Source organism: Pseudopipra pipra, chromosome 24, assembly GCF_036250125.1.
Source record: "Pseudopipra pipra isolate bDixPip1 chromosome 24, bDixPip1.hap1, whole genome shotgun sequence".
NCBI lineage: Eukaryota > Metazoa > Chordata > Aves > Passeriformes > Pipridae > Pseudopipra > Pseudopipra pipra.
Genome location: NC_087572.1, coordinates 3,916,403 through 4,141,070, shown reverse-complemented (window position 1 = coordinate 4,141,070; position 224,668 = coordinate 3,916,403). Strand labels below are relative to the sequence as shown.

The window sequence follows — 224,668 nt, the reverse complement described above, 5'->3', positions numbered from 1 at the left end:
AGGCACCAGGGAGACCTTGGGGCCCCTTCCAGTGCCTAAAGGGACTCCAGGAGAGCTGGAGAGGGACTTAGGAGAAGGGATGGAGGGACAGGACAAGGGGGAACGGCTTCCCACTGCCAGAGGGCAGGGTTAGATGGGATATTGGGAAGGAATTGTTTCCTATGAGGGTGGGGAGGCCCTGGCACAGGTTGCCCAGAGAAGCTGTGGCTGCCCCTGGATCCCTGGAAGTGTCCAAGGCCAGGTTGGATGGGGCTTGGAGCAACCTGGGATGGTGGAAGGTGTCCCTGCCCATGGCAAGGGGTAGAACGAGATGGGCTTTAAGGTCCCTTCCAATCCCAACCCTCCTGTGATTCCATGGTTTTAGATCAAGGATCCACTTCCTTCCACATCCAGCCACCTTCCCTTCCCTCCCCTCTGGCTCGCTTCATGCGAGCCTTGACCTGAGAGGGACGGGGATCTTTTGAGGACCCCATTCCGCGATCCAGGCTCACAGCACGAGCCGTGCCCGTCCTTTCCCGGGAAAGGGGCAGGACCGGGGTGGGAGACGGGAGAGGCGACAGACCAACACCCAGCGAGCCCCTTGACCCGGCTGGGGGTCCCGGACAGCTGCGTCCTCCACGTCTTGTAGAGCTGGGGACAGCGGGGAGCTAAAATCAGGTTGTGCTGAATCCGCCGCCGTGCCCCGAATTCGCCGCGTTTCGCCCCAAAGCCGGCGCGGGGCCGCCTGGCCCTTTAAGAGCAGTTCCCGCTCCCGCCCGAGCGGGGGCGCTGTCGCTCCCCCCTCCCCGCGGTCCTCCTCCGTCCCGGCATGCCCCGCGCCCGCCCCCCCCCTCATTTCCCGCCATTGTGCCTGGGCGCGCGCGGCGCCGCGTGACCGGGCGGGGGGAGCGCGAGGCGGCGGGGCCCGGGGGCCATAGAGACTGGGGGTGGGGGGGCGGGGGATAGAGCGTCCCCCCCTCGCCCCGCTCCGCTCCGCCCCGCCGGCCGCCGCCGAGTCCGCCAAAGGGCCGCCCCGCAGCCCCCGCCGGGCCCGGACAAAGCGCCGCCGCCGCCGCCTCCTCCTCCTCCTCCTCTCCCGCCCCGCCCCGCCCCGCCCGCAGCCCCCGCCGCGGAGCCATGTCGGCCAGCAGCCTCCTGGAGCAGGTACGAGCCTCCCCCTCCCGCCCGCGCCGCCGGGCCGAGCTCCGCCGCGCCGGGCCCAGCGCAGGGGGAGCGCCCCGGGGCGGCGACGGCCTCGCCGCGCTCCATTGTGCTGCGCCGGGGCCGGGCCGCGCCTGGGCCGGGCCTGGGGCTGTTGTTTGAGCCGGGCCTGTCCCGGACCGGGCCTGTTTCCCCTCCAGGACCGGGTCCGTCCCCGCCGGGCCTGAGCGTCCCTCGCTGGGCCAGGCGTGTTTCCTCCCCCCGGGCTGGCTCCGTTTTTCGGCCCCCGGGTGTGTTTTCCCCCCTTCCCACTGGCCGAGTCTGTTTTCCCCACCCCCGGGTCTTTTTTCCACGCTTCCAGAGCCGGGTCTGACCCTCCCCTTCCCCCAGGCCGGGTCTATTTCCCCCCCCCGGGCTCGTCCTTGCCCCTCCCGGAGCCGCTTCTCCCCCTGACTCACCGCTCTCCTTCTCTCCCTCCCTCTTTCTCTCCCCCCACGCCGCCGCTGCTCCAGAGACCCAAGGGCCAAGGCAACAAAGGTGAGAGCCCTGGGCAGGGCTGGGAACGCGGGGGAGGGAGGGAAGGAAGGAGGGTCTCCCCAAAATCTATCGGGAGCCAGGAGGGGAACAAGCCCCGCGTGGCTGCAGGAAGTTTGCGGGTGTTGTTTGTGCCGTGCGCGGTGTGTTAGAACCGGCAGGAGTTCGTTGTATTCCAGGATTTGTGTTTAAATACTTTAAGTCGGTAAATGTTGGGAGTTTGTTGCATGTTGTTTTCTGAAGTTTCACGTCTCTCCTCAGTGCAAAACGGCTCTGTGCACCAGAAGGATGGGCTGAATGATGATGACTTTGAGCCCTACCTGAGCCCCCAGGCCCGCCCGGTGAGTACCAGGAGCCTGCTGGTTTCCTGCTGCTCCAGCAGAGGGGAATTTGGCCTCCTTGTGTGTGTTCCCCATCTCCACTGGCTGCATTTTGATCTTTGCCAGCACCTTATATCCCATCCTACACCTGCATTTCCCACCCTACACCTGCATTTCCTGCAGGCAGGAAGCACTGACTCTGCCTTTAGGTTGTGGTGGTGGGTGAGGTAGGAAGGGGTTTAGCAACTTTTTGAGGCTGTGAGAACTTCCTCCACGTGGTGTTCAGCTCCTTTTTTTCAATCTCCAAGTCACCATTTCTGCTCTTTCAGTTTTACTGTTGTGCCTGTGTTGGTTTTTGGCTCTTTGCACCACACAGATGTGCCGAGCTGGGTTGGGAAGTCACCTCACACGAGGCTGCTGTGCTCAGCAGGGCTTTTGGAGGATCAGATCAACCTTCTTATCTCTGCACCGAGTCAACTGACAGTGCCTGTCATGGGAATTTCTGTTTTTCACCAAAAACAAAACCCAGAGCCCACGTGTGATAAGAGCGTTGAGACTTTCTGAGAACCCTGATTACAAGTCGAGCTGGAGGGTCTGTGACCAGCCCCTGGAATTCAGGCTCCCACTTACTTTTCCTCCTCACTTTCCCTTAGACTGGCTCCCCTGCTAACTGGTTTTTGTTTGTTTTCCTTAATGAGCTGCAGGGGAGTGACACAGAACAGATGGACTTCAGCTGATTAGATGTACAAAGTGAGCACCATAGATAAACATCTGTAATAGCACCAGAGCTCTCAGTTCATTCTCTTGGCTTCTCTTTCCAGTTGTGATCAGTAAAAATAAGCTCTTCTGGTTTCCCCTTTCTGTATTTTTGCTCATTTCTACCAGTCAGTGCATCATTTTTTTTCATGTAAAAGTGATGCCTGTTTATTAGGACACAGGTTTCTTCTGTCTCAGTGAAATTTTCAACAAGTATTTTCATTTTTTGTGCTAAAAGTCTGAGGGTAAATGTTCTTTATGTCCTGTCAGCTGTTCATAATCTTCAGAGTTCACCTGTCCATCAAGATAACTCACTGCATTCTACTCCCTAAAAAGTTAACAAGCCTAAATTCAGCCTTCATAGAGTGAGAGAGTGTGATTGCTTTCTCAAATCTTGAATAAAACCAGCTACCTTTCCAGTAGCTGTCATTTAATGGTGGGTTTTTTTCTATCCCAGTTATCAACATCCCTAATTTCCAGCTTCCTTCTGAATGTGGATGGTATTTTCTGTGTTTAAGTGTCCTAAAGGGAATGAGGGTTACTACAAGCAACACGATATTTTACCCTATTTTTCATGTTTGATGAAGAACTTCTGGATCTTGAATTTCTTTTGGTGTGTCTCACACTGGGAAAAACACATTTTAAAAATCAGGAAGTGATTGGAGGTGCCCCAGGAGGCAGAAATTGAGCAGGAAGGAGGTGAAACCACGGAGTTATCTTGGAGTGGGATCTTTGGGTGACTCTGTCTCAGTTCCTCACTGTGCTGTGGTGCTTCTCAGCTCCATAAAATAGAATCCAAACCCTGAGAGCTGAGTCTGGAGGGAGGCACAATTCTGCTCAAAAATACAAAGGTATACAGAGATATGGCTCTGGATAAGGAGTTAAGGGAATTCTGGGGTTGCTTCCCAAGCTCTCCACACTCACAGGAGGTGACCAAGTTGTGCAGTTTCACTGTTCCTCATTCCCCAGCTGCTCTTGGAGGTGTGACTGTTACTGTCAGCTCCTCGAGGAGGTTACTGTGTATTTTAAAAGATATGCAGTAAATGATTCTTCAGCCCTTTAAAAACCAGAAACTCACATAAACACTAGGTCAGGTTCATTTAGTTCTGGTCTTAGGTGAAGGGGAACAGCAAGTTTGAGGAAATAACTGTGTGAAAAGTCTTAGTCATGGAGAGAATGAGAAGCTGGTGGAGTTTTATTGGTATGGTTGAGGTGACAGGGGGACAGGTTTTAATGTGACAGTGATGTGCTTCCTGTGCTCTTGTGGAGAGGAAACAGCTCTGCCTTGGGTTTAGGGGTGGCCCAGCATGTTCCTGTTCCATTAAAGGAAGTTTTAGGAGGGCAAATGTTACTCTTATAATTGAGGGGATTAACTTGGGAAGAGACTTTGCTGGTTCAAAATAATAATGTGGGGGTTTCAGTTCTTTCATTTGCCTCACAAATTATTGTCAGTGTTGGTGCTTTTGGGCAGGTTAGGCCTTGGGTTTAGCAGGACTCAGTTCCTCAATTAGTAAAACCCAGGGTGGGCGTGAGTTTTGTTATTAATTTGGAGGTTTTTGAGGGAAAACAAAGGCTGGAGGGAGCATCTCTGTGAGTTTTCATGCCTTCACACCGTGAAGTGCCACAGAAATCTTGTCTCTGAGCACGTTAACATTAAATAATTCCTGTTAATGTTTGTGAACTTGGGGCTGGGTTGGCCCCAAACCTGTTGCTTTCCTGCAACCCTGTGGATGGTAGAGTGGCAAACCAGCTGTTTCTGGAGGGTGCCAGAGCCATCTTGAGAGGCTCCCTGGATTTCAGCACGGCATGAAGTCCTCCGGGAGCCGCGCTTGGCACGTGAGAACATGATTCAACCAGAAATGGAGCAGGGCCCTGCTGCAAAAGCCAGGCTTTTAACTGGGAGCTGAACCTGCCTTTGATCTGCCTTGCACTGGGCTGGCTTGTCAGGGGCTGGGGCAGCACGAGGCTGCTGCTCACAGGTTCAAATTACTGAGGATAATGTCCATTAGCGCGGCTGGAACCACTCCCCGGAGGGGACCTGGCTTGGAATGGGAAATGACAGATGGTTTTTCATGTAAGCAAATCTTGGGGATGTCTGAGACTTCCCTAATTGTCAAATTAGGCGTTTGTTTTTGTAACCTAAAGGCTACTTGGATGTTAAAAGGGAGACCAAGGCACAGAGCAGGGATTTTTTTTTTTTTCCTCTCTGGGTTTGAAACCTGCTCGTGCTGCTGCCTGTAAAAGGCTCCTCTTGAGACCCTGTGGATTACTCCTCATTTTCAGGTGTTTTTTAGTATGGGCCCACGGCACTGGAGCAGTTGGTGTTCTGAGGAATAGGCTTTAAATCCCTGTTTGTTTGCAAGTTCTTGGAATACTGTGAGCTCTGCAACTTTAAATTGTGGGAATAAAGCTGTTTTCGTGGGTAGTGAGTTTAAGGAAGGCAATTAAGGACACATAATTTTGGCAGTGTGCTTCCACTGGATCTTTTTCCTCCTTATTCCACTTCTGCCTGCATTCTTCCCACAAGTTTTCCCTCTAACACTAGAATAAGGTCTAAATATGTTACACAGGCAAGAAAAGCCCTCATTGAGAGTAGCTACAAACAGAAGATATTTGGATGCAAGGTAAGACAGTGGTTTTAAAGCCTGAGCAGGAGCTCTGGGGCAGCTCGGTGTCCAGGCCCACTCCATGCATCAGGAACTCCACGTGGGAAGCTGTCTGAGCCTTTGTCTTTAACCTTTCTGGCAGTAAAACAGATTTTCGAGCCCTTGTAACAAAGGAGGTGTTCAAGGCTGGGCCTGTTTATCTGCCCAGCCCTAAGGTAGGGAGGGGTGGGGCACGGGAAGCCTTAAGCTGGCTTTATTCCTGGTCCCTTGAAATGGGTTCAGCTCCTCCTGGCTCCCCAGCACTCATGTTTTTGTGGTTTCCTTTCAGAACAATGCATACACTGCAATGTCTGATTCCTACTTACCGAGCTACTTCAGCCCCTCCATCGGATTCTCCTACTCCCTAGGGGAGGCTGCCTGGTCCACGGGGGGAGACCCCCCCATGCCCTACCTGACCTCGTACGGACAGCTGAGCAACGGGGAGCCCCACTTCCTCCCCGACGCCATGTTCGGGCAGCCAGGGGCCCTGGGCAGCACCCCCTTCCTCGGGCAGCACGGCTTTAACTTCTTCCCCAGCGGGATCGACTTCTCAGCCTGGGGCAACAACAGTTCTCAGGGACAGTCCACTCAGAGCTCGGGCTACAGCAGCAACTACGCCTACGCCCCCAGCTCGCTGGGGGGGGCCATGATCGACGGGCAGTCGGCCTTCGCCAGCGAGACCCTGAACAAGGCCCCCGGCATGAACACCCTGGACCAGGGCATGGCGGCCCTCAAGCTGGGCAGCACAGACGTGGCCAGCAGCGTCCCCAAAGTGGTGGGCTCGGCCGTGGGCAGCGGCTCCATCACCAGTAACATCGTGGCCTCCAGCAGCCTCCCCCCGGCCACCATCGCGCCGCCCAAGCCGGCCTCGTGGGCCGACATCGCCAGCAAACCCGCCAAGCAGCAGCCCAAGCTCAAGGCCAAGAACGGCATCGCCGGGTCGAGTCTTCCGCCGCCCCCCATAAAACACAACATGGATATCGGCACCTGGGACAACAAAGGCCCCGTGGCCAAAGCCCCGGCGCAGGCCCTGGTGCAGAACCTCGCCCAGCAGCCGGCGCAGGCGGCCCCGCAGCCCGTGGGCCAGCAGATGGCCGGCAGCCCGCCGGTGGCCCAGGCTGCGGGCGGGCAGCAGCCGCCGGCCCCGCTGCCCGTGCCCCCGGCGCAGCCGGCCCCGCTGCCCGTGCCGCCGGCACAGCCCACCCGCTGGGTCGCCCCCCGCAACCGCGGCGGCGGCTTCGGCCAGAACGGCGTGGACGGTAACGGGGTGGGGACGGCCCAGGCCAGCTCCGGCTCCCCTTCGGAGCCGCACCCGGTCCTGGAGAAGCTGAGGTCCATCAACAACTACAACCCCAAGGATTTTGACTGGAACCCGAAGCACGGGCGGGTGTTCATCATTAAGAGCTACTCCGAGGACGATATCCACCGCTCCATCAAGTACAACATCTGGTGCAGCACGGAGCACGGCAACAAGAGACTGGACGCGGCCTATCGCTCCATGAACGGCAAGGGCCCCGTGTACTTACTGTTCAGTGTCAACGGTAGCGGCCACTTCTGCGGCGTGGCAGAGATGAAATCTGCTGTGGACTATAACACCTGTGCAGGGGTGTGGTCCCAGGACAAGTGGAAGGGACGCTTTGATGTCAGGTGGATTTTTGTGAAGGACGTTCCCAACAGCCAGCTGAGGCACATCCGCCTAGAGAACAACGAGAATAAACCAGTGACCAACTCCAGGGACACTCAGGAGGTGCCTCTGGAAAAGGCTAAGCAGGTGTTGAAAATCATTGCCACCTACAAGCACACCACCTCCATCTTTGATGACTTCTCACACTACGAGAAACGCCAAGAGGAGGAGGAAAATGTTAAAAAGGTAATGTGTTTGTGGGGCTTGGATGAGTCCTGAGGGGCAGGAGGGGCTGCCATGGGCTGGACTGAATCCAGGGTGTGAACCAGGCTTGTGAACAGGCTTGGTGGGCATCAGCTGCCTTTTGGCTACCTGCCTGCCCACACTTGGAGCCCACACCCACATGGCAGTCCCTGTTTGGGGGGGAAATGTCCGGAGGAGGCCATCAAGTTGGTTAGAGGGATGGAGCCTCTCCTGTGGGGAAAGGCTGAGAGAGCTGGGATTGTTCAGCCTGGAGAAGAGAAGCTTTGGAGTGACCTAAATGCAGCCTTCCAGTGCCTGAAGGGAGCCCACAAGAAAGATGGTGAGGGACTATTTATAAGTGACAGGACAAGAGAGAATGGCTTCAAACTGAAAGAGTAGGTTTAGATTGGATATTAGGGATACATTCTTCCCTGTGAGGGTGGGGAGGCCCTGGCACAGGTTGCCCAGAGAAGCTGTGGCTGTCTCTGGGTCCCTGGAAGTGTCCAAGGCCAGATTGGACGGGGCTTGGAGCAACCTGGGCTAGTGGAAGGTGTCCCTGCCCATGGCAGGGAGTTGGAACTGGATGTTCTTTAACATCCCTTCCAGCCCAAACCAGTCTGTGAATCAGGTGCCAGCTCCTGGCAGAGCAGGATGAGGAGCCTTGCCCAGGCCCTGCCTGGGCTGCCCTGAGCCTCAGCCTCCCCTGAGTGCTGTGCTTTAACCAAAATGTATTTCTGTGCCATTGTCAGCTCCTGGGCCAGAGCAGTTTGTACTTGGAGATCAGTGGGAGGTTTGGGGAGTTGTAGCAATCAGAGATGGCTCTAATCCACCCCGTGCCCACAGTGGGGTCAGTGTGACAGATGTTTCCCACCACTTGTAGAACCTCCAGGAACAGCAGTTCCTGTCCCTCCCCAGGCAGTCTATTCCTATGCTTAATTATCCTTCCTGTAAGGAGGCTTTGTCTAATGCCCAGCCTAAATCTCCTTCACTGTAACTGAAATCTGTGACTGCTTGTCCTGTCTCCAGTGGACATGGATCGGGTTGTTCTGTTCCATGTGGCTGTGTTTGGGGCCAGGGTGGGCTGTCACCTGCTGTCACCATCAGTGTGGCACCTGTGCTGAGCTCACCACCTGCCTGCAGCTCCTCTGGGTGCTGCTGGGGTTGGCTCAAAGCCTCCTCTCATCATGTACTCCTTAACAACTTGTTAATTGGAAATCCTGCCCCAAATTCGGTGGCCAGTGGGCTTTGAATTGTGCTTGGGTTCAGCTGTGATAAAGTCACCTGGGGCTGTCCCTCCCCACAATGCAGATCTGGCTCCTGTTTGATCAAAATGATAATTACAAATTAGCATTAGCACAGCTGGCTGGGAGTTTGCCAAGTTTCCTGATGATCTCTTTAGTTTCAGCAACAGGGAATTTTTCATCCAACAGTTGAAGAGCAGAGTCAGGAGCTGCAGCTGCTCACAGTGACAGTTGATGCAGTTTTGGATTTTTGATGTATATTTTACATGGAGCATTTTATAAATAATATCACTTAAGCACAAAGGTGATTTGCTTCCTGCTGCTGGAGGGCAGGGTTAGGTGGGAAGTTGGGAAGGAATTCTTCCCTGTGAGGGTGGGGAGGCCCTGGCACAGGTTACCCAGAGAAGCTGTGGCTGTCCCTGGAAGTGTCCAAGGCCAGGTTGGACAGGGCTTGGAGCAGCCTGGGCTGGTGGAAGGTGTCCCTGCCCGTGGCAGGGGATGGAATGAGATGGACTTTAGAGTCCCTTCCAACCCCAGCCATTCCATGGTTCTGTGACATCCTCCAGATCTGACTTTAGGGAGCAACAGTTTGCAGTGTGAGAGTCAGACCTTGGTACTGTAAGAGAATGCAGGGGAGAGGGAAAATGCTGCTGCAGGACAGGTGAGAGGCAGATGTATGAGTTAATACTGAGTACCTGTAAGCTGAAGAAAGAAGGAAAGAGTGGGAAAGGCTGTGGGAAAAGCAGACGGACCGATGGTTTCTTCCTGGGGAAAGCTGCCGTGTTTGCTGCCTAAAGCCTGAAAATCAGGAAGACGCTAGAAACGAGGCTTGGCAATTTTCTTAAAGCTTGTAAACCATCTTCCCAGTTGCATTTTGAAGTCTCCTCCCCTGCTTGCTTCACTCCAGGCTGTGCTGTGGAGGGTCGGAAGCAGCGGCGATAGCCGGAGCGCCAGCGCCGCCTTCCCCAACCACATCCGAGTGGATGCAGCAGCAGTTGATTAGGAAAGCGCTTACTCTTTGAAAAGGAACTTAGTCATAGGTCTCTGGAATTCACAGATGAGGAGGGAGCTGTGTAAAAAACAGGGTTAGTGTTTGCTTTTTGCCATTTACTCCCTGGCTGTGTCACGCTCCGGGCCCCTGGGACATCCGGCACGGAGGAAGTGACTCGGTTGTTCTTGCAGGGCAGTTTGACCTCCTCCATCGCTCTCTGACGCAGCCTGGAAAGTGGTTGAGGTTTCTGTGACTGCTCTTTTCGTGGTTTCGTTGAGAACCAGTTATTTTTGCTCAAGCAGGGTTTTGGTTTTGCCTGGGGTGATGCTCACCCCGGGATTGTAGGTGCCAAAGAAGCCCAAGCTGTGCTCTGTCTGCCTTGAAGCGTCTCAGGTAATCACCTGAATTAAAAAAAATCCACGAGGAACCAGAGTTGAAGCACTGAAAAGTTCAAATGCTGCTCTGGCAGCAGCTCCCTGCCTGCTTTTTGTGCTGGGGAAATCCCATTGCTCCCAGCTCTTTGTCTCTGCCACAGTGTGAGATGTTAATGCTCTGCAGTCGTGTTCCTTGAAGCTTAAATGTCTCAAGGTTTGGCTTGTTTTGAACTTCTCCCAGGCTGAAATTGTCTCATTTAGCTTTAACTTGCCCAAACCTTTGGCTGATTTGCAGTTTGATTCCTGATTGCTGCCCAAGATGAATGAGCTCTTGTGAAAGTCTGGGAGTTCTTGAGTATTTTTTTATACTCCTCATTTCTTCAGAATTCCCTAAAGCAGGTCCAAGAAATTATATGAAAAATGCTCTACTTAGTATTTGTGTTACTCCCATTGTCCAGTGAAGGGGGGTAGGTAGTTCAGTGTTGAAAACACTGGAATAATCCTCTTGCTTGTCCTTTCCTGTTGCCTGTGCCCATACTGTCCTTGGAGGTTCGTGTCCATTCCTTTTCAGTGTCTTGCTTTGCTCTACTGATCCAGTTTTTTAAAAGGGTTGGATGGTCTCCTGACCCAAAATGATGAAGCCAACTCCCAGTGCAATCCTACCCGGAGCAGTTTAGGACTTCTTGAAACCCAGAACAGCTGCTTTTATGGCAGAGCATGTCACTGATGTCTTCCCTGTAAGAACTATTTTATCTTCTTTTTAAACAGCCACAAAAATCCCTGGCCTTTAGTCATGCACTTGGATTTCTAGGAATGCTGCCCTAACCTGGGTCTAAAGATCTCCAATAGTGATCTGCCTGGTGTTTTGTGGAAAAACAATCAATGGAAACTCTAAGGGAAGTTTGGTTTGGTTCTTTCTCCGTGCCCAGGCCTGGGATACTTGGCTCCTTGCAGGTTCCAGGGATTTTTAGGAAGGATATCCCATGAAAAGCAGTTGGAGGGTCAGGTTTGCAGCTGAGAAGGGACTCTTTGCGTTGGGACTTGGGGTGTTGAGTCAGGCTGAGCTGGGCAGGATGGGGTGGGCTTTTGGTGAGGTTTTCCATGCTGAGGTTCACCAGCCTGAAGCAGAAAGGTGGGATTGGCCAGATTGGAGCCGTTGTTTCTGGAATTGTGCTGTTTTGTGGCTCAGCTGACACTGCTGGTTAAGGGAGTATTAATAGTGTCAAGTGTCACTGCCCCCTTGGAACATGTGATTTAAGGCATAACTGAGGGGTGTTGTATGAGCCCGTGGAACAGCCTGTTTCACAGTCCCTGGAATACAGGAATGCTTTCTGATGGATTTTACAAAGCCCTTTTCTTCTTCCTAATCTATAACCTCAGAGGGGAGGAGAGAGAATATTCCCTATAGGGTGGACCAGCACTTTCTCCTGCTCTCAGTCATCCTGGGAATGCTGCATTGCCTTGGCTTTCCCATATCCTACAGGGCAGCATTTCTGACCACAGGGTTCCATTCCTGGATATTCCATATCCAGGCAAAGCCAACTGTTTCCCGTGGCAGCGAGGGAACGCTGCTTACACTCCCACAGTTCCTTTCATCCCGTGATCCCAAGGCTGTTTGCTCTTTTCTGCTCCAAATCCTGGCCATAGTGAAGTTAATTGATTGATGCACCAGGACAGGATTCCCTCGCTGTGCTGCTCAGCAATGCACATGGTTCCTCTCAGTTTATTTCCAGGCTGTTTAAATCCTGTAGGTCTGTGTCCATGCTGGTATATTTGCTCAAGAATAGAGGAAACAAACCATCTTATGGTTTCCTAGAGGAAACAAACCTTCCTATGTTGGACATAAGGAATGCTTTGTGCTTATGATATTTTTAAGCCAGCACTCCAAAGCCCCTGACAACACTCGTGGGTTTTTAGTGGTTGTAGCTTTGTCTAAAGGCAGGATGGAACTGGAGGGGAAGGCTTAGATCTGGCTGGTGCTCTAATCCATGTTTTCTGCTGTCAGACAGGGAACTGTGTTTCCTCATCCCTAAAACCAAGAGCAGCTGGGAGCCATTTCACTGCAACTGAAGTGGAAGCTGAGTAGTGGAAGAGCAAACCTGTTGCACTTGCCTCATGGCCCTGTCTCTCTCTGTTAGTATCTTGTTAGAAATCTTTAACGTAACATTTATCAATATTATGAAATAATATAATGTTTAAAGTCTTCTTGGTGAAGTTGGTTTAAGGGGCTGTCGAGATGGACTATTTAAAGTTGTTTTTCCCTTTTTTTACCCCTGTCCATGGGGTATAAGGTCCCTTCCAACCCAAGCTGTTCTAGGATTCAAGGACTGGGGTTGGGATTGGGCCAGGCAGAGTGCAGGCCACATGCAGTGAGGAGGTTTTGCAGCTCTCACAGGCATGGCTTTGAGCAGGGCGAGTTTATTCCACACCCTGTTCTTGTGAATGTTCCCAAACCGCTTTTTGCCCACTTGGTGTGGTTAAAGCTTCGTGGCCCCTCCCCTCCAGGTTACCTTGGCTGGGTGATTTCAGCTCCCAGGGGAGATTTAGATTAGATATCCAGAAGAAATTCCTCCCTGTGAGGGAGGTGAGGCCCTGGAATGGATTTTCCAGAGAAGCTGTGGCTGCCCCATCCCTGGAAGTGTCCAAGGCCAGGCTGGATGGGGCTTGGAACAACCTGGGCTAGTGGAAGGTGTCCCTACCCATGGCAGAGGGTGGAATGAGATGAGCTCTAAGGTCCCTTCCATCCCAAAACATTCTGTGATTCTATTGCACATGTGTGGCTGGCAAATTCCCTAGAAATACCATGGAGGGCTTGGACTGCAGAAGGGAGTGTGTGAGGTGTCAGTAGCTCTGGCTGCTTTTACCCCCCAATTTCTGGGTAACTTGCTGACATTGAAGTTAAGAGCTACTGACACAGGTATTGTGTTTCAGGTTATTTTATTAACAGCTCCTTGTCCAGAAAAAGTACTTATCTTCCAAGGAAACCTCTTAGGCAGCTGTTGTGTTCAGTGAAAGCCCCAGGGCACGGCCTGGTTCAGTTCCCTGGATTTTCTCCCTGGTGCAGGAGTGCAGTGGGTCACAAGATGTGGCTGAAAGCTGATTAGGATCCCAAGGTGGGCAGTCCATCAAGAGCAGCTCCATGCACAATATTCCTCCCTTGTTCTTACTGAAAATGTAGTTCTGCAGCAGCTTTTTTGCCTGAAAGAAGCTGCTTTTTTTTTTCTTTCCCGTCTCAAGTTCACGAAGCTTTTTGTGCTGTGCTGTGTGAGAGCTCTCACCACGATTAGTCCTCTCATTTTCCTGCTTGCTCTTGTTTGTACCTGGTAGTAATTGTCCTATTTTATGGCTTTGTTGAGTTAATAACTAATTCCTCGGTGGTGCAAACCGCTGGAGGTTTGGCAGCAGGAGCAGTGCCACCCTTATTTACCACAGCAGTTACCCGGGGAAGTCCCTGTTAACAAGGGCTGTCATTATCCACACTCATGGCTGGGATAGAGACTTGTTTGTAGCTCCTGCCAGTGACTGGTGCCCAGTGTGAGGCTTTTTAATTGACATATAAGTCATGTAACAGTGCATTTGAACAGTTAATAATGAACCATTTGGGTTTTGTGAGCGAGGACTTGGAAATTTCTGGTTCTGTATCATTAGAACTCTTGTTTCCTTAAAAGCACAGTGCTTGAGCTGCTTTTGTGTGTGGTTAACTGCAGAGCTATTGTAATGTAATCCCAGTTTAGAAGACTTAGATAAAATCTACCTAAAACTGATGTCTTTTGTTTCTAATCTTTGGGGGGGGAAGGGAAAACCCAGCTCTGAGTTTCCTTCCCCGTGTGTATCTGTGCACAGGGGGAAGGCTCTGCTCTCTCAGCTTTTTTTTTTTTGTGGTGGCACCTCCTTGTGAAATGACTTCAGAGAATTTCCCATCGTCATCTTCGCAAGATTTAAGAAAGTCCTGAAGTCCTGGTTTGGGGGTTCAGCCCAATTCCACTGCTGTGTTCTTGATGGATTTAAAGGAGAGGAGGAAAAGAAGTTGAAATACAAAACCATGTTCCAGTGAATGTGGCTTTGTGCTCCCTTTGGAGTAGCTGTAAAATGAGGGGACACACTATAGGGAGCGTTGGCTCTTTTGCTTGGGCTCGTGAATTCAGCTCTTCATGGTTGACAGAAGCAGGCAAATAGATCTCCTCTTGTCCTCTCATAATGCAGAATATTGTGGTGTGTTTTTCTTGTGACATGAAGTACTTCTTCTGCTTTATTTGGGGTGGAGGTGGTGTTTTAGCCTCAGTGGGTCAGACTGTGCAGTCTGATGTTGCATCTCACGTGGCTGCAAACACCTGTAAGGACAGTACAGGGACATATTTATCCATCTCTGAAGATTTCCTTGCCTTTAACTACTTGTGGCTCAGGAATTTCTGTGGCCCAGAGGTTATATCTTTATTAGTTCATGATTTCTTGTCCAGTATGCTCTTTGAGCATCCTCAGGATCTCGAGTTCTTTGGCTTGATTATGTGTTGTGTGAGGAAATGTGTCCTTTTATTTTATTTTGAGTCTGCCTCCTGTGATTCCCCCTGGTTCTTGTGCTGGTAGAGGTGATGAGCAGTTATTTCAGTGTCCTCCCTGTCTGCTCTGCTTTTGCAGTCATCTCTTCCAGGCTGGAGAACACAGTGGCTCTGCAGATGGAAACCCTTCTGTCCCTCGCTTTTCTTGAGGGTTTCCATTTTCCTGGAGTTACAGGTCATGTTTCCAATGGTTAATGGCCAGTTTGGAGCCTGCCACCCTGGAGTTAGGACAGGGATTTTCCCACATGCACCTTTAAATTTATCTCAACCATGTAGACCAAATTCACTGGAAGGCTCAAGTGCTTTTTCTCACAAAGTCCTCCACAGTTGGTTGCTATTTTTATTACCCTGAATAGCTCAATATCATCAGTAAACTTGGTCACTTTATTATTCACTCCTCCTTCTAGATATTTTATGAATATATGGAGCCACAAATTCCACTGAAGCTCCATGGGTTTTCAGTCCTTGGCATTACATGTACATGGTGTGACAGGGGACACTGCCAAGGCTTTATTAACTCTACAGCAGTGAGGATTTTGGAACATTAAAGTGAAGTTCCTTCCTTTTCTAAAGAGTCTCATGGCACCAGTGCTAATACTTATTGCCTGGGTGATGATTTAAGGCAACCAAAGTAATGAAACACATTTCACTTGGAGTGATGGGGAAGAATAAAGACTCCCTGGTTGAAGACCAGGAGAATTTTCTTCCTTCCCAATGACTTGAAAGGACTTGTGTTGTGTTATTTTGCTTGTGCTCCAAAGCCAGCAAGTCCAGATCCAGTCCCTGGTGTGATCCCAGTTGTCCTTACATGGAATACCACTGGGAATCCTCCCAGCCTCCCTCTTTGCTCTAAATATTCATGGATGTTCTCAGCTTTTCACCATCCTGCACAAGTTTTGCCCTGTGGGGCGAGGCTCCCTATGGGAGAGTCATTATAAATGTTTATGGGAATTGGGCTGCTTTATTCAGGCAATTAAATGTGGTGTTTAAGCAAGAAGAGGTTTGTTCTTTGCAATTGATTGCATCAGGTTTAAAAAGGTGCCTGGAAAGATGCTGGGAAGCAGCAGCATGCCTGTGGATATCCGACTGGAAAACCCACTGGAGAGGAAAGCCCTGGCTCTCTTCGTGCCCTTCTTGCCCCAAGCTGGTTGCTCTGACATGGAAATAAGTGTCCAAGACCACATGTCTCCTGCTTTTTCAGTGATGTGAGTCTGCCCAGCTTGGGGTTCTGTGGATATTTTGGGTTTGATTTTGATCTGTAGAACAAAAGGCCTTTCCTGCTCTGACACAGAACCACTTTTATTCTGTCTTCCTTGGTGCTGAGCTCCATGAGGTGAACAGCAGGTAGGATGAAGTTGTCAGGCCATAACCAGATCCCTGCCTGATTTTTATCCCCTTTCCTGGGGGAGGCAGGCTGGGATGCAGCTTTTCTCTGTAACCCTGATGGCTTTCTGATGCTGACAGGAGGAGAACGTCATGTTTGGTTTGTAAATGTTGGGGCTCGAGGCTGCTTGAGGAGCTTAATAAGCAAAGTGATGCATCATCCATCACTTGTGCTGTGTCCATGCCTTGAGCAGATCCTGCTGGGGAGGCAATGGGCTGCTGTAACTCCTGACATGTGTGATCAGGGAGAATTGTGTGTGTGTGTGTGTCTTAAGGCCAGGATTTGGTTACAGGGCAGTGGGCACAGCCCCAAGGCTGCCAGAGCTCCAGGAGGGTTTGGACAACGCTCTTGGGGACAGGGTGGGATTGTTGGGGTGTCTGTGCAGGGCCAGGAGTTGGATGGATGATCCTTGTGGGTCCAACTCAGGATATTCTGTGATTGGAAGTCTCAGCCCTTTGTGGAATGACACTGGTAGCACAGACCATGCTCTGCTGTGGGATCTCCTGCTGGGGGTGAGCCAAGCTTTGCAGGACCTTCTGGGGTTGAACTGGCACTGCTGCCTGGCCTTCCCTGCCCCAGGGCTGCGGGCTGTGCTCCAGCTCAGGCAGGTCCCAGCCAACCAGGGTTTGTGGGAGCCCTGCCCTGGCTGCTTCTCCAGGCCCTCCTTGGGATTCCACTCTGCTATTTCCCCACCTGTGGTGTGGCAATAAAATCCTTACCTTTGCCGGGAGCCCTGAGGCTCAGTGTTGGTTGTTAATCAAGGGAAGAGGCTCTCAACAAGTGGGCAGTGTTGTCACCCGTTGTCACTGTGGTTTGGTACAAACTCTTGAGCCTTTTGTTGTTGCTTCCCCCAGTGTGAACAGATCAGGTGATAACAGATAAGGTGATCTCTTATCGGCTGGTTCAGGACCTGATTTGTGACATTGCTGCACCCCTGGGGGCAGCAGTGACAGGACAAGTTGCCATTCCCCGAGCTGCTCCTGCCCCTCCTGTTCCTGAGGGAATCAGTCTGAGCCGGTGTCTTTTCCTTGCTCCTCCCCTGGGGATCAATAAGACGCAGCCCAGGTCTAATGGAAGTGCAGGCAAAGAGAATAAAAGACTTCCCGATGGAATCTCTTTGCTCTCCAGGGATTGTATCCCAGAGTAATGCCCAGTGTGTGTATGTAGATGCTGCTCTGCCTTCTCTGGGCTGTCTCATAGCTGGGTGGGCTGTGGGTTACAGCATCCCACAGCCTGTGGATTTGGAAGAGGATGGGCCAGGAAGGATGAAGGGCTGCTGGAGTTGTTCAGCCTGGAGAAAAAAAAGCTCCAGGGAGACTTTAGGGCCCCTTCCAGTGCCTAAAGGGGCTCCAAAAGAGCTGGAGAGGGACTTTGGACAAGGGCCTGGAGTGACTTCCCACTGCCAGAGGGCAGGATTAGGTGGGATATTAGGGAAAAATCCTTCCCTGTGAGGGTGGGGAGGCCCTGGCACAGGTTGCCCATAGAACCTGTGGCTCCCCCATCCCTGCAAGTGTCCAAGGCTGAGCTGGACAGGGCTTGGAGCAACCTGGGCTAGTGGAAGGTGTCCCTGCCCCTGGAGGGGGTGGAAAAAGATGTCAGGCTGCATTTTCCATGTCAGGCTCCTCAGGACACTTTGCAGCACTGGTGGAGTGGAGCAGGAGTTCTGTGCTGGCATTTCAGGGCTGAGTAGGAGGAGGTTTGAAACAACACTGGGTTGAGGAAAATTGGGCTGAAGTGAAGATGTTCACTTTGGTCCCCTCTCTAGGTTGGGCACATGAGGACATCTGCTCTAGACCCTTTGGAAGGTGGTGCCTTCTGTTCTGGCACACTGGGATTTTGAGAGGGGGGTCACTTTTTCCCTGGGACTGTCTCCTTGTTATCCCCACACTGACTTCGGGGTTGCTTCACCTTCCCAGCAGGGAGAGGCAACTATTCGAGGTCCAGCTGCTCAGGTAACAGGGTGACATGTGCAGCAGGACCCTGGGCTGCTGTCCCAGCCCAGGACACTGTCCCTGGAGGTGGGAGGGGGGTGATTGAGCCTGGCAGCCGGCTCATCCCGTGTCCGCGTTCGGGAAGCGGCGGCATTAGCCGGGGCAGTTGCTTCCCGAAGGAATGAGTCACGTTGCCATCTGTCCATGTGTAACATAACGTGCTGGCTGCCGAGCCAGGAACAGGGCTTGGCACTTTCCTTTGGATCTGGGGCTCTCCCTGCAGCGCTCCGTGTTGGGGCCTGGCTTTGCTCCCCGCCCTGGCGGTTGGGATTTGGCAGTTTTGGCCTCTGCAACAGCCTTGGGCAGAGTTACAGGAGAAGGGGGGAATTAAATCCACTTATGTGGGGTAGCTGCTCTTGAGCAGAACACGTGCCTTGGTCTGATCCCTGTCCCCAGAAGACAGTCTGAGCACGGGATCACACCGGGCTCCATTTGTATCCAACTCGTGCAGAGGAGTTGGAGGTGAAGCCTCCTTGGGTGTGTGGCTGAGGGGCTGCCAAAGCCTGGGGTATTGTTCTGAGCTGGAGTCCAGTTTTCCCTTTTTTGGGAAGGTTTCTGAGGATAGATGGCTACATATGCTGTTATCCCAGGATTGAAGCTGGCTGGGGATGGGCTCGCCCTGGGTTTAGCAGTGGACGTGGTTTCCTTGAGCAGCCCCTGTGTTTGTGGCAGGGGTGGTGTGAGCTGCCAAGGGGAGTGGGAAGCTGCCTCCCATCACCAGGTTAGTGTGGGACAGGGGGAAGCAGGCAGGGAGCTCTGCTGCTGCCCTGATTTCATGGACAGAACAGCCAACACACAGGGAAACGTTCTGGGCTGAACCATCCCACCAGTTTTGGAGCCCTGACAGCGTCTCCTCTCTGAGTGGGGAGGGAGAACCTGCTGTACCTGTGGGCACCTGCTGCAGGTGTTGCTTTGCTGTGGAGCTGGGATGGACTTGGCACCTCTGGGAGCAGCTGGGGTGGGGATGGATTTGCTCCATGGGAGCCAGAGCCAAAGCACCACAGTGCCCGTTGTGCCCAGACTGCAGGGACCTGCCTGTGCTCAGGGAAGGAGGCAGAGCCAGGGAGGAGCATCAGCCCAGAGCCCTCTGGCTGTTGACAGGTTTTGGTTTTGTCTTATGATCTGGAAATGACAGTGAGTGTGGGCTGGGCAGCACCTTGTAACCCTTTGGGACAGCCTGGGCTGTGAGAGCTTCTCTGTTAGACCCAAACAGAACCCAGCAGGGCTGGCACAGGGGGCTTGGGCAGCCAGCCCTTGGTGCCTGGCTGTGTTTGGTACTGTCCTGCCCCTTTGGCCTGGTGCAGATGTTTGGACAGAACATTCCTGCAGTGCTGGAGGACAGACATGGCTGGATACCAGTGGGGTGGGAGCAGCAGTTGGTGGGAGATCCCTGTGAACTTTAGTTTACAGGTGAGATGCCATCAGGAGGTTGTTTCAGTCCCTGCAGACCAAGGCAGGTGTCTGTGCCCCCTGGGTTTGAGCTCCACTCTGCCTTCCTGCCCACATGGGAGTTCAGCTGGGATTTTTTTTTTTTTAAATAGAATCATGGAATGGTTTGGGTTGGAAGGAACCTTAAAGCCTGTCTTGTTCCAATGGAGGGACAATTTCCAAGGCTAGGTTGCTCCAAGCCCTGTCCAACCTGGCCTTGGACACTTCCAAGGGATCCAGGGGCAGCCACAGCTCCTCTGGGCAACCTGTGCCAGGGCCTCCCCACCCTCACAGGGAACAATTTCTCCTCAGTATCCCATCTCACCCTGCCCTCTGGCAGTGGGAAGCCATTCCCTGTGTCCTGTCCCTCCATCCCTTGTCCCCAGTCCCTCTCCAGCTCTCCTGGAGCCCCTTTAGGCCCTGCAAGGGGCTCTCAGGTCTCTTTGGAGCCTTCTCTTCTCCAGGTGAACCCCCCCAGCTCTCCCAGCCTGGCTCCAGAGCAGAGGGGCTCCAGCCCTGGAGCATCTCCATGGCCTCCTCTGGATACATTCCAGCAGCTCCACATCCTTTTGCTGGGACCCCAGAGCTGGAGGCAGCTCTGCAGGTGGGAAATCACCCGAGCTGAGGGGGAAGAGGGGGAACCTGCCAAGAAAAATGCTCTTTCCCTGACTTTGCTGCCATGGGACAGGCTCCATCTCGGAGCCACATGTTGGGACACTGGGGTGTGACAGTGAGGAACAAAACTGCCCTGAGCTGACATGATCTTTGTTATTTCTTCTGCAGGAACGCCAAGGTCGTGTCAAGTAAAAGGCCATTCCTCCCCAGAGACTGCAGCAGAGATTGCATCCCAGTGATCCTTCAGAGAGGCAAAGAGAAGGAGCAAGAGCATCCCAGAGAGAATTAGGACTTTTTTTTTTTTTTCTTAATTTCATTGACTTCAAAAAAAGACTTTTACAAACTTGCAGTTTAAAAAAAAAAAAAAGCATTGGAGTATCACAAGACATAGGACCTAAAAAAAAACAAAAACAACAACAAAAAAAAAATCCCTTCTAGGTAGAGTAGAGGTAAAACCTGTCCCCCTTTCTTTTGGCTTTGGTTGTGATTTCAGAGCATACGCTTTGTTTTTTGTCTTTTTACTATGTTTTTTTTTTGGGGGGGGGGGATTTTCAAGTCCATAAGTGGCATATGCCTTTTTTTTTTTGTTTTTTCCTCTCTAATTTTTAAACCCTGCAACCTCCCTCCCTTCCACCCCCTCACGCCTCCTTCCCCCTGGTTCTGACATTTGCACTTGGAACACCAAGAGTTGTAACATCCACCCGTGGAGAGTGGAGTAATTTTTATTTTATATTTTTCTTTCTCCCTTCTCCCCAGCCTGGAAAAGGAGGAATTCTCCAAGGAAGTTGGGAGTTTTTTGGCCTAAGAAGAATTAAACAGAAATTATCCACGAAGTTGTGTCTTAAAGGTGGTTCATTTTTTCTCCAACCCTTTGTTACTCAAAAGTCAAGTACTAGGAGTCCTAAGAAATGTTCTGTTCTTGTGCATTATACAGATTAAGTCTGGATGAATTTGATTTTTTTTTTTTTTTTTGAAAGCTGAGAACAGTGGTTAAAAAAACTCGTTTTGTTTACAGGAAAAATTAATAATTTTGGACAAGGAAAAAAAAAAAGAAAAAAAAAGCACCAAAAAAAAAAAACAAACCAAGGAAGAAATAATTGTAAAAAAAAATGTGTAGTGACTTTGTTTCAGTTTCTTGTTAAGCCAACGAGGAATGGGCGTTGCCTTTCTTTTCACCATTAATCACTTCTCAGTAATAAACGTGAAATCCTGTTGAGCATCACTGGTGTCTCCTGGTGTGTGTGGTCAGTGGGTGTCCTTGAGGGTATTGAAAATATCCCAGTTATTAAATCACAGCTGGCAAACATCTGGATCCAGGCACCTGCTCGGGCAGAAAATGATCCTGGTGCTCCTGGCATTCCCATTTCCCTGCTCCCATCCCCAGGATGGGGATGCTCCTGCACCCTGTGTTGCTGCACTCACTGAAAAATCAGCTCAGTTGTTATTTTTTTTATTGTTAATTGTTCCTTTTGAACAGCAAAGAAAGAAAACCCAGTTCCAAAATATTCCAGTGGGTGTCAGGCAAAGACCTGGGCTGGTGTTTTCTGCAGGTGTCAAAGCAGCTCTGTGGCCATTTGCATTTTCCTGGGATATTTTATATTAAATTAAAGGCCAGGTTGGACAGGGCTTGGAGCAACCTGGGCTAGTGGAAGGTGTCCCTGCATGTTGGATTAGGTGGTCTTTAAGGTTCCTTGCAACCCAAACCAGTCTGTAATTCTATGATGTCACTTGCTTTCTCCAAAAGAACTTTTCTCTTCTTAATTCTTCAATACTTTCAGTCTCTCTTTGAGGTGGCCAAACCCCCAAATTCCTCCCTGGTGTCCTCGTGTGCTTTCAGAGGGAGGTAAAACCCACGTTGTTGCAAAGCTGGAGGAGGGAAGGACAGAAACTCAACTTGATTAAAAGCCCCCATTTTTTAACAATTTGTCTTTTGAGAGAATTTTAGTTGTAAGTAAAAAAATAAAGCTGGAGAAAGGGGGTTTGGGCTGTGCCTGCAGGTGTTTGTGTGCTGGTTTCACTGTTGGTCAGGCAGTTTCTTCCCCTTTTTGGTCTTTAAGTGACAACCCAAGAGACGTGAGAGGAAGAGGAAGATGGGATTTGAAAACCACGATACTTCAGCTGCAGGTGTGGTGCCTGCAATTATTTTTATTTAAGGAAAAAACAGCTTTATCCACTGGTCATATCCTTGTCCTCCAAGCTGGGACAAGCTGCTGCTTGAATTTCCCCTGCTTCAGTCTGGACCTGGTCCTGTTTTGGTCTAAACTGGGACAAAACCTGGGAATTTTCTAGGTTTGCTTTCAGCAGGGCTGTGTGTGGAAAACTGCAGGATAAGGGGGGAAAAATCCACCTGTAATTGTGACTGAAGACCCCAAAAGCACAGAATGTCATCTCACTGTGAAGGAGGCACAGGTAAGAGCAAAAAGGTGTTTATTACTGTGATTTCCTTGGAAAAGAAAAACAGGTAAAAATATTTGGGGGAGGGGGGGGTTCATGGGGAAAGGGAAAGGAAAAGCTGCTTTGCTGCTGTGCTTCCCAAAATTGCATAAATCCCTGGAGTTATGTAAACCCAGGCTGGGCCTTTGCAGGGGCTCATGCAGGGGCTGATTTGGGGTTTTCCAAACTTTGCAAACACCCCAAATCCCTGAAAGGGAACAGCTCAGCTGAGCCTTGGAGGCAAGAAACTCCAGGCAGGGGCTGGGGGGGCAGGTTTGCTGCTGTGGCTCAGCTTGGGAAAAGGAAATTGCCAGATCTCCTGACAGAATCATGGAATCCTTTGGATTAGGAAAGCCCTCTGAGGTCATGAAGTCCAGCCATTAAACCAGCACAGTTGTGTTCACCATTCCTGAGGGATGCAGGATGGTTGGGGGGCACAGGACCCGTGGGAGGATGAGGATGAGGATGCAGCAAATGGGAACAGGGCTCATCCAGCCCGGATGGAGGGATTCTGGCAGCCTTGGGGGACAGAGGGACACTGAGAGCAGCAAACCCTCAGCGGTGACAGTGTTATCCAGGAGGAATTGCTCTGCAGGATAGAGCTGGATGTGGCTCCGTGCAGGGAAAGCAGCAAAAAGCACCCTCGGAAGGACCAAACAGTTGGGAAAAGGATGTTAATGTGGCCAAGCTGATCCTTGTTCTCCTCTTCCCCCACAAACGAAGGTGATGAGATTTCGCCCCCTCCCTCCATCCAAGACGTCCCGTCTGTGTTCCCCGATCCCACTCCAGCGCCTCCAAAGGCAGCAGCACCCTCTCCTGGAGAGGGATGACCCGGGATGGGGCTCTGTGGGCTGGGGAGGGGGATTTAGGGGCGCCCCGGGCTTGCATCCCTTCAGCCGAGTGCTGCCCTGGGGTCCAGGACGGCCGGGGGGGCCCAGACCCCAATCCTGGTTTGGGGAGGCTTTGCTGGGACTCAGCCACGGGGATCTGGAGCCTCACTCCTGGTTTTTGGGAGGCTTTTGGCAGGGCCTGCATCCCCCCTCCTGTTTTTGGGGAGACGCTGGTGGGGCCCGGCCGGGGGGGCTGGAGCCGTCCCGGGGTGACCCTCGGGCTGCGTTAACGATTGACGGGCTGTCGGGACACTCCGGGACTCTGCCCGTGTCACCCCCCGGGCGGGGTCCACTGTCGTGTCCCCGGACACGCTCTGACACCCGCGGGGGTCCCACTGGGGGGTTCCCTGGGGCTGTCCACCCTGTCCCTGTGTCCCTGTGTCCCTGTGACGGCCCCTCCTGTGCCCCCCGCGGTGACTCCGGGCTCTGCCTCCCGCACCCTCCTCCCTCCCAGTGCTCCCAGTGCTCCCAGTGCCTCTCCCAGCACCTGCAGCGTCCAGCTCCCAGTCTGGAGGGTGGGACAGCCCCTCTCTGGAGGGCCATGCGGGGTGCGGGGGTGCTCCCCAGCCCCGCCGAGGCTCTGCCAGGCAGAGCACAGAGGATGACAGTGACAGGTACTGGCGGCAGGGAGGGGGTGGTACCTTGATTCCCCCCCACCCCGAGGTTTTTGGGGGGCTGCTCTGAGGGCATCAGTGCTGGGGGGACACTGAGACACCCTCACGGGACACGGAGACCCCCCTGGGGACACTGGGATCCCCTGGTGACACCCGAATCACCCCGGGGACACAGGGACCCTTCTTGATGACACTGGGATCCCTGAAGGGTCACCAGGACCCCCTCTAGAGACATTGTGGCCCACCCTGGGGACAGCAGACCCCCCAGTGATGCTGGGATCCCCCTGGGAACACCAGGACCACCCCTGGGGATAGTGGGACCCACCCTGGGGACAGGAAGACTCTCCCTGGGGATACTGGGACCCTCTTGGGGACACCAGGACCCACCCATGGGACACCCTTGTGGTTTTGAGGGGCTGCTCTGGGGTGTTGGTGTTGGAGGATGGCAGTGACAGCCTCGAGATGCCCACAGGGACCCGTTTGAGGTCAGGGTGGCCATGAGAGGACACAGGCCAGTGGCCAGATGGACCAGAAGGGGTCCTGGTGTCCCCAGAGGGTGATAATGTCTCATGGGGAGGGTCCCAGTGTCCCCAGGAGCTGGAGGGGACAGGGGCAGTGCCTGCTTTTAGGGAGACACACAGGGTGGAACTGGCTTCAATTTGGGGTGGGCTGGGGGTCCTGACCCCGTGTCCCCCCCCAGCCACCCACGCTGTCACCGGGAATGCCACGGTCCCGCCGTTCCCGGCGGAGATGGAGACGGCGATTTTCGGTGAGTGGCTCCCGCCGTGCCGGGGGAGGGGGGTCCCAGCAGCCCCGAGCCCCCCCAGCCCCGCTCACCCTCCCTGCCTGTCTCCCCACAGGCATGGGCTGCTTCTGGGGGGCCGAGCAGCTCTTCTGGAACACGCCAGGGGTCTTCTCCACCCAGGTGGGGTTCGCAGGAGGCTTCACCCCCAACCCCACCTACGAAGAGGTTCGCACAGGTAACCGGGGGCTCCCCCTCCCCTGCTGCCATGGGGACCCCCAGTGTCCCCCACAAGGGGTGACATCCCCATCCAGCACCTCAGGGTGTCTGTCCCACAGCCCCTTGCCCTGGCCTGGATCCCATGGGATGCTCTCGGGTGTCTGTTGGACAATGACCCCCCTGTCCCCCACCCCAGCTCCTCAAACCCCCCCAGCCTGGACAGACAGCCCTGGCTTAGCTGGACAGACGTTCTGCAGAGGATTAACTGTCTGCAGGGAATATTATCTCAGCTGCCATGTCCAGCTGGGGATTTATCCCAGTGTGGGATAGCCTTGGGGATCCCACCTCCACCAGGCACCTGGGGAAGGGGGTCCCGGGGCGTGAGAGGATGCTGGTGCCCCTCCCTATCCCAATCCCTGCCTCCATCCCGGGGCAGGGGGGGCTTGGGGGGCAGGAGGCCACGCCGAGGGGCTGCAGCAGGGCTGGCTCTGCTCGCAGGGCTGACGGGGCACGCCGAGGTGGTGAGGGTGGTCTTTGACCCCCAGAAAATCAGCTACGAGGAGCTCCTCAAAATGTTCTGGGAGAACCACGACCCCACTCAAGGTAGGGATGAGCCCCTGGCCTGGGCACGGGGGAGTCTGGGGGGGCTTAACCCCAAATGGGCTCCAACAGGAGAGTCTTGGCATTTGCACCCCTTGGTGCTGACTGCGGGGGGGCAGCACCTGGGGCAGCCCCAGTTTTGGAGGGTTTAACCCCAAACAGGCTCCAGCAGAAGGTCCTTGGCATCTCCCCAGTTTGGTGCTGGGGGGTCTTGTGGTGAATTCCCTCACCGACCCCTTTAGCAGGATCCCCCTGCCTTGCCCCCCATGCCTCAGTTTCCCCACCAGGGGGGAAGGCAGTGCCTGGTGGGGTCTGGGGGTGCCCCATAACCCCCCCGTGGGGGCTGCCCCCCAGGCATGAGGCAGCAGGAGGACGTGGGCACCCAGTACCGCTCCGTCATCTACACCCTGGGCCCCCGGCAGCAGGAAACTGCCCTCCAGAGCAGGGACCTGTACCAGCAGGTACTGGGGACACTGGGACGCCCTGGGGACACAGAGATCCCCCCAGGGCCACTGGGAACCACCTTGGGGACACTGGGACCCCTCCAGGACACTGGGACACCTCTGGTGACAGTGGGAACGCCCCCAGGGACACTGGGACCCCTCTTGGGAACACTGAGATCCCCCCTCTGGATACCAGGACACCCATGGGGGCACTGGGACCCACCCTGGGAACACTGGGAGCCCCCTGGGAACACTGGGACCCTCCCTGGGGACACCAGGAGCCCCCATAAGGACGCCAAGGCCCTCCCTGAGGGCACCACGACCCTCCTGGGGACACCAAGACACACCCATGGGACACAGAGACACTCCCCCCCCGGGACACTGGGATCCCTCCTGGTCACACTAGGAGGACTCTGGGGAATCTGGGACCCCCCTGTGGACATCAGGACTCCCCTGGGGATACCAAGAGCACCCCTGGGGACACTGGGACACACCCTGGGATCACTGTGGCCCCCCCTGGGAACACCTGGCCCCACCCTGGGGGCACTGTGACACCCCTGGGGACACCAGCCATCCCCCCCAGCCCCGGGACATGGGACAAGCCCCTGCCCTGGCTGTGCCACGTGTGGGGCACTGGGATGGGGGGTCCCTCCAGGCTCCCCCCACAATGGGACTGTCCCAGGAGCTGGGGACACAGCAGCATGGGGACATCACCACCACCATCGAGCCGGCCCGTGACTTCTACTACGCCGAGGACCGTCACCAGCAGTACCTGCACAAGGTGCCCGGGGCCTCCTGTGGCATGAAGGGCACCGGGGTCACCTGCCCCATCACACGCTGAGGGGCCACCCCGTGTCCCCTGGGCTGTCCCCGTGTCCCCTGGGCTGTCCCCACGTCCCTGGCATTGCTGGCCCCACGTGTCACTGCCACCCCATAGCACCCCACTGTCCCCCAGTTAAAGCCCTGTGACCCCCACCCTGTCCTGGCTTTTCCTGGGGGGCTCTGGGGGGTCACTGGGTGCTGGTTGGGGGGGGAGCTGTACCTGTGTCCGTGTGTCCGTGTGTCCATGTCTGTGTATAGGCGGGTCTGTGTCCGTAAGTCTGTGTCCATGTGTCCATGGTCCATGTGTCCCTGTGTCCGTGTGTCCGTGCGTCTGTGTGCCCATGTCCCTCTGTCCATGTCTGCATCCCTGTGTCCATGTCCATGTGTCCCTGTGTCCTGTCCACATGTCCCTGTGTCCATGGATGCTGTGTCCAAGTGCCCACAGTCCATGTGTCCATGTGCCTGTGTGTCTGTGTCCCTGTATCCCTGCATCCCTGTATCCCTGTGTCCTTGTGTCCTGTCTGTGTCCGTGTGTCCCTGTATCCCTGTGTCCCTGTGTCCGTGTGTCCTGTTCCTGTACCCCTGTATCCTTGTATCCGTGTCCCTGTGTCCATCTGTCCTGTCCATGTGCCCCCGTGTCCGTGTGTCCTATCCATGTGTCTGTGTGTCCCTGTATGCCTGTGTCCCCGTGTCCGTCTGTCCTGTCCGTGTGTCCCTGTATCCCTGTGTCCCCGTGTCCCCGTGTCCGTGTGTCCTGTCCCTGTATCCCTGTATCCTCGTTATCCGTGTCCCCGTGTCCGTCTGTCCTGTCCGTGTGTCCCCGTGTCCGTCTGTCCCGTCTGTCCCGTCCGTGTGTCCGGGCTGCAGTTCCCCGCTCTCCCGCCAGGTGGCGCTGCGGGGCCGCGCTTCCTCCCGCCCGCCAGGGGGCAGCAGCGGCGCAGCGAGTGCGCGCCTATACGGTACTTACGGTACGAGCCGTACATACGGTAGCGCGCAACCCAAACACGGCCCCCGGGGCCCGCACGGGTGTCGGTGGCACACGGGGACAGAGGGGACGAGTGGGTGCGCTCAGGGACATACAGGCCACCTACACACACCTACATACGTGCGCGGGGCCATACAACTCACATACAACTCACATATGTGCATGCACAGGTGCCACGTGCCGTGACCTCCCGCCCCTGTGTCCCCCACAGCTCCAGGGATGGGGGTACACAAGGTGCCATCACGTCCCCATGGGGCTGAGCTCGGTATGGGGAATGGGGCTTGTCCCCAACTCCACAAGAGATGACACACAGAGGGACATTTTTGCAGAAAGTGAAGTTCCCCGGGGTCACCAGAGAGTGAAAAACTAAAAGCAGAGAGAAAGCGAGTGCAGGTCGGCTTCCTGCACCTGGCCCCGCAGCTGCCACGGCACCCGGCCCTGCAGAGGGAGTTGGGCACAGGGACAGGGGACAAGGCACTCTGGCCTTCAGCCTCACGCCCCAGCATCCTCCTCATCCCATGGAATGGTCCTGGAGAGGCCGTGGGCACACGTGGTGGGGTTTCATGACAGGGGATGGCTGGGATGGGGGGTGCCCAAATGTCAGGATTTGTGGGTTGTTCCCCTGGGACCCCCTGGACTCCCCTCCCCAGCCGCTGATGGGACAAGGAGAGGGGTCAAAGGATGGAGAAGCTGGTGGAGGTTTGGGCTGGACCACATCATTCCAGCCCTGGATTGTGGTTTTCATCCCCAGCAAGTGCAAGAGAAGCTGCTTTTCAGACTCTGAGTGGGAAAATTGAGGCAGGGACAGTCACAGTGCTGGGCTTTGGGAATGGGAACCCCCAGCTTGGCGGGTCCTTGGATTGTGCAGCCACAGCTCCCGGGGGTTTGGAGGAGCACTGGGATGTACCGGGGGGAAAACCCAAATGTCCCCCCTTTCCTGCAGAGCCCTGCAGGGATGTGGCTTGAGGAGAGGAGATGAGGGGGCCCTCCCTGACCCCCCCCGCTGCCCCTCACCTGGCACCTGCTCCGGGCGGATGGAAACTGTGTGTCAGAGGAAGTGGGGGGACACCCAGCTGTCCCCCCCCGACCCACCCCGTCCCCCAGCACAGCTGGATGAGTCGGGCCGGGCTCAGCCCATCCCCATGTACTGGGTTCCCAGCAGAGGGAGGGCACAACCCTTTTGTTCCCCACTTTTCTGCCTGACACATCTCCAGCTTAACCCCAGCGTGGCCACACAACCCTGGGGGTGGCCAAGTTGGGGGTCCCCAGCACTGACACCCATCCCTGCCTCAGTTTCCCCACTCAGGGTCTGCAAAATGGCTTCTCATCCCACGCTGGGGCTGGAAAGGCACGATCCAGGGCTGGAAAGACACAAATCCAGGAATGACGTGGTCCAGCCTGAACCTCCACCAGCATCCCAATGCCGGGGGGGTGCTCGGATCCCATTCCAAGAAATCGGGGTGGCAGGGGCTGGATGAGCAGGGAGTCGCGGAGGGGATGTCAGTGGGATATTTATACCAGGGGAGGGAAGGATCTGTGGGGCTTCTTCACCGGAGTGAAGAAAATAACAATTCGGGCAGGTTTGAAAAGCGCCGAAACCACGACAGGAAACCCAAATTGTACAAATGCAGATGTGAGTGGAAAAAGCTCTTGAGCTGGTGGCTCCGGCTTTCACCTCCACTAAAAATAAACCTGCCTTATTAGGGGCCGATGGGGGCTGAGATAAAACATCTCTACTCCCCCCCCCTCCATGTTTTTCCATGGGGGGGTTTGTTCCGTGCGACGCCGAGGGATGTGGGTTTCCGAGGCTAGTGGGGATGAATGGCTGGGCCAGAGGCTGGTGTTCTGGGTTTTGGGGAGGATCTGGGGGGTTTAGGGTGTTGGAGGGGCGTGTCGGGTTTTCTGGGGTGAGGGGTTGCTGGGGCTGGTGTGATTTGGGGCTGGGCAGCGCAGGGTGGGGGGTGTGATGAGTTGTAACGGTCTCTGGGTGTAACGAGGCAGCCTGGCAAAGCCACATCCTGCAGCGTGGCAGGACCTGGGGGGAGGAATTTGGGGGGGGGCTGAGAAAGGGAGGGATTTCGGGGGGAACAGCAGGGAACAGCAAAACCCCCTCCAGGGACCTGCAGACCCCCCACAAAACCCAGCTGGGCTCCTCTTCCCCCCGTGCCTCAGTTTCCCCTCTCCAGGCGGGAGCTCCCCACGTGTGGGGGGGGCTGTGGCGAGGGCGGTGCCAGGTCTGGGTGCCCGCTGCCCCCCCCCGCCGCCGCACCCCGGCCCCGGGAGGATATCGTGGGAGGCAGGAGGTGCCTCACTCATCACCCCGGCGGTGACAGCGGGGCCCGGGCTCCTCTGAGTCACCCCAGTGTCCCCACACCTGCAGCGACCGGGGGGGTGGGGATGCTCACACCTGCAGCCTTCACACCCTCCAGCGCCATCCTCCTCCTCCTCCTTTTGTAGGGGAAATGAGGGATGCAATCTGGGGAGGGAGGAATCAAAGGGGTGGAGAGAGAAGAAGGAGGGGGGGGGTTGAGCGCCAAACTGGAGGTGCATCCCCACACCACCTCAGCACCCACCCTGCCAGGGGCACCCACATGTGCCCATGGACCCCCATAGGGCCTGGGGGGCGGGGGGGGGTCACATGGCATGAGCTGGTCACCCTGTTGGGGTGACATGGAGGTGTGATGCTCCACTGCCCCCACAACACTGGGGATGCCCCAAAGGGTCAAGGGAGGGGGGGTAAGACCCCCCAGGGGTGCAGATGGGACACGGGGGGGGCTGCTGTGGTGTCAGGCGTGGGGAGGGGAAGTGGGGGGCTCCGGCTGGCCCTGGGGGGAGGCCGTGAGAACGGCGGCCGGGGCCGGGGGGGCAGCGCAGGAAGCGCCGGCGGGGCGGCCGCTCCCGGCTCCCCCAGATGTGCCCGTGAGATAGGACGGCAGGAAGCAGCTGCGGGGAATCCCGCGCTGGGAACAGCGGCTGCTGCCCGCCCAACGCCCCCCGGGCCCGTGGGACCCCCCCGGCCCCCCTCCGGGTACCACCCGGGGATGCTCCGAGTGTCCTGGCCTCTCCCCCGCGGGGAGATGGAGGTGCGCAGGGTTCGCCCTGGAGAAGCAGCTCTGATTCCCCACGGGAATACGTGGTTCCCTCTGGCTCTTGTCAGTGCTGAGGGATTCATGGCTCTGCTCCTGGCTGGGCTTGGGATGGGAGGAGATGTGGGGAAACGAGGCACAGGCGGTAGCTGAGAAGCCTGGCCACGGTTCCTGTCACGGATCAGAGGGATGGGAGTGCTCCCCTCCCTCCCCTGGGTGCTCTGGAACACGGGAATACCCCTCTGTGTTCACTCTGGTCCCCGATGACAACCAGCAGTGCCGGGCGCTGCCTCCAGGCTCGTTGGGATGGGACACACTGTCCCTGCCTCGAGCACGGGGCCGAGGGGGGTCCCTGGGACTAATCCTCTGCACAAACAGCCACACATTCCCCAGGGCAGGATCCGGTCTCCTGGTGACAGGGCTCGAGGGAGGGGGGGCTCGCTGCCCTGTTTTGGGTGCCCATTCCCAGCAGTGTCCCCTAATTTCCCCCCATTTCCCTGCATATACAGCCCCGTTCGTGGCCCATCCCGCAGCCCCCAGCACTGTCTGGCTCCGTGGCAGGTCCCTGTGGTGAGTGAGGGGGTAAACTGAGGCACAGAGTAGGGGGGGGTGGCTGGGCCAGGCTCCTTCCATCAGCTGCAGACCCTGATGTCCCCCCAAATCTGCCAGCTCCAATTTAGAACACTCGTTTATCTCAAAAACCCCCAAATCTGGGACATCACAGCTCAGGATGGGGTGTCACTGCGGCCATGGGGACTCCAGGGAGAGGGTTTTGGCACCTTCTTCATGTGACCAATGGCCAGAGCAGGACCACAGTGCCCATCCCTGCCTGTCCGTGCCCATCCCGGACCCTCTGCCCATCCGGGAGCACGAACTGGGGTGTCAGGAGAGTTGGCACCTGGGTAAGAGTAGAATCACTAAATGTCACTGGGCTGCCTCCCCGTTCCGGGCACGGCCCTGGGGACGAGGTGGGAAGTGGATCCCAGAGCCCGTTTGAGAAGCCAGAATCCCTTCTTCCTCTTAAGCATCCATCTGGATTTCCTCTCCAGCACCAGAGCTCCCTGAGATCGCTGCCATGCCACGCTGTGCCATGTGGGTGCCCGGGCTGGGGGCTTGGCTTGAAGCATCTCCAAAAACCAGTGAATTAAAGTCATCCCTGAGCTCCTGCTCCCACACTGCGCCGAGCCTGAGCACAGCCAGCCAGGTCCCCCAGCCTCCCTCGCTCCTGAAGGATCCCGAGGGTCTCTGAAGATCCCAGGGAGCCGGGATTTATACCCCAGCCCCGTCTGAAAGCGAATCCAGATGACCCCTGGGGAAGAGCCCTTCCCTTTGTAGCTGCCTTGGGCGCTCTGCCACGTCTCCGTTCCTTCCCTCTCCCGTCCAAATCCCTTCCCTGCAGCCAGCGCTTCCAGGCAGCCTCCAGCTTCCAAAACACAAGAAATTCCTCCCAAAAGGCCGGTGTTGTCCCCCCTGGGACACCGGGACCCCCACGCTCGCCCTCCCTGCCCCGCGGCAGCCGGGCTGAATCCGGCCCTTTCCACTCCATCCCTCACATCCTGCCACCTGTACCGACTTATTTCAGGAAAAAAAATAAATATATCAAACCAAACCCGAGCCCAAGGGGGAGGGGGATTTTTATTTTTGGGGTGGGGGTACAGCTGCTTTTGAACACACACACACACACACACCCCGAGCCGCGGGGACCTCCACAGGTATTTGCAGCATGGGCAAATCCCGTGGGATTAACGATCCGTTCCAGGGAAAGGGGGAAAGGTTGCGGGGAGCAATGGCTGAGCTGTAAGGGGAGGGGGGGGAGGACACGGCCACCTCTTCCCGGGGGACTTGGGAAGGCTTTGTATCATTTCGGGGGGCTCGCCGAGGTGGGATAATCCCAGCTCCCGCTTCTCCTCCTGCTCCTTTTAGCTTTTCTTTTAATAAAGCACCCGGTGTGGGCCCTTTTCACCATGAAATCATCGCGCTCCGGAGCATTCCCGCTCCCTTCCTCCCCCCCTTTTCCCTCCTCCACGCCAAGAAATGCGCTCCCCCCGCCCCCCGCGAGGACACCCCAAACCCGGCGCTGACGGGGCGACAGCACCCTAAAAATTACACACACCCACCCCCCCAAAGCGACGCACCCGGGGAGGGGGAAGGGGGGCAACACAAAATAGGGGGGATCCCGTGGAGACATCCCGGCGCTCCCAGCCTTCTGCGCACTTGGGGTACGCCAGGATCGGAATGAATCCCCCCGGAATTTGGCCGTGGCGGTGGTTTGGGGGGGGGGGGGGGGGGAAGGTTGTGCGGGGCGGGGAGGGGGTGGGGGGGGGAGGTTGCCTTGGCCACGCATCCCTGTGTGAATGCATGACGTGCGCAGGGCTGGCGCCAGGCTGTCTGGGGCCGGGAGTTAGATCAACACAGCTGGAGGGCCCGGGCCACAGCTGGGCAAAGGCAGCGGGTCCCGCCGCCCAGGCAGGGCCTGTGGGAACCGCCGCCAACAAAACCCCCCTGCAAACAAAAGCTCAACTCCCCCCCCCCCCCACAACCCCTCTGCAGCTTTTCAGCCCCCCCCATCCCTTGGGAAATAAGGGGGGGGGTGTCTATGGGAATAAGCGGGGGTTGTACAGTGGGGGGGGGATTGTCGTTTAACTCGTTAAAAAGCGTTTATGTGGTTTGAAAAGAGTTTTGAAATGTTTTGTAAACATTTTTTAAATTTTTGGGAATTTCGTTGACTTTTACGTTTCTTTTTTTTTTTGTTTAATTTTTTAAAAAATTTTTTTAACTTAATTTTGGTTTGTTCTTATTTTTAGGGGGGGGCTCTGGGCTGCTGGCTCTTGCTCCCAAGCAGGTTAATGAGGGTAATTATGTCTATTCCCAAGCTGCCACCCTTCGCACGGAGGCGATTTCCCAGGAAATTCATAACGAGGTGGGGCGGGAGGGGCGGGGGGGGGCAGGAAGAAATAAAAAATAATCCAACCCCAAAAAGAGCTGGAGGCTGCTTTGAAGGTCTTTTGGGGGGGCTGTTGAAAGACTCATGGCTTGGGGGAGACTCGGGGAGGGTGGGTGCCCCCCCCAGCCTGCAGCCTCCAGACCCCTTTTGGGGGGGGTGGAAAGGAGGGAAATAAACCCCAGCGCCACCGAACTGGGATTTGGGCAGATCTGGAATAAATTGCTGCTGTGGGCAGGAGTAATTTGGTCCAGGTGCCTCTGCCCCCCACCCCCCTGCACCCCTCATTAGCTGGGACCCCCGGGCCGAGCAGGGTCCCAGGGTGCCCCCCCACCCTCTCAGTAACATCCCCTTCCTGCACTTCCAGAAGCAAATCCTCAGAACATCCCCCATAACTACAGCCTGTAGAAATCAGTATTTAGGAAGGGGGGGATTGCCCCTTGGGCTCGCAAGGATTCACAATCTGGGGGTTGGGGGCTGTCACCCCCCTCCCCGGGACCCCTCCATGTGCCACCCGCTGCGCTGACACCCGTGGGGACCCCACATCGCTCCAGCTTTGGGCTTTTTCCACGGATATTCTCGGATTCTGTAAGTTTTGAGGCAGCGATGGTTCGGGAGGGGGGTTTCCTTCATCCCCCCCTCATCGCTTCTACTGGAATAACCCCCTTGCCTATAAATCTCCTCTTTCCCCCCTCCAAAATAAAAGAACCCTCCAGGCCTCTCGCAGGCGCTGACCTAAATCTGGTTTCTCCATCGTAACCTCAGTTTTACCGCAATTAATTTTTTTCTGCTGGTCACAAGATAATTCCTGACGCCAGAAAGTCTGGAGGTCAGATGAGAAGTGGATTGAGGAACAGGGCGGCACTAATTTCCTTAAAACTGGGAGGTTGGAGGGGGGGGAACCCCCATCGTCCTGCCTAAAAATAGGGGGGATTCACTGGCATGCAGAGGGGGGCAGTCGGGGGGGCTGGGGTTGGGGTGTCCGAGGGGTTTAGGGGGAATCCCCCCGCGAAGGGGGTGGGTTTGGGGGTCTGGAAATGGAGTGGGGGACCTGCGTGGTCGTGTCACCCCCCGTGGGGCCACTCCGGCCACCAAGGGTCAATTTTGGGGGGCGGTGGGGGGGGGAGGCAGAGGGGGTTTAAGGCTTCATTGAGATACAGGGGCGGGGGTTGAGACTTCATTAACATGCAGGGGTGGGGTTTAGGGCTTAGTTTACATTAAAAGGGGTGGTTTAATTGTTATTTTACATAGAAAAGGGTGGGGCTTGATTCAATTTGAATGCAGGGGGTGTGACCGAGCCTCGCTGTCTATATAAAGGGCGGCGCGGGGCTCTTCCCCCCCCAGTCCGCCAGCGAGGTCTGAAAGTTGTAGGGTGAAGGGGGTACAATCCGGCGCTCAAAGGTCTAGGCTTTGGTGGTCCCGGTGCTCGAGGTCCCAGCAGAGCCACAGCCGCCGCGACAACCCCCAGGCACCCCCCGTCCTGCGCCCCAGCCCAGCTCCGAGCCCACCATGAAAGCCATCAGCCCGGGTGCGCTCCGTGCGGAGGTGCTACGAGGCCGTTTGCTGCCTCTCGGAGCAGAGTTTTGCCATCGCCCGGGCAGCCACAACAAGAGCCCGGCCTTGGAAGAGCCTATGAACTTGCTGTACGATATGAACGACTGCTATTCCAAGCTGCGGAGCTGGTGCCGGGCATCCCGCAAGGCACCAAGGTGAGCCAGGTGGAGATCCTGCAGCACGTCATCGACTACATCTTCGACCTCCAGATCGTGCTGGAGGAGGGGGCCAAGGGCCGCGACCCCTCCTCTGAGGCCACGCTGTTCTCCCTTAAGGTAAGGGCTGGTCTGGGCTGGGGGAGTGGATATTTTGGGGAGGGGGGGATATGTTGAGTTGGGCGGGCATACATGTTGGGAGAGGGGGGATGCAGGTCCTGGGTGTGTTGGGGGGGTCCCGGCGCGCTGGGGAAGGGGGAGGAATGGGGATCACTCGCCGCCGGGGTGACCCTAAGCCGTGTCCCGACTCTCCGCAGGCGGCCGAACTCGCTTCTGAACTCTGCTCCAAAGACGAGAGAAGTTTGTGTCACTAACGGCTCCTCCATCAGGTGAGTGTCCCCACCGACCCCCCGCCGCCATCTGCACCCCAGTCCTTCCCATACACCCCATTGCAGTCCCGTCCGGCCCCCCAGCACCAACATCACCAGGACACCGATAGCAGCCCCACCGAAGCGATCCCATCTCCCCCCCTCCACAATGCCCCCCCGCACCCCAGTCCACTCCCCCAACCCACCCCCAGCATCCCCAGGGGACTGATACCGACCCCAACAATCCAGCCCCCCCAAATCCCCTCCCAACCTGCACCCCCGTCCCCCACCATCACCCACCCACCCCAGCATCCCGGGGGACTGATACCGACCCCAACAATCCTGCACCCCCGTCCCCCACCATCACCCACCCACCCCCGGCATCCCAGGGGACCCCTATGCGCCCTGAGCAACGCCGGTCCCCCGGCTCCCACCCCCCTCTTCCCAAATCCCCAACCCCGCTTATCACCACACTAATTATCTCTATTATTTTTCTCCTCCCTCCCCCTCTTCTCTCTCCCCTCCCGGTGCCAATTAGCAAACAGGCAGCGAGTGTCGGTTCCTGGTTCGTTATCAGCCGGAGGTAAATAGCAGCTTCCTCCGTGGCGCCGGGCTGTCTGCGACCTACCGGCCCCGGCATCGCCTCCCCCGGGCCCGGGCACCGCGGGCGGGGAGCGGCTGGTCCCGACCCCCCCAGCCCTCCACCGCCAGCATCCCACCCCCCCGGAGCTCAGCGTCCCGTCCCGGCTTCGGACCCGAACTTTTAATCAAAGATATTTTTTAATCATAAGACTGGTGATGAAGAGAGGAGGTTGTCTGTATATTTTTGGATTATAGCAGCGAGTCCTTTTTTTGTAAAGGTGTTTAATGGGATGGGGAGGGCGGGATTTTTAGGGGGGTTTTGGGGAGGGGGACACACACACATCCTCGAGTATGAACCAAACTCTCTGGGGCCGTGGCCTCGTGTATTGTGGAGCTCTATACTAGAGTATAACTTTTTGTACCTTTTGTGCAGGAAGGTGAATTTCTGCGAACATGCCTTGTACTCGCTTTATAAACTTTTTATAAAAGTTACCATTTTTACATAATAAAAAAAAATCGTTTTGACTGTTTTTTTGGGTTTTTTTCTCCTATCATTGGGGCTGGAGGGAGCCGGGGGGGGCACCCTCGGGTGGGAAAACAGCCCCCTGTGGGTGGGAGCCCCCCGAACTCTGATGGGAACTTCTAGGGTTACGGTAGGAATCTCCGTAATTGTGTAACAGCTTTGAAATGTCAGCTCAGGTATGGGAGGAATTAACCCTGGGCTGCCGGCTCCGGGCCGAGGTGGCTGCCAGCTATTTTGGGTGCTGCGCCGCTTATCTGATATGGAAGGAGTGAAGACGCTGCTGAGCCCCGGGGACCATCTGGAGGTGTAGCTGGAGCCCTGGGAGGGGAGGAAAAGATGCCTTTTTTTTTTTTTTTTCTCCACTTTCTGCCCTGTGAAAAAGGGCTGCTTGGTACCCCAGGGCTGGATTTGAGCTGCTCTGGGGCTGGAAGGGGTGATGCTGTTCCCCCAGGATACACCCCCAGGGGCAGGGGGGTTTCTGGGCTGCCTGTGCTTCCCCAGGTGGTATCCAGAGCACACCCTCTGCCTGGCCTGATCCCCCCTCCGGGGTCAGCACCCCAGGGAAGGGGTGTTGGGAGCAGAAATGCCTTTCCCTCCCCTTGGGTAATGCTGCGGTTTCCCTTTGGCCCGGGAGCAGATGTGACCCCCGGCCGGCTCAGCTGCGGAGCCGGATCCTGCTCCCTGGGGAAGGTGCTGGCCTGCCTGGGATGGAGTTAAATTAACTTCCCCCCCACCTGTAGCACCATCATCTTCACCCATCCCCTGTCCTGGGCTCTGGCTTTGCGTGGTGTGGGTGCTGCCCCTTGCCATCGGGGTGTCCCTGGGGTGCTGCAGCATCATGGGGAGCTGGGAAGACGGGAAGAGGTGGAGGAAGGCATGAGGGTCTTGGGATTCAGGGTGATGCAAAGCTTCCCCCACAGACACCAGCTTCAGCCTCCATCCCCACAACAGCCAACATGAGCTCAGGGTGCAGCTGGCACCCCCCAACCCCCCCCCCTCGTCCATGGGCATTTCCACAGGGAAAAGCAGCACGTGGAGCTTCCAAAAAGCACCAGCTGGTCCAACGGGATCACCAACCCCTGGGAACATTCCTCCCTCCTCCCAGCTTGATGTCCCCAGGCTCCCTGAGGGCAGCACCCTCAGGCGCCCACGGGTGGGGTGGGATGGGATGGGGTGGCAAGGGGGTGTCTGGGTGCGGTGGGAGGCAGGTGAGGGTGTCCATGTGGAAACCTCCGTGTCTGGGAACGGAGCTGCTGCTGTGCTGAGGCTAAAAATAGGCTTTTGCCATCTTCACTGGCTCTTGGCTCCGGAGGAAAAGCCGAGGGGTGGGTTAGGGGTGAGTGTCCCCGTGCTCACCCCGGTGTCGTGGTCCTCCAGCTGCGCCAGCGCTGTTGTGCCAAAGGGATTCGAGTGGGAAGGGTGGGAAAAGCGCCCTGGGAATGAGCCAGGGGACAGGGATGGGCCTCGGTGGCTGCAAAGTGGGGCTTCCTGCAGTGTGAGCACTCCAGGTCCCAGTGGGTCCCCCAGTGGAGATCCTGGACCCGTGGGAGCATTAATGAGCCCAGTTTGGGGCTGGGGTTACTGGGAGAAGTGGGGCCAGGCACTGGCAGGGTGGGAGAAACAAGTTCTGCTGGGACTTTCTGGCTGGAAACTGCACTGGGGAGGTGGAGGGGACTCCTGCCCCCGGGGAGTGGAGGTGGCCCCTGTCTCTGTCCCCTCCCGGGGGTCAGGGCAGGGGATTCCCTCGGCCGGGGCCGGGGGCTGTGGGGTTTGGCAGGGTGAGGGTTTGGCGCTGCTTCCTGGGAAGCCTCCCAGGGCTGTCACCTCCTCCCCCATCGTGGATGGATCCCGGCGCCTTGCCCGGAACAGCCACCCTGACATTCCCAGGCCCTGGGGATGGCCTGGGGGGGGGTGAACGAGCCTTATCCGGACCCTCACTGGCTCCCTGGACTGGGCTGTGGCGCGATGCCAGCGCTTTCCTTGAAAAACCTGATTTAAAAAAAAAATAAAAAATAAAAAATAAAGAAAAAGGGAAAAAACAGAACTAAAAATAGCTGCCAGGGCTGGGATTTACCCCAGGGGGCAGATGGGATTTACCCTGCGGGGCGGATGAGATTTTTCCTCGGGGGGGGGAGCAGATGGAAAATCACCTCGGGGGGAAGATGGAATCTACCCCCTGGGGCAGATGGAATTTACCCCCTGGGGCAGATTTATCTAGACTGTGGTGGGATGCCAATGCTTTCCTGGAAAACCCTGATTTTAAAAAAATTAAAAGTAAAGAAAAAGGGAAAAAAAACACAACTAAAAATAACTGCCAAGGCTGGGATTTGCCTCGGAGGCAGACAGGTTTTACCCCGTGGGGCAGATGGGATTTAACTCCACGGGGCAGATTTACCTAGGCCGCTGTGGAATGCTGATGCTTTCCTGGAAAACCCTGATTTAAAAAAAAAATAAATAAAAGAAATAAAAAGAAAAGAAAAAGGGAAAAAACCCCCACAACTAAAAATAACTGCCGGGGCTGGGATTTACCTCGGGGGGGGGGGCAGCTGGAACGGGAAAAACACCCCTGGATGAGCAAACCCGGCTTTGCTTTTATCCCCCCCCCCCCGCCTCCACTGCTGGGGTGCAGAAAAGAGGATGAGGAGGGCAAAAAAACTAACCCCGGGGGTGGGGGGTGAAGGTCGAGCGGTGCCGGTGGCCCCTGGGCCGGCTCGCTCGCCTCTTGGCAAGCGCCGCAGTCTGATGCAATCGCCGCGCTGACGGAGGCGGCGGTTCCCACCTGTATTTGCCATTGTGTGCCCGGAGCTGTTTGCAGGTGTTTGCTGGCGCCGCGCTGTCTGAGCCGCACTTCCCTCCTCCTCCTCCTCCTCCTCCTCCTCCTCCTCCTCCCGCGGCTGCCCCGGCCAAGGCCTGCCCCCCCCCCCGGCCCCCCCGGCCGGCTCCCCGCCAGCCGCGCTCACACGGATGCGGCACACGCGTGACCTTGGCCGGGCGGGGGGCGCGGGGGCTGAGCACGGGTGTGCACATGTGCTCACACGCGTGTGCGCTTCTGACACGCGTGTCTGGGCGCGCTCACACGCGTGTGCGGGTCTGCACCGGTGCCTGTGTGTGTTTACACACACGTATGTGTGCTGACACACGTGGATACAGACGCTGACACGCGTGTCTGGGCACGCTCACACGTGTGTGCATATGCACACACACCTGAGTGCACTTACACATGAGCCTACTGACACATCATGCACACTCATGCATGCACGTTTACACACATGTGTATGTGCATGTACACACATATGTGCATTTACACACATGCCTACAGACACTGACACACGTCTGTGCACACTCACACGTGTATATGTGTGCACTGACACACGTCTGTGCACACTTACACGTGTATATGTGTGCACTGACAGTTATGTGCACTTACAGCCACGTCTACAGACAGGGACACACATGTCTGTGCACACACCCCTGAGTGCTCTTATGTGCCTCCTGACACTCTCACACGTTGTGCACACTCCCACATGCATGCACATTTACACACGTGTCTATGTGCATTTACACAGCTGTGTATGTATGCACACGTGTACTTATACACACCCATGTGCATTTACACACATGCCTACACACACTGACACACATGTCTGTACACACACACGTCTGCATGTATGCACACATGACCGTATTTACACACACCTACACACGTGTCTACAGACAGTTATACATGGATGCACATTTGCACGCACACTGTGCACACACACACATATCTATATATCTATATATCTATATATCTATATATCTATATATCTATATATCTATATATCTATATATCTATATATCTGTATGCCTATATATCTATATATCTATATGTCTATATGTCTATATCTGTCTCTCATGGGCTGTGACACACACGTGCACCCCCTCAGCAGGGGCACACACGTGCACACACGTGTGCACACAGGCACACCCTAATCCAGCCAACATGGACACACATCCACACGCACAGTATCCCAAATCCAACCATGAACCCCCCCAGTGCCTCAGCCCCCACGCCGGGCCTCAGGGGCTGCTCCTAGCCCGTCCTTTTTTTGGGGGAATCCCACAGCCCCTCCAGCTCCTCTGGCCTCAGTGACAGTGTCAGGGGCTGGATCCCAGCCTGTCCCCGTGGGTGAGGGTGAGTGGGTGACCCCATCCTGCCTGGCACAGGGTGTTCCCAACACCCTGGACACTGCCCACACCCCACCCTGCTCCAGTTCCCACGCTAGGGCTGAGTGGGGAAACTGAGGCACGGGGTTTCCAGTGTGGGAAAGGTGTTCCCACCTCCTCCCCCCCCCCCCACCACCCTTCCGGATCCCTAAATTTCCTCTGGCACTCTCCACCCCGGTGGCTCCAAACTGCCAGGCCAGGAGGGCTCATCCTGCAAACCAAGCTGAAGGGGGGGCTCAGCACCCCTTTGGCAGGAGCTCCCGAGAGTGCCGTGGAATTCCGGGGGGGAGGCTATTCCTGCCCTCTCCCCACCCCCTCTGGAGACCATCCGCTGTCCCGGCAGCCACGCTGCGTGTTCCTGCCAGCCCTTGCCCTCCCTTTCCCACGGGTGACATCGGGGCTCCGTCCCGGGGGGATCGGGGGCTTCACACACGCCCTAAAATCCACCGAGGACGAGGCTCCACTCCTCTCTCTTTGTGCTCCAGTGTCCCTCCATCCCGTGTCCATCCATCCCTGCATCTCCTCACGGGCCCCGCGATGCCGGTACCGGGGCCGGGGCGATGCGGGCCCCGCAGCCGCGGCTCGCTGCTGCCGTCTCCAGGGCAGAGGGGGAAGAGCCCGGCACCTCCTCTGGTGTTCCCTTCGGGAAGAACTGGGATCTCCTCTGCTTAGGGTCCCTGATCCCTAAGCTGAATATCCAGAAGATTTTCCAGATCCTGAGGGGAGCGAGAGTGAGGAGGTGGCACCCCAAAGCCTCTGGCGACCCCGTCTTGGTCTGGGCAGAGATTCAGTGGCCCAGATGTGGTGCCCCCATTCCACGTGCTGCATCTGCACTGGGAAAGGCTCTTCACCATCACCTCTTCTCACCTTGGTTTTGGGGGAGCAGTGCAGACCCTCCCCAGACCCTCAGGGGAGGGAACACAGATCTCCTGGCTCCTTCCCCTGCCATGGCCAGTGCAATGATGGATCTCTCACCTTGCCCCAGGGTGAGGAGCTGGTCAAGGGGCTGGTCAGGATGCTTCAGGCCATCCTCAGGGTCACCCCGGACTTCTGGAACATCATGGAATGGAATGCTCTCTAGGGTCCCTTCCAACCCAAACCCCTCTGGGTTGGAGGGTGGAAGCTGGTGGCTGTCACCCTTCTGGACGCCCTGGTGTCACAGGGAGATACAGGTCTGTGGCTTCTGGCTTGGGAGAGGACTTTGGTGGTGGAAAGCCATGGCTGGAAGGCCCAGAGGAGGTTTATTAGGTACTGTGAGGGAAGGATGCTTGTGGCTCCTCCTCCCTCAGCACAGTCGAGGGGGTGAGGGCCATCCTACCCTCTGGGACAGCCCTTACCCCAGAGAGGCCACACTGATGATGTGTGAGGGAACACCACCTCTGCTTTTGGAGGACTTGGGGGCACAACCTGCCAGCCTGAGCCCCCTGAACCCAGGCCCTCCCTGTACCCCAGTGTCCCTGTTCAAGGGTCACCCACTGGAGCCAGCCCAAGGCAGCCAAACCCATGGATTTATCCACCCTGCTGGGCATGGCCTTGTCTTTGTGCACTGAGATGGAGATGGCAGTTGCCTCCTTCCTGCAGGGGGGAAAATGAAGGTCTGGGTGGGTTGAGCTGCCAAGCTCAGCCGTGCTCCTGGCAGAGGGACACGGTGCCCAGCCGAGGTGGCATCACTGCTGCCAGGCCTTTTGTTGTGCCTCAAAGCCCCTGCACGGTGGGAGGCAAATGCCTGTCCCGGATTGGATGTTCCTGGCACGTTTTTGGGTGTCCCTTCCAGCTGAGTTGGAGTCTGGAGGTCTGGTGTCCGTCCTCATCCACAGCAGAGGCCGTGCACGGAGTATGTGTCCGTCTGTTTGTCTTCCAGGAGGCTTCTTGGCAAGAAAGTCCATCTCTGCACGTGGTCATCCCCATCCCAGACCTGGACATGGGATTGGCTCATGCTGGAGAGGAGAATGAGGGAGAGGAATGAATGGAGGCAACCAGGTGATGGAAAGAGGTGATGGAGAGGAACCAGAGGATGGAGAGGAACCAACTGCTGTGGCTCAGTGACCTCAGCAGGATTAAACTGTGGGGTGTCTCAGTGGCCTTTTACTGGTCCCAGTAAGTCTCAGAGTTGCCCTCACTCAGGGGTTTGCCACTGTCCCAGTGACTTCTGTCACTGCTGCACTCTGAAATACCCCATAGGCCAAAGTGAGGGCCCTTCACCCCGTCTTTGTCCCTCCTCTTTTCCAGAAAGGCCTGGTGCACCCCAAGGAAATACTGGGTGGGACACGCAGGTGACACTGAGTGAGTGGTGGGTTGGGTGAACTTCTGAGAGTGAACCAGGGGCCAAATGTGCTCGTGCTGAGCCCCTCTGAGGTCCCTGCCCCCCCCAACAGCACCGACCACTGCCTGTGGGGTGGGGGGTCCAAGGCAGCCTCTAGCTGGAGGACCCCAACATTTTTAGCCTCCCAAACAGATGCAGCCCCCTCTGCCCCACCCCGGGGTGCTGCAGCTGGGGGTGTGGGTGGGTGGGGGTGATGGGAAATGGGGGGAGCAGGGTGGAGAGATGTGGAGGGGGTGCTGAGGATGGGGGGGGTGATGGGAAATAGAGGGGATGACAGGAATGGTGGGACAATGGGGACATGGGGGATGATTGGGATGGGGGAAGACGGGAATGAGGGGATGGGGATGATGGGAAATGGGGGGAATGAGGATGGGGGAGTGATGGGGATGCGGAGACAATGGGGAAGGGGGGGTGATGAGGGCTGGGGGGGTCGCGGCGCCCAGATTAGAACCCACCAGATTGAGGGGGGGTCTCCTCTAATAAATAAATAAATAAATAAATAAATAAATAAATAAATAATTGACAAAAAATGAATCCTAGCTGTGATCCCCAATACCAATGACCCCCCACTCCCATCCCAGGCGCCCCGCCTCATCCTCGGAGGTGATCTCAATGAGGCCCCACCCCTTGATTTGCATACGGGGACCACGCCCCGTCCCCTCCCTCCCGCGGCCGCGCGGCTCCTTTAAGGCCCCTCCCGCCAGCGGCGGGGAAGGGGCGGGGCCTGGGAGGCGGCAGCCAATCAGCGCTCGGCGTTTTCCGCGGGAAATCCGAATTTCGCGGGACGGGTTTTGGCGCTTAAAAAAAACCGGAAAAAAAAAAAAAAAAAGAAAAGAAAAGAAAAGGAGCGATCGGGCCCCGGCGCGATCGGGCGGCAGCGGAGCCGGGCGCGGGGGGTCCCGGCACAAGGCGGGGCCGCGCCCCGGCCCCATCCGACCCCCAACGCGGCCGATTTTTGGGGCCAAAAGCGCTTTTTTTCCGCCCGTTTTGGCGGCATCCCCGCCGCGTTGCTTCTCTGCAGGTTTTTCGGGGGGTTTTGGGGGACTGGCCGATGGCATCGCCCGCCGGGCCCCCTCCCCGCTCCCCCAAAATGCCACGGCTGAGACTGTGACCCCTCTCCCCGGTGCGGAACCGCGGGGTGCTCCTGCCCCCTCCCCCGGGCCGGGCTTCTCGGAAAGGACTTTGCAATGCTGCGGTCCCCAGGGGAGTGTCCCCCGCCCCGGGGAGGGGGGGCACCGCCCTCCCGGCCCCCGCTCCCCACCACCACCCGAAGAAGGTCATGTCGGTGATGGGCTCCTGCGAGCGGGGGGCTTCCAGCATGGGCAGCCCCCCGTTATCCAGCGGCTGCTTCACCCAGGTCTACACGCCGGCGGCTGTCAGCGGCCCCGCTGCCCGCAGGGGGTGTTTCTATGACACCCCCCAGGGCCCCGAGCTCAGGACCCTCGGCTCAGCCTCGGCGGGACGGCTGCCGGTAAGGTGTCTGCACCCCCTCCCCTCCCCGGGCATCGCCGCGGGGGCACGGGGGGCTGGGGGGTCGAGCAGGGTGGGGAGCGAGGGGTGGGTGACCCCAGCACCCTCCCTTCCAAATTTTGCCGCTGATATTGGGGGTCCGCGCTCCCCAGGGTGTCTTTCTGGAGTGGGGGAGGGTGAGGTCTGAAATCAGGAGTCGCAGTGAAATGGCTCAGATGTTTCCCAACTTCCCCTCGCCCCTGCGTGTCCGCGGCTCCGGCTTCCGCTTTTCGGCCTTTTTCGGCCCTTTTTCCTTTTCTCCAGCTTGCGAAAAGTCCGGGTTGTGCCTCGAAACCCACCCAGGATTCCCAGCCCCTCCGCGAACCCCTTCCCGCCGTGGGGAAGCGAGCGATGGGTGCCGGCAGAGCCCCTGCCCGCTGTGGGTGGGGGGCACCGGCCCTGCCCTCTGGCTCTCCCCCCTTCGGGGCTGTCACCCCCGGGGCGGGGGACACGGGGCAGGGCTGGTTCAGCGTCGCTGCCCATCCTTGGTTCCTGCCCGTGCCTACAGCAGGGCTTGCAATGATTGCTTTTTTGGGGGGGGTCCCATCCTCCGTGGGTCGCCCCAAGGCTTTCACAGGGACCCCATTGCTGGGAGCCGTGTAGGGGGGTCGCTGTCCCGTGTCCCTGTCACCAAGTCCCCAAGGGGGTCACGGTTGTTGGCTTGCAAGCCCAACACCCCTAAAACAGGGAAACTGAGGCACGGGTCGGGCACTGGCCCCATGCCCGGTTTTTGGGTGCACGGGTGGCTCTGCCCAGCCTGTCCCTCCTCCCGGAGGGCCCCCACAGAGCCCCCCGGCCCCGTCGGCCCCGCTGGCAGCTGGCATTTAATTCCTGCCCGCCCCAGCCCGGGCGCAGGTCCAGCCCTCACTGTGAGCCTCTGTTCTCCCCGGGCCCTGGGAGGGATCCCAGACCCTGCTAACACCCATTTAGTTTTTTCAAGGCTTGATTTATTTATTTATTCCCCCCCCCCCTTTTCCCCAATCCCTGATGCTCGGTGCCAGCTGGGGACATGGCCACAGCGGGGGGAGAGGGGGTGTCTTTGCTCCCCCCTTTGTGCCATGGCTGTGGGGCTGGATGGGGCCGTTTGGAGCCCCATCCAGGGGGGCTTTAGGACCACCTGTCTCCTCTCTGGCCTCTTTGTCTCCAAACTGTGTGAGATGCCACATCCTGCACTGCCAGGGGCTGTTGTTTAAGGAGACACCATCGGTGCTGACCCCTCCCCTAAAATCACCCCACAAACTCCCAGTCCTGTCGCTGTGGAGCTGGTTTTGGGCAAACGTCCCCTTTGTCATGATGATGATGATCATCATCACCCAGGAGATGCTCAGGGTCCTCCTGTCTGGGGCTGTCCCCTTAATGGGGTCTAGGGGGCTTGTGTGATAATCAGGGACATGAAATGCTTGTCCTCAAGTGACAGTTGGCATCAAGAGGTTTTGGGCTAGTGGCCTCTTTGTCATCACCATCATCATCACCACCCACACCAGGAGATGCTCAGGGTGTTCCTGCCCACAGCTGTTCCCTGAACAGGGTCTGAGGGAGCTTATTTGACCCTTGGGGACACGACCCTACACCCCCCTTGGTGTCTTGCAAGTGGGGTTCCCCTCTGTCCCCATCCCGTTCCCTTCTGCCATTATCCCATTCTCGGCACTGGAGATCCCATTTTCAGTGCCGGGGCGGCACTTGCAGCCCTGACAGCTGGGGCTCCTGCCCCACACACCCTGTTTATGGCACAACCTTTGTGTGCAGAGCCGAGGCAATCAGATAATGAGCGTTTCCTCCCAATTCCTGAGCAGGGCAATCGCGGCCGCTCCCACCCGGCACCGGCTTTGTGCCGCAGGAATGATCTGGGGTCACCTGGAGGAGCCCATCACCCAGGGAAAGCAGGATGGGTTGTCTCTCGTGGTCCAAAAAAAGTCCTAAATTTCATATACTCTCTGATTTGAGGGTTCTGGAGTAGGTAAATGCATTTCCCTCCATGGCAAATGGGTATTTTTGGAGCGTTTTTAGTCCGGGCCAATGCTATCCTGAGTGTTTGGGGTCTCTATAGGGGCTGTGGGACCTCTGTAGGGGCTCAGGGCTGTCCAGAAGTACCAGAGGGAGGGGTGTCTGTGCTGTGGTGTCCCAGCTCTCCCTGCCTGCTCTGTGCCAGGACAAGGGTGTCCAGAGTCCACCACGGTTTCGGTATGACCTGGCAGGGCTGAGCCACCCGTGCAAAGAGCAGCCGAGGGTGGCAGCCCCTGTGGGTGCTGGGTTGGCGGGAGAACCTGCTCAGCAGCACCCCTGGATTCCACAGGGGTGACACAGGGTGATCCTGCCTCACCTTGACCCCATCAAGGGGTTTTCCTGCATGGGCAGGAGGGGGGATTTTTTGGGGGTGGGGATGGGTGGGGAGGTGGTGACTGTGGCTGTTGCCTTCAGAGGACCTTTTGGGGAACTGTCTTTTACAGCCTCCAGCTGGGGAATGTCTCCTGGGAAGGGGTTGAGGGAGGGGATGGAGATGCTGGCTGCACCCTGGAGTGGGGAGCAGTACCTGGGGTGGGGGTTACTGCCTTCCCCCCCAGTGCAGGGTGGTCCCCATGTCTCCCAAGCCTGGGATCAACCTCCCACCCCTCCCTCCTCCAAATGGGGGGAGTTCCGCATCCCCCTGTGCCCCCCTCGTGCCCCACTAGCCCTGAGCCACCCCAAGGCAGTGGGAGCTGTGCCTGAGGGGGGGGGTTCTGATGCAGCAATCCCGTGCCATGAGCAGCATCCCGATCCCGGGGTGCCCCGTGGCCCCCCGGCAGCTCCAGGTGCCCATTCCCAGGTGCTGCGTTCCCACGCCCCCGTGGGGGCGGCGGGGCTGGAAAAGGGGAGGGGACAGGGAGGGGGGAGCCCCATAAAGGGCCGGGCAGGGCCCGGGCAAGCCTGAGGAAGGCAGTGGGTTCTGTTGAAAGGGAGGGTTGGCAGGAGGAGCCCCCGCGGCTCCCCCGGGGCTGAGGGATGCTCTGATGCTTGGGCTGGGTGCAGGGTGTAGCCCCTGGCGCCAGGGCTGGGCCGAGGGCTGCTTGGCAGGCAGAGCTGGCAGGGGGCCCAGCCTGCCCCCCCCCCCTGCTTCTTTACACCCCCCCCCAAATTTTGTGGTCGAGCATCATTTCCCACCCTACCATCCCATCAGGGTGTCCCCACATCCCGGGATGTCACACTGGGGGCTGGCAAATGGTGTAGTGGGGGCCCTTTCGTGCCCTGGGGGGGTCTTTGGGTTTGGTCCCTGCCCCCCCCCACCTGCTCTGGTTCATCCCACCCCCCCCTGTGCTGGCAGGGTGCTGGGAGCCCCTCGCTGTGCCCCGCTCAGCTGTCGTGTGCCTAATCCTGCCTGGCTCGGGGGGTTGGCAGCTGGGGCACAGGAGGGACCCCCTTGTCCATTGTCCCTCGCTGGGACACTCAGGGTCCTGCCCCTGCCGCCCCCACCCCCTCAAACTGCACATGGGGGCGCAGGGGTCCCTCTTGCTCCCTTCCTGCACAAGGGGATGGGGAGGCTGGAGGTGTCTGGGAACCCCAGGACCTGCCATGGGGTGCTCCCTGCCTCGGTTTCCCCCCCGCCTGGGGCAGGTGGGGTGCAGCTGAGCCCCCCCCTACAGCGATGGGAGCACACGTTGGCCATGGGTGCTGGAGGAGCAAAGGGGGTGCCAGCAGAAGGGGGGGTCAGGGTGATGCCTCCCCCCGTGCTGGCAGATGGATGGGGTCTGATCCGGGGCAGGTGTTTCCCATGCACTCGGCATTAACCGTTGGGGTGCCGGAGGCTCCGGGGCAGATCCGGGGGCAGGGGATGGAGGCGTGTTGGCTGGGAAAAACCTGCTCGGGGAAGGGTGGGAGGGAACAGATTCCCACAGGAGCTCGGGACCTGCCTGGCTCCCTGGGGGGGGGGGGGCGGAAAACAGCCCCCGGGCGCCTCTCCCGCCGGCCCCCTCGGGTGGGAACACGCCGAGGTGCCCAACCCTTCCCCACAGAGTGGGGTGTGCTCCCCCGGGGAGCCGCCGTCGGAGCGGCACCGAGCCGGCACTGGGACCTGGGAGCCATGAGGGACGTGCTGGGGGGGACCCTGTGGGGCAGCCCGGCCTGGGAACAGGTACTGGGGGGGATGGGATGGGACTGGGGGGGACTCTGTGGGACAGCCCAGACTGGGAGCAGGTACCGGGGAGGGGGGGTGAGATGGGGCTGGGGGGCTGCTTTCAGCTGCTGAGCCAGTGTCCCCCAAAATCCCCCCTGTGCACATTTGGGAGTGGGGGGGTATCCTGGGGGATTTGTTTGCATTGGGAGTGGTTGAGTGACACCACCCCCAGCTCCCCTCTGTGTCTGCTCTGCTGCACTCCCCCTTTTTCCCTTCTCCCCAAGTGCTGCTGGGGGGCCCCTCGGGGGCGATTTCAAGGAGCTGTTTGCCCTGGCAAGAGGACACGTGGGTGGGGGATGTGTGCCCCCCCCCTCCCAGGACCCAGTGCCCCCCCCCCCAGTTTGCCCCAGTTTCCCTCCAGCTGGGTGCACGTGCCCGGGGCACCCGCAGGTCCCGGGGGGGCTGAGCTTGGCTGGTCCCGGGTGTGCTGGTGGCAGCTGGGTGTCCTCCGGGGGGGGGGGAGGGGGGGGTGAAACCCAGCTGGCAGGGTGGGAGGGGGAGGATCGGGGCTCCAGAGCCTCTGCACTCCCAGGGCTCAGCCCCGTGGAGCCCTGCCAGGAGCTGGGGGTGAGGGGAAATCCCAGTGGGTTCCTGTGGAGCTCTGGGGTGGGCAAGAAGCCATGGAGGGTGAATGGGACCCCCCCCCCATCTCCTCCCAGCCCAGTTCTCCCTGTGGCCCATTGTGCTGCTGGGTGCTGCTGTGCCCCTTCCCAAAAGGGATTTGGAACGGGAGGAGCCTCTTGAAGACAACTCCCACCACAGGATGTGGCACCCGGGGCTCTGTTGATGACCCCGGGGGGGGGCTCTGGGGGGCTCACAGGGGTGTCTGGCTCAGCCCCAATGCTGAGTTTTCTCTCCTGCTCCAGGCCAAGAGGAAGCTGGACCTGGAGGGCCCCGAATTTCGCACGCCCAAGGGGAAGGGCCGGACGCTGGCACAGGTCCCCAGCCCCAGGAGTAAGTGGTGAGGGTGAGGCAGGACGGGGGTGAGCTGGGAGAGCAACACACCCCACTTCTCTCCCCTCTTCAACCATGTCCCCTCTAGCACCACCCAATGTCACCTCCCTCCCACACTGAGGAGAGGACAGGGGTCTTTTGTCCAGTGCTGTGTCACCTCTATCCCACACTGAGGCAAGGACAAGGGAGAGGGTCTTGTGTCCAGCCCCATGTCACCTGCATCCCATATTCCACACTAAGGAGAGGATGGGAAGGAAGAGGATGGGTCTCTCACATCCGGCCTTGTGTCACCTCCATCCCACGTCCCAAACTAAGGAGAGGACCGGGGGGGGGGGGTGTCTCCTGTTTCCCCCACAGCCCCCAAGTCTCCTGGGGAGAAGACCCCGCTACGACACCTCCCTGGGGCTGCTCACCAAAAAATTCATCCGCCTGCTGAACGAGTCCCCCGACGGCGTCGTGGACCTGAACCGGGCGGCCGAGGTGCTGGAGGTCCAGAAGCGCCGCATCTACGACATCACCAACGTGCTGGAGGGCATCCAGCTCATCCGCAAGAAGTCCAAGAACCACATCCAGTGGATGTAGGTGATGCCGGGATGTAGGGAGGAGAGTGGGGCTGGAAACAGCCCACGGGGATGGGGCAGGGCGGGTGGCTCGGGGGACGTGCAGGGTGTGCTGTGGGGTCACTGAGGTGCAGGGTGTGCTGTGGTGTCACTGAGGTGCCATCCCCGCTGGCAGGGGGACGGGGATCTTCGAGGACGCGGCGGTGACGGCGAGGCAGCAGGTGCTGCGGGGGGAGCTGGCTGAGCTGGCCAGGACGGGGAGAGGACGCTGGAGCAGCTCGTGCAGGACTGTGCCCTGCAGCTCCGGCAGCTGGTGGAAGATGAGGCCAACCAGAGATATCCTTGCTGGGGGAGACGGGAGGGAGGGAGGGCAGGGTCTTGGGGAACCTTCTGAGCCTCTTCTCCAGTTGGATTCCCCTGGGATTGGCGGGAATGTTTGGAGGGATGGGGGGGGGGTCGATGTCCTGCTTGCAGCCCCTCTTTTTCCTATACCTCGTGCCTGTCCACGCTGGCATATGTCACCTACCAGGACCTCCGTGCCATCAGCAGCTTCCAGGAGCAGACAGTGATCGCTGTGAAGGCTCCCCCAGAGACGCAGCTGGAGGTGCCAGACTTCAGCGAGGTGTGTGTGCGTGGGGCTGGGGTGTGGGTGCTGCTGGATCCGCGCCATCCTCGGTGGGTTCCTCTGGGGAACCAGCCCAGCCTGAGCCTGGGTGGTTTTGCGGTGTCTCCGTGGGGCTGTTTGACCCTGAGCTGGTCCTTTAGGGGTTGCAATGCCCTGTGAGGACTCCTCGTGGGTTGGGGGCTGTGGGGTGGGATATGGGAGACCTTCTGGCTGCCCCCCCTGAGCCTTGCTCTGCCCCTCCAGGACAACTTCCAGCTCCACCTGAAGAGCACCAACGGCCCCATTGAGGTGTACCTCTGCCCGGAGGAGATCATGGAGGAGAGCCCCACCAAGGACCACCCCGGCCCCTACGCTGCCACCTCCCCACGGGACCACGCCATCCCCCCTTTCCCCGCCAAACAGCTCCAGACCAGCCCCACAGCTGCCCCACGCCACCCCCCAGGGCTGGGGGGGCACAGGAACCCCCTCCTCACCCTCATCTCTGCCTCTCACCATCCCGGGGGGGCCCAGCTCGCTGCTGGAGGTGGAGCCCGGGCTCCTGGGCTCTCCTGCCCACCTCCTGCAGCAGACAGAGGACCAACTGCCCTGCACCCCCTCCCAGCTGGACTTTGGACCCTTCATTGCCTTCTCGCCCCCCCTGGAACAGGACGATTATCTCTGGGGGCTCGAGGGCGAGGGTGTCACTGACCTCTTTGAGGCCTATGACCTGGGGGACCTGCTGAAGCCCTGAGTGTCCCCCCCGGGCTCCACTGCCTTTGTCCCCACTGGTCACTTGTGTCCTGAGCACGTGGGGTCTCTGTGGGGTGGCTGGGGAGAGTGGGGGGTGTTGGGGAGCACTGGGTTTTCTGAGGGTGCTGGTGGGGGGCTTGTGTTGCCCACCCTGTGTGGACTCTCCTCACTCTCCTGGGCTGGTTATCACCTGGGGCTGTGTTTGTCCCAGAGATCCATCCAGGTCCCATCCCAGCGTCCTCCCAAAAAACTGTGGGGTGCCAGTGCTGATGCTCCCCACCATAACCCCCCCACTACCCTGGAGGTGCTGGTGGACTGGGGGTGCTTCTGGGTGCCCCAGGTGGTTTTGGGGCACCCCTGGGGGGGGTAGAGAAATCCCTGCCCAGAGTGGGCTGTGTCATGTTTTCCAGTTGCTCCCCAGTTAAACTGGTTCTTCAGGGTCATGGCAGGTCGTGTCCAGCAGCGTTTCCCCCACCATGGCTGGAATATCCTTAAAAAAACCATCCAGGCAGCAAAGCTGAAGTGACCTTTGGGTGATGAGAGAATGAAGCTTACAAGGCTCCAGCAAATCTCTGGCCAGGACAAGGAGCCATATTCCCTGGGGGGGCTGCAGCCCCTCTCCCCCAGTCCTTACAAGCTCCCTCCAGCCTCTTGGAGCTACTGGTGCTGGGAGTATTGAAACTGGAGTGTACTGGGAGGAGGTGATGGCCTGCAGAGGGGCTTGGGAAGCAGCATAGGACGAGCCCTTGGACACAGGGCTTTTAATTGCAAAATATCCATAATTATTGCACTGTATTTATCTGGGCCCTCCCTTTGGTGTGGGGCTGGTGGGGGTCGGGGGGGATTTGGGATTGTCAGTGGGTGTATTTAAGTTGTCCTTCCTTGGGTTGTTGGTGCTCCTGCAGTTTGGCTTGGAGGTGCTGTGGGTGAGAGTGTGTTTTGGCTTGGAAAAACTCGTGGCACTTGATGTTTTCTGCCCGGGAGGGGTTGAAATAAAATGAAATTTTGGTGTTTAGAAGGGGCTGTTTTCCTCTAAGCAGCAAAATGCTGGAGTCATTTGGGAGGAGGGAGGTGTTGGGCTGTTTTTGTTCCTGTTTTCAAGCACAAAAAAGCCTGTTTGGGGGCTTTTTAACTGGCCAGCCTGCTCTGAAGGCACTGGTAGAGAAGGGGGTTGAGATGAAGCCATGAAAACAAGTCTGACCTGCTCCAATCGGTGATTTCCAGCCCAAATCCACCTGGGATGAGCTTTCGCCTGAGCTTTCACCCCTTAAATCAGGAGCATGGGATGGGGGTCAGGTCCCTATGGATACTGGGGCTGGATGGGCTCATGCACCCTGATTTCAGGGCAGGTTTGGGGGCTGCAGAGCAAAATCCTGGGGGAGCTGTGCCCGTGGAGGATCCTTCCCCTGCCTGCTGTCTGTCCTGGGGATGCCAGCAGTGCTGGTGTCACAGTGATCAGTGGTACCAGGGCATGGTGGTACCTGATGTCTGGTGGTCCCCAGTGATGCCAGTGGTACCTGGTGATGATCAGTGGTCCCCAGTGATGCCCAGTAGTGACTGGTGACTGTTGCTGGTACTTGATCTCCAGTGGTACCTGGTGATGTCAGTGGTACCTGAGCTTGTGGCACATAGGTCACCTGGTGAGGTGGAGGAAGAGGAGGAGGAAGAAAGAGGAGGAGGAAGAAAGAGGAGGAGGAGAGCCCCGGGCCAGGTAAGCCAGGCGAGGGGCACAGAGTGCTGTAGGCACTACCCTGTCCCCATGTCCCCATCCCCGTGGGGCTGCGTGTCCCGCAGGAGCTCGGGGGATGTCCCCGGGTCGTGTGGCCCCCCCGCAGTCCCCGGGCCGGCCAGGAGGTGGCAGGGCCACCCCAGCCAAGGGACCGCCCCGGCCCCGCGCCCGGAGGGACCCCGCGGCGCACCGGGGGAAAGAGAAGGTTGAGGGAGGCTCTTACCCATGGGAACCCCCAAATCCCTCCTGCTCCCGTCCTGCCTGGGCTGCAGCCTCTTAACCTTGTGTCTGCCAGAGCCCTGCTCTGCTCAGGGATGTCCCGGGAGCTCGGCAGATGCCCGATCCCCTCCAAATTAGGGCGGGCACCCCCAAACCGTGGCTTGCCGGTGCCTGAGGGATGGAATCTTCACAACCATTCATCCGAGGCCTGTGATGGTATCTATTCTCTACACCCTGGTCCCTCACAGCACCCCAATTACGCCGAGATAGAACAGGGCTTAGGCTGGACCTGATTAGACACAGACCTGAGCTTTACTGAGCCCCACCCCTGGCTCAGTAAAGGGGTCGAGGGTTTGTCACCCTCTGACAAGGGGTGAGGGGTGCTTGGCGCGAGGGGCGTGGAGGGGTCTGCAAAGCACACTCACCCCTATATTGGCCTCTCCCATGGCAAACCAGCCCCACTGAGGCTTTTTGTCCCCTTCTGTTCCAGTTTGTCACCAGCCCCGTGGTGAGATGTGCTCGGTGTCTGTTCAGCCTCAGCGCCTCTCCCGGCGAGTCCTGCGTGTTCCTCCGGAAGAGCAAATAACCAGGAATGGGACATCAAAATCCAGCTCCTTGGGCCTGTGAGGGGTGGGATAAGTGAGAGGACAGTGGGCTCAGAGGTCCCCTCCAGCGAGACAAAGGACCGAGGGCTTTGGGAATTGTCCCCTGCTCAAGGATTGTCCCCTCAGGGTCTCAGGAAGGGCAGGATGGGGGCAGCCTCCAGTTAAACCAGTGCCCTGGGGGACTGGGTTTAATCCCAAGCCATCCTTTACTGCGTCTCCATCTCCTGCCGAGCCGGGGTGAGGTGGCTGAGGGTGCCTGGGAAAGGTGAGTGTTGGGGTGAGCGGGTCCTGGGTGCCTGGGAAAGGTGGATGTCGGGGTGATGTGAGTGCTGCCTGCCTGGGGAAAGCACCCAGCCGTGCCGTGGCGAGACTGGAGGGACTGTAGTGCAAATCCAGCCAGACCCCGGGGTTTTCCGTTCCTCCCCACACCGCACCGGGAGACCCCGCATCCTCCATCCCCCGGTGCGGGGGTCGCCTGGGGGGGTTATTTGGGATCCCGGGGGCTCTTCGCCTTTAACGGGCGGGCGGGCGGGGCCGCCTCGTGACGGCGGCGGGGCGGGAGCGGGCGGAGGGGACGGAGGTAGGGAGGGAAGGAGCAGCTCCCGGTGCGGCGCGCGGGGCTCCCGGTGCGGGGCGCGGGGCGCTGAGCCGGGCTGAGCCCGCACCCCCGGGGCGCTCCGCAGGGGGAGCCCCCCGCGCGCTCCCCGTGCCCCCCCCCAAGCCCCGGTGCCCCCTCCCCGGTGTCCCCCCCGCCCGGTATCCCCCCGCACCATGCCCGAGCAGCTCAGCGTGGCCGAGTTCTTGGCCGTGACACGGCGAGGATCTGAGCTCCCCGGCCGCCGCCTTCGCCTCCAAGATGCAGAAGTGCCGGGGGGCGGTGGGGGCTCTGGAGGAGGTGAGCGGGGCCAAAGGGGCTCGAGGGGGTGGTCGGGCTGCGCACCCCACCTGGGAACACCCCCCCGCACCCGTAGGTCCTGATCCCTTGATGCTTGCGTCTCCCTCGGGTTTCTGTTTTTTTGGGGTTCCTCCCCTTCACCCCGACACCCTAAGGCAGGTGCTTTGGGACCCTCGGGTAGGGAAGTTGTTTGCATTAGCCAGCTGCCCCAGCGTGCGTTTTTTTTTGGGGGGGCAAAGCCTGTAGAAATGGGCAACAGGCTTTTTTTAAAGCCTCCTTTAAAGCTCCACGTGCCTCCCGGCGCTGGGATATCCCCCCATCTCCCCGGGCCCGGGCATCCCCCTGCATCCCTGGGGCCAGAGCATCCCCCAGTCCGATGATCTGGGCATTCCCCTCTGCCCCTCCTGGGACCAGGGCATCCTTCTTTTTCCCCTGGATCCAGGGTAGACACTCCCTTCCCAGGGGCCAGGGCATCCCCCCAGAGCATCAGCTCCACATCTTCATCCCCTGTCGAGTTCCTGTGCTGCAGCTGGCTCCGATGGGACTCGGGGAGGTTCCCCGAGATTAAAGCCAGGGGAGTATTTTTAGGCTCCCCCCAATATTCCTGGCAGCGTTTGTGGGAAGGGCGGAGGTGGCAGGGGGTGCCTTCGTCCCCCTTCTCCCGCCTGGAATAAAGGCAGTTTCCAGCTGGTCCTGTGGCTTTTGCCAACTCCTCTTAGCGAAGGAATGGCTTTGAAGGAGAGCCAGGGCTGGCGGCGAGCGGGGGGCCCCAGGTGCCGGGGCTTTGGGATCCCTGGAGGCAGTGGGAGGGGTGTCCTGGGGCTGGAAATCTGAGGACACACCACGGGGCATCCTGGTCTCCACCAGTACGTGCTGGTCACTGCCGTGGATCTCCTACCATGGATCTGCCTCCCAGCTGGGAAGGGGGAGGCAGCTCCAGCCAGGAGGGAGCAGCAGGAATTTTGTTTGGCTGCTCGGAGAGGCTGTGGGTAAAGGGGACTGGGATGGGGGGAGAGGCGTCCCCCAGGAATGGCAGGGGGTCTCTGTGGGCTTGGCTTAGTAAAGCTCCAGTGAGCGCGAGAGAGCTGGGAATCGTGACTGGTGTCATGTGCCACGGGGGCCACGGGGCTGAGCCCCCGTCCCACTGGAGGCTGCAGGGAGGGGACCAAACCACTGCCAGGCCTTTGGCATCCCCTGTCCCAGCACGAGAGGAAGAGGGAAATCCAACTAAACCAGCTCCACACCGCCCTCAGAACCCTGATGGGGAGATAGCATCAGCCAAGGGGGATAATCAGCCCTGGGTTTGGGTGTGTGTGTTAGAGGGGACCGGGCACCTCCAGGCCAGGACAGGGTGACATGGCAGAGGCTGCTGGTGCACCCAGTGGCAGAGCTGGCAGATGAGCTCCCAGCTCCCCCTGTCCCCCAGGGCAGCACCACATCCTGCTCCCAGCCTGGCAGTTTGTCACCCCGGCCCTGGCACCCGCGGCGGCTCCTTCGCCGGGCGGCACGAGCCAGTGCCGGGGGGGGATGCAGAAGAATGGCCCCCATTGAGAATCCTGCCTGGAGTCCCCAGGCTGGAGCCCGGGGATTCATCCCTTCCTCCATCCCACAGGGAATCCCTCCTGCTCCTGGCCCCACTGTCCTCAGCTGCCCCATGAGCTGGAGCCCAGGGGTGATGGGTGTTATGGGGGGCTCCAGAGGGCTGTCCCTGTGCAGCCAAGGCCTGTGTTCCCAGCAGCCAGCCTGGTGCATGGGGGATGCCAGTGTTGCTGCTGGGGCAGCAACATGAAGGGATTTCCTCTGCATTTACCACCCCAGTGCCAGGCTCTTCTGCCCTGTCCCCGCTGGTAAACTCATGGACCCAATCCCAAAAGCCTTATGTCCGTCCCTGCTCCATACCAGCCCCATAATTCAGCCTCCTGCAGCGTGAGGTGGCACCAGGATGAGCTGCCCCATCCTGGACACTCAGAGCAGTTTCTTCCCTCATTTTCCCAGTGATGCATCCAGAGCATCTTGTGCTGCCTCAGTTTCCCCTTCTTGTGACTATGCCAAGTTTGCAACCCTGGAGCATCCAGGCATCCAGCCCCAGCTTCCCCCCCGAGGCAGGGAATCCCTCTGCTCTGGAGGGCTTGGTGTGCCTGGATTTGGTGCAGAGAGGGGCCATGGGGGGCTTTGGTGCTCCCCAACATCCTCCCCATTGTAGATGCATTGCAGGACCCCTCTGGGCGGGGGGTTTGGCTCCCACCTCAGCCCCAGTTCCCTCCCAGCCAGCTCATCCTGGCCAAAGCTCATCCACAGCATCCCATCCAACGAGGAGGGCCTGGGAGAGCGGCGCTGGAGCCAGGCTGACCCTGCTGTCAGGAAATCAGGCCTTGACATCAGCCCCAAAACCTTCGGCAGAGCTCAGAGCAGAGAGAGAGCCTCTTTATTGTAATTCCTCCGCGGTTTCATCCCTCGCCCTTCTTGCTGTTCACACCCTCTAAATATTTCCAGCCTGTTATCATGGCTCTGGTACCTGCAGCCAAGCCACCCTTAACCCTTTCCTGTTGCTGTGTTCGGCTGCGATGCTGCGGCCCCTTGGCCTGGGGTGGGGCTGGGGCAGAGTTTGCTGTGGTGCTCAGGGTGCAAACGGGGGCTGTGCAGGTAGGGAAGGATGGAGGGACTAGGCTGGGGATGGGGAGGGCTCCAAACCAGTGCAGGATGTGGCTGGTGGGGCTGCAGGGAAGCTCACGGTGCTGGGAGCCACAGGCAAGACCCTACCTGAGCTCGGGGCAGGGGGGATTGTGGAAGGGCACATCCCTGGTTGTGGGGTTGTTGTGGTTTAGCACACAACTGGCACAGGGGTTTATGGGATTTAGGTCGCCATCAGCAGGAGGTGAATCCTGGTTTTGGCTCTGTGGGAAGCTGGGCTTGTGCTGTGCCTAGTCCTGAGCTGTGGGGATGGGCTGATGTGATGCCTCCTTGTTAGTTGAAACAGCCCCTGCAAGAGCCAGGGAGGCATTTTCTGTGGTTGCTGGAAGCTGCTGGGATCCGAGGAGCCTCTCACCCCCTGCTACCGTCTTGCTCAAACCCTCCTCTCCAGGGGCAGCCAAAGCCCTGCCTGGCAGCAAAGCTACAGGGACCGGCTGGACGCCGTGGCTCCAGCACCCCCAGGATGCCTCCAGCTCCTTTCCCAGCCCTGGGAGCTTGGATCCTGCCCCACACATCTGCATGGCAGAGCTGCAGCCTTTCCAAGGGCCAGCTGGGCTGGGGGAGCTCGGTAACGAGCTCCGTTTGTTTTCTCTCTTTGCTTTCGCAGAGCCTGGATGGGGACCAAGCTGTGCTCCAGAGGATCAGGAAATATGTGAAAGCCATTCACATCTCCGGGCTCAGTGAGTTGGGCTTCAGGAGGGCATCCCTGGACCATGGGGCTGGGGGTTGCTGGGACAGTCCTGTTCTCCACCAACACTGATCACACCGGACAGTGGGGTGGCCATGGGTGCTGGCCAGTGAAAGGTGACGTAGCTGCATGCTAAGGTGCCAAAACTTGCCTTAAGACAATATAAAAAGGGAAACTGAGAACCTTGGGAAGGTTGTTTTGGACATTCCAGTGCTGTCCTGCAGCAGGATCAGCCCAGCTTTGCTACGGAGGGATGGGGAGATGAGTGCTGGGTGCTGGTGGGACTTCACGATGTGACCCAGCAACATGCTAAGGTGCCAGAAAACGTCTGAAATATACGTAAAAAAGGGAAACTGAGAACCTTAGGAAGGTTGTTTGGGGCACACCACTGCTGTCCTGCAGCAGGACCAGCCCAACTCTGCTGTGGAGTGAGGGGGAGGTGGGTGCTGGGTGCTGGTGGGACCTCACGGTGTGACCACGACGTGTCGGGGTGCTGCAGGGCCACCCCATGTCCCTCTCTGGTGTCTCCCCCTGCAGCCCACGTGGAGAATGAGGAGCAGTACAGCGAGGCCCTGGAGAACTTTGGCAACAACCACCTCTCCCAGAACAACCACGAGCTCTCCACTGGTTTCCTCAACCTGGCCGTCTTCACCCGCGAGGTCACCGCGCTCTTCAAGAACCTGGTGAGCTGTCCCAGACCTGTCTGGGTTTGGACACACCCCCCCCCCCAGTGCAGCCCCCTTCCTCCCAGCTGCATGCAGCAATCCCCACCTCCCATCCTGGGGCTTGGGGGCACATTCCCAGTGCTCCCAGACCATCTGATACCCTCATTACTGGATTTACAGCTCATTCCCAGCTCCCCGGGGCCGCCGACCCTGGGATCCCATGGGCAGCTGGGGCTGCTATTTTCAATTTTTTTCCCTTTTTTCTTTCTTTCTGTTTCGTTTTTTTTTGCCTCACGTCAATTGCATCTCTGATCTCGCTTGCCAAGAGTAAATCAAAGCCACGCTGGGCCGTGCAGTGGGGCCGTGGGGAGCAGGCAGAGACGGACGCGAGCGGAGCCGCCGGCGCCTTCCCCACCTCGGGAATGGCTCCGCTGGAAAACTCAGTTCCTGAACGGAGCCGGGTCCGTGCACACCCAGCAGCAAAGCCCCACGTGGCTCCCTCTTCATTCCCTTTCAAATCCCCCTCTCCGAGGGGTGTTTTTGGTCCCTGGCTCTGCTCAAGGAGGAGATTGATTTCTGCTGCCCTTCCCCCAGCAAGAATCTCAGATTTTTGGCGTCTTCTCTCCCAGTTACCCCAATCTGGGCCTCCCTGCTCCTCCCCTTCCCCATCCCGCCTGTCCCAGCCCACCCAGACCCCCGTGCTCCAGTGGGGCTCTGCAGAACTGTCCTGGTGGAGGAGTCAGATCAGTTTTGGGGGCCCCCACCTCCTGCCCTGCATGCTGCCGAGCTCAGTTCTGTGCCAGGACCCTCACCCAGATCCCAAAAGCTGTGTTTCCCCTCCTGGAGTCTCCCTGGAGCTGTCAGGAGCAGGGTGCCCCATTCCCACTCGTCTGGGGCCGGTCCTGTGCTCCAGGGCTGGGTTTCTCCTCAGGTGCTGCAGGGGACCAAAACCCTTTAAAAAAAGATCTGGGTGCAGTGGGGAGGTCTGGTGGGTGCTGGAACTGCTCTCACAGCTTTAAAATGGGATGCACAGAGGGATTCCAGGACTCTGGAATGTCTGGAGTAGGCTCCTGTGTCCCCACCATGGACCCCTGCACGGCACTGCTGGGGATGGTGGTGGCTGCTCTGCTGTCCCCAAACCCCAGGAAAGAGGGACATTTTGGGAAGCCCCTTTGACATTGGGGGTGCTCTGTGCATCATGGGGCTGTGGAGGGGCTGGTGGCATTACTGGGTGTGGGGACAGGGACGAGGTGTCGATGGAGGGGGAGCAGTTTTGGTTTTGGCAGCCGCGGTGCTGATGTGGTTTGTGGGAAGGGCCCTGCGTCAGACATCTTGCAGCCAGCTCCAACAAGCCCCAGCCTGCCTCGTGCCTGGATCCTGGATCCAGCCCTGCTTCCAGCCTCTTTAACCCTTCCCAGGGCAGCGATGGAGCTGGAGGGAGGTCCCTGGCACCGGAAAGGACCTGGGGCTCCAGGTCCCCCACTCCCCCCACTGTGGGGTAACCCCATCTCTGCCTTTTGCAGGTGCAGAACCTGAACAACATCGTGTCCTTCCCCCTGGACAGCCTGCTGAAGGGGCAGCTGAGGGATGGCCGCCTGGTGAGTCCCCCCCAGCCCTGTCCCCATCCCCAGGGTCACCCATGTGGGGACATGCTGCAGTGAGACCCCGGTATGGGCTCAGCTCATGCCTGTGGGCAGAAGGAAGGAGCAAGTACCAGGGGCTAGAAGGGAGCAGTGAGGGGTGATGGGAGCAAGGGGTGAAGACCCACTGGGGACATCCCCTGTCCCCACAGGGTGCAGTGATGCAGAGCAAAGCCTTTGGCCACTTCAGTGCCACCAGCTCTGTCACCTTCCCTGACCTTCCCCCCCCCCTCTCCTTTGCCACAGGACTCCAAGAAGCAGATTGAAAAGGCCTGGAAGGATTATGAGACCAAAGTGTAAGGAACACGCTGCCTCCAGCAAAACTTACCTAAACCCTGCTCTGCACAAAGGTGTTTTGTCCCTGGAATGGAGTCGGGCACTGATGGTGCCAGTTTGCCACTGGGAAGGCTCCGATCCAGCCTTTTCCAAAGGGGAAAGGGACAGGGAGAGGGGCTGGAGATGTTTCTCCTGATGCCATTCCCACCGTAGCCTCCAGCATGGGGCACCCCTCAGAGCAGGGATGTCTCCAGCCCACTGCCATCCCATTCCACAGGGGGAAGATGGAGAAGGAGAAGGAGCGGTCCCGCCTGGCCGGGGTCATCCAGGCCGAGCCGGCGGCCGCCGAGGTGGCCGAGGACATGCAGAGGGAGCGGCGGCTCTTCCAGCTCCACATGTGCGAGGTAGGGACTCTCCTGGGGGGATACAGGGATTGTTCATCTCCAGGGGGATCGTTCTACTTAACCTCTGTGGGGACACCGGAGCCTGTCCCTGTCCCTGCCACCAAAACAGCCCCATGTGGGTGCTGTGTGGGACCCTCGGCTGTCCCCGTCCCATCCCTGCATGGGATCCTCGTCCCATCCCCGGACTGGGGTCCCTGTGGGATGCAGCTTCAAGAAGTACCCGTGGTGCCTCATGAAGTCCCCCATGACCCTTCTCTGCAGTGGCCCCACCCGTGTCCTCCCAGCCCTGCTCCTCCCCCTTCACTGGGTGGCACTTGAGGCAAAAAGTGAGTTTTTTGGTTTTGGTTAGGGGGGCTCACGAGTCACCCCGGATCCCTCTGGCAGTCCCAGTTGCTGGCAGTCCCTGCTCAGGAGGTGAGATGGGAATAAGTGAAGGATGGAGACAATTCTGGGCCCCCACAGCGAGGAGGAGCCCAGGTATCCTGGCTCCAGACACTCGGCAGCCCCACAAACCTCTTTAAGGTGACACACAGAGCAGGGAACAGCTCCCCAGTGGGTTGTTCCAGGGCTCTCCCACGTTCCCGAGGGCCAGAGCCCGGTGCTGCCTGTGCCCCTCCCAGCAAAGGGCAGGGGGTGAGGGGAGGAGGCTGCGCCCGCCGGGGAGCTGGGACAGGGCCAGATGAGTCACTCCCTTGAATAGCTCCACTGTGGGATAAATAACAGCACATGGAGAGGCGGGAGCTGGAGCCAGGCACGGCGGCTGCGTGCGAGTGGGGCACGTGCACGTGAGAGCTGCTGCTGGCCCTGCAAGTGGGGGGGGGCAGCTCTTCTTGGGGGGTTTGAGGGGCATGTGATGCACGTGGGTTTATAGGGAAGTGGGTTTTGCTGCTTCCTGGGGTGGGAACGTGGTCCTGTTCCACCCCGCGGGGTGGTTGTGTCTCCCCACCGTGGGCCATCTTGCACCCCCAGGGCTGTGGGTGCAGCTGGATCCGGATCCGGGGGTGCTGGGAGCATCCCTGTGCAGGGCAGGGACATTCCATGGGAGCTGGGCACGTGTGGCCTTTCCCAGGTGGGACTTGGTTCAGGGAGTGCAGTGCTGTGACAGTGACTCAGCATCTCCTGCTTGCACGGGGCAGTTTAACAACCCTCTGCAGCCCAGTGACCCCTCAGGGTGTTCAGAGCGCCCAGGGCACCGGGAGACTCCATTCCAGAGGCTCTATCCCTGCATGGAAAGCCCCTGGAGCTCAGGGCTACCTTCCCCTCCCCTCGCCTCCCGCTCAAAACCATTCCAGCAGCTGGAGAAGAGCTCGCAGGGGGAAAATCTCTCCCCCTCCTCATTTTGCTCAGGGTGAGCGAGACTCTGGGTCTTTCCTTCCCTGCCTGCAGCTGATGGATGGGTTTGATGCATGAAGCTGAAATTCCCCATCCCACGGGACACCTCGGCAGACCTCCAGGGCTGGTGTGCTGCAGGTGCTTGCTGCTTGGAATCTGATTTTTGGGAATAAAAGGGTCATATCTTAAAAAACTTTTGGGATTTTTTATTTTTTTCCTTTCCCCTTCACGAGCTGCCTTGAGTTTTGGTTATTTATTAACTCCAGAAGTAATGAGCAGCAGGAGAAGCGTGCTTGGCTGGAAACCCCGGAGGCCTCAGCCCTTGAACTTTCCAGCTCTTGGAGAACTTCCAGAGCCAGGTTTTTTGAGGGTGGTCCCCTGTGAGCTGCCTTCAAATCCAACATCGTGACTCGACTCCTTGAAGCCCAGCCAGTGTTTTAACCCTCCTCCCCGTGTCGGGAAGGGAAGCAAGGGCTGGGCAGGCTCTTGCTCTTTCCTCTGGGAATATTTTCAGCTGGTCCTTGTCTCCATCACCTAATGGGGTGTCTTCTCCTCCTCCAGTACCTGCTGAAAGCCAGCGAGTCTCAGATGAAACAGGGACCAGATTTCCTGCAGAGCCTCATCAAGTTTTTCCATGCTCAGCACAAGTAGGTGCCACCTGGATAAAAGTGGGATTGTTGTCACCTTTGGGAGGTCCCACGAGGGTCTGGGGGCTCCTTCTCCCATCCCAGCTCCATAAAGCTGTTGATGGAAGTGCTGGGCAGAGCCCAGGTTGCATCTGGGGAGTTGGAATGTGCTTTTTGTTGGCTTGAGCAGCTGTAAACGTGTCCATGGGGCTGGGGGAAGGGGGTTGGCTCGGGATATATCAGATGATTTGGTTTCTGGATTAGATTTCCAGGGATGAGTTCAGCTGAGAGGCTCCAGCATCAGCTGTGGGGCTCGTAACGAGGGTGTTTGGAGCAAGGATTAACATCCCCTTGCCTTTCCCATCGCTCCATGAGGCTGGAGTGGGTGCCATCATCTCCTGCAGCTCTCGAGTGGGCAAACTGAGGCAGGGGGGACAGTCCTGCTGGTTAAAGGCATATCCTTGGCTGGGGCTGTGACCCAGAGACCCCCAGATGTGGCCTCCAGCAGAGCTGCTCCCCAATGAGACGAACTGGGATTGACCAAGAGGCCAATCCTGCATCCCAGACAGCCCAAATATGTGGGGTATCCAGATCCCAAGGCCTTTGGTGGGCTCTGTCCAGAACCACAAAGCAAGGGCAGCTTCCCAGCGAGGGGTTTGCCATGATCTCCTGCCACGTTTCCTCTAAAAAAAAAAAAAAACAACCCTCTTTTTTTTCCTCCATCCTCCCTGTCTGCATCTTAATCACCCTCAACAAACACCCAGTTTCTTCCAAGATGGCTGGAAGGCTGCCCAGAACCTCTACCCCTTCATTGAGAAGCTGGCTGTGTCCCTCCACGCGGTGAGTCCCCCACGCTGCCATCCATCCATCCATCCAGACGTGTCCCATGGGATGCCACCCCCCCTGTGCCCATGCCAGTCCCTGAGAATGCCCCTGCTCAGCACAGCAGTGGTGGCAGCTCCTCCCTTTGCAGCTCCACCAAGCACAGGAGGAGGAGGTGAAGCAGCTCACACAGACCCGCGATTCCCTCCGCAGCATCCTGCAGCTGGAAAACAAGGAGGTGAGACCCCCCGGGATGGGCATGGGAATGCTGGGAAGGAGCATTGGGAGGGTGCTGGGATTAGGTTGGGGATGGGGAGAAGCTAAGGAGCAAAGGAGACATCCGTGGGAGCAGAGCAGGAGCCCCTGGGAGATGTTTGGATGCTGGAAGGGCACGGGGGTCTCTGGCATCCTGCTGGACACTGCACTCCACATAAGGATGAGGTCACTTGGAGCAGCCACTCCTGCACCTCTCACTTTGCTTTTTAACTGCCTTTTTTTTTTTTTTCAGGAAAACCTGAGCAGGAAGAACTCTGGCAGTGGCTACAGCATCCACCAGCACCAAGGGAACAAGCAGTACGGGACAGAGAAGTCGGGATTCCTGTACAAGAAGAGTGATGGGTAGGGATGAGTGTTATCCCAGAGAGCTCCCAGCTCCATCCCGGTGTTGGGATCCAGAGCTGGGATCCCCACAGCCCAGAGCTCAGCAGGACATTCTGTGCTCTGTGAGTTGCAGGAAGCACAGCCCCACAGGATCGTGCCAAGGGCTGCCGTGGGAGGTTTGGGATGCGGATGTGGGTGATCAGGGCTGTGAAACCCTCACTCTTCCTCTTCCTCCTCCTCAGGATCCGCAAAGTGTGGCAGAAGAGGAAGTGTGGTGTAAAATACGGCTGCCTGACCATTTCCCACAGCACGGTGAGGAGCGGGGCGGGGCTGCAGCCCTGACCCTTCTTTGTGCACCTCGGAGCCTTGGTGTCCGTCGTCCATTGGATTTCAGATCCCTTTCTTTCAGGTTTAGTTTTTCCCAGACTGGTCTCAAATCTGCCTGGCTTAGAATTTAGCACAAGATGGGACTGGAAAGCCTAAAGGGGACCCCCCTTGTCTGACAGGGGTGCGTGGGAGGGAAGGGGGGGTTGGTTGGGGCAGCGAGTTGGGCGATGAGGGTCCAGACAAGCCCAGAAGGGGCTGGGGTGGGTTGGGAGGGAGGTGCTTCCCCCTGGTGTTGGAGGCTGGAAACTGCGGCAGGGAGAGAGGACGTGGGCCAGGGACATCTGAGAGCCCTGTTCTCCTGCAGAGGGACCCTGTTCTCCTGCAGAGGGACCCTGTTCTCCTGCAGAAGGTCAGACAGGGTCCGACTCCCCTGGTTATCCCAAGAGGAACTGTCTGTGCTGGTGGTTGTCCCGCCCCACAGTTGCCGTCAGAGATGGTGATGCCCAATCCCTTGGTGATGCCCATCCCACCCCTCCCAGTCCTTTAACCCCTCTCCATCCTCTCACCCTGCAGATTAACCGTCCCCCTGTCAAGCTGAACCTCCTCACCTGCCAAGTGCGGCCCCACGCCGAGGAGAAGAAATGCTTTGACCTGGTGACACGTGAGTGCCCAGGGCAGGGTGCCATGGCTGGGGGGTGGTGTTTGACCCTGAGACAGAGGCTGTGGTGGGAGCTCTCCCTTTTTGGAGTGGGTTTTCCCTCTGAAACCCTTTTAACCTGGCTCTGGATGCCTCCCTGGCTGTCTTTACAGAGGAAGGACCAACCTCTCCAAGATCGAGAAAGCTCAGACAAAAAGAAGTTGTGACAGGGCTCAGGTGATAGGGGAGTGATGTGCAGTGATTTAATTTTTAGTTAAGCAGCTCCTTTGGAGAGATTTTAGAAGATTCTTGCTGTCCTGGGCATCCCTGAATCATAGAATAACAGAATCCCAGAATGGTTTGGGTTGGAAATGACCTTAAAGCCCATCTTGTTCCACCCTCTGCCATGGGCAGGGTCACCTTCCACTAGGCCAGGTTGCTCCAAGCCCAGTCCAACCTGGCCTTGAACACTTCCAGGGATGGGGCAGCCACAATTTCTCCCCTTTCCCTTCTCTCCCCATCCCTGCAGACAACAGGACATATCACTTCCAAGCGGAGGACGAGCAGGAGTGCGTCGTGTAAGTGCCACAGCCCATCCCCACTCCTTGAGGTGCCAGATCCTGCTCTGCCTTTCCCATCCTCCTCCTCCTTCTCCTCCTCCCTCCTGCCCAGGTGGGTCTCAGTGCTGCAGAACAGCAAGGACGAAGCCCTGAGCAATGCCTTCAAGGGGGATGTGGGCAGCGGGGCAGCGGCGGGCGCCGGGGTGGACGGCGGCGTCCAGGAGCTCACCAGGCTGGTCATCAGCGAGGTGAAGAACATGCCAGGGAACAAACAGTGCTGTGACTGCGGGGCCCCGGGTACGTCAGGGTGCCCCTACCCCCCCTGGGTGTGGGTCTGGTACCCACGGGGGTCACAGCATCCTGTGTGATGCTGAGCCCCCCGTGCTGCTCCCACCGCAGACCCCACGTGGCTCTCCACCAACCTGGGCATCCTGACGTGCATCGAGTGCTCCGGCATCCATCGGGAGCTGGGTGTGCATTATTCCCGCATCCAGTCCCTCACCCTGGATGTCCTCAGCACCTCTGAGCTGCTGGTAAGCTGCTCCCTGAGCCTGGAGGTCTCATGGCCGCTGGGAATCGCCCTCTGCGGCTCCCAAACCTTCTGGGATGCAGAGTTTATTCTTCCTCCTCTGTCCCCAGTTTGCTCCAGTGCTTGCTAACTTGCTCCAGCTTTCCCAGTGTGGTGGTTTGGGCAAGGGGGGGGCCTTTACAAACCTATTTCCTAAAGAGGGGGATGCCGGAACTGCTCCCTCCTAAACCAGACTTCCTCTGCCGTGAAAGATCACCCCTAGGGGAGGTGCTGCTCTAGAAAAGTCCTGGGTGGATCCAGTGGATTCCTTCCCTCCAGGATGTGATCTGGCTGGGGCAGGGGGAGTGTGGCCAGGAGGGCTTGTCTCCCCCCATCCCTCTCTCTCCATAGCTGGCTGTCAGCATTGGGAACACCCGTTTCAACGAGATCATGGAGGCCACGCTGCCCACGCAGGACTGTCCCAAGCCCTCAGCTGGCAGTGATATGTGAGTTGGGTGCAGGATGTGGGCTCAGCATGGGCTAGGAGGAGGAAGAGGAGGAGGAAAAGGAGTGCATGGTGTGTGGTCTGCCCTTGCTTCCATGCCCATCAACTCTGAGACAGTCCAGGGATGTGAGAATGGAGGATCCTGATGTCATCACCTGGATTTTGGTGGGGGATCTGCACCTCTCTGGAGGTTTCCCCTTGATCCCAGGGCTTCAGGAGAAGGGAGGAGCTCAGGGTGCCCCTGGCTGTGGTGGGAGCTGGAGGGTTCTGGTCTCCATGCCCACCCAAGCCCCCCTTCCCCCAGGGCTGCCCGCAAGGAGTACATCGTGGCCAAGTACATGGAGCGTCGCTACGTCCAGAAAAGCAGCCGGGACGATCCCCACCGCCTCTGGGAAGCCATTCGTGCCCGGGACCTCCTGGCCCTGCTCCAGGCCTTTGCTGAGGGGCACGACCTGGCCAAGCCCCTGGCCAGCCCCGAGGGCCAGGTGAGCCCCACACCTACCAGCGTGGATGGATTTGCCCCCTCTGGGGTGCCTGTGCTTGGAGTTTTCTTGGGCTCTGGGTGGAGAGGTGCCCCTGGGAAGATGAGCATCCCTCAGGTCCAGCTTTCCTCTCTCCTTCAAGTTGTGGGAGATGAGAGTATCCTTGAGTCCAGCTCTGCTTTTCCCTCCATGTCATGGGAGATGAGCATCCTTGGGTCCAGCTCTCCTCTCCCCTCTGTCCTGGGGGAGATGAGCACCCTGAGGCTCATCTCTCCTGTCCCCTCTCGTGGCAGGAGGCAGGTGAGCTGGCGCTGCACGTGGCCGTGCGCCACGCCGACAGATCCTCCCTGCCCTTGGTGGACTTCATCATCCAGAACGGGTGCGTCCCCAAGTGCTCCCGGTGTCCCCTGCCCTTTCCCACACGGGAGGGGTGTGCAGGAGGCCTGTGTGCTCTCAGGCCTTGACTCTCCTGCCGGTGGCCCTGCAGGGGGACGCTGGACCGGGTGACGCAGGACGGGAACACGGCCCTGCACTACAGCGCGCTCTACAACCAGCCCAACTGCCTCAAGCTGCTCCTGAAGGGCAAAGCCGCCTTCACCACGGGTACGGGGCTGGGACTGGGGGTTTTGGGGGTCTCTGGTGGGAGGGACAAGGCTGTAACCTGGATCTGTCCCCCTTTTGTCCCTCGGGCAGCGAATGCGGCGGGTGAGACGGCTCTGGACGTGGCGAGGAGGCTGAAGCACAGCGAGTGTGAGGAGCTGGTAGGTGTGATGGAGGGATTGGGGGAGATGGCTTGGGATGGGGAGAGGGGACCAAAGCACCTGGGGAGGGCTGGCATGGAGGTGGGGGGCTGCTGGGGCCTGTTCCCTCTCTGCCAGGACTCCTCTGACCTGTCCCATCCACCTGGCAGCTGGAGCAGGCACAGGCAGGGAAGCTCTCCCTGCAGATCCACGTGGACTATGACTGGGAGCCACCCTCAGAGTTCCCTTACGACAGTGAGGACGAGCTGGAGGAGAAGGTACCTCTGGGAGGGGACAGCACATCCTGTGACAGAGATCCCACATCCCCAGTGGGGGGGCTGGGGGAGTGCAGACCCTTTTTCGGGGCTGGTGGCAGTGGGGCATCCCTGGACCCACGTGCCTGCCCCCAGGTGAGCCCCCTCCAGCGCTCCTTCAAGGGCACGTCCCCGCTGGCTGCCAGCCCCCCGCCCGCCTGCCCCCAGACCCGCTGGAGCTGCGTGGGGGGGATGGACATCACCAACAAGACCTACGAGAGCATCCTGGTGCCCTCCCGCCCCGCGCCCCGCCGGGCCCACAGCGAGGAGATCCCCCCGCCGCTGCCCCTCAAAAACCCCACGCGGGGCGGCTCCCGCCCCAAACCCGGCCACAGCCCCACCGGTGAGTTGGGGTGGGGAGGGGTCACCCGTGGTGGGGTTCTCCCTTCAGCAGGACACCGATTTATTGTCCCCGTTGTGTGTGTGTGTCCCCCAGAGCGCCCCGAGCTGCCCCGGCAGGCGTCAGAGCCGCACTTCTCCGGGCCGGCGGAGGCTCCGGCACCGCGCAGCCTCCCCTCTGCCAGCAGCACGGGTGCCCTGGATGGCACCCCCGGCCCCCCGGCCCCCGGCACCCGCAGCCCCACCGAGAGCCGGCGGGCAGCCTACTGGGAGACCCGCTCCGAGAGCGACGCCAGCAGCACCCGGAGGGGGCCGGAGCTGAGCCCCCCGCCCGGGCAGCCCCCGCCGGGCAGCACAGCCCCCGACATCCCCCCCGTCAAGTTTGGGTAGGGACCCCCCCACCTCCAGGCTGGGGGTGCACTGGGTGTTGGGGGGGGTCATTGTGGTGGTTCGGTTTCAATTGCCCCTTGTGGAGCAAAGGGGTTCCCACCCCCTGGAGACCCCAGAGGAGTTGATGCTGCCACTGGGATGCAGGATGGGATAAGAGCAGCCATGGGGGTTGTCCCTGGAAAAGGTGATGCAGATTATTTGGGGGGTGACACCCAGACCCCCATGCAAATTATATTATTATATAAAAATTTACGTAATAGTATAGATGCATTTTTATATAATATATAATGATATTTATATGTTATATAAAATATTACATGTTTTTTCTCTCTTTTGGGAAAATGTGGTGGGATGGGCTGGTTTGAGGGAGTTACTGGGGTCCCTCCCTCTCCATCAGCATCCAGGGGGATGTGGGTCCCATGGGGGAGCCCTGACCCTACTGAGACCTCCCAGGGAGGAGGACAGGGAGGGGGAAGGCACCAGTAGGGAGGGGGTGACACTGTCCCCGCTGTCCCCCACAGCTCCGAGAGCACCCGCTCGTACCGGCGCATCGGCGGTGGGGTGGGCAAAGCAGGGCCGGCCGTGTCCCCCCCCAGCCCTGCTGGCCCCGAGGACCCTGCTCTCAGCAAGGTGCCCCCTGTGCCCATGCCCAGGAGATTTGCTCCGGTAGGTGCCACGACTCGGGGGGTGTCACCCTCTGCATCCCCGAGCATCCCTGCTCTCCTTATCCTGGGGCTGCAGAGAGGGAAGGATCAGGGGTGTCACATCCCTGCACCCCTCTTGGGAGTGACTTTGGGGGGTCTTTCACCCGTTTTCCACCCCGTTTTAGGCCAAGGGGAGGCAGAAGCGGGTGAAGGCGGTGGCTGACTGCAAGGGGGACAAGGCCCGGGAGCTGACCTTCTCCAAGGGGGAGGTGATCGTGGTGACACGGGAGGAAGATGAGCAGAGCTGGGTGAGTGTCACCGTGGCACAGGTGCTGGGATCCTGATCCTGGTCCTTTTTTCCCTCTGGAGGTGGCTGGGGCGTTCCTGGGGGGCATGGATGGGGGAATCCTTCGCCCATCTGTGCATGGAGTAGGGCTGGGAAGGCTTCAGCTGCTGTGTCACCCCGGCTTAGCCTCTCTAAATTCCCCTGGGAGTTGGGATATCAGCCCCAAAGCTTCTCCCATGCCTGAGATGGGACTCCCCACCCCTTTGACCCCCATCTCTGCACCCCCAGGTCGGCTTCATCGAGGGTGACGGCTCCCGCACCGGGGTCTTCCCCGCCAGCTTCGTCCACCTCTTGCAAGACTGACGGGGCAGTTTGTCACTGTCCCCTCGGCCAGGACCAGAGGCAGCTCCCTGCTGGGGGCTCAGCAGAGCCAGACCACAGGGGACACATGCCAGGACCCTGGCATGGGACCACTGCCCTCCAAGGGGGCTCAGAGACCACCCACTGGGAAACCCGTCCATGCAGGGCAGCGCTGGGGAGCTGAGGGGCAGAGAATGGACACGCTCGCTGCATTGGTGGGCTGAGGTTTCTGTGCCAGCCCCTGCTCCTGCTGCTCTCCTGTCCTTCCCAGGGGCTCTGCTCATCCCCAGGGATTTCTTCTCCCTTCCTCTGCAAGGACTTGGGGATGGGGGAGCTCCACCCTCTGCCAAGTAGTCATGGAGCCCCCTCCCCAGCCTGGGGGGAGCAGGGCTGGGGGGCAGCCGTTTCCCCCCAGCCTCCTTCTGTACCCCAACTGTGAAACCTTTGGGATGGGCAAGAAGTAGGAGAGGGCTCTTGCCCTCGCCTGGCTGGGCTGGAGGGTCTCCACCCCAGACTTGGAGCTGCCTGGGCTGGTGGGGCTTGGGGATGCTCCAAAGCTTCCCCAAAACTCTAGTGAAATGCCATTCCCTGATTTTGGGGGGGTAGGAGTTGAGGTGGCACCACAGAGCCCCTGCCCCATGTCCCTCACCTGGGGTGGGTGCTGGATCACCGCCCCAGTCTTGGGGGCCTCTCCAAGGGAGTTTTTGCATTATTTTTCTGGGACCAACATCCCCTTGTGCCAGTGTCCCTTGGGACCCACCTGCCTCTGTACCCCCCCAATTTACCCTCTCCCCCTTCTCATTCCTGTGTCAAATGTTTCATCTCAAAAAAGTCTTTTTTTTAAATGTTTTCTGTCTCTGATTTCTAATAAACCATCGTTTTTGTAAGGACCTGGTGCTTGGGGGGGGGAGGCAGGGCTCGGCAGGGCTGTGCTGGGCATCAAAACCTGCAGGAGGAGCTGGGATGTCATTTGTCATCACACAGTCATGGAATGCTTTGTTTTGGAGAGGACCTTAAGGATCATCTCGTTCCACCCGCTGCCACCGGCAGGGTCACCTTCCCCTGGACCAGGTTGCTCCAAGCTCTGTCCAACCTGACCTTGAACACTTCCAGGGCTGGGGTGTTCTCAGTATTGGAATATTCTAATACGTGGAATATTCCAACGTGTTGGGATATTCCAGTATAGAATAATTCCACATATATTGGGCTATTCCAACATATGGAGTATAAAGACAACCCCCCCCAGCCCCCCAAGCATCTTGCCGCCGCAGGACACCAACTTCGGGAAGAGCAGAGTTTGCCACGCAGCACATTCCCCCACCCGCCGTTCCCCCGTGGCCCTCGGGATTCCCTGGCTAAGCCATCCCGGTGCCAAAGCCCCAACCCTGTCCCCGGACCCCCCGTGCCCCCCAGGGCCGCCACAGCCGCGCGCCTCCCCCCGCTCCTGCAATCGTGGCTCCCGGCTATATTTAGCCCTCCCCCGTGCTATTTCGCCTTCCTGGCAGGAGTTTATAACTGGCCGGGACAGCCCCACCTCCTTTCTGCTTTCTCTCTCTTCCCTTCCCTTCCCTTTCCCCCTTTTCACCCCTCTTTGCTCCCTCCCACCCGCCTGCCCGGGACCCCCCCAATGCTGGCAGTGCCCGGCTGTGCCCGTGGCCACCGTCCTGCCCCGCGGGCCACCAGAGCCCGGCGAGCCACGAGCCCCCGGAATGGGGCCCGCTGAGGAGCTGGTCCGGATTGCCAAGAAACTGGATAAGATGGTGGCGAGGAAGAGCACGGTAAGGTGGCCGAGCTCCTCGGGGTGCGGGCGTGCACATTCACACACGTGTGCGTTTGCACACACGTGCACATTTACACACGCGCGTTATTTACGGGCGTGTTTGGACGTGGCAGCGCGGATTGGGAAAGGGGGGCGAGGTGTGCCCTTCACCCCCCTTCCCGTTCACCCTGGAGGGGCTGAGTGGGTGTAGGGGGTGCTGAACCCCCGCAGGTGCCTCCAGCACCCCCGGGGTGCTGCCTGTGCCACCCCGCCCGGCCTCGGGACGTTGGGGCCAGCACCCGGGGGGGGTTCATTTTGTCCCCAGTGTGAGGCTCTCCTGTGCCCCATTGCTCCCTGACAGTGGGATGTGGGGGTGAGGAGGAGGAGGTCTGTCCATGGGTGGCAGCTCCGGGTGCCCCTCAGCAGTGCCAGACTGTGGGTGACAGGTGTTTGGCCACCGGCCCGGCCACCAACACCCGATCGGTGCCGATGCCGCGGGCTCGGATCCCAGCGAGGGATCACTCCGGGCTGGGGGACACAGCCCCCCCGGCCCCCCCAGCCCTGCCTGTTGCAAAAGGAGGGGAGGGGGCTGAGCGCTGGCTCCCGGGTGGTTTTGGTGGTGCCAGGGGGAGCCGGGATCCAGCCCTGCCACCCTTGTGCCAGGTGAGGATCCATCCGGGGATCCTGGTGAGCCGGTTACGTGTGCTGAGCCCGGCCCTCAGGGTTAATATTTGACTGTTTCCAGCGGCCTTTGCCCCAACAAGGTGCAGGCTCCTGGGTGCAGGGGGGCAGCTCAGGATCTAGTGGCTTTTTGGGGTGCCAATGCTTGGTACCAAACCATATCCCGTGGGAGCCATGCGGGCTCTGTGTCCCGCTGGGAGTTACCCCTGGGGTAACTGGGGAGCTCCACACCCCTCCTGCTGCACTTTGGGAAGGGACAGAGCCAGGGTCTGACCACAGCATGGGGTCATTCCTGCACCCACCATACCGAGGGGGGCCTAATCCTGTCCCTGTGGTGGGGGTCCATGGAGCTGGATCCCTGGGGGGGGATACCTGGGAGCTGGGTCTGCTGCTGGGGCTCTAAAAATACTGAGGAGGAGTGGGAGGACTCCACACCCGACTACCTTTAGCCCAGGAGACACTGCGGGGGGTCAGGATGAAATCCCGGGGTGGGTGTGTCCCTCCTGCCCCTGGGTGGGGACACTGGGGGGTCCCCCAGCCATGGCCAGCTCCCAGCAGCTGGGGTTTCCTTAGAGAGGGGTTTTCTCAGGTTTTAAGCTCCTGCTCTGCAGCTGGAGACACGATTTGGTGCTGGGATGGCCCGGCAGGATTTGGGTGTGGGATTTTTCTGTGGTGTGTTGACACAAGGGGTCAGATGTTCCAAGGGAGCAGCCCAGCGCTGCTTTGGGTCCCCTTGGGGTGCCCTCCCTGGTGCTGCCTGGTGCTGGCGAGAAAAGGGGGGGACATGCAGGCCCCCTACTCCATTTATCTCCAGCTCCTCAAGGGCCCCCGTGGCTTCTCCCTGCTCTAGGAGGGGGCGCTGGATCTGCTCAAATCCCTCACCGGTTACACCATGACCATCCAGCTGCTCCAGGTGAGGGGCTGGGGGTGGGGGGACACCCCATGGGGCGGCTGGTCCTGGCCCTCCCGTGCCAGCTGGCACATCCTTAAGGATGTGTCCCTGCCGCGTGTCCCCAGACCACACGGATCGGGGTGGCCGTGAACTCGGTGAGGAAGCACTGCTCCGATGAAGAAGTGGTGGCCTCGGCCAAAATCCTCATCAAGAACTGGAAGCGGCTTCTGGGTGAGCAATGCCAGGGGAGGAAGGAACCCCCCAAAAGCCTCGACCTTCCCTGGGCCATCCCCAAACCCCAAACCTCAGGGAGGCTGCACTGGGATCAGTCCCAGCCCGTGCAGGCTCCCCTAACCTGTAACCCAGCCCTCCCAGGCGATGAATGGACTTGGACTTTCCAAGGGCTTGTTTTCGCTCCGGGATGGAGTGGTGTAAATCAGTGTGTGCCCCACGAGGGGTGAGCATCCCCCCAGTCATCCCCCAGCCCAGGATGCAGCTCCCCAGGTGCCCTGTGCTGGTTTGGGCTGTGGCTGTGACACCCAAATCCTTCCCCCAGAGTCCACCACCCCAAAGAAGGAGAAGGACACGGATGGGAAGAAGGAGAAGGACTCGGATGGGGACAGGGACAAGAAGAAGGGGCTGGATGTTTCCAGCTGCCCCAGTGAAGGGGTGAAGCACCCCAAGAACCCAGCTGAGAAGCACAAGGAGAAGCACAAGGAGAGGTGGGGGCTCCTGCCCCCAACTGGGGGGCACCAGGGGCTTATATAAGACCACCCTCTGTTTAGTCCTTAAGAGTTTATCCCTCTCTGCCTGCCCATGGATGCCCACACTTCTGGAGATGAAAGGGCAGCAGAAGCAGCACCAGGGTGGCTTTTGGAGGATGGATAATTGGGAATTTTTTATTTTCCTTTCTCTAGAGCTAATTATTCCTTGGATGAGGGCTGTTTGGATGGTGCTCATCTGACCCTGTCCCGCTCTCTCTCTCCCTAGGAAGCCCAGCAAATCCAGCTCTCATGCTGCCACCACCCAGGGCCACTCTGCCAACTCCAACCCAGAGAGGTACCTGCTGAAGGATGCCCTGAGCTCACACTGGGCTCTGCTGAGCACTGCCAGCCCAGGGGAGGCTTTCCTGGCAGCCTGGGGGTTGTGGGGCTCAGGGCTGACCCAGCTAGGGATGGGCTGTGCAGAGGGGCAGGATCTGGCTCACAGGACGCTGGGAGATGCTGGGGCTGGGCTTGCTGAGAGCATCTCTCCCTTCCTTTGGGCTTCCATGGTGAAGAGAGTCCAGTGACAGCCGGAGCCCCACTGCGTCCTCCAAGAAGCCACCTCTGGATGGCAAGAAAGAGAGGTGGGTGCTGGGCTGGGTGGGGATGGGGGAGGTTGGACCCCACCCCCTCACTGGGTTGTGATTGGGGATCTGGACCCACTGCCTAGTCCCTATCACTGTCCTCTGACCTGAGGCTCGTCCTGCCAGGAGGGACTCTGCTGACTCCAGGTCCTCCACCACCTCGGCCGCCTCCTCCTCTTCCTCCCCACAGAAGAGGCTCTCGGGGGAGAGGTAAAGAGGGGACGTCCAGGGCAGCCTGAGGATGCTTTGGGAGTCCCCTTTGGGGATGCCCTGACCGTGGGAGCCCCATCCTGGGTGGGCAGAGATGGCTGGGAGCCCTGATCCTGCCATGGGCCCTGGGACATTCCTTGGGAGGAGCAAATCCTCCCCTGGGGAGATTCTTGTTGGCTTCTGAGCGCTCACATGGACGTGCTGGTGCCCGAAGTCCTGCCACCATTCCCTCTCCCCTGTCCTGCCCGTCCCATGTCTGGTGTCATCCCACTGTCCCCTCTCCCCCAGGAGAGCCTCTGTGGGCTCCAGCCCCTCTCCAGCTCCCACAGGCTCACGGAGAAACTCCAGTGACAGCAAGGAGGAAAGGTAGGAGAGACCCATCCCGCTGCTGCAAGACCCTGGCAGGACCCTGGGGCTGTGCCAAGACCTCACCCCCTGCCTGTCCCCCTGGTGTGCCCCACAGAGCCAACAGCAGCAAGGGCAAACCAGAGACACCACGGACCCCCACCAGCCCCTCCTTCTCTCCCAGCCCCTGTTTCCTGGCCCCCTGTTACCTGACAGGGGATTCCGTGCGGGACAAGTGCATCGAGATGCTGACGGCCGCGCTCCGTATGGATGGTGAGCGGGGCTGGGGGGGCTGCACCCCAGCCTGGGCTGGTTCTCCTGTGGGACAGCCCTAAAGGGAGCCTTCAGCGCCAAAATGAAAGAAAAGGAGGTTGGTAGGGGTGATGGGGATGGGTCTTTGTAAAGTTCAAGGTGGGTAAAAATAGGTATTTTGGAGATGGGGTGTCTGGGATAAGTAGGGGGAAGACGTGAGGTGTTTTGGGGGGGCGCAGTGAGACTTGAATGGTTTCACACCTGAAAGTCACCCCTTGACCCCTCTGTCCTTTAGATGACTACAAGGAGTTCGGTGTCAACTGTGAGAAGATGGCATCGGAGATTGAAGACCATATCCTTTGGGGAGGGTGGGGGTCCCCGGGCACTGTCTGCTGGGGGGCACACGTGGGCTTGAGAGTGGTGATGGGGACAGGGCAGAGGGTGGCAGGGACAAGGACAGAGTGTGACAGGCTCTGCTGCGCTCGTTGCCTGCAGAGGGAGCCCAGACCACGGTTAGAGGATGCAGAGGCTGATGTTGATGCTGGTGTTGATGGTGAGCAGAGCACCTGCCTTAGTCCGGGGGGTCTGTATGTCCCCCCTCAAACCGCTCTGCTCAGGGATCTGCCTTCATCCCTGGGAAAAGAAACCCAAACCCAGCCAAGGCCTTTTCCTTGAGCCTGCTGTGGGTGCCTACATGCCCAGGCTGGCAGGGATGGAGCCACCTCCACCCACACCCAGTTCAAGACCTGGGGGTCTCTTGGCAGCCCCCCAAGACCGAAATCAGCCCCCAGGTGGGGCCGTACCCCTCCTGGGTACAGTTTGATTTTTGGTGCATCCCAGACTGTGCTGGAAGCTGTTGGCTCAGCCCACCTGCCCACACCTGTGCAGGCAGTGGGTGGCTTTTGGCCATCCAGGGAGGAGGGAACAGGCTGAGTCCTCTGCAGCACGAACTTGTCACAGCACAGGGCTTGCTGACAGTCCCTGAGCCCCACAGCCTCGCCTGGATGCCACAGGCATCCAAGGCAATGCAAAGGTGTTCTCTTCCCAAAGCTCTGCTTCACCCTCCTAAGCTCGAGGATGGGGACACTCAGGGAACAAATTCCCATTGAAATTGGCCATCTCCACATGGGCACCGACCCTGGTGACAGCCAGCAGCCCCCTTGATTCCTTGACAGGCCCCACATATCTTCCAGGAGCTGAAGAGCACGGACATGAAGTATCGCAACCGGGTGCGGAGCAGGATCAGCAACCTGAAGGACCCCAAGAACCCCGGGCTGAGGAGGAACGTGCTGTGTGGGGCCATCGAGCCCGCCCTCATCGCCCGCATGACCGCCGAGGTGGGCACGGGGCGGGGGGCATGGGGCTGATTCGTGGGTCACATCCATCCTTCCTCCACAGTGGATGGACTTGGCTTGGTGGTGCCCACACTGGGCTTGTCCCAACACCACCTCGTCCCATCCCGGTGTTCCCTGGGCCACAGGGAGCAACAGGCACGGGGAGAAAGTGGAGGCAGTGCCCCTCAGAGCCCTGCAGCCCCCCCAGCCCATCACAGAGCTGGCTGTGGGGTGTCACAAGGGCAGGAGTCACCCTGCAGGGTCCCCATTCCTCCTCCTCCTCAACTGGAGTCCACAAATCAGGCTCCTGGGAAGCCCAGTTTCCCCTGCAGGGAGCCAGATCCCTGCGGGCAGCAGTTTGAGGATGGGGTGATTTTTCCACCTGGGTGGGTCTGATCCCTCCCGCGAGCACAGAGAGCAGGATCAGTCCTGGTCCGGGAGAGGACGGGGAGGGTGCTGGACCACGGCAGGTGGCCGTGAGCAGAGCTGTGGCCACACTGACCACGGGGCCGACGCTGGTGGCAGGAGATGGCCAGCGATGAGCTGAAGCAGCTGCGGAATGCCATGACCCAGGAGGCCATCCGGGAGCACCAGATGGCCAAGACAGGCGGCACCGTCACCGACCTCTTCCAGTGCGGCAAGTGCAAGAAGAAGAACTGCACCTACAACCAGGTCAGCCCCGGCCCCTGGGGAACCCCAGGAGGTCTCTCCTGGCCCGATCCCCACCAGAGGGGTCTCTGCTGACCCGACCCCTGCCCCATCCCAGGTGCAGACACGCAGTGCTGATGAGCCCATGACGACATTCGTGCTGTGCAACGAGTGTGGGAACCGCTGGAAGGTCTGTGCCCATCTCGGGGGGGTGGCTCACTAGCCCTTTCCTAGTCCCCCCAAAATGTTGCCAGGGGGCTGGGTGAGGGCTCACCACCTGCCCTGTGCTCTGCCTCTCCTGCAGTTCTGCTGACGGTGCCGCTGATGGGGCTGGAGGGAACGTGGTGCGAGATGAGATGCTGTGGTGGCCATCACATGTGGGGAGAAGGGTGACAGGGTGGCACCAGTCCCTACACCCTGGCTCCCTGATTCCTTGCACTGGGCTCCCTCAAACATCCCAGGCAACCAGGCTCCAGCAAAGTCTGTTTTGCTCGAGAAGGTCCCAGTGAATTCAATGGTTCCTCCCTGTAAATCCCTGCCCTTTGCTCGGGTTGAGCTGGGATCCCACTGGGAACAGGCTCATCCCTGGATAGAGTGACTGGTATGACCTGGGCAGCGTGCCCTTCCCTGTGGGAAACCTGGACTTGGATGATTTGGGGGCAGGAGGAATGTCATCCCATGGATGTGGGGCTGTGCCCGGGGTTGGGAGTGGGTCAGGTTTTAACCCAAACACCTTCTTCCTCACCTGAACACTTGGAGGGAGGGCATGGAGGGGACGGGGTGGTTGCAGGGTGTCTGGATGCTCTCGGGATGCCACCGTGTCCCTCTATACTGAAACACAAGGACAATCCATCCTGGCTTGAGGGCACTGTGTCCCAGGGAAGAAGGAGGGATGGCGGGGAGAGGAGTGATGAAAAACCCTCCAGCCAAAACAATAAAGGTGTATCTGTCTCTGAGGCACAGACTGCTTTGTGAGGGGGTCCAGCACCTCTGCCTCAGTTTGTACCCCCCCAGCTCGAGCCTTGTGGTCCTCTGAGAGCTCCCACCCAGCTCCAACACACACCCTGCATCCACCAGCCCCCAGCTTGGGACGTAACTCTGGCTTGATGCTCATCCATCACCTGCCTGGTGATTAAAAACCTTTAATTATGGCTGGAGCAGCTCCCTGGCTGGGTCTGGATGCTGTGGGCAGGGCAGAACCTCCACTGACAGCCAGGAGGGTTTTCCAGGGAAAGGGCATCAGAGACCAGCTGGGACATGTCCCTCTGGCTATGGGAAGTTTGGGACAGAGCCTCATGGCACCGAGCCCGTCCCTTGTCACCACCAGCCTCTTCCAGTGGCAGTGAGATGTGACAGGGACACAGGAAGGTCACAGTGACCACAGGTGGCCACGGGTGAGGAGGAGGAGGGTGCTGCTCCCACGCCTGTGTGAGCTCACATGCAGGAGTGCAGGAGGACGGTGGAGCTGCTAATTAACCCGTCATTAATGTTCTAATCTTGGGTTGAGGTGTGAATTTTTCCCCAGGCAGAGCCCAAGGCTGTTTGCACCCAGAACTGGGTGCTAAACCCTCTGTGTTTGGGGGTCCAGGCCACCCCTGAGCCCCCCCAGAGAGCTCTCTGGGCTGCAGTGCTCGTTAGCACGCCGAAGTCATTAATAAGCCTCCAAGGCAATTATTTACGCTTGCAGAGTGCGTGTGGCTGCAATTAAGGAGTATAGTGGGTCGTGGGGGATGAATAAAACATCAGTGTGACCTTGAGCTGGGGAGGGGGAGCTCAGGAGGGGCAGTTCCAGGGCTCCTGGCTGTCCCCAGGGTGTCACAGGGCGTGTTTGGGTGGGACAAGGCTGAAACAGGGGGATTTGGACCTGGATTTTTTGGAGTCCAGTCCAGTAAAGGCATTTGAGCAATACCAGAGGGACCCTGGCCCCAAACACGTTATTGTGGAGCTCTTGGCACCCCTCTGTGTCCTTCTGTCCCTAGGGAAATGTCACCCTGTGGCCCCTCCCCAGGTCCCCTGGGAAATCCCAGAGGAGGAAAGGGAGCAGGGAAGGCAAACTGGAGATTAGGGCACTGCCACCCAGGCAAGGATGTCCCAGCTCCCAGGGAGGGCTTTCCCACCTGCCTGAAGCTGGAGGAACTCTTGGTCCTGAGGGATTCTCCGGCCTCGAGGGGGGGGGATGCAGGATGTGTCCCCCTGTGGCACAGCAGGGGGGGTGGCACTGGAACAAGGGGCAGTGAGGGGCTCTCTGGCATCCTCCTGTTTCCAGGGGTTGAAACAGGCTCTGGGTGGCTCTTGGGGACAGTTCCCAGCACTGAACCTCTGACCCACTCCTTGAGGAGGCCACAAACGTGTGTGTGTGTGTGTGTGTGTGTGTGTGTGTGTGTGTGTGTTACAAAACCCCAATTCCCAAATTTCCAGCCCCCAAACTGGGATGACTGAGCCCCCCCAGGAGATCCTGCCGTCCCTCCCCAACCCTCAGCCCCGTAGGTGCTTTGTCTCGGGGGTTTCCCCTCTCTCCACGCCGGTGACTGTCCCCTCCTCCCCTCCACACCCCCCAGCCTGGCAGGGAAGACGAGGAGGGAGGATCCCTGGCAGCGCTCAGCTGGGAGCTCTCTTGAACTTTGGGGAATTGGGCACTTCAGTTCTCCTTTCTCATCAGCGCTGGAGAGGTGTAGCCACGGCTGCAGCAGCTAATGCTGGTCCCCCCCTCCTCCTGCCCAGCCCTGCAGGCAGGAGGCTCAGACAAGAGCCCTCAGGAGCTCGGGGGCTCTGTCACAGCCCCGGCCCCACCCGGGGCTGGTCGTGACTGTGCAATGATGGAGAGGCTCCTGCAGTCCCTGCCAGGGGTTGATTTGCCCCTCTGGAGCCTCCAGGTTTGGATGCTCCAAAGCTTCAGCAGAAGCTGGTGCCTCTCCCTGCCTGTCCCTGCATGAATCATAGCATCAGTTTGGTTGGAAAAGACGTCCAAGACCATCGAGTCCAGCTGTTCCCCCACTTGGCACTGCCAAGCCCACCACTAACCATGTCCTCAAGTGTCACATCCACAGGCCTTTTAAATCCCTCTAGGAATGATGACTCAAATGAGGCTCTCAATCCTCCGTCTGATGGAGGTTTTGTATTCGACCTGCAGCCTGCAGCACTTCAAACAACCCCACGGTGTGTCCCCCATGAGGGGACAGCCACCACCGGTGCCACCAGACCACATCCCTTCCCCGGGGACTGCCCCGAGCCACCCCAGGGACACTCTATCCCACAGAGTCCAGCACATGGTCACCTCAGTGGCCACGTTTTGCTTTGCAATCCCAGCTTGCCCAGGGGTCAACCCCCTGTGCTCCAGCCCCCCGGCTCGCCCGCAGCGCGGGGGCTTCGCCGCTGCCCTTCTCCCCCGCATTTTTCCAGCCTTGACAAAAAAATCAGCACTTCGCTGCTCAGTGGTTTCCTTGGCAACCCCATTTCCCCATCCTCTCGCTTTGTGCGTCTGTAACCCCCCCTGGCCCCGGTCACTGGCCCCCAAAGCACAGTGACAGGCCCCTGTCCACAGGGATGGAGCAGGAGGTGGTGGGTCCCGATCCTGCGGGGACCCTCAGCCAGGGCTTCCCGAGAACCTGGGCTTCTTGGAAAGGGAATGGAGTGGCTGGTGGTGGTTTGTGTCTGAACTGGACTGAATTAAAGCTGGTTTGGAGCCGGCCTTTATGCCTCTGTGTGGGGTAAAAACTAAAAACCCTGTGCACGGGCTGCCCAGGGTGGGAATGGCTTCCCACTGACAAAGAGTGAGCTTGGATTAAATGGGGATAAATTCCTCCCTGTGAGAGTGAGGAGGCCCTGGCACAGGTTGCCCAGAGAAGCTGTGGCTGCCCCATCCCTGGAAGTGTCCAAGGCCAGGTTGGACAGGGCTTGGAGCAACCTGGGCTAGTAGAAGGTGTCCCTGCCCATGGCAGGGTGGGGGTGGAATGACACGATCAAGGTCCCTTCCCAACCCAAACCATCCCTTGATTCCACAACTGGCAGCCTCTGCCACACACGGAGCGGATTCCCGCGCCCATTCCCATGTTTGCTCCCAATCAATAGGTAATGATCCCTCAGGCACAGGCTCTCGCCGCCTCCCCAGCCCTCGAGCCCACATGCAATATTTACGTGCTGACAGCCGCGGGCTCCCGGCACGACTCGCCCTGCTGTTGGCAGCAGCCAGGATCCTGATCCCCTGGGAAAACCTCCGGCGCGGATCCCATCGCTCCCGCCCCCGCGCCGGGGCTGCTCCCGCGGGTCGCGTCCCTGCAGCCACGCTTGGCGTGGTGGGCGCAGGGGAAGGGGCCAGCCCTGCTCAGGAATCGGGCTGATTTTCCTTGAAAAAGCGGGAAAACGCAGCACCGGGGTGGTTTAGGGAGGGCAGGACTGATGCTGAGGGTGCTGAGTGGGGTTGGGGGAGCCCAGAAAACTCCCTGTGCCTTGGTGAGCTGGGAAAAGCTCCTGCTCTACCCCCAAAGCAGGGACTCCAACAGCTATTCCCAAATCCCAAAGGGGTGGTCAGTGCCCCCAAAGGGGTGGTCAGTGCCCCCAAAGGGGTGGTCAGTGCCCCCAAAGCCGAGCAGACCCCGTGCCAGCCTGGGACTTGATGCTGAGTGAAAACAGGAGCTATGGAGACCCTAAATATTTTAGGGAGACCACAGCTGGTGCATCCACTTTGAGCCGTGGCTCAGCCAGAGCTTTCCAAGCTCTGGGCTTTTTATTCAGCTTTTTGTTTTAATTAAACCCTTAAAATCTGGTTTTCCTGAGTTGCCTCCAGGGGAGGGGCAGGGGAGGATGGGGTGTGCAGGGATTTGGGGGTGGATTCCATGGGGATGGATCCCACGTCTGTCAAAGGATGTGGAGGTGTGTGATGGTCCCTAAACACCTGGAGGAGCCAGGCAGGACACGCCAGGCACTGAATGTCACCCAAACAGCACTAAAATAGGGGGGAAAAAATTGCTGAGCCTCTCAGTGCTGGCTCCAGCTCCAGGCTGGGATACAAACAGAATAATTTCCTTTCTCCTCCATTGTTCTGCCTTGATGTGAGTGAATCAGCTGCTTTGGAGCTGCTCTGAAAAAATTAATGATTGCCCAAGCCAGCCCCACCATCCAGCCTGGATCTCCCAGGCGAGCCAAAATACTCGGAGCAAAGCCATGGATTTGAGCTGACTGGGTATTTGGTTTGGGGTGTTTTTCATGGAAAAAAAAAAAAGGGGGGGGGGGAGAAATCAGTTTTCACCTGCAGTGTTTGCAATTCATTGGGGGGAAATGATTCATGGAGGTGTAGGGCTGTGATTCTGCAGCCCAGGCTTTGTGATGATTGAAAGCATCAAAAGACCCCAAACAGGACCCACATTTTCGCTTCTGAAGTGGAATGTGTTTCATGGAAAATTACAGAATACACTTTTCCTAAAGAAAAACCCTGTGCCCTTTTGTTTCCTGGCTAGAAAGGTTTGCTGAGTCTGCAGAGCACTTTGATCTCAGCCTTCCTAAAATCACTGTGCTTGGCACAGACCTTTTTTTTCCCCCCTCCTTTAGCTGGAGAGGCAGATAACTGAGCGAAGATCCCCCACTGAAAGCAAAAAATAAAATTTCCCCCCGCTTTCAGCTGGAATCCTGCACGCTCTTCCCTCTCACAGCCAGGATGGAGGAGATGCACGGGGAAAACCCTCCCCAAAATGCCATAAAACTCCCCCCAAGTCCCCCAAACCCACACCAATTCCTACCCCTGCGCTTCCCACGTCAGTAAGTCGACCTAAATATTACAGAGGGAAAAAAAAAACCACGTTGGCTTTTTCGCCTGACACTTATTTTTCTCCCTGCCAGGAGCTCTCGGGCACTCGGCAATTAGGAGCTGCAGATTAATCTTGAGTGATATAATGAAGTGCTGGGCGGCTGGAGGACAGGGCTGCTGAGCAGGGGGGGGTGTTTGCTCTCCAGATTAACATGGTTTAGGCCAGGTTTAGTGCAGACAGAGCACTCAGGGTGGTGGGGGGCTGTGGGGCTCAGTGGGATATTCGGGCTCGTCCCCATCCCCGGCTGCTCTGCACCCAAACACGTGGAGCGGGCGGGGTTCGTGCTGCAGGATGAAAACGATCTTTGCACATTTTCTAACCCCGAGCCGCTTGTAACGTCTCCAAAGTGTCTTTCCACCTGCTTTGCACCCTCCCAGCATCTCCCAGCCCCCGGTCAATTATTTTCTTGAGGAAAAATGGCCCAGGAGGGCAGGTCGGAGCTGTCCCGAGATCTGCCTCCCCCCAGCCACGTCTGTGCCTCCTTTCATAGAATCATGGAATGGTTTGGGCTGGAAGGGACCTTAAAGCCCATCCCATTCCAGCTCCTGACATGGGCAGGGACACCTCCCACTAGCCCAGGTTGCTCCAAGCCCTGTCCAACCTGGCCTTGGATACTTCCAGGGATCCAGGAGCAGCCACAGCTTCTCTGGGCAACCTGTGCCAGGGCCTCCCCACCCTCACAGGGAAGAATTTCTTCCGAATATCCCACCTAACCCTGCCCTCTGTCAGTGTGAAGCCATTCCCTGTGTCTTGTCACTCCAGTCCCTTGTAATTAGTCTCTCTCCATCTTTCTTGTCAGCTCCCTTCAGGTACTGGAAGGCCACAATTAGGTCACCCCGAAGCCTCTTTTCCAGGCTGAACAATCCCAATTCTCTCAGCTCTTCTTCTTTTCTCTGAGTTCCCCACAAGCCCGAGAGCCGAGAGCAGCTGGCACAGGGGGCCACATTCTTCCTTGTCTTTCCAAAATGAGAATATAAATAGCCTTGTCCTGTAAGGAAGCCATTACCCAGGAGCTGTGCCACCAGCGCCGGCCGCTCGCAGCAAACTCATTTCCCCACAGCAGCCAATTTATTCCCGACTCTGACAGGGTCAGACACCGTCAGGGAAGCAAATGCTAATTAATAGCACTGTGCAAAGCAGCCTGTCCGGGCACGGCGTGTAATTAGTGAGCAAACTGCTCCCACCACAGCGCCGGGGACGTGGGGAAAGGGGTGAGGGAGCAGCTCCTGGGAGGGACCCGCTGCAGCTCCCAGTTATAACTCAGGGTGAGGGCACTAATTGTGCTGGGGAGGTGTGTGTCACGCTGCTGTCAGCGAGACTGTGACACTCCAAATGTCTCCCTGCATCCCTTCGATCCCTGCACCGCCCTCCCTGTCCCGGTAGCCGACCCTGTCCCTGCTGTCCCCTCCGCCGAGGGTTCGTGCTCCCTCCTTGCCCGGTCGTTTTGCAGGTGAACGTGACATTTCCTCGGGCCAGGAGAGCTGCTCAGGAATACAAAAACTCCTGGTGATGGGGGATGCAGAGCCCAGGGAGGAATCATGTGCTAATGCCCTTACACTGCTGCCGTGGTGAGTCATCCAGGCCCTCCGAGGATCCCGGCTGCGCTTGGATACCGAGAAGGTGGAAGCGCAAGGCGGGAGGAAAAATTGCTTTGCTTGGAAGATATCTTGGTTACAGCAAGGAATAAAAATTGTCCCCCTGGCACCCACCCCCGTCCCACAGCTGTGGGGAGGAGGGTGGGCAAGGAGGGGCTCATTTAGTGGAGAAATGGGAACACTCAGCCTGGGAACATTCAAGTCAATAACAGAGCACAGCTATTAGTGGTTTTCTTCCTCCTGCCTGGAGGAGGATGGGCCTTTCCATCAGGCTGGTGGGGAAAATCCATCCTGGGGTTGGGAATCGGGTTGGAGCATCACCTTGAAGGTGGTTATGGGCAGGCACTGCTTCCCTTCATCCACAGCAGCATCTCTGCTCTGGTGCTCCTGGTCACTCAGCCACATCCACATGGATATGTGTGTGTTGCTACTTCCATAGGGACAGGAGGGTCTCCAGTTCCCAGGGACCACGGCCACCCCTGACCAAACTGTGCCATGGGATGCATCTTCCCAGCCAAGAAGAATGAGTTAAACCCCCAAAAAAATAGAAAACATCCTCTAAATCAACAGCATTTAAGCCAACACCTCCCTGTGCCAGGGCTGCTCCTGGCATGGCTCTGCCTCCACCAAACCGGGCAGCAGGAAGGGATTTACACATCAAACATCCTCTTCCCCAAACTGCTGCAGCCAAAGCCTTGGGAGAGGGGGAAAAAACCCCTCTCTTTTCCAGCTGTTTTCCTGTCCCTGTAAATAAACATCTCTGGGCAGAGCGTTTCCCTCAGCCTCAGGCTTTGGTTGGACATCAGTCATTTCATATTGCTCTTTTAAACCCTTGTGTTTGGCTCTCAGCCGTTTCGCCCGGCTCGAAGCAGGATGTTGGCACTTTGTGTTTAGAAAATATTTATCTGTATTTAGATAGGGAGACAGATAGCTGTGGAAGAAGAGCTGTTCCAGTCATTAAACCACCGCTTTCAATTTTTCCTTATTACTATTCTTCGTTTAAGCACAGGCCGGGCTGGCCAAGTGCTCCCCAGGGACAGACCAGCTGAGCCCGGCAGGTTTGCAGCTCTGAAAGGGGGGGTCTCCAGAAAAAAAGAAGTTAAAATTATAATCAGAGAGGAAATCTTCCCTGAAAATGTCTTCCCAAGGCGGAGGCACTCAGGAAGAGGACGGGGATGTGGCTGGAGTCTGTCCCTGGCTTCGTGCTGGGCTGGGAAGGCTTCAGGGAGGAAGAGTGGGAGCGGGTGGGAGGAAGATCCAGCATGTTTGTGAGATGCAGGGGGGTGAAGGGAGGGGGGGTTTCTTTCAGGAGAAGAAAGAAAAGAGGGAGAGAAATCACCTTCTCTGATCAGCTGTCTGAGGTTCTGCAGGATGGAGAGGCTGGAGGAGGGGGAGCTGCCTTTGAAGCTGGGAGAGGCACAAACAGGCGATGGCTGAGTGCAGCAGCCTTCACTGGCACTGCTCCTCTTCCTCCAGCTCCTTCCTGCTCCCTGCCCTCTGCCCAGACTGGCAGCCCACCCTTGGGATGGCCAAAACACCCTTTTAGGGGTGCCCAGCATCCTGCTGGGCTCTCACCGTTGCTCACGTACCGGGCTCTCCCAGAGCCAGGGATTTTCTCCAAGACTCAGCACTGATGGGGTTCAGCTCCTTTCCCTCCCTTTTCCCTGGACATCCCTCTGCTCTCCCAGTGCTGATTGATGGGCAGGGAACACCAGCAGCAGCTCTGCCCCTCAGCTCGGTGTCGCTCCCGGCAGCGGCGAGGGAAGCAGGTGGCAGTCTTGGAAAAACCCGGCATTGGGCAGCCACCATCTGTGTCCCTGTGGGTGGAGGAGGTGCTGCCCTCCCAGGGTGCTCTCCTGAGGCCACCAGGGCCAGCCAAGACAGATGGGAGCAGGCACCTGATGGTATCAGGCTGGGAACTGAAGCAAAGCAAAATCCCCAGCGCTGGCAAAGGGGTGGGGGAGGAACCCACAGAGACAGCTGTGGCAGGGATGGCATCACCAGGAATGTTCATCCCCCATCAGCAAGGGATGCTGTTGGCTCTTCTGCTGGAGATCCAGCTTGGACAAGCCAGGGATGAGCTGGAAGGCGGGTGGCTGGTGACCAGAGATCTTTGTTTGGGCTCTGGCCAAGCCTGTGTCCAGTCTGGCTCTGGCTGATTCCAGCTCCTGAGCCCTTCAGAGCTCGGTCGAAGCAGCAAGGAAAAATCCTGAGCTTTGCTGAGCTTTTTGGGGTGAGTCCTGCCCCAGCACTGAGCCATCCCTCACCCCTGTGGCATCCAGGGGCAAAGCCATGCAGGTGAGGGACACTGTGGATGGACTCCCTGCACAAGTCCAGCCCTCAGGATCCACTGAGCATCCTCAAAACTTCCCAGGATTCTGCCACAAACCCGAGCATCTCTTCAGGACCTGCTCCTGAGAGCCCACACTGTGATGGGGACACTCTGCCCCATGGCCAGGCAGTCACCCTGCCCAGCCCTGGCACTGGCTCTGAGATAACTGGGAAAAGATCCTTAATCACACCCTGTAACCCCCCCTGCTCAATCCCTTGCCATTGCCTCCCTGACCTGCACATCTTTGCTCCTGGCAGGGACTGACTGGCACGAAAACAAAGAGCTGGTGGGAGCTGATGCTCTTTCTGCATCTCCAAACCACCCAGCTCTTCATCCTTCAGCCCCAAACCAAACCTTAGCCAACCCCTCCTGCCCTTTTCCACCAGGTTTCCACTGAAAAGAGGTTTCCTGTCTGCTCCCAACCCCAAACCAACTCACCCCACAGACTTTTGCAGGAGCATGAAAACAGGTGGAGGGAAGAGCTGGGCTCTGTGTCCAGAGCAAGAGGCACCAAAGCTGCGCTCTGGGATTTGGCACAGTTAAGAGAGCAGCAGGATTGCAGCTGGGATAGCGCTGACCTGGATTCCCAACATCAAAGACAACACCAGCTTCCTCCTCAGCATCCCTGGAGCCCTCAGAGGAGGTGAATCAACGGGCTGAACGCCCACGTGTCCGTCCCATCCCTGGCACTGGCACCCAGGATGGCGAGTGCTGGCAGGGGCGTCCCCCCTGTGCTGCAGCACAGAGCTAAAAATCTGCAGAAAATCTAAATACTGAGAAAGAAAACTGCCTCCTCCATGATCAGGGTGGTCAAAGGTGGCCCAGGGGGTCTAAGCCACATCTGGCCTGGGTCTAACCCCCATCCTGCTGGTACAGCAACAGGCACTGGCAAATCTCCAGTCAGATTTGTGGAGGTGGACAAATGGATCTTATCCCTTAGGAAACCTGGCCCTAACAGTCCTCCTTGTCCCTTGCTAGTGCTGCATGTGTGTCCTTGTCCCTCCAGCATGTCATGACCAGCCCCGGGCGCCAGGACACACAGTCCCCATGTCACCACAGGCCACGAGCACCAGGGCACAGAGTCTCCCTGTCGTGACCAGCCCCGGGCACCAGGACACACATTCCTCATGTCACCACAGGCCACGGGCACCACGACACACAGTCCCCATGCCCCAATCTCAAGGGACCTCCTCCCTGCCCGGGAAAGCCCAGCCCCAGCCCCTTGGGCAGCCCAGGGGTCACACTGACACCAGTTCTCTCCACCAGCAGCAAAAAAGCTTAATTTTTCCTGCCGGGCTCTGTCTGGGAGCAGCATCCCAGCCTGGATTCCCCCTCCCCACGCTGGTTCGTTTATGAGATGACTCACAAGTTGTTGATGCTCCCGACGCGCATCGGGTGGAAGCAGCGCTGCCACCTCCGAGCGCCAGCCGGGGAGGAGGGGGGGGCACAGCCCGGGCTCCCGGCGCCCCGAAATCCAGGGAGACGCTGCCAGTTCCCAATCACTGCTCCATTGTCAGCCAACGGCAGCACAGAGGGGGGCGGTGGGGTGGTGAAAATACCTAAATAAGCAACAATCAGGGAAAACAAAGGCCCTCCTGCGGGGATTGAGTCCCGCGGGGATGGGGTGTGATGCACGTCCTTCCTTCGGTACCGGAGCGGCTCGGTGCCCACGGGGCATTTACTGTCCCCATCCCTGCCGCTTTTATGGGGCCGGGCACGAGCCTGGGTGAAGGAAAAGGATTCGGTAGCCCCCTCCAATAAAATAATGACTTTGGAGGCATTTTTCAAGGAAAAAGGATGAACCAGCTGATGCACCCACCCTGTGTTTGGAAGGACCCTGCGTGGGAGCAGAAGGCTCAGGGGAGGCTGGCACTGTCACCAGCCCGAGCCTAGCAAGGGGACAGTCGCCCTCATGTCCCAGGAACATCTCAGGAACACTGGTGGCATCACCCTCGGGACACCACCGACCTCCAGGAGAGGGATTGTTGACTGTAAGGTGCTGAGCAGTTTTCCCGTCCAACCTCCAGACCCGGCTCCGACTCCGGGCAGCCCGGTGTGCAAACCTTGGCCTCGGACACAGCCCCTCCACACCAAATGCCGAGGAAACAATGCTGCAAACCCCTCTGCCCCCCTCCCCCCTCCCATGCAGCCACGCAGAACGGGGAGGCAGAGAAGAATCTCATCTAATTTTAACTCCCCTGACGGACGGGCTTTGTTCTTTCCAGCAGCTGCCCCGCAAGGTATGAAAACATTCAGATATGTTGACGTGGGAAAACAAAACACACAAATCAGCCCATTTTCCTCTTCAAGGCCGATTTATCTGGAGCTGTCAGTGGCGGGAGGGGAAGTGATGAGCCCTGGGGAGATGGGGGAGCAGCCTGGACTTGCAGCTCGGTGGGTACCGGTGCGGTTGGGATGCTCGTGGAGCATCTGGTCCGTTCTCTCCAAAGCCCCAAAACACCTCAGATCTACAGAAAACAGAACGACATTTTCTGCTGCAATTCCCCAAGGTGTGGTTCCTCACATGCCCCAGCTCATCCTCCAAAATGAGAGGAGCTGGATGCCGAGGGAGCCCCCCCAGAAACGTGGTTCACCACAAGATGGGCTCCATCCTGGTGCCTCCACCGTGCTGACAGCTTGGGTTTCTGAGTTGGGATGGGGGGGATCAGGCCCTGGAGAAGGGTTTCTGAGTTGGGATGGGGGGATCAGACCCTGGAGAAGGGTTTCTGAGTTGGGATGGGGGGATCAGACCCTGGAGAAGGGTAACAGCAGCTCAGAGAGAGGGGGAGAGGGAGGGGCTGGCAAATCCCTCTGCAAGGGCTGGTGCATCACTTCTACAAGGGGATGGATGGATGGATGGATGGGTGGATGGATGGGTGGATGGACAGACTGATGGATGGGTGGATGGATGGTGCAAACACAATCCTGCTCCTTTTGCATGTGGTTTTCACTACCAAGAGCAAAACCAGGCAAATAATTCCTTCTCTTGGCAGGGTGCAGGTGAAACATTCCAGAGACTTTCCAAGCAGCATCTGATTTTGACTTCTAGGGCAGTGGATTTGTTGAGGGGTTTGTCCATTTGCTGCCCCAACAGGGTTATTTTGGGATGTGGTGCATTTCAGCCACCCTGTCTGCGTCCCCACAGGATCGATCATGGACGCAGAGCTCCAGGTCGGGGTGGGAGTTGCTCTAAAGGCAAAACCCTGCACAAATGAAAATTCTGCTTTTGTAGCACTGGGAGGTGAGAGAGAGAGACACAGGGACTGTGAGGGAAGCAGGAGAGCCCAGGGGGAGGCACTGGGGGCTGCTCCTCTTGCCGAAAACAACCCTCACCCCAGCTGAAAGCCAGTGCACTCAGCTGTCCCAGCACTGCTTCTTCAGGTTTGGGGCTAAAAAGAAACAGTAAAAAGGGAGCACTTCTATCCCTGGAAGTGTCCAAGGCCAGGTTGGACAGGGCTTGGAGCAGCCTGGGCTAGTGGAAGGTGTCCCTGCCCATGGCAGGGGGGTGGAACTGGATGAGCTTTAAGGTCCCTTCCAACCCAAACCATTCCATGACTCCAGGATTCTGGAAGATGGGCACTATGCAGGAGGAATAAAAACTGGAGCTTCCCATCTCTGCACCACAGCCCTGAAATGTCACAGGCAGGACTCCAGCTGGCTGCCAATCTGGAAATTATATGAAAACGTCTAAATATTTTTATATATTTGTATTTTAGACATGGACATGTTTCTATCACAGTTCTACACCTGGCAGAGCTGCCCTGGCTCCCACCTGGGCACAGGATGCAGCTGTGGTGTCATCAGAGCTCTGTCCAAGGCTCTCTCTAACAGGGCCATGGCAAGACAAGGTGAGAAGCACCTACAGAGGCTTAGTGCCCTTCTGAATTCCTAAAAATCATTGGGGAGAAATCTTTGCCCGCTGCCCCATTTCCTTCTCCATTGAATTAACCTCCAGAGATTCCCATGGATTTTGACTGGAGTCCTGCCAGAGCAAATTCAAGGCTCTTGCCTGTTATTTTTATGGCCATTTTAATTAAAACCAATAAATTCCGGGGGGAAAGTGGGTCTTTCCAGTGTGAAATACACTTTGTCAAGTTTGCAGCCTCTGAGTAAATCAAAACGCTGCCGTCAGGGGCTCCAGCTGTAAATCCCCCTGGATGGATCCCAGCTCACCAGGCAGGTGAGTAATGTGAATTTTCCTCCTTGACAGCCTCAGTATCTCTCTCACTTCCTCCATTTGATTTATTATTTATCCATTTTTCAGGGCGAGGAGGGGAAAATAAGAAAATAAGAGCTAAGGCATTGCCATGGAGAACTTCCCAAGAGGAGCAATCCCATGGGAGAGCAGGACTCGATCCAAGATCACAGAATCACAGAATGGGTTTGGACCTTAAAGATAATCCAGTCCCACCTTCCAGGTTGCTCCAACCTGGCCTTGGACACTTCCAGGGATCCAGGGGCAGCCACAGCTTCTCTGGGCAACCTGTGCCAGGCCCTCCCCACCCTCCCAGGGGAGATAAATTCATTTCACTGGGGAAACTCAGGGTGCAGAGAGAACTCCCAGCACCAGCAGTGGGGTTCAGGATTCTCTGTGCACCTCCAAGGGGTGATGCTCTCCTGTCCAACATGCCCCCCCTGCCTCAGTTTCCCCAATTTTGGAACCCCTGTCCACGGCAGTGGCCGGGCTGGGCAGGCGGAGCAGCAACAGCTGAGTGCAGGCAGATGAACACCAAAGCCCTTTTAAAGATTTTTCCATTTGTTTTATGTGTCCTCTGGGTTTATTTTTAACATTCCAGCCGGAAAAAAAAAAAAAGGAATAAAATTAAAGCCACGCCGGAGCTGAGCCGAGAGGACGTGTTTGCTGAGACCTGCCAGGATGATTAGTCCTTTGCGGATAACCCCTTGGAAAAGGGTCAGGCTGGGGGCTCCGGCCGTGCCGGGGGCCAAGGAAAGGGATGAGTCCTCTTCCGAAGAGCTCCTCAGCCGCGCTAAAAGCTGGTTTACACTCCTTGACCTGACGTTTTCCTCCCTCTGGGAGTGATCAGGAGCCCTCCTGCGTCAGAGCCGGGCAGGGCAGGGACTCAACACCTCGCTCTGGGTCTGGGAGGGGGTTTTCACCCCGGGAAGGTCCTTAAACCCCGTGTCCTGGACCGCGTGCAGCGTGTACCCCTCTGTGCTGCCTCGTCACAGGAATGGGAACACCCTCCAGGTAAAGAGGGTGGTGCATCCCAAGTGCAGCACCCAAGATATGCACATTAAATTTATCCCTGTGCTCCCAATTCCTGACCAGACCCATCCCACCATCCCTCTGGGACAGAGCCAGGGCCACCAAACCCCTCGCTGTGCTGACAGAAACCCACGGCACGTTGTTCCTGCCTCCCCACTCAGCGGCCCTGGAGCTGGATACCATCTGAGCCATGGGATGAATGAAAAGCCATTAATTCCCTCCTGGGCGTTTTTATGAGGCTCTTGATGAAATGTCTGGATGCTTCAGCACTGCAGGAGTTTGATGCTGGCAGAGCTCTGTGCAGACTGAAAACCCCGTCTCCAGGGTTGAACCAGCTGCTGGTCTCTTGTCCTGTGTCCCCTGATCCACCCCTCCTGAGCCAAAAGCACCTAAATTGCACCAAATCATCCTCTGGCAGACCCAGCGCTGCCCCAGGGCAGTGAATTAATCCATCCCCAAAGCAAATAGAGGGGGACACCCCAAATGTGGGTACCCCCTCATCCACTGGGGCTCTGGGAGAAATGAGGCTCCTTCTTCTCGGCTTTGCAGACCCTGAAAGGGGGGAGCCCTGCCAGAGGAGGGGGGTGCTGCCCCACGGCTGGTAAGCATCCTTGGAAAGGGTAGGGTGACCCTCAGCACCCCACAAAGCCCAGCTCTGCTGAGCAGGTGGTGCTGATGGGTCTGTGCCTGCCCCCCCACCCTGCAGCTTCCCCCCAAACCCCTCAGCCTGCAGCAGCATCTCTCCTAAGACCCCCAGCATCCCCCCCATCCCTCCCAAGCTTCCCTCCTAAGTCCCCGCAGCACTGCTCCCCAAATCCCTCTTCAGCACCCCCCGAACCCTTCACCCAGAGCACCCTCCCATCTTCCCCCCGCCCAGCATCCTTACAAAGCCCCCCACTGCTAGTATCCCTCCAATTCCCTCCTGAATCCCCCGTAACCTCCTCCCAAACCTCCTCAGCACCTCACACCCACCCAAACCCACCCAGCACCCCCCAACACAACAACATATGTGGGGGGGTGGGAGAAGAGAGAGGGGGGAAAAGGCACAGAGTGGAGGGGACTGGAGAGACCCCAGCTTTGCTTTGGGGACAAGGGGGCTGGTTGTCCCCCCCCCTTTCTTCCACTTCCAGACAAAGAAAACCCGAAACAGCCATAACGTCGGGATCCATCTCAGCCCCCCCTCAGCCCGGGGACCCCCGGGACGTTCGGGGCCGCCCCCGCAGCCCTCGCCGGCTCCGGGGGTGGGCGACAGGCAGGGATAGGGGAAGGCAGGGACCGGGAGGGATGTGGGGACAGACAGGGATTGGGGTGGGGAAGGCAGGGATGGAGGGGAGAGGCAGGGATGGGGAGGAGGGAGTGCAGGTCCAGGGACCTGGGTGGTGGGAAGGGAAGCAGGAATTGCGGGGGGGCGGGGGTAAGGCAGAGGCTGGGAAGGCAGGGACCGGGAGAGGAGGTTGGAGGAGATTGGGGGAGAGAGAGACAAGCGGGGCGGGGGCGGGGGGTGCAGGTAGGGATCCGGGGGGAGAAAGGCAGGGAGGAACGGAGGGATGGGGGGAGGCAGGGAGGGAATGGGGGGGGAAGGCAGGGATAGGGGGGACAGGCAGGGATGGGGCGGGAGGGGAAGGGATGCGGGGAGCAGGTAGGGATGAGGGGATCGGGTAGAGAGAGGGGGAGCAGGTAGGCATGAGGGGACGCAAACAGGGATGAAGGAAAAAGAGACCGGGGAGGGAAGATAAGGATCTGCCGCGGGGAGGAAGGCAGGGACGGAGAGGGAGGGGGGGACAGGTAGGGAGCAGGGGGAGAGGATAGCAGGGAGGGAGCGGGGGGAGCAGGCGGGGAGCGGGGGGCTGCAGGCGGGCGGGCGGGCGGGGGGGGCGGGCAGGCGAACAGGGCCGCCCCCGGCCCCACGTGGCTCGGGGGACACGCGGGTTTATAAAGCGTCCCCGGCCCCGCGCGGGTGCGGGAGCGGCATCGTCACCGGGCGGGAGCGGGGCTCGAACCCTCGGCACTCGGGTGCGCCCCGGGAGCCCCGGCGGGGCCACGGCAGCCCGCGGGCCATGGAGCTGCCCATGGATGCGCCCGTGGAGCTGAGCACGGTGCTGCCCTCGGTGCTGCCCTCCGTGCTGCCCTCGGCCGCAGCCACCCCCTGGGGCAACGGCACCGCCTGGGCCCCCCTGCCCGGGCACGGGGGCAACGAGACGGGCCCGCAGAGGGCCAAGAACGCCACGTCCATCCTGATCGCCATCGTCATCACCGCGCTCTACTCCGTGGTGTGCGTGGTGGGGCTGCTGGGCAACGTCCTGGTCATGTACGGCATCGTCAGGTGAGAGCGGGGCACGGCGAGGGTGGGCACGGCGAGGGTGGGCACCGGGAGCCGGGGCGGGCCGGGGGTGGGTGTGCAGCACGTGCGAGGTGTGAGAGGGCAAGGGGAGAGGGTGTGCACCGAGTGTGAGACAGCGGCAGGGCTGAGCGTGCAGAGGGGTGAGTGTGCACACCGGGATCGTGTGTGTGCGTCAGGAGTGAGGGTGAGTGAGGGTGAGTGTGCACCGGGGGTGAGACAGCACCGGGACCGAGTGTGTGCCACGTGTGAACCAGCAGCAAAGTGAGGGTGCACGAGGGATGAGTGTGGGTGTGCCCGGGGTGTGGATCTGAGCGTGCCCGGGGTGTGAATCTGACTGTGCCCGGGGTGTGAGCCAGCGGCTCAGGGAGGGGAGGAGGAGGAGGAGGAGGAGGAGGGAGGGTGGGCGCGCACCGGGTGCTTGTGAGCGGGCGGCACCGAGATGGGTGTGACAGGTGTGTGACACGTGTGTGACACGCGTGTGTGTGTGAGGAGGGGTCCAGGGGCTGTGCGAGGGGTAAAAGCAGAGGCTGTGTGTGCCCGGAGCAGCTCGGGGGGTGCAGGGGAGCCGTGTTTGGGGGGACGGCCCGACCCCAGCAGTGCTGAGTGTCCCCTCGCCCCCTGTGAGGGAGAGGAGCCGCAGGGCTGGTCGCGCCGGGGGCTGGGAGCTGCTCTGCCCCCCGCAGCCGGGGATAGAGGGGCTGGTGGGCTCCCACCGGCACCACCCCACTCCGTGAGTGGGAATTCCCCATCCAGCCCATTCCCAGCTCCCGCTCGTGCCGGCAGCTCCCGCAGCCGCCTGACTCCTGCTTTGCTCTAACAAAGAGCAGGAGCCGCGTGGCCCGGCCCCGCTCCCACCACGGCCGAGCTGTCCCTGAGCCCCTCGGGGGGGGGGTACCAGCTCCAGCGGCACAGAGACCCCCCCCTCCTGTCCCGGGGGACCCCAAAGCCTCCTTTGGATCCATCCAGGACCTTGGCACCTTTGTTGAGGCTGTCCCTGGGCAGGGAGGGGGGCTGAGGGGTCTCTGCACCCCAGGACAAGCAACAGGACCCCAACACCCCCCATGTTAAAGACAGGGCACTGCTGTATCCAGCCTGGCACTCGTGCTGAGGTACAAAATCTCCTGCCAGACCCTTTGTCCGAGACACTGGTTGGTCCTGCCTGAACAAGAGGGAATATGGGACAATAAAGCCGAGTCTTGCAGAGCACAGGACCAGCACCAGCAGTGGGGTTGGCAGAGCCCACTCCATGGCCCCCAGACCCCGCTGGCAGTGGAGGACTGGGCTGTGCTCACTGACACACTGCTGTCACACTCTGCACTGGCACAGACTCCAGCACCTCCAGCCTGGCAGGAGGGAGCACGAGGGTCTCACTGGGTGCTGGGCTTTGCAGCTCCCCCTCCCACACTGGAGGGGTCTTTTCCTGGTCGTCCAGGATTTGTGGGATTAATCCCAATCACCTCAGGGGTTGTTGTAACCCCAGCCTGGCCAAAACCCCGGGGCCAAACCAGAGCTGGTGGCTTGATCTAAGCAACCCTGCCAAATCCCCACTTTTTAACCATTTCCACGTCCCTTTTCCCATCCCTTTCAGTCCACGGGGATGGTCACAGGAGGTCAGCACAGCCCGGCACTGCCTGTGCACGGGGATAAATGTGGTGACTCACCGGAGGGGAGGAAATGAGCCTGAAACGTGTCCGTGAGCCACTCTGGGCTGACCATCACCCTCGTGAGATCACCCTCACCACCCCAGCTCCCCACTCTGCTTTCAACCATCCTGCGGGGTGGGTGAGGGGGACAGGGGTTGGGGTGTCACTCCCTGACCTGACCTGACACCCGACAGGATTTTTCACCCGCTCGAAGCGGAGTTAAAAATGAGCCCTGGTCTGAAAAAGCAAACTGAGGTAATTGCAGCAGAGCCAGAGCCACGAGCGGTGTCAGGGTGAGGGATGGGTGTTATTAGACCCCCTCCAGCTGGTTCTGCTCGGCAGGGAGAGGGGAGGGCGTTTTAAAGAGAACAATGTCATGTGCAAACAACATCCTCCCTGTTTTACTCACCGAGTAACCTGATTCTACTGATCCACAGATCCCATCACCGTGGCTTCTAGCCCCCCCTTTTCCACCTGATTCTGGAATTAAACACAGAATCATAGAATTATGGAATGGTTTGGGTTGGAAGGGACTTTAAGACCATTCATTCCACCCCCTGCCACTGGCAGGGACACCTTCCACTATCCCAGGTTGCTCCAGGCCCTGTCCAGCTTGGCTTTGAAGACTTCCAGGGATAGGGAATATCTCCCAAGGAATGAATAAACACTGTCCTCCGAGCTCCTGGGTCAGGATTGGCTGTGGTGACGTGCCCTCGCCCTTTCCATGGCCAAACCTGCCAGGAGTCTCCCAGGGTTCCTTGGCAGAGTTGTTCCACACCAGCAGGGTTTAGGCCAGGACTGGGGAGGACCCGTGTTCGTGCAGGACGGGGCTGTGAGTTGGGATCAGCTCGGGTTCAGACCTCACTGCCAGGGAGATGTTGGTGTTTGCCTTGTGCCATCCTCCTGGTGCCACCTCCCACTGTCTGGGCAGGGTACCTGGGCAGTCTGGAAGCACGGCTGGAGCACATCCTGCTGACTCAGGGACCCCTGAGGACCACACTGAGTGCCAGGAGCAGGCGGACACAGGACCTGCTCCACAGATCCCAGCTGAGCTCCATGAACGGACACCCAGCGAGCCAAGCTCAACCAGACCCCAAATAAACCCCTGTCTGGAGCAGCCAAACCCATCTGTGCACTGTGAGGGAGCCCAGCACACCCAGCACCCTCCCCACCACAGCTCTGGCCAGCACTGCCATTCCCACTGCTTTTAAAAACACCCTTGGAAGCAATTTGCAGCTGCAAGCTCAGGCCTGTGAGTGCCCCCCATCCCTCTGGAGCCCATCAGCCCCCTGCCAGCTCCCACACAGGCTGCAGGGACAGCCAGGCACAGGCTTTGTTAAGCCAGGCTCTGCCAGGCGATGGCTTTTTAGCAGCTCCAGGAGTTTTTTCTTTCGCTTGTTATTCACTTTTTCTTTCGCTTATTTATTTTCCGAGAGGTTTGGAGAGGGGGGTCCCTGCTTGGGAGTCCAGCCTGGAAAGCAGAGCTGCCCTGTGCTTGTTCCATCCCCTCCCTCCCCTCCTCTCCATCAACACCTCCCAGATTGTTCCGTTCAAGTACGTGGTAACTTCCCAATCAAGGCACTCGCTTAATTACGAAGGGTTTGGCAGCCTGGGGAGCTCCATCAGCAGCAGAGGATGGTTCTCTCTAATGGGGGCAACAAACCTCTTTTCTGCAGCAGCAGCTTCGTTTGCAGCTCAGGAGGGGTCACCAGGATGGACCCCCCACCCTGTGCAGTGGGTTGGAACCTCAGCCCAAGCCTGGAAGGGGCTGAATCCTACCCCAAAACCCCGGTGCTGAGGGATAAATTGTCATCCCCATCATCCCAGTTATCCCCATCACCATCCCAGTTATCCCCATCACCATCCCAGTCAACCCATCATCCCAGTTATCCCCATCATCCCAGTCAACTCTTCATCCCAGTTACCCCCATCACCATCCCAGTTATCCCCATCATCCCACTCCTCCTCATCATCATCCCACTTATCTCCATCATCCCAGTCATCACTGCTTTGCCCTCACCAGCCCCATCCTGCCCGGGGAGGGGGCAACAGATCCTCCTCTCCCCCACCCCTGGCACATCTGGCAGGGGTTGGGAAGTGCTTACCCAGCACATCTGGCAGAGCACAGAATGAATAGCTGATTTTTTTTTTTGCCCCATTTTACTCAAAAACCCCAGAGCCCAAGGACGTGTGAATGTACCCGAACCAACCGTTTGTTTGCAGGGGAGGCAAAACCTGACAATGCCACAAATTCTCAGCGTTTTTTTTTTTGTTTAACCTGGAAGGAAACTTTTCCGAGAGATGCATTTGCAAAAGTGCCTGGAAAATAACACTAAAGAGAACTGAAAAGGACTTTTCAAGGGCAAGACATTTTTAATGCCGTATTTTAAATAAATAAATAAATAAATGAATGAATAAAAAACAAAAACGAAAGCTCAACTCGAATATTTCCACCCTTGGGCAAGGGGCTGCCATTTGCAGCCGTGGTGAAGGAGACAAGGAACACTGTTGGAGCTGGGATGAGCTGCTGTTTTCTATTTCTTTCCCAGACAGAAACGGGTTTTGCAGCCTCCAGCTCCTGGTCCCCACTGACACGCTCTCCTGACCTGCTGAGAGGCAGAAAAGACAAATGGAAGGGGTTGGGCAGCACCACCAATCCCAGTCTGATTTCCATCTCTCTTGTAGGTTCCCTTCAGGGACTGGAAGGCCACAGTTAGGTCACCCCAAAGCTTCTCTTCTTTCCTACACCAACCTGCTGTCCTGGGGGCAGGAAGGGACCTTAAAGTCCATCCTGTTCCACTCCCCTGCCGTGGTCAGGGAACACCTCCCACTAGCCCAGGTTGCTCCAAGCCCCATCCAACCTGGCCTTGGACACTTGGGGCAGCCACAGCTTCTCTGGGCAACCTGTGCCGGGGCCTCCCCACCCTCACAGGGAAGAATTTCTCCCTAATACCTGATCCAAATGTGCCCTCTGCCAGTCTAAAACCGTCTTGCCCCTGTCTGCCCATATAAAAAGTCCCTCTCCGTCTATTTTATAAGAACTCCAAGGAAAACCACCTTTTCATCCAGCAGCCAGGGGTTTCTCTCCCCGCTCCCTGACCCACCCCAGCGATGCCACGGGCAGGTTTAGCCATGCACAGAGATGCTTGTGTGCAAACCCCGTCCTTAATTAATTAGGGTGCATCCAAACGAGCTCGAGGCTGCTGAGGATGCTCAGAGCTCCAAGGATTTGCTGGAAGGGAGCACAGGGAAGGGCTGGAGCTGCTGGTGTAGCCCTGCCCTTAACCCAGTAAAGAGCCACAGAGCTGCCCCCACCCCATGTGTTGCTCTTTGGGGACCCCCAGCAGACCCCTCGGCATTCACTTCCAACCCACCACAACACTCAGAGCATCCTCTTGAGCAGCTCCTGCGGGGCTGGATGCTCCCAGGATGCACACACACACCCCCCTGCTGCCCTGGCATCCACCAAAACTTCGCCTCATCCCTTCAGGAACGGTTTGGGCACGCAGGACCAGGCGTTTCTCTTGCCATGATGTGACAAGGACCAGAGCCAGCCCTTGCCAAATGCCCCAGGAGAATCAGCCAGGCTTCCCCAAAGGTTCTGGAGCTCCAGGCTGGCTAATTGGGCTGCTTCCAGATGGCCTGTTTCCGGGGGTAATCGATCCGATTTCTGCAGGGAAGCAGGCTGGATAATCACGGGTTACTGGGTGGAAAATCAGGTGGAGGAGGGTTAGGGGGGGATAAAGGACGTGGATGCAACTGAGTCAGGGAAACGGAGTAAATTGATCTCTTCGGAGAATTGACTTCTCTGGAAAGTTCTTTATTCCTTTGAATAAAGGCAGGCATGGATTGAGTGCCACCTCCCTGGACATGGGATGACCACTGTGGCAGGGTCCCAGCCCCATGTTCTGCAGGGTCCCAGCCCCATGTTCTGCAGGTCCCAGCTCAGCATGTGGGAGTGTCACCCCCTGCTCAGGCACCAGGATTCAGTGGGTGCCATCCCTGCCCGTGACAGAGGGTGGAACTGCATGAGCTTTAAGGTCCCTTCCAACCCAAACCAATCTGGGATTCTGTGATTTTATGACTTTAACACACACTAAACGCCTGCAAGAACACAAGTGTAGAATCAGAGAATCATGGAATGGTTTGGATTGGAAGGGACCTTAAAGTTCATCTCATTCCACCCCCTGCCATGGGCAGGGACACCTTCTACTAACCCGGGTTGCTCCAAGTCCTGTCCAACCTGGCCTTGGACACTTCCAGGGATGGGGCAGTCACAGCTTCTCTGGGCAACCTGTGCCAGGGCCTCCCCACTCTCACGGGGAAGAATTTATCCCTAATATCCCATTTAACCCTGCCCTCTGGCAGTGGAAAGCCATTCCCCCTTGTCCTGTCACTCCAGGCCCTTGTAAATAGTCTCTCTCCTGTAAATAGTCCCTCTCCATCTTTCCTGTCAGCTCATTCAGGCACTGAAAGGCCACAATTAGAACACCCTGGAGCCTTCTCTTCTCCAGGCTGAACAACCCCAGTTCTCAGTGTTTCCTCACAGCAGAGCTGCTCCATCCCTCTGATCAGCTCCGTGGTCTCCTCTGGACTTGCTCCAACAGCTCAATGTCCTTTCTCCTTGGGGCACCTGGAAGGGCTCTGAGCACCCTGATGCTGCAGAAAGGTCCCATCACGACATGTCCCCGTGCCCCCCACCCTGACCCCCTGTGGCCTCTCCCTTCCCCAGGTACACCAAGATGAAGACGGCCACCAACATCTACATCTTCAACCTGGCGCTGGCCGACGCGCTGGCCACCAGCACGCTGCCCTTCCAGAGCGCCAAGTACCTCATGGAGACCTGGCCCTTCGGGGAGCTGCTCTGCAAGGTTGTGCTCTCCATTGACTACTACAACATGTTCACCAGCATCTTCACCCTCACCATGATGAGCGTGGACCGCTACGTGGCCGTGTGCCACCCCGTCAAGGCCCTGGACTTCCGGACGCCGGCCAAGGCCAAGATCATCAACGTCTGCATCTGGGTGCTCTCCTCCCTCATCGGGGTGCCCATCATGGTCATGGCGGTCACCAAGACAAAAGGCAAGTGGCTTTTTGGGGACACGTCCCCTCCTGTCTCATCCGTGCATCCCAGGGGTGATCTGGTGAACTTGACACCCGGCCCTGTAGCAGGTTTGGGGTCAGTGTGGGCACCTCTCTGTGGGACCATAAGTGTGCCATGTTGTGGAAAAGGCATCATGGTGTGAGTTTTCCATCTTGGAAACCATCCCAGAAATTGCCTTCCCTTCCCCTTAAGGCTGGGACACCACACCCTTCCCCATCTCCAGTCCAACCAGTGCCTCTGCCCCGCTCCTGGGGTGCAAACTGGTTAGAGCGTGGTGCTAATAATGCCAAACACTGAACCAAGGGTTCAGCTCCCATGCTGGCCATTCCCTTAAGAGTTGGACTTGATGATCTTCATGGATCCCTTCCAACTCAGAATATTCTATGAATATCTGAAATCAGGTTCCTAAAAACACCCCCGGTAGTGCTGTGGAGTCCCCAGCTGGCCCACACTGAGATCTGCAGTCCCAGTGTGGGGACAGCAGCCCTTGGCTGCTCTGGGCATCCCGAGGAAGGGGACAGGTCTCAGTAGAAGGTGACATGGGGATGTGTCCAGCACAGGGGTTGGGAGGATGCAGCGTGGGGATGGCCCAGGAGGCTCTACAGGGAAGAGGTCACTGCACCCCCTGTATCCCCTCAGCACCCCGTGGGCTGGTGGCTCTGGGGAGCCTCTGCCAAGAGCTGGCAGGTGGGAATGCACCTCCTTGAGGTTTCAACATGCCCAGCCACGACCAGGCGGCCGAGTATCCAGAGCAGAGCCTCCCCAGCTCCCTCCCTGACCCTCCTCTCCCCCGCAGACGGGATGGTGCTGTGCACCCTGCAGTTCCCCGACCCTCCCATCTACTGGGACACCGTCACCAAGATCTGCGTCTTCATCTTCGCCTTCCTGGTGCCCATCCTGGTCATCACCATCTGCTATGGGCTGATGATCCTGCGCCTGAAGAGCGTCCGCCTCCTCTCGGGCTCCAAGGAGAAGGACCGGAACCTGCGGCGCATCACGCGCATGGTGCTGGTGGTGGTGGCCGCCTTCATCATCTGCTGGACCCCCATCCACATCTTCGTCATCGTCTGGACGCTGGTGGACATCGACAAGAAGAACCCCTACGTGGTGGCCAGCCTGCACTTCTGCATCGCCCTGGGCTACACCAACAGCAGCCTCAACCCCGTCCTCTACGCCTTCCTGGACGAGAACTTCAAGCGGTGCTTCCGGGAGTTCTGCCTGCCCTTCCGAGCCCGCGTGGACCAGAACAGCTTCTCCCGCGCCCGGAACACCACGAGGGAGCGGGTGTCCACCTGCACGCCCTCGGAGGCCCCCAGCAAGCCGGCATGACTAGGCGTGGGCAGCCCCCAGCGGGGCTGCCGGGGCCGCGGAGGGGACGACCTGCGCTCGGAGGTCACCCAGGTCACCACCACGGAGTTCTGAGCAGAGCGGTGGCACCGCTGGGTGACGCCCCGGGGGCTGTGCCCACAGTGACTGCAAAGACTTTGGTCGTCCCGGAGAAGCGGGATGGGGGAACTGGGACTCGCCAAGCGGCGTAAGGAGAGGATCGGGACAGGAGGCGACCCGGGCAGAGCTGCTCTGCTGCTGCTCCCACCTCAACCAAGGCCACCCAGCAAGGGCTGTCACCCTCCCAAACGTGGCTCTCTGCAGAGCCCAGGACACCAGGACTGCAATGTCCATGTGCTTCACCTCCTGGGCCAAGGTGGCACCATAACCCATGGCAAGAGGGGAAACGCTCCCGTGGCATAAGGGGACTGTGCCAGGGGGTGATTGCAGGACCATGGAATCATTCAGGTTGGAAAAGCCCTCTGAGTGGAGTCCAACCATTCCCCCAGCACTGCCGAGGCCACCACTGACCCATGTCCCCGAGTGCCACATCCACATGGCTTTAAATCCCTGCAGGGATGGGGACTCCACCCCTGCCCTGGGCAGCTGTGCCAGGGCTGGGCAACCTTTTCAGTGAAGAAATGTTTCCTAATATCCAACTTAAACCTCTCCTGGCATGACCTGAGGCTGTTTCCTCTGCCAGATCATGGGATTTCAGTCCATCCCTCTCTGAGCTGTGTCCAAAAAAACAACCAGAGCTGGAAAGAGAAAATGATGCCACTTCAGAGACTGTAATTAAAGAGCTCCAGCTCCACACCTGGAGTCCTTCAATCTGGGACTGCTCCCAGAGAAGAACTTTCTATCATTAATGTCATTAATCTGTTATTTAGAGACCTCTGACTGCAGCCAGGGCAGCCCTGGACATGGGTGTGATGCTGGGAATACAGATACAGCCAGAGCACACCTGAAGCTCACCCTGTACCATGTGCCAATGCCAAATTCCCCATGCCCACTGTCCATCAGGGTGACAGTGAACTGATGAAGATATTAAGCCTGAGAAGAACCTCATTAAGGGAGCAATTTGTGGGAACTCGAGTTGCTTCTCGCAGTGCTAAAGCAATTAGGATGGAACAACAGGCAGTGCCAAGGGCTCTCCCTTCCCTGCCCATCAGGAGAAGGATGAGCAACAGCACTGCCCAGATTTCCATAGCAGAGACAAAAAGGATAGGATGGGGTTGTGTTATTTTTTTTTTAGAAGATGAAAAAACTATCCCCTTTCTTTCACAGTTCCCCAAGCAGGGACAGAGGCTGTGCAGGCACCGAGAAAGGACCCACAGCCTGCAAGAGGCAGAGATTTGGGGGTTTCAGCTCTCATCTGGATGGAGCAGCATCCCCCCAGAGGCATGGCTGAGCTCCAGCTCCCATCACATCCTGCAGGAACCACCATCCAGGAACCTCTGGACCACATCACCTGCAGCTGAACCACGACTGATGGGTCCTCCCACTCCCTGAATCCCCCCGTCAGCCCCGCCCCACATCCCTGAGCCACCACTTTTCCTTGCTGTCCCCCTTCCCACCGTCATTGCCAGGCAGTCAGACAGCCCGGGGAGGAGGAGGGGGATGCTTGGAGGAAGCAGGAATGGCAGTGACTGGACAAATTGGTGCAGCTGGAGGAAGCAGGCGAGCACTGGGGGCACCTGGGGCTCATGGGCTGGAGGCAGAGCCTGTCTTGTGTCTGGTTTCTCCAGTTGCATCAATTTAGGCTAATAACGGCCATTACCTCTCCTCAGCAGCCCCACCTTTCTCCAGAGCCTGTGGAAATTGCAGCCTTCCCTGTTAGGAAGACATGAGGCACCCAAAACCAATTTCTTTTTCAAAGGAATCAAATAGGGTGAAATTGCCCATTTGGGTCTCAAATTGGCTGTGCCAGCGGATCCTCCTCCTCTGCCTGCACTCTGTCAACCTGCCACAGGCAAAAGCCTCTTGCTCAGTGTTACATCCACTTAGACATCTCCAGCTCATGCCCAGGGCTCCTCAGGATCCCTCTGCAGGCACAGATGGAGTCCTGGATCACTGGCTTGGGTTCCTCATCCTCTGCTGCCACAACTCGTGGAGCATCGGGCGAGGGAAAGCAGGGTCAGCTCCAGGGCAGGAACTGGGGGGAAACCCCCAAGGTCCCACAAAGCTGAGCTTCAGCTACTTGAAAAGAGAGACTGAAGTGTCCAGAGGATTGCAGACCATCCTTTAGCTGTCCACCCCCACCCACCCCCAGGGCAGAACCCTCAGCAGCCTGTGGTGGGAAAGGTTTGGAGCTGGTTGGTGGCGAGCACTTGACCATGGTGGGATTTCAGGATGTCCCACCAGGCTGGACATCCCACGCTGTGGAGCAGGGCATCTCGGGGTTCTCTCCTGGCTTGAGCATGAAGGTGAATTCCAGCTTGATATCTCAATTTGGGGGGCACCCCTAAAAAAACGTGGTGACCCTAAATCAGTGATCTCTTCAACCCGCCAGCGCCTCAGTGCTCCCTAAAATCCAACCCCGTGATCAAGGCTGGGAATGGCACAACAGAGAGCAGCTTTTCCCACCACAGGGAAGGAACAGGGACACAGGGAAGGTGAATCCTGCCATCAGGGACAAGGCATCTCTGTCCTGGTGCAGCCCCTCCGAGGACATGTCATCGTGTTGGGGGGATGAGGGAGCCCCCCACGAGTGCTGGGGCCCGTGGGCTGCCCTGAGGCTCCGAAGGCAGTTCAGCCCCCCCATTTCCTGTCCCCACGGGGCCTTTTTTCCATCTGCCGAATTCCCAGCCTGCTGGGAAACGTGCCTGCCGTGGCCTTAAAGCGGGTTAAGAGGCTCCAAGTCATTATTTTTTAAAATGCCACCGTGCTCGGGCAGAGCTCTGAGCCCAGGACACAGCGAGGAACGCGGCTTTCCTGAGCTCCGGGTCTGCTGACTGAAAGAAAGGCAGAATATTCCCGGGAAAAACAGGACATGGAGCACATGGGGTGACATGTGGATCTCGAGCATCCCGACCTGGCAGCAGCCCAGCAGGGATCTGGGGGCTGATCCAGCTTCTCCCCTCCCAAAAACGCAGCTGCTCCAGCCCCTCTTTTGGGCTGGGAAACTGAGGACAAACCCTGGCGCAGGGAAACACCACTGGGATGCTCAGAGGGAGCTCTGTGTGTACTTATATAAATATATCTGTGTGTATATGTGTCTATAGGTGTATGAAGTCAAAGTGACCCCCCCACCCCACCCCCTGCTATAGCAGCTGCCCCGTGTGAGATGGAGCTGAGTCCGCCGGGTCCACAGCACCTCACAAAGTGCTTCAGCCACTATTTCCAGCTCCAGCCCTCGGGATTTTGGGCCTTTTCAGTGGCGTTTCTGTAAAGGAACCCTGCTTTCTAAAAAATAAAATAATAAAGCAAAATAAACTCGGAGATAGGAAGCAGTTTCCAGCTCTCCCGTGACTCTGGGGCATTGGAAATGAGCAGGGTCTGGCTCAGGGGGGTGTTTTGGGGAGTGATGGGAGAGGAAACACCCTCTAAATTTACTCTTTACTCTTCCCCGTGAGGGTGGTGAGGCTCTGGAATGGGTTTTCCAGAGAAGCTGTGGCTGCCCCATCCCTGGAAGTGTCCAAGGCCAGGTTGGACAGGGCTTGGAGTAACCTGGGACAGTGGAAGGTGTCCCTGCCCACGGCAGGGGTGGAATGAGATGGGCTTTAAGGTCCCTTCCACCCCAAACCGTTCTATGATTCTAAATTCAAGTTCTAAAAGCTCGCATGGACTTGGGAAAAATCACCTTTGTGAACCCCTGAGGCCCTTTAGCTGAAGTTATTTCCAAGCCTTGAGTAATAAAAAGCCTCTGTTGCTGCTGGTCATCAAGATACAATTTTATTTTAACAGCCCAGCAGCTCAAAATCTGGCCCAAATTACATTTTTTGCAATTTAAATGCAAATGAGGGTTTAGTGAAAAAGCAACAGAAACGGGTGTTGGAGCCTGAAACTCCTCTTGGGCTTAATGAGACTTTGCATTTTAAGGTATTTCTCACTTCTGCCCGTGTAGTTTGTGAGTTCCCAGGGAAGGGGGAACCATAAAGAGCACAAGGTGGGCGTGTGAAATCCAGAATTCCAGCCCCGGGGGGTGGTGAAGCACCACTCCAGGACCCCTCTCCATGTCCCAGCTCCCTGGGAAATCGGAGCCAGGCACCGACTCCAGCGATTTCACAGCCCAGTTAAACCAGCAGCTGAATAATGCAGCGACCTGTGCCGGCACACGGGAGCTGCCACTCACCTCCCAGCTATTCCCAGGGACTTCTTCAGCCCAAAATCACGTTTTCTACTGCAGAAAACGTCCTTTCCCCCTTTTTTCCTTCACTTAATCCACCGAATAATGAGCCCTGATGTATCAGGCTTTATTTTTACACGTGTGATTAATTGTGATGACGCTGGTTCCTTTGTCTGCAGGTTTAGGTCGATTTTGGAATTGCATTAATAATGCAGATGGCAATGAGTGGATTTGGCTTTTCCTGGGGAGGATAGGGCTGAGATCTCCCACCCTCCTCGCTCTGGAGCAGCCAGGGATGCATCCAGGCTCTCGGCCCTGCAGGGACGCTTGTCTTGCAATTCATCATTTAAAAGGGGGAAAAAAAATCATTATGAATAATTCCTAGAGGGTTTTGGGTTTTTTTCCTCCTTTCAGAGTTACAAATTCTCTCAGTTTGTGCTTTTTTCATTCCCTGGGCAAATGGGACTGGGAGGAAGGGAAGAGGGATTGTGGGAGCACTGGGGCTCCTCCAGGCAGGGCTGGAGCCACAACCCCATTCCCTCAGCTCCCAAGGGACGTCCTGAGCTGGGTGAAAAGTTTTCCTTCTTTTTGCCCTGTTGTTACAGGAGATGAACCAGAACTTCAGCAGTTTTGGGAGGGGGCAGAGACACCCACACATCACTTATTTCAGCCCAATTCCCGTCCCCAAGACACCCAACACGCTCCTCTACCAGGAACCACACCAGATAATTACTTATTCCAGTTATCCTGGGATGTGCTGGCCAGATTCCAGCCTTAATGACGGGATTCAGGGAGGTGACACAGCCCAGTGCAAGGACCAAACCCTCTCTGTCGCTTGCAGACCCATCATTAAACCCCGACAACAGGCAGCTTGGCCATAATTAAAGCTCGTTTCCTCTTCCAGGCAGGAAAGGGAGAACAAGAAAACAATCCAGTGTCCTCCAAACCCTCCTGAAGACGCAATTCCCTCCTGCCAGATCCTGCAGCACCACTGCATAGGTAGAGTTTTTGCATCCAAAACAGCAACATGTTAAAAAAACACAGAAAAAATCCCCCACAAACCCCTCAAACAACACCCAAAGTGCTTTTATTCTGGGGTCAGAAGAGCCCCACACCGCCAGGGCTGATCCTCTGCAGAGGCTAAAGCCCCCAAATTCCACTTTCCCACCTTTTGTCTGTAAATTAAAAGCCTTTTATGCACTTCCAATAGCAACAGATGGGGACTGGGAGTGCAGGGTTGGAGATGTTGACTGGGACCCCCTGGCAGTGAAAAAGGGTCTGGAAAGGTGGAAAACCTCCACCATGGACCGAGGCTGGATCCTGACACAGCCAGGGGTCCCCCCAAACCCTCCCCCAGGACCCAAATTCCTCCTCCTCATCCCCAAAACGCCCCCGATTCACTCAGTGAGTGCAAAACCTCGTTAATGAGACATTTCCCTTTCCTCAATTAAGTTATTTTCCTTCATCCCCCCTCTCCCCCTGCTGCGTGGGGGCTCATCCTTCCCCCAGTTTCCAGCAGCTTCCCACTGAAGTGTCACTCTGGCTCCCAAGACAACGGTGGCTGATTCATCAGCTCCGAATATTTTAAATCCTATTGTTCTCCTCAGCCCTTCTTCCCCACCACCACCCCCGTTTCTTGACAATACCAACAGGCTCCTCATTCACAAGGGGATGATCTCCCCCCCAAAAAAAGGGAATTGCCCACACCCGGGGGATGGACACAAAAACCTGCCCGTGCTGGGGATGGGGAGGGACTGGGAGCACTGGGATGGGAGGTCTTGGCTCCCAGATTCCTGGCAGCTGAGGCTGGTTTTGGAAACAAGACCTTAATTCCCAGCTTGTCACTGGGAATCTGGCCCAAGACAAGAAGCAGTTTCTCCATCAGATATCCAGGTCCCATTTCATGGAAGAGCATCAAATGGTGGTGGTCCCCAGGGAGCAGCACTAGCCACAGGATTAGGGAACACAACCCACAGGGAGGGCAAATTCTGGGCTGGATCCCTGGCAGCAAAACATTCCCTGTGGGCCCCACACCCAAACTTTAGAGGGGAAAATAAAGCCTTTTGCACGCCCAGGACTGAAACCACCAACAGAAACACACCTTGAGTGGTGGAAGGTGGGAGTCCCCAGCCCCCCCAGCCCGTGCTGGACCCCCACGAGGCTGTTCCTGACTAATCCCAGCTCATCCCACAGCTCCCGGTGCCCAAAGCCCATCCCAGGCCAGAGGCTCGTTGAGGAACCAGCTCCTGCCCAAAGTAATTAAGTGTAAACAGAGATCTGGGGCTCGGGTCGCACGAGGATGTGGGAATTTGCTCCAGTCACAGCAGGATGTGGGAATTTGCTCCATCGGTGCCAGTCTCCGTGCTGGAGCACAGGATGTCCAGCTCAGCTCCAGCTGTGCCAGGACCCTCCCGGCCGTGCCGTGGGCTCGGCTGTGTCCCCGGAGACCCGGAGACCCCGGGGGTGGCCGGTCAGAAAGGCAGGGAGCTGCAGGGAGGGTGACAGGGACGGCAGGGACCATCCCCTCTCCCTGTTCCCAGTTCTCCCAGTCCCGCTCCCAGGAGCTCCCAGCGCCTTCTCCTGCTGCCATCCCGCGGCCGTGTCCCAGCACTGCACGGGAACACCGGGACACGGCGGGGATCACGGCACCCCTAAAACCAGGCACAGGTCCCAGGGGAGAGGGCTGCCCACCATTCCAAACCACGGGAAAACCCTGGGCTTACAAAAACTCAGTTTATTCCAAATGTTAAAAGATGACACGTTTTTCTGTTCTTTCTGCCTTGATTAATCGACCAAAATACATTTTCTTTAAAAAAAAAATAAAAAAATTCCAGCCCCTTCTGAACCATTGTACAATCCCAGGATTCACACATCCCACACCCCCCCTCCTATTGCTATAATTCAGCTCTTTGCAGACTCCTCCTCACTCCAGGTACCTGGAAGGCACCTCCTGGAAGGAGAGGATGGGGCAGGCCAGGCACAGGGAGCGAGACCAGCTGGATCAGGGAGGTGATGGGGGGGAGGAGTCTCATTGTTTCGAGCTACTCGAAACATAGCTGGGGGTTGGGTGTCTGCTCAGCGAGGCCCTGACAGCAAATAAAAACTCTTTCCTCAGCAAGGGAAAGAGAAAAAAAAAAACTAAGTTCCCACCCGTGGGATGGATTTTGTTGGGTTTCCAAATGGAATGGGAAGGAGGGAGAGTGGCCAGGCCTGCAAAAAGCAGTGCTGGAGGTGGCTGCTCCAGGATGGAGCCTCATTGCCTGGTGGGTTTTGGCTCAGAACTGTGAGGGGTGGGAGGCAGGAGCCCCCCTTCCTATTCTCTTCCAGCAGTCACAGTGTGCCAGGAATCTTGCAGCAGTGTTCCCCCTTGCCAGGCAGGATCTCCCCACTGCACCTGGATGCAAGGATAGAGCTCCCTTGGGAACGTTCCTGCTGGGCTGAGATCCCCCTGGAACGAGCTCAGAGGAGTTTGGTGGGTGGCAGTGGACAAATCCAGGCTGGAGAGGTGAAAGGTGCTTGGGTGAAGGAGATGGAGGAGCACCCAGATGTGGGGAACATGATCAGGGAGACGCCCAAGCCTGACTGTGCAGTGAAGAACAAGATGTTCGGCTTTGCCAGGCTGGGAAACATTTAAAAACCAAGACGAGGAGAAGTGCAAAACCCATCCAGGCACAGAGTTGGGATCAGTTTAGGACCAAGCCGATCCCGGGAGCTGACAGAGCACCACGGGCAGACAGACACAACACTTGCAGGGAGAACACAGGAGCGCTCCCTGCTCCAGCCACGCCGGGCCCGGTCCCGGGAGCTTCCTGCCCTCCCAGAGCTGGAAATCAGCCCCCCCGAGGCGGGTGGGAGGTGTGAGGGGTGTGTGGGTCACTTCATCAGCTCTGCTCCCTGTCCCTGACCAGCAGCACCGTGTGCTGCCCTCCGCTGGACACGGCCAGCACCCGCCGGTTCTCCAGCTGCTTCCCCGTCATCTCCACCGGGCTCCACACATCGTCCTCCTCCCCGGTGCCCAGCTGGTAGTTGGTGCCCATTCCCCAGGCAAAGGCTCGTCCTGCAGCGGAGGGAAGGCAAGGTTTGAGTTCAGGATGGGCTGGAAAGGGGACTCAGCACCCAAATGCAATGAGACCCAGGCTTGGTCCTAAACTGGATGGGTTTTCCACTTCTTCTGAGTTCCCAAGGGAACCCAGACCCAAACACAAGGGGACCCAGCACCCAAACCCAGGGGGACCCAGCACCTCAGGCAGTGGGGTTTCTGTGTGCCAGCAACACAGACAAGGAGGAAGAGGAGCCTCAAACAGATGTTCCATCATGCAGCCAATTGGGAGAAATTACTCCTTTTGGGAAGAAAACCAAAGCCACAGCCCCCTCCAAACCATCATTCCCACACTGTGCACAGGCAGGTGCAGCACCAGAGCACAGGGCTCTGGCAGCAGTGGAGTCAGAGAAGGGACTGGCAGGCCAACAAGCCCCTCCTGGTAAACACCCCGTGACCAACCCTGTTGCCACGGGCACACAAACACATCTGAGCAGCCGCCGCCCAGCTGCCCACAGGAGACCAGCACCAGGACCTGGCTGCAGTCCCAACCCCCTGGGCAGTGTGTGTGGGGCTGGCTGGATGCAGGGGGGCCGGGATGGAGGGATGAGGGGCACTGCCAGCCCCCACTCACCGTCACTGCTGACGGCGTATCCGACGGACGCTCCGCAGGCCACCGAGATGATCCTGGGGAGCTCTGGGATCACTGTGGGTGTGCTCTTCTCCTCTGCCCCCGTCCCCAGGCCCAGCCGGCCGTACTCTGCCCTGCCCAGGCTGTAGGCTTTACCTGGAGCACAAGGGACACACGGGACAGGTGAGCTGAGGGGGGCAGAAGCTGCAGCAGGACACAGCCAGGCCCTCTCTGCCCAGGTGTGACTCCTGAAGGAGCATCACTCCTCCCTGCCACACCCCAGAACCCAACCAGGAGGGGCAGGGTGGGACAGAGACGCTTGAGCTCCCCCAAAACCAATAGGGTGGGTGGGTGCAAGAGCAGAGCCCACAGGTGACTCCAGGTTCCTCCCTGCCCTTTGCTGCAACCTCACACCACCCTTCTTGCCTTGAATACTTGGAGGGCTCCAGCACACCACCCTCACCCCAACACCTCCCTGGCCAGGACGAGGGCCATGGGAGTCCCCCTTGTCCTGCTCAGTGTGATTCCCAGTGCCACTCACCCTCGGAGTCGACGCAGACTGTGTGGTGCTGCCCACCAGAGAACCCGACCCAGGACTTGGTGGAGTTCTTGAAGCAGGTGAGGTTCTGCGGGGAGAAGCAGGGCTCGGTGTCCTGGGTCCCTGCGGGGTGGGACGCACAAACCCGGCCGGATCAGGGCCACGGGCACTCACAGCCCAGGCCAGGCTCCCCCTCTGAGCCACCCACCCTGGGGCTCACCCCCCAGACACCGACACAGCAACCCCCCTCCTGAGCCCCCAGATCAAATTTCTGTTGGTTGTGGGGGCTGTGATCCCCCCACCCCAATTTCCAGCTCCAGTGTGTCCCCAGTGTCTAGGATTTGGGGCACCCAGGGCAGCACGGGACTGGCAGGAGATCTGGAGGGACTCACCCAGCTGGTGGTAGTTGGAGAGGCCAAATCCATAGATGTGTCCCTCCTGTGTGACAGCAAAAGTGAAATAGGCCCCACAAAAGGTGTCCTGGAAGCGCATTTTGGTTCTTCTCCCTTTGCCTCTGACAGGGACGAGCTGGGGGACCAGCAGCCTCTCTGGGGACAGGAGACAAGGTGTTAGACAAGGATTATTCACTCACTGCATTCAGGTCACTGATTACACACAAGCACCAGGGACTGGGTCCCTTTGCTCCTCTGGAAAGGCCAGAGCTGGGGCCAATGGATGCAGGTCAAAGAACCAAAGCCACTCACGCAGCCCTTTCCGTCCTCCTCGGTTGGCAAAGAGCGCTGGCACCCTGCCCAGCTGGCCCTGCTCGCCACAGCCACACGTGAACAGGTCACCATCCACCGTCAGCATCACCAGGTGGTCATTCCCTGGGAGAGGAGGGAAGGAGGAGTCATGGAGAAGTGTTCAGCAAGCCCCAGAGGCTGGATCCCACAGGCAAACCCCAGCTTGCTAAACCTTAGAGGAGGTTTACTGCACCTCGACACCACTCGTGGCATAGCTTAAAACCCCAGGATTTCCCTCTTCCTGATCCCAGGAAACTTCAAAGCAGTTTCTCTGGGAAGGTTTAAGGGCACAGGTGCCCCCCAAACTCCCCCATGCTCTAGACAAGCTCCATGGCTGCTCAGCTCAGCTTCCCCAGGCTTCGCAGAGGGCGAGCGCCGTGACCTTGAGGTTGCGGTCAAGGCGTTTTACAGCAGATTGGGTCAAATATTAACTTGATACGTTAATCTGGGGGGAGCAAAACCATCTGTTTGGGCTAAAAGACACACAAGAGAAGAGCAAGCACAGCCTTGCACCAGGCTTGGAGCAGCCAAGAGGGTGGAAAAGGTCACGGACCTTCTGGACCTTCACTTTCCCCCGAGGGTTGCGACACCCTCGTGCACCTTCCTGACCCTGCAGCCCCCAGGGCTCACCTGAGGCTATTTTAACAACGGGGGCATCCAGCTGGAGCAGCAAAGGAGTGGAGCTTGTCTTCATGGGCTCCAGCAGGCCAATCACACCGTTGTTATCCTGGGTGGAGAGACAGACACAGGGATGTGAGTCACTGGAGCAGCTGCCAAAATGGGAGCTGCCAGCGCCCCAGGGAGCGGCGTACCCGGAAGGAGCCCCACACGAAGACCCTGCCGTCCTCGGTCAGTGCAGCCGTGTGACTGTCCCCTGCTGACACCTGCACCACCTTCTCCTGCAGCTCCACTGGCCCCGGGGAGGTCTCAGACCCTTCCTCCGAGGTGTCGCGGCCCAGGGCACCTTCGTCGTTGCAGCCAAAGGTGTAGATCTGCAGACGGAGAGCGAGGGGTTGGGATGGGGCAGGGACACCTTCCACTATCCCAGGTTGCTCCAAGCCCCATCCAACCTGGCCTTGGACACTTCCAGGGATGGGGCAACCTGTGCCAGGGCCTCCCCACCCTCACAGGGAACAATTTCTTCCCAATATCCAATCTAAACCTACTCTCTGTCAGTGTGAAGCTATTCCCCCTTGTCCTCTTTCTCTTGTCCAAAGTCCCTCTCCAGCTCTCTGACACCCTAAAATTTCATGGTCCACGTGACACCACACCCACCCCAGAGCTGCAACAAGACACGAGCAGAGCAGTGCCCAATCCACCCCCCTGGCCCAGAACATCCCCTAGGGCTCGGGGGGAAGCTCAGCCCCCCTGCAGTGCACCCACCTTGCCCGTCTGGCCCAGGCACACCGTGTGCATCCCTCCAGCCTCCACCTGCACTACCATCTCTGGCAGTGTCACCAGGGCCGGCTTCTTCCTCTCCATGATGTCCTCCCCCAGGCCCAGCTGGCCCACGTTGCCCTGGCCCAGGGTCAGCACCAGCCCCGGCTGCGTGCGGTGCGACGGGTGGCTGACTGTGGGGAGAGAGAACATGACAGGGTTAGGGGTACAGCCTTCCTGGCAAAGTTCATTCCTGGAGGGGAAAACCCCCCGGGGTTTTCCTTACCTTTAATTTTCTTCCTCTCCAGAGGCTCCTCCTCCGGTGCCGGGTTCTTGGCGGTGCGTTTCCCCGGCATGGTGGGACCTAGAGGTCACAAACAGGGGTCACCCACAGGGCCAGTGGTGTTTGGGGTGTCCCCTCCTGCCCTAAAAGCCACCTGAGGGGCTGGGGAATGAGCTGGGCTTTGAGAACCGATCCCTGCTCCCGTTCTGGGAGAACGGAGGGTTGGTCCACACTCCCTGTCCGCACTCTGTCAGGTCCAGGAAGGCAGGGAGGGAAGGGGAAAGGTGGAGGGGGAGGAGAAAGGGAAGGGAAAGGGAAGATCGAAGGGGAAAGGAGGAAATGAACGGGGAAGGGAAGAGAAAGTGAAAGGGAAGGGGAAAGGAGAAAGGGGAAAGAGAAGGGGAAACGAAAGGGAAAACGAAGGGGAAAGGAGGAAGGGAAGAGAAAGGAAGTGGAAAAGGAAGAGGAAAGAAGAAAGGGGGAGGAGAAGGGGAAAGGGAAAAGGAGATGACGGGAATGGAAAAGGAGAGGGAAAGGGGAGACGAGGAGCCAGAGGCAGCAGCACCCCGCGAACTCCCCCTCTCCCTAGCCCAGCCGTGTCCATGTCCGTGTCCCTCTCTCCCGTCCCGACCCCCGAGCCCCCCCCCTCCAGCCCCTTCCCGCCATTCGAATTCCCCGCGCCGCCGCCTCACGTGGGGCCGCGCAGGCCTCGGCCGGGCCCAGCCTCTCCTCGCGCGGGTCGCCGCTGTCCTTTCGAACCGCCCGGCTGCGCCGAGGCCGGCTCGGTGCCCTCCGTCCCCGCCGTGACCGCGTGCCCATCCCGGCCCGCCCGTTCCCGCTCCCGCTCCCGTTCCCGGCCCGGCGCCGCTCGCGCTCCCTCACCGCGCCGCCCGCCGACCTGCGCATGCGCCAGCGCCGCGTGCGCCGGGCTCCGCGCGCAGCAGCGCCCCCTGCCGGCCGGCGGGCACCGGGCAGGGACAAACCACCCCGGGGGGACAGAGGGACCGACAGTGGGGACAGAAGGACAGGGAGGATAGGACAGAAGTACAAGTGGACTAGTAAGACAGGTGTCACAGGTAGGACAGACAAGGAAGGACAGAAAGGACAGGAGCACGGGTAGGGCAGGACAGAAGTACAGGTGGGATAGGACAGGACAGGAGGGACAAAAGACAGGGCAGAAGGACAGGCAGGACAGGACAGGTGGGACAGACAAGGGAGAAGGAAGAAAGGACAGGACAGGAGGACGGGTAGGGCAGAAGGACAGAAGTACAGGTTGGACAGGAAGACAGGTGGGATGGGACAGATAGGACAGAAGGAGAGGTAGGACAGGACAAAAGGACAGGTAGGACAGATAGACAGGTGGGACAGGACAGAAGGATAAGTAGGACAAAAGGACAGGTTTGGCAGTAGGACAGGACAGGCAGGACAAGAGGGACAGGGCAGAAACAGAAGACAAGTAGGGCAGAACTACAGGTGGGACAGAAGGAAAGGATAGGGGGCACAGAACAAGTAGGACAGAAAGGGCAGAGGGACAGGTAGGGCAGGAAAGGACACGTGGGATAGAAGGACAAGCGGGACAGAAGGACACAGGCAGTTCAGATGGGGCAAGGCAGGTAGGACAGGAGGACATAGGGCAGGAGAGGTAGGATAGGCCAGGTAGGACAAGCAGGGCCGACAGCTGCCACCCTCAATCAGTTGCCCCCCGGGCAATAAATCCTGTTAGTGTAACTCACTCTTCCTGCCTCTGAACCTCAGCAGTGCCTCCAGCCCAGGCTGAGGCGACAAGAGCTGCTCCCACATTTTCCAGCATCCCACTGCTTAATGGGGAAAATCCACTTTCATTCTTGAAGCAGGAACCAGACCGAGTGTCTTGGGGTGATGGGAGGACAGCAACCAGTCAAGTTTCCCCCCTTATCTAATGGGATGAATCTCCATTCCACTGATTAATTCTGCTCCAGTTAACATGCAAATCCAGCCCCGGGGATGTTCCACACCAAGGGCCTGCAGTTTGGCATTCAAAGGCTCTTTTTTAATGAAATCAAGCTCCCAATTGCACCCTCAGCTGATTCACTGGCTCATTTACACAGACCCTGACCCCGAGGTGCCCTGTGCAGCACCCAGGCCATCAGAAAACCCTTCTGGGAGGGGTATAACCCTGGAATATTTGTTATCCCAGGCTCATGCTGGATCTCCTCAGGGGCACAACCACCCCCTGACCCTTTGCCCGTGGATTTCATGTCTGGGGACAGGACAGCAAGGCAACTGCTGGAGGGGATTTTAAACCAATCACTGCAGAACCTCCCCAAAACCACTCCCCCTAGAAGAGGCAGAACTCGTGATCCCCCTCCCTCCTTCCCCCACAAAAGCCACACCCCCAGAGTACAAACTCCATTAACCTATCTGGGTTCAGCCCTTAATAAAAGACTTTTTTTGCCTTGATATGATCCCAAACTGAAGTATTACCTGCTCTAATTCAGATCTAACAGAAGGTTTTTACACCCTTTGGAGAGGGACACCACCACACCAGAATTCCACTTCCAACACAACTGAGAAACACCCAACAGGAGCATCAAGTTCTCCTTAATATTGATGGATTAACCAGTAGCTCACTTACCAAGAAACACACACCAAGCCAAAGCAAATCAAGTTTATTATATTCTCTACAGCAGCCAAGTACAGATTTAGAAGCAGCACCGGGCAGGGCTGATTTCAGGGTTTACACACACACACACAAACTGCTGCTCCCACCCACATCCTGTGAGCCACCCCCCTCCAGGATCAGCTTCCCTGGAATGCCCTTGGCCCACGAGGTCAGAGTGTGGCTTCCCTGGCAGCTGGCACTCCCTCCGGATGGGAGGCTGGTTGGCAAGTCCGGATCCACAGGAGAGCACGTGGCTTCTTCCTTACACCCCTCTCCCCCCTCCCGGTTTCAGAGGGCTCCAAAAGCAGCATTTTTAACAGCCCGTTGCTTTTCACTTGCCCTTTATCCACTCCCACCACAGCCCAGATTTTTCCCGTGCACCTCACACACACATGCCCAGCCCCAGGCCCTGCTCCACTGCTCCCCAAAATCCAGGAGGAGCTGCACATTCCACCAAGCAACCAAGTCACACACGTGGCCATTTCCCAGCACAAGCACATGCTCTGGAAAGCCACCAAATTTAAGTATCCCCTGCTCCCAGCCAATTAGTGCAAGAACTGGCCTTTAGCTACCATCCCCTTTAAACTATTTGGGCCGATTCTCCCAATATACTCACCTTTTCCCACTAAAAATGTATTTTTTTCTGTCATCTCATACAGTATCTGCAATATTTAGGAAAATAAGATTAGTTTTCTTTTTTTCCCATTTTTCATGTAACACAAGTAAGGCTGCAAACGCATTATTAATCCCCACTCTAGCAGATTTTTTTTTTCTTCTCTGCAAAGATTTATGAACAGAGCTTTCTTTCTCTTAAAGAGCCAGGAACCACCTTTTTTACCCACCCATGAAACCAAAATCCAACAAAAATCTGAAAAGCTAGGAACGGCTGAGCCAAACTTTGTGTTAAGCAACACCTACATAGTCTGGATTGGAGTTTAATCACTTTAAGCCGATCCAACTGTCCCATAAGAGGCTTAAAAACGGTTAAAGCCGATTTAAAGTACGTTTAAATTTTCAAGTGAACAGTGTAATTAAAGTTTAAATTTTAAAGAGAACAGAACACGTATTTATGCACTTACCTTTCAAAGTCGTGCTACTCTCAATCGTTCCTTAAGCTGGAAACGGAAAAGAAAGTTTTTTAAGGAATTGCTCGGGAGATAGTATTTTTTCCCTCTCTCCACCCTCCAGCCCCGCACGCGTCTCCCGCCCCATCCCGCGTGTGGAATGTTTCCTGCATGGTTTGTCTCCTCTGTAACGGCCCGGGGGCTCAGAGAAGCAGTAGGAATATGCAGGCTGCAGGCTCGGCGGCCCGGCTTGTTCTCCAACGTCGTGGAAGGGGACTGTACGTCACGGGCCCGAGGGCCTGCGCTCCCGTGCGCCACACGGACAGAGCCGAGAGAGAGCGACTTCTCCGGATATCCACGTTGGGTTTGTGTTTTTATACTTATAACCCCTAAAGAGCACAGAGCTCAGACGTGGCCACGCGATACTCACGTTGGAGCGAGCTGGGCAGGCCGGGCTGGGCAGGCGACAGTGTAACCTGTGGAAAGAGGAGCAGGCCGTGAGGGACTGCTGAGGCGCACCCTCCGCCACGTGTAACTCACGGCCTGTTTTAGCGCTAAAAGGACATGTGGTGTCCCTGTAGGCGGCTTCATGGCCACGAGGGCCCCAAAGCATAGCGAAAGAGAGGATTAAAAATGGGTAAAAGACGGTCACACCTACCTGCAACAGCAGCTAGACCTCAGCGAGAAAGAGGCCGAGGACTTCCGCGCCGCGGTATTTATAGACCGTGAAAGGGGCGTGGGGAAAGGCGCATGCGCACCAAGTAGGGGGGCGGGGTTAAACCGTACATGGGCATGAGCAGTGAGCAAGGGGAGGGGCCAGACTCATCTGAGCCGTGAGCAAAGGGGCGGGGCCAGCGGCGCCTGCGCAGTGGCGGCGGCGACGGTTGGAAAGGCGGGAAAACCCGCCCCCTCCGGGAGGCGCCGCCATGATGGATCCACCACCCCCAGCCCCGCCCCCTCAGGGGCCGGTCCCGCCCCTTCGGGCCCCAGCGGTTAAAAACACCACAAAAGCACTTTACTTTTTTTTTTTAAAAAAAAATCCTAAAACACTTTTATTCCATAGTTAAAATCTGTTGCTGAGGAGACTGATATACAACGCAATGGTTTAAGTCTACAGGTGGCTGTACAGGGGGGGAGCTGTGAGGGAAGAACCTTCGCCATGTCACATGAGGGTGCCGGGTCAAGGCTGGGGTGTTGCCACCCTGCCTGTGAACAAGGCAAAACCCCTCTCTTCTCCATCCCCACACTCCCTTCCCTCACAAGTGGCATCTCACACATGGTTTAGGTTTTGTGCATAATACAGCAGTGGCCTATAACAGATTCTTTTTTTTTTTTTTTTTTTAAACCCCCACATTTCAGAAGAACTTCTTTCAGAAGAGAAATATCATCTTTTTAAGGTCACTTTTTAAACCTCTTCCTCCACTCCCTTCGACCCACACAGTGAAATTCATCAAGTTTCCAGTAGGTTTAGCTGTAAAAATGAGAAAAAAAGGCAAGTTTCAACCCTGATTTGGGAGAGTAAAAAACATCTGAGAGGAAGCCACAATAAAAAGGATTGACTACTCTCACCTTTTCCCCGAATTAAAAAGTTTTAAAAGGCAACAGTCATTTTTCTGGTTCTGTAATTTGTTAAACAATCCTAGATATCTCGAGATCTGTTATTAACATCACAGCAAGTGTGAGAGGGTGGGGAGGGAATGTTTCATACATCTGTGGTTTTTGTTGTTTTTGTTTGTGTTTTTTTTTACAAAAAGGATGCAGCATATGTTAATACCTATACAGTTCCCTTCCAGCACAACAAACCGTTGGTCAGTAGTGATTCAGGACATTAAGGACATGACAGAAACAAGCAAAACCCCCCAAAATAACGAGTGACATGTCAGTTGTGTGCCAGGTTTCTCTGTACACAGCTAATATACACACACGTGCTTCCAAGCACATCCTCTCCTCAGCTTCCCAACACTAGAGCTGCCTTTTTTTCTTTTTTCCCCCCCTTTCCTCGTGGAAAAGAGGAGGAATTGCATCCCAAAAAGGAGTCTGTTCCCCTGGGCATGGTCTCCTGGCAGGGGGTTATTGCTGAGACACACGAGGTATAGTGTCAGTTCCAGCCTGATGGCACGAGAGACGTGTTTGTTCCAGTGAAATGCTACATTCAGACAGGATTCCCCTTTCCCTGGCTGAAAGCCCTTTTCTGGACATGGGTGGAAGGCAAATCTTGGAAGAGCCAGGGTTCCACCCTCACTGTATTGCCTAGGAGAGGGACGCAGAGAACTTCCAGGCCTCTCGGGTCTCTTGCTCCCTTCTTGGAAGATTATGGTCGATGGTACCTGAAAGCCAAGTGAAAAATCTGAGTGTTGTCCAGGTTAAATGGTTAGATGGCCAAAGAGGGTAAATTGAATTATCTCAGAGCTCCCAGCCCTCGGGGAAGCTGTAAACATCAAACCATTTCACCTTTTGTGCTCTGCAAACAACTCCACCTCACAAAGCTGGAAGGAAAAGAATCACTTGGGCCACAATTCACAGGTGACTTCACAGATAATGTCCCAGCTCATTACCAAGGTGTTTTGTGGTTGTGGCTTCTCTAGCCCCAGCAAAGTCCACTCCAGCTGCAAGGTCCCACTGGTTTCAGATGCATTGCAAACCAGTCACTGGTCACTTTGAGTTTCCAGGGTGGAAGCCCCAATTTTTTAAGGAAAACCAACACACTTTGTGTCTGCTACTGCTCCGATCACCCCTCACCACCAAGGCAGGAGGGGACATTCAATCTCCCATTTCTGCACAGACAATTTTTCTGCTCCTCAGCACAGCACCCAAGGGCAGAACTCTAACAGCTCCTACAAGACAAACTCTTGAGTAACATGTTCTCACCTCGTGAACTGCTTGCTCTCCTCATGCACTTCCATTTCAGAGCTCTTAAACTCATTCAGCTCCTTCCTGATGGCCGCCTGCACAGAGGGGGAGATTTTTTTTTTGAGCAAGGAAAGGGCTCAGGTTGCAGCAGCCACACCAGCTTTGGCAGTTCGTTCACACTAAACTGAATTTAATCTGCCCCACCTCCTCCACCTCAGGGCTGGGCAGTCCCACAGGTGGCCAGGGAGGACAAGGACAGACTTCCCTGCCAGCTTTTTGCCTGAGCCTGCAAGGAACAACGTTCCTCTGACCCATGGCCTGCATCCTTGGTGTGTCCAGGAAGGGAATGGAGCTGGGGAAGGGTCTGGAGCACCAGGAGTGATGGAGGGAGCTGGGGGGTCTCAGCCTGGAGAAAAGGAGGCTCAGGGGGGACCTTCTTGTGCTCTACAACTCCCTGACAGGAAGGGGGAGCCAGGGGGGGTCAGGTTCTGCTCCCAGGGAACAAGAGACAGGATGAGAGGAAATGGCCTCAAGTTGCACTAGGGGAGGTTTAGATTGGATATTAAGGAAAATTTATTCACCAAAAGGGTTGTCAAGCCCAGGGCAGTGGTGGAGTCACCATCCCTGGAAGTGCTCAAAGAACACATGGATGTGGCACTTGGGGACATGGGTTAGTGATGAATGTGGTGGTGCCAGGTCAAAAGCTGGACTCAATGATCTCAGAGGGCTTTTCCAACTTAAACCATTCCATGATTTTATGATTCTTACATCACTCAGAAGCTGATGCAGAGGCCATGCTGGCCTGCAGCCCCTGCCTCCCTGGGCTCCACCTCACCATGAGGCAGCAGGAAGCAGAGCTGGGACAGCACACGCGGGTAAAGGGACACTGGTGGTGCTCGGTGGGAAGGCAGAGGGAAAGATGAAGAGGTGAAGCAAGAGGAACAGAGCAAATCTCCTTGGCTCCCACCCTGGTGTGGCTCCCCTCCCACCTGGGGCCAGGACACTCCCCGTTACCTTGTCAGCTGGTGTCAGCTTTGTCCACGGCTTATCCGCTCGCCGGTCATAGTCCTGAGCATCTGTTACTTCCACGTATTCATTAAACCTCAGGATCTTCCTGGCCTGCAGCTCTGCCACCGTAGGCCTTTGGCTAAGCTGAACACCAGCAAGAACAAAGGAGGTTAGCCTGAGCCTTGTCCACGAAGCAGATCAGGGCTAAGCACCCTGAGCAAAACTAAAACCAGTTCCCTCGCTGGGGCTGAGCCACAAACACTGCCAGGTCCTGCTCACATCCTGCAAGGGAGCAGGCAAACCCTCTTACAGACTGGATATTCCCATTTGGATCATCAGGCCAGGAGAGGGCAGAACCCAGGACACATTGCCACAAAGAAGGAAGACAAAAGGTTTGGGAATATCTATTAAACGGTGAGCCCTGCATGACACCCCTCAACTCAACCCCAGCAATGGCAACACTCACATTTCACACCCACAGGCCCCGAGGAAGCTTTTCCCACCCCTCAACTCAACCCCAGCAATAGCAACACTCACATTTCACACCCACAGGCCCCGAGGAAGCTTTTCCCAGCCATGAGTAACAATCCCAAGTAACCCGGATGTAACAGCTCAAAGCAGCTGCTGCTCTGCTCAGCTCCCACACCGCTGTTGCTTTAGAAATGAGTTTTAGGAAGCCTGGTGTGAGTTGTGGCCACTGAAGAGCTGTGCTAGAGCAGAAAGGTTTGCTGGCCTGGCAGGTGCCAGGTGCCAAATTTAGTTCTCGTCTCTCTCGTTACGCTCGCTGCCAGCTCAGATCTGTCACTGCCAACGGCGCCAGCGGCTCCCCGCGGGTGACAGCCCTCGTGCCAAGGTCCCCGCAGCCCGAGGGCGCTGGGGACACTTACACAATGGCCCCGTGACTGCCCCCGCAGCACGGTGCCCACGCCGTGCCCGTTGCCACCAGCCCTGCCAGGTGGCCGTCACCACGGGGGCCAGCAGTACCTTTCTGGTGAGCCGGCGCTTGATCTCGCGCTTCTCAGCTTGGCGGTCAGCTTCATTCTTTGCTGCCAAGGGGGGGGAAAAAATACATTTTTCATGTAAGCATCGGGCTTTGAAAAGGGAATTCTGGGTTTGAACAAAGCAGAGCGTGGAGCTGCATGGGATTATCTACACATCTGAAGGCTCACTGTGGCATGTCTGCGCTTAGGACGGGCACAGAGCGCAGCCCAACTCAACACAGAGTCACCTCCTGGACTAGGAGGGGCCATACAGCCCTTAAACAGCACCACTGAGTCATTCTCATGTTAAAGACTAAGGCCTATGTTGCCAAAATACATCCCAGCCACTCTGCAGCTCAGTCCTCCCCAAAGCTTTTAGAGTTTAAAAGAAAATAAAAGCACAGATAAATATTTTAAATGGAAACTTCCTGAACTGACATTTCCCTTTCCTCATGATGTTTATTTAAAACTTTTGCAGAACGAGATATGGCCAAGAGAAACAGCCCTGACTGAGCGATGCACTGCTGCTTTTGGGATCATGCAATGCAATGCTGTAATGTCTGGACCACAAATGAAAGTCCAGCCCAAACAAAACACCTTTCACAGCCCTTGCTGGGTAACAGCAGAGTCTGAACCAGCTCACACACTCTGAGGTGCCAGGCAGGAATGGTTGGAGTTGGAAGGGACATCAAAGATCACCTGCCATGGGCAGGGACACCTTCCACTAGCCCAGGTTGCTCCAAGCCCTGTCCAACCCAGCCTTGGACACTTGCAGGGATGGGGCAGCCACAGCTTCTCTGGGCAACCTCTGCCAGGGCCTCCCCACCCTCACAGGGAACAATCGCTTCCCAAAATCTAATGTAAACCTGTTTCAGTTTAAAACCATCCCCTCCCAATGAACTAAGACATTACAGGCAAACACTGCATTTCTCAGGACCCCACACAAGTGCTACTCACGCTGCAGGATGTTCCTCTGCTCCAGCTCTTCTGCTGTGGGTCTCTGGCTCAGTCGCCTGAAAAATGTGTGACAAGTGCATTATGTTGTATCTGGTCACTCCTCAGCAGGGGATGAAGGACACAACTGCCTGGTTTTGGTGCTCTGGAGAGCCTCCTCCACACCCTCATTCGCCAGCGGGGATCACTGCTGCCCTGTTTGTGCTCTGCTCTGCTCAAACAGCTGCTCAGCCCCCAGCACGGGTCTGGGAAGGGCTCTGGACCCTCAGAAAGCAGCTGTGCAGGGAACTCAAGCACAGAGCGGAGCCTGGACTGTCACCAGCTTTATCCACCCACCCTGCACCCATCCACACCTTTCTACACCATCTGTATTTTACATTTCTGCAGCCCTTGAGATTTTCCCTTCCCGTTCCACTTAACCTCTGGAAACAGGGGCCTGTCAGGGGCTATTGCTCAACTCCAACAGGAACTCCCAACTTTTCTAAGCAGGAAGGAACAGCAACACTCATCCTCCCAGCCCTGCTCCAGCTGCCGTGCCCAACCACCCACCCTATTCCAGCACAGGCTACTTAGACAAGGCACCAGCTTTGCCCATTCCCACCCCAGCCAGCAGCTCAGACAGAACACCCTCCTTGTTCTCTGTACCTGATGAGCGTTGTCCCGATCTGGTGCCGGATCTCATTCCACTCCTCCTTGCTCTTCCGAGGGAAGACGATCTTGTCCTCCTGCGGCGCGGTCGCGTTCCCCAGCTTTATAGCCAGCGTGTCTTTCCTCTTCACCTTGTTGGCCAACGTGCCTGCGGGGAGGGAGAGCAATGGGATGCAGCTCAAGGCTGCAGAGCCTGAGCACAGCGATCCCAGCCACCATCCCTGGCAGTTGTGCTCCCCCTGAGGGAGAACCGTCCTCTCTCCTCGTGTTTCCCAAGCTCTGTGCTTCGCAGCAGCATCCAGCGCTCCTGTGTGACGCCACATGCTCACCTAAAGCTGTCCCACCCGAGGGGCTGGGACAGCACAGGCTGCTGCAGGAGCCATCTGCAACTGGAGGGGTGCACTCAGCAGGTGAGAGCACAGGTTTGGCTGCAGAGCCTTGCCAAAAGCGAGGCAGAGGACATGTGGTACATCATGAAACCGAGAACCAGCTGCTCTGCAGCGCTGTGGGAACCAGCTCTTTGATCCAGAGCTCAGTACAGCCAGGCACAGGTTCAGCAGAGAAATAAAAAAGCCAGCTGCAATGTCAAAGCCTTACTGTTATGGCTTTCATCTTCCTCCTCATCCTCATCATCTTTGTAAAGGATGGGCCCCTCCGAGTCAGAGTCGCTCATCCCTTCGTCTCCTTCCTGCTCCTCTGGCAGGACCTGGGGTACCAGTTTGGGGATGACTGTGACAGATGGCACATCTCCAATATATACACGAGGTCCCAGATTCTGTTCCTCTTCCTGGTCGTCTTCTTCCTCTTCCTCATCGTCTGGACTAACAAGAAGCACACTGTTACACCTCTTAACACATGGCACAGGGGCTGGGGAAGATCCTTGGGATCAACAACTCATTAGTTCTCCCCAAGGGAGCCCAGGAAACAGAGGTGCAAGAGCCATCCCAGGATCCTGCACTGTCCCCTCTTCCCATAGCACAGGGAACTCTGGCAGAGAAAATGCCTGAGGCAGGTTCTGCAGAACCAAACAGCCCTCTGACCCCACTACTTTTTTTTTGGGGGGACTTGCAGGTTCAGCTCTGCTATAACAAGACAGCCCTTTTCCCACTTCAGTTTTGCAAAATGAAAGGCTAAGGAAGGCCACAAATGGATGCAATCCAAGACCTTGTTTTGTCTTGGTGCAATAAAGACAGGCCAGGCCTGGATTCCTGGCATCAGCCTGTGTTTGCAGTCTGGAACCCATTTCCCTTTGTGAGCAGTAAAATCCCAGAACCAGGGGTAATTTCGCCGGGAAGTTGTTCTGGCCCTTAAGAGGCTGAGACACAGATTTGGCCAACACAGAAAGTGGTTTCAGCAGAGACACCAGGCCTGCCCAGAGCCCTCCTCACCACCACAGGCTCTCAGGAGCTGCCAGAGCCAGCACACGTCCAGGGGGTACTCACACTTTGAGCATCTCGATGGTGACGGGCAGGGACCTCGTCCTGCCCAGGGTGCCATTGTCATCCCCGAATCCATCGTTCTCAAAGAGCAGGGAGTGAGCCCTGTGGGACCCCTCGGGAGGGGGGGTGACGGGCAGGGGGCTGTTCAGAGCCTGCTGGATGCGGATGTGCAGCGGGATCTGGGGCAGGCGGGGCAGCACGTGGGGTTCTCCGAAGCCTTGCTCCGCCGTCCTCTTCAACACTTCCACGGACCTGAACTCCTCCGGGGGAGGAGGGGTCTCGCTGGGCAGGTCCAGGGAGCGCGGGGGGTCCAGGGTGGGGGTAGGGGCGGGCAGGGGCATGCGTGGGGGCTCGGGGGGCACGTGTGTGGGCAGGGGTGGTGAGGGCGAGGGCGGTGGGTGAGCCGAGCTCACGTGCAGCGGGATCGGCGCCGGGCGAGTCGCCGTCCCCGTCCTGTCGTTGAGGGGCTTGGAGGGGACAACTTCTGACGTGTTGTTGGGCACGATGCCCCTCTTCGGGGGGAGAGGAGGGGAAGGCTTGGACAAGGCGGTACCACTGTTCATTGCTTGGGAAAGTTCAGCTGGAAATAAAAACCACAAAAGCCACGGTGTTTAACGGGGAATTTTCCAGCTACCCTTCAGCAGTGTGGAAAGCACGGCAAGGCAGAGCCCAGGACTGAACAGACTCTGCTGCTTTTTACTGGAACGCGGTGCCAGAAATAACCAGGTTGCAAGGCTCTAGTTTGTCCTTCCTGCAGCAAAGGTAAGACTTGGGAGAGCAGCCAAAAACAAGCAGGCTGGGAGAGATCCTGCTGCTCTGGAGAGAGAGGAATGGCACCAGCCCTCAAGTGACAGCACAGGGAGCTCGCCCAGGAACGCGGGCACTTTATGGCTGTATTTACACCAACAAAGGAATCTGACACATCCAGGACATCCTAGACTCCAGTTGTGTTAACAGCTCCCCTACACATTAAAGAACTTTTTGGGAAGTCTCAAAAAGTCTTAAAGTCCTACCTTTTGCTCAAAGGCAAAAGTCAGCAGAGCTGCAGGTAGCAGCGTGCTCTTCCCACTGCCACTCACCCATCAGACCCAGCCCGAGAACACCCTGCTGGGCCAGCAGCTCCTCAGGATGAGATTCCACTTTATTCCCTCTGAACTCTGTTCCTTAATGCCCAAATAAACTACAAAACAACTAGCAAAACTTCCCAAAATACCTAAAAGCCTTGAGCCTACATATCTGCTGTGTGATGGAGGAGAGAGGGAGAAATGGAGACCCAGGAAATGCCTGCAGTGGGCAACCTCAGGTTCCTCAAACCCCGCTCCACTCCTAGGGAAGAAGCTGCACCAGTGAAGACAGCTCTTCCCTTAGGAATTTGCAGCATCTAACATCCACATATCCATGGCTCCTGGGGCTTGGAAAGGCTTTGCCTGAAGCGGGTGAGACTTGCTGCTCGTTCCCCCGGAGCGGGTGATGTGACACACGCATGTTGTGACACACCCATGTTGTGACACACCCATGTTGTCACACCCGTGTGCCCAGCGCGGAGCCGGGAGGAACCCGCAGCGCAGGCACCGCGAGAGGGTGCTGCGAGCAGGAGCGTTCCCGGAGATAAGGCCGCATAGCTGGAGAGAGGTGGGCACATTTTTGGGATGTTTAGCATTTTCAGACTTTCCCCCCCGTAGATTAAGGGCAAGATTGTGCAAAACACCGAGTGCCCTCAGCTCCAGCCCAGGGGGCTCCAGTGTCTCCTGAAACATGCCCTGGGGCTGCTGCCAAGCTCTGGGACAGCAGGACAGCACCCTGTTCCCTGCTTGCTCCTTCAAGTTGCTGCTGAATAAATTCCCACTCCCCAGAAGGCTTCCCTGAGCCTTATTTTCAGCTGCTGCATCAGACACAAGAACTGCTCTGAGAATGAGCATCGTCAGGAATTTTAGGACAAAGGGGTGACCTTTCCTCTCCCCTCCCTTCCCCTGCACACCCCGTGGCTGTTGGGAAAAAGCAGGATGGCTCTGAACAGATGTTGGACACACTCCTGTCTCCAGCCACACTTCTCGTTCCACAAGTACCTCCTGCAATCAGCACTGGGGCATTTCAAATGCCATCTGCAGCCTGTGCAAGCAGCTTAAAGAAAACAAGAAGGTATTTCATGGAGTGCTCGGGCATGGCCAGGCTAATTGAGCTGGTCTGGCACTCTGGAGTGTTTAACACCATATCAAGGTCACTTGCAAAACCTGCCAGAGCAAGGTGAGCCCCCAAGCAGAGCAGAGCCATCAGCTCACACTGAGAGCTCAGGCTACTTCAGATGGCAACTTGCACATCCACCACTGCCTCCCAAACCACACCTGGGGAACGCCTCCAGTTTCTGTGATAACAGTGCAAACCTGTGGGACTGATCTTCCCAGGAGCCTCCCTCCTCCTCTGTGTCCAAAGATTAGGAGGTGTCTGTGACAGAACTGTCTGAGATACAAACACACTGCATAGAAGTCATCCCAGCTCTCAACGTTGCATCTTTAAGACACCTCCCAGAACTCCTACAGAGAGCAGAGACTAAAGGAGCTTTAAGAAACTCTCCCCCAAATCTTCTGCTTAGAAAAGTAACAGAGATAAAGACATTTAATTCTCTAAGCGGGAAGATTCAGCTCAAATTACAGTTGAGCTGATTTATCCATGGGACAAGACTTAAGGGCAAGACTAATATGGCAATATCCCAGCCACAGACCTTAGAGGAGGTGCCTGAGTAGAACCAGGGAAGCCTGAATTATCCCTGCCAGCTCCTGGCCTCTCTGCACTAAGTGGAAACCACATGGCCCTGCAGTGACAGCCATGACAGACATTTTTTGGTGTGATATGCATTTTTCGGGTTAGTTTGTTGGTTTTTTTCTTTCCCAAAACCAGCTGAAAGCAGGAATTGTCCCTGACCACAGGCTTGCAAAGCAAAATCTCATCCACCATCCCCCAATCCTGGCTGAATCCCAGCCCTCAGCAAAGCATCAACATTCAGACACTGCCTTAGAGCTGACAGAGGAAAAGCAGGCAGGGACTCCTTCCTGCAGGTAGCTGTTGGGAACAGATTGGATGGCTCACAGCAGAGGACTCCAGTAATTACACTGTTCCCAGCACACATGTGTCCTGGCTAAACACTGGCAGATCCAAGTCCAAACTGGACTGTTTCCAGGAAAAACGGTCAGACACTCATGATAAAACTAAAAATCTTCCCTTATGAAGGGAAGAGAGTCTTGGAGCAGTGGCTCCAGGACATCCCAGAGTACAAAAATCAGCTCATGGGTCACTTACCTATTAGTGAGTTGCTATTTCTGTTGACAGGTTTGGGTGGGGGGACAGGAGGCTGTTTGGCAGGAGCTGTGCTGGTTGTACTGGTGGGAGCAGTAGTGTTGGCACTGGCAGGAGCGGGGAGCAGAGTCCTGGGGGCTGGGGAAGGGGCAGCTGTGGGATTGACTGTCTTTGCTGCAGTGGGGGCTGTGGTGGAGGGGGCAGTTCTTGCAGAGCTGCTGGCGGGCGTTGGATCCTTTGCCTGCGCCTCGTTTGCCTCCTGGGAGGTGGAGGGAGGTCTTTTTGGAGGGAGGAGAGGCTGTCTGGGAACATGTGGCTCCTGAGGTGGTTCCAGTTCGGGCCCAGGGTGGCTGCTGGAGGAGCCTGCAAAGGGAGACAGCTCAATTTAAGGGACTGGAGAGTGGAAACAATCAGATGGGAATTCAAAACTGGTCCTGGGATGACCTAAAACCCCGATTTTGCACATATCCACTTTCTTACCCTGCCTCTTTTTTGGTTCCTCTGCTGGAACAGGCTTCCTAAGGCTGGAGGGCTTTGTGGCCTCTTCCTCCTGGCTGGGCAGGTCACAGACCCCGGGCCCACTGATGGGGACTGTGTGGCCATTCTTCAGTGCAGGGGGGTTCAGCTTCTCTGGCTCTTCACCATCTGCAAGGGGATGGGAGGGGAGAGAAGCAAACAGTAAACACTCAGAAGGCAGGAGAGAGGAGAGCTGGCTGAGCTGACTGAACCACCAGAGAGCCACACCAACTTCTCTGAAGCAGCTGGTCTTCAGTCACCTTCCACACAGGAGAGCACAGCAACCACCCAGCTGGGGCTGGGAGCCCTTGATTTCATTGTCAACAACTGTACAGCTCTGTATTATCCCATCAAAGGTTTTTCTTCTTCCTGTCCTGCCCTTCCTCCCGGTGTGCCCAGTGCTGTACCACAGCCCAAAGAAGTTGTAACTGCAGTCAAAATACTCCAGCAGCTTTTGTATCCACCCATCATCACAGAGCGGCCACCAACTCCCTGCTGCAGCAGATTCCAACACGAGCCAGGGCATCTGTTGCACATGCAATAGTAGATTTTTATAAAGTCTTAAAGTTACTGGAAGCACTTCTGTTTTTCTTCTGTTTCTACTCTGAATTTGGCACAAAAACCAATGCTCGACCCCAAACATTCTGCAGCGAGGCAGAATTCCCCACTTTACCTTTGTTTTAATCAGATGTAATGATACAGCTCCAGAATCTGATGTATTGGCTATTTCTGCTTTCACAGATTCTAGCATGGAGTTTCCCAAGGTCAGAAGCAAAACCTCTTTTGGAAAAAGTTCCACTTTCCAGCCCGTAATTTTGAGAGCATTTTAAACCCCGTGAGGAAATACTCAACCATTCTTTGCAACTGCCCTGGCAGGACAATCTCTTGATGATGTTATTCCCAATATCAGACTTCAGCACTCACTCTAATGGGACCTTGCCCATTTTGATTGCTTTCCAACTCAAGAAAACTTGGATACATCATCAATTTGATCAAAAATCCTTTCAGTCTATCCTCTCTGAACCAACTGCAGCCCGTGGCATCAAGGCCCCCCAGACTGCAGACCCCAGCACACCCTGCTGCTCTGATTTTTGGTCATTTATTCCATTGCCCTCTTTACCTCTCCTCTCTCCCCCAAGTATTACCTCCCCTTCCCCAACCTGGTGTGATTCAGAAGCTGAAAGCAAAGCTGCCAAGGAGCCAAAAGCTCTGCAGGATTTCTCTTCCACGAGCAGCAGCCTGGGTTCCTGGGAGGAGCTGGCAGACGGCGCTGCCCCGCTCGCTCACTGCCCTTCCCTGAAAGGCAGGAAGCACAGACAGCAACAAGAGGGAGTTTCCTCCTCAGACAGGGCTGAAACTCAAGGCATGAGCCAGAGGTTTTTATAGAGCTGCTTCTGGTTATCCAAAGTTTTCAGCAAGGGAGGCAGGAACAGTAAGATCCAGCTTTCCTTACCACTCAACCCTGCCTGCCCTTCTCACCACCTCCCTCCTAATTTCAGCTCCAGTGGCCTCCTTCAAGGTCAGGAGATCCAATGCCATCTCCTTTTCCTTACTCTGAGCCCAGTACCCACAACCTGGAACCCTGAGAGCAGCAAGGCCTCCTCTCCCAGCCTCACCTTCACCACACCTCCTTCCCCACCTCCTCACTTCCCCATCTCAAAGGGTTTCCAGCATTTTAACCCCGCTAAGAACTCGCCTAAGGAAATTAACTGACCTTGTAAGAGCAGCTTTTAGAACTGCAAGCAAACACAATAACCCACCCTCACGTCTTATGACTGCCCAAGTGCCTTAAACTCCCAGGAGGGATTTAGATAATGCGCCTCTAATCTGCCCCTCCTGCCAGCACCCACTGCTCCCTCGTGCTGGGGGTTTGCACTTTGGCCACATTACACCCATCTTCTGCTTCTAAAAGCAGAGCAGATGACTCAAAGAAGAAAATAATTCCACCCCTAAGCCAGGCTTCTGTTACACCCTTACAGCGTGGACAGTCTCGCTCTCCTCTGCCATCTCCAGTTGGAAGTTTGGTGCCCAAAGTCTTTGATGTCTCTTCCAGTTTCATCCTGTGACCTCACACCTTCCTGTACCCGGTGAACTCTTCCTCCAGCGCTGCACTGACACCCTTGGGTGGGTGTAGAGGCAGCATTACAGCAAAGCTGTGTCAAGACTCTTTCTCTCAGGTTTGCTTTCAGTGGTTTGGTCTGAAAACCACTTTTTCACCTCCACTTTCCCACTTTACAGCTTTCTTAGAATGAAATCTGCACCAGGCCAAGGCTGCCTCTGCAGTGTGTCTCCTGAGGTGCAATGACACCCTAATCCAAGGACCATGATCCCACCCAGACAGGTGGGCTGCAACCCCACCTCACCTTCCTGCCCCCTCCCGTGAACCCACACCACCCAACTCACAGCCAGGTGACTCAGTGGTGATCTGAGAACTTATTTTGGCAGCATGATCCAACTCGGAGACAGCAGAGATGACACAGGAGGGGATCAGACTTCTTAGACTTAGATTAAAGCAGGGCAAGCTTTAATAAGCTTAGTGGTGACTATGACACCACACCATGAAGCATCTTTTGGAGGAAATGCAGCTCAGAATTCATTCATTTTTGACTCTTTTCCCAGCTGGGGCCACAGGGTCAGCACCTCTCCCCTAGTGCCACTGGGATTGTGATTGGAACAGCTGGAAGTTGGTGAGTGACAGCAGAGGTTGGCAGGACAGGACAAGGGATCTGGAGCAGGACAGGTAGGGAGGGACAGGATGGGAAGTGAGCCACAGCACAGCCTTCCCACCCTGGAATGTGTCCAAGACAGGCAGTGAGCTTCCTCAGCAGCATCTTCCTCCCTGAGCAGGCTGTGAAAATCAGTGTGTGAAAATCAGACCAGAGAAAGCACTGAAAAGGGTAAAACAGACAGGAACCACAGCAAAGAGCCCTTAAATTTGTGTCCCAAGGGTGAGGTTTGGCCAGAGGAAGATCAGCTACACAGACACAGACAGGAGAAGTTGGTTTGCAGACTCACCCTGCTCAGGCTCTTCCAACAGAACCCCTCTTTTTACCAGCTCCTCTCTTGGCTTTCGCATAGAAATCTTTCGTTCTAAAACTGATATTAAATTGAAAAAAGGCACTCAGAAAACAGGGCAAGCTAGAAGTTCAAGATGATAATTTATTTATTTTTTTTTTTAAGGGATCCTCTGGAGGAAATAAAAGGGCTTCAAATTTCACTGGTTTTGCATGGATTAAGAGGAGGGAGGAGGGACTGCACGTTCAGGCCTGCACTTCACACCACACTGGTGATCGTGGAGCAAACCCTCCCTCCCCACAGCTGCTTGGGGAGGCTCCTTGCAAGAAAGGAATTTATTTGTCTGAAACTACAGCTCCATGGCAAGGTGTTTGTGGAGAGATTGCAGGTGCCAGCCCATCACCACAGTCACACTTTTGGTTCTGACACATGCCAGCACCCAGGCTGGTGACAGCAAGCCCTTCTCAGTGGCCAGATGGCTCGTGGCAGGATTCTCTGTGGAGGAAGGGACACCCACCCAGCCCCCCCCCGTTACTTTACCTTCTGAAGTCTCCTTAAATTTGTCGCTGCTTTTCTTTTTCCTCCACTTCCAGGGTTTGAAGATCTTGCCAAAGCTTGAGAACTTGCTTTTCCTCTTCGTAGGGGGTGTGGTGTCACCCGATTCCAAAACATCTACCCCCATGCCGCCATCACCCGGGGTGTGATCCACCTCCTCGGCTGCAGGGGAGAGGAGGAAAAGAATTATAAAGAGGGAAAAAAGTAAAGAATTATCTCTGTGCTGCAGGTAACAGCTGCCACCTCCCACCAGCCCACCCCACACTGGGAAACAGCAGAGCATGTTCATGCAAAGAAAGGAGCACAACTCCATCCACGGCTCCGTGCAACCCTCACATCAGCTTAGGGAGACGTGACAGGGGCTTCCAGTGTTAACAGGGCAAAAGGAAACTGATAAGGGGCTTCCCGAGACAAGGATTACAGAATTCCAGAATCAATTAGGCTGGAAAAGACCTCCAGGATCAAGTCCAACCTGTGCCCGATGCCCACCTTGTCCCCCCAGCCCAGAGCACTGAGTGCCACGGCCAGGCCTTCCTTGGACACCTCCAGGGGTGGGGACTCCACCACCTCTCTGGGCAGCCCCTTCCAGTTCCTGACAACCCTTTTTGTAAAGAAATTCCTCCTGATGTCCAACCTGACCCTCCCCTGGCACAGCCTGAGGCCGTTCCCTCTCCTCCTGTCCCTTGTTCCCTGGGAGCAGAGCCCGACCCCCCCCCCCGGCTCCCCCTCCTGTCAGGGGGTTGCAGAGCCAGAAGGTCCCCCTTGAGCCTCCTTTTCTGCAGGCTGAGCCTCCCCAGCTCCCTCAGCCACAGATTAGTTTAATTTTGCAGCATCCCAGCTTTGCCCACAAAACACAAACCCCTTTTGCTGGACACAAATCACGACACGAACACAAACACTTCCAGCCCACCAAGCCGACACTCACGACTGTCTGCACACCCCAAGAATCACCAGACCCGTTCCAGCAGCTGGATGTGCTACAACTCAGCCTCTCGGATTTTTCCCACTATAAATAAGGGCAGCAAAGCTGGCCAAGAGCAACAACTCCACAGGAAAGGGACACAATACAGGCCCCCGCTCCACCTACTGCCCTGGAGTCCCTGGAGAACAACACAAGAAGGACACGGAGGTGGGAAGGGACACACACACAAAAAAAGAAAAAGCCACAACACCCAACTCAAAGAAAACCACTTTTGAAGCAGAACCAGAGCATGAAAACACTAATCTGGGGACTGTCGATCCCGATGTTGCTGTTCTGGGGGTATTTGATGGAACATGAGGGAACACTTACAATCAGCACAATCCAGCACTGCCTGCAAAAAAATAAATCAGTGCACACAAGCTAAGTGAAGCCAGCTGGTGCCTGCTCATGGCAGGATTTACAGAGCCACAATCCCTCGCCTTCTAAAGGCAGGAACACGCGAGATCCGTCGCAGAGCTCCGTGGAAAAAATCCTATGGAAAAAAAGAGACGTCCCCCAGCCCTGCCCGACACCACACACGGCAGGCTGGGGTGTCCTGGTACAAACTGCACCCCTGTGTCTGGTTTTGGAGCCTCCAAGTCAGACGTTGGGGAGCTTGGGAGAACAACAGAGCTTTCAGTCAACTGCAGAGAAGCCTGTAGGACCTGCCTGCAGAACAGACAAAGCCCCGTAGGTAACGTGGAAAGTTCAGCCAAGAATCCCATCTCCTGAGGGCAAGAGACTGGGAAAGGAATTTTAGGGGAAAGCCATTTTGCACATAGGACAAAGAGCTAGTAATGTATCTGCTGTATCCTACAAGTATCCACTGAGGATCCGGGCCCAGATGTGAAAAAGCAGATTCCTGTCAACACCAGGGTGAGCACGTTCAGGGCAGGGAAAAAATAACAAACAGGAGAAAAATGAGTTGTTTGATGGAGTTCTACCCACAACCCTGCAGTGCTTCCCAGCAGGAGATCTCAGATCCCAGGAAGGGTCAAGCACAGGGAGCCACAGCCATGGGCTCATGAGGAGCCTGGGGACAGGCTGCAACACAGACAGACCCCAATATTCCAGTCTGAGCACACATGAAATGGAAAAACCACTGAAAAATAGGGAAGAGAAGAACAGCCGAGGGAAACCAGAGAGTATTTCAGCAGGAGGATCTCGATCATGTGAGAAGTGATGGAGGAAGGAAAGCCAGCCCAGCATTCTGGGCTGTGGAGAGGCTGGAGGGGCACGGAAGTGCCATGGAAGTGCCATTGTGCTAACCAGCCTGACAAACCCTTTCCAAAGCTAACTATGGCCATTCCAGACTCTACCCAAAATTCCTGACCCTGCCAGCTCTGTACAGGTCTCTCCTCTCACTCACAGAACTCCAGATTTCACACATGGGGGTTGATGGATTTTGTGTTGGGTTGTTGGTTGTATTTTTGTCTAAATCAGCCCCATAACAGAAAGTCCCTCACTCTGAACTGGTCAGAAGCTGGTGCCAGCCAACATTTATTTGAAAAAGCAAGATAAATTCAGCATCTGAGCTGCTTTTAAACAATAAAAAAACCCCAACCCTGGCTTCATAACAGGAGAGAAATTGGGTGGAAAATAACACACACGATGTCAGCACCGATCTGTGATTTTTCTGCAGGGACAGAGGGAGGGTGGGTAGTTGGAAATGGGGGCAAAAAAAAAAAAAGAAAAAAAAAAAAAAGAAAAAAAAAAAAAAAGAAAAAAAGGCATTTCCAGCTCCCAGAAACCCCAGAGGAATTGTCTGGATTTTTGGAGGCACTTTCTTCAGAGACCAGAGCATTAGCCCTGGAGTTGTACATGTAATTTTAACAAACAGTATTCACTGTGTTCAACGGAGCGTTCCCAAACTTCACCAGGCAGGCACGAGCACTTGCCAGGCACAGGCTGGGGGCTGGACGTGGATCCCAAGTGCCATCAGAGGCACTTCCCTCACCTTTCCAAGCAGAACAATGCTGAAGGCAGTCAGACCACGCTCCCTTCACATCCATCCCCTCCCTGCTCTGAGGAATGTCACTCCTGTGCCGCTGCCACCCAAGGTGTCAGAGTACTGCACTAAGCAAAGGAAGTTATTAAAAGTAAACTCAGCCCTCGGGTCCAGGGATTAATGAAGAGCCCTCAGCAGGCTGGGATGTCTCCATTTCCAATTAGAGGGAGAACAAGCAGCATTCCCCCACCACGGTCCCCTCGGAGCAGCCGGGGAGGAGCAGGGACATGAAAGGATGAGCCGAAACTGCGGGAGACACACGATACCCCCCGAGCGGGAGCAGCTCGGAGCAGGGAGGGTGGGGAGAGCCCACATGCGATTTTTACTCCAGGCAGAACCTCTTCCAGCAGCTCCTGCAGGCCCAGGTCTGGCTGTCAAAGCAAATACCATCCCGGGGTGGAGTTTCACTGCCAGAATTGCAACCACGCAGGTGAACACGGGAGGTTTCACAACGACCTTCACATCGATCACTCGGTTCTTTTCTCTGCCTCGCTGCTCCCTCGGCCGTGTTACAACTGCTCCGAGGCTCCTGCCGTGCTGGACAACACGAAAACACTCGGGTTTGCTGGTTTGTAATTGGTTTGTTGGTTTGTCTAACAACAGCCAGGCAAGAGGGGGAGACAGGCACAACCCTTCGGAGCATTAAACCGCTCAAATCATTTCCCAAACCATCCTTTTGCTCTGTGTAGAATAAAACTCGACATGTTACTAAACATCCCGGGATGCCAGGGAAGCAATTCCCTCCTCAATCCCCGCTGGGATTCCTTTTGTCCAGTTGTTCTGCTGGCAGGAGAGCCTGTCCTGCCCTTCCCCGGCACTCTTCCTTTTCCCATCCCTAATTACACACGGACATAGACATTTAAAGCCGTCTGTTGTGAAGCAATTATGACACTCAGTGCTAATGAGCGGGTGGGTCGGCAGCTGTAGGTGAGATTTACTGATCTGTATTCAAATAACCTCATTGTTCAGTGATTGTTCACGTTAGACAGTGCTCACATCCCCTCCAAAAAGGGCCTTCCCTTCCATTCACCGCCTGTTTCCAGCTCAAACCTCCAGGGAACGGTGTGGAGAGGACGTTTCTTGGCTGTGAAGGCAGAGAATCCACCTTGCTGAGGCTGTGCCTCCTCCTCCTCTGCTCCACAAGGTACAGGAGGGTCCTTAAGCTGCTTTGTAATGCAAGGGGGAAACTTCTCCTTATCCGAGTCATGCCCTGGGAACCCGGGAAGGAACCACAGTGCAGTGCCTGGGGAAAGAAACGGGGCCAAAAAAGGGGAACAGGACTCTGAGGGAAGGGTGGGAAGCATCAGGATGCCCTCACCCAACCCAGCCCCTTCTCAGCACCAACGCTGTGCCCAAGAGACCAGCCTCACCCTCACTGTAGTGCCAGGCTGGAAAACCTGCTTTAAATACGTGGAAGAGGTTAAATGAGGTCACACAGGCCTGGGTGAAGCCAGAGTGTCCTCATTAGAAGGTCAAGAGCTTCCCAACTAGCAGGTCCCTAAGGTGCCCCCATGCCAAAGCACGACCTTGTTTAACCTTTCTGGAAGTAGTAGCAGCACACACTTTGGAAAAGCAACCCTGGAGCAGGAAGAGCACCACAGAGCCCACCCTGACACCAGCATGATGTGCTTAATGTTCTGGCAGAGCCCTGGCTGAGGAAAAATCCAGAATAAAATATCACTGCAAATTCAACACGTTGCTCCAGGCTCCTGGGGGGCACGGCCTGGAGCACTCAGATCCCAGGACCCAGCTGGTCCAGGGATGGAGCAATTCCCCAGCTGCCTCCTGCCATTTCAGATCCACCCTCCCAAACACTTACACTGTCCTGATCCCCTTCCATCCAAACAAGCAGGTGAATTTGAGCTGTTTAAACAGCACATTTGTGTTAACCCAAAATGTTTAGACTGAAATAATCCTGGGGAACGTCACAAAGTTGGCACAGCCTGGACACACAAGAAGGCAGGAAGCACCAGCAGTGCCAAGCAGCTCGGGAGGCAATTCCCCATCGGTTTGCTTGGCCAGCTGGTCCTTCCAACCCTTCCCTCATGACACATTTATGCTTAAATCTTGCTGTTAAATTCCAGGTGGAGAAAAGCCTCTTCTCCTTGTGGTGTTGAGCTGCCCCAGTCGAGTTGTTTTGTTTCCCAGAGAAACCATTTCAAGTGGAAGGAGCTGGAAACCCACAGTTGGCCTCTCACGCTGCCTGTGGTGATGTGTCACCTGTTCCCAAAGCTCCTGGCAGGCTTGGGGCTGCCATTCCCATTAAAGAAGGTGAAGCTTTCACTTCCACCACTTGCTCTCAGTGGGTCAAACCGGCAGAGCCAGGATCCCTGGGATCAATTAGAGACACCACACGTGGTCACACCGTGGACACACACACAGGACACCACGCCAGGCAGCTCCCAGCGGGATCACCCACCCATAAATGTCATGGCTTAATGGTCACACCACAGTCCAGGGAGGAAAAGCCACCACATGAGCAAAGAATTAATCCCCATCTTCAGGGATCAAGCCCCAAAACATTTTGTAGAGCAAAGCGCTGCCAGCCTGGAAGAAGGCACAGCAAGGACTTCAGGGACCAACAGGAATAACCAGAAAGCATTCATTTCATTGAGGATCATCCCTCATGTGGAAAACACCTGCAACAGTTATATGAAATATAACTGAATATATATGAAATGCACCTCTGATGCACAGTGTTATAGAATTAAACCCAACCTGGATCTAGTGCAGAATTAGTCCTGGTGAGTTTTTAAACTGTTTTAACTCAGGCCACACACCCTCAAAAGCCAGCCTGGCTACGGAGAAGTTTTGTTTTGTTTTTAACACCATTACTTAAGCTAAAACTCCCTTCAAGATCTGAGTTACAGACCCCAAAAAAGCAAGGCTAAAGGCTGTGAATAAATCAAAGAATTGCATCCCAGACGATGACAATTCATATTCTATTGGTACATGCCTGGGAGGGAAAATACTGATTTCCAGTGTTCATGAGGAACATGGCACTATCCTTTAAGGATGAAAGATCTGTGAGCCCCAGGACAGGGCTGCAGAACAGAGCTGTTAGGAGAAGACTGAGAACGAGCTGCTTCTCTCCCCAAAAGATCTCTGCAGACATCCAAGTCTAACTCCAAAAGAAGATGGGTCTCACCCTGCCTGCACTACAACAGGCTCTTTGCCCCACTCCTTTTCTGAGATGTAAGAGCTGGTAAATTCCAACTCCATTAAGAGACATCCTCAGAAAGGAAATGAGAAAACATCTGTGTTTTCCTGTGTAGCCAGACTTGCACAGTGTGTAAGTCATGAGCCTGGGCCAGACTCCTTCCACCTGCAAGACACAGTTCATCCAGAACCTGATCCACCTCTTCTCACAGGAGTTACTGCAGGATTCCCATAAATCCCAGGAGTTTCTGCTCACAAGGAGCTCACTGGGCATCTCTGTCTTTGGGCAAACCAGGCACTTCAGTGCCATGGAAGCATCTCTGCTTAATCACCTTTATTTCCCTCAGGAACACGACTCTGCTTAATCACCCCTGTTTCCCCAAGGAACACACCTCCCTGGAGTTCTGCTATCACCCCAGCCCAGGAGGTGCATCAGGAAGCTTTGCTGGGAATGTGGCTGCTCCTTACACACCTCGGGCACCTGGAATACCCCAGGACCTACAGCAGGACCATCACAGCCCTGAGCCACAAACCCTCCTGTGCCAACACAGTGTGGATGCACAGCCTGGAGAACAGCCCAGCTCCCTCCTTTCCCCCTCTGTTGTGTCCAGCAGAGCAGTTGAGAATCCCAAAAGCTTCCAAGCAAACAGTTACAACTCAAAAAGCAAACAAAGGCTCTTTTGAAGGAGATGCTGTTAAAGTATCCAAAAAGCACTTGGGGTAAATGTTTCTAAGCTTCCTATAACAGCTTTAAAAACTTGATGTGCATTTCCTGAATGGTCCAGGGAAGACGTGAATCCTGACCTTAAAGCAATAAAAGGCTGTGGTCACAAAACAGCCCCAAACAGTCCCAGCCCTCTGCTTCCCTGTGTTTTGTACTTATCTAATCACCATAATCTTCAGAGGACTCTTTTTAACAGCATCCTGCCACAGTTAATGCAAGAACCACGTCCTCACGTTCACCATTTAATCAGTAGGAACTGTGGGAGCTGTGCCACGAAAAAAAAAGACTTCAGAGAGCAAATGACCAGTTGAGAAAACACCAGGTCTGCTGGCAAAGCACAGTCATTACCCCAAGAGCCCACTCCCCTGGAAATTACCACTGTTACTCGTGCTTGATGAGAGAAAAGCCCAAGACTGGCCAGGCTGGCTTCTAACTGAATAAATCCAAGGAGAAGATGCTGTTAATCTGCACTGACAGTACAGTGAAGACAACTGAAGTTTTACTTCTCCCTTCCACTCTGACTATCACTTTATTTTTAGCAGCTCTTGAACAAGACTGTTGGGGAGAAGAGAATCACTGGTTTCATCTGAGCCCTGAAAATACCAGGTAGGTTCAAAGTTATAGAAGTTAAAAAGAATGAAGAAATATAATGTCTGTCTGGGGGAGCTTTGTGCCAATGCTGAGTGTTTCTCTAAAAAAATCAGATTATCCCACATTACAGATGTGAGAGTGAACGACTCAGCCCAGCCAGGTGACAGCAAGTGGGGATGAGAGAAATGGGAACAGCAGGATGGGAAAGTCTCCTCACTGCCAGTGCCGGGAACAGCACCCACGACAGCCCTGGAATAACACTGTGTCCGGGAAGTGGAGCTGCTTCCAGGGCTTAACACACTTGTGTTTGCTCCAGGCTGTCTGTTACCGAGATACCTCACAGTGCAGAGGGAAAACAAGCAGGGAGATGGTTGCCAAGCCCTTCTCCCCCAAAAAGCTGCTACAGCTGCCCCCAAAACTGGGTGACATCACGCCCAAGGAGGCAACTCCGGGTGCCTTTGGTCCGGGATCACTATCAGGGCTGGCTCCTGCCCCACACAGGTGAATTTTACTGCTGTCCAAGTGCTTTGTGAAGGTGGTATCCCTGAATCCACGCCAGGCAGAGGCTGTCCCTAAAAACAGCGTCCCGGAGTCTGTCTGAGGATCAGGGAACATGTTGCATGTGCCACGAGCAGGAGGAAGGCAGGAAAGGGAGTTCTTTCTCTCTGGTTTCTCTCCCCAGCCGGGCACAGGTTACACAAGCCCCGCATTCCACTCCTCCCAACTCCTCCGTTCCACCTGCGCTCCTGCCCCGCCGCAGCCCCGAACTCCCTCCATTACTCACCGGGAGCAGCTGGATTGACCGGTCTGGAGAAGTGCGGCTGCCCCATGGGATCCTGTCCTGAGCAGCTCCCGGGGAAGAGGCGGGAGGGGAGAAAGAGAGAGAGAGAGAGGAAAACTCTACCCTGGGAGCGCTTCAATCCTTTAGAACGATAAATCCACGCCGTGGGCTGGGAAGGAGCCCGGCGAGCCAGGCGGCTCCCGGCGCTCAGGCCACGGCTCCGGTGTCGGACGGTCCGGCACGGCTCCGGCTCTCCCCGGACCCCATGGCCGGGCACTCCAGGCTCATAAATAGGTGTCCGTGCCAGCTCCCTTCACGCAGGAATGCCTGTCATTCCAGAGCCGAGCTGGCTAGGGCCGAAGCTCAGGAAGGGGAGGAGACAGTCAGCCACGCTCCAGCCACTTAGCTGCATAATCCGAATTATCAACACCCCTCGCTCGAGTTTAGCAAGGAGAGAGGAAAAGCTGGGAGCAAGGAGAGCGGGGGGTGTTTTCCTCGAGGAGGATCCAACAACCAAGGGGTTTCACCTCCCAAAATGGGATCAAAGAGGGAACACCCCACCTGAGCCCTCTAAACACAAAGCAAGGCAGTCAGGGATGACACAGCCCGTGCTCTAAGTGCTGTGGGAGCTGCACTATCCCAGGGCAAAGGGAACTTTAAAGTGCCTGAGCTGATATGCATCTTGCCAGATGGATAGTAAAAGTACAGTTTCATAGCAATTCCCCTCTCCACTAAAGTTACCAGGAAGCAGGCAGCCGTGTCTTCTTGTTTAATTTAAATTTAACAAAGGGAAATTTAAATTTAACAAGGAAAGTAAGAGTTTGTTACTTTAACCATCAAGCTGTGACACACGAATAGAAAACAAACATCCCCCTCAGCATTTACATCACAATAACAAAGAGCTCCAGAGTTTAAATGTGTCCACTTGAAACCTTTAATTTGTCACTGAAATTTGGGTTAGGACTTCTGTGAATTTACAACTCATTTCCCTGTACACCCCACTGTGGAGGAGTGGGAAAACCTTTAAACATCCAGAAGCTTAATCTTAACTCGGGGGGGGGGGGGGGGGGGGAAGGAAAAGCAGTTTTCAAAAATATACAGGAATTTGCTGCAGCATAAAAGGGATTAAAACCAGGAATCTGACCCCGTGTGACACATCCAGGTTGGCTCCTTCCCACTGTAGGAAAAGGCAGGTTTAACCACACCAGGATTTGCTGCTGCCCTTGGTGTCCCTGTCCTTGTTGGGGCAGCAGGAGCACGACTTCAATATCAACCCAGTGAGCAATCCCAATAGGAAAACCTTCTATTCTGGGAAACAACAAGATCCAAGATGCTGATTTGGGCTGGTGCAGGTGAGAACAGTCGATGCTGCTCATTGCCCAGAGCAAACACCACGGGATTCCAGCCCCATGGATGGGGGGAGGCAGCACTGCAGGAACACCCCAGAACAGGTCAAGAGGTAGCTCTGAAATCCAGTAACACCTCACCTGAGCCACAAACACACCTGGGAGACCTGGTGCTCTTGGCTCCCCCACTAACACACTAAACATCTCAACAGGCAGCTTGCAAATCCCCTCCCCTGCCAAAGCAGAGCGGCAAAAACGCGGGAGGAAGGAGGACACTCGTGCACGTTGTGCATCCTGCTTGTCCTGGATTCCTGCTGCTGAGGACATCCCCCATCCCATGGACAGCAGGAGCAGGAGGGGAGCAGGGGATCAGCAGACCCACAGAGGCGGATAGCAAATAGCACTGCCCTCCCTCCCACAGGGAATACGGACATTCCTGGAAGTGTTGCTCCTCTCCACCTCCCACCACGGACATCTCCGTGCTGTGGTTCTGTCTGCTCAGGCCACAGCCACCCTCCCAAGCACTTTTGATCTCCATTGTGAGCATTCCCAGGAATGCTCCACCTCACTGAAGACCTTTTTGCTTTGAGACAAAGAAAAGGCCATTTAAAAGCCATTTAAATTCGCTGCCATCTGGCAGAGAGACCCACAAAGGTCAGAGATAGAGGCAGGAAGGTTTCTCCAGGTCTGTAAATCAGCTGCTCCAGTTTGGAAGGAGGTCTGGAAAAAACATCCCTGCAGCTGGGAATGCTACAGAACGCTGCATCTAGACCTGCTTGGCTTCCAAGGAATTAAAGCCATTGCATTTTATAAGGCATTTGCTGTGAGTTCAGAGGGCACAAAGCTCTGCTGCAGAACAGAGGACAGGTAGGCTGTTAAAGCACAGAAGCATAATCATACCCCTGACCCTTTACTTCTACATTAGTAAAATATGAAACATTAGCTTAAATTTCAATAAAAGATTTATTTAAATGCATTAAAGTCACAGTGGCTGCAGTCCAAGGGATGCACGACAGTTACTCAAGGCTCTGGTTCCACACAGGCACTCACCAGGCTGTGAAATAAAGTCCTTTCCCATTTCTCTATCCTTCATCAGGTCTTAAAGACAATCACAATAACAGGATTATTTGGCAAAGGTTGTACCAGCAGTATTAATATTTCCTTCTCAAACTCAGGGCTGTGGTGCTCAATGAAGAGAGAGATACAAATCTGCATTTCAAATCGCATTTCGCTTGGACTTCCAGCATCCTTCAGGAGTATCAGCCACAACTCTCTCCTCTTTGGGGGAGAAAGAACAAAACCCCACCAGAAGAGAACTGATAAAGTGCACAAAACAGCAGAAATCCAAAAGTGTCACCAGCATCATTATTTTCTAGGTGGACTCCTGGCCAGAAAAACCTGCCAGTCCATCCTTCAGCTCCACCTCTGGAAGGAGAGGTGCAAACTCTGCCCCAGCAAACACACCACCACCAAAAAATGTTCCTGCCTCAACTGTAGCCCGAGGACAGAGGGTGAGAGCAGCTCTGCTCCCAAGGAACCCTCTGCTTCCAGAGTGCTTTGTTTCTGCTGGGGGAAAATACGGGACAAAGCAACCTGCCCTTGTCCAACTGGACACCTGGGATAAAGGAAAACCTACATTTCAAGCAAGGAAGAGCAATAAATGTCCAAAATTCCCATAATAATGAGAAGGGCCATCTGATTTGGCTGAACAGCAACCAGAAGAAACCAGAGCAAATCTTTTGCTCCTCAGGGACAGGTGAAGACCTTTATAAGAGGAAAAGCTTGGAATAGCAAAGAGCTTTCTAAAGGAAAGCAAAAAGGGAAACAGCTGACTGTCCCTTCAGCATTTTGAAATATAGTAAGGAAAAAACCCTAATTGCATGAAAATTTTATGGGATTTCAGGAGAGTCAGATGGCTAAAACAAAACAGGATGGGCAATAAGCACCCAAAACTTGGGGTACATCTGAAGTTTCATTTCCTCTCCATCCAGCCCAGCATCCCATTAACCCCCTGGCATTCCCATGCTAATAATCTGTTTATATACACTGCAAAAGGAACTCTCCTAGATTGTTTCACTTCAAAAATCCAATGAAGCCCATAATGAGCCCAATATTAGCTCCTCTAATGAAGCTGGTGTTGCTGCCATTTGGGTTCACCCCGACGTGAAGCGCCGCATTCACCCGCGGTGACTCAGCCCTCGGTGTTCCATGAGTCAGCCACGGGAACATTCAAAAGCACTCCAGCATTATCCCACCCCTGCACAGGGAGCTGGGTATTTAAAACCAGGGGTGCTGGGGCGTTTTCCTGCAGAGCCCCATCACCAGAGGCAGCAGGAGCTACGGAGTGTTTGAGGCTCTTTCCTTGCACCCGACTGGAATCCTCACGCAGGGACCACCTCACCAGGAGGGAGGACCCCAGGGCCCTGCTCCTGCAGGGGAATGTCCTACAGAAATGCATTTCAGAGGATCCCAGAATGGTTTGGGTTGGAAGGGACATTTAAGCTCATCTTGTTCCACTCCCCTGCCACAGGCAGGGACACCTCCCACTATCCCAGGTTGCTCCAAGCCTCATCCAACCTGGCCTTGGACACTTGCAGGGGTGGGGCACCCACAGGTTCTCTGTGAAACCCATTCTATCCCCTCACCGCTCTCAAAGGCAGGAATTTCTTCCCAGAATCCCATCTAACCCTGCCCTCTGTCAGCCTGAAGCCATTCCCCCTTGTCCTGTCCCTTGTCAATAGTCTCTCTCCATCTTTCCTGTAGTTCCCTTCAGGCACTGAAAGGCCACAATTAGGTCACCCCAGAGCCTTCTCTTCTCCAGGCTGAACAATCCCAGTTCTCTCAGTGTTTCTTCGTAGCAGAGGTGCTCCATCCCTCTGATCAGCTTGGTTTCACCACAATTTTTGTGTTCAGCTTTGGCAGAATGAAAATATGAACAAAAAAATAAGAGCTATTATATCTACGTGTACCAGCACCAGGTGGCTGCAGCAACAACCATTTCTGGGCTGTGCTCTGACACTAAAACAGAGCAGGGGGAATCATTAACGTGCTCCCCTCTGAAAGGGCACAAACCAACACAACGTGACGCTCTTCCTTTCTCCTCACATGGAATGAAAAGCCGGCGTGGAAGTGGAAAATGGGTTATTTATAAGGCAGCTGGCACTGCATTGTTCAGGCCCCGCAGACTCCGGTGGAAAGGGCGCTGGTTTGGATGAGACAGAAATGTGAGGTAACCGCTCCTACAGCACATGATTTCCTCCACGCTTCCTGTGGCATTTCCAAGAGGGAAACTCCTATTTCCCAGAGCACTCCAGTCCCCTTGTCCCCACCAGTTAGTCAGCACGCTGCTCCATCCCAGGCAGCAAAGGGCACCAGATCCAGGATGCCAGGAACCACCACCCTGGTAGGGAAGGTGAGCATCTGTGTCCCACAGCAGCCCAGATGTTGACTGGGATGGAGCACAGCTGGAGGAAGAGCACTCCTCTCCAAGGAGCTGGCTGACAGCACTTCCAGCCCCCCCTCTGGGAAGGTGAGGCCGTGCTCCTGGAAAGCCCCGTGGTCACAGATCACAGCAAGTGGCTGGAACAAAAAGGAATTGCTTCATTGTCACAAGGAACAGGCTAAAAAAATGATGAATTAAACTGGTCTTTGGACCCAGAGGAGCTTAAGGCCAAAATACCCCCCAGCCTTGTTTTCCAGTGGAAGTACAGCTTCCAATGGAAGCAGATTTCAGCCAGTACTGGGAACGTTGATGCCTCCCCACCACTCACTGCCATTACAACACAGGCCACGTATTTTCTTGTTTACTAGGGAGGGAATGCTAAGGAATGCAATCCTGACAAAATTAAAGATTCAGTCACATCTTGGCTAACTCCATCACCACGGTGATTCATGGCTTTGCCATCTCCAGGCAAGGGAACCTCCAAAGCTGACAAACGACTTTTTGGAGCACCTTGAAGCAGCATTAACGAGAAACTCTGGTCAGAAGCCAAAGGAAGCACAGATACAGGAGACATTCCAGGAAAGCATCGGCGTATTCCCAACAGCGAAGCACTCGGAGGCAGGATACCCATCTGCCACTTCCAGCTATGTTATTAGGAGCACATTAAGCAAAAACACGGAGGAGAAAATTACATTAATTATTGCACTGTTTAGAGAAGAAACAAGAATGGCATTTTAGCTCAGCTCTGGATTAACCCTCTCCTGCAGGAAAAACTCAGAGCAGAAACTACAAATGGACATCACCTGAGGCTTCCCACTGCCAAACGTGGAGATGAAGAGCGACCAAACTAAGAGAGCTTTGCACAAATTAAAAATATATTCCCCTCCTTCCAAAGCAATGCCCAGCACTTGCTTTTAGGGCTGGCCCAGCACAGCACACACAGCTCTTCCCAAGTGAGCAGCCACCACAAACTGCCTTCCAGGACACACCTAACTCACCAGATTTTACAGCCTTGTGCAGGCATTACCTAAAATAATCGAGTCTTTCAGCAGAGGTGAGTCCATCTGTGCCACCTATAAAACCAATGGGACAAACTCTGTTAAGCCCAGCAATGGAGACTGAAAGTTAACAGCAAGAATATTAGTAAATATTAAACCTCTAAAATCAGATTAAATTAAAATCAACCCTGAGGGGTAGCACTGTAACTCTATAAGTTAGTCTGCAATGTGTAGGTCACGGTCCACAGGCTCTGATCCATTAAAACACTCATCCCAAATTTCTCTTCCTACCCCTAATCCTTCAAGAAATAAGCTGCAAGCTTCTCTGCCTACACACTAACTGAAAAGAAAGGCAGCAAGATTTCTCTGTAAAAGCCATTTCCTCTTTTTCACGTTTCACAAAAGTCTCAGCGAGTGCATTTGCTCTTCGTACCCAGAGCTGAAACTGCAGCAAAACCTCTCTGCTCTGCTGTGCCGCCCCGACGGACTCGCAGCAGCCACACCACACCAATAATTCAAATCACCCTTCAACACCTACAGCTCTCCAGTCTGAACTACATTTTTTCCAAATTACTGCACAAGCCAGGCAGTGCCAGGGCATCCCACCACCCCTCACTCGCTTGGCTCTGCCCAGGGAGACCAACAAAAGCGCCTTGGTTTAGTTTTTGGGGAACACCCAACTTCCCCACCGCACCTGCTCTGCTTTAATTATTGACCAGACGAGAAGCTCCTGATTAAAATGCAAGGCAAGTCTGGCACACAACCTCAGCTTCTGATCATCTCCAGCAGATATAGCTGGAAGAGGAACCCAAATTCCTCGCCACAGTTCAGGAATTAAAAGAAACTGCGGATCAATTTGGGTCGAGGCACTTTAATTCGGCAAGGAAAGTACTTTTTGCAACTGAAAACTCGCATAAAATCTGAAATTTTAAACCACAGCTTCAGGTTCACACACAGAGAGGAGGTTTAAAAGCTTCCTTTCAAACGTACTGTGTTTTTACAAGCCATTTCTGCCAGAGTAAATCTAACAGGTAATTACAGGTCTGACCTCCCTTCTATTGCACAAATATGCCTTTGGAAACAATGTGGATAAATATTTGCCCAATACAAGAAGACGACTCCAAGAGGAACCATTCCAGTTTATCAACTTTGTGATTCATGTTGATACAGGCTTTATTCTCTATTTCAGGAACAAGATAACACTTAGGAAGTGCATCTGGCCAAGTGATGTTTCATAGATCTACCACGGGCCACCCTAAACAGTGGCAGGGCCAGACCACGGGTCACACCCAGACAAGAACCATCAGCAAGACAGTGAGTGAGTGAACCTCAACCTCAACTCCTCAAATATTGACTCTTGCTCAACCACTGAGGTGTCTCTGAGCAGCAGCGAGGCTCAAAACTGAAAACAGGAGTAAAAGGCTGCTGGTGACGTGATTAAAGGGGTTGTGTTGTGAAAGGAGAGGCCTTGGGAAAACAAGACGGTGGCACCAAGAGAACAGGGCACAAAAATCAGATTGTGTCCCAGGCCATACAGAGCCCAGGTCCCCCAAACCAAGTGCTGTTTACACATCACTCTGACTCACAAGTGCAGAGACAATGCCATGGGAATTGTTTACGGTGTCAAGGTCGTTTCATATAATTAAAGGAAATGTCAAGAGATGAGATAACACCAACAGCTCAAAGGTACAGCTGATCTAACCTTGGAGGAAGCTGTTTCTCCCTGACCTGCTCCCCCCCTTGCACACACGACCCTTCACACATTCCCAGATTCCTCATTTCACATGATTTCACCTCATTCCCTTCCTCCTGCATCTGTAGAGCAACAGCAGTGACCAAACCAAAACAACAGCCAAAAAAAGGTTGAGAGACTCAAATAATGCTTCCCTCTCGTCCCACTTGGCAGGGCTGGGCATGGGGCTGCACAGTCGGGAGGAAATGGGGTTAAATTCACAGAATCACAGAATATTTAGGGTTGGAAGGGCCCTCTGGAGATCATTCAGTCCAACCCCCTGCCAAGGCAGGGTCACCCAGAGCGGGTGACACAGGGACATGCCCAGGTGGGTTTGGAATATCTGCAGAGAGGGAGACTCCAAGCCCTCCCTGGGCAGCTGTTCCAGAGCTCTGACACCCTCCATGGAAGGAAGTTCTTCCTCCTGTTGAGGTGAAACTTGTGTTTTAGTTTATGGCCACTGCTCCTTGTCCTGTTGCTGGGCACCTCTGAACAGAGCCTGGCACCATCCTGACACCCCTTGGAAATATGTCATAGAATGTTTAGGGGTTGGAATGGACCTTAAAGATCATCTCTAGTCCAACCCTTTTATACCTCCCTCTACACCTGGTTGCTCATTGATGAGAACTCCTCTGTCTTCTCCTCTCCAGACTAACCAGGCCCAGCTCCCACAGTCTCTTCTCATCATCTTTGTGGCCTCTGCTGGCCCTTCTCCAGTAGCTCCACTTGTCTTTGTTACACTGCGGAGACCAGAACTGAACACAATAAATTAAACCAGACCTATTTCTGAACCACAGACCATCAAGGACGGGCTTTGAAGTAGCAGCTCAATCCCCCTGTTGAACAGCCCTGAGCCTGGGGATAGTGAGCTCCTCAAATATTTACTCACCCTCCCAGACAAATTCTGCAGCATAAGAGTTACAGCACACGACTATTTCAAGTATGTCAGCAAACAAGCTCCCAGCCAGGCTGCTGGGAGCTGCAGTCCCACCTTCACTTGGATGCAGAAACCCCCCAGGACAGCAGGGTAGACAGAGCAGGATTCACCCCACTCCTGCCCAGGGCAGCCTTTGGGAGCCTCACACCTGAATTAAACACCTTGAAACAGGGGCTGGGATCAAAGGATGATGTGATGGCACCCACAGAGCCCCACTCTGCACCCCATGGCTCCATGAGGTTACAGCACACGCTTCCCAACCCTCAAAGAGGGAATGCTGCTGATTAGGGAGAAAGATTTGACAGGAGAGTATCAGCAGAAACTCCTCAAGATCTCCCTGCTTGAGATCTAGAACATACCAGACACCAAAACTCAAGTTCAGGGGTTTTCAGCTTGCAGGAAGAACAAGCAAGATCTACAAGAAGTTCAAAGGGAAGCCACTGAGAAGAACAGTGGGAAACACTTGGATGAATTTATTTATGAGGGCTCTGTGCCTCCTCTATCAGACCTTGTTCAAAGGTGCATGAAGGAGAGCTGAAATCCATGGCTCCAGTAAGAGGATTCCTCAGGAGCAGTTACAGCAAGGCTACCCTGGAGCACAGATATGGTGCACAGGAATTAGGGTGTATAAACATAAATATCAAACCACTCCTCTGTGCACTTCAGGCTTGAAATCTGGAGTTGGCTCCTGTGCTGGACTGCCATCTCAAAAAGCTCATGGAAGGCACCAAATCCCTGGGTGTGAGAATTATCCCAGGGCTTCCCTCAAGCTCCCTGGAATTACAGGTTACAATGATGACATCTAAATCCATCACCTTATCAGCAGCAGGGCTGGCTGGCCCCTGGGCACCTAAACTGGGCTTAAAAATCCCAGGTGGCCCCTTGGCTACACCAGCCCCCATGTCCTCTCACTGCCTTCTTTGAGGCAGCCCAGACACAGAGTCATTAACAACCCCAAAGCCCATTTCTGCTGGAAATGAGCTCCTTGGAGCTTCCAAAACAATCCTCAGCTTCCTCAAGGGAGTAGGAAAAAAAAACCATAATAAAACCTCACCAAAAAATCTGCAGTTTTTTAATGAGATCAGTCTTTAAAACAAAAAGAATCAAAGCTTGGAAACTAAAAGCTGACTGACCATTTAATAACGGAACTTTCCCATATTTATGGAAATTTCTGGTTTGGCACAAAAACATCTGCTCATTTAGTGAGTGCTGTAGAAATCACTTCTATAGTGATGCTGAAAGCAAGAGGCCTGGTTTAGTGGTAATTGAGCAGAGAAAAAAAAAAATGTTTTCCACAACTCTGAAAAACCCAAACTCTAGTTCTCACTGGGGTGTGGGGCTTCACCTCTGCACCAGATGTGGTTGTCTTAAGTCCCTGTGTGTTTTGTCCTGCTGCAACCAGCTGTTGTAGCTTGGACCTGGCAGCGAGAAAGTCGCTGTTCCAGCTCATCCAAACCCTGCCTGGAAGTCAGGCCACTCAAACCTGGAGGCCTGTGCCCAACAGGAAAACAAACCCATCTGTAATGACCACCAGCCAGTGCCTGAACACACATTATGGCTCTTCTCTCTCCCCTCTACATGATCATTTTGGTTCCCGGGTTTTCCTGACACTGGCTAACTTGTAGTTATTCCCGACTGCTTAAAAACAAGCTCAAGATAATCCCTTCTAAACCCTCCACCAGCTACTGTTGTTTAGAACAGTCACCACAGGATGCAAAATGGGACTTTCAAAACCAGAGCTGATTATTCCCTGCAAATAGGATGGCCCAGAACTGTGACTCTGCCACAGGAACTCACTCAACGGCAGATCCTTGATGCCAGGAAGGTGTGACGCAGGGAAGTCTCCTTTTAAACTTGTCCTTGTTCTTCAGTTCTTTTCCTAAACATTTATTTAGGGACGGGCTCAAGGGATCTTTGCAGTGCAGGAGTGAATGGCTTCAAGGAGGCAACAGGGTGTTCATTACCAAATTAATTTGCTAAAAAGGAGCTGGAAAACACTGCCCCAGACACCGCCTCCCAAAATTAACTCTAGGAAGCCTCACCAATACTTTATCCTGACCAGGAAAATGAGCAAAAGCCCTGGACAGATAGGGAGTGCCAAGGGTGCCACACTGACTCCTATAATCCCATTACAGAGTTATCCAGAGCATGCAGTTTGCTCAATATCTGAGAGATAACAGGATTAACTTCATGTTCAACATCATTTCAGCCTAATAATTGCAGAATCACTCCTAAGGCCGTAATGTCATTGATTCAACAGGGGATTCCCATCACCCCCCACGAGTCCCAGCCTTGAAAGCCCCTTCATTAGCGTCAGCATCTACAGTTAATTACTTGGGAGAGATTTTCCTTTCCTCCCCCAAAGATAAACTGTAACTTAACCCCTGCAACACCCAGTGCTTGGGCAGAACAAACTCCTGCCTTCCCTGCAGGAAGAGACGGTGTTTGCTTTCCTAATCACCACTAAAGTTTCCAAGATTTAATGTTAAGATCAAAGGGCTGGAGGTGGTGGTGGTGGTAGTGGGGCAGCTTTTTCATCTTTTTTGGTTGAATTTCAACGAAAATCACGGCACAGGTTGGTTACAGTCCTCTCAAAGATCAAGGGTCAGGCTCAAATCTCAGCCCAACTGCCTTCCTGGGGAGAAGGTGTTGATGTGCTGGAGCCTCCAGGAGTGGTTTTCCTTGCCAAGCCATGACTCCCTGCTCACCTCACCTTGGAAATGAGTCCCTTGGTGCAGCCAGGCTGGGGAAGGAAAGGGAAAGCACACAAAGCAAACAGTTACAGAGCTGCTTCCGAGCCTGCAGGGGAGCAGGGAACAGGAACCGGGATGTGACTTTCTACAGGATTCTTATATGGAGCACAGAGTGTTACTAAGTTCCACCTTTTCAAGTGCAGAGGGAGGCTCTCGTGTGGATGTGCTACACCAATTAGGCCAGTCTTATTATGCTGGCACTAAGCCTGACATGGTGCTGAATAGACCCCACTGCACTGCCCATGAAAGCCACAAAATCCCAGGATGTGCTGAGCTGGGAGGGACCCCCAAGGATCATCCAGTCCAACCCTGAGCCCTGCACAGGCCCAGCCCCAAGAGTCCCCCCCTGTGCCCCAGAGGATCAGCCAAACCCTCCTGGAGCTCTGGCAGCCTTGGGGCTGTGCCCACTGCCCTGGGGAGCCTGGGCAGTGCCCAACCAGCCTCTGGGGGAAGAAGCTTTTCCCAATATCCAACCTGAGCCTGCCCTGACACAGCTCCAGCCCTTCCCTCAGCTCCCGATGTCCACGGCCACTGCTTGGCTGCCCCTTCATGGTTTGTTTCTTCCCCCACACACAAAAGAGGGAAGACCCCCAGGGCTCTGCTCTTGCACGGGAATATCCTACAGCAATGCATTTCATAGAATCCCAGAATGGTTTGGATTCAAAGCGACATTTAAAGCCCATCCAGCCGGTGGGACATGGGCAGGGACACCTTCCACAAGCCCCCTCCAACCTGGCCTTGGACACTCCCAGGGATGGGGCAGCCACAGCTTCTCTGGGCAGCCTGTTCCAGGGCCTCACAGCCCTCGCAGGGAGGGATTTCCCCTCAGTATCCCACCCGATCCCGGTGAGCGCCATCCCATTCCCGGCTCCCTTTGTCACCGACCCGCCTTCGGGCCGGTGCCGAGCGCCCCCTGGCGGCCCCGGCGCGGCCCCTCACGGGACAGACCCTCGGACGCCGAGGGGCTTTTCCATCCGAAATGATTCCGCGATAAAGGAAATCCTACGTGTGGGTTACGCCAGGGCACAAAGCCTGAGCTTACACGGCCTTAAGACAGGCTCTAAGAGGCACCAGGACCCGCTGCAGAGCCTAGATCGGCAAGGCTCGGCTCAGAATCTGAGCGTGCCACGGGCTGAGCAGATCTGTGAGGGGAAATTTAGCAGCTGGTAGTTTTCATGTACAAGGGAATACAAATCTATCACAACCCAGGCAGTAAACCCTTCAGAAATCTTAAAATCTCTGCTTAACAAAGCACGACAAACCCAGGCTGGGTTGAAGAACAATGTTCTCCCCCAGTCAAGTCACCAAGTTATCACTGGTCCCATCACCGCTGGATGGGTCCAGCCTGGAAAAAAGCCACCTCTGGGTTCTGCTTCAGGAGACAAAAAGACACCTTCAGCAGTCAGAGCCAGGCTCCTTTCCAGGACAAATGGGCACCAAACAGATAAGGTGATGACGCTGGCAGTGACAAAATTCAAGTGTTGGCACTGGGAGTGCAGCTCAGCACCAGCCCCGGGCCTTGGGAGCAGCTTTGTCCCGCCAGCAGCTCAGCTGACACCATGTACAGCTCACACCATATACAGCTCACAAAGGCAGCAAAGCAGTGAGAACATTCAGCATTTTGTTTTTAAAAGGCCAGGTTTGCCACTCTGTGTGTGAAGAAACAGTACTAACAAAAAAAAAAAATCCATTTGTACTAAATCTGTTTGCCTCTGGTTCCAAGCAGGCTCCTCTCCTACGCCCAACCCCAATGAAATCAGCTGCTACAATCTCTGGACAGAAGTTACAGGCAACGTTCCAGGAGCAAGGTGAATTTAAGGTCCAACAAGTTGAAAATGAAAACTAGAAACTCTGGAAACCTGTGCCCCCCCTGTTCCATGTCCTACTTACTGAGCCACAGGAGCTCCACACTCATTGTTTCACAGGGAGTTGCCCTGAATTACCCCAAGGATTGACTACCTCCTACAAGGTCTTATCTCTTCACACAAGGAACAAGATAGCTCAATTCAATCACGAAACACTTCAGCAAACACAACGGTTTCTCACTCAGTATCAGCCTTTGCTACTCTCTTGCTCCAGCCTGGAGGCCAAAGCACCTCTCCATCCCAGCACATCCACAGCTGAGCCACAAAACCACAAAAACAGCAGAGTTAACCTCTGCCTTCCCCCAGGCAAGAGATATGGGTACAAACTACACAGTCATTCACCACCACAGCTCCAAAAGTCACTCCAAATGGGGTGTCACAGAATTACGAGGTCTCTGGCAGGTCAGCAAATAATCTCTGTAAAACATTTGGCTCGTAGCTCAGGAGAGAAAGGTAGCAGAAATTCAGACACCTCCTCAAGTTGTTCACAGGGGGATGGGGGGGGGAAAATTATTGGGTATAAAATGCCACACCAAGTAGATGGATGGCTGAGCTGAACCATTTGCAAATGCAGCAGGAAGAAAACCAGCACTGACATCCCATAGAGTGCCCCAAGCACCCTGACAGCACTCAGCACATTAATTACACAAAGAACTAGAGCAAATTTAAGAACAAAAGGCTGTCAGGATAACGTCCCAAAGTATTTTGCTGGCTTGTCAAGTGCACTCGACTTATTTACAATAATGCTTTCATGCAGGTTAGCACCTTGTGCTTCTGCACCTTGTTTAAAAGTCAAACAGTGTCTCCATCAGTTCCTCCCTTTAAATTTGCCTAAGGAACAGTAGGAATTTGCCTTTCTGCCTGCTTGCAAATTAGCACACATCAACTGTAATTAAAGGGTTGATCTCAGGCACTTTGGCCACTTTGGCTCTTGTGCTGTATCACATGGACACATAACATCCAGGATCTCAGAGGGAAGTCACAGCTTCTGTGTCTTCCTCAACGAAAAAGCTGTTCTTTTATTCTGGAATAATTTTATTCCAGTGCCTAAAGGGGCTCCAAGAGAGCCGGGGAAGGACTTTGGACAAGGGCCTGGAGGGACAGGACAAGGGGGAATGGCTTCCCACTGACAAAGGGGATATTGGGAAGAAATTCCTCCCTTTGAGAGTAGCGAGGGGTTAGAGTGGATTTCCCAGAGAAGCTGTGGCTGCCCCATCCCTGGAAGTGTCCAAGGCCAGGTTGGATGGGGCTTGGAGCAACCTGGGACAGTGGAAGGTGTCCCTGCCCATGGCAGGGGGTGGGACAAGATGGGCTTTAAGGTCTCTTCTAACCCAAACCATTCCAGGATTCTGTGGTTCCCATAATGGTTTTGAACCTGTGACCATCTGAAGGTACAGATCTGATTTTTGGGGATAAAAATGGGAATTGGGTATCCAGCCAGGCATCCTGCTGGGAAAAAGCAGCAGAGCTGGTGGCATAAGAACTAAGCACTCCCATTTCCAGCCCTTTCCCCTACTCAGACTATATTTGGAGTCCGTGCCTCCAGAAGCAGCAGATTCATATCACACTGGTTTCCTTCTGAGGCACGTAGCCCAGGAGTCAGCTCAGATGCTAAAGCAAATTACTTCTTTGTTTGCACAAAGGTGAAGGACTTGAAGAGTATTTCCTATTTTTAGTAGGAAAAGAATTGGGAAAAAAAGTAGCACAGCAGGAGATAAAGGGGATGAAAGTCAAAGGGGATGAAAGTCAGCCTGGTATAAGGCAGTAACTGCAGAAGACTCTTAAAGCATCCATAAACTTAGTATTTCAAGTGCTTTTTTAAAAAAGCAGCTTTGGGTTGGAGCCTGTGTGTGCAAAGGCTACTTCACTGATTTCCCAAAATGCTTCACAGTTGTCCTACAGGGATTTAAACCTTTTAGGGACACCACTTAAAGGTTCCTATCCCAATACCTGCAGAGGAAGTGTGTAAGCACAGGCACAAACTGTCAACAGAGCACCAAAGTCCAGCAGGTCAAAGGACCCAACAGCAAACACCTCCCATGAAAAGGCATCCCAGGCTCCCTCTGAGGCTGTTCATTAATGACTTCTCATTACTGGGCAGGTGAAGTGCAGGTTTGCTCCCACATTAGGTGGATCCAACACGGCAGCAGAGCTTTCAAGGAACCTCAGGCACAAGGTGAGTCTCATCCTGCCAAGCACAAAGCTCCCGCTTCTTCAATGTTTTGCTTTTTAAGATCTCACAGACTTACAGGCAGATGAAATACTAGATAGAACACAATCCCCTGACAAAGAGAAAGGTCCAGACTTAGCTCAGATCATGGTAAGGTGAGTGAGTGGTCTTGGGAGGGGGTCTGGGCAGCAGATGGAACAGCAGAAACAGGCTCCGAAAATAGAGTGTGATCCTTCACCCGCACCACAGGAAGGATCTGAAGAGGGGAAAGGTATCCCAGTGACATTTCCCTTCAAGAGAACCCTTGTGTAGGTGGGACCTTGAGGAAGCTGGGCCTGGCAGCGTGTGTATATTTAGATTTCATTTATTCCTCTCCCAAACCTCCATCCTCCCACCTGCCCCAGCTCTGCTGACTCCTCAGGGGCAGCACTGCAGAGACCTGACATAGGATCACAGAATCATGGAATGGTTTGGGTTGGAAGGGACCTTAAAGTTCATCCTGTTCCACCCCCTGCCATGGGCAGGGACACCTTCCACTAGCCCAGGTTGCTCCAAGCCCTGTCCAACCTGGCCTTGGACACTTCCAGGGATGGGGCAGCCTCTGATTCTGTGGGCAACCTGTGCCAGGGCCTCCCCACCCTCACAGGGAAGAATTTCTTCCCAATATCCCACCTAAACCCACCCTCCTTCAGCTTAAGGCCATTGCTGTATGTGGCAACTTACCCTACAGTCACTTGCTAAGGGCCACATCCCAAGATTTGCCTGAATTTTCTGTACATTCTTCCCTACACTTGAAAAACAACTCAGGGTAAGGTTGAGAGCACATTTTAAGCTGCACACCTGTTCTAAAAAGCCATGTATAGACAAGCTCTGAAACTTCACTGCAGCTGCCTGCAGCCCTTGCTTCCACTCGTCCTCGGGGATGAGCACGAATTAAAAATCTGAAGACAACAGCAAATTTCATTTTTAATTAGCCAGGGCAGCCAGCCAAGGAGGGCTCCCCCACCCACCCATGGCTAGTGAAGCCTGACAGCTCTAAAGGATTTATGCTTCCCTGTGCATTCCCAGTGGCCATTCCAAGCACAGCAGCTCAAACAAGCGCCAGCCATGCAGCATTTGAGTGCAGTTAATATCCAACCAGGGGAGGACAGCAGTACATCCACAGCACCAGGCTTGGAGGGAACAAAGGGCACGGACTTCAGCTCAGCTCTGCCTTACCTCATCTCCGGGATCAAGAGTCCTGAGCTTAGCAGCACTTGGAGAATGAGAGTCCTTAAAAGCAAAGGAATTTTAAGGAAATTATAATAGAAGACCCATCTGCTTATTCTGCCTTTAATGTGGAGCTCTTGGCTCCCAGCACTTAAGGAGGCAACATGTAAAGCTTCTCAACCAGCTGTGTGGGGTGTCTGTGCATGCAAAGATCCAGTGCAGATACTCCATCCCAAACTGGCACAGCTCAAGTAGTTCAGAGGGAAAGGGGAGGTAACTCTACTTTAAGCTGGCAAAATGCAAACAGAACATGAGGCTTTTCACATCCCAGGGCACCAGCACTGCTCAAACCAGGAGTTAAAGCTTGCAGTAACCTCAGCAGGCTCCAGCCCTGTGTCCCAGCGATCTACCCCAAAAATGGGGTTCAGCTGCACATAAAATGGGACACAAAGCTTTGTGATGTGAACACAGCTGGCTGCTGGCAGCCCCAGCACAGGCTGAGACCTGGGGAACAAGCAGAGCTCAGTGTTCATGGAATCACAGACTGGTTGGGGTTGGAAGGGGAGCTTGAAGATCATCCAGTTCCACCCCCTGCTGTGGGCAGGGATACCTTCCACTAGACCAGGCTGCTCCAAGCCCATCCAACCCGGCCTGGATGTTGCTCAAAGCCATCCCAGTAATTCAGGCTGGAGAGATGGAAACTGGCCCTGCTCTGCCTGTGCTCTGTCCCAGGGTTGACAAGAGCTGCCACCTCCACAGTCACTGCTCCACTCTCAGCTGCCAGTGCCACACTTCACCCTCCTCCTCCTCCTCCAGAAGTCATCACTTGGGATTAGTTTGCCACAAGCAAATCAGAAGGGAAAGCAACCACCACAGATTAAATGTTCACCTTACAGGCTGACAATTAGAGGGCACAGCAGCAGTTCTTGCCACCAGGACTATAAGCACAACATGTTTTTATGCAAGAACTCTCAGCTGGTCCAGCCAGGCCACCAGGCTCCACCAGACCAGCTCTGTAAGAAGCCAAAAACTGGCCTTCATCTGCCCCACCAAGCAGCCTTGCCCTGCTGACAGGTACATCCATTCCCAGGGTTTTCAGGATGGCATCACCTGACCACACAGAATAATCTAGAAATAATGTTTATGAGTTAGAAGTCACCAACTGCAGCACTGTGGTCCAGAAGATGGGAGGTCAATATGCTTCACAAACTGGTTTCCCGTGGTGCAGGCAAGAGCTTTCATGCAAATCTCATGCCAATGGTAGGGAAAAAAATGGCCACTTAACTCAGGGTTTTTTTAGCCACTTTAGCCAAACAGATGGAAGAGCTATCTATTCAAGGCAATCTCTAAGCCAAAAATCTGTGAGTTTTAGTTACAGCCATATCCTTCCATCAGTTAAACCTACCAGGGATGAGTTTACTTGCCTCAGGGCAAGCAGCACACAGTGCCTAAAGCAAGAGCTTTAATGCCAAATTTTAATTAAAGAAATCCTGTATCTATTGCAAGACAGAACAGCCTAGAGAAATAAATACAGAAAAAGAACTCTGAGCAACCATGAGCTGATCCTCCTTTATGGCTTGTTCAAACCAGCTCATTGCTTTTGACTCTTCCCTGCTAAGAAAGGGGATGTTACTTGTTTTCAAGAGCTTGGGACAGCCAGCACACTTGTATTCCAGGTTTCAGAGATGGGAAATTCCAAAAAAAAAGATCTTCCAGATGTACAAGAGAGCTTCAAATCAGATCTGGTCCACACCACAGTACTGATGCATCTGCCAAACTAGATAGTTTTCTAATCACCTTCTACACTTCAATTGAAGACACCAAGTTTAAAGTCATCAAGTCCTTTATGATGCTTAACCAAGGAACAAAGAACAGGTTCACAACCTGTGGTAAGACATCCAAGGGTACTCACCAGTGTTCTCTTCCATTCCTTTTGCACACTATCTTCCTGAGCAATTCCTGCAAAAACAAGAAGCAAAAAAAAAAAAAAATCAACACACAAACTGCAATTCCAAAGCTCAGATTATTAGTTTCATTTCTCTATCAGCTCTGCTCAGCCTACACAAAACCAGCATGGAGGGAACCTAGAGCAGAAATCCTGCCCCAAACCAGGAACAAGAGTGTGGCATCATCACCCCTCTTTGAAGACATCAGTAGCCTCTAATCAGACACACGCTGAGCTGGAAAGGAAAGAGAAGCGAAATTAAGGTGCCGTAATTACAAAGCAGCAAATATTTGTTCCCAGGGAAAACATTCCACATCTGCCTCTTCAGGAAGGGACGTGCCTGCTGTAAAAGGGAACAGCTATTGCTTATCTAGCAAAGGCAGCACAGCACATGCACAGGAAGTATTTCAGATGTCACAGCATCAAGGCACTTCTGAACATGGGTGTGTGTGTGTGTGTGTGGGAACACAAAAAAGAGGAACCAGGATTTTAGCAGCAAAGCCAGCTTTTCTCTGGAGAAAGTTCTGAAAGGAGGTGCAAGAGGAACTAAGTTTGGGAAAAATCAGGTATGTCTTGATTTTGACAGATGACGTAGCACAGTAAAAACAGGGAGGTTCTGTCCTGACAATCTTGCAGCTCAGACTAAGAACCCCAGTCAGACACACCAGCAGGCACAGCGTGGGGTGACTGAGGAAGAACTGCAAAATAAGGCTGTTTCCAGTGCTGAGGAGTCAAACCCAGACTTAAACCATAGCCTTCCACCTTCTCTCCCAGCAGCAAAGCGCAGTTTGGTGGCTGTAACTGCACATCAGATCAGCTGGATCACCCTCATGTGACAACCTGCTGAGTGTGCAGCACGTGCTCAGCCTGCAGAGAGCACGGGAGCATCCCGGGGCTGCCGAGTCAGCAGAGGCAGCCCCACCACCCCACCCCTGGGAGCTCTGCCCAGAGGGGCATTTCAGCTCTGCTTTGCTCAGCTCTGTGGGCAGAAACACTTCTCTGGATGAGGCTCCAGGGCACTGCTCCCTGCTGCAGCTCCAGTACCACCACAGGGATGTTCTTGGATGGGGTGAAACACCTCGACAGAGCCATTAAACCCTCAAAACAGTGCTGATGATCCCAGCTTTAAACAGGTCAGTGAAGAGAAGGGCTTCTGGGCAGCAAGTCAGTCAGGAACATCAGCTGATCTTGATTTCAGAGGCAGACTGACACGAGTCACTTGAGCAACACCCTCAGAATCCCTACAGCTTAATCCATGAACACTGAGAAAATTAAAGTTAACTTTCACATGCATTTGGGCTGTGGTTTGGTACATCCACGTGCTGCACCAAGGACACTATCTGCAAGAACTCAAACCAATGAGTCACAGAATCATCAGGGTTGGAAAAGCCCTCTGAGATCATCGAGTTCAACCACTACCCCAGAACAGCCGAGGCCACCACTGAACTATGTCCCCAAGTGCCACATTATGTGTTTTTGAGCACTTCCAGGGATAGTGACTCCACCACTGCCCTGGGCTGCCTCTTCCAGGGCTTGACAACCCTTCTGGTGAAAAATTTTTCATTCCTGTCCAATCTAAACCTCCCCTGGCACAACTTGAGGCCGTTTCCTCTCGTCCTATCCCGTGTTACCTGGGAGCAGAGCCCGACCCTCACCTGGCTCCACTCTCCTGTCAGGGAATGCTCCCCACTGAAGGCAGAAGGACCCATCATTCCTTCCTGCCCTTTCAGCAAACCCTTCTGGGAAGGGAAAACAGAAGGAAAACAAAAATCAGCCACCTCAAAGCCTACTTGAACCTCAGTGCAGATGACAGAGCACTCCCACTCCCCCAGAGCCACCAGGGAGCTGGGTTTAATTTGCCTTTCAAGGGCATTCCTGCACAGGCTGCTCTGTGCTTTGCATATTCCAAGGGGCACATTTGTGCCTGGAATACTAATCCTGGCAGCCCCCATCACTGCTGGACACTCACTGTACCCAAGGACATCTGTCACTGCCTGACAGCACGGCTGGAAGCACCTCAGTCTGTGCTGGGAGGATCCTTCTGAGCAAAACACTAAATCCACAATATCTGGTTATTAATAGAACGAGCACAAAAGGAACACTAGGGAAAAAAAAAAAAAAGTGATGCCAGGTTAGAGGAAGAAGGAGCAAAGTCCAGGCTCCCAGAGCATTGCCACAGGCTGCCAAAGCAGGAACACACAGCTCTAAGGAACAGGCACTTGCTCACCAAAGGAATGGATTAAGCAGTGCAGATCCTGCTGCCAGCCTTAACTAGGGCTGGCTAATTGGGAAGCTGGGTTGAGATAACCTGCCCTGCAGAACAGCAATTTGCTTTTATCCCCAGTTGCTGTCAGAGGTTTCCCAGATACCTAACCCTGAGAAAACTTGGGATTTTTCATTTCCTCTGGCAGTGACACATGCCACAGCTCTGAATATTCATGTGCTCCGAGTGCTCACACATTCCCGGGGCCTGACAGCTGTGTGAAATTCCTGTGTTTCCAAGAGTTCCCGGCACAGCTCCGGACACTCCGCAGCCCCTCCCGCTCTCCATCTCAGCAGCAGAGCCACGGCCTTTGTCTGCCTCGGGACTTCAAACACCCCACGTTTTTTTTTTCCCCAGCTCTTTGTACCAGTCCAAGAATATATCCCTGTTCCATTGACCCGGCTTTGAACTCCCGGCAGCAAGGTGATGGCTTTTTTCCAGCCGGGCAGCTAATCCACACACAATGGGAACTCGCTGCTCCGGAGTGTTTGCCACAGTTTTCCACCCTGTTTCTTCTTTCCCCTGTTTCTTCAGCCTTAACGTGCTCCCTGCTGCACGGGGAGTTTTGTCTTTCCCAGCTCTGTCACATCCTCCCGAGGGTGCATCCCACAGCAACACAAACCAGCCCAAATCCACACCCTGGCCCTCCTCCCATGCCTTCCCACCCATCCCTTGTGCCAGCACTGGTCCACCCACCTCGGGAACAGTGAAAGCTGCCCCAGATGCACCCCAGGCATGTCCAGAGGAGTGGGTTGGGAAGGGCAGGACCTCACTGTCACACCAAGGTGCCACTGTTTTTCCAGCCTCTGGCAATCCACATCCATGAGCTTTACTGATGACCAGCTTCCCCCCCTTCCTCATGGTCTAATTTTCAGTGCCCCTTGCCCAAACCTCTGGAATAACAGGCATTTAGCTTGCTCCAGAGTGAAGCTCATTAGCTGGACCCCTCTGTCCTCACTGCTCATCTCTTCCAGTAACAGGAGCTTCCTTCAAAACACTATGGGATGTCTCCAAAAGTCCTGCTAAACTCGAGCCAATGTTGGTTGTTTTTCCCAACTGAACTAGAAAAACTGACAACTCTTCCAAGCAGAAGTGGCACATTACTTCTCCACTGTGGCTGCCAACAGGGTTGCCTTAGGCATGGAAAGGCCCTTTCCATGCTGGCTCAGCTCTAAATCACCATCCAGAGAGGGACCTGACAGCAGCTGGGCAGCAACCACAGGGCTTTTACTGTAATGAGACACAAAACCTGAGGCTGTCTTGGAAAAAAAACAAACGTGGGGGAGAGAAAGGATGCTCTGATAAGGATCCAGAACTATAGCCATCAGTTGGAGGGAGAGGGAAGAGTTAACAAACACCCAAGAACAAGGTCCTGTGCTAATACAGACCACGACCCGTGAAATTAAACAAGCTCACCTGACAACTCCTAGAAGATATTTAATTTTGACCTGATGTGGTGCTACCAGCAGCCAACAAACAAATATAATATTGTGATTTGTGATGCCAGTTCAGCCCTTTGCTTTACACTGTTTAAAAATGCCATTGCTACAGCAGCACCCAGAAGGCCAAATCCCCTGCAGGTTCCCACTGGAGCAGATGGCAGGAGCCCAGGGAGGGATTGAGGCTGCCTGGAAGAGCTCACCATCACAACATGGCCAAGTGGACACCAGGAATAAGGCCAGCTGGGAGATGGAGGCCAGGCACTGAGCAGCCTCCTCTTCATCACGCAGGGAACGTTCCGAGTCTTCCCCGTCTTGTCCAACCTCCACTGGAATGGTTGAACCAAACCATCAGGACTCTCCCCAGCTGCACATGTTTCTCAAGGGCCAGACTCCCAAACCTGCCCCACGGATCTCGTTGCCCCCATCCCTTTTTATAAAAGCAATGTAAAAAATAAAAATCAATTCACCATTTTCTTCTCTCTCCAATCAGTTACTCATTCTGGGAGGGCAGGATGAGTGGATTTTCACAAAGCTGAGATAACTCCACCTAATGCCATGGGTCTGTTGGCCATGGAGCCCCACCAGGCCCCCCAGGGGGAGGGCTAAAGAAGCTCATTTTATCTGCCAGGCACGAGATTAAGAGCGTGGTAAACAATATTAAAATTGTGTTCCGTAAAACAGAATAACTCAACAGCACCAAAGGGTTCTCCCAGGGGACAGATTTCAGCACGAGTGCACAAGCTGGAGCTTAAACATTACAAGGGAAATTCTTAAAAAAACCTAAACAGATCAACCGTGGCAAATACACTTCTACAGAGTACAAGACAAGGTGTGAAGGTATAATTACCCTCCTGTTGGATTGAGCAGCACAGAGGAGAAAAGATTCACAAGCCCTTCTTAAGGTCAGTGGATGCCAAAAAGCTCATCTGTTTATCTGACCTCACTTAAACCCAAACCAACTCCACCTAAAAACCATAGTTTGCTCATGTCCTTCAGTGATATGGTTTGAACATCATTTTGCTACAAAGGCTGGTTTTAAAAATCCTTCCGAGCAGCCTCGGCTGACCCAGTTTGTTCTGCACCAATCACACACGGAGCAGTGGAGAGGTCAGATGGAGGGAAATCACAATATTCCCCCTCAATAAAACCACACAGATTAAACCCAGTTGTTCTCACAGCCCAGCCTGGCAACATGTCAATTAACGGGGTGCCCCAGTAATTAACAGCCCGGCAGTTTCTCTGTCTCTCTTCCCAAGGATCCCAACATTTCAGGCATTTCCACACTCGTTGGGAAGCAACAGCTTTGATCAGGAACAGAGCAGCTGGTTAGCACAGGAAAAGAGAGTTTTGTGGAAGAAGTGGGGGGGGAAAAAAATAAAAAAAAATCAGGCAATATTATAACAACTCTACAAGCACCTGAAATAGAAAACTGGAATAACGAGGATCGAGAAACCTCAGTACAGTTGATACCACAGTCAGTGAAACCAGCGGCTTTTTGTCACAGATTTAACATTTGATAACTGCCTCCTGCTGCAAATATTTTCCAGCAGCTCAGTAGCTGCCTGTGGGTGGCACAGTAATATAACATTACCAGGGAGGAACTGGGAAGGGAAGGGAGCTGAGTCCTCCGGGGCTGCGCCACAGGGAAGGCGAGCAGGATTTTCCAACACTTGTGCAAAGTAACCCTCAAAAATACTCATGGACACTGCACAGAGTGTTGGAGTGGGAGTCCAGAGCCCCCATCACTCACAGATCTGCTTCTGACCAGCACAGAATCATTCAGGTTGGAAAAGACATCCAAGATCCAAGTCCAGCCTGTGCCCGATGCCCACCTTGTCCCCCGGCCCAGAGCACTGAGTGCCACGTCCAGTCCTGCCTTGGACACCTCCAGGGATGGTGGATGTGGGACCCTGGACAAGGCCCTTTCTCTGTGCCCCTTCAAGAGGGGATTAACCTCTTCTGCAAGTCAATTCAAAACCAAATTAAAACTTGCAATACTCTTATTTCCTAGAAACTTTCACCACGGTAGCACCTGGGCACTTCATTCATTTAACAAGCCAAACACAGCAACCTTTTCCATATTTCTACTTGAAACAAGACCACACAAAGTCTGAAAAAGCCACTCCAGCCTCTCCCAGGTGTTTCAGAGCCATATTTACTCAACTCAGAACAATAAGCCAGCAGCCCATAGGAAAGCATGAACAGCTTCTGTGCCAGCCCCCAGTGACAAATGCTATTTCTATTCAGTTATCAGTATGGAAAACACCTCTAATTCGCCTCCAGACCTTTTGGCAGCTGATCAACCACCCTGGAGGTGTGGATGCATGGAGGGGAAAAAAAACCTGCAGCATGAACAGAGCAAACCAGCTTCTCTCCTTGCTGTCCTTGAAGCAGCTGCCTCAACCAAAAGTATCTCCCTGATAAAAGCAGAGGGTAAAATTAAAGCAGAATGGCCCACTGGTGCAGAAGACAGATGCTCTTGTTCTTATCATCATGGAGCATCCAAAGGGCAAGGCATGGTTATTCCTTCATCAGCTACTTGATATAATAAAATATATTAAAGAAGTTCCAGACCAACACACACCACAATCTGTCAACACGTACGAACCCTCAAAACATGTTAATAAATTCCTGTACTGCAGAAGGCAATTCCCACATTTTGCTGCTACCCAGAAAAGTCTGGGCACACTAGAAAGAGAAAAGGGAGGGAACTGATGTCTTTGCAAAGCAGTTTCCACAGAAGATCCCAGTTATCCAGGGCCCAACTGATGTTTGCACAGTGGGACTAAAGAAAAGGAACCAGCTCGACCAGCACCTGCTTCAGCAAAGCAAAAAATAATGGATATTTGAAGTGAAGAGCTCAACTGCCCAAAATCTGAGCTGTATTTTCTATTTCCCCCTCTTTCCAAAAAGCACAAGATGACAAACTGAATTCTTGTCTATGTAAATCCATATCAGGATGAACTTCAGTGCTGCTGGAGCCACTGGGGTATCCCCAGTTAGCTACAAAAACATCAGCTGAGCCTCTGCAAACCTGACCACAAGGCCTGTATAAATTAATTAGTGCAGTAATTGGAAGCACAGAGGAGGGGGGGAAATGCCTCAAGCCCAATTCACCTTTCAGAGAGGGTTATTTCAGTGCAAACATCCAGGAGTGTGGTCCCCGTTCCTCAGACCTGTGATTGTTAAGAACAGGAAGCCTTGAGGTGCCTTTTCCCCCCCACAAAGGTTATAAAACAACACACATGTGTGGAACATTGAGCATTTCAGATTCAAATTCCCCCCCCCCCAAATTAAAAAAAAAAAATAAAAAAAAAAATCAGCCTGATTGCCTTAAACCACCCAAAATGCAGGTCACCAATAAAAGGGTTTTTCACCCAGATTTCTTCCAGCTTGTGTTGCCACAACAACATGAATCCCAGTTGGGTTTTTTTTTAAGGGAAAAAACCAGGGCTGCTCCTTTCCAAAAGCAACTGAGGTCAGCTTGCAGCCCCAGTGAAATCCCAGCCCCAGCAGCACCACACTGGTTTCAGCTCTGGAATTGGCACATTTCCCTCGTGTCTTTCTGCACAACTGATTTCAGGACAATAGGGTTTGTCAGGAAATTAAAATTCCTCTGTGATCTGCACATACCTGTTCGTGCAGCAGTTCCTCCTTGTACCACACCTCGCAGGGAATTTCAATTTACTCAAAAAAACCAAAACAAAAAAAAAAAAACACAAAACCCTCCAACCAACTCTGTCTGTACAGAACCACAGACACAGATAGAAAGGAGAGGATTAGTGACTCAGGGGGAAGGAACTGCAGCAGCCTGGAAGTGTGGGATAGTGTCTGAAACTCCAAAACTGCAGAGCAGACAACAGTACACACCAAGTTACATTTCCCCCCAGTTTTAACAATTAGCTTTTTAGTGTGTACAGAGACCAGTGAGGAATCTCACACCTCTGTCACAAAGGTTGATCAGAGGGAAACATCATCATGTTTGTTGGGTCTCAGCACTGATTCAGCACAAAGGCTTTCCTGCTTCCAAAGAAGCTTCTGAAGTAGCAGAATCAGCCTCCACAACCCAACAGGACCTTCCAGGCAAACCTGCATCTTGGGAACAAGATCCTGGAGCCATGAGGTTGATAAGGGGACTGGAGCCCCTCTACTCTGGAGCCAGGCTGGGAGAGCTGGGGGGGTTCCCCTGGAGAAGAGAAGGCTCCAGGGAGAGCTGAGAGCCCCTTCCAGGGCCTAAAGGGGCTCCAGGAGAGCTGGAGAGGGACTGGGGACAAGGGATGGAGGGACAGGACACAGGGAATGGCTTCCCACTGCCAGAGGACAGGGATAGATGGGATATTGGGAAGAAATTGTTCCCTGTGAGGGTGGGGAGGCCCTGGCACAGGTTGCCCAGAGAAGCTGTGGCTGCCCCTGGATCCCTGGAAGTGTCCAAGGCCAGGTTGGATGGGGCTTGGAGCAACCTGGGCTAGTGGAAGGTGTCCCTGCCCATGGCAGGGGGGTGGAATTAGATAATCTTTCCAGTCCCTTCCAACCCAAACCATTCTGGGATTCACTGATTTTAACCTGATGAAAGCCACTGAAAAAAAATGAGCTCAGTCCTCTGCTTGTTCCTGTCAGCCAGGAAGGATCCGAATGAGTTGGTTTGGATGCCTCCAAACAAAAACCTCCATCCCAGACCCACCATTGCAGGAGCAGCTGAGGACTGTGGGCTGCACATATCTGGGCTATACATAATCTGTGTCCGTAACACACACCCAGAAGGCACAAAATAACAGGGTTATTTATTTCTCTCTGGCTTCTGGGGTAAAATTCAAACCACCTTTGCCTTCGTTTTGTGGTTTCCATTTTCGTCAGACTTTCAATGAAAACGAAGCAGTGCTGTGGTCATGGCCCTGCAATTATGACTCGATACACAAGTTCATTTGCAACCACCATTTCCTCCCCAAAATGAAGCCACTTTTGGCCTCAGCAGCTGCAGAGGCAGCTTGAAAACTGTTTCTTTTTAAGAAGCGACAGGAATGAGCTCAACCCCCATCGAAGCACCAAGAGGAATTTGTTAGAAAGCTCACCTGAACTCCCAAAACTCCAGCAGCAGTGGAGCTGAATTTGCAGTCCTGCCCTATGGATCCTTCCAGAAGGACCCCTTGCCCAACTGCTTCCCAGGATACACAGACCACAGGGAGTGGGAAACCTGATTAAACCCCACACTTCCCTCACTGCAACATTCCAGCACAAACCAGGCACCTCTGATCCAACTCCACACTGGGAGTGTGTCCCCACTTGAAAAAACTGAGACACAGGAAACCTGTGAGGTGTAGGTGTCTTTATCAACATACAGAGTCAACACTTTTTAACTGGGCACAGCTCAACCATTTGAAATTAAAACTCTTCCTGAATGGAAATTACCTCACTGAATCTACAGGAGCCTTGAATTTCACCTTTTGAGGTAGATTTTGCCAAGCAGTTCAGGTAGTTTGTAAATCAGCTGTAGCCTTACTTTTTCCTTCACAGTCTCACCAGCATAATTTCTAATTAATTCTAATTAAGGTATCAAACCTCCTTAAAGAAACCCTCCCCAGGCAATTTATTACTCTTAAAGCTCCAGCTTTAAAAAAAAAAGGTGCCCTGGCCATAACCAGGAAAACAGAGAAATTAATTCCCACTACTGATCTGGCAAAGTCTTTATAACAAAGTGCAGGCAGCGAGGCATCCCACTGTGAAAATAAGGCCATAAAGTCCCTGAACAAGAACATTTCCTAAAAAAAAAAATAAAGATAATTTGTACTTCTCATGGCTGTGCACGAAGTTTATGAAGCAGCGACAGTGTTTGCCTGAGGATGGTGCTTAGTGCAGCCATCTGAGCTAAGGGGCCCTGAGTTGATTTTAAACTCAGGGGGGAAAGCTGTGCCTTTCCTAGTGCTCTTCCAAGGGTTAGGGTTCCATTCACACAGAATTGTGGAATGGTTTGGGTTGGAAGGGGCCTTAAAGATCACCCAATTCCAAAACCTCCTGCCATGGGCAGGGACACCTTCCACTGGCCCAGGTTGCTCAGCACATGGTCACTCACCTTCCAGATCTGTGGGGGGTTTTGATCTGATCAACTCCTTCAAATAATCTGAAATTCAAGTTCAAATGGCATAATCTTAAAGGCAGTGATCCCCTGGAACTCCCCCAAGAACAGGAAGGTTTCAGCTCTCAGTCTCTCCCCGCCACTCTCGCCCTCCATTAGAGATGACATTTCCCAGCCAACATTCAGCTGCATTAAGAGCTCAGCAAAACCATCACGGCTTCTTTCCAGCCACAAAAGGACCTTTCACAGTAACAATGGCTAAAAAAAACACCCAGCTGAAGTGGCAAATCTCTCCTCCTGCCCTGCAGGCAGATGAGCTGACCTGGGCCAGGGAGGCAACCAGGGAAAACTGTGCAAATCAAACCAGGGCAATCACTGCAACTGCAACAGCAACAGCAGAGAGGACGTGGAAGGAGGGGATATCAAGAGTCTCAGACATTCCCAAGGCACAGAAGCTGAGGAAATGCCTTTGGATGGGCTGTATTAACTGGAAGGTCACTGGAGCTGGCTCTGCATACCTGGCACAGTGAAAACCTGGTTCACAAGCAGAGGATCCACCAGATGTGCCTTGGACAGGAGCACTCCAGGTAAATCCCAGCCCTGCTCAAGAATCAGCACACCTGGGGGGTTTGGCAGATCACCTTGAATCAATCCATCTCAAAGCTATCAAGAATTATATATACATCTCACAATAGTACAACAGAAGTCCAGTATTAGAAAGAATCTTAAAATCCAGTGAGGAAAAAAAAAAATCCTTGAAAAATAAGCAGCTTGAAACAGCTGTGGACTTTCTGGTGACTTCTCTTGAACAGCCTTTCTGTTCTGTTCAAGCTGCTGTGTCCTTGGACATCAGAGCAGGTTCATTTTGTGACTCCCCAGCACAGTTATCAGCCAGCCAGGAACTGCTGGTTTGCTCAGCAAACAGGACCTTCCCAGAGGTGCCAGCACCAGGAATGGTTACAAAGGAACCCCACTCCCTCCACCTACACCAGCACTCCCAGCAAACCCTGAACAAGGTTTATGGGAAGGGAGTGAACTGTATATAAGAGCAACAAAGTAGATGAAAAGGAGCAAAACTGAAGGAGAAAGTCATCACTGGCAAAATGTAACGTGGAAAAGGCACAGCAAGGAAAAATGTTAACACTGGGCCATATAAACGGAACAAAAAAATGCTCTGCAAGGTTTTTAAGGCCTCAAAGGTGGCTGTGAGTGAGCCCCAGGTGTTAGAAACCTGCACAGCCCGTTGTGCAATGGCCAAAGGAAGTGTTTGTGCAGATGACCCGCACCCACAGTGACAGGTTTACTAAAGGGAAACTTGCATCTGCAAGGAAAGTGGTGCTGAGGAAGAGTTTTGTGGTAAAAAGGAAGTGAAGCTGGATCCAATCTGAGCCAGCTTTGCTCAGTAAATGAATGCTGCCAGGACTGTGAGGTATCCTTCCCCTCTGCCACAGCTCCAAGTTGGATGGATGATGTCACTCATTTGAAGGCTGCAGAGGGTGTTTATCAGCCAGCTTTTAGGTTTGCCTATAAATAGAGATTTCCTAAATGACTTAATCCGAGGAACACTTCAATTCACAAAGAGGTGCCCACAAAAAAAATCAGTGTTTAGATACACAACAGCTTCCCTGGAGCACAGGAGCTGTGAGACACCCACACAGCACCCAACACAAACTTACAGCAGCTTTCAGAGGGACTCCAGCCCACAGGTTTGCATCCTCCCCACCCCAACAGCCAGGAATGACATGCAGAAAGCTGCAGGAGCTCTGCCAGCTCTCAGGAATTTAAGTAACTGTAAATTTATTTGTTGGAACCTGTACCTGCACCTCTCTGAAGCCTCTCCTGTCCCTCTGGATGGGTCAGGGAGCTCCAGGGAAAGGCAGCCCATGGACCAGGAAGCTCAGACCGCTCAGCCATAACACAATCCTACTTCCATCCCAGTTTCAGCAGCCAACAGGAATGGAAAAACTGGTTTTAACTGCCCTCCCCATCACTGTGGCTTCCTTTCAGCCTTGTGTGAGGTCTGGTATTAACTATCCCGCTGCAGAGTCAAGCTCTGAGTGGCTTTTACTACAGAAGTAACTAATGAGGTCTCAAATTACTTTATTTGCAGCAGAGAACCCACTGCAAAGAACCAGAACTTCCCTCATGTCTTACAAAATATAATATTGTAGTGTACTTGGGATAAAAATCAGCTTTTTACCAGGAAAAAGCAACCTGGTCTGCTGGAAGATGGGTTGGAATGAGATGATCTTTAAAATCCCTTCCAGCCCAGCCCATTCTATGATCTGTGGGAGCCAATGGAAAGAACAGGCTTCCCACAAAAATGAACAGCATGGAAAGCCCACCAGTACAAACCCATGGAGCTCAGCACAGCCCCCTCCAACACCTGCAGCCTCACAGCTCTTTGGGGTCAGTCTGAGCTGAAAGTGGAACTGGAGGAACAGCTCAACCTGGAAGCTTCCTGGAGGGAGCAATTCAGGGTGAGGGGACAGAGGCACAACCACAGGAAGGGCCCTGGAACCCCAAAATCCCCCTGTAATTAAAACTGTGGTTCCACAGGCTCTGCCTCTCTGGGCACCAGGGAGATCCCGTGGAGCAGCTGACCCCGGTCAAAACCAGCCTGGTGCAGAAGCAGCTGGTTTGAATCCAGCTCAGTTCCTCAATTTGTTTGTCACATGGGCCACAAAGCAGTTGTTGGAGAATAAGGGAAGGCAGTGAATACCCAGGACCTGTTCAGCACTTTGGGGTGTTTACACAGCTGCAGCCCCAAACAGGGCTCTGACAGCCTGTCCTTACAGGGAAGGGGTAGGACTGGGTTTGGAAGGCATCAAGTGAGGCTTCCCAGCACCAAACAGCCTGGAATCATCAGATCCTGCCCGCTCCTCTGTTCCTTTTCCCACAGCAAACACCACAGGGAAGGTGCCACCCTCCTCTCTCCATGCTGAGCCAGTTCAATCACCAAGCCATGAGTGTCTACCCTACATACCCTCAGAGAACAGAATTCCTGTGGCAAAACAGGATTTTTTACTCTCATTTATAAAATTATTTGAGATCTTTGCTACAAAACTGTTCTTAAACTCTTTCAGTACACTTGTGAACAACCTGAAGCATCTGAACACCTGAAGCACCAACAGATCCCAAGGCACCAGGATTTGCCAGCCCCGGGTTTTGAAATGAGCAGGACCTTGCTGATCATAACCCAAGGCCAAGCATGACCCGGGAATTCCAGTTCAACCAGTTCCACCCTTTCTACCCCCTCTGTTCCTCCCCTCTTCTTGGAAAAACAAACAGCAACAAAACCCTGCCCCAATCTGTACCGGAATAAACAATTCCCTGCGATGAAAAGCCACCTGCTCCCCCCCCCCCACAATTAAAAGCACTTCCAAATTCCAGCTCTCCCTCAGCCAGCGCAGATGGACACACCAGGCACACACAGACACCACTCTGCTCCCAGCACAGCCTTTGTGCTGCTCAGACACAAAGCCTGATGGCAGAGCTGTTTTGTTAAGGGATCACAACATAAACCAGCAATTCTCCAGCCACAAAAACAGCTCAAACTCGCTCCCAGGCCAATTAAATTCCAATCTGCTAAAACACACAGGCTCTCTGTGGCTTTTGGGGACCGCGGCTCTCCGCTGGCAGATCACACCCCAAGATCCAACTGACTGCCCCACATGTCCCCAGATGACTAAAATTTAATGTGCAGTGGCTCAGATTTTCACTTTCTTGCACACCCTGCAGGAAGGAAATGACCCCTGTGCAGAGGAAGCGATAGCCCCGAGAGCAGGCAATAAACTGCTGAGATGGGAACTGATCCCTCCTCCAGGACCTGCCCCCTAATCCCTCAAGTCTGCAGGGATTTAGGGTAGCCCTGGATTCGAAGCAGGAACAGGGCTGGCAAATGGAGGCCTGGCCACCAGAGACTGCTGAATACTCACACAGATCCTGCTGCTGCCTTTGCCAAGACACAGAATCGCTGCCCTGCAATGCACACTGAGCTCAACAAGCACCAGACACCAGAATCTCCTTCCCTGCTTGTGGTTCCTGTGCTGTTTAGCAAGTCTGGCCATCTGCAGAACGCTTCCATTTGGAGCTGGCTATCCACAGGATGGATTCCTGCCGTGGTTAATCATTCCCCCAGCAGACTTGAGGCAGATCTGGTGTCCCACAGCTCCCAGTCCCTCCCAGGAGCTGTGGGCTGGCACAGCCCTCGTGTCCCCAGACAGCACTGCCCTGGTGCCACCCACCCTCCCTCCCTCTTGGGGAAGTGCTCACATTGCCCAACACCAATTCTCCCAGTCTCTCAAGTGCACTGGGATCTCTATCCACAAGATCCATCCTATCAGGGCAGCTCAGGAACTGTTCTGTCAGCTTTTGGCTTTCAGCTCAGCTTTCTTTGAAGACAAATGCTAATATCCTTTAAAAAAAAAAAAACAACAACCAAATCTGATCCAAACCCAGACTCATCACTGGTATGAATCACACAGCATTATTAATTCTCCCGCCCGACAAAACAGAAATGTCTCACCTTGCAAAACAATTGCTGTGGTTGCCCAGGCTCACAAAAATCTGTCCCATCTGTTAAAAAGCTGAGTGCACTGAATGAAACTATTTGACAAGCACTCTGCTGAAAGGCAGCAAACATTTCACCCCACAAAGGCTACTTCAAACCCAGACAGCGATTACAGGCAGCTCAGCTCGGTTCCTATCAGCCAGCACAAACACAGCCTTCCAGCAAGGAATTCTTTTTGAAGACAGAGCCTGTGGGGACACTGAGTTTAAGGATCAAGCCTGCAACTCCACAAAACCAGCTTTAGATGATCTCATGCCCCAAACTGCTACAATCAAAAAGCAAGGAGCAAAGCGTTCCTGCCTCCAACAGTGTAACAGAAAAGGCAAATAAACCAAGATCTCCACTTTACCTGCAAAGTCTGTGCAACAGGCAAAGCTTCTCTGATCTCCCAGTGCAAGGGACCCCCAGAATAACACAGGAGTTATTCCCCACGGAGGGGGAGACACGACCAACACCCACAGAGCTGAGCAGCGCCGACATCCACCACTCCAGCTCCTCGTGCACCACATTCCCAACTGCCTTGGTGCTGGATTTTGAACAGCAGGTTCACCCCCACACACGGTTCACCTCAGGGACACGGGCAAAAGTCATTGTGCTGCTGGTGAGCCCCACGCACACCACGTCCAGCACACCAGTATTTAACCAACACCCCCCGACAGACTCTTGGCAATGGACCCCTCTGCTTAATGCACATACAAATCCACTCCCAACAGATTCCTGTTTCAGCTGCCCTCGCTGTCACAAGCATGTCATGTGCCACATCAGACCCAGAGTTCTGGACGAGGAAGCTTTATTTGCTTTTAAAGTGCTCACACTCCAAACAGGGCAAGGATGAACAGAGGGGACGATCGGTGCCGGCAAACGACAAGCTGTCACACTTCCCCAAGAGCAACCCCTAAAAGCAGCTTCAGACGAGGTTTTGTTGAAGCCCAACCCCTCAGCAGCACCATCAGCCATCCCAGAGGACCCTCATCCCACCGAGGGATCCATCAGATAATGCCCTTCTCCAGGATCAACCTTCTTCTCCAGGTTCAAGAACGCACTAATATTTTTATAGGACACCAGAGCAAGGTGACATGTGGCTCCAAATCCACACAGAAACACCATCCACCACATTATCTTGATGATGCAAATCAAACCCCTTGCTGCTGGCACTAAGAATGAAGGCTCCAGCAGCTTCCTGCAGCAAAGTCACCTTGGAAATACCAAAGAATATGAGTTTTCAGTAGGACAGAACTAAACCACACCGGTAAAGAGTGTCCCAATAACTTCTGAGCCATCAGATAATGTCACACCCTGAGGGAAGGGTTTCTGGAGAGCACAGGAGGACTCAAGTCAGCTACAATCACAAGTTCTGTTATCTTAACTGGTAATCAAAAGGTAGCAAGATGAACATCCACACCAACATACTCTGCATTTACTCAGCAGTGCAGCCACACAGCACCGCACAAACCAACCCAAGGCAATGCCACAATATTAAAAAATGATACTGCTATTAGAAATAACACTACTCTTAAAAAGCAAGAGCTGTTTCAGTCCTCATTACACGCACCACGAACACAGAATATCCTTCAGTATCATCCCCTGTAAAACTGACTCTGCTCAGCAAAACCACGGGAATGAATCGGCCACGAAATTCCCGCACACCCGCCGTGGACTGGGAGTGAACTCCACCCTCCCATTAAAGGTTTCACTGCTATAGAAACTATGATTAAATACCCAGAGCCATGAATCAGCCACCTGAAACAAGGTTATGCCTCAGCAGGCACAGCAGCACTGATATTTTTCGCCTCCCCCAGCCCCCCAAAACCTGCAGCCTCGTGCCAATAAACAGCTTTATCCCCCCATTTCAGCTCCCACAGACATTCCATGTTCCTTACCTTGGGGGTTGGTTTAGGGGCTCCCCTGTTTTTGCTGCACAAGCCCGTTACAGGAACAGCAAACAGGCTCCAAAATCCATTTTGCCACAACTGGATAAAGCACCGAAAACTCAACCCCTGGTGCCTCTGGACCAGCTGTGCCCCTGCACTGCAATTCCAATCAAGCCTGCAGAAAAAGCAGGAGGAAGATGGCAGGGCTTACCAGCAGGTCCCCAGTCTGGTCTCTGAACAAAGTGGATTTAAAAGAGGTTTAATTTTCCCAGAGACTAATGCTCTCAAATCAGAATAAATCCTCCAAAAGAAGAGATTATCCATAAATTTACTAGTTAGAAATGTTAATATATCCAGTGTTTATGCAAGGACTGCTGCTCTCCATGCAAGAGTAGCACCTATAGAATTCCATATTAAAGGAGGCACAGATTTCTGGGGGTTTCTGCCCCACCTCCCTTTCCATGCTGAAATGTAGCACAGCAGCTTTATAAATCCCACTTCCCAAGAGCAGCAGGAATTTGCTGCAGAATCAAGGCAAACTTGTTCCCATTTCACTGGAGAAGCTCTTGAAAAAACCTCCCTTGCAAAAGAACTTAATACAAAAAAAAAAAAACAAACCAAAAAACCCACAAGATCCACGGGCAGAAAAGCCCAACATAAAACCTGAATAAAGACTTAAAATAAAAAAACAAATTGCAGAGTTAAAACTTCAAATTACACTTCCACAAAATACAGGACGAGGTGCAAATGAAGAAACAACTCCCTGAACCTGATGCTGGACTTTACCCAACACATCCCAGCTGCTCAAATGGTTCCTTCCTCCTGTTACTCATATTCCATTTACTAAAGGTCCCACCTACACACATAGTAGGATGGGACCCAGACCAGTAGAACCTGCTAATTATGGCCCTTAAGGCTGAGATGAATTAATTTGTCCCTCCAGCTACGAAGAGGAGGGTGACTACACCCTCACTAAGCACTAATCTGGGAGAGGACAGACAGGAGGATGAAACAAGGAAAAAGTGACTTGCCTGACATCAAACACCAGGGCAGCAACGTAGCTGGGAGCTAAATCAGGCCTCCTGTCCACACAAACATCCTTATTTTCCCTGGACTCACAGCTGATAGGTGGAGAGAACCCAGTCATCAAAATACAAATTGAAGGCTCCCTTTGGAAGCTGAAAGCAGGTGAGGAACAACACTGATTAGTGTAATCACTGGTGTCAAATGGAGTTTGGGGATCCTCAGAGCACTCCATCCCACCTCCCAAAGCCTGATGTGCTCACACAGGTTTTGGGAAGCCTGACAGGTGATCAGACTGCAACACGTTGAGGACCAGCTCAATTAATTCATCCTGGAAATCCCATTTCTTTCTGCCAGATGTATTCCATAAGCCCACCAATATCCTCAAAGAAGCTGGATACTTAACACTCCCAAATAACAGCCTCCCTGAGTGAGGGACAGAAGAACCTCAGGTAACTGAGCAGTCCCTGCATTTATCCTCATAGTCAGGAAAAAAATCCTGTATTTAGAAGACAAGTGAAATGGAACAATGACAACAAAAAAGCACTTTTTATAATGTCAGGTATGGGGTTTCCTGAAGTTTCCCTGCTCTGCCTGTGCTGAGCCTATTAATTGCCTCCACCTGCTCTGAACAGGTACAGAAAAGCTGTACCTAACTCCAAAACTGCTGGAAAACAGCACAAGCCAAGACAGCCTGACCCACTCACCTGACACCTCCACCCAAAGGTGGATATTGCTCTGAGAAGGCACAGCTGAGCCAGGAGAAATCCCATTTACACCCACCTGTAATCTCAGGGTTCCTGTCCATAATTGTGGGACTGCATGCTAAAGACTGATTTGGAATTACAAGGTGAAAAATTCCATGACCTTGCTCCCCCTCTGGCCCTGATCCACAGGCAGGAGGAACAGGATACAGAGCAAGTCAGGAGCAGGATATAAGCACTAATTTGACTCTCAGCACAAGGTAAGCAAAGCTTCCATGACCCTGCAGGGAATGTGCCACTTCTCACCTGCTGCTGATCAAAACATGTAAGGGAAGAAGACTCTGCTTCTAATTATTTGTTCTCTCTTCTGGCATCACACAAACACCTTTTACAGGGGAACAAACCTAACAAGAGTTGGACACGATGCTTCTGATGGGTCCCTTCCAACTCAGCACATTTATGATTCCATAACAGCCCTTCTCCTGCTCCTGCTGTTTCCCACCTACCAGTAAATTACACCTGGTTTGGAACAGACACTAAACTTCACATCCACGACAACAGAAGCCCACATTTTCTAGCACAAATCTGACAGATTATCACTACTTCAGTAATTATCATCCTCCTTCTTGGTCCCAGCTGATAAAGAGAACCTCGGCAGCACAAGGTCACTCCATCCAGGAGCACGGAGCAGGAATTCTGTGGATCCATCCAGATTTCCACTGTCAACACTGCAGCAGAGCAGCTTTAAAAATGCATTCCCACAGAACCTGAGGCAGCCAGCAAAGACCAGCCCAAACCCTCCTGACCTTGGTTCTGTCCCAGAATCCCAGTGAAGCCTCTCCTGCACTGGGATCCGAAGGCTGGCAGGTGACAGCTGTACCTGCAAACCCACTGCAGCAAAACAGCAAGAGCTTTCACACAGCTCTGGAGAGGAGAGGGAATCGAGAACAACCCCCCAGCAGCACTTCTGTGCACCTGCAGGGGAGCTCCTGCCAACACAGAAATAATATCCATCAAATCCCACCTCCCACAGCCGATCCCCCCGACCTGCACCGGCGACTTCAGCCGGTGACCAACACCCCTGACTTGATTTTGAGGAGGAGGATTAGTCAAGAGAACAACCTCCAAGGGCATGTGAGTGCAGCCAAAGTCCCCTGAAAACTGGCACAGTGACTTTCCTTTGTTCAAAGCTCAAATTCTCCGACGGCGACAACCTTTGGCTTTACCCCCCGTCCATAAATGCCTCTGGGAGCTTCACCTCCATGGCTGCTTCACATCCATGTCTGAGACACAGCTTGTGATGCCAACCTCACGTCCAGAATAACCCCTTTTTTTGCTAAGACACCCTCAGTAACATGGTGCTTCCCCTGAGCTTGCCCAGGCACTAAACACTGTGCAGGCACCAACTCAGTCAGTGCCTCCCAAACTTTGATCCAAGTTTACAAATCAAGGTTTCTCTGTAGGATTCAGGCCAAATTTTTTTCTTGCTTGCACCCTTAAAAGCTAAGGGAGAGAACTGAGGAGAGAAAAGCACATTAAAGAGAGGTTCACTCCTCCCACAGATAAGTGTGAGGTGATGAAAGACGCCCATATGGGGCTGGCTGGTTTAAATCAATGCTGGGGATTAATCTTGCTGGATTTTAGACAACTAAATCTGTGGCAACACAGCTCTAATTAAGGGCATCACTTTTGGGGATTGGTTAAAGGAGAACCCTGCAGACAAGTGAGGTACTGGCAGCAAGAGGTTCCTGCTTTTAGCAGCAGCTTTTTGGAGCTGGCAGTGAAAAGGTTCAAACCCTCGGGTCTAATGGCACTTCAACTTTACCAAAGTCCAACGATCTTTCCCAAATCTGTTTCAAAAGGCACACCGACTGCAGGAGAAGTGCCAGGCTTGCACAAACCCACCTCATCAGTATGCACCTTGTTTTGCCCCATGACACTCAGCAGCCGCGGTTAATTAGTCCCTGATAATGAATTGCCCATCACGACTTCGCAGTGCAGCTGGTAGGTGAGCGATTCCTAACTGTGTTTTGGAATCAGCATTCCAAAAGCACAAACACAAAAGAATAAAGTTAACAATCTGTTTACCCGGCTCTCCCCCTCCTCCAGTAGCTGCTGCCAGCCAAAGGCTTGCGGGGAGGGGAAAAAAAAAATAAAATAAATCTATTTGCAGGGTTCAGCAGAGAGAAACCGCTTGGACTGCTCTCAATTTTCCTATCTTTGCCACCGGGGCTTCGTGTTATTTCACACAACTCATTCAAGTTGGGAGATGAAGCCTGTTCCTCTGGCTAATAGCATTAAAAGCCTCTCTCTGGAGATAATTAGTCCTCCCTCCCCCATCCCGAGTGGAGAGTCACCAACAAACAAAGAAATTCAGGCCGTGACAACGAGAGCTGGAGCTGGGGCTGAGCTGCCTCTCACCTCCCTATCTCTCGGCACTGCTGAGAATCAAACCCAAGTGACACCACAGGCAATAAACCCAACAACACGAGAACAGCACCTGCAGATTCAGGGCTTCGTCATTTAGAAACCAGGAAAACAGCAATTCCTCATCCGCAGGGGGCAAAACACCAACGTGTTATCGGCAGAGGTTCTGCGTGGTCACCTCCTGAGTCACTGAAAATCAGCAGATAAGAGCCAGAATTGGGAAACCTGCAGCCTTTTACCTCTGATCCCAAGCCATCAGCAAACCTCCACACTCTCAGCTCCTCCTGAGATACAACAGCTCCTCCAGGGCACAGGGAAAATTAAGGTCAATCACCATTTGTAAAGCACCTCTGCTGAAGACTCACGATGTTCTGTGTATTTATATGCTGGTCCCTCCCCCCAGGAATCTGCCCTTGGATTTTGGGGCACAGTTTGGAAAGGGTTAAACCCCCAGCATGGTCCCAGATCATCCTGAGTCACTGAAAACCAGCAGATAAGAGCCCGAACTGGGAAACCTGCAGCCTTTTACCTCTGATCCCAAGCCTGTCACTCAGCCACCGGCAAACCTCCACACTCAGCTCCTCCTGAGACACAACTCCTCCTCCAGGGCAGAGGGGAAATTAAGGTCAATCACAATTTGTAAAGACTCACGATATTCTGTGTATTTACATGCTGGTTCCTCCCCTGGGAATCTGCCCTTGGATTTGGGGGCACAGTCTGGAAGGGGTTAAACCCCCAGCCAAATGCTGGCTGCTGCATCCCCTGCCTAAAGTGACCCCACTGCAGGGAAGAGCTGGGAATAGTTATCACCACAGCACTGACAAGTCAGCAAGAGCTACTAATTAACTGATAAAAATAGATCTCTGAAAGGGCTCTTTTCCCCCCCTTGACACACAAAGCCGAGGCCCAACATTGCTGCAGTCTCACATCCATTCCTTTTCCACGGGCTCCAAACTCGCCAGCAAAATAATAAAAGCATTCTCACACTCTCAAAAAATCACCCCACATGGCACTTGCAGGCAGAAAAATCCCAACCAAACAGAATTAGGGGACTGGTTCTGAAGGACAGGGAGCCTCTCTTCGCCCTGCACACCCCACTCCCACCTTAATGGGAGCAGGAACAAGGTGACAGCCTTGCCCCCTCGCTCTCCCTGCAGCCCAAAGTTCTGGTTTTGCCTGAAAAATGAGATGTTTTGAGGGAGATCCAGGTGATCCCAAGGATATTTGGAGCTTCTTTGCTGCACAGCATCACTGGGACCAGCGAGAAAAGCCCAGTTTTGCTCTAAGCCCCCCCTCTCCCACTCCCTGCCAGACCCAGGTTTTGTACAGCTTGTAACTGAATATTCATCACCAACTAATAAACCTGCAGGAACCGCAGTCTCAGCGATTTTTAATCCATATAATGCCCCAACACATGCCAAACACAATGAAATTTGATCAAAATAGAAGCCATTTGTTTAAATACAAGCGATTTGGCTCTCAAAACTGTCATCAAATTAAACTGGAAATCAAATTAACCAGTGATTGAATGAAGTAGAGGGCTGCATAATCACAGATCACTGATCCAGCAGCATGAAAACAGGGATGCAATCACATTCCCAGTGTTTGTGGCACTGCCCCGTGCTCCCAATGGGATTTCCACCCCATCTCCCAGGACCTGAGGATGCTCTGTGCCTCGGGCACATCTCATTTCTGGGTAAATCCAAAAGGAAAACCTTCCCTGCAAAGCACCCTGTGAGATATTATCAGATAACAGAGTGAAAGGACACCCTGACACACTTGAAACCACCCTGATTTAGGACAGAACAGCACAGTCATTTCCAGCATTGTTGGGAAGAACGAGTTTAAACCTACTCTGAATGGGAAAAGGGTTTGTTGCCATCACTGTCCAAAGTATCAGCTTTAGTTGGTGTAACTGTGCCAACCAGGTCCCTCACAAGTGGCCTCATTTTGGCTTTATATCCCCCCTTTTTTTTTTGCACTCTCCTCAAAAAGGAATTTAAACCACGTAAATGTACAATTTTAGGTGTTGTCTACTCTTAAAAAGCAATTTGGATTCATTTAGAAGGTCTGACTGAAGAGCAACAGGCATTTCTGAGGAAATCATAGCAGGCAGAGGAATCTGATTTACACTCCCTTGGAGCTTCTACAGCACAAACTAACTCAGCTGAACATCCTCCTGAGCACAGAAAACTTCACCACCCTCCCCTTCCCTGACTCTGCCCAGGACTTGCTGATGTTCTTCTTTTCCAAAGGCAAACTTCAAGTTCAACACTCACCCCGGCACAATTCCAGCTTTCTTTAAGCAATTACAAGGAGAAGAGAAGGCTCCCGGGAGATCTCACTGCAGCACTTCAAGGATTGTAAAAAAAGAGAGAGAGTGACTTTTTGCACAGGCAGAAAGAGATAGGACAAGGGGGGGGTGGTGGGGAAACACAGTTAAACTAAAATAGGAGAGATTTAGATGGGATATTGGGAAGAAATTCCTCCCTGTGAGGGTGGTGAGGGGCCGGAATGGATTTCCCAGAGCTGTGGCTGCCCCATCCCTGGAAGTGTCCAAGGCCAGGTTGGATCGACCTGGGATAGTGGAAGGTGTCCCTGCCCATGGCTGGAATTGGATAATCTTTAAGGTCTCTTCCAACCCAAACCATCCCACGATGCTGTGACTCCCACTCCTCTTTCTGGCCTTGCTGGAAGCAACATTTACACATCCTAAAGTTTGAGAAGTGGAGCTTCACCGTTCATTTCGGCCGCAGTGAAGCACCTTCTCCCATTATTCCCTCTTTTCCCAGTGTCTCAGCCCCAGAGAGGGGCACCAAGCCCTCACCTACCTCCACCTGGGCAAACACAGCCCCGCGGCGAGGCACAGAGGTAAATAATTCATCTGCGTGCAAACACAGGGGAAGAACAATTAAGGCAGAAAGCACAGCGGGGACGGTTCGAATTTCAGTCAACATTAAGACGGGGTGGGGGGGGAAGATCAAACAAAGAAATACCAGCGGGGCTGCCCGAGAGGGAACCCCGGGGGAAGGGAAGGGAAGGGGGGACACCCGGAGCGAGGCACGGGAGGGACGAACACCTCGGCTTTTAGCGGGGTCCCAGCCCGGACCTCCGGGAGGGCTCGCGAATTGTCACAGCGGCGCACGGCGAAACTCCGCTTGTGGGGCTGAGAGCAGGTTTAGGGCCGGTTTAGGGGGTGGGTTTGAATCAGACGCGGGTTCAAACCCGCGGGGTTTGAGCCCCGTGTCCCCCGGGCTCCCCTCAATGAGCGCCCCTCCCGTGCTCCCGCACCCCACGCAGGCCCTTCTCGCCCCCCTCCCCGCTGCCGGAGCGCTGTGCCGGGGTAGGGGGGCTCTGCAGGCCCGGTCCAGGGGTCCCCGGAGCCCCCCGGTCCCCGCCCGCCCTCACCTGCCGCTGCTGCCGCCGCTGCCGGGCCGCCCCGCCGGAAACCGCCGCGGGCCGGGCGCGGGGCATGACGGGAGATGTAGTCCGGTAATGGGGAACGCCCCCTCGGTGGGAGGACACGCCCCTTTGGAAGGAGACGCCCCTTGGGAAGGACACGCCCCTTGGGAAGGACACGCCCCTTGGGAAGGACACGCCCCACTCGGTGGGAGGACACGCCCTCGGGAGAAAGACACGCCCCTTGGGAGAACACGCCCCCTCGGGGAGGACACGCCCCCTGGGGAGGACACGCCCCCTCGGCGCGGAACGTGGGGGTTGGGGGGGGCGATGGGGGGGTTTGGGGTGAGGGGGTGACAGGGGTCGTGAGGGGTTGGGGTAGGGGTGATGGGCTGCTGAGAGGGCTGGGGGGAGGCTTTGGGGTCAAGGGGTAAGGGGGGCTGTGGGGTTTGGGGTAGGGGGTGATGGGGTGCTGGGGAGGTTGGGGTTGAGGGTGAGGGGGGCTGTAGGGCTTTGGGGTGAGGGGGGATAGGAGCGTGGGGTGAGGCTTTGGGTTTGCAGATGAGGGAGTTTGTGAGGGTTTGGGGTAGGGGATGCTGGAGGGTTTGGAGTGAGGCTTTGGGGTCAGGGGGAGATAGAGGTCACGGGGGCGTGGGGTGCAGGATGATGGGGTGCTGAGGGGGCGGGGATGAGGCTTTGGCGTTGGGGTTTACCCACGGAAGCCTGAGATGGCTCCCTGGGCTACCTGGGAGGTGGATTTAGCCCTTTGCACCCCGGCAAGGGAACTCTCACCCCCAAAACCCCAGTGTTCCGGGGGGAGTCAGTGACACGACCCCACACCCCCCACAACCTGGGCTGGTGGAAGGTGTCCCTGCCCAGGGCAGGGGGTGGAACGAGATGGGCTTTAAAGTCCCTTCCAACCCAGCCCATCCTGGGATTCTGTGGTTCCCGCGTTCGGAGCAGCGATGCGGGGCAGGTTCCCGGCAGGAACGCGGGGCAGGTTCCCGCGGTCGGTCCGTAGCTCCTGCCGGTCCCCAGCGAGCGGCGCTGCCGGGCCGGGAAAGCCGGGAACGGGCGGGGAGGGGACACGCCCGCCCGCGTTCAGCCCCCCCGGGGGTGGTTCGGGCTGTAAATCCGGGCTGTGTTGCCCGATTGTCCCCCTCCATCGCCCCGGCAGGGGTTGGGGACCCCCTTGCACCCAGCGGGAGCTGGGGGTGGGGGGGTGACCCCCCGAACCCCGGTGACAGCAGCTCGGGGACACATCCCGAACGACGGCTGCTCCCAGCCCTTCCCTGGCTGCTTCCCAAGGACTGAAACGCTCCAGCGGCCATTTGAGGTGCCCAGAGCCCGCAGTTCCCCCGGGACAAGCCCGATTTATCCCCAGCGAGGGCAGGGACTCAATGGCCCGGTGATCGCCCCTTAAATCCAAAGCAGCTTTTTACCTGCGGAGGGCTCGGAGCTTACGGACCCCCCACCCTGCCAGGCTTTCCCGCTGTGTCCCTGAGGATGGAGCTCCTTTTGGAGGGGCTTGTGGGGGGTCCCTGGCTCCCACCCCCCCCGGGATGGCTCCTGGCACTGCAGAGCCCCCGAGGTGCCCACCGAGGGGTGGGTTATGCAAGGGCTGGCACCGGGCACGGAGGGTGCCAGGGGATATTTTGGGCTCCATGGGCAGGACACATTCTGTTCCCGTGAGCTCAGCCAGTGATGGGGGCCGGTTCCTTCCCACCCACTGCCCCACAAAACCCTCCCGGGGGTCCCTGGGTGGCTCCAGGGCTCCACTGGGAGCACTGGGGGCTCAGCTCCATCACAGCCTGAGCTGGCCATGGCAGAGGCTTTGCAGAGCTTGAGGAGCTGCTTTGTTTTCAGCCTGGATTTATCCCCTCCCATGGCAGAGGGTCGGAACGAGATGATGTTTAATGTCCCTTCCAATCTGAACCATTCCATGGTTCTATGATTATCCATCTCCTGCCCGTGCAGTGGATCCAGGTATCCACTTGCATCCGTAGGGCAACGAGCTGCCAACACTCAGGGCATGGATATTCCTCCTCATCTCCAGCCCCACATGAACCCCTGCACCCCTGAGGGCAGCCCAGCCCCAGTAATGCCCTTTCCCAAAGCATTTTGGGCTCCATCAGCCTTAAAGTGCTCACTCAGCACAGATTATTATTATTATTATTATTATTATAATTATCATTATTATTATTTCCTGTTGCTTTCCTGTGTGATAAACACCGCTAACACATGTTTTTAAATTGGGGGCAACTGTGGTGGAACACAAAAATTGCATCCATTGGGATCATAACTATCAGCTACAGGTGGGGAGATTATTAATATACCTTCTGCCCTGCAAGACAACAGTGAAAGCTGCTGATAAATTATATATATATATGTGTAGACAAATTGCAGGCCTTGGTTATGCACAGGGTAAAGGATTTATTGGTTTATAATTGTGGCCAGCTGAAGAAACTGATTTCACCAGACACATTGTGGTGAAAGTGCAGCAAAAAAAGAAGAGGTTTTCTCTTTTTTTTTTTTTTTTTTTTGACAGCTCAGCCCTTCCCAGCGAGGCTTTGTGACCAGAAACAGCACCTTCAGTCAAGGATCTCTTCCATTTGAACAAAATATTTGGGATGCCTCAAAGAGAGCCAGGAGGCTGCAGGAAAATTCCTCCTCTGGACAGAATGTCCCTGTTGCCTTGACCCTTTTCTACAGCTTGTCTTTGGTCCTCTGAGCTGTTTCAGTTCCCTAAAAGATGACATTTTCCTCACTTCTTTGGAAAAACCAACACACAAATTCTCCAGCTGCTCCAGGGCACTGAGACCCCATGGCCAGACCCCCCCCATATACGTGGCAGAAAAGCCACTACTGCTAAAAAATAAAATCTCAAAACGCCCTAAAAACCGTGCCAGACTCACTTAAAAATAAGCTCAGGGTTGCCATTCCCAGCATCTTTGGGGAATAACCCCAAGGTTATGGGACAGGGGGCTGTCACCCTGGCAGGTCCCCAAACACTTCCATGTCCCCCCCAGAGTGTTGTTTGGTGTTAGAGGGTGACACCCTAAAAATACAGCACTTTTTGGGGAGGGGTTTTGTCCTCTCCAGCAGGAACTTTGGCCCAACCAGCAGCGCTCAGGGAGCCCCGTCCTCCTGCCTCAGCTTCCCAGGGCCCCTGAGCTGCCCCCAAACCTCTTTCCCTCGGTGCAGGCAGAGGCTCTGCCCTGTAAAACCCCCAGAAAACCCCCAGTGAGCCCCTTCCAGCCCTGCTGCCCCCCCGTCCCCGCTCAGAGGTGGGTCCAGAGGGTCTCTGGATGCAGAGCCAGGATCCAGCTCCTCAGGCACACAAGGATCCCCCTCGGCCTGCAGGGCTGGCCCCTCCTCAGGGATCTTATCAGCAGCTTCCAGGGGCTGCTGCCCACGCCCTGATAATTGCCTGGCTCCCCAGCAGAGGGTTGGTGTGTCCCCAGTGCTGCTCCACCCCCCCAGAACCACCCCAGCAGCAGGATCACACATCCCATGGAAAACCCACAGTGGGACGACTGTCGTGCCCCAGATCCCGACCTCCCAGGAGGGTGTTACATCCAAAACCGGGTGGGAACAATCACCACAAGGAGGGTGGGCTGGAGTCAAACCCACTCCCCTCAGGAAAATAGGGAGTGCTCAGACCCCCCCCATTTTCCCCCTTGGACAACCCAGGGATGCTCCCAAACACTTCCAGAGCAGCAGGATCCACCCCACCTGTCTCCCCCCAATTCCATACAGGATCAGCCCCTGGGCTGAGCAAGGGGAAGGGGAAGAAGGAGAAAGAATAAAAAAAAAAAAACCCTAAAAATATAAATTGAAAATAAAAACCAACAACTTTATTTTTTCGAACAAGATCCGTAGCAAAGTCACAGGGGCATTTCCATGCCCAGTCAGAAGTAAATACACCCAAAAAAATATAGAAATAACTTAACTGGAGATATGATTAAACAGCCAAACCAAGGGTGGTGGTGCTGCTGGCCCTGGATCCTGCTCCAGCAGAGCCAGGAGTGGGGACTTTCCCAAAACAGACACCTCCCTGGCGACCTGCGCCTCTGGGAATGCTCTGGCACGTCTGGATAAAGCCACGGTCACTCCATCACAGCAGGAGGGAGCCCCGTGTCCCAGCACAGCTCCCACCTCAGCCCCTCAAACTGGGGCAGTGGAGATGCACAAGAAAAGGTGTAAAACACCCCACGGGCACTTCTCCCCTCACCCTGCTCCTGCCCTGGCACCCAAGTTAAAGGCACAACGAGACCCCAGAAAGCAGGAGTGAAGCCCTCTGGCCCTCTCTGGCAGGGGGACAGTCCTCTGACACTAGGATGTGTCACACAGTGGTGTGACACCAGCACTGCTCCCACAGACACCCCAGTTTGGCTTCCTTCAGGCTCACCCCAAAAGGGCACAGAGCAGTGGGGCACCCCCAGCTCTGCCAGGGCAGCACAACAGGCTCTTCCCACCACTTCTTAGGGATCCCCTTCCCTGGGAGAACGAACGGGGAAGCCCCAACTTTCCTTCCCCAGCTCCCCTTCAGCAGGGAGATAACACTGCAGGCTCACTGGAACAGGGTGGCAGCTCCCCCCTGGCCTGTCCCCCACCCGTGGGGCCCGTGGGGCAGGAGGAGGAGGAGGAGGGAGCAGAGCAGGGTCAGGTCATGTAGCGGGTGACGGCGCGGAGGGCGTAGAGCAGAGCCGCCTGCATCCGGGCCTCCAGCAGGAGCAGGTTGATGTGCACCTGAGGGGAGAGAGGGGGGTCAGGGGGTGGGATCAGCACCCCCAAACACCCCGCCAGCAGGGGCAGGGAGGGGGGCAGCACCTTCTCCGAGTGTTTGAAGTGCCTCCAGAACTGGGTGTAGATCTGCTTGGTCGTCTTCTCCGGGTAACAAGCCACTGTCTTGATGTAGATCTTCAGGTTGCGCTCCAGGAGCTGGTTCACCTCCCCGTAGTCGTAGTCGTCGTAGCTGGGGAGAGAGGGGAGAGTGTGTTCTTCAGCCACAGCCTCTGTGCACTCACAGAATCCCAAAACAGTTTGTGTTGGAAGGGATCTTAAAGCCCATCTCGTTCCACCCCTTGCCATGGGCAGGGACACCTTCCACTAGCCCAGGTAGCTCCAAGCCCCGTCCAGCCTGGCCTTGGACACTTCCAGGGATGAGGAGTCCACAACCAGGGATGGAGAGTCCACCACCTCTCTGGGCAACCTGTGCCAGGGCCTCACTTCCCTCATCACAGAGAATTCTGTGCCTCCCTTATAATAAAAAATTATTCCCAAATTGCCACCCCCTGGGGTCCTTCTGGACCTCAGCCGAGCCCCACAACAGCACCATTTGCCCTTAATCAAGCAACAACCTGAGCAAGACCAAGTCACTGGACCCACTCCCGGGCTCTTCCCGAGGCGGAGAACAAGCTCCAGGCCAGGTTTTGGGGACCTACCGGATGCCAAAGACACAGTGGACGTAGTTCCAGATGGCCCTGCGGAGCATGGAGGTGTCCACCCCGCAGTGCATGGCGATGGTGTTGTAGGTCAGGTTATAAACCACCTGGAACTTCTCGTCCAGCAGCTGCCCCACGTCCGGGTACAGGCGGTTGATCAGCGAGAAGCCGTGGTCCTCCCACGTGTAATCCTGGGGGATTGGGGATTTTGGGGTTTTGGGGGGTCTCTCCCCCCTAAGTTGGCCCCACAGCTCTCAGCATCTCGCTCAGCTCCAAGCCCTTCACTCACCCAGCTGCTCCCATCACCCTGGGAACGTCCCCTCTGCCCCCCCAGGGCAAGACAAGCAGGAGCTGCCCCCCCTCCCCTCCCAGCACCCCCCTCTCACCTGAGCATGGAAGGTGGGGGGGGCCTGCTCCCCCCTCCGTGTGAAGTCCTTGTAGCCGAACTCGGGGTCCTCCACAAAGCAGCGGACGTGGGACTGCAGGGAGGGGTCCAAAATATCTGCAAGGCACCACCAGGGCGGCCGGGAGTGACGTGGTGGGACCCCAGACAGAGCCAGCCCTGCACTGAGAGGCTGATCCTGCTCTCCCAGGCAGATTCTTGCTTTTCCCCCTTCCCCTGGCCCACGGGGACCCCCTCCCCAGCCAGGTGCCCCCCTGCACCTCCTCACCTGAGGGAGGGACCAGCAAACTCTCCGTCTTTTCCAGCTCGAAGCGCGTCTCCATCTCCTCCTGTGTGACGCCTTCCTCCTCCTGCTGGTTTTCCTGCAGCAGCTTCATCCTCTCCATCAGCATCTCCACCTCCTGCATGGCGTCCCTGCCCTGGGGGGACCACAGGGCAGGGTCAACCCTGCCTCTGCTCGAGCAGAGGGGCCCCCAAAACCAGCTCTGCTGGCACTTGGAGCAGCCTCAGGGCTGCTGCAAAGAGCCTCTGGGTTTGTCCTGCCCAGACCTCAAGCAGCTCCCATGCTCCATGCCCAGGACTGGGAGGAGGGGGAAGCCCTGCAGAGGATGAGGATGATACTGCACAGCCCTAAAGCATTTGCTGTTCCCAACAAAAGGCCACGGAGATGCTCCAAGGGCTGGAGCACCTTGATGATGGAGCCAGGCTGGAGAGCTGGGGGGGTTCACGTGGGGAGGAGAAGGCTCCAGGGAGACCTGGGAGCCCCTTCCAGGGCCTAAGGGGCTCCAGGAGAGCAGAAGAGGGACTTAGGACAAGGGATGGAGGGACAGGACACAGGGAATGGCTTCCCACTGTCAGAGGACAGGGTTAGATGGGATATTGGGAAGGAATTCTTCCCTGTGAGGGGGGTGAAGCCCTGGCACAGGTTGCCCAGAGAAGCTGTGGCTGCCCCATCCCTGGAAGTGTCCAGGGCCAGGCTGGATGGGGCTTGGAGCTACCTGGGATAGTGGAAGCTGTCCCTGCTCATGGCAGGGGGATGGAACAAGATGAGCTTTAAGGTCTCTCCCAACTCAAACCATTCTGGGATTCCCAGGAGAAGCTGCATAAAGCACCCAGCACCCCACCACGCCCTCCCACCCCTGCAAGGCAAAGCCCCCCTTACCCCAGAGCCCCCCATGCTGTCCTCAGAGCCAGGGCTGCTGTCACTGTGGGGTGAGGGGGCCCAGCAGCCGTTCCCCCCATCCTGGTCCCCCTCGGGTTTGATGCCGCAGCCGAAGACGAAGGAGGCGAGCGAGTGGTAGTGGGTGAGGAGCACCAGGGCCTGCACCAGCTCTGCCAGCGACCAGCTGTCCTCCCCGGGCTTCAGCAGAGCCTGCAAGGCACAGGGAGGGTTGGAGAGACCCCCCAGCTTCCCCACAGAACCCCCCACCCCAGCCCAGGGCCGGGCAGACCCAGGGCAGGGACACGGGAGCGTGTTTGGGATGTGCCTCCCCCACAGACCCGTGGGGGTCACTCAGCCCCAAAAGGGTTAAACCTGGGGGTGGGTGCAAGCAGGGGTGTGGCCCCCGGGGTCAGCCCCCCCCCAGACAGTGTGTTTTGGGGGTGATTTGTGCCGGCAGCACCCCCCTCACCTCGATGTGCTCCTTGGTGACGAGCCAGGGCCGGTGCGCCAGCAGCTTGTTGATCTCGTTGAGGTTGCGGAGCTTTTGGGGGGCACAGTGCAGCCCCTGCAGCCAGGCAGGGCTGCCCCCCACCTGCAGGAACTCCCCCATGTGCAGTCTCACCAGGTAGGAGCACTGGTGCCGGGCTGCTGCCTGCGGGAGAGCCGGGAGTCACCCCCAGCACCAGGCAGGGCCCCCCAACCTGAGACAAACCCTCGGAGAAGCCAAGGCAGGGACACCCCCCCTCACATCCCTCCTGGGGGGTTTTCCCTGGGATATGAGTCCAGACAGGGAGGTCTGATCCCCCTCAGAGGCTCTGGAGGGAGGGTCTTGGGGAACCCTGGGGGGGCACCAACTCCAAAAGGGTTCATAAAGCTTTGGGACACCCCAGATCAGGGGGGTCCAACTGGGGGGGTCCCCAATGCCTTCCTGCAGCAGTGCTGGGACCCCACCTTAAGCCCCTGGGACCCCAGATCAGAGAGGGGCTCATCTTTGGGGTCCCAAATGCCCTCCTGCCTCCTGAGCAGTGGTGCTGGGACCCTACCAGGGGAGGTTTTCTCCCTCCACCATCAGTGCCAGTCCCCAGGGGCTCTGGAAGGGAGGGTGCTGGGGTACCTGGGTGGGCACCAACCTTAAAGGGGCTTCCAAGGCTTTGGGACCCGAGATCAGAGGGGGCCCAATGGTGGGGTCCCAAATGCCTTCCTACAGCAGTGCTGAGACCCCACTTTAACCCCCTGGGACCTCAGATCAGAGAGGGGCTCATCTCTAAGATCCCAAATCCCTTCCTGCCTCCTGAGCAGCAGCGCTGGGACCCCCCAGAGCCCAGTGTGACCCCCCCAGGCCCCCCCTGCTCACCATGATGGCGATGTAGTGGCGCTTGTGGTAGGGCAGGGGCCCGTCCATGCGCAGCAGGAGGTACTGGGTCTTCCAGAAGCTGCTGAGGTACTGGGGGTGCAGCCCCATGACCATGGCGACGTGGTCCACCCTCCCCGCCGACACGAAGGCCTCGATGAGGAGCTGGCGCAGGCCACTCTCCGCTCCTTCCCGCGGGATCTGCGGGATGCAGAGAGCAGGGAAGGGCTGTGAGAGGCAGCCCCTCGCTCCTTCCACCCCCACAACCTCGAGGGAGACCCTCCCCCCCCCCAGCAAGCAGCACCCATCCCCTTGCAGCAGATCCTCACCCCGGCGGGAGCTCCCTGCCTCCGGAATGGGCACCGCCGGTGGCTCCCGGTGCCCGTCTCCCCCTTCCCATTCCTGGGGGGCTGGGGGTGTCCAGGGGTGTCCATGCTGGCTCCCGTGTGGCTCAGCCCGTGGGTTGGGTTGTTTATTTGGGCACTGGAGGGCAGGAGCTGGGGCTCAGCCCCCCCGGCAGGGTGACGACACCGATATCTCTGCCCGGGGAGGGACCATCTGGGACACCCTCGGTGGGAGCTGAGATAGGGCTGAGGGTGCCCCGGGGATTTTGGGACAGAGTTTTTCTTCTGGGGAGGGGCAGGGCAGGGCAGGGGTGGGCAGGACCTTTGCCTGTCAGGGGAAGGACATTTGTGTCTGGATGAGCGGGGAAACTGAGGCACGGGCAGGGCAGGAAAACACCCGGGTGACAACACAACCCTCCCAAACGATACCCTCCCACTGCCATGGGGACACCCCCGGGCTGGCTGACCCTTCCCCAGCATCCCAGCCCCACCAGGCACTAGGAATTGGGGTGGGGTGTGGGAATCCCCCCTGACCCCCCACCCAGGGCAGGGAGGGGGGAAGGAGCCCCCTCCCCACCCCAGCCCGGCCCCACGGCTCTCACCTCTGCCAGGGGGATGAAGGCACTGGGGCCCTTCGCCAGCTCCCGGGGGACCTTGATCCCTGTTTCCTGGGGAGGAAGGAGCAGCCGGGAGTCACCGGAGCCACCGAGTGTCCCCGCCGGTGTCACAGGAAGGGGTGACTCAGGCAGCCACCCCGCTGGGGCCACTGGCCCTCGCCCCCACAGCCCTTACGTCAGGCTGGCAGTGCCTGATGAAACCCGGCGGGGACGTTGCTCCGCTCCCGGAGGTGCGTGTGACACAGCGGGACACGGGGCAGGACGGCGGTGACACCGCCCCCTCCTTGGGAAAACAGGGAAAAACAGGGAAAAACAGCGGGCGAGGGTCCCGCAGGATGGCAGAGGGGGACAGGAGCGGCACCAGGCACTGTGGTGGCAATCCCCAGCACAACCGCGGTCCCTCTGACCCCAGCCGGGCACAAAATATCCCTGAACATCACCAGCTTCCCCCCTCCCCAAATCCATTCACACAGTTAAGCCAGAAACGAGCCCCGCCCCTCACAGGGGCTTTCCACGCTCCAAGCACAGGGTTTAGATCCTTTCTGCCCCCCCTCCTGCTCAAACCCCCTCCCCTTCCATCTCCCAAGGGAAAAGCAAGTTTTCTATGCCATGTTTTCTCCAAACACCGATTTGCCTCCTCTCTGCCGGCAGGTGGGTGCAGGCTGTCCCCAGTCAGGGAGCACACGGGGACAGTGACACAAATAGCCCCAAACCAGGACAGAGACATGGAAGCAGCAGCAGGAGGGACACAGCAGCTTCCCCCAGCCCACCCTCTGGATACAGGTCCTGCCACGGAGAAGCTGCTCAGGAATCCTCTCCAGCTGGTGAAGAACCACCCTCCTCTTCCCCTTCCCTGCAGAAATCCCCCCGCCCCTCCAGCAGCAGGAGCTGGGTGTGGCCCCATGAGGGTACGACCTGTTCCCAAGCACCTCCACGGGATGTTTGAATGGGATCCCAACACCAACCCAGAGGCTGGATCTGCCCACCCAGGGTCTCACCTCACCCTGGGATGCCCAAGACCACCCTGCTCCCTCCCATGGTCCCCCCAGCACATCCAGGGGGGAGCAGTGCCACGGAGAACCAGAGGCAGGAGCTGTGCCCGTGGTGTCGGACACAAAGCTGCCTTGGCCCATCCTGAGGGACACTTCATCCAGTACCTGCTCCCTGCTCTGGGTTCAGGGAGACCCACACAGGGCAGGCAGTGCCCACTGGTCACCCCACTTGTGCTGCTGGGGACACCCAGGGAACCCTGTCCCAGCCCAGCCAAAGCCACCAAAAGAGGAAAGTGAACCCTATCCCAGGCAAAACCAGGACACAGCTGGATCCCTGCCAGCCCCCAGGACCCAAAAATAAATTATCATCCCCAGCAGGGCGCAGGGGGTGCTGCCCCACACCCCTGAGGGCTGGAAAGGGGCAGCCGGGCTCCCACAGCACCCAGTCACCCAGTTCCTGGGTGAACTGGCCAACCCGCCCACAGGGAGGGATGCCAAGGCACGACCCAAATCCCTCTGGAGTGGCGGGTGCAGCCTGGCACCCTCTCCCGAGCAGGGAAGGGGTGTGGGATGGCAGGAGGTGACAGGCAGCAGCTGTCACTGTGGCCACGTGCTGCTCATGAGCCGGGCAGCAGGACAGGGCCCCGGGATACAGGCAGGGCAAAGCCAGGAGTGCCCACATCCAAGGGCTCCCATGGGATGCTCCCGCCCTGAGTCACCACGGAAGCACTCCAGGGGTCAGCGGGATCGGGTTCCTGCCGCTGCTCCAGGCGCTGAGTTGGCTCCGTGCTAACTCAGGGTTTGGGGACAGGAGCTGCTCCAAAAGCTCTGAGAGGATCCCTGGGAAGGGAGAGCAACAGCCAGATCCCAGCACGGCAAATCCACGGGACGGCAAATCCACGGGACAGGCAGCAGCATTCCGGCCGGCTGGAATTCCAACCCCGACGGCAGGGAGGAGCCGAGGAGCCCGGAGCCAGCCCGAGGCTTTTCGGTGACAGCTCAGGGTGACCTTTGAAGGTGTTTTTAATCATCCCCGTGTTTTGCTGCATTAAGCAATCCCGGGGGTGCTGTGGTTTAACCCTCCCTGTGCCACCTCTGGATAAGGGATCTCCTCCTGCTTCCACTGGTGGAGAATCACATCATGGGAATAGTTCAAGTTGGAGAAGCCCCCTAAGAGTCCAACCCGGCGCTGCCAAGGCCACCACTAACCCACGTCCCCAAAGTGCCACATCCACACATCTTTTAAATCCCTCCAGGGATGGTGATCCCACCACTTCCCTGGGCAGCTGTGCCAGGGCTGGACGACCCTTGCCTTTTTCCTAACATCCGATCTCGACTTCCCCTGGTACAACTGAAGGCTGTTTCCTGTTATCCTGTCAAACCAAAGGGAAGCTGAGGCACGGGGGTGCTGTGCCCTGCACCGGGCACACAACCTGCTCCCAGGCTCCAGCTGGCACAGGGCAGGCAGAGGGGCTCCGGGGGAAGGAGATAATGCCCCAGGAGTGGGAAGATGGGTGTGCTGAGCACTAATCCCCCCTCCCCACACTGGTGCCAGCGCTTAGTCAGGTGTGGGAAAACCATCCCTTATCAGACGAGGTTAAACAAACACCATCACAGGAACACAACCGAGGCACCTTCACAGGCAGCGGGGAAGCCTCAGATCCAGGGAATTTCGGTAGTACCTGCCAGACACTGCTGGCCAAGGTCTGGGGCATCCCCGACACCCCCAGCCTCACCCCTGCCTGCTCCAAATTTCAGGCTTTGGCTCATGTCAGGACAAGTGCTGGAGCGACCCCCCTGCTGTTTGTTCCCTGGGGTTTCTCCCACCCACTGTCCCGGCACTCCCAGCCTCCAGCCCGTGTCAGGAGGAACCATCCTGCAGTGACATGGCTGGGGGACCACCAACTCTCCCCCCAGCTGCAGAGCAATCCCGCTGTCCCCGGGGAAACCTGAGGGAAGGGGGAATGCAGGAGCAACAGGGAAAAAATGCGATTTTTTTTTTTTTTTTTTTTTGGAGAGGGGAAAACAAGTCTTGCAAATAGAGGCAGTTCCCAACTTTTCAGGACACTCAGGATGTTGGACTGACGCTGCAGACCGCTCTGGTTGCCTGAGAGGGTCAGGGAGATCATGCAAAGCTCCACGGACACCCCAGTTTTCCACACTGAGCTTCCAAATGCAAAAGCGATGCCAGACACTTCCAGAATATTTGGGTTAACGGGTCATCAGAGATCCCATAACCGGCCTGGAACAGCAGCACGAGCCAAACAACAGGACAGAACTCCCAGAGGGCCCCCATCCTCCTGCCAGCCCCCCACCACTCACACCGGCGGGCACATCCCATCACCCCCTGCCTCAGTTTCCCTTTGTCCCCGGTTCTGCCCTGCTCCCACACACGTCCCAGCTCCCGGAGGGATCGGCAACACCAAAACTTCCCTGCCCAGCCCTCCGGTGCCCCTCCAGGAGTCTGGAGATGCTCCCAGCACCCCCCACCCCCCACTCCCCCACCATGTCCAGCCTCCCGCATCCCGGACGGTCCCTCGACGTGTCCCGACTTGTCCCCTCCCTGCAGCCGGCCGGGGGTTGGAGGTGTCCCCGGGCGGGGGGGGGACAGCAGCGGTGCTCAGGGGGACACCCCCAGCCCCTCCCGGGCGGGTCCCCCCCGTGTATCCCCCCGGCAGCCCTTCCTTACCTGCCCGCCCCGCCGGGTCCCGCAGCCCCGGTGCTCCTCCAGGGGACACGGCGAGCCGGCCACGAGCATCGCGGCGGGGGGTGAGCGATGGGGAGACCCCCGGGAACCCCCAAAACCCCCCTAAAAGCCCCCCGGACACCCCCGGGCTGCGCAGCGACCCCCGGACCCCGCACCCGCTTCGGTTACATAGGGCGGGTGGGGACACGCCCCCTGGGCGGCCTCCACCAATGGAAATGCGGGGGCGTGACCACCAAGCACCCGCCGGGCCAATGGTAGCGTAGGGGCGGGGCCAAGGCACAGGCATCAGGTCAACCCGCAGCCGCCAGCGGGAGCTCCCCCCGCCCTCGGGAGTGTTGGAATTGTCTCCGGCGGGCAAAGGGAAAAGAAAACTGGTGGAAACCCCCTCTGCTCCCCCCAGTGAGAGGGGAGCTCTCATCGGCAGAGCTGCCTCCGGCCCCGTGGACCAGCATCAGATTGACCTGGAGCTGCTGGAACAATTCCAGAGGAGGTCACGGAGATGCTCCGAGGGCTGGAGCCCCTCTGCTCTGGAGCCAGGCTGGGAGAGCTGGGGGGGTTCACCTGGAGAAGAGAAGGCTCCAGGGAGAGCTGAGAGCCCCTTGCAGGGCCTAAAGGGGCTCCAGGAGAGCTGGAGAGGGACTGGGGACAAGGGATGGAGGGACAGGACACAGAGAATGGCTTCCCACTGCCAGAGGACAAAGTTAGACGGGATATTGGGAAGGAATTGTTCCCTGTGAGGGTGGGGAGGCCCTGGCACAGGTTGCCCAGAGAAGCTGTGGCTGCCCCTGGATCCCTGGAAATGTCCAAGGCCAGGCTGGGCAGGGCTTGGAGCAACCTGGGCTAGTGGAAGTTGTCCCTGCCCATGGGGGTGGAATGAGATGGGCTTTGAGGTCCTTTCCAACCCAAACCACTCTGGGATTCTGTGAAATGGCACAGGAGGACCCTGCACACCTTCCCAGGCAGGTTCTATGTCCAAAATTGCTGAGCTGCCCTGTCACAGAATACCCTGAATTGGAAGGGACCCACTAGGGTCATGAAGTTCAACTCCTTGCTCTGCACAGGACAACCCCAAAAATCCCCCCTCTGCACACAGAACCATGTTCCCCCTCCAGCCACTCCAGTGCTCCCTGCCATGGAACACTTTGATTAACCTCAAGCAGAGGAGCCCCAAGAATTGAGCAGTTTTCCCCTCCCAGTCTCTACAAGGTCCCAGCCCAGCTCCCGTCCCTTTGGATAAACACCAAGCTCAATGAAAGAGCTGTAGAATCCCAGAATGGTTTGGGTTGGAAGGGATCTTAAAGCTCCTGTCGTCCCACCCCCCTGCCATGGGCAGGGACACCTCCCACTAGCCCAGGTTGCTGCAACGTGGCTTTGAAAAAAAAAAGGTGAAAAGAAAAAAAAATAAGAACAATAACGAAAAAAAAATGAAAGAAAGGGGAAAAAATCCCACCCCCACAAGCACAGGCAGCCCCAGACACAGCACTGGTACCGCTCTGGCACTGCCTGACAGCCCGACATGGCAAAGTCCAGCAAATGGGAATTGCTGCACAAACAACTCCGGGTTTGCCTGGCAACAGCCTCCTCCAGCTCTGTCCTGAGCTCCTGCCAACAAAGGGAACATGTCAGAGCCCCACGGCCAGCACAGCCACAGCAGCCCCCGCAGGGAGGGAGCACATCCCAGTTTCAGATGTCCCTGGTCACTGCTCCTTGTCCTTGTCCCCTTCCCGGGGCTATTTTTAGGGTGTTTCGCAAACACGAGGCTGTTTTTTTAGGGTGTTTTGCACCGAGGGTGTGGGGTCTGTGTGGCTCTGGCCACCCCGAGGTTTCTGCTTCTCTTCTGCCACCTGTGCCACTTCAGAGGCACAATTTGGGGGTTTCATTGCAGCTGCTCTCGGGGGACCCGGCCCTGCACTGCCCTGGGGCTGGAGGGGCTGCTTCAGCCTCTGTCCCCTCGGTCCAGCTCCAGCAGCAGCTCCTTTGGCCCTGGACACAGAGAAGCTGTGGCTGCCCCATCCCTGGAAGTGTCCAAGGCCAGGTTGGATGGGGCTTGGAACAACCTGGGCTAGTGGAAGGTGTCCCTGCCCGTGGCAGGGGGTGGAACAGGATGAGCTTTAGGGTCCCTTCCAACCCAAACCATTCCATGAGGATTCTGTGATTCCCCCTGAGGCTGCAGCTCTGTGTTTGCTCTGGCTGAACACGTCAGCCTGGAGTGGAAAATCCATCTCTTCCTCTGCAGCACTGAAGGTAACACAGTGTAAGCAAAGCAGGGCAGGGGGGCTGCCTCTGTTCCCCCCTTTCTGCCCCCCAAAAGCTCTGGCTATGAGGGGGACAGGCTGAGATGGACCTGGGCACCCCAGGGCTGGGGAGTGTGTCAGGCCCTGATCCAGCTGGAGATGCTGCCAAGTATTTAATACAAAAATATCCCATCAGAAGACACGGAGGGCTGTGCCAGGAGGATATTTATCCCTGTGTGCTGAGCAGGGGCAGGAGGGGCAGAGCATGGCTGGGTGGGCACTAACCCACGGCCCCAAGTGCCACATCCACATGGCTTTTAAACCCCTCCAGGGGTGGGCACTCCAACAGTGCCCTGGGCAGCTGTGCCAGGGCTGGACAACCCTTTCCATGGAGAAATTTTCCCAATATTCAACCTGACCCTCCCCTGGCACAGCCTGAGGCCGTTCCCTCTCCTCCTGTCCCTTGTTCCCTGGGAGCAGAGCCCGACCCCCCCCCGGCTCCCCCCTCCTGTCAGGGGGTTGCAGAGCCAGAAGGTCCCCCCTGAGCCTCCTTTTCTCCAGGCTGAGCCCCCCCAGCTCCCTCAGCTGCTCCTGCTGCTCCAGCCCCTTCCCAGCTCCATTCCCTTCCCTGGACACACCAAGTCCAGCTCAAGTCCTTTTCCCACCAGCCTCACTCAGAGCACTTGTCATCTCTTCCCCTTTTTGTCCCACTTTGAGCTCATTCCTCCAGGAAATACAACTGCAGGAGGGTTTTCCCCTCTGGCTGATTCCCAGCCAGGCTCGTTACAATATTAATGGAAAAAGGGTGACAAGGGAGAGGCAAAACTTCCTCGAGAACAAACCCAAGACCCTGTTTCCAGAAACAGCAACCCTGGGAAACACACACAAGAGTAGGTAATTATTTGGGGTTTGACAGAGCCCTGGTCATCATCCTGCTGACTGGACAAGCCTGGTGCTCCAGGAGAGCTAAACAGGAAGGGAAGGCCGATTGCTCAAGGTGTGTCACCCCAGAGCAAGGTTGGCTGGGGACAACGCCTGCCTTTTGTCACCAGCCAGCAGTTTTGGGCAGCCCAGACCCCCCAGACTCACTGGGGCTTGGTGGGCTGGAAGAAGGAAGCCCAGAGCACTCGTGGGGTGGAGAAGGGAACTGGAATCATGAAATAGTTCAGGTTGGAAAAGATCTTTAAGATCATCGAGGCCAACTGTCCCCCAGCACTGCCAAGACCACCACTGTCCCATGTCCCCAAGTGCCACATCCACATGGCTTTTAAAGCCCTCCAGGGATGGGGACTCCAACAGTGCCCTGGGCAGCTGTGCCAGGGCTGGACAACCCTCTCCTTGGAGAAATTTTCCCTAATATCCAACCTAAACTTCCCCTGGCACAGCTTGAGGCTGTTCCCTCTTATTTCCTCCACAGCTGCCCCGTTTGGAGCTGTGGAGGGTCAGTGATTCCCAAGGCAGGGAAGGCAGAGGGATGTGGCTTTGGCAGCATAAACACATTAGAAACAGTGGTTTGTACTGGTCTGTACTGGTGAGTGATCCCTGTTGCTCTGGGAATAGCAGCAGGAGGGAGCTGTAATCCCCATGTGCTCTGGGAGCTGGATATAGGTGAGGGGGGTCACAGCCAGAACACCTTTGGACTCCTGGGCCAACTCTGAAGGTTTTCCTGGAAGAAGACAAAGGGCAGCTGAATATTCTTCATGGCAATTTCATGGAAAGAGGGCAAAGCTCCATGACAAAGGAGTAGATCTCACTGGCTGTGTCAGCTGGACCCCTTTACCCAGATCAGGAGCAACACTGAACACTTCCCATCCCTAAAATCCCAATTCCTCACTTCCCTCACCTCTGGAACAGGCCTTGTGCTCTCCTCTCCTGCCTCAGCCACCAAACACAAGTCACTAAAAACTTTATAAGATTTGAAAATCCTCAGTGTTGGCTTTTTTAAAGACAATTTTGAAGCCTGTTGCCCCCAGGTCGTGCTGAGCCAGCACTCCCAGAAAACCCAGGAATTAGGGAGGAGTGGAAGGGAGAGTGTTTGTGGGTAATTACCAGCTGGTTAAATTGGTTTAATTCTGCTGCAGGTTCAATCCTGCTGTGGGTTCAACTCTTCTGTCAGGCTGCAGAAGAGTTTACATTCATTTCCATACTAAAGTTTCAGATCCTTGCCCTGGGCCCTGCAAGTTTGGAAAGGAAATATTTATTCAAGTAATTACTTAAAAAAACCAAAATCTAATCCTCCTGGTTGGCAGAGCTCAGGAAATGCTTTGCAAGAGGGTTTTGTCATGCCCTGAAAACCCAGCCACCTCCAGCTCCCCAGGGCAGCTTCTTGGAGCTTCTGGATCTTCAGGAGGGATTTCTGCTGGAAGCAGGTGAGGGGCAGCCAAACCTCAGCTCATGGAATGGGCAAAAACACCGACCAAAAACTGGAATTCTCAATTTTGACTTTGATTTCATCACTAGCAGGTGGCTGAGATCAGCCTGGAATATGAGCAAAGTGGTCTAGTGGAAGGTGTCCCTGCCCAGGGCAGGGGGTGGAACTGGATGGGCTTTAAGGTCCCTTCCAACCCAAATCATTCCATGATTCTAAGAAACCTGGGATGAGAACCCTGCCCAGTGCACACCATCAACCTCTGGCATGAGATGCCAAAGAAACTTGAAGGAATAACACAGAGACTGGAAGAACAACATGATGAGGAAGATTTCACAGAAACTGTTTTTCTTCACTGTGTTTAACTCTCCATTTGGGCGTTTGTCACAATTAATGATTCCCAGAAAAGGGGAATGTTTTTCGTGTGCAACTCCAGGCTTTGAAAAAAAAATCATACAGAAATTGCATTTTGAGCTGGAAAAGCTGCTGTGGGGTTTGCAACAGAACCAGGGAAGAGACATCTAAGCCATGGCAGCTCCTTGGCCTGGAGTGCTGCTCCTCTTCCCAGGATCCTGCACCCCCAGCACAAAGAAAGCATAAAATGAGCCTTGTGGGTCCCTTCCAACTCAGGATATTCCATGATTCCATGAAAATTCTGAACTACACTCCCACGAGGACCTGGGGGGGGCATTTCCCAATGGAAATCTCTGGGGAGGTTTTTGCCCTCCCAAATTTCTGCTGGAAAACTGGAAGCTTTAAAAAAAACCAACCAGCACCAAACCCCCACATTTTCCCCCCAGATTTATGGCTGAGGGAAAGACTTTAGAGACACACAGGGGGTTCACTCACCTCAGGTCTTAAAAAGAAACAACTCCCTTATCCTCACATTTTGTTTTTCCTGCTATTGTTTCCCCGCTCTGTCTTTGTGTGTTCTGGGGAAGAAAACAGGGAATAAATCTTGGATACAGCTGGATGGGTCCTGGGAAGCTGGATGTAACCAAGTAACAGGGCTCCTAGCAACAGGCTTGATGGGAGGATTTAAAGATAGAAAGAAAAGTAGGAGCAAAGCAAACAATGGGAAAATGCCGACTCCTTCCCAGATAAATCAGCTGCAGGCAGGGGAAAAGGTGCTTGGGTTGTTTTGGTTTTCCTTTCTTTTTGGTTTTGTTTTTTTTTTTTAAAAGCAAACAGAAATTCCAAGCAGCAGATGAAGGGGTTTGGTGTTTGTTTTTTTTTTGTTTGTTTTGTTTTGTTTTTGTTTTTTTTTTTAAACCACTTTTACAGGTGTCAGTTTGTACAAATCCAAGCGTCCCTCGAAAATCCGGGTTGTTACAAACATACAAAGAAACGATGTTTGGGTGCTACAAATCAGCTACACCACGGCGGGAGAGCGACTCCTCACGATTAAAAACCCCCAGGGAACAGTATTTACAGGGCCCTCTCTCCCTCCTTGTTGTTTTTTTTTTTTGGTTTTTGTTTTTTTTTAAAATTTCTGTGTCTCGAGGGGAAGTGGGGAAAAAAAAAAAAGCGAAGCCCCCCCTCCCTCCCCCTTAAAAAAAACCCAAACAAAAACTCCCCCCAGTGCACCTCGGTTTTTTCTAAAAAGTATAAAATTGGGTGAGTTTTTTTTCCTGCTGTCACGCTCTCAGCAAAGTGTGACAAGTTCTGGTTTTGCTTGTTTTCACGTCAGAGGTCTCTTAGAAAAAACATTAAAAAAAAAAACCAACCAAAAAACAAAAAGAAGAAAAAAAACTACATGGCAGTGTCCAATGAAAACGTGCTCCTTCCGTGCCAGAAGCCAACATCATCCCAAAAAAGTGCCTTTTGAGTAAAATCAACTTTAGTAACAAATAAAAAAAAAAAACAACCCACAAGAGGGTGAAAAAAAAAAATAATAATCACGAGCTCTGTTTAAAAGCTTCATCAAAGCCCTGACGGAGCGGCCGCCCTGCAGCAACAGGATGAGTTCTCTTACCTGCCTTCACTCCCTGCTCGGGGGTCTCCAAGCCCTGAGATGTTTCTCCACCCCCTGCCCGGATTTCGGGATGCCAAGGAGCTCCTGCCAGCCTGGAGCTTCCCCTCCAAGTGCCTTTTTTCCACCAAAAGAGGCGCCTGGGGGGCCCTGGCCTGGCTGGAAGGGTCAGTGGTGGCTGTGCTGTTTTGGGGCAGCACATCCCTGGTACAGGGAACTCTCATAGCCCTTTGATCCTGCTGGTTTGGAATCAGCAGTGAGAAAAATCCCTGGAGAGCCCCCCCCCCCCGCAAAAAACCCACTCCCTGGCTCAGGTGGCTGCCTGAGTAAGTGCTTTCCTGGAGCCAAGCTGGCCCCTGCATCTGGAAGGGGCAGGGAAAGGGGGGAGAAGAGGGATCACACCAAGCTGCAGAAGTCATCGAAGCCCCAAAGGTCACCACGTAACCAGGGCGCTGGTGGGGGGAATTTGGGATGGGTTTGGGGCTGTATCGTTCCACTCTGGCTCCCAACCCAAAAGCTCTCATCAGAAAAACAAGGAAACACAAAACCAGGCAGTTTGGTCTGTCGAGTTGACAGAGAAAAGAAGAAGAAGAAAAAAAATCCAAAACAAAACACACACAAAAAAATCTTCCAAGATAAATACACAGCCCCCATTTTGGAAGCATCTTCAAAAAAAACTGGATCAACCGTTTGTCAGCAGTGGCACAACCTCCCAGGAACATCTGTTGGGCTGGTGAGTTCTCGGCTCCCTTTTGAAGAGGGAACAGTTCAAGGGGAAAAAAGAATCCAGCTCCCACCACACCCAGCTCCCGCTTTATCTGCGAACAACTGGCCACAGCAATTCCCTCGCAGCAGCAGGCTGGGAACCAGCAAGGAGCCCCTAATGCAGCAGGTTCCTGTTTGCTCATGGAAAGGGCTGGCAGTGGTAGCAACTGGCTAGGGAAAGATTTCTCCCAGAAAACAGTACTTCAGGGGGCATTTAGGAAGGCCTGGGACCTCTCCCTGTGGATGGAAACCGGCCACGCTCGAGCATGCTGTCGGAAGGCAACACACATCAGGAATTCCCATGGAGTCCACGGCAGTGGGACAGTGACAACACGGAGGTTTTGGCTTCCAGGGATCCAGCAGGTCTCCCAGACTCCTTGGCTAATGCTGGGGAAAGCTCCCAGACTGGGGGGTTGGCTTTAAGGGGAGGTTATTGCTCCCGACTTCTCCGGCTTTTTGCCTTTCGACAGGGCAGCCGCTTGCTTCAGGAGTTCTCTGTTCTTGGCCTGGGAACAGGGAAAAGGGGTGTTTAAGGGTATGGATCAGCAGCAGCTCTTGGGTTCCCAGAATTGCCTGGGCAGGAGCTGCTGGCATCCTGCACAGAGGTGGAAAAGGAGGCAGATGTTGAGCTCACCTCTGACCACCTAGAAGGGGCTCTCCCATCCCAGCCCCCCCCGAAAGGACAAAGATAAAATATTAAAACCTGAGAGCCTGGTCAGAAAAGGATCCATATGAACAATTCAAGGCACCTACAGTACACTCTGAGAGGATTTGAGCTTTTATTCTGGAATCAGTGAAACTTCCAGAGCCCCAGCCAATACCAGCAGAAAACACTTGGACACCAGAGATCAGGGCAGTCCCAGCCAGAGCTGAGCCCAACATGGAAATCCCCAGGAGAGGCAGGTGGCTGGGACACAACTGCTCCTGGAGCTGATGCTTCCTTCTCCTCCCTCACAGGGAGCAGGAAGCACAGCCAGCCCTCTCCACACCACACACAGATGTTCCAGCCTTCAGCCAGGCAGAAGGATGAGCATGGTCAAGGGGATATCACAGGCACCAGCACTCTGACAGCTGGAGGCTCCAAAACCTGCCCTGCACTGGGATACTTCCCCGGGAATGCTGGATGGAGGAGGGGCTCTTTCCTCAAAGGCAACAGAAGCCTTTTGTCTCATCCCCTCCCACCTCTCATCGCTGGGGCTTTAGATCTTTATATACCCAGAGTAATTAAAGGGTGCAAAGTTCATTTCTCTGTCTGATTTCTCCCCCTTTGACCTGATCCCTTCGATGGCTCAGGCTATTCACGCTGATAATCGCTGTTGTCTCCACGGCCCTGGCAAAAATCCTGCTCTCCCTGTTCCCTCCAGCTCAGGGACTTCTTTATTTGGACTAGAGAGATACAGGGCTAAAGGAACTGCCAATTGTTCCTTTGTTCTCCCTCCTTACTGGTCACACCAATCACAAGGAGGCGATTTAGAGGTGCAGGGAGCTCACAAAAAGTTCTGCAGGCTGGAAAAACAAGTTCAAACCTGATTTTGGCAATAGGTAAAATGAGTCTGATGGTTTCAGTCTAGTCCATGAGGGACACAACACAGCACTTTACAACACAGTAAGTGTGAAATGGAGGTTGGAATGCAGTGTAGAGGCTGTAGGATAGGGATGAGAAGGATTAACAGAGCCGTGTGTGCAGGAGCTCACGGGGTGTTGTGATCAGGAGTGTCCTCAGTCACTCCCAGATAAAGCACAGCCCAGCAAATTGACCCAAGAGTGTGTCACCTGTAACTGCTCCATGACCTCCTTGTGTGTCTTCTCCATCTGGTTCATCTTTGCCCTCATCTGTGATTCCTGGTACTGCAGGTCGGCTTTCAGCTCCGTGATCTGGGGAGAAACCAGGAAGGAGCAAGGGAGCTGGAAGAGGCAATGAATTCCCTCCCCCCAGACGCTCCCTGCCACGGAAAACACCTCTGCAGAAGGTGTGTGAGACTGGCTGAGGTCAGAGACGTGCTGGGGGAGTGCAGCCACACCAGAACCGTGTCCCTGAGCAGCACAGGGACTGCAAGGAGCAGCATGTTCACTCCCAGTCTTGCCCACACACAGAGGTCTCCAAGAGAGTGGTCAGGAAGTGACCCTTTATGAAATGAGATCTCCTGGGTGGGTCCAGAGAGCCTCTTGGCTTTGGACAGGAGACAGCCTGCAAACAGCCAGACATGCTCTTGCTCACTCCAAGATAAAAAGCCAGGCTGTGTCTTGGAGTGTGATCTGTGAGAACATTCCAGCCTGCTGGGGGGGAAGCAAGCCAAGGGCTGTACCTTCTTCTCCTTCTCCAGAATCATCTGATCCTTCTGGTGCAGCATCTTTTTTAAAGTAGCCACTTCCTCCTTCAGCTGGGCAATGATGACAAAGTGGTCGGTGCCAGGGGAGTCCAGGGCGAGGTCTGGGGAAAAGCTGCAGCAAAAAGAACAGGGAGAGGCTCTCAGCACAACCCTCATTTCCACTGAGTCAGGGGAAACTCCCACGGATGCATTCGGATGGGAATCGTTTCAGGATCCTTCAGGATCCTTTTTTCAAACCAAAGAGCTGAAGACAGCAATCAGAGAAATACTGAAACTTTTATGATCCCTCTGGAACTCCTTTGCTCACAGGCAGTCCTTGGATGCACCGCAGAACTTCCCACTGAATGTAAACAAACATTCTGGCAGGGAGGGGACATGAAAGAGAAACAAATAACGCCCAAGTTCAACAAACAGAGCAAAGGGAACAGCTAAATTGAAGTCAGCACTGTCCTCAGCAGGAAAAAGGGGTAAAAAACATGCTGGACTTTGTATTTTGGTTCTGCCACGGTAAAGCAATTTAGGGAGAAGCTTCATTATCTCAGAGCAGGAAAAACTCTCTGGGAAGACAGAGAAATAGCTGAGCACATCACCTGTACACCACCAGGTCTCTAATCATAAGCAACCAGCTGGGAACTTATCTGGACTGGTAAATCACAAACCTCCCTACGAGACACCCAGTGACCCGGGGCAGCCACACACAGTCCTGTGCTGCAGGAATATTCTGGATCATAAGATACCACAAGCTGCAGCCAGAGGCCCAGGGAGCTCACCCGATTTTTCCCTGCCCTCTGTTCCACCCCTAAGGCTGTTTTTTATCTCCTGGTGCTAAGAGGGCAGTGCACTCCCAGCCACACACACCTGAAATTGCTGTATAAAAACTGAGCAGCAGTAAGACAACAAAGCCTAACCTAGAAGATGGACTTCAGGTCTGGCTGTTATCAGATAAATAAAGATAAATCGCCAGGGTCACCTGGAGCCTGACTCTTTTTTTTTTTTAAAGCCTCCAGAGTAGGTCATCACTGAGCTCTAAAGCTGGGAGCTGCAGCAGGGTGTGGCAGGCACGTGTGGAAGGCACGGTCTGAACCCAAAATTCTGCCTCTCTCAAGGATGTTTCCACCTCTGAGCTTTCAGTTCCCCACCAAGGCAGAGAGTACCCACTGCTCACCTCACACGGGGTCTCCTCTAGCGCCTGGAAACGATCCATTTCCTAATTAAAAGCACAGCCTGCTTTGACTGGACTCGTTAGTGAGGATGTGGCAGGAGAAAGGCTCCTTCCCCCACTGTGCTGGGGATCTACAGAGGGGAACTAAGCAGAGGCAGCTTCCCAGATCTGAGAGTCAGAGGATGGCCCTGAGGCGCTGGGAAAGAAAGCTTGGCAAAGGAAAACTCGGGGCTGAGGGGCTGCAGGAGACAGCCCGTGGTGGAGGAGCCTGGCACGGCTAAAACATGCTGACAGCAGAGCCCACACCGAGATGTGGCAGCACTCTGGGCACGCTGGATCCATTTTAAAACTGTTCCCGAGTAGTTTTCCCAAGTGCAGGCTGTGCAGGATGATGGTGGGAGCTCCATCACCTTCCTGTGTGCAAGCACGTTACCAACAGCAGCTTTAATTTCCCACTCAGTGCAAATATGCTGGGGAGGAGAGGGAGAAATCAAAAAAACCCCAGCCTCCACGGAGAAAAAAAGGCTCCCTCACCATTCCCTCTGGCTAAAAACAATCCCTTGACACACCATTCCTTTGCCCAGGCACGCTTCCCTCCTGCTGTGCCCTGGGGGGATAAAGAGTGCTGGGAGATGCTCCCATTTCCCTGAGCAGCTCCAGCAGGAAAAATTCCCTGCTTGGCAGCTCCTGCTGCCCAGCACGTCGTCGTGGAGCAGGGAAGGTGAGAGCCAGCCCTGCCACCCAGTGGGGAGAAGGGACAGGAGGGACACCAACCTTCCACAGAGCACCCACCAGCTGGGAACGAGGGCTTGGAGTTATCAGGGATCCCCTGCTGGGGGTGGGGGGGAAGATAAAGTATAAATAAATATCAGGCAGGTACTTTCCTGTCCAGTTGCTGCAAAATGCCCCCTCAAATATGTCAAGGTGCTAATTAAAAAAGCAGCTTTTTTTTTTGATTCCCTCTTCTTTTATATTTTTTGAAGGCTGACAAATGAAAGGTTCCTCTGTCTTTAAGGGAGCAGCCTGAGACTCCAAAACTGGAAGGAAAACTGCCAAATGCAAGTCACTTCATTCCTTTAAAAAACAGATCAAGAACTAAAACAACCAAGCAAAAAAAAAAAAAAAAGATCCATATCCTCTATACAAATAAATTCAGCATCCCTGCCCCTTGGGATAGGTCGGGGGGCATGTGCTCCCCCTGTTCAAACAGCCGAAAATGCACGTTGCTAATTAAAGGGGAATTGATGAGCTCCCGTTGTTTTCAGTGCAGACAGAGGACAAAAATGGAGCTGTTCCAAAGGCACCTGCCTCTCTATTGACTGGAACAGAAACCAAATTGACTGCCTTAAACTCCACACCTGTTAAATGGCTGAAATTAGGCAAAGCAAATGCCAAGCTTAAGGATTTTGCTATTCAAGTCAGGCTGGCTGAAGAGGCACAGATCAGGCATGGAACCAGCATCCAGGTTTCACCTCAGACAAAAACCACCTAGAAAACAGCAGCCAGCCCTGGGCCCCCAACACCAGGAGGGCCTGGAGCTGCTGGAGCGAGTTCAGAGGCCACAGAGATGCTCCAAGGGCTGGAGCCCCTCTGCCCTGGAGCCAGGCTGGGAGAGCTGGGAATGTTCACCTGGAGAAGAGAAGGCTCCAGGGAGGCCTTGGAGCCCCTTCCAGTGCCTAAAGGGGCTCCAGGAGAGCTGGAGAGGGACTGGGGACAAGGGATGGAAGGACAGGACACAGGGAATGGCTTCCCACTGCCAGAGGGCAGGGTGAGATGGGATATTGAGAAGAAATTCTCCCCATCCCTGGAAGTGTCCAAGGCCAGGTTGGAGCAACCTGGGCTAGTGGAAGGGGTCCCTGCCCATGGCAGGGGGGTGGAATGAGATGAGCTTTAATGTTCCTTCCAACCCAAACCATTCTGGGATTCCAAGAAAAACATCTCTCACATGCAAAACTCCATCCAGGCCAAAGGACCAGCATCTGGACCCACACTCCCCCCACCACCCCAAAAGCTGGTGCAGTTCAGCCCAAGTCCCACAGTTTTAATCTTTTTAAAGCCAGGACTCTTCTATGCAAATGAGAACCTTTTCTATGCAAAATGAGGACCCTTTTACAAGGCAACTCTGCTGCTGAGCACCCTCAGGCACCGCTGCCCTCCCCCAGCTGTCGCTGTCTGGTGTTAAAAGCCCAATTTAGCACCTTGTTTGCAGTGAGAGGAGAAGGGGCCACAGCCTGTTCCCTCTGCAGAGCCTGCAGTGTGAAAACAAGAGAGGCTGGGGACATCAAAACTGCCCAAATGAGGACCAGGAGAGCTCCAGAGGCTGGAGGTGAAGCCAGAGCAGGACTGAGGGGCAGGATTAGTAAGGATTAGTAAGGCCGAGTCTGCTGCAAGATGTGCTGAGAGCACTGTGAGGGAAAACCACCGCCCCCGCAGCAGGGTCAGAGCTATTTGCTCCTCCCAGAGCTCCCCCAGGACAAACCATTCAACACCACCCTTTAAATGACTGTTGGGAATCGCCCTGTCCCCACAGTCACAGCCATTGGGAGCAAGAGCCACCCAAAATATGTAAGCAAACACATGCAGAGAGAATTCTGTAAGACACAGTAAAGGAATTCCTACAGTATCCAAACAGGAGCGACGATTTCAGATAAGCTGGACCTTGTTGGAGGTGTTGCCAAAGTCAACTGAGCTCAAACATGCCCAAATTTTGCCCAGGTGAGGCTGCACCAGAGGTTTGGCTGGAGCCAGGAGACACTGCACAGGAAGGTGGGGCTGCTCTGAGCAGTGAGGAGGTGCTGGTTGTGTCACCCCACTCCTGACTGTGCTGCTGCAGACCCCAACCCCACGCCCAGGCTCTGCCCCAAACTCCAGGCTGACTCTGGGGAGGACAATCTTACAGAAAATACTGTAAATGGGGAGGGTTTTAGGGGTTCATCCTCACAAAAAAAAAAAAAAAAAACAACCTCAGGAACTCCAAAACCCCATTCAATGAACCCCCATTATTATTCCACTCAAGACACATGTGTCTATTTAAGGCAGCTGCAGCTCTTGCCTTTTCTGCAGCACGTTGCTGGAGCTCTTTAGTTGCTAAATTTACACTCAGTTTGTTACTGGGATTCATCAAAAAAAAAAAAAAGTCTGTAGCAAGGCCCACAGCCTTGGCAGGAGCCAGACTGACAACATCTGACACGAGAGCAGGAAGGAGGCACTTGATTGCTCCTGTTTTCTAAAGGAATGGCTTGAGCAACCCCAGAGCACTGGACATTTCAGGGTTTGGGTGTTTTTAAGCCAGCAGGGCTGTTACAGGGAGTTATGAGATCTCAGCCCAGGATTTAATGGGGAGATAAAAACACTTGGTGCTGTCCTACAGCCTCTCTAGAGGGAAAGCTGCAGCAGGACTGAAGGGCTGCCCCAGTTCTACCTGCAACCTGTGTCCAGCCTCTCCTTTGGCTCCAGCAGTGCTGAAGGGAGATGAATTCTGACCCCTTTGTGCTCAGCCACGGCTCCCAAGCTATATTTAATCCTTAAATTTTTTCAACTTTTTAGTTACGACACTGCTCAGGTGGTAAATGGTCTTGTAGACCACTCTGTGGGAGCCACTGCCCTACAAAATCACTGGAGGTCTATTTTATGGAATCCTGGAATGGTTTGGGTTGGAAGGGACTTAAAAGAAGATCTCGTTCCACCCCCCTGCCATGGGCAGGGACACCTTCCACTAGTGCAGGTTGCTCCAAGCCCCATCCCACCTGGCCTTGGACACTTCCAGGGATGAGGCATTTCCCATGGGAGCATCTCAGACATCAACACTGACTAGGTGTCAACAGCATCTATAGGAGAGATTTGATCTGTGATCTCAGAGACATTCAAGGCAGGTGGTGATGAATTACCAGGGGCTTTACCAGACCCTTTGGCACTAACTACGCTCTGGCCCATGCTCCCAAATCCCTGCTGTTTAGAAAGAGATCCATGGAGAGGGAGAGTTCCCGTGTGTGAGGCAGTTCCCAGGGAGGGAGGGGAGAAAACAACAGGTGAGCTCACTTCAGGATGTCAGTGCCTTGAGCAACAGGACAATGGTGGGCCCCGAGAGCCTGTTGGGAAGCAGCCCACTGCGCCAACGTGGACGGGGCCCTCTGGATAAGGGGGCAAAGCATCTCGGGAGAGGAAGGAACGCTGAGAATCAGAGAGGAAAGGCAGGAATGAAAATATGCATGTACAAGACCACAAAAACACAAATCCACCTTAATCTCCTGTTTCTGCTAGTGACCCCCATCCTGCTGCACAGGCAGCTGGTGACAACGTGACCCAGCACTGAGTGTGACAGCAGAATGGGGTTGGATGCTCTCACAGAATCATGGAATGGTTTGGGTTGCAAGGGACCTTAAAGCTCACTTCATTCCACCCCCCTGCCATGGGCAGGGACACCTTCCACTAGCCCAGGTTGCTCCAAGCCCCATCCAGCCTGGCCTTGGACACTTGCAGGGATGAGGAGTCCACAACCTTTCAAGCAAAGCTGGTTGCTCGTCCCTCCCCCAAAGGCAGGAGGGGACATGGGAGGTGGGTCTGGATCCTCTCCTGTCCTCCGAGGGTCTCTCTGCAGGAGCACAAACCCTGCAGGTGCTCAGTACTGTTTTCCTCTTCCAACCTGTGTCTAAATGCCAGGCAACACTGGCCTGCCAGGTTCTAGTGCAGCCCCTCGAGGGCCCAAAGCCCGAGATCCCTGCTCTGGCATAAGAGCTTCCTGCTGTTCACACACAACTCTGTCTTAGATAAACTCAGCAAACAAGCCCACCCACCCACAATTTCCCCATGTAACAAGCTCACCTGTCACCATTGGCAGATATGGCGTCAAACTTGGCTTTCTTCTTTGGGATTTCGTTCTGAATGGAAGAGGTGGATAAGGTTTTCTGGCTAGAAAAAAAGGAGGAAATTGTATGTCAGAACCTGAATGACTTTCAGTCTAAGACAGAGAGAGGCAGATAAATATTCCCACCCACTTTGATCCCATTAAAACAATATTTCCCAGTGCAAGAAAGAGCGATAAAAAATTCATTCCTTGAAGAGTCGCTGGAGACTAAAAATAATCAGAAAACAATGAGTCAGGCAGAGCAGCACGTGGGTGAAGAACTCCTGCTGAAAAATCTGCATTTTAATCATTACATTCTACAAATGCAACTTCCATTGTGTACAAGTTCAGCAAGTCAGATCACAAGTCTGCAGCACAGTGGGGTTTAAAAACAAGCAAAGTCTGGCTTAGCCAGGTCCTCCTGCACTTAGACAGCGCCCAAAGCCTTCCCCAAGGTTACCTGTTGTAGTGGCTGCCACTGCTGAGCCTGCTGAACTGCTCCTTCTCCTGCAGGCTGGCCCGGGAAGAGCTGCTCAGGTGCTTGCACTGCTCTTTGGTCTTCTGCAGGACCCGTTTGTAGGACAACGTGCACAACCAGCACAGCAGCTTCCCATCCACCTGGAAAGGGAGGGAGAAAGGAGTTTGGGCCTTTTTTTCCCTGCTCATAAAGCAAATAGAGAGAAGGCAAAAAGCACCTTCAGGCTTAAGATCACATATGAACAAGCAGGGGCTCAAAGAGGATCCCCTGGATGGACACCAAACCAGCAAGAGGAGGCTCAGCAGGACAGGGATTATCAGAGCAGCCTCCTAAATGAGGAGATGTTTACAGTCTGCAGGAAGCAGGCCTTGGGAATACAAACATTGGGAATACACACCTCCTACAGAGCACTTAGGGTGTTTAAGCCAAGGCTGTGCAGAAGCCATGGGACGGGTTTCCTGGTGGAGGTACAACAGTTCCAGCTCCTTCCAAATATCATTCCCAATCCCTCTCCCCAAACAGCACCTCACTTCTCACTCAGAGGCCTCTGCTCCTCTGCCACCCCTTGGGACAAATCTAAGACATCTTTCTCAGTAGGTCTGGCAGAGGACCAGAAGGGGCTTAAAAATTAAACAGCTCTAAAGCACAGCAAAGCTCAACTCCCCAGAAACACTCCATAACCAAGGGACAACCCCTTTTGGAACCATGGAATGGTTTGAGGTGGAAGGGACCTTAAAGCCCATCCAGTCCCACCCCCTGCCAAGGGCAGGGACACCTTCCACCATCCCAGGTGGCTCCAAGCCCTGTCCAACCTGGCCTTGGACACTCCCAGGGATGGGGCAGCCACAGCTTCTCTGGGCAACCTGTGCCAGGGCCTCCCCACCCTCCCAGCCAACAATTCCTCCCCAATATCCCACCTAACCCTGCCCTCTGTCAAGGTGAAGCCATTCCCCCTTGTGTGATCAGGAATGCTGGAGAAGCCGTGAAGGAGGTGGGCAGAGGATCACTGTGATGAGCCCTTTCCCCTTTCCAGCCTCCTTTTCCAGCAGTACTGACCTTCTTCCTGTCGTCCTTCCTGTCGAAGGCACACTGCTGCTTGCACTGCTCACACGAGTGAGGGGGGCCGTACTTCTTCTCCGAGTTGGTGCAACGCTGGCACTTGTTTCCAATAAATGCTGCTATGATGTTGCAGTACTGGCAGGGCTTTGGCTTCAAGAAACAAGAACAACTGATTAATGCGTTGCTCCTTCCCCTCCTCCCCATAATTTCTAATTTTTCTTTCCTCATATGACGCTGATCCAAGAGACATAACTCCATTTGGACCCCTGGCCTCCAGCTGGGTGTATCTATCCATGGCACCCAAGTGCTGTGAAATCTTTAGAAAAATGTCTAACACCCAAACAGAACCAATCCAAATCTCTATTTCAGACTTCAGACAGGCAGGAAATAAAGATTTATCACAGCTTCCTGCAGCAATCTCGGTCTGTAAGCACACTGCTGTTTCTGCTGGGTATCGAACAGATCATTTCCTGGCCTTAAATGATGCAAAGCTGCTCTTTTTCGGTGCTAAAAGAAGAGAAAAAGTCAAAGCTTCACGCTTGAGTGACCTGTGGTATTGATCAGTCATGCTCTTACAGCAGAGCCAGTCCATAAACTGCTCTGGGATTTCAGCAGGATAAAGACAAGAGAGATGAAAGGAAGAGAGGCTCGTGAATCACTTACTGTGCCGTAGAGCTTCACGTTCTGAGCACACTTCTTGCATATTGTGTTGGTTTTGCTGTTAAAAAAACAAAGGGCAGGTCATTCCACTGACACTTCCTGACAGAAAATGAAACCTCTGTGGTTGGGAATCCCAGGATCCCTGGGTGTGATCCCAGCCTCCCCTCTGCTCCATCTCTGGGACTCACATATCAAAGTGCTCTTCCTAACCCCATCTGGCTGAGCAAAAGTTGCCAAAAAGTGGCATCACTAAGAGGTGTCTTTTAATTAAGGCATCCCCAGATGACACCAGTTTTTTTGTCCTTAGGAACACAGGATTTGATCACTGACTAATTGGGAGCAGGAGTGATTCAGCACCATCCTGGAGGATGAGGTTAAGGCAGGTGAGGACAGAAGTGTATTTGTCAAGCAAACACAGGAAGGAACACCCCACTTGGCTCTGGGTTTACCAGTCTTCCCTCTGACTTGTCAAAATGCAAAAAGGCAAAAGCCCAGCTGAAGGAAACACGACAGGAAGGAAGTTCTGGGTACCAGAAATCAGGTAAGAGGAGAACTTGTGGGCAGAAGCACCCAGAGCCTTCACTGGAAGATGCATCTGAGCACCGACCAAAAATAAAACCCAAGCAAAAGGTGTGACCCAAGGGCACTGCAGACACTGGGACTCGCCCAGCAGACCTTTGAAGGCGGGCAAAGGTCCCCCAGGTATTCCATGGCAGCAATTACGGCTCAGTCAGCAGAGGTGTGGAAGCACTACAGTCACCCAGGTGTGTCTGCTCCACAGGAAACATGGATCTGCCCAGCTCAGCAGGCATTTACCTTTCCTGCTGGAATTCAGTCCTGCAGTAAGTGCATTTAACAATGGGGTGAGCAATCCGGCACTCCTGCAAGGACACAGGTGTTCAGTGAGGTGCAGTGCTGCTCCCACGCTCCCATTCCCCAAATCCCACAGCTCCTGCTGCCCTCCACTCCCAAACCCTTCCTGCCTTTAGTCATGAGGGACAAGGAAGGGTGGCAGGGATGTGTCACAGGTGAGCCAGGAGTGAACTGAGATCCGTGACCGGGGCTTGTTTGTGCCAGAGCAGGGGCACGGGGTGGCCTGGGCTCCCAGGGCAGGAACACACAATCCTGCCTCACTTACTCACAGCTCTGCCCTCCAGCAGCTCCCAGTGCCTCCAGCCCTGCTCTCCTCCCATCACAGCTCTCTCAGGCTCTCCCACACTCACCTGCTTTGCCCCAGAGATCCCACATTACTCCAGTTCCTGCCCCATCTCATTCCTGATTTTATTCTTCCCCACCTAGACTGTGCCCCAAAACCCACCTCCTTCTTTCAAGGTAACATCAGATCTCCCATTTGTGTCCCCAGATGCTCCCAAACCTCTCAGGACCCCCCAAACCCTCCACTCCTTGCTAAGAGCCTTCCTCACAAACAGCCCTTCAGGTGCCCCCAGGCCTTTCCTCAGGAACAGCCCCCCATGTCCCCCCAATATCCCCATGACTCCCACTCCAACACCCTCCAAACACCCCCAGCACCCCCAAACTGCCTTCAGTGCCCTCAGGTCCCCCTGACAAACAGCTCCTCTCAGCAGCTCCCCAGGTACCCCCCTGACAGCCCCCAGGCTCTACCCCCTTGCTCCAGCCCCTCCAAACCTCCCAGATGTTCCCAGGGCCTCACCTACACTCCCCCCCGCCCACCCCACAGACCCCAAATAGCCTCACAACTACCCAGTCTCCATAGATACCCCCAGTGCCTCCTCACAAACAGCCCCTCAATTACCCTCAGTCCCTCTAAGAGCCCCCAGACCCCTCAAAAACACCCCCTGCCTGCCCTCCCTCACCAACAGCGATTCAAGGGGTAAAAACCCTCAGCCCCCCCCCAACTATCTCACAGACAGCCTCTCCCAGCAGCTCCCTCACAAACTACCTCCCCAATTCCCTCATAGACCACCCCCTCCAATTCCCTGACAAGCTGCCCTCCCCAGCCCCCTCACAGACCGCCCCCCATCAGCCTACTCATAAACTGTCCCCCCCAAGCTCTCTCAGTTCCCTCACAACCCCCCACCCTCAGCTCCCTCACAGTTCCCTCACAAACAGCCCCCCAAAGACCACCCTCCACGATTCCCTGACAAACTGCCCTCGCCAGACTCCCCCATCAGCCCCCTCATAAATAACCCCCTAAGCTCCTTCACTCAGACTGCCCCCCCAAGTCCCCTCACAGCCCCTCGGTCCCCACACCGCCTCCCCCACGTCCCTCCCAGCCCCCTCAGCGCCCTCCCCCTCAGCCCCCCGACCCTCCGCCCGGTCCCATCCCCAGTCCCGGACCTTGCAGAGCTGCTGTCCCTGGCTGAGCGCCTCGAAGGGGAAGCGCTGGTGGCACTTGGTGCAGGCGTACAGCGCCGCCATCCCGCCGCCCTGCTGACAGGCGCGGCCCCGCCGCCCCGCCCCGTGGGCCCGCCCCGCCCTCGACCGCCGCCCATTGGTTGCGTGCCGCGTCACTCATGCCGCAACAGCTTCTGATTAGTTTGAAGTGCCGTCAATCAGGGCGGGGAGGCGGGACGGAGCCTAACGTCACGTGGGAGTGGGCCTGCGGTGATGCAACCGCCCGGCCCCGCGTGACGCGACGCGCGGGGGAGGTCTCGCGAGATTTCGAGCGCGGGGGCGGGAGAACCCGGAAGTGGGGCTGGAATTGAGCTGGTCTTGACTGGGCTGGGACTGGGAACAGGGCTAGGCCAGGGCAGGGCTGAGACAGGGCCAAGGCAAGGGGCTGAGCTGGGAGAAAGGCCTGAACTAAACCAGGGCCACAGGAGGGGGCTGGGCCAGAACTGGGAAAAGGAACTGAGCTAAGACAGGACCAGGAGAAGGGACTGGGCTGGGTCGAGCAGGGCTGGGCCAGGGTTGGAAGAAAGAGCTGAGCTAAGCCAGGGCCACAGGAAGGGGCTGAGCTGGGCTGGGAGAAGGGGCTGAGCAGGGCCAGGGCCAAGCCAAGTGGAGTTGGGTCAAGGGAAGGGGCTGAGCTGGGCTGGACTGGGAGGAAGAACTGAACTAAGCCAGGGCTATGGGAAAGGGTTGAACTGAGCTGGGAGAAGGGGCTGAGCAGGGCCAGGCCAGGGCTGGGAGAAGGCAGCTGAGCTGGGCCTGGGCCAGGCCAAGTGGGGCTGGGTCAAGGGAAGGGGCTGAGCTGGGCCAGGGCCAAAAACCCATCCCTGGAGGTGGCTCTCAGTGCTCTGGGATGGGCGACAAGGTGGGGATGGGGCATAGGCTGGACTTGATGATCTCAGGGGTCTTTTCCAACCTCTGGGATTCTGTGAAGGGGCTGAGCTGGGCTGAGGGAAGGGTAAAGGAGGGGGAGGGATGGCAGAGCTAAACCAGGACAAAGTGAAAGGGAGATGAGGAACTGGAGTGTGGTGGGGGAGGGCAGAGGGAGGAATGGGGGCTGGATTAGGGCTGGAAGAGGAGTGGAAGCTGAGTTAGAGCTGGGCTGGACTGGGCTGGGGAGATGAGGAGCTGCTGCAGTGAGGGGAAGGTCTCTGTGGAGGTGGGTCAGAGCTGGGGGAAGGAAGGAAGGAAGCAGAAGGAGCAGGGGAGTGTGGGGAGGAGGAGGAGATTTCTCCACCTTTAGGGCGAGCAGAGCCACGAGGAGACAGGGGCAGGGCAGAGGGAAAACTGTGGCTGGAGGGGTTGAGAGAAAGAGAATTGGAGGAAGAGGAAGGGAGAACGAGGCAGGAGGGGGTGTCTGCAGGGAGAGGAAAACCTCCACCTGAACTTGCTTCCCCCTTTGCTCTGGCTCCAGCAGCTGCAGCTGCTCACCCACCAGTCCCAGGCACAGCCAGGGCTGGGATTCCAGGGGTGGGTCTGCCCCTGGTGTGGGGAAGGGTCAGAGCAAACTGCAGCTCCCTGTGTTTGCAGCTTGGCAGCAGCTCCAGGTGAGAGCATGGGGGAGATTTGGCCCTGTTTCATTTCTGGAGTGGGGCTGGACTCGCTGCAGCCAGGGCAGGTCACACGCTGCACACACACAATAAATGCTCATTTTTCTCATCCAGTAATTGTCATTTTGTACAATGTGACACAGGGGAGGTGCTGTGAGCTGACAGCCCAGAGGAATGGGGGAATTACAGCATTTTGGAGTTAAAAACTCACTCTAAAGCCAAGACAGAGCGAGCAAAAGGCAGTAACTACTCACAGTTGTGTTAATAAACCCACGGTGTGATCTGCTCCCTGTCCTCCTGCACCCTTCCCTCTCTCAGGCATTCAGGGATACCTTGGAATCTTTGGGAAACTTCTATCCTTACCTTTTTTTTTTTTTTTTCCCCTACACCAGATGACAGAGTATTCCCAGTCCTGGCTGGTGCAATTGGAAGCTGAAATCTGAGCTGCTCAGGCTTTCCCAGGAAGGACCGGGGGAGTGTCTTGGGTTTTTAGCTCGGCTGCGTGGGTGTGCATAATAAACCCGGCTTCTGCTGTGCTTGGCTACCTCGGGGACTCGTTCTAATCACCGGGCAAATGTGCTGTGTGTAGGAGAAATGCTTAATTTCATGAAATTAGCCGCATTGTGCTGGATGCCGGGCGCTGATTGGGAAACATCCCGTCGGTGGGAAGCGGGAGGCAGAGCTTGGCAGAGGCGGGGGATGGCTGGGAACAAACCCCGCCTCGCTGCTCAGGGGCTGCCGCGCTCCCGGGAAGGGTTTTGGGGGACGAGGAGGAGGCGGAGGGTTGGGGCCGCCCGGGTTTTGGGGTTTGACAGCGCACCTGGAGGAGGGAACCGCCCGCGATCTGTTACAGGAAATCCTGGAATGATTTGGGCTGGAAGGGACCTTAAAGCTCATCTAATTCCACCCCCCTGCCATGGGCAGGGACACCTTCCACTAGCCCAGGTTGCTCCAAGCCCCGTCCAACCTGGCCTTGGACACTTCCAGGGATGGGGCAGCCACAGCTTCTCTGGGAAACCTTTTCCAGTACCTCACCACCCTCTGAGTAAAGAATTCCTCCCTAATACCCAACCTAACCCTGCCCTCTTTTAATTTGAATCCGTTCCCTCCTATCCTACCAAATAAAGCCTAAAAGTCAGGGTGTGGGGGTGGGTGTGTGTGGAGTGGCAAAATACCTCGGGCTGAAAAGGAGAGGGAATGGTTTGGTTTGAGCCCGTGAACAACAGACCTGCCAGAGCAGGCGCCAAGGGAGAAACATTTGGCTGAGGGAGAGCGTTTGTAAAGCTGCTACTGAGGGAAGTGTGAGAAGGAACCTTTAGGAAGCCGCTGCCTCGGTGATTTTCCAGGAGAGCTGCGCTGGCAGCAAAGCGGCTCCGAGCTTTGCAGAGCTTGGAAGGCTGCTCAGATTAATTGGATGCACCATTTCATCGTGGAACGGTTTGGGCTGGAAGGGATCTTAAAGATTAGCTCATTCCACGCCCCTGCCATGGGCAGGGACATTTATTTGTGCCCCAAACCCCTCTGGCTACTGTGTAAGACAGCAAAAGTGACGTGGGGTCCCCTGGATTGTGGTCTTTGCCATCCTAAAGTCTCAGGGTTTTAGGTAAAACACGTCCTTCCCCTCTGTGAACCACCTGCTCTGTCCTGGGGAGATCCAGCCCCCCTGGAGCCCCTTCCCCAGGGTGTAAGAGTGTTGTTGGGAGCTCTCCATCAACCTCTCCAACTCCCTCCCCCTCCCCCCCCCCAGGTCGTCTGGAGCATTTGAGAGCCAAGAAGTTGCCAAGGCAAGTTTGATTCAGCCCCTGTTCCCTGACACCGTCTGTGGTTCTCTGTAAATCACTAACAGATAATAATTTCATATTCTGGCTCTGCGTGTCCCCTGCCTGCTGAATAATTACCTTGTTTTGTGCGAGCCGTGAGAGGTTTTCACAGATAATTCATCCAGCGGGGAGAGGCAGCCAGATTTTGGGCTGGAGCACATTTTCTGGCCACCTGGCATTGCTGCACAAAGGTCTGTGCTGGAGCACAGCTGCCTCCGGAGGGAAGTGCCGTATCCAGGACAGCCGAGGGCAGGGCGAAGAACCAAACCCGGCTGAAATCCCGGCCGCCCTCCCTCGGAGGATAATTTAACTTGGCAAGCCCAGCCCACCCTGAATTGCTGGATGTGTGGACAGATTGATCCCACAGATCTGGATGCTCTCAGCCGCAGAGAGGCCGTTTCACTGGAAACAGGATTCCTCCCAGGAGTGGTTTGTGATGGTGAGATCCGTCTGGGCTCGCTCCCCACGGCCTGGCCGGGGCTGGGGGGGGGCTTGGAGCCCAGTGTGGAGCTGGGATTGCCTCAAGGTTCCCATCCCCATGCCAGGGGTGAGTGGATGCAGGGCAGGAGGAGAAGGGATCATCCCTGTGCCCATATCCTGGAGGCTCCCAGAACCAGGGGAATTGCTGGTGTCACTGTGCTGAGGGGGCTCCAGTCACAGAATCACTGAGGTTGGAAAAGAAAGCCGAGATCATCAAGTCCAACCTGTGCCCCATCCCCACCTTGTCACCCAGCCCAGAGCACTGAGAGCCACCTCCAGTCTTTCCTTAAACCCCTCTAGGGGTGGGGACTCCACCCCCTCAAGCATGAGACATCTCAACCCTGTCCTTCACCCCCTTCACCTGACAGAGAGCACAGTGCCCCCTTTAGCATGGACTCCATCCCATCACAGGGACATTGTTGAGTTGAAGCCACACCTCACCGTGACTGACAACCCTTTGCTGAGCATCTTCACGAATCAATTCCCAGAGAAGCATCAGGCAGGACAAACAAGCTGTTTGGAGGCTCAGGAGAACCTGTGAGGTGGCCAAACAGGCTCCCACCTCCAGCATGAGCCACCACCAGCTTGGACTTTCTCCAGAGGGATCAGTGTGCAGGCAGACACCGTCTCTGCCCGGTTTAAGCACTGGAGCACCAACCTGAAGGAGAAGTTGAGGGTCTCAAGCGGGTGTGTGGGAGGTGGGTGCCAAATCCTCTCACCTTTCACTGTCTGGGCAATGCTTGCTCCCCTAAAGCACCAACCTCAGCTGATATTTCCTCGTCAAGGCATCAAATCTGGGGAGTTTCCTGCTGCTCTGCAGGCAAGGTGCCTCTTCCAAAAGCAACCTTAAATGCAGACCTTCAGGCCAGCTTTGCTTCCAATAAACAGCAGGGTTTGGAGTGGTTGTGCTTTGCTGTGCTCTGCAAAACCTGGAGCCACTCTGAGGTTTGGGTGCCCAGGGAAGTCTGGAGGTCACGGCTCAGCCGGGCTGGGAGCCAGAACCCACGGCTGGCTCTGCAAACCTCCCTCCAGGTATGTCCTTTCTTGTTTTCTCCCTTTTCAAATATCATAAATGGGTCTGTCTTTTTTTTTTTTTTTTTTTTTTTAAGTTCCCAGCCATCCTGAACTACCCACACTCGGAACTGCAATATCCCTCCTGCCACAAATGCAGAATTTCAGTAAATGCTTCCTTGGGGGTGCAAAACCTCCAGCTCTCAGAGCCACTTGCGTGTTCAGCAGCAAATTCAGGACATCACCTCTCCAAAGGGAGCCTGAAAGTCACGGTCCCCTGAAAGTCAAAGCATGTTTTATTGACTGCAGTCAAGAGAATCAAAGATCTGGAGACCTGGACTCCCACGGAATAAACCACATTAGTCCTGTGCAGGGATCATTCCTCTCCCAGACGTGAATTCCAGTCAGCCTCCCCTGCTGGGAATGATTAAAGACCCCTTTAGCAATCAGCAAAGTGTCATATAAGCAGGTGAACAAGTGAAAGAAAACAAGGGGAAGTGTTGACCTGCCCCCCTCCGCTGGGAGCAGTCACATTGCCGGGATGGAAGTGCAGCTCCCTGGGTGCTGCCGGCTGTTTGCTGTACAAAATTGGGATGTAGCCACGGGGGATGGCACTTCTCAACCACCAAACCCTCATTCTGGGGGAAGGCACAGCGTGTGCAGATGCAGACACAAGCCAGGGGTGATTTTTCCCCTCTCCTAGGCTCCCTTCCCCAGCTGCTAGCCGGGCTTAGGCTGAGAAGGCAAACTGGGAAGCTCTCACTGGGAGCTTTAGGCTGCCTGCTGGAGCTGCCAGCTTGGCTCCAGTCCCAGGTTGGACATCAGTAGGGAGCCCAAACCCCAAGAATGAACCTTCACACCACACTGATCTCCAGCCTGGACACCCCAAGAGCAGCACCACCCTCGCCAAACCCTTGGCTTATGGTGAGGTCTCACCTGGCCACGAAGTTTTGGGGTGAAGCTCTGGAGCAAGGAGAGATGGAAGGAGCACAACAGCTCTGGAGTGGCAGCTCTGAGCCTGGCTGAGCCCCAGAATCCCCAGGCAGCCCTCCCTGAAGTGTCCTGGGTGAAATGACTCCTTTGGGTCCATCTGGGCTCCCTCCACCCAAGGGACCTTCCCCATGCTCTGCCTTCCCCCTGGCAGGTGGGGAAACGGAGTCACCGGGTGCTGATCTGTGGGGGAGCCTGGAGAGAGGCTGAGCAGAGGACCCAGGAGTCTCTCTCTTCCCAACATGACACCAACTGCTGGGATAGGGCAGAATCCTGTTGGGAACTGGAGTCTGAGCCAAGCCCAGCTTCTGAGAGAGGATTCA

General features: G+C 55.4%; 11 protein-coding genes and 1 non-coding gene across 33 annotated transcripts; 7 read left to right on the top strand and 5 right to left on the bottom strand.

Annotated features, from left to right (window-relative positions):
* The first annotated feature begins 844 nt into the window (after positions 1–844).
* Positions 845–21,064, top strand: YTHDF2 (YTH N6-methyladenosine RNA binding protein F2). 2 transcript variants are annotated; one of them, XM_064635214.1, is made up of 5 exons: positions 845–1,143; positions 1,653–1,677; positions 1,936–2,015; positions 5,685–7,265; positions 8,662–8,784. In XM_064635214.1, exons 1-5 carry the CDS (start codon positions 1,117–1,119, stop codon positions 8,755–8,757), a joined length of 1,809 nt encoding a protein of 602 aa, XP_064491284.1. In that variant the 5' UTR covers positions 845–1,116; the 3' UTR covers positions 8,758–8,784. The 2 variants fall into 2 exon arrangements, with proteins under 2 accessions (XP_064491284.1, XP_064491283.1); XM_064635213.1 differs by lacking the exon at positions 8,662–8,784 and adding an exon at positions 20,011–21,064 and having other exon boundaries at positions 853–1,143.
* A 2,547-nt stretch (positions 21,065–23,611) lies between these two features.
* On the top strand, positions 23,612–26,758 carry LOC135402243 (peptide methionine sulfoxide reductase MsrA-like). Of its 3 annotated transcripts, none has more exons than XM_064635215.1 (6): positions 23,613–23,779; positions 24,480–24,548; positions 24,640–24,759; positions 25,239–25,343; positions 25,695–25,801; positions 26,439–26,758. In XM_064635215.1, the coding sequence occupies exons 1-6, from the start codon at positions 23,707–23,709 to the stop codon at positions 26,622–26,624; spliced, it is 660 nt and encodes a 219-aa protein (XP_064491285.1). In that variant the 5' UTR covers positions 23,613–23,706; the 3' UTR covers positions 26,625–26,758. The 3 variants fall into 3 exon arrangements, with proteins under 3 accessions (XP_064491287.1, XP_064491285.1, XP_064491286.1); XM_064635216.1 differs by having other exon boundaries at positions 23,615–23,779; positions 26,466–26,758; XM_064635217.1 differs by lacking the exon at positions 24,480–24,548 and having other exon boundaries at positions 23,612–23,779.
* An 8,100-nt stretch (positions 26,759–34,858) lies between these two features.
* Positions 34,859–36,806, top strand: ID3 (inhibitor of DNA binding 3). The gene is given in 6 exon segments (XM_064634884.1): positions 34,859–35,144; positions 35,146–35,212; positions 35,215–35,289; positions 35,292–35,446; positions 35,644–35,715; positions 36,233–36,806. Coding segments are annotated over 5 exon segments (372 nt in total). The 5' UTR covers positions 34,859–35,126; the 3' UTR covers positions 35,701–35,715; positions 36,233–36,806.
* Positions 36,807–44,187: 7,381 nt separating this feature from the next.
* E2F2 (E2F transcription factor 2) lies at positions 44,188–52,870 on the top strand. The gene is given in 9 exon segments (XM_064635238.1): positions 44,188–44,799; positions 49,851–49,938; positions 50,296–50,321; positions 50,323–50,516; positions 50,674–50,755; positions 50,758–50,834; positions 51,006–51,120; positions 51,367–51,498; positions 51,500–52,870. Coding segments are annotated over 9 exon segments (1,260 nt in total). The 5' UTR covers positions 44,188–44,607; the 3' UTR covers positions 51,854–52,870.
* Positions 52,871–54,987: 2,117 nt separating this feature from the next.
* Positions 54,988–72,023, top strand: ASAP3 (ArfGAP with SH3 domain, ankyrin repeat and PH domain 3). Its single transcript, XM_064635018.1, is given in 27 exon segments — positions 54,988–55,218; positions 55,220–55,300; positions 58,599–58,671; positions 59,217–59,362; positions 60,868–60,942; positions 61,231–61,280; positions 61,538–61,664; positions 63,558–63,643; positions 64,387–64,462; positions 64,596–64,682; positions 64,953–65,062; positions 65,287–65,356; positions 65,945–66,032; positions 66,538–66,586; positions 66,681–66,865; positions 66,968–67,101; positions 67,488–67,582; positions 67,886–68,066; positions 68,357–68,442; positions 68,551–68,666; positions 68,757–68,824; positions 68,974–69,081; positions 69,214–69,460; positions 69,554–69,842; positions 70,368–70,512; positions 70,676–70,798; positions 71,065–72,023. Coding segments are annotated over 27 exon segments (3,012 nt in total). The 5' UTR covers positions 54,988–55,176; the 3' UTR covers positions 71,140–72,023.
* Positions 72,024–72,638: 615 nt separating this feature from the next.
* On the top strand, positions 72,639–79,561 carry TCEA3 (transcription elongation factor A3). 4 transcript variants are annotated; one of them, XM_064635031.1, is made up of 14 exons: positions 72,639–72,914; positions 74,427–74,489; positions 74,594–74,699; positions 75,025–75,190; positions 75,459–75,527; positions 75,748–75,816; positions 75,943–76,026; positions 76,315–76,392; positions 76,490–76,644; positions 76,919–76,980; positions 77,811–77,960; positions 78,483–78,629; positions 78,724–78,795; positions 78,910–79,561. In XM_064635031.1, the coding sequence occupies exons 1-14, from the start codon at positions 72,846–72,848 to the stop codon at positions 78,916–78,918; spliced, it is 1,299 nt and encodes a 432-aa protein (XP_064491101.1). In that variant the 5' UTR covers positions 72,639–72,845; the 3' UTR covers positions 78,919–79,561. The 4 variants fall into 4 exon arrangements, with proteins under 4 accessions (XP_064491101.1, XP_064491102.1, XP_064491104.1 ...); XM_064635033.1 differs by having other exon boundaries at positions 72,648–72,914; positions 74,391–74,489; XM_064635032.1 differs by lacking the exon at positions 75,943–76,026 and having other exon boundaries at positions 72,647–72,914.
* A 15,914-nt stretch (positions 79,562–95,475) lies between these two features.
* Positions 95,476–104,088, top strand: OPRD1 (opioid receptor delta 1). Its single transcript, XM_064635451.1, has 3 exons — positions 95,476–95,883; positions 102,277–102,626; positions 103,445–104,088. Exons 1-3 carry the CDS (start codon positions 95,618–95,620, stop codon positions 103,975–103,977), a joined length of 1,149 nt encoding a protein of 382 aa, XP_064491521.1. The 5' UTR covers positions 95,476–95,617; the 3' UTR covers positions 103,978–104,088.
* A 6,893-nt stretch (positions 104,089–110,981) lies between these two features.
* On the bottom strand, positions 110,982–120,211 carry RCC1 (regulator of chromosome condensation 1). 4 transcript variants are annotated; one of them, XM_064635030.1, is made up of 12 exons: positions 120,009–120,211; positions 119,594–119,629; positions 119,131–119,176; positions 115,877–115,954; positions 115,597–115,784; positions 115,026–115,205; positions 114,844–114,940; positions 114,175–114,297; positions 113,863–114,018; positions 113,474–113,593; positions 112,936–113,088; positions 110,982–112,319 (listed from the first exon to the last, which is right to left on the bottom strand). In XM_064635030.1, the coding sequence occupies exons 3-12, from the start codon at positions 119,162–119,164 to the stop codon at positions 112,144–112,146; spliced, it is 1,305 nt and encodes a 434-aa protein (XP_064491100.1). In that variant the 5' UTR covers positions 119,165–119,176; positions 119,594–119,629; positions 120,009–120,211; the 3' UTR covers positions 110,982–112,143. The 4 variants fall into 4 exon arrangements, with proteins under 4 accessions (XP_064491100.1, XP_064491099.1, XP_064491097.1 ...); XM_064635029.1 differs by lacking the exons at positions 119,131–119,176; positions 119,594–119,629; positions 120,009–120,211 and adding an exon at positions 117,607–117,765; XM_064635027.1 differs by lacking the exons at positions 119,131–119,176; positions 119,594–119,629; positions 120,009–120,211 and adding an exon at positions 116,756–116,791.
* LOC135402398 (small nucleolar RNA SNORA73 family) lies at positions 119,737–119,942 on the bottom strand. The gene has a single exon (XR_010425108.1). It is a non-coding gene; the product is annotated as a small nucleolar RNA SNORA73 family (small nucleolar RNA).
* Positions 120,212–121,293: 1,082 nt separating the features above from the next.
* On the bottom strand, positions 121,294–185,289 carry PHACTR4 (phosphatase and actin regulator 4). Of its 8 annotated transcripts, XM_064635024.1 has the most exons (17): positions 185,237–185,279; positions 184,660–184,712; positions 184,108–184,180; positions 161,423–161,469; positions 159,520–159,573; positions 134,820–134,996; positions 134,280–134,360; positions 131,229–131,393; positions 130,752–131,111; positions 127,461–128,037; positions 126,616–126,839; positions 126,016–126,166; positions 125,374–125,429; positions 124,421–124,482; positions 123,443–123,580; positions 122,447–122,523; positions 121,294–121,905 (listed from the first exon to the last, which is right to left on the bottom strand). In XM_064635024.1, the coding sequence occupies exons 6-17, from the start codon at positions 134,959–134,961 to the stop codon at positions 121,890–121,892; spliced, it is 2,049 nt and encodes a 682-aa protein (XP_064491094.1). In that variant the 5' UTR covers positions 134,962–134,996; positions 159,520–159,573; positions 161,423–161,469; positions 184,108–184,180; positions 184,660–184,712; positions 185,237–185,279; the 3' UTR covers positions 121,294–121,889. The 8 variants fall into 8 exon arrangements, with proteins under 8 accessions (XP_064491094.1, XP_064491090.1, XP_064491091.1 ...); XM_064635020.1 differs by lacking the exon at positions 159,520–159,573 and having other exon boundaries at positions 185,237–185,280; XM_064635021.1 differs by lacking the exons at positions 159,520–159,573; positions 184,108–184,180 and having other exon boundaries at positions 185,237–185,289.
* Positions 185,290–189,058: 3,769 nt separating this feature from the next.
* Positions 189,059–198,435, bottom strand: SESN2 (sestrin 2). Of its 4 annotated transcripts, XM_064635363.1 has the most exons (10): positions 198,233–198,435; positions 194,537–194,602; positions 193,594–193,791; positions 192,709–192,891; positions 192,240–192,449; positions 191,346–191,496; positions 191,061–191,176; positions 190,675–190,865; positions 190,061–190,205; positions 189,059–189,979 (listed from the first exon to the last, which is right to left on the bottom strand). In XM_064635363.1, the coding sequence occupies exons 1-10, from the start codon at positions 198,299–198,301 to the stop codon at positions 189,893–189,895; spliced, it is 1,416 nt and encodes a 471-aa protein (XP_064491433.1). In that variant the 5' UTR covers positions 198,302–198,435; the 3' UTR covers positions 189,059–189,892. The 4 variants fall into 4 exon arrangements, with proteins under 4 accessions (XP_064491433.1, XP_064491432.1, XP_064491431.1 ...); XM_064635362.1 differs by having other exon boundaries at positions 189,781–190,205; positions 198,233–198,388; XM_064635361.1 differs by lacking the exons at positions 194,537–194,602; positions 198,233–198,435 and adding an exon at positions 193,920–194,343 and having other exon boundaries at positions 189,781–189,979.
* A 5,625-nt stretch (positions 198,436–204,060) lies between these two features.
* Positions 204,061–218,579, bottom strand: FAM76A (family with sequence similarity 76 member A). Of its 3 annotated transcripts, none has more exons than XM_064635364.1 (10): positions 218,441–218,578; positions 216,938–217,002; positions 216,125–216,179; positions 215,459–215,611; positions 214,385–214,542; positions 213,903–213,989; positions 213,120–213,251; positions 207,896–208,031; positions 207,363–207,464; positions 205,453–206,095 (listed from the first exon to the last, which is right to left on the bottom strand). In XM_064635364.1, the coding sequence occupies exons 1-10, from the start codon at positions 218,519–218,521 to the stop codon at positions 206,009–206,011; spliced, it is 1,056 nt and encodes a 351-aa protein (XP_064491434.1). In that variant the 5' UTR covers positions 218,522–218,578; the 3' UTR covers positions 205,453–206,008. The 3 variants fall into 3 exon arrangements, with proteins under 3 accessions (XP_064491437.1, XP_064491434.1, XP_064491436.1); XM_064635366.1 differs by lacking the exon at positions 205,453–206,095 and adding an exon at positions 206,911–207,095 and having other exon boundaries at positions 218,441–218,579; XM_064635367.1 differs by lacking the exon at positions 213,120–213,251 and having other exon boundaries at positions 204,061–206,095.
* Between the last annotated feature and the right edge of the window lie 6,089 nt (positions 218,580–224,668).

Bases quoted from the DNA above. Each gene is read 5' to 3' on its own strand.
- TCEA3 (XM_064635031.1), top strand. From the start codon at position 72,846: ATGGGGCCCGCTGAGGAGCTGGTCCGGATTGCCAAGAAACTGGATAAG. The intron at 75,191-75,458 runs GTGGGGGCTCCT...CTCTCTCCCTAG, and splicing joins AAGGAGAAGCACAAGGAGAG to GAAGCCCAGCAAATCCAGCT. The intron at 76,027-76,314 runs GTAAAGAGGGGA...CCTCTCCCCCAG, and splicing joins AAGAGGCTCTCGGGGGAGAG to GAGAGCCTCTGTGGGCTCCA.
- SESN2 (XM_064635362.1), bottom strand. From the start codon at position 198,301: ATGCTCGTGGCCGGCTCGCCGTGTCCCCTGGAGGAGCACCGGGGCTGC. The intron at 191,177-191,345 runs GTGAGGAGGTGC...GGTGCCTTGCAG, and splicing joins TTTGCTGGTCCCTCCCTCAG to ATATTTTGGACCCCTCCCTG. The intron at 190,206-190,674 runs GTAGGTCCCCAA...CTCTCTCCCCAG, and splicing joins CACTGTGTCTTTGGCATCCG to CTACGACGACTACGACTACG.
- YTHDF2 (XM_064635214.1), top strand. From the start codon at position 1,117: ATGTCGGCCAGCAGCCTCCTGGAGCAG. The intron at 2,016-5,684 runs GTGAGTACCAGG...GTTTCCTTTCAG, and splicing joins TGAGCCCCCAGGCCCGCCCG to AACAATGCATACACTGCAAT. The intron at 7,266-8,661 runs GTAATGTGTTTG...TGATCTCTTTAG, and splicing joins AGGAGGAAAATGTTAAAAAG to TTTCAGCAACAGGGAATTTT.
- LOC135402243 (XM_064635215.1), top strand. From the start codon at position 23,707: ATGCGGGGTGCGGGGGTGCTCCCCAGCCCCGCCGAGGCTCTGCCAGGC. The intron at 23,780-24,479 runs GTACTGGCGGCA...GTCCCCCCCCAG, and splicing joins ACAGAGGATGACAGTGACAG to CCACCCACGCTGTCACCGGG. The intron at 24,760-25,238 runs GTAACCGGGGGC...CTCTGCTCGCAG, and splicing joins CTACGAAGAGGTTCGCACAG to GGCTGACGGGGCACGCCGAG.
- OPRD1 (XM_064635451.1), top strand. From the start codon at position 95,618: ATGGAGCTGCCCATGGATGCGCCCGTGGAGCTGAGCACGGTGCTGCCC. The intron at 95,884-102,276 runs GTGAGAGCGGGG...TCCCTTCCCCAG, and splicing joins GTCATGTACGGCATCGTCAG to GTACACCAAGATGAAGACGG. The intron at 102,627-103,444 runs GCAAGTGGCTTT...TCTCCCCCGCAG, and splicing joins GGCGGTCACCAAGACAAAAG to ACGGGATGGTGCTGTGCACC.
- FAM76A (XM_064635364.1), bottom strand. From the start codon at position 218,521: ATGGCGGCGCTGTACGCCTGCACCAAGTGCCACCAGCGCTTCCCCTTC. The intron at 216,180-216,937 runs GTAAATGCCTGC...TTTTTTTAACAG, and splicing joins ACTGAATTCCAGCAGGAAAG to CAAAACCAACACAATATGCA. The intron at 214,543-215,458 runs GTCAGTACTGCT...CTCCCTTTCCAG, and splicing joins GGAAGGACGACAGGAAGAAG to GTGGATGGGAAGCTGCTGTG.
- RCC1 (XM_064635028.1), bottom strand. From the start codon at position 116,692: ATGGGCACGCGGTCACGGCGGGGACGGAGGGCACCGAGCCGGCCTCGG. The intron at 115,785-115,876 runs GTAAGGAAAACC...CTCTCCCCACAG, and splicing joins GGAGAGGAAGAAAATTAAAG to TCAGCCACCCGTCGCACCGC. The intron at 114,019-114,174 runs GTGAGTGGCTTT...TCCTGTCCCCAG, and splicing joins AGGAGGACGGAAAGGGCTGC to AGAGGCTGCTGGTCCCCCAG.
- PHACTR4 (XM_064635019.1), bottom strand. From the start codon at position 143,107: ATGGGGCAGCCGCACTTCTCCAGACCGGTCAATCCAGCTGCTCCCG. The intron at 125,430-126,015 runs GTACAGAGAACA...CACATTTTTCAG, and splicing joins ATCGGGACAACGCTCATCAG to GCGACTGAGCCAGAGACCCA. The intron at 122,524-123,442 runs GTAACGGGGAGT...CCCTCTGTGCAG, and splicing joins AGCTGACACCAGCTGACAAG to GCGGCCATCAGGAAGGAGCT.